Source organism: Enoplosus armatus, chromosome 20 (genome assembly GCF_043641665.1).
Source record: "Enoplosus armatus isolate fEnoArm2 chromosome 20, fEnoArm2.hap1, whole genome shotgun sequence".
Classification (NCBI taxonomy): domain Eukaryota; kingdom Metazoa; phylum Chordata; class Actinopteri; order Centrarchiformes; family Enoplosidae; genus Enoplosus; species Enoplosus armatus.
The window spans coordinates 19904831-20193188 of NC_092199.1; the positions used below are offsets into that span (position 1 = coordinate 19904831).

At 44.6% G+C, this 288358-nt stretch overlaps 8 protein-coding genes across 11 annotated transcripts; 3 read left to right on the plus strand and 5 right to left on the minus strand.

Moving 5' to 3' along the window:
• The first annotated feature begins 24174 nt into the window (after positions 1-24174).
• myocd (myocardin) lies at positions 24175-73209 on the plus strand. Its single transcript, XM_070927514.1, has 13 exons — positions 24175-24340; positions 57935-58000; positions 62862-63017; positions 66194-66378; positions 67906-68010; positions 68150-68499; positions 69238-69394; positions 69482-70015; positions 70133-70627; positions 70772-70909; positions 71313-71441; positions 72369-72426; positions 72593-73209. Exons 1-13 carry the CDS (start codon positions 24175-24177, stop codon positions 73207-73209), a joined length of 3156 nt encoding a protein of 1051 aa, XP_070783615.1.
• Positions 73210-79546: 6337 nt separating this feature from the next.
• map2k4b (mitogen-activated protein kinase kinase 4b) lies at positions 79547-87442 on the minus strand. Of its 3 annotated transcripts, XM_070926555.1 has the most exons (13): positions 87316-87442; positions 85844-85879; positions 84514-84546; positions 83222-83324; positions 82587-82761; positions 81965-82084; positions 81745-81864; positions 81595-81646; positions 81278-81405; positions 80677-80754; positions 80413-80561; positions 80264-80309; positions 79547-79660 (listed from the first exon to the last, which is right to left on the minus strand). In XM_070926555.1, the coding sequence occupies exons 1-13, from the start codon at positions 87425-87427 to the stop codon at positions 79547-79549; spliced, it is 1266 nt and encodes a 421-aa protein (XP_070782656.1). In that variant the 5' UTR covers positions 87428-87442. The 3 variants fall into 3 exon arrangements, with proteins under 3 accessions (XP_070782656.1, XP_070782657.1, XP_070782655.1); XM_070926556.1 differs by lacking the exon at positions 84514-84546; XM_070926554.1 differs by lacking the exon at positions 85844-85879 and having other exon boundaries at positions 87316-87427.
• Positions 87443-88161: 719 nt separating this feature from the next.
• adprm (ADP-ribose/CDP-alcohol diphosphatase, manganese-dependent) lies at positions 88162-91595 on the minus strand. Of its 2 annotated transcripts, none has more exons than XM_070927313.1 (3): positions 90867-91595; positions 89953-90075; positions 88162-88969 (listed from the first exon to the last, which is right to left on the minus strand). In XM_070927313.1, the coding sequence occupies exons 1-3, from the start codon at positions 91411-91413 to the stop codon at positions 88650-88652; spliced, it is 990 nt and encodes a 329-aa protein (XP_070783414.1). In that variant the 5' UTR covers positions 91414-91595; the 3' UTR covers positions 88162-88649. The 2 variants fall into 2 exon arrangements, with proteins under 2 accessions (XP_070783414.1, XP_070783413.1); XM_070927312.1 differs by having other exon boundaries at positions 90858-91595.
• Positions 91596-92292: 697 nt separating this feature from the next.
• rsph1 (radial spoke head component 1) lies at positions 92293-96175 on the minus strand. Its single transcript, XM_070927591.1, has 8 exons — positions 96125-96175; positions 95853-95966; positions 95230-95335; positions 94999-95089; positions 94549-94684; positions 94290-94361; positions 93053-93161; positions 92293-92339 (listed from the first exon to the last, which is right to left on the minus strand). The coding sequence occupies exons 1-8, from the start codon at positions 96173-96175 to the stop codon at positions 92293-92295; spliced, it is 726 nt and encodes a 241-aa protein (XP_070783692.1).
• Positions 96176-101466: 5291 nt separating this feature from the next.
• LOC139303682 (myosin heavy chain, fast skeletal muscle-like) lies at positions 101467-117416 on the plus strand. The gene is made up of 39 exons (XM_070927517.1): positions 101467-101670; positions 101758-101901; positions 103840-103996; positions 104081-104108; positions 104203-104317; positions 104454-104546; positions 104624-104687; positions 104769-104867; positions 104980-105083; positions 105169-105307; positions 105477-105595; positions 106362-106511; positions 106591-106761; positions 106854-107160; positions 107248-107342; positions 107457-107544; positions 107643-107760; positions 107839-107962; positions 108094-108230; positions 108353-108608; positions 108766-109008; positions 109094-109270; positions 109503-109648; positions 109737-109827; positions 109903-110292; positions 110378-110504; positions 110597-110715; positions 111087-111283; positions 111372-111555; positions 111877-112042; positions 112234-112358; positions 112455-112763; positions 112858-113061; positions 113604-113729; positions 113942-114112; positions 114213-114413; positions 114509-114640; positions 116239-116304; positions 117249-117416. Exons 1-39 carry the CDS (start codon positions 101467-101469, stop codon positions 117414-117416), a joined length of 6054 nt encoding a protein of 2017 aa, XP_070783618.1.
• A 5366-nt stretch (positions 117417-122782) lies between these two features.
• On the plus strand, positions 122783-169715 carry gas7b (growth arrest-specific 7b). The gene is given in 16 exon segments (XM_070927286.1): positions 122783-122962; positions 133046-133109; positions 133112-133164; positions 138843-138960; positions 145500-145577; positions 146813-146901; positions 149148-149201; positions 152377-152466; positions 154098-154213; positions 154438-154512; positions 160224-160302; positions 163728-163856; positions 164467-164590; positions 168610-168689; positions 168802-168900; positions 169602-169715. Coding segments are annotated over 16 exon segments (1542 nt in total).
• A 2217-nt stretch (positions 169716-171932) lies between these two features.
• LOC139302901 (myosin-16) lies at positions 171933-220444 on the minus strand. The gene is made up of 23 exons (XM_070926547.1): positions 220322-220444; positions 202149-202376; positions 199930-200034; positions 198262-198348; positions 197234-197379; positions 194805-194895; positions 184419-184475; positions 180804-180890; positions 179834-180079; positions 179596-179713; positions 178727-178854; positions 178342-178538; positions 178125-178257; positions 177816-178032; positions 177040-177176; positions 176802-176905; positions 175820-176012; positions 175530-175733; positions 175314-175439; positions 175053-175223; positions 174405-174605; positions 174165-174311; positions 171933-173318 (listed from the first exon to the last, which is right to left on the minus strand). The coding sequence occupies exons 1-23, from the start codon at positions 220403-220405 to the stop codon at positions 173166-173168; spliced, it is 3360 nt and encodes a 1119-aa protein (XP_070782648.1). The 5' UTR covers positions 220406-220444; the 3' UTR covers positions 171933-173165.
• A 6659-nt stretch (positions 220445-227103) lies between these two features.
• LOC139303684 (6-pyruvoyl tetrahydrobiopterin synthase-like) lies at positions 227104-231517 on the minus strand. The gene is made up of 4 exons (XM_070927520.1): positions 231426-231517; positions 229752-229821; positions 228223-228293; positions 227104-228137 (listed from the first exon to the last, which is right to left on the minus strand). The coding sequence occupies exons 1-4, from the start codon at positions 231515-231517 to the stop codon at positions 227969-227971; spliced, it is 402 nt and encodes a 133-aa protein (XP_070783621.1). The 3' UTR covers positions 227104-227968.
• Positions 231518-288358: the final 56841 nt, after the last annotated feature.

Here is a 288358-nt window from a genome sequence, read left to right on the forward strand (position 1 = left end):
ATGTGACTCGGGCCTGCCCCTCTTTGTTTTTCCCACACAGCCGTGACATGACCGGAGCTATATCCACACCATCGCATTCACAAGGGCCTCCGTCTGCAAACTTCCCCCTACTCATGATTCATAGCTCAGTGAAGGGCACCATGTTTGCTTATGCTTACTACCAGCTGCACATGGCATCAGCAGCAGCAGCATTTCTTTCTTTTTTCTTTTTTTTTTCCCCCTCTAAAAAGCTGCTCAAAATAATATCGGCCGCTCCCTCTCCTTTTACTCAAATTCACAGAGCATCGAGGAACTGATCGTGAACCCGATATTTGTGACTTTCTCAGGATGATGGAGACGTTTCATTTGTCACGAAGTGCTCGGCATTTTAGGGTCATGAGCGTCCGTCGTGTTCACGTCTGTTGCACTCCTGGTTATATTCTACAGATGCCCGTGGTTCTGCACACGAGGGACTGTGAGAATTAGCAGGTAACGCGGCCTCATGTTATGAAAATTTCAATGGCCGTTGCCATGGGAACAGGTGCAGTTGGCATGCGTGTTCAATTTGTATACAGCGCAGCCCCATGCTACACAGAAATAGTGGATGCGATTGGGCATTAAATCAGGCCTGTTTATTTTTATTGAATGCTTGCACTTCTTTTCACCAACACCCACATGTTTACATCTGGTCTTCAGTGTGTGTGAGGTGTGCACAAGTACAAGTGTAGGAAATGGCACATGCATCTTTTTCATGTTTCGGAGCCTGTGTGTTTAGCACAGCGACAGCCAACAGGAAACCAGTCACTTTTTTGTCATATTTCCAACAGGTCTGCTCATGTTACAGAGTAGGTTTGGTCTGTGTTCGCAATGAATCCTGTATTCAGATAATAAACACTCCGATCTTGCCTTTGCCTTCACACCTGGTATTTGAATGCGCTCTCCGTTGTCCTCGCTGAGATCGGACCTCTGCTGCGCGTGACTAATTTAAGGTGGGGGGGCCAACATGGCAGGTTGTAAGATCGCCAGAGATGCTGTTAGTGTCTTGGGTTTTGCTTGTACAGTGCTGTCACCGCATTCCATTTCCTGGTGGCTCCAGGGACGTTCCCCCCGGCTGCTTCAGCGTCAGGTGAGGAGGAGCCCTGTGTGCCCCCGAGTTGAGAGGGCAGGTGGGCTTTTTCACAGTAACTTTGATAATGAAATCCTGCGAAATGAGTCAAATACCCTGGACAGCTCCCGCAATCAGGGCCGTCGCAGGATCAGCACCTTGACAGTGGTTGTTTGTAATGTTAAAAAGCTCCAACAGTTTAACATGTACACAATACAATTAACTCCATAATCTGTGTCCAGTGTTCTAGAGTGGGCTGTTAAAATTCGTTGTGTGTTTGAAATAATACGAATAATTTACACCTACCTCAGACCTAAGAACACGATGCAAGCCAGACTACCTCCAGATGTGGTCAGGCAGATCCGATCACATTCTGATAGCGATGCATTTAACATGTTTTTTTCTCCTTATCTGGGTACTGTGTCCGGATACAGATCGCATTTTAATACCAGGTGTGAATGCAATGATAGGGACTATACTGCTGTAGCTGGCAGGCTGACTTGCTCTATTGTTACCCCTGCTGGTGTTTTGTTCACCACTGTACAACGTTATGTTCGATAAAAAGTTATTGGGGACGGAAAATAAAGCTCGCTATCAGTCAGTTAGCACAGTGTTAGCTCAATAATTGATCTTGGTCTCTAACGTAACAATAAGTTCACACAGTTTATACAGTCTATACCCTCGACTTCTGTCTAATAAATGTCTGCAAACCATTGCTCTTTTGTGCAGGAGTTAATACTCTCGCAATGGTGAGTGATGCTCCATTCTGCACACACAGATGATGTCCACAATTTGACATCCATAATTAAGTGTGCAGTGGCGCATTACGCTAGACTGGCCTGTTTAGATTAGAAATACAAGCAATGTTCATTTACTTTGTGTAATATTTCAAAAATGCTCTTGAAATATTCCATCATGTTCAATAGAAACCGAGTGTCACTTTGTGTTCGCTGTTGTTTATTTGCACTGTTGGCCAGTGCGTGCCACGGCGACCTTATCTAACTATGCGAGCTATGACTCTGATGTCAAACTTTTGCCTTTCATCGACCTCCGTTTGAGACAAAGTCAGTCTCCCTGGAGCAGAACTCGCATGGCGTGGGGTGCATGTCATTGCCGCAGTCATGCCAAGCCAACATGGCATTTTGGCAGAATCTCCTCCCTCTGGTCCCCCTCGCTCCCCCGGGGACCTCTCGAGAACATGGGCCCTGCTCGTTTCCCATCTTCTGGGCCACAAACGGAACCAAACAAAATATGTTGCACAGCGCTGCCAAAAGGGCCCATCACTTCTTCACGTCACTCCTACAGCAACCGCCACCACTACAGCTGTGTGTCCATCAGGCAGGCCTGCGCGGTCACTGTCCCAGAATTTACAGGGGCTTTCCCCGCAGCCTGGACGGCTATTTCCATCCGCTGTCCTCCACCCCCACACCAGCATCCCCTGGGAGCCCCTCATTTTGGCATCGGCCCAGAAGCATTTTGTTTAGCTGTTTTTTTGTGTTGTTTTTTAAATCATTACCAGCTGTCGCATAATCTTAAGCAAGATAATTGGATGAGCTCGAGACTTCTAGAGCCAAGTAAACAGACAGTGTGAAAGTTCGCGTGGAGCCGCTGGCCATCATGTTGGATTTCGAGGGCTGATACTCACGGAAGTGATTTGTGGGTCCCCAGCCTCTCGGCCCCCGTGACACAATCGCTGTCTGGTGAGGCAGAAAGCATGGGATTTCCCATACATTCATCTGCCCGTGTTAGCAGCAGATCTGATAAGGGAATAGTAATGTCCCTTTATCAATCGTACAGTGTCTCAATACTTTTCCTCCTTTTCAGATTTGTGTGAACTGGCTCAGCGAAGCCTGCAATCTATGATATATGTTGTGTCTCGTGCAATTATACTCGAAGAATAATAGAATGGGCTCTTGACTGGAACAAAGTGTCAAGAGCTTGTCTGTCTCTATTGTTGTTTTAGGCTCTTGGCTTCAGCTGAACGTTGCAGTCTAAAGGCACCAGAGCCTCAGATTGTGACATATATCAAACTTAAGGTCACTCTCTGGAACGTTATTGCCATTCAACAGTTTGTAGCACAAATCATAGTATTATGTCATTACGCTTTGCAAAATCAGTGAATCAGTGCCTGACCACAGGCCAGACCACAACTGCTGCTTCCAGTCGACCCCTCTGAGACTGATGCTTACACGCCCCCCCCCCCCCCAACACTCACACAGCAGACAGGAAAAGCAGTGGACGAAGTGTCACAGCAAGGGGGGAGGGAGCGAGGAAAACAGGCAGAAATACGAAGTGAAGAGAGCGAAAGTCCAAGGCAATGAACAAGAGCCAGAGGGTCAGATTTGGACAGAGAAGAAGAAGACATACAATCCAGCGACAGAGAGGTCCAGGAGTGGAGCCAGCAGGCTAAGTGGAGGTATTTTGAGTATAGGAACACAGTGTGATTCCCCCACTCTGTCTCTCGTCCTCCAGGGGGTCTGGGGATGGGGGAGGAATATGGGATACTGTGTTCCCAGCCCAGGATCCGGGGCAGGAAACCTCCCCTGCATTTCTTGGCGGTCCGAGCTGCTCAGTCCGTCTGGCGTTGGCCCACCTCAAGCCTTGCCCCCGCAGACCCCAAGGCTTAGAGACCACAGCATGTCTTGTCTTTGTTATATCGGCTGACGTCGAGTCATGTTTTTTACTCTAGAAATGAGACAGCGATTGAGGCTGAGAAAAAGGGAGGGCGAGTAGATGTGATTTAGATTTGGAATCTCAGGCATTTTGGTCTGCGCCCGTTGGTAACGCCCCTTGGAAATCGAAAATGATCTGAGAGGTTCCAGGCATAATTTGCATTTGCGTAGAAAATGACACAACCATCTAAAGTCTGACTGCCGACTGGAATGCAACTCAGTGGCTGACAGACTGTCAACTGGGGCCTTTCTCGCGAAAATCAGCTCAAAACATTCCCTTCGTCCCACTGTCCCTCTGACTGTTGGGGATGTTAGGAATGCGCAGTGACCAAAACATGTCAGAGGTTGGGGGTTAATGGGGCCTCAGGATGTAATATGTGGTTTGCCACCCCCACTTTCACTTGTAGTGACCTTGTTATCAGACCAAAATACAGATAGAGCAGCCCAGGGGGTGGGAGGCTGAGCGTAGAGGGAGAGGGGTGAGGGGGAGACTGGAGAGTCAAGGAATGGCCAGTACATAGTCCTGATGCAGTGTGCCATATAGTCTGCTGGACACCATATCAAAGTATCCGGGTTAATGTGGCATTTCTTGTTGTGTCATTTGGATAGAACATCATTTAAGACCTTTGAGACTTTGAGATTTCCTTTTCATGGTTGCTGATGGGAGAAAAATGTAAATTTCCAGTAAAAACCAGTGTAGGTTTAATGTTCATCAAGTGACATGTCATGTGACGAATTGTGCATTTTGTGACACTTCCAATGTAGCTTCAGGACTTCTAATCTGACCTAACTGTCTATAGCTACTTGTTGTCTCTCATTGCCTTTTAAAAAAGGCCCCCATTACTGTTTTCTGATTCCCTATTTGCAGGACAGGGCCTTCCACAGCAACCAATCACTGCTACAAAAGAGGTCTGTAGGACTGGTATCCTGATCCACCATGTTCAGATTTTAGGTTAGGTTTAGGCACATCCTGTTAGGGCTAGGGAAAGACTGTGGTTTGGGTTAAGAACAACAATTTGATTAATGTAAGGGAACGTCATGCCTGAAAGAATAGCTTCTTAGTTAAAGTTGGGGAACGATTGGGGAAGAAATGTTGACTGGTGGTAGGAAACAGGAAGTGGTCTCCCATGTCAAAGTCTAATGTTTTGTTGACACATCCATCCACCCTGAAGACCTCCTTCCAAAGTTTCAAGGGTATATAACAACGAACAACTGACAGATGACTCATAATTTACACGGCCCCTAGAAGTCCTTGCCAGAAAAACGTATGTCTAATTCATATTTAGACATTCATGCAAACGACTACTGTCATTTTTTTCTTGGGAGGACAGTCTCGTGTTTCTTTTACAGTGAGCGAAAAGAAAAAGGGTGATGTGGGTGAGAGGGATGTACTAGCAAAAGGTCAGGAAAGGTAGAATATGCAGCTGAGCATATGTGTGTGGGGGGGGGGGGGGGGGGGGGTGAGAAAGACCCGAAGGGCGGGGGCTTCTAGAGTTCGAAGCAGGCCACCACAAGGCCAAAGCATGGAGGAAAAATACACGATGTACAGGGCACGCAACAGCAAGTCCAGGAGGCAGGAGAGGAATCGGAGAAGAGGTCCAGCTGAAGGAGGTTGAGAATCCTTGAGGGCAAACGAGGGATTAAAGTGGACAGCTCTGGACGGGGCCGCGGAGCGTGTGCGCCATAATTGAATTTCACGCTCGCCGCCCTCTTCTGAAGTCGTGTAGCAAAGCGATCATTTGAAAAGAAAGCTATTAGTCAAGCCCTCTGCTAAGCTCCGAGCTGTGCCATAGGAAATCTGGGATTAACCAGGCAGCAGGCCTCGGTGTACTCCGTCAAAACACAAGTGTCACGACGAGCCGCAGGAGCGGAGGGACAGCAACCCCCCATTTTTTTCTGTTTACATATAGAATCAGAAAGCCAACTTGCTTTTCACTACAGTGAAAGCTGTTTCTAATCAACTACCTCCAAATGTGCAACTCGAGGCCCGAAAACAGGGTATATGTAGGTCTAGAAAAGTTAAAAAGCCTTAAATAGTTTCTTTTGCCAGCCATAGGCCGGATTGTGTCAGATTGTGGGCCTTTCAGACCGGTACACTGTCACTACTGCTAGCTACAGTAGCTAGGAAGCTCATTGTCCCATGATGAGCAAGTGTTCATTATAGCGTCACTTATCAGGGTCCAGGTCGTGTTAATTTGATAGTTATATCATTAAGACCTTTCGTTGAATACTGCTGGGAATACTAATGCTCTCTGTTCCCTGTTTTTATCCTGTTTGTTACCTGCGTTCTGATGTGAGGATGAGGATCCACGGAGAAGCTCACAATGACTTCATTTGTTTTTCAGTGACACCAGGCATAGTAATACTGCGGATCATTCACAGTTAATGTTACCGTGTTTTTCTATCTTTGTCAGTTAGTCTGCATTATTTTGTATCAGGGTTAAAGTGATTTGTTTTGTGGCGGACATTTGAAATTTGGACATTCAAATCGCACTGCGTCTCTTGTGCCTGACGTTCCCTGTCCCTTAACAAGTCACTGCATCGCCCCCACACTCGTATCGTTATTTGTAAAGCGGCTGGGCCATTTTGGGCAGCATGAAACGGCTTCATCAAAATTTCAGTAGATTTAAGAAAACTTGAGTTTTTTTGGAGCTGATTGTTGTCTGTGTAACACGAGCAACACCTGGGCGGCTACTATATCGCTATATAACTAAGAATTCCACGGAGGTAGATTTTATGACGTTTGAAACGTTTGAGCCGATAGTGGGAATTAATATTGACCTGTAATCTTGTGCGAAGAGCAGCGATAAAGCTCAATAATCATAATAATAATCATTAACTTATTGTTTGTATGAATGTGATCATGTTGTTTATCGGGGTTTGCTTTTGTAACTCTTTCCTTATTGTTTCCTAAAACAACAGGTTGATTGACGGGCATGGGAGCGCTAAAGAGAGACCAGGATGGAGCAATTATGTCAGCTATGTACAGATGTTGGCTTCTATCAGGAAACATCTTTTAGCTTTCTTTTCTCCCGATTTCCAAACACACAAAGAGGCTGCGGCGCGCTCTCACGAAACACTGACTGACAATCAAGGGGGGGGGGGGGGCTCTCATGAAGCAGAGCACTACTAGTTTATTTAGTCATGCAGAATCAGAGGAAATAAACATTGTAACGGCACATTCATCAAAGACACAACTGTTGCTTTTCACTTCCATTGTCCCAGAACCCCACAGCAGCAGCCGATTACACTGTGACATGGCAGCCGAGGACATCGTTATATGTTAATACATGTTGTTAGGATTTGTGACAGGAGACGTTTTGAACCTTGAATCTTTTTTTCACATGGATGGCAAAAATGGGGAAAGCTGAGAAAAATCTCCAAATTCCAAGGCAACGAAACCTCGTGAGGAAAATTAAAAGTGTTAACAAGTGTTAAAGTTTGCTTTTTTTGGAACTTACTCCAAGTTTCGATTTAGGCTTGGTGTCTAATGATGCTTTTTCTAATCTGTCTCTTCGAAATTAAGTTTATACACTGCCATTTGTTTTGCCAGTTATGTTTTTAAGGAACGGTAATTACTTCCAACGGCTTACCAAGGACTTTGATATTTAGGCGACATAAGCACTTTGGGTAAAGCTTCAGAAACGACGTTTCGGTTAAATGTCGATGGAGTAAGACACATAGTCTCGTGTGCTTTGATTCACCAAGCTATTAAACCAGGAGCTTCATCTTACCCTAACCGTAACCAAGTGTGGTGAAAATGTTAACCATGCTTTAGTGGATACAAGTTGACAACTTTTGCTGTGGTACTAACAGCCACATTCAGATTCTGGATCACCTGTCGCTTATACCAAGGGTAGCAGTTAACCCATATGGGCCGATAAGGCGACGCGCTTCTCGACAACTTTAATTTGTTAAGGGCTGAATCACAACTCAAGTTACGAGGCCGAACTCGCCATCATCAGTTCTGAACGTCACATTGAGCTCGCAGAAGGCCTGGCTTCAAGTTATCGATAAAAGACGGGTTGACTCGATATAACTGTAGAGAAGTCTGGCATAAAGTAAACACGGAGTAAATTCTAAAGTCTTTCCTGCATCCCAACTTAAGAACACACGTTAACAGAACTTTATGACTTCGTACTGAACGGCTAAAGATTGTAACGTAGCGAAGTCCCTACAAATAACGATCCTTATTTATGCCAAATGATATAGGCTGGCATTTTTACAACAACAAGCCTCCTCATCCACTTTGTAGTACAGCGTGAAGCTCAGAAACTGATATTTATTTGAATGTATTCCAAAAAAAAAATGCAGAAATCAAAGTGGTTTACACAGAAGTCAACAAACGGTTTGTCTGCGCTTTGGACGCTGATCTGAATGCGTTTCAGAAGTGCCTGCACACCCGGGATGCAGGCCGGGGGCCAGGCAGGGAACGCATTACCAGAGCCCGAGACGCAGACCGATCGGCACCGCAGAACTGTTTTTTGGGTTTTTTCCCCCCCTCTTGGAGAAAAGAGCTTTCTCCTGTGAAAAATAAGGTGACAAAAGGCCGTCTGTTTGTGTTGAGTGCTGCGAAAGATGGATGAGCGTGTCTCCGAGGTCGCTCTCGCACCTTACAGGCATTCTTTTTATTTTGAACGTGTTGCAGACTGATTTTGTTGTCTCTGTGTTTAACTTTCTGAATTCATGTGAAAATGCTTCTCTCTCTCTCTCTCTCTCTCTCTCTCTCTCTCTCTCTCTCTCGCTCTCTCGCTCTTCTCTCTTGCTGGCCAGAGGAATCTCAACACCAGAGCATTATACACAACATTCTTCCACGTAGCACTATGTGCACGTAGTTCTTTATAATTCTGGCTTCGCACTGGGGCAGCAGAGCCAGATACTGGAGCATTACTTGGAGTAATGAAGCCGTTGAAACGCTGCGGCCCGAGCTTTTCTTATTCACTTCGAAATGTCTTGCGGCCTTACATTTGTGTTCCTGTAAAAGTGTAGTAGCATTTGAAGTATCCACATATTCCCCTGCAATCAGCTAAATTTAGCTCATTCTTTAAGTGTATTTGGTGTGAGGGTTTCGAGTGTCAGCCCTCCTTGACAGGGCTCTTACAGCAGAGCGAGAACCAGTGGGTCAGACCCGTCGGCTAATTAGCAGCCAATTAGAAAGCCGAGGTTTCAGCGTGACACCCCGGTGTTTGTTTCCTGCCGGTGAGTGTGCAGCACCGATATGACCCCCCCCCCGCACCAGCACCCACGGTTATGCTGCGGATCGCTGCTCACTGGCCCTGTAAACACATGTGAAGGGCCTTCACATGACACACACACACACACACACACACACACACACAAGAGAAGTGCTTAGTGTGGTTTAATATGCCCAGTGGCTTCAAACGGGATAAATCCAGCAGGAAAGCTTAGATTTAACTTCTTCCAATAAGACCGGCGTTACATGATCTTTCCAGGCAATATTAATTTGCCTATTTACTCTCTGTGTTTTTGTAACACTGATTACGACATAATCAGATTATAATATAATCATCAAAAATATTATTTAACCCTTTTTATTTTCAAACTTTTGCACCATTATTAAAACAAATATTCCAAACTGATTCCCAGAGGAAGATGTGACAGCAGGAGCTCTGCTCACGCTGCGTCTGCATCAGCGACGGCCCGCACAGAATAAACAGCGCTCCGTCCAGTAAACCAGGGCAACCTTATGTAACCTTATTGGCCTCTAGTTGTAAAGGTGACGCGAGCAAAGCCAGTGGCAACAAGACCGAGAAGGCTGCGGCGGCTTCATAAATTGATTGATTAATAATTTCAAACCCTGCTTGGCCCTGACATGTGAGGCTGGGTTTAGTGAGTTTCACACACTGTGAATTCATCCACATATCATATAATAACAAATGTTTGGTGGCAGCTGCTTAACGGTGACTATGCTATGTTTTTCTCATATGATATCAGCAGCCTATGATAACATAGGGACCTGTGTGTTTACAGGTGTGTGGCTCCAGAGGGAGCTGTGAGAAGTCCGACTAATGTCTTCAGGCGAGGTCACTCGGCTGCTTGGTGGTCAAGTGGCATTGTGGGAAACGTAGGGTTTTGACATGGAAGACGAACGTGTGGAAGGAGATATAAAAAGTGGGGTTGTGTTTCAGGGAGGGTACCTTTCCCGTGGCAGGATTTATTGGACGGGACGTGGAGTACTTTGTTTGCAGTGTAATGTTATATGTGAGGAGTTATGGCTTGCCTTTTTGGTGCCTTATAAATCCATGTGGGCTGGACACAGCTGACCAACTAACTGAGACAAACAATACAAGAGGCACGCAAGGTTTTAGACTGTACTTTTTTTATGCACATCTCAACCCAAATAAGGATTGATTGATTGATTGATTCTTGAAACGACAATGCCATCTCCAAAACATTCCGCTATTCGTTCTAATCATAGAACCCTGGTTACCTTTTCAGTGCGTCCGTCCTTTCATATGAAGGAGTTTCTCTCGCCACGTCCCAGGGATCATCGCCACGTCTCATCACAACGCTCCCTTCATCTCACCATCTGATCGATCTTGTCTCGTCTTCATTGTCGTCAAACCATACGACTCTTTTTCGATGGCTCTTTGAGATCTTACCTTATCATTAGTTAGTAACCCCCCCCCCCCCCCCCCCCCCCCCCCAAAAAAGAAAAAGAAAGAAAGAAAGAACGGCGAGCCGCTCTTTTGATCGGTTCTCGGAAAGGAACAGAGCCATAAGATCGGGCTCCTTTCTACAGAACCGCGATTCCCATCACTGCTAGTCTTTTCCTCCCACCCTTTCTTCTCTTCCCCTCCCCCTCATTTTCTCCACCACCCCTCCCCATCCAAGGGCCAGTCTCCTACCACCTCGGGGCTCGCGGGGGCTTATTTGCTTCCCAAGAGCGTCCGTCCGAGCCGCGTCAGATTCCGCTGGCGCTGGCTTTGCTTCTCTTGGAAATGCAACAGAAGGGAAAGAGCAAAGGAGATAAGATGTAACACGCGTCAGAACCTCTCTTTTTATTTTCCAAATAGCATTAAACATGTGTGACAGCGCGTCGAGGCCCTCCTTTTTGTTTTTATGGGTTCCTCTCATGAATCGCGGCCTTTCTTCACAGCCCTGCAACCAGGATGGTATCACCACACCACAACGATCTGCAGCATTTGGGGCGAGATAGGAGGACTTGGGGGGGGGGGGGTGGGGGGGGAGCACATATTTTGCAGTTTGCGAAGCTTTGAGCCTTGCCAATTAGACAAAACACAATCACCATATTAGTCCTCCCGTATCTGCACTCATCACAAATAGATATTTGTCAAGCTCCCTGTCCAAAGTGCGGCTATTTATTATATTAGCAACATACAATCGAAACAGCAGGCTTCAATTTAGATGACATCATTCATTAGAAATTCCTACGGCACTTATCTGCATTAGATCTCTCTAAACACTCAGAGATGCAGAATTATTTCCTCTTGAATAAATATAACAAAGTGATTCAGTCTTTTGAGGGTTTGCATTTTGAACTATTTGGATATGTAAGGGCGCGCACTAAATGCTAAACAGCCAGACACATCAGCCATGCACACTTTGACCAAAGACGCGTTTCTCTTACAGCCTGTGCTTTTATAAAACAGTGAAAGTACACAGGCTACATTGATCTGGAGCCTGAGGAATCCCTCTTGGCTGTTTTGAAGTGACACCTATTAAAACAGGACCAGCTAGTCTCCTTTCAGCTTTCCATGTCAGATGAGGCCAGCACAGGCTCAGATCTCGGAGGCACGTCGCGCTCCGGGAACCAGACCCATCAGTTCTTTTTTCCTTTTCTTTTTTTTTCTTTTTTACCATTTGCAGATATACATCTATAGAGTCGCGTCGGAGTGAGGCACTCCTGCAGCGTGTCACGTTCGAATGTTTGGGCAGAGGAATGTGCCGGTGTGTATCCTCTCCACTCTGGGCGTCTGCCTGCCCCGCTGATGATAAAAAGTTGCAGTGGAAACGAGAAGCTTTGTCATAAAAATGCAGCGCCGTCGCAGCACAGGCTGCCGTGCTACTCTCCAGCTGCATGGGTCAGTTCATTGTCACCAGATTCATTTGGGTCTCTCGTGTTTTTGATGAGCCAAATGGCATCATGGCGGAGATGTTTGGCAGGCCGTCACAGGGCCTTGCTGTAGGCCGTAGTAGAAGCTAGCTATTAAGACGTCAGTATGCTTCATTCGGATTAGGGTTAGAAAGGTCTGAAAGGTCATTCCATACTTATGCTTCTAGACATGGTTGGGAGATGACTTTATGGCAACCAGTTTCCAGCATACTTTTACGTTATCACGTTATGTCAAGCTAGTCGAGCTAAAAAAGATTCTACAGTAAAAAAAACAAACAAAAAAAACAAAGTCAACGCTGGCACGCTGTTAGTAAATGCCAAAATTGAACATGCCATTGTCAAAGTGGACCCAAAAGCTGACCCATACTAGCATCTAGCTAGCTATTGTGACCGGGTATTTCGATTTGACTTCGATTTCGACTTCATTTTCATGGTTTGTCCGTCATTCCAGATGGTCGCTAAAAACTAACGTGAACGACGAAATTGAGTGTTTTCCGAACTGTCCGTCGTGAACATCCATCATAGTTTACAGACTGACCTTTTTTTTCCCTGACCTATCATGCTTGCCGTAGTTTTGCGCACACACAGTTTCTCCTGCGTGATGAGGAAACGTGTCCTCTTTCTATTTAGTGTCGTAAAGCAAACTCCTAAAACTCACTCCACTGGAACACTGTGCAAACTGCAGTGTGGAAGGTGATAGAGACTCTCAATCATATGCTAATGTGTCAAAAGCAGGCTGTACAGTTTGAGTTTTCTTAACAGATGCATGTAAGTATTAAGAAACAATGTGAAAGCGACCTTAGAATGAACCTTTTTGGGGGAAAATGAGAATGTCTTGGAGAGGACTTCTGAGAGCCATGTAAAAGCAGTGAGGTAATGGCTGGTGAGCTCCAGTGGAGTTGCCAGGTCTCATTTTGGAGCTCACATCGGAGTCGGGTCTTAACGCTGGGGGACCTAAGCGGGCGGCAAGTGTGTTCACTGCCACTCATAATTACTGTCACCCCGCCGCTGCCGTTTCCTGGACCACTTCAGTTTGTTTTCTCGGCTAAATACGCTCCAGAGGAGTGTTGCGTCAGCGCCCGGTGCCTCGAGGAATCTGCTGCGACGCGCGTTTCGTGTCGTAGAGGTGCTTGAATGAAAGCACCGAGGTCAGAGTGACATTTCATATTAGTGCACGGCTAAATTGTCACAAAAGAGGGAAACCTCCCTTCTCATAACACCAGCGGCTGCCATGGTTGTTACTCGGCGTCACTGAGAAATTCACATTTAAGTGTCTATGTTATAGACGGCGGTTGACAGAAAGCAGATGTTTACATTATGTCTGGGATTTCAAGGTTTTCCATACTAAAATGAGCTGCACTTGCAACACTTCGCCCCACTGTCAGTCAAACTGTAGCAAAAAGAGAAGAAAAAAAAGTGGAGTTCTGGGAGGAAAAATAGACTTTAATGTTGAGGTTCTGGTGTTAAAAGCGTTAACATGGTCTGTGTTTACATGTGCAAGATCTCTTAATCCAGGAGTGTATGAAATTCACTCACGAAATATGGCTGTTTTTGACTGGCAGCGCAAAACATGTACGCAGTCAGATGATACTTTTAATTTCCCTGCTTTAATCCAGGCTGTTTTCCTGCAGTGACAGAGCCACCTCGAGCATCACCCAGAATACTCTTTGACTCCCCAGCACCCAGTATAATGTAAATATTGCTTCTGAGGCATGTGGCTTCCTAGAACTGACATCATGGAGGCACGTTATTATTAGCCATATCTGCGATGAGTTTGGAACAACAGATCGATGATGTGCTATCTTCTCTCATACTTCTTGAGCATACTGCTGCTCCTGTTCATACCAGGTCACAGAGTGCATGTGGAGCATTTTTTTTGGGGGGGGGGGTCTATTTCGCTCCCAAACACAAACAAAACATTGATCACATTGACTTCAAATGAAGTAAGAGCACGAAAAAAAAGAAGAAAAAAAAAACTTTATTTGAATACCAAAATCTTGTTATTATCATTCCTGAAATAACACAAACGTTAAATGAAATATCCTGTCTGAGATGTTTTGGCTAGTTTCTTAAAATATTAGCTGAAAGATACAAAAACGTGGGCGCTGACACTGTGTTTCTGTATCACTCCTGACTCTTAACATATACAGAGCAATGTAATAAACAGCGACAAATACCTGTATGTTGTATGTGTGTTTTATATGTATGTTATAGTATTAAAATATACCATGGCCAAGTAAAAAGACTTCCCTCCCCAATCAATTCACAAACATAGATATTAGTTTTCTCACACAGAAGATTAAAAGCCAAGAAAGATTATAGATTCTTGTTTTTTTAGTATAGATTTTTGTGTTTTTCAACACAAAACAAATGGCTACCCTGAAGGTAGGAATGGGAGTAAAGGCCCACTATACAATAGAGGTGAATGGAATTCGTGCTCAGAGCTCAAATGATACTCGATGATTGATGCGATCTCAAAGGCCGACAAAACCTGGAAAAAATAAAACCAAAAGCGTCTACATGTCTGGATACCACTTTTGGTATATTTTGTTTGGTGACAAATCGATGGAAGCCACTGGTTGCCTCGAGGGAGGGGACAAAACAAGGCCGGGCCACAAGTTTTCCCCTCGAGTAGTCTGTTGATTACGCACTGTATTGATAGATTAATCGTCTATGAAATGTCTTCAGATTGCTTAGCTACACAGTTCCGGCCATAAATTCCATAACAAAAGTGCAATTTTTGCTCGACAAGTGTTTTAAACAGGCGATCGGGACGTAGCGTTTCAGAAATGGCCATCGAGAGGCTGAGAGCCGTTTCCTTTTGTGACGGCAGCTGGAAATTGTGTCTTCTTTTCCAACGTGGATTGGGCCGATTGTACACGGTGACACGCGACGGGACAAAAGTGAGGTAAACACACAGTAGCCTCGTAACTTGCAGCCTGACAAACAAAGCCAGTATTAATAGTCAACGGGTTTTTTTTGGGGGGGGGGTTTTGTGGTTTTTTGAGACAGGACACTAAAGGAAGCTAGGGAATGCATGGAAATGCTTGAATGGAAAGTGGCAGAGTGGATTCCAGGGAGGTCTGCGGCTGTTTTGCTGCTGATGGGTACGGTGCGTTAAAGCTTGTCACACAAAGCCCCGCAGAAGTACACTCTCTGTAAACTTTCCGGGGGCTTTTTAAACACAGCGAGTGCCAGCCTACCCAGCCAGAGACGGAGCGGGAGGCACAGCCAAAATGTCACAGTCGCACACACACACACACACACACACACACACACACCTCGGAGTCCGCAACCACGGTGTGTTAGATTACACGGTTCCTTTGTATTTATATTACCTTATGTATTTAGATTACATGGCTTCTTTGTGTTGAGCAAGTTAAACACACAGGCCATTATTCATGATGCCAGCAGGGAGCCTGTTCAGCAGCGGGGAGGCTGCTGGGCTGAGCAGCGCTGATGTCAGATCAGGTTATTGCAGGATAGGTAGGAGTGTTGGCAGTCCCACCTGTGAACGTCACTAACCCTAACCCTAACCCTGACTCACCAACAAGCACTGCGTTTAAGCGATTAGCGTTTGAGAAATGGATAAATGTGTCGATAAATAAATGATCGAAGCTGGTTTGGTTTCTCGCCGAGGCGACAACTCACTATTTGTCTATGAAAATGCGCCAAAATGATACTGACTAACCTCTGGCGCGAATGGCACCACCCAGTTCCCATGTTCAAACCAGGTGGTTTACCACACCCATAATGGTGTGATCCCAAACTTGATTGCATTGCTCATTTTTAGTCTGCTGTTGACGAACTGCAAAAGACTGACAGTGGCGGGGCTTACTCTCTGCGTGTCAGGCTGTGTTAATGCACAATTGATAATTAAACATGAAATAAACTATACTTTCTGCAAGTTCCTGTGAGTTGGATCAGTTTGTCAGCCCAGTTCAGACCAGGTCACGGTCACTTCTCCTCCCTGCACTTGTGTCTGTCCCCTGTATTCTTTCCATCTCGCTGCTTCTACCTTTCAGCCTTCTCTTCAGCTTGAGAAAGAATGCGATGAATTCTAAGCAGTGCTGTTTTGTCTCACATCAAATGTCGTCTTGCTGGGTTTTTTTGTTTTGTTTTGTTTTGTTTTGTTTTTTTCCACGGCGGTAACGCAATGTTTAAACTTGCAGATAGCTTGGTTGTAAATCCCCTCCCAGCATGTGTGGTGGATGACATACAGAACGAGGCCATGATGCGCGCAGGGCGAACACGGAGGCGCAAATCATGCGCGCTGCACTGCCGCTGTGACAAAACATTTCAAACACAGATGCGTTTAACTCTCTGCATGTCTGCGTCTTGGTGTGTGCCGCATGTGGGATGTCCAATATTGATATTTGACCTATCTAGACCCTTTGACCTCCTCAGGTTGCAGCTCAGCTGGGTGGCGTAACATCTTTTGGCATCAGGGTGCAAGTGACACGGAGGGGGAATCTGCTCAGGGCTCTTGATGCTGAAGTAATATTTCCTCATCAACCACGTGCCACTGCCTTTGAAGTATTTGGTGAGTTCTGAGGGTCCTGGGCAGGATTGGAAGATGATGGATTCATAGAAAGCGTGTTTTTCATAACACTCCGGACACATCTGGTGAACTGTAAAATATTAACGGATTCTCTTCTCTGGAATATCTTAATCTCTCTTGGCATGCGCAGCCAGACAAGACACGACGCAAGCCCCCGCTGCTGCGCACCATTCCAGTTCATTTCTGTTGAACGTTGTGCGTAAGTGGGTCTGGGACATCTTCCACTGTTTTCACTGTGAAAAGTGTTGATGAAACGCCCATGGCTCGATTCCTCGCGTGATTGATGTGGATAAAGGCCTTCGAGCTAAACAGTTTGAAGGAGGGGAATACTAGAAGCCCAGCTGCATTGACAAGAGTAGAAACATGTCAGGCTGACTGCAGCTCCTCACTTACCCTCTCATACTAATCACTGGATTCGCACACTTGCCGCAGCCATGTGACAGAAGTTTGGAAGGCGCCACGCTACGCAAGGCTCTTTTTGGGCGAAAATAAACACAAATTATCGGTCTGAAATCTCAAAGTAGCACTGCAACAAAGAAATATACATCCCCAAAGCGAGGCCGCCGCAGATATGCTGCGTTTTCCGCGTGCATCATTTGGACAATTCTCCACATGAAGAGACATAAAACTTTAGAGCTACAATGCATGAAACAGTACACAACAAGAGAGCTTGGTGTGCGTAGTTTCCTGATGTCACGGATAGAGCTTATCTGAAAATAATAAACATTCATTATTTCTGTATTATTACTGCATCAACCCCAGTGACATTAAATTTGGTGGAGATGCTTAATGACTTGTTAAGGACTTGAAACACAACGTTCAGGACCTGGTCTTGACTCAGGACTTAATAGCAAAGACTGAAGAGTCCCACCTCTGCTTTCAGATTGCAGATTTCAGGTGCAAAGAGATCATCATTGTTAAGTGGACACACAAGGAAACGGAGCGATATTTGAAGAATTTGCGCGTCTTGTGGAGCTTTTTGTTTTCACAGATTACAAATGAACCTTACTTATATACCTTTATATGTGTCACAGTTGTCTCATGTAAACAAACTGTGGTGTTGCAATAATGCACTGTAGCTCTTGCCTTTAAGACTTGTGGACAGCTTTTAACAGATTTTCACTCAGAAATACCAAGATCTTTAATTTACTATCACCTTGATCTACAGTTTTCTTCAACATTCAAAATAAACCCGGATACATTTAAAACACAAAAATAACCCCTAACCTAACAAAAAGCAACGATGCCTCATTATACTGCACTACATTTGCACTGTTGTTCTGCTGTAGGGAAACCGATTCATTAAAACGGCTGTAAGCAATGAAGAGAAGCCGTGACACCGAACCCTGCCTCTTTCGTGTTATCGGAGCCGTCCCTTGTTTGTTTGAAAACGCCGTGGCCTTTCAACTTTCTCCGACGCTCTATCTGCCATAAGTTACTGCAGCTCTGTGTACGCATCAGCTGTCACCCGCTGCTTTTAGGGGCCTTCTAGACTAAACCACGTTGGTCATAAAACAGGTAAAAGTAACAAAAAAATGTTGGGCTTGTTTAATGCAGTTTCAGATGAATAAGCTTAATAATCCCGCGGCCGATAATAAATCCAAGCTTGGGCTGAGGCTGAAAAGGTGCGGCGATGGCGCACTTCATTTTATCTTTGTACCTTATTGTTTTGTTTACATTCTTGAGGACTGCTGAGCAGCTGATTTTTATGTCTTACTCCCTCCTCACTGGTGTGCTCTTCTTGTGGCTGTTTTTTTGCAAATTCCTTCCATTTATTACCTACTTGAACTTTTTTAATTTGCACAGCACTACAACACTGTCATCGTTTATAAATCCAGGAAGGGGGGGGGGGGACATTGGGGCTTCAAAAAGCCCGGCTCTTGTGTTTACAGGTTGGGGAAGGGCTGGGCTCTGGGATGTGGAGCCTGCAGTCTTTTACAACGTTGTCTTGTCTGTCACTTGACAGTTGACGGCCGCGCAGCTATCCCCCCCCGCTTTAGCAAACAGCCCCTGTTATATTTTCCATTCGAAAAAATCCTCGGGGTCACCAGTGCGTCTGACTGTGTTGGCTGAAGCCAGATGGGGGTTTTCCTATAAACAAGTGTACAGGCAGTATTTATACAGACTGTGGCACCTGACGCCATAACACTCATGACACTCTGTTTAGTGGCCAAAGTTGCCATAAGTCACTTTAGAGAATTAAGTAAATATTTTCATTATGGCCATGCCATTGTTTATTATAGAATGGCAAAAGTTTTAAATCTTGCCAAATCCTCTGTTAAAAAATCATTTAATAACAACGTGTCTAAAGTGAAGCGCCATGTACATAGAGCTGATTCCTTTCCATTATTCGCGAGTCTTTTCCGTTTCAAACAAATCCAGAGACACCGCCTGCTCCAACAGCGGTGTGAGTGAAGGCTCGGGTTCGAGCGCCACACAAAGCATGGGCTGAAAAAAAAAAAGGTTTGGCTGCTCACTCTGACTTTTGCTACATGCAAAAGGAGGATTAAAAAGCATACCTCTGGCCCGTTGAGGGGCGCGTTGTCCCGTTCAAAATGCAGTTTGTCACCCCTCACGGATACAGGCTCACATTCCACTCTGCTAAGTATTATCACGCCGCTGGATTAAAGCAGCAGTGAGGGAACGTGGGGATGCACTGCACAGTATTGGATGCAGAAATTATGGGAGATGACCACTTGGCCTGGTAACGGTGTGAGGAAGAGTTCAGTCTTGGAGAAAAGCCTTTAAGATAAAAGCATTCCAGTAAAAGAGCGTTGGCCAGTTCAACTTTTGGTGGAAGTCATAAACAAGTGGAACCTGTATTGTAACAGCAGTGTAGCAGAGCTGGGAACAGCCAATTATGGTGCTAAAACAAACGTTATTAAGCAGAACTCAGGGAGGAATTATCATAATGAGCTCAGCTGGAGGATCCCCCCCATATCGATTGCGACACCAATTCACGATCATCAGTTGGAAATCCTGGACTAACCCCAACGTAAATACCACAGGCCATGAAAGCCTCCCCGTACATTTGGCTCGGGCCTCAGCTCGGCTGGTGGTCGCCTGCAAGCCCCCCGGAGAGTGGCGAGGGAAGCAGGAAAGACAAAAGCAAAGAAAGCATGCCAGATGTGACCACTTGAATGAAGAATTGATCAATGAACGATGGCCGGGAGCGATGGGGAGATTCGGTAAGGGCTCAATGCGTCAATCTTTCAATCTTTCAAACCCAGAAAGAGAAAGCGAATTATAGATTTACTGTGAAATACGGCGATGTGTGCTTTTAGGCCAAGTTAAATAAAACAAACGCTCAATTACAGTAAAGCTGCTCATGAATGCCACGAGAAAATTGTGTAATGACATTATTAGTGCATAAGCATACTATAATAGGAAGTAGACTACTAGTAACCAAACAGCCGGCCTTTGGTGTTCATATAATTCAAAAGTAGTTCCCGCATAGTTCTCCTAACTATGTCATTGTCAAATGAATGAGATGAGATAACCTCAGTGCTTCGTGGCGCCAGAAATACTTTTTGTCTTTTGTTTTCGTCTATAATTCAGCAGCACTTAAAGTCCAACTTAACTTCTGTGATGCACTGCTGACTGGAGGACATTATAGCCCTGTATAGCCTCTGAACATTGAGACAATGTGTTTTCTTTTTCTACAAGCCCACGTAGTGTTGGTATCGTCAGCAATTTAAGACGTTTCACTTTTAACATTCAACTTTTTAATACCAGTATTAACATTGTCAGTCAGTACCAAAAATTCACACTAATATGGGTGGTAGTTACAAGCACCAAAGGCCGATGCTGGTTTCTTAGTGAAAATGAACATAAACACGCATTTTCAACGCTAAATGATAAATATGTGGAAAAGTTTCAATGTCCCACCGCACAGATTTTCAATCCCACGCCACTGCATCGCCAGCAAAATCTACCACATGATCGTCTTTCAAGTGTGACATCACACAAGCAGGCCCTGCGACCAATAACTTAGACGCAGGTAATAAAGATTAACATCCGGCCCTGCAGAAGACAGAGGAGCAGCCGTAAACATCCCCGAGGCGAGTGGCTGCCTGCCCCTCCAGTCACTCCTTAATCTGCGAGTCATTAGAGAGAAGGGCAGATAACACGGCAAGCATTTTTTGGCCCGGGCCGAGGCGATCGATAAGAGGACGGCTGTTAAGTGGAAAAGTCCTATCAGCACATCTTGACGGAGCTCCAAGTGCCACGTGTCTCAGCTCTCATTGTGTTGACACAGAGATACAGGCCACCATTCACTCAGCGCTGCCCCAGATAGCATCAGGCTATAACCTGGTTCTTTTGAAGACGGTCTTGTTTTTTTTTTTTTGGTTTTGTTTTTTCATCCACACTTTTCCCTTTCGAGCCTTTTGGCAAATGCTCAGTTTTCCTCTAATCTTGTGTCTTGAAACTAGCAGGTCCACCGATAACGTCATCGATGACACTGATAACTCATAGCACAAACTAATATGGGGCGTTGTCGCTGTCCCCTCTTTGGCTTTGAGGCGGTGTTTTCCTCTGCCTATCTCCCCATTTCTTCCCAGTGGGGGTTGTCACTGTGGCATAAATTGTCAGAGTGGGCCCTATCTGTCTCTGGGTGGGCTTTTAAGCCAGGCCCATCAGTTAAGGCTTCCTTAAAGAGGGTCCTCCTGATGCTCCACGCTTTTAACTCAGACCATGATTCACTGTAACTGTTGTCTTGTTTCTGAGGCAAATGCACGGGTTTGTTATTGTTTGCCCCGACTGATGTTTATGTACAGTAAAGCGTGCAAACCCCTCTCTGTTCCTCCAGCCACGCCGCATGTAATCTGTGTGTCAAGATATGGCCTGAGTAGATGCAGTGTCTTCAATATTGTTTCCTAGAAGAGGCGAGTCCAATCCCAGACAACTGCCAGGGCACCTATCTCTGATTTTTATTTTTTTACAACAGAACATGCCACATAAATATGTTTGTTCAAATTCATATCCCGCGAGGGTTCAAAGATAACCGAAGGCTCTCAGATGACAGCACACCATTTGGCAGCCATTGTTGAAGGGCTGGTTGTTGAACCGACATACTGTTGTTCACTGCTTTGATCCCGCTGTAGAAAAACACACCATACAGAAGGAAGTTCTGAATCCTAGATTAGGGTTTTTAGGTTTACCACCATCTGGGCAGTTAATGGAGAAAGCCATTACGAATGTGAGCAGATACCCAGGTAGCCCGCTGAGTCTGGGCCGCCTTGGTTCACATGTGGCTGCCAGATTCGGCTAGGCGGATTGGAAATCACCTCGAGTGAGCAACGCTCAAGCTAGCTTTTGGCTGGTGGGATCAGCCCAGTTTGACAGATTCTAGTGTATCCTTCCTTCATCATGAGTCACCAGATTTAGCCTGCTGTTGGGCCGTAACATTTTGGCTAGCTGGGAAGCCGGAGTGGAGCCAGGGTGAAGAAGGGACGATGATATAATTTCCACGAATGACAGGAAATTATATTTAGTCATTTGTGAATGTGTGTGATGCGCAGGAAATAGTCTTTATAGTTTTTCAGGTATCTCTTTTCTAAAGGATATAAGGCAAAAGGGGTCACAGCATGATACCCATGCCAACCAGTGTTGGGCAAGTGACTTGAATCAACTTCTCATTACACATTCAAGTAATGCATTACAGTACTGGGGACTTCATTGGTTACTCATCCCAGCTTTGTCAAAGATGCCCAAAATAACTCCAAATCCTCCGTGCCCGCACATCACATCTTTTGTGTACTCAACATGTGTAGAAATAGCAAATGAGACGCTACAATTTAACAAGCAGGCAGCCCCACAATTTGGAGGGATATTGCTGACCGTCGACAGCTAGCTTAGCCTTGGTGACTGCGCACAGCTCCCCAGGAGTCCCGGGTCTCAGCTGTGGGATTCACACACCACCTCCAACTCTAAATACAAACATAGTCCTGAATGTACACTTACCCGTGGCTAACGTTAGCGAGCGCGGTGAGAGCATGTGAGTAAGACAGGTTTGGAATCTCCAGGACTTGCATTCATCTTCTCCGGCCCCTTCCAGGCTAACACGTCCTGGACTAGTCTGTCCCACGGAATGCAAAGGGACCAAGCTGATATTAACCCTCCATCAAACAAGCCATTAAAAGGTACCCTGTTGGAGGTTTTGACCTTTTTTTTTTAAATTTTATTTTATTTTAATGACTGGGTTTTGTACTGTGCTTGTGGGTGACGCAATGCAGAATCCTGCCAATGGTTTCATGTTAATCCACTGAAGGCAGGAGAGCAGACTGCAAAACACGCAGGTGTCAAAATGTTCAACAACAAAAAAATCGGCTTTGCAAATGTATTATGAGGAAGTTAGACCTCGAGGATTCACATAACGCATTGTAACATAACTTCTTTTTGTTTCAAAGACAACTCCACAGGGCACCTTTAAGGGTCACTGAACACTTGCAGAGGTCTACTCGTCACACACCAACGTTAGCATTGGTTGCTTTGCTACAAAAGCCTGCTGTCTCTCTGACAGGTGAACTGAGCTTCTCTCTCTCAAGACTTACATGCAGCTGGAGGAAACATAACGTTCAACACCAAATGTTCATCGTGAACACGTCTGCAAAACGTTGGTTTTCTGCATATAATCCACTCGTGGGAAGGCGTGATTCAAGTTTGATTGAGTTCAGGCAACTACAACCACTTGGTTAAGGTAAATTGTTATTCCAAATCATTAATATGAGTGAACATGGTTTTTTGCTCCTGTGTTTTAGTCTGGCCTGGCTCTCATACAGTCTGAAAAGCCTCTGTGAATGTGAACATAGGACTGTTTCCCCATTAGCTTTGCACCGGTAATAGCTTTGCTGGGATCTTGCCCTCAACACGTTTCTATATGTTACATATTTAAGTATAAATCTGTGCCGTTTGATCCCAAAAGCCTCGACAGCATCCTAACCTGCTGACAGGGCCTTTTTTTTTTGAAAACGTACTATTATTACAAGACATTACACACATTTATGAGAGTTTTATTGTCCTGTAAGCATATGAGTGCTTCTCCAAACAGAGCTTATTAAAAGAAAACACAAATGTATGTTTGTGGTGCCCTATGGCGCAGGCCTCAGGATGTGATGTAGTGTGTAGAGCGCAGACAGGCCGCTCACAAGAGCTTGGCTTGCTCTGGGGTCTGAGTAAGAGGCTCATTTTTCACATGGACACCTTGTGGGGGCTCTCTAAGCTACTGAATCCACAGAGTGGATGTGTTTAATATTTGTTCAGGAGGTAGGGCGGTCTGCTCTTTGTAAATTGCGCAAATTGATAAGTTGGCAGCGGCGGAGGATAGCGCCTGCCGACGGGAGGGATGCACCCGCAGGGGTTGAAAGCGGGCTTAAGGCTCTGTAAACAAACAGCCACGCGCTCTGCCGTCTGCCTCGAGCTGAGATGGACCTCTGAAAAGAAACAATGCAAAATCTGGAGCCCGTGTTGTGTTCTGCAAACACTAACATGGCTTTCCTCCAGCCCCCCGGCATCACGGAGGACTTTTCAGAACGCAAACATTCGAATGGCTGTTTGCTGTGCCTTTCATGCGAGCTCAAACTCAATTAATGTCGGCTCTCAAACTGTTACAGCTGACTGAGGTAGCAGTCAGAGTCAAGTGCTCTCCCCGCGATGTGCACACTGTGAGCATGCTCTCTCACTGTGTCTCCTTCTCTTGAAAGGGGAGCTGAGGTGACCCGAGAAGAGATGTCACCCACCGGGGAGTGAAGCGCGGGCCATGAATGCTGCGGAATGCTCCCAGGTCCCGGTCAACGGTCCAGAGGACAGACAGCGTCCCGGACACCTGCAGGGGGCTACACGGGGTCACGGAGACGCTGGACAGCTGATGGAGAGGAGATCCCATGTACCGAGGAAGCAGCTGCCATCAACGGAGGTGCACGATGGTAAGCTGGGGTGATATATATTTTCTTTTCATTTTGTTTTACATAAATTTAAAAAAAAAGTCATTTCAGAGAGACAAAAACCACCATTAGCTCTCACATGATTGGCTGAGTGCTGCCATGACAGTGTGGCTACAGAAAGCTACATTTGTACCACAGCTGCACAGGAGTTGTTTAGCTTGAGAGCTACTCTGTTTGTGCTCCTCTCACTGGCGTGTGGTGTGTTTAACCACGTTCGAAACAAAATCAGGTGTTCGTCGTGGCCAACTGTCAAATCTGATCAAACCACGGCTGCGCTGTCCTGACAGAGCAAAATCCCTTAGTTTTTGGAGTGTGCGATGTCTTTTCTGAGCTGTTTAGTGCGGAGCATTTCATTTTCCAGTAAAATATGGAGGATTTAAAAGAGGGTTAGGGTTACCATCTGTTCCCAGTACTCGGAAACAACAACCGGAAGCCTTTGTTTGAATGCATTGCTTTTGCTCGTATCAGAATCAGAATCAGAAACTGTTTATTGCCAAGTAACATACATTACAAGGAATTTGCTGTGGTCTGAAGGTGCTATTGTTTTGATAACAAATAAGTAGAATATAAAAGCTAAAATAAGAATAAGAATAAAAATAAAAATAAAAAATAAGATAAGATAAATAACAACAGTGCAGTGACCAGAATAAAGTAAAGTGTCCAGATAAAGTGTCCAGTAGGGGGTGGGTGCGTTAATGTAACGCAGTGGGGACAGGGGTGATGTACGTTAATATAACGTATAGCTTGTGTTCGTGTTCTGGGGGGGGGTCAGTGAGAGTTTGTCAGGTTGACTGCAGAGGGGAAGAAACTGTTTTTGTGGCGGGAGGTTTTGGTCCTGATGGACCGCAGCCTCCTGCCAGAGGGGAGGGGGTCGAACAGATGGTGTCTGGGGTGGGAGGGGTCGGCAGCGATCTTCCCTGCTCTCCTCAGGGTCCTGGAGGAGTACAGGTCCTGAAGAGATGGGAGGTTGCAGCCGATCACCCTCTCTGCAGAGCGGATGATACGCTGCAGTCTGCGTCTGTCCTTGGTGGAGGCAGCAGCGTACCAGACGGTGATGGAGGAGGTGAGCATGGACTCTATGATGGCGGTGTAGAAGTGAACCAGCATTGTTTGTGGCAGGTTAAACTTCCTCAGCTGCCTCAGGAAGTACATCCTCTGTTGGGCTTTCTTGATGAGGGAGCTGATGTCCAGCTCCCACCGGAGGTCCTGGCTGATGATGGAGCCCAGGAAACGGAAGGACTCCACAGTGTCCACTGGAGAGTCACACAGGGTGATGGGGGCGGGTGGGGCTGCGCTCTTCCTAAAGTCAACAACCATCTCCACCGTCTTTGAAGCGTTAAGCTCCAGGTTGTTGCTGTTGCACCAGGTCACCAGATGGTCAATCTCTCACCTGTAGGCAGACTCATCCTCACCAGAGATGAGTCCGATGAGGGTGGTGTCGTCCGCGAACTTCAGGAGCTTGACGGACTGGTGACTGGAGGTGCAGCTGTTGGTGTACAGGGAGAAGAGTAGAGGAGAAAGAACGCAGTAGAGGAGAAAGAACGCAGGGCCTCAGACAAAATCTTGGACAGACTCTTTTCAGAAAGGCAACTCGGAGAGAAGTATCCAGTGGTCTGAATGTACTCACACACAATAAGTGCAATAAGTACGTGTTCGGGAAGGCACGCGTACCTGCTGCACATATACAACAAGGAATGAAACAAGCAAACAGAAACGTGTAGCAATTACGTACAGACAAGTATGGTATGAAGAAATAGATGCATACAGTATATAAGCAACACATGACCACAACATACGATGTCTATATACAATTGCAAATAGTGCAAAAGTGGTAGGGAGTGCAAGTACCTTTATATATTTGTTTTAATTGTCGTAATTTCATCTTATTGTGTACCAGTGTGCCATCCAGTTTTGCTGATTTCTCAGTAATGTTATCATCCAAAGTCCTACTTTAAGTAACATTTTTCCATTGGTGCAGCCGAGGAAGGGACTAACTCGTATAAGAAAATGCGTTCATGTTTGCTGTTCACCTTCAAATGTCTTGGACTTCATCCAGCTAGCTGTGAACACGCCGCGCTTTAGGCTTAGCCATAAGGTTTCAAGGATAATAATGGTAGCCTATAAGTGACTGAGGAAGTTGTCTAAATCAACTAAAAAAGTCAAAACACAAACAAGCTCACCTCAGTTTTTATTTTATTTTTTATGAACGTTATTGTTTTGCTATCTCTAGAAACTTAAAGTGTTATTTCAGCCAAAGTCCATACAGCAGGTAAATAGGCAAGTCTGCAAGTCACACGTTTTCGCCAAGAGAGTCGCCCCGGGCCAGATAAAACAAGGCCGTTTGAACATTTTATTGAATCCATCTGATGATTAATCCATTCTGAAATATCTCTCGCTTTTCAGCTTCACGGCCCAAATCAACCCGGCTTAAACGCCGCTCGCATCACAGGGCTGAAGGTGAAAGCATCCGAGGAATCCTGTGATTTAAATCGGTATTTTTAGACAGACAGTATCCCCACGGACTCTCAGAATAGTGAGAGCAACACACAGCGTTTCCCTTCGCACTCCTAGACCCTACAAAGTTTTCCATGATGTCATGTGTGGCTGTGTGGGGGGTTGGGGGGGGGGTGGTAGTGAGAGTGATTGAAGAGGCAGATGAACATAAACTGGAATCTCCTCAAATTCAGCCATTCATTTAAATCGCCTTACTCTTTAAGTGTAGCCCATAGACGTCGGGGGGACAAGAGAAGCAGAACAACCCGAGGAGCCAGGTATGCGACATGTTCCTCATTTGCTGGTTACAAATACGGGAGGAACACAGTATCCTGTTCAAATCGTATAAAGAGCTCATTAAGTCAACAGAAAGCCGTCATTTTATCACTGTCGACTACAACCCCACTGATACCGGCTGTCTTTCAGGCCAACATCAATGTTATATGTTTGAAGTTTCAGTTTGAAATACAAATCCTGACATATTAGTGACATATATCATGCAGTATTTTTCAAATATAAAAACACAAGGGACTCTATCAAAGCTAGTGGGTTCCTTTGGACCCTCCCCTTTGACTTTTAGTCAAAGTCAAGGTCCAAGGATCCTCCGATTTATTTATTCTTGCCATGAAATATAATAATGTGGCAAATTAAAAAACTACAAAACCCCGCCCCTTTTGTGACACTTCCTTCCCCACTAATAGTTTTTTTTTTACACTCCCTAATATTAACATTGATTTTTGATAGGGTCACCCTGAGTTTAATCATTAAGAACATGAGCAGAACGTTTTACTGATGGAAAAAATAACCTTGTCTAAAACACAACATATTAAGAAATACAGAAACAGTATTTTTTTCTTTTTCTTTTACCGTATAACGTCCCTGGAAATGAAATTGATATTACTAAATGTGAACAACGACACGTATTGAACGAAACCATGATCAAGATCGGCGAGGAAGAAAACTCAAGTCTCAAAATATTCCAAAAAGATTCGGTCCAGAGAACATTAAAAAATAAATAAATAAATAGAGAAGAAGTAGTGTGCGGTTAGCGCCATAGCTCATTCCAGTATTTTCAAACTCAATGTATTTAAATATGACTAGTTCTAAGTGAACATGAATGCATAAATTGAAAATAAACCTCTCCACCTGACATGTGTTGCAGGCAGTGTGGAGAGGGCTCCATTTAGACTAGAGAAAGCATATAACATGGACTGGCTACTGCCCTGTGTTTGATGTGGGGGAAGCCGGTTTCATGAACATTTTTAATGGACTTTTGTTGCCTGTCATCAGTGGCTTACAGCGACTGATATTTGCTGTCGGGGCTTTGGCGATGATGCTGAGGGTGGAGGAGGCGGGGCTTATGAATATGGCGGCGGGCATCACAGCAAGTGTTGGACCTAGAACTCACGTACGCTTGCCGTAATGTAAAAGGTGCGATGGATGCACTGCATATTACAGTCACACCTGAGAGTGTAACGGCAGGGGGGGGCCAAGTCGACTATCTCAGCGGCTTCGACTCCAATCAAAAATGCCGTTTCAAAATGTATCTCTACTGTCTCGTTGCTTATTGGCCAACATCCGTTCTAACAGTGATGAACTAAAATATTCTGCCTTTACAGCAAGTATTACATAGAAACCCCAACAGAAGAACATTCAAAACCTTCACAAAATGTGTGTGTGTGTGTGTGTGTGTGTGTGTGTGTGTGTGTGTGTGCGCGCATGTAAGAGAGAGCGAGTTCACACTGAGCACAGACCAGTTTTCAGACTCGGCTCTCTGCCAGAAGTAAACGTTGAGAGCTGCTATCTCATCATCACGGTGATGTTTTCTGCCTGTGGTGCTTCAAAACGAAGGATCCCTATTTCAGCAGCCCCCCCCCCATGTGTTGTTACTTTAAAATAACCTGCCTCCCGTGAGAGCCAGATGACCGGCTCGCAAAAGGGCAAGTGATTCAGATTAATTCAGGTTAATATACTTTTGTTAATATACTCCTCGCAATAAGATAAGAGCCTTAGAAGAGTCCACATGATGGCATCAGTGACACAATCATGCCATTCGAGGCGCTACGAGTGTCCTGCTGCCCACTTACACTCACACAAGGCCTTTGGTTTCACATTTCCACGTTCACGTCTGGTCTTTGGACACAATGCGGAATTCATTCGAAAATAATTCCCAGTAAAAATCAGTAATTTATTTACCATCGTAGGATCAGGCCCGGAATGGAGAGGCAGAGAAGAAATGAAGTACGTCTGTGATCGTCTTCTGTGTTTTTCAGTGAACACGTTGCCTCTAACATGCAATCAGCCTTCACTGGCCTCACATCAGAGATGCTGATTGGGGAGCGGTCCGATGACTCAGCTGAAGGTGGCCCAGCAACACTGTAATTCCTCGCCGGGTTTAACACGAAAAAAAACAAAAAGAAACAAAACATGAGATCTGCCTGATACAAATCTGGGCAACGCTCATTTAATTTCGTCGAACGAGAGCGGAGGAGGGCTCTGAGTGGGTAGGAAGGTTGCTTGGCAGCCCAGGTCTCTCCAACACCTGCAGCAGAAACAAACTCTTATTGCTCCAGTCTGGCTTTTTTTTTTTTGTGCAGCACCTTTCCCCCTTGCAAGCCGAGCGGATTCCGCACTGATTTGATGGTGGCCTGGAGTTGGTGGGGGGGGGGGGATTACTCTCATCTGGAGGAGATTAGTCAGTGATGCTGATAGACATGATCAGCCCAACACTTCATCATTTCATGCAGTTTAACATCGGCTCTGCACAGCCCGCGTTGTTTGTGCAGCGCCGTGCCCCTGGACTGACTGATTCATTTTCATCAGGGGAAATTAACTTAGCCTTCTGATTATAGACAATCACGCATTGCGCAACAGCTCTTACTCCATGCCCGTGGTTAAAACTGAACTTTTAGTTCAGCGGGGGAAAAAAGATTTTAAATGGACTTAATGGACAGATATTACTCTAGACATGATAAGAACTGCCTGTTCTGGAAACACGGAGAGACATACCTTCCTATCCTCATTATCGAAAGCATTTTCTGCAGACCTGCCAGGTGTTCTATCACAGCCACGATCAGCATTACACCTTGACACCATAACAAAAACCTGCGTTTCGTCTTTTTTGTTGTTGTCGTTGCATTAAGCAACAGGTGGAATGTGTGCCGACGCATTTTTTTTTCTCTTCCCCCCGCTGTTGTTTTTAGCTCCTAATTCATCCGTGAAATTACTCACATGTTCATTCATCATCCCAGCGAAGCCGAGAGCAACAGGCCCCTGAGACGAGAGGCAGTTGATGGATAGAACATTTCTGGGGGCAAATATTACCTCAGTGCACATGGGCAGTAAACAGATTTATTATTTATCGAACCAGTCTGTGTGACGTGATGAAAAACCAAATGGGAGGGCATGAAATAAATATGAGTATTCAATGGGATGGTTAAAGAAAATATAAACCCAGGGGCTGTGTTTGTAGTGCCGACCCAAGCTTGTAATTGGTTTCATATTTAGTTATACTACAGTAAAACTTATTGAAAGGTATACCAGGGTCCTGTGAGCTCAGACACATAAATAAATCTTTGCTGCCTTTGTTGCAAAAATTCTGCGCACCTCCTCATGCCAAGTGCTCTGTTGACTGGACATTGATTGCTGATTTTTTTTTTTTTTTTTTTTTGTTGTTGTTGTAAGCTTTGAAATATTTGCCTGCCTGGGCCAAGTGCTGTTCACCTATCTGGAATGTACAGTTAAAATTGCTTTGCGGCTAACATAAATACAGGCCACGGCTGTTTGCAGTGCAGAGAGATGGCAGGCCCTTGTGCGGAGTGCAAGCAACCCTTAGTCACGGGCTCTTCCAGGGAAGTACAAAGGTGGTCGTGCTAGCTTTTATGTTGATGAATCCGTGAGTGACTGTGTGTTCTCCTCCTGCCCTCGATCACTGACAAGTAATTAAGAATATGAGGCCACCACTGAGGACACGTCGCTGTGTGTCTGTGATCCTCGATGGCAAACAGCTCTATTGCTCTATTTATACACTTTAAAAAGGGAATTATTATTATTTCATAATTCAAATTTTCACAACAGTGTTTTAATGGAGTTCATTATAAGTCTATTAAGAGCTGAAGTCTGTTTTCATTTCATAATGGCATTTTCCCCATGACTACTTGTATGTGAAAGGGGTTTCTTGTAGTAACGAACCCACAGAGAATTATGGGTCTCCCTGAGCTCCGTGGTGCCTTACAGCAGCTTTCAGCGAGTTGTTTTGGTTGACTCGCACCACGTTCATAGCGTTGTTGTCACTGCTCACTACCTGTCGCACCAAACAGCAGACAGACAAAGTTAGTGACTAGCCGTTGAAGATAGAGGAGCATTTAGCTAAAGCGCCACATATTTCCCTCAAGAGCTAAAAGAGAGGAAGCCAGAAACGCGACTCCTAACGAATGCTAACGTTGCCCCCTATCTGCTGGATGTAGACAACTGTTCGCTAACATGTTCGCCATTAATTTAAAAGGTGATAAAATGTCAGTGTTGTGTGTTTCTGCTGCCCCCAAGTGTATACGGAAAAAAAAAAGTATAAAAGTTATTTCAAGTTTAGGCTAGCCACCTCGACAACTGCTACCTAGTTTAGCCAGTAAGCCCCCGTTAGCTAGAGCAACAAGAATGTCACGTAATTCTGAATCAACCAAAAATAAGCTGCTGATGTAACTCACAAGCTGGCCTAGCTAGCAAGCAAATAGCAACTTTGTTAAGCTAAATAAAAAGGTAAATGTATCGTTGGCGTCTGTGTACTGTACAATGACATAAATGTTATGAAAATCAGAATGATGCGATAACAGTTCATGGTACTGAGTTTTAATACTTGACTAAATTATTTCACCAACGACTGGTTTACATTTGTATATTGCACTTGATTTATTTGATATTAAATGCATTGGGGCTCCATATTTAGGCAGCAGGAGAAATGACATCGTATAATCTCATCAACAGTTTTCAGGAGGGGGGAATAGATGTTATTATGATTTCATGGCTTTTATTAATATGAAAAGGATTTTCAGATTTGAAGCTACTGTCCACTGGAAACAAAAACTCAGCTGGGCGGCTATTAAACTTTCCGTGATTGTCGCTAATATGCGCTGTGGATATGAGCAAGGACAAATGTAATATAGAGGGAATTAAAGGGCTTACTTCAGAAGCTTCCATTCAAAGTTTTCATTATTCGTTAAGAGTCTTCACGAAGGCAGGCAATTAAAGGAGTGCCCTCTATCATCTGTCACCACAGATACCAGCCATATTTATTATAAAAGCTTTAAAAGCTTCCCCGGGATTAATGTGGCTACGGTAACACACTCACACACTGAGGGAGACAGGAAGAAGAAGGTCTATACAGTTTATCATATAGACTATATCCTCAGAGGTATCAGTAATCAGTGCAGTACCACATGATTTAAGTACTCTTAAGTTAAGAACAACACTGACGGTGATCTAATCTGTGGTCCTCTGTAATAATTCATTCATCAGCTGTTAGTCAGAGAGATAAAGGCCATCTAGGATTATCTATCTCTCCAAAACTCCGGAAAAGATTAGGTCATTGCATCCACCGGGCTATTTATAGAGCCCTTTAACTGTGGCATATTAAACAAAACGCTTAGAAATTCAATTAAGAAACCACTCGCCCACAATGACCTGAAAATAACCCAGAGTTATTCTAAAACAAAGGCTCTGCCGACCAGCCGCTGTGCCGCCTCACATGTGGTTTGGAAACAGGAGTGCTTAAAACCACAGATTCTTAGGGGCTGCGGAGATTAATGAAGAGTTTCTTTTTCCAGGTGTTGTATTGTGGATACAAGAGCTTTGAGCGGTGAATTTTTACCAAGGGGAGAAATCCTCACGGTAGAAATGAAAACAGTAACACAATATACAGCTCTGATCCGGCTCACGGCTCAGATGCGAGAGCAGGAGCGCATTCCAGGCCTGAGAGAAAAGGAAGCGAGGAAAGGCAGCCCCGGATCATTCTCAGATATCGATCACATGTATGGCATTTATGTGAATGGGGGCTCGGGAGAGTTAGTGCCATATATTCCCATGGGGGCTATTTGAGTTTGTGACAAAAGTTGTACTGGTTTTCACAACCCCTTTCCCCTTCAAACCTTTTAATAATACAGTCTGACACCCTGACATAAATATCAATAAAAAAGACATCTTCGTCCATCCTATCATTTTTATATATATATTGGTCTGTCATCATCAGCACTCCCCTAGGCTGTTAGTCATCCACTGTTGCTTACATTGGCCCTGCTTAAAGCTGCCACATGCCTTTTTGATTTTTATGCAACAGGCTAACAGTGAAAAGTGGCAATCTCAGTTTCGGTTATAGCTGATTAAATTGATTTAAGATTTTATAAAGTGTATTTGAAAGTAATTCATATCAATTTCTATAGGTTTACTAGACTAAGGGTACTATTGGGTCCTGATTTTATACTAGACTCAAGACTTAACTGTCTTGACCTGGGACTTGACTCCGTACTTAACTGTTTTGACTTGGGACTTGAATGAGGACTTAACTGTCTTGACCTGGGTCTTGACTTGGGACTAGACTCTGGACTTCACCTGTCTTGACTTGGGACTTCACTTTGGACTTGACTCTGTACTTAACTGTTTTGACTTGGGACTAGAATGAGGACATTACTTGTCTTGACATGGAACTTGACTTGGGACATAAATGTCTTGCCTTGGGACTTGACTTGGGACTTGACTCGGGACTTAAACTGTCTTGACTATGGCCAAGACTAAAGACTTACTTTTGACTTGCAAAATACTCATTACATTGTCCCATCTCTAGTATGTAGGGCTGATGAACAAGTTCATGCTGTGTGCAGTGCACTGATGCCAAAGTATTTTTAAAAATCAATATTTTTACTTTTACTATAGTACTTTCTATCACAAGTATTGCTCTTCGCTGCATTGCAGGTTGTGAGTGTTTAAGAGTAAAAACAAAAGTCCCCGTGTGAGAATGGAACAGGGGAAAGGAGCCAGCTGCAGCAGAGAAGAAGCTGCTGGTGCGTCTGTGGCCGCTGGAGGGCAGAGCTCCAGAGAGCTCCGTGTCCAGTGAATGTGTACGTTCGCTGGCCTAGTGTCGGGGGTGTATGTGGGCCGAGGAGACAAAGTTCTCCTGAGGGAGACAATAAAGGCTAATCTAATCTAATCAGATCTAAAGTCAAAAATGCACAAGATTAAGGACGACACCATCATGGGCTGCGGTCATGGTTAGCATTATTGATCCGCGACATAGTTAAAAAGGTTGCATCTACCTTAATTAATTACTGGTCACATTCACCACCCAATGAGCACGCTAAGTGACCCAAAGACCCAAAGGTGCATGCTGGGTCTGGCAAACATGCCCATGGTGGATCCTCCAGCAAGGACTGGAGGCGTTGAAAACGTTTGAGGAGCACAGTGGGAAAGAGAGGCTGATGGGACTGGTTATAGTGGGACAGTTATTTTGCGTGTGTGTGATATTCTAGTACTCTTTCCAACCCTGATGCCACATCTATCTTGACATTCTAACTTTTTCTTCAAATACAACCAATAACCTAAATAACGCACAAGTGAAAAAAAAAAATAGAGTTTGGATCAGCCAGTAGGTCCTGCTTCTAATAACTGTGATCCCAGTCATGTATCAAGGTGCACAATACAGCTGAGGAGGGTTGCATGCAAGGTGAAATCATTCTCAGCTCTGTTCCACCTTGCTCTCCCAGCCATCCTCATGTGTTGTGAATAATAAAAAAAAAAGAAAAGAAGAAGAATTCATTTTACGGTTTTACTAGTCAGCAACCCAGGTATGCATTTGTCAAAATAGGGGGAAAGTTAGAACCATATGTTAATTTGAATGGGAGGCACCTGGTTGTGATTAGGGCCAAGCGGCGGATGATAGAAACACACACTGGGCTGTACGCGGGGAGAGCACAACGGACAGGACAACACTGGCTCGGAATAAAAACATTTATAAGATCCAAAGGATTCATTGTAATGAACAGGCTGATGGACAGGCTTACTGAGGACGCATACGCTGTGTTTATGAGCAGATCAGTGTGGTGATGAACGGGACAGAATGTCCGAACAAAGAGCAAATTTTCTATAAATCATGATATAATTTATTTTACGACTTCCCTCTCAGTATGTGGGCTTGTTTGAGCACGGAGTACTTCTCTTCTCTTATAGGGCCTGGCCAGAGCTTACCACGTAGCGTTTTTGAGGTGTTATTCATTTCAGGTTTCAGGTTTTTGTCAGAGCCAAACCTTTAACAGGTGTTGGAAATAAAAGATGAAAACTCAGCTTTTTGTTTTGCAGATCTAGACAATGCAGAAATACAGAAGTACAGCTGCTAAAAAGCAAAGTGGGGAAAGAAAAGAGAACAAGCTACTTACTGTCAAAGAATTTGTCATATCACCACGGCATGTATTTAAGCACGATGTCACACATTTGGGATTTTGGCGCGATGATTAAGACAGCAAAACCATCCACATGCATCCCTAATCAAACAGAGGCTTCAGTGCATACATTGACGGTCAACTGTAATGGAGAAATGGGAGAGAGGTGATGGAAAACACGTAGAAACCAGTGCGACCGGTAAGAACTTCTCAGAAAAAGAAAAGAAAAGAAACTCCAAAGACACATTAATGTCCCATCAAGTGTAACGTTTCAGAAGTTGAAGAGCTGCCAAACCGACACTCAGTTGTGTGGAATGCTTGCCAGGTCAGATGTACCACCTGAACCACAGCAGACAATGGAAATGGCTACTTCCTCTACTGCACGCCACTCTGATCACCACCTCTCATGACGGTGAACCAGAATTTTACCAAGTAATAGTCAGAAAGACATGTGACAGAGCTGACTACTGAGCTAACATGTTGCTCTGTAGCTGTTCTAGCTGGGGGCATCCCGCACTGTTATGAAACCTGGTACTTTAAGTACCTCATAATTACATTTAGTGGTGGAACCTTTAGACTGCAGATGAACAGTGCACCGTGCTGGTAATGTGGACGTCACTGACTTCAACATTCCTCCACTCGTCTTGGTTGTATTGATTTTGGTCACTTGTGTGATGCCTTTGCTTGGGTTTAATGTTTTCAAACTGTTGCAGACAAAGCAAGTTGAGGCCTTGAATCTATACGTAATCTAGATATATGTAGTAACTCTATGCTACAACAGTATGCTAACATAACATATAGATTCACATAGTAACTCTACGTATGTTGCAATATGATTCATTGTTTAACACAATTTCTTGCCACCTTGTTGAGAATGCTACTTGATGAAATGCAGCTTTATCTTTAGGAGGTGATGCTACTTCTTTTTCTCTCAGTTGTAGGACACTTGACAGTATTTCCAAAAGATAAAAGGATGATTTTGCTGGTAATGGCCTCAGTATCTATCGTAAAAGGTACATTGACCAGTGGGCTCTTAAAGCTTCAGTATCTTTTTATTGTTTTCGTCACTTGGGGGCATGGAAACTTTACACGCTGACCTGACATATGATGTTAGCCAACTTGCTAGCAAATAGTTGCCTATTTACACATACAGCAGACTCATTGGCATTCATTTGGAGTCGTGTTTTCAGCTAGTTGCCAACTCTTGGCTCCGCTAGCTGCTACAGGTATTACTTTCTTCAACATTATCTGTGCACTGTTTGGTGCTGGGAAGGTAGCACGTGGTGGTTTTTATCAGTTTTTTAGCTGAAAACAACCGCCTGTTGCTGGAAACAACACTGACAAGAGCGGTGGGACTAAACCATACGGTAAAAATGTTAAAACTGAAACAATTAGCTAAAAAAAGGCTAAAAAGGAACTGTAGATTCTGGGTCATTGTGAGTGACACCTTTCACATTATGTGTGGTCATTTTATTCTTTGTGCTGCGCTTTAAGAATAAGCATACCAAACAAACTAACTGCTCTCACACTTACCAGTCCTGGGACAATCTCGGAACCCATGTTTTGTGGGTTCCGGTGTATCCGTATAACAGATAACCGGGCCAAGACTTCCTCTTCTGTGTTCCGGTCATTATTTGCAGTCTGATTAGCGATCTCAGAACCCATCGGCTATCGTGATGATGATGATTTGAATGCAGATACATTTTATAAACACCATAATAAAAAGCTAATCTCTAGGGTTCCAAGATTGATCAAAAGCAAAATCGTCGTCACACAATAGCCGATGGGTTCCGAGATTGCATTTCAGCCAATGCGTACCACCTCTTTCGCTCTCCACACGGGCTGTTTATCTGCAACCAAAGCCCTCTCCGACTTGATTGGTCAATACTACTTGGACTACAAAGGGACTACAAACAGAAACCAGAATGCTTATCCCTTGCCTACAGATTCTGCATTCATATGCAGATATATCTGCAGATTGGTCCTTGGATGACTATTGTGTGGTTTTGGCACTGTAGGCACAAGTTGCAGCCTTACTTCACCAACCACCAGAGTCTGTAATCAACCAATGATGTAACTGTAGTGATCGAAACCCATTGGACTGCAGCACCAAAAGATAATTCCAGCTCACCATGAGATAGTTTGCTTTATTCACAGGCAGACTGGGGCTGAGTGTTGTGATTGATAAGCCTTACTATCTGGTGCTCAGATTCTGGCCTTTGCCCTGTTCTAGATACGTTCTTCATTAAAGTGTGGAACAGAGAATCCATCAAATGTTACCTCCAAATGTCTCCTAAATGCCGTCTATCCCAAAGGCCAAGTATAACATGGCACAGAGGGTCATATTTTCAAAGGTTTCAGCTGACATACCAGAAGCTATGGGAATCAGCTTCAGCAAAAATAACAGAATACCAACTTTTATATTGCGATCACGCTCGAGCCAGTTGTATGGAGATCCTATCAGGGCCAAGTATGTGTTCATTACAGATGTTCTTCAATTAACGTTCAGGACAGCAATCTAGTCTGACCATTCTCTGTTTATGTACATTGTCCTTCATTTTCAATACACCTTGGAAATTTCATTAAAATGAAGAAGAGCTACAACAGGTATCTGGCTTTTGATCCACTGTTTGCTTTGGTTTGATGTAGACGGCTGTCGAATGATACTAAGCATTGTGCTAGTTGGCTCTACTGGGAAATTACGAACTGGAAAGACTGGGCTAAGAGAGACTTTGAATCTAATGAGGAGGAGAGAGTGGGGTGAAATGAGTCCATTTTATATTCTATGTTAATACAGAAAAATAAATATGTACTTATGTCAACCTACATATGCTTGGTCTATTTATGGAATCTGTTGGGGAAAATGTTAGAAACCTTTTCCTTCAGTAGGGCCCTCCCCCGAATGCTTCTCTTCTGTGAGGGCTCTACTTGTTAATCTAGAACGTTTCAACAGTTCCACTGTATGATAACTTCACATCGTCATGGCGACACATTGTCTTATTTACATCAATCTGTCTGTCTGTCCACGTCATAACGTGTTCATGATACTTTTCTATACCTTTTTGACAAAATGGTTGTGTGCAGTCAACCCTGTCGCCCGACAAGAACATTGATGTTGGATAATTCAAGGTTTTTCTCTAATGCTGAGTTATGCTGAGTTTTTTCTAATGCTGACTTATGCTGAATTTGTCTGCATTGCAGTCCAACCATGTCTGAACACAAAGCCTAAGACTAAAGTTTATACTAGTGATGCACTAGGATATCTGGTGATGACAGAGTACCAATCCAATACCAGACCTCGCTTGTTCCTGTTCCCTATTTTTCCTGACTAATATGGAATCCTTTTTATGTAACTGATAGCCTATCACATCTCCACCTGGCAAATCGCTGCATATTGTGCGCATAATTGTTGGATTGTTGGTTTTGGGAAGTTGCAAAAATTGTTGGACGGAGGTGTGTGTGTGTGTGTGTGTGGGGGGGGCGAATACTGAACTGGCACATATGATCAACCGCCGCAATACCTCAAGTTCATATGTAATCAGTCTCAAACGTGTGACAATGTAAATTGTACTTGTTTCCCGGCTCTCATGCTACTCTGCCCATAGGCTACCTTACTCGCGCCTCCCCTTTATTTGTGCCGGCCACGTTCACTGGATATTCACCGGGATATTCTTTCAACTGTCCACCACGTTTGAATCAGTCCTATAATTGCAGTTGTTTTCTGTAAACCTACAGTGGCCAGGTAGCTCCTCCACAACCTCTACCACTCTGTCTCATGTCTTCCTGGTATGTGGCCAGTGGTCGGTGTGATCTCTGACCTGCAGAGTCTGAGCCAACAGCAGACCTCTCCAGAGAATTTCAGGCAGCCGTCCCCACAAGCCATGAGTGTTCCCGTCTCTGACAGGCAGGAATGATAAGAGTTGCCGGGCAGCACGTTCCCTATCACCACGCAGCCAAATCCTGCAGTACGGTACAAGGTCACACTCCGAAGTGGCTCCCTCGCCAGATTCAGTCTGCTCATTTTTCCCAGTGGAACCGTTGACATCCCACATATGTCCCTGCAGGTTAAATTCATAGCTTTTACAGCACGACGAAGGTGATACATAAGGAAATTTTAAAAAGGGGACCAAAAAAAAAGGACACGCTGTATTTTCCCATGCAAGTGAAAAGGTGAAAACACCCAGAAGCCCAGAGTGAAAGAAAGTTATCTGGTCCACTAATGGCCTGATTAGCGAAAAGGACACGCTGACAGAGATAACACCGGTGGCCTGGCCTGTTGCATTCAGTTTCTCCAATTTGCTGTTTTCCGCCTCCTCGTCTGACAAGCCAGCTGCTGTCTGCCCAGCGAGAGCTGTTTATCTGACGAACTGCACCCTCGGACATGTCGAGGAGCCCGAACATTTCAGAGCTGTCAGTCAGGCTGATGTACAGTTGAGGGGAGCGGTGGACAGTTTGCAGGCTCGCGTGAAGTATGCGGAGTGAAAGTCCTCCTTGTGAGCGCAGAGCTGAGGTGTCCCCCATCGCACGCAAACCCAGAACACGGCTGACGATCTGGGATCTGCGTGTCTGTGTCTGTGTCTGTGTGTATACATATGTTGAGGCCCGTGTGCATCTGTGACTTTAATCCAGGCCTCCGTTTCGACCAAACAGAGGCTGTGCAGACAGCGGTCACCTACAGCGCTGCTATCAGAGGACTGGTTGTGACTGTTGCTGAGCTCCCTGTATTTGTGTTGATTCAGTATTTACGTAGGTATTGCGCCGTTCATATTTAACATGACACAACTGACAATGGGTCAGAACGTAACAATGAACTAAGATCAGAGCCATAGACCCAAAGATAGATTCAGATGGATTCCCAAAATCGCTGACAGAAAGTCCAGACATGCGTTTAGAAATGGTTCTGTTGAACATTGGTTACTTTTACTTTTACACTGGCCAATGCAAAAGTAAAAGTAACAGTGAGCAGCAAAGCATTTTCTTCTCCAAGCCTTCATCCACCAGTCGTGCTGGCTGTGTTTTTTTGCGTCTGTATCATTTCAAGGCCAGTTTTATGCTCGTCAGAGAGAAGATAATAAAAAAGAGAGTTTAACGGACCTGAGGTGGATTTGGGGGGTGGGGGTCACACCTAACTTTGTTGGTTCGCTTCCAGTGAACCCTGGTGTGTTTGCCTGTTTGGTGCGGTTTTATTTGCGGCGTGATTCCGTTATAGTAGATGCGGGAACTTTAGCGTGGCTTCAAAAGCCAAACCACCATTAAATCCATCTGTTGATCCTGGGAGCTGTTTCCTGTCAGTACAGACCAACTGGACTGAACTGTAGCTATGAAAGAGGCCTCAACCACCGGGATGATCCTGTTGTAAATTTAGTCAGTTTACAAAATGTCTTAAAACTTCTACATTACCACCGACCAATTTTCATAGTTATTTTCTAGCTTCTTTACTGTTATTTGAATAAATATTGCATAAGCAATTTAAACTAAATTCAATTTTATTCATATAGCACCAAAACATAACATAAGTTACCTCAGGAAACTTCCTCAGAATTACCAAAAATTCATTCAAGGTCCACTTACTAGCGTGTGTGTGTGTGTGTGTGTGTGTGTGTAATATGTAACTCATATAAAACATGTTATCACATCTGGTGGATCGGTGGATGATTTCACTTAGACACTGTTGAACAGGAATCACTGGAAGTCTCTCTGATTCCAGCATCCTGTCTCTGCAGTCTTCTACTCCCCCCCGGCCCCCCTCGTCCTCCCGGTTCGTGTGGAGCCTGTGAGTCGTTCAGCCTGTGATCATGGCGCTGGTCCACGACTCAGCAGACAGGCAGCCAATGACATCATACCTCACCGTGGATATGTGTGTCTGTGTTGGGGGGGGGCGAAAGTGACACCTCTGGTCACTGTGACACACTATCTGTCTCACCCACCAAGATCGTGCTCTGAGTCAGATCTAATTGTGGTTGTGAGTGTGTGTGTTGTGCTGGTGATCCAAAGATCGGTGCCCTTTATCTGCAAGCCCTTTCTGTTTCCTTCTTAGTTATTATCACACTTAAGCACCAGACTCACTCTGCTAAGGACAGAAAGAACTGTAATGGTATTGAACGCAGCACTGGGAAAGTTTTAAACTCTTTGATGACAATTTCTGTCATACGTTTTGTGAAACATAATCGACGCCCGATGCTTTGAAGGAAAAACACACACTAGAAACAGAATTCATACATATAAAACGAGAAAATCTTAAACTGATTTTGGAGCATTTCATTCCGTACCAGAGCATGTTCTGTATATACAAAAGCAAATAACAAACGAGCCAGTGCTCCCATCTCTAATCTGTGTGACATTTGAAATAATTTGCGATAGAACTGCTGTCATTTCAGCGGAATAAATCCGTAGACGGTGTCCTGTGCAAACACTGTGGACACTGTGACCGTACACGGGGTGATTATCACAGGATGTGGGAGCATTTCGTGTTTCTAAGATGTCTGCACTGCAATGAAATAAAGCTCAGTTGGGCGTAAGGGCTCAAAGAAACTTCTTCCTCGGATTGGGAGTGCCATTAATGAGCACAGATTCAGGTCTAGGCTTGTGTCGGTGCGTTTCCTGTGAAAGACCATCGTTCACGCCGTGAGTTCTGCTTTAATCTTGAGCGTAAAAAAAGTTGGTTCTTGACCTTGGAAGCACTGCTTTGACTAGTTTGAGGTCTTCCTCAGCGGGAGGGGTTCGGCCATGTTTGTGGATTGGGTATCGGCCAGAGGTGACCCCACCCTCATTACTTCATCGATGCTCAGCTACCAGTTACCTTGATTTGGTCATTGGCAGGAGTACATTTTTAGTGCCACAGCAATCCCTGTCGCATCTTCTTAAATATCAATCTGCCACTCAAACAGCATCGTCACGGCAGGAGCCCGGTTGTTTTTGTGACACTAACCTCCTGAATGTGCTTCACAATTAATGCACTTTGACGTGAAGCCAGTGATGGGGCCTTTTACCGTGAAACCAGAAGTGTTGACAATGTTTCCGGGTCTATCCCTAACCCTGCTGTTGCGTTGGGGTTAGTACTCGATATAATTATTTAAAAAGTAACTCGTTTGCACTTTTATTCGGGTAGTCATTTTGAAACATTGCATGGACAAAACAGATTTTCTTTCGAGTTTAATACAGCTCGATTAAGAGCAGCTCAGCGAACTGGAGTCTCAGTATCTCATAGTTGTTACCTTAAACAAGAATGATCCTGATGCGGTGGCCTAGTGGCCTTAAGGTTGAGGCGCCAACCTTTAGCTTTGTAGCATGTCGTTCCCTACCTCCCTCTCTCCCTTCATTTCCTGTCATCCCTCTACTGTCCGCTGACTTATAAAATGCCCCAAAAAATATTGATAAAAGAAAAGAATTGAGTGAGTGAGTTCCATACAGTGAGCTAGCGATATAAAACCAGTACCGGGAGAGAAAGCCAGATGGTTGCGGTGGTCCAGATAAGTGGTCCTTTATTGTGGTCATACTGTACATCCATTGAAACTGAGTAAACTCCATCCGCTGAGGAAGATCGCAAGATGTGGTTGAAAGTTCTGGGGGGGGGGGGGCTAGTAAGAGGCCTTTGAGATTTCCTGTCAAAGTTTTGTTTCAGTTTGGTTTTTCCATGTGGCTCCCGGCCCTCACTGCCCAGCCCACTCTGAACCCGCGCTGCCTCTGGGGCATGAAAATTGCCATAACCAATGAGGTAAAGGCAACAGTTTTCCACAGTTCACAATCCTGTTAGCTGAGTCAACAGCATCAGCTTCGCTTTATCCCATTACTCTCAATCACGACAGTTCTACAAGTTTCCAAACCCGCCGAGCCTGGAAAGGTGTGCTGGGGTTAACGCACACACACACACACAGGCCGCAAAGATAGGGAGGAAAAAAAAAGACAGCAAGGAACACACACGTATATATGCACGCGGCCCCTTTCCGAACCCTAGAACAACATTTGATCATGACCCACTGAGCGTCCCTGGGGTGTTAAAAGCAAGCAGGACCTCGTAGCTGTTAGTGCCCCTTTTGTTGTTTCAGCTTTCCGAACCGGGCGAGGAAGAAAGAGAGGTTTGTCCGACCGAATTACCTATCACAGGAAAAATAATAAAAAGAAGGCAACGTACCGAATCAATGGGTCGGCGTGGCGAGAGCGTAATTTCTTACTGACAAGCCGCATAAGTCAGGCCTCTCAACATCCCGCAGAGTGGAGATAGCACATGCAGCCGTGTGTTTGGTTTGAACACAGAATGGCAGAAAATGTCACCCCTGATGAATGCTCCGTGGTGCTGATAAGACGTACTCCCCTCTGGGCGAGGGTGCAAACACATAGGACACACGTGCACACATAGGCAGATAAACACACACACACACACACACACACAGACGTAGTCCTATAAATAAGTCTTTGGTCCTGTGGGGGTCAAGTGGAGTCCAGCCCAGCAGATACCAGTCCTGTACCCAGGGATCAGTCTGTGGTCCATGGCAACCCCAGTGTCTGCTCTCTGTCTGTCACTCCGCCTCAGACGCTGTACACAGATCAGATGACACGACGGTGGAACCTCCTTGGAACAGCTTTTCTTTTTCTTTTTTTTAACCCAAGAACACAAAACTGACCTGGTGTCAGCGTCTGGAGCCGCATGTTTGACTCTCTCAAATAGACGTCAGCGAGGGGGAAGTAGGGGTTTAGGGGTTATGGGGTTGTGGGGGAGGACGGGGTGGGGTCATACCAACAAAAACATGGCTCCGGTCGGTCCCTCATTGAGAGAAAGAATGTGCTGGCTGACAGGCCATTTCAGCCAGACCATTTGGAAGTGCTGGACCAGCTCGGGAGATCCAGATATCTAAATATTTGCACTACTGGGTCTTTTCTTTATGTCGGCTATCGGTTCTGTAATGACGCTGTGGTGGGCCTGCATCACCGCGGCTCCCTGTGAAAGTCATGTGATGGAGATGCAGATAATTGGTTGACCCCGAGGATGTTTTTGCTCCATTTCACTCATATGATATTTTCAGAATGAGTCAGGCTACTTAGAAATGCCATGGTTTTGGGATGTCAGCGGCACTATACATGTTGTAGTACAGCTTTATCAGAAAAAATACCTTGATACAAATTAAAATGTGTATACTGTTGATAGGACTTTCTGGAAAAATGTACAGACAGTGTAAAATAAATAGGCTCCCATTATGCTTCCATTATGTAACGTTAACATGGAGTTAGTGAATTAGTTGTGGGTTATGCCTGAATCCTGTTTTTTTTTTTCGTGTACATTTCTATTTGTACTAGCTATTCATAGTTTCCGTTGGCGCTGCGGTGGTGGAAAGTACTTCTGCTACTACTACTTACATGAGTATTTGAGTATAAATGTCCACTTCAAGCATTGTACTTTTTACTCCACAACATTAGCTTGACGGCCATAGTTCCTAGTTCCTTTGGTAGCATGCTTAATAAAATATATGGATAAAGCGGGCCTTATGAGTGCAAAAAATGATCTTTTTATATTCACTGGGTTCTACAAAGATAAAGACAGATGGACTCGTGACATGTCACAGTTTAATCCATACTGTTTGCCCTGGACTAATACTGAGTCGATCTATTTCAAATTCACTAATTTTTCACTTAATTGGTTTCTCTTTATAGCCCCGTCAAGCATGATGAAAGACATTTGCTTGGCATAGCCGGTTGTTCCTCCTGATGTGCCTTTCATCTGGCCCGTTAGTCACGGACACACACATTAACAACAACAAAGTAGACTTTTGAGTTATTAAATTTCTGATAGTGAAGTTTCGGGAATACCACATAAAGCCAGCCCATAGCCCTTGGTAATAGGCAGGAGTTAAGAGTTAAGCTGTGGCGATGCAGGCCCGTCTCTGCGCTGAAGCCTTACAGACATAATCCCCCTCCCCGCCTCCTGCCCACGCTGCTGTGGCCAACGGCCAGCGCCTGCAGACTCTGCAGCGGAGGCAAAGTCAATTGCCGAAATCTAAACAACGACAAAAACACAAAACAGTACATCCCTCTGCGTTTTGGGGTTTGTTTTTTTTACACGACGTGGAGACAGCCTATCTCCCTCGCGCTCTTGTTGTGTTTTGGGATTCCTTTCGGATCGGTCGCTGCGCCGCCGTCTCTCAAACACGCTGACACTTCCAACGGCAGACATGCACCCGCTCCGACCCACGGGCCCCCCCAGCGGAGGCCCCCAAGGAGAGAAAGCAGAGTGTAGGTGACCGAGCCACCAGACCAGATACAGATGGGGGGAGGCAGAGAGAGAGAGAGAGCAGAAAAAAGGAGGGATGTAAGAGGGAGGCTGTTGGCTCGGGCTCGTCTTTCTGTCACTTCTGGTTTGGATTCGGCTCGCCCACCCCCCCTCCCCTTGGAACTTCTTCATTAGAAACCGCAGCTCAGAGGCAGGAGGGGAAACGCTGAACCTGACTCCACGTCTGGCTCCATCCACGTCTCATTCTCTCTTTCCCACCCTCCTTCACCTCTTCTTCTCCTCTCACAGTATATTTCTGGCTCCTCCACCCTCCTCTTGTGCCCTCTTTCTCTCTCTCTCTCTCTCTCTCTCTCTCTCTCTCTCTGTCCTCTTATATTCTTTATATTTTCCTCACTTTGTTTGCGTTACGTGATCTCTGCTTCCCTCTCCCGTCTTTTTGTTTTTAGCCAGCCGGGCTTGTGTCGTGAGAAACCCCTCAGTTTTCTGATAAGACTGATTGGATACTGATAAAGGACTGAATCACTCTCGAGTCTCTCTGCTGACGAATCCAACTTCCATCATCTAACCTCGTATCACCCCGCTCACATCTTAATTTTTACAGTGGACGAAATGACACATGATAGCTTGCAAAAACAGAGCTTCAAGTTCGTTTTGATGCCGAAGCAAAACACATCAAGGAAACGGGGCTGCATGATGATGAAGTGAAATTTTCAGACAAATCAAAGTCAAATGGACATTGACCATTCACTAAGCCCTGCCCCGGTTAGTGTCTGCTACGCCTGTCAAGCTTTCCATCCTGGCGCTGCACATATGCAGTTTACGCCGATAACGGTGGACTTTTTATCATCAAAATGTTTTGTAATTTTAGAAACAGTTGGTCCATGATTTCGGACAGAAGTAGACAAAAAGCGGGTCTCGGATTTATATCCAGTGTTGATTTTGCCGCCTGAAATGACAACTGTCAGCAGCAGATGTTATTAGTTCTAGCTTGCTAGCCAATTAAGCTAACGTTGGCTCCATAAGTTTGTTGAAATTGCTGCCTCCAACACACGTAAAAAGGGGTCTTTAAATACGCTACATGGGTGATATCGTGGTAGAAGACTGAGTCTGAAACTGTCCTTGGCAAAAAAGTCTGCATCCTCACCAGACATGGAAATAAAGAAACAGCATAGTTCTTGTACCGCAGTGTACAGCTAGTTAGTCTTAACGTTATAAGTATGGCGAGCAGTAAATGTGACATCAGACAAAACTAACAAACACCCAGTTTGGCTGCTTAGCTTAGAAACTCAAGTCAATCATATTTTTTAACTGTTTTCACTTTTAACGTTTCAAGAGAAAAGGCTTTTAGGATGAGGACTAACCCATGTGTCACGCTGTCTTGGGTCTGGTGGCGTTGCAAAATAGTGTATGGGGGTGGGTCATTTGGTGGAACATTCACACGTGGGGAGGCGAGCCCTGGAATTGAAATGGCTAAATCCCCACGAAAGAAAACGGCACATAAAATAGTTGACGTTGACTGATTTTACAACTTTTACTGGTAAATAAGACGACCATAACTTGATCCTCGGTGTCCTAGAGGTGAAGCCTACCTGTACTTCAGTTCCGGAGGAGCACACCGGACCCGTTCAAAACACGGACTTTGAAACCAGTAAACGCACACTAAGCGGAGAATGGCGACCCAATTTTATTTAAAGTAAGAATAACGTAGTTAGCTAACGATGTGCTCCTTTGCCTGGAAAGTAACGCTCAGTTACTGCTACAGGTGGTAAGCTAGGTAGCTGAACATGCTAACAATTGCAGCTTATGCTTGAGCGGGTGAACACACCATTCAGTCCCTTCCTTGTGGTTTTGTTTTTGGAAACTCTTTGTATACTGAGTATCTGTCTTAATACAGCTTCAGTATGTGGGGAAAACCAAAGCTTGGCAGGCCTGCCGTGCCTATTTCTGGTTGCTAAGCTATGATTGGACAATCACTGTTGGGGGAGGGGTTTCACTGTCATTTCTGGTAGAGGATTGTAATGCGTCTTTCTCCATCATCCTGATTGGTTGTTTAAATGTCAGTGTTTACCTGAGAGCCGCCCAGCACGGGGACAGTGAGCAGAGGAGAGGCTGCTATCTGAGACAGAGCAGCAAGACAGCACTCAGACTGACACGACGCAGCTGCTGCTGCTACTACACACACACACACACAGGATCCCAAGACCACCCCACCCATATCCTGTGCACTCCCGACCTGACAACCTCATCTCTTGTCATCAAACAAACTCTTTACCCATCCCTCCATCTCCCACCCTGCTCCTCCAATGCCACCCCCGTGCCTCACCCCACACACACATAAATACACTCACACCTCCCTACCAGCTCTAATCTAATACCTTCTAATACCTTTACCTTTACATTCTCTCTTCAAATCCTCCCGCTATGGATGGCCGGATTAAACTGTTAGGTAGCCTCAGGCAAAAATTTGCTGTTGGACCTCTAGTTGACCCCCACCCCCCACCACAAACACTGAGCTGACTATGAACGGCAGAGTTGTTATATGCCCCAGAAACCAACACACAACACAACTTTACTTAGGAATATGCACCATGTGAGTCCCCAACAAATGCACTATTTTGATATTTTGCTACAATGCCCCGAGGAAACTACTGAGCTTTTTAAAAACCTTAGACTGTGCTATTTATTTATTTATTTTTTGTGCTTTCCGTCTTCACTAGGTAGGGAAGAAGAAAATAATGAGAGGCGAGCTAATGCTTTGTTGGTTGTCGGTCCCCTCGTGGACCTTGTTGACAATGAGGACGATATAGAATAACGTCAGATTTTAAAAAACGAGGTTTTTGACACGTCCTCATTCGTCCACACACCTGTTACCATTTCCCTCATCAGCCCTGCGGTCGCCTGCTCACCTGCACCTCATTCCCTAATCACCTGTCACTACTTACACCAGTTCACTTCCTTTGTTCTTGTCCAGTTCCTTGTGTGTTATGGTGCTGTGTGTTTTGTCTCCCCGCGTTACCAGTGGTTTTAGTTTGGACCCCTCTCCTGCCTCACTGTCCCACAAGCCTTTGTGTCTCTTTGTGTGAATAAAGTCACTGAACCGCATCAGTTTTTGGCCCCCTGGTTCTGCATTTGGGTCTGACCTGCACTCCCAACCGTGACAGTTCATCAAATCAAACCGACTGACGTTTCCAAATCCGCCTCGCCCCTGCTAGGCTCAGTCTGTCTCTGTCCTCCAATGGTGGAAGCAGGCAGGAAAGACGGGAAGACAAAGAGGCTTGACGATAGAGTCTGCCCTCATTTCCCCCGCAGCATGACAGCGTACATAGAATATATGCTCTCACACCACTTCCTCCAGGGACACTCTCTCGGGCAGATAGCCCGAGGGACAGCTGGATTCCACGGATGGCACATGAGCCGAGATATTTAAAGCATTTCAATTACATGACCGCTGATACATTACTTGTGGGAACTGAGGGCAATGGCGATGACCATCTTGTTTAAAAACATACCAGATGTTGTATGCAACAAGTGTTATCCCCTCACTGAATTTGAACCTCCCATTTCTATGATATTTTGTGCATTTCAACCAGTCACATCTGCTTTCTCCAAAACACACGAAATCACGCAAAACACTAACAGTGCTTTTTTTGATCTAGATGTCTGCGCAGTCGGCCAATAAACAGTTGCTGCGTTATGGAATGTGTGTGTGTGTGTGTGTGTCTGTGTGTGTGTGTGTGTTTTTGGTTTTTTTAGCGTGCGCTATTCAGCCGCATGACTTACTACATCAGAGGAGCGTTGTGTGGCAACATGCATCATACAGCAGAGCGAAAAGACTCGCTTATTGTATTTAAAGACTGTCCGAAATGTGCACTGGAATCTGTCCACTTGGTATACGAGTCTGATCTCCCCCTCTGTCTTTTTTTTTTTTTCACACACACACACGTACAGCTCCAGACAGTTCAGATGAGACTTGTCACATCCGTTGACATAGGGCCCAATTAAAGGGGAGGATTAAGCCAGGGCTGGGTGACCTCTTCAGGAATCCCTCTGAGACGCTGTGTGTACACTGTCAAACCCTCTGACAGACGTTCCCTTTAAGCACTTTCACCTGCTAATTAGGACGCAGGACTGTGTGTGTGTGTGTGTGTGTGTGTGTGTGTGTGTGTGTGTGTGTGTGTGTGTTCATTCACCGCACATACAAGACGAATGTGCCCGCAATGGATTTGCCGCCCAGAAGAAGCTTCTATGTAAATATTTGACTTGAGCATCGTATGGATTTTTGGAGCTCACCCCAGCACACGCCGCGCAGCGAACAGATAGGCTGCGCCATTTATTCCATTTTTAAATTATTATATGTTTTGGTGTGTGTGTGTGTGTGTGTGTGTGTGTATAGAGGTCCCTCGGCAACAAAAGCCAAGCAGTGTTTATGGTGGGAAGAGATTAAAATGGATAGCGGCGAGGCAGAAGCAGTGAGCTGTTGCTGGACAAAGCTCTCAATGACTGATTAGTGCTGAGTCGCTGCGGCTTTTACACAATGTGGAGAAAAGGAGTAATCGCACACTTCGTTTTGGTTATATGGCAGGGTAGGAACATTGGCGGACGTTTTTTAAGGGAACAATAACTTCGGGACAAAGTCTAGCCGGAGATGGTGCTCATGAGGATAAACAAGGTGGATAGGAAAAGCTAAAAAAAGAAGAAGATTGGCATTGGGATTAAATGGAGGGGAGAGTGACACGAGGACAGAGAGGGAGCGCCGCCAAAAAATTTCCATTCAAGCTAAATATGTTGTGTAATCTAGAGAAATGCTAGCATTAAACAAACAAAAGTCTCGTCTTTATGCTGAGCTAAGCTAGCTGTACCCCGGCTCTAGCAACACACTTAGTGTACAGACACAACAGTGGTATCAGTCTAAATATCGAACTCTTGGCGAGAAAGCTATTTAGTTTATTTCCCCAAATGCTGAACTATTCCTTTGAACAGATGATGGGATGCTAGTGTGACAACAATGCAATCCACTGAAATCAAGACCAACTACCTAAAATAGGGTTGAATATTGTCATACATGACTTCTCAGTCTTGTGACTTTCTTGAATTGCCCTTTTCTGCGGTGTGTGTAGGGACAGGAAGCCAGGCCGGTCCAGGGACACGTACTGTATTTCACCATTTCGCCTCCCCACATTCTACTGAGCTTTTTAAAAACCTTAGGTGAGATTTAGTGAGACGGTAGCCATCACAGGCTGTGACACCTGCTGTGTAACACAAACAAGGACACACATACGTGAAATTCCCACACAACTTTTTTTTTTCTAATGTTACGTTTCTAGCGGGCCTATTTTTGAGCATTGCGTCACGTTTTATGTTGCGTTCAAATCAGGCCGGGGAATAAACAGCTGCAGAGAGAGCCTTGGTGGTGTCCGGCTGACGTCCTGTGTTGACGGACCTTTTGGGGAGGCTCCGCGACGTATAGGCAAGAGCTTAGTTCAACTCTGACAAATGTCTGCCTGGTATGTGTGGGAGCTGGAGGAAGGGATGCCTTTTTTTTCTTTTGGTTGAGTTCAGGCTGGAGAATCCACTATCACACTGCTGACAAGATAAACCTCCTGCCTCTCAGCCGCTCAGCTGATCACTGATTGTGGTGCCCGTCGATGAATGAGTGCGTCAAAAGACCACATCCAGCTTACAGAGGTTTACCCAATCATTGTCATCAAACAAACATTATGACCATCTCAATGTTCAACAGTTTGATGCTAAAAAGGCCCATAAAGAGCCCTCCATATACTTTATTACAACTGAGTGTACTTTAAAGGCATTATCGGATTTGACTTCCAATCAGAGTTTTACAAACTCTTGCTTTGTGTTTTTTTCCCAATTTCTTGGCATGACATGTACTGTAAATACATCTGTGTTGCCAAAGAACATGGAGAAGGAAAACAGTAGATAAAGGAGGGGGGGGGGGGGGGGCAATGTTGATTAGATTACAAACTGGTTGTGTAATAAAAAGAATGAATATTGGAGGAAGTCGCAACATATCTTACACCCCATCTCACAGGGCTAGCTTACATATTGATGCAATGAACCAGTGGAGGTGATTTTCTAATAAAGTCGATGTCGCTAACTATGTTAGCAATCAGTTGCAACATTCGGAAGGCAACATTTTGCATTCATTTGGAGATGCGTTTGTGTCCGCCTGATGATGAATCTATGACCAGCATTCATTCTCATTTAGCTCTGTTTTGACTCTTTATCTGCTAAATGCGCCACTGTGTTCACCAGCTACTAGCTAACTTTGTCTGTTTGGGCTGGGCAGGTGGTGTACATCGGGTTTACCAGAGCTTTTTCCACTGAAACAGATGGCTGCTGCTGCTGCTGCTGCTGGAAGCACGGTAAATTAACCTTTTGAGACTGAACCAATGCGTTAAAGTTGCGGGCCGAAAGATGCTAAAAGTGCGCCGTAGAGCTGAGGGGGTGGGGGCCGCAAAGTCGGATAACAATTCTCTGTAGGCTTGTCATGGGATTTTAATGTATTCTTTACACAGAGATATTGAGTAGTGCAGCTTTAAATGAAGTGATTTGCCCAAATAAAATATAGTCTGAAGTTAGAAAGTCGTCCTGATTTTAAACCCGGAATGTTCAAAGCAAACAAGCCTGAGGATCTGAAGTACTGGACGCCAACTTTGTGATACTTTTAACAGTTGTTGCTACAATGTTATAATGCGATGATACCCAGCCTTTCTTCTGGTGTTCAGTGTGTTTCCAGTCTGACTGTACTGATACAAGAAGCTCCGTATTGCTTCACTTTTAATGGCCATAAGCCCAGAGTGGGTGGGATTTTTGTTTTGCATGGAAATAAAGCTCCGCGCACAGTGTCAGCAGCATATGTTAATTGCATACATTACACATATCGTCATATATGGAGCAGAAAGCAGTTAGGTTTAAGCTTGACTGGTTATGTTTCCATCAGCTGTCACAAGGCAAGAAGTGGAACTTGTTGCCATCCCTGCTTTTCCCACTTTCTCCCTCCTGGCTGTACTGCTGCTCCACTATCAGCGCCTGTGTCTCTATCTTGACCCCCCCCCCCCCCCCCTTTTCTCTGTAATGACAGTCGGCGGGGCTGATAGGCAGATATATTTACACTAGTGGCGAGGGAGGAGGAAGTCATCAGCCAAGCCCCGTCCAGCCCCTCGGGCTCCGGCAGGCGGGGCTTAGAGGAAACCCCTGGCCCGGTTTAGCGCCTCCCCCGAGCGGGGCATATCTCCCTGTGCTGCTCCCTGGCCCTGCTCAGAGCTCTCAGCTAGATGGGACCAAAGCTTCGCTGGACTCACACACACACACACACACACACACACACACACTCTCTCCCATATCAGAGAGAGAGAGAGCAGAAAAGAGAAAGCAGGAAGAGAGAGCAGCACACAGAGAGCAGGAGGCTGCTGCTGGTGTGCACACTGGCTGCGAGACACGCAACAAGAAAGCCAGTGTGTGTGTGTGTGTGTTCTTTTTTTTTTCCCCCTCACACTAAGTCTTCTCCTACAGCTGTTGATGAGGCGGGCCGGGCCGGCTCCATCTCATCTCAGCCTGGCACCCAGAGGTGGCCACGGGGGCCTACGCGCGTGCCGCTTCTCGAGTGTGCGTGACTTTATTTCGCAGCCTCTGAACACTGGAACTGTACTGTAAGCATTATGACTCTTCTGGGCTCCGAGCACTCCATACTGATACGAAGCAAGTTTAGATCAGGTGAGTCGAACGCCGGCCGGCACGTGACTTCTCCTCCCCGTCGAGTTTCTTTTTTTTTTCTTTTTTAAGAGTTTCTGTGTGCAGCTGTGTTTGTTCTCCAGAGCCTTGCAAACAGTTCTGTCAGTCAACACTTGGCATTTACATGCGATCCTGTGTACATTATGTCATTCATCTGTCTCTGGGGATGAGTTGTGTTGACACTCCACAATGTGCCCGTCAGTAACGCCCTCAAACTGACAGGTGTGCACAATACCAGGAATACCAGACGGGATGCCATGCCAGCATAAGAGCACCGGGCCCTGATGATGCTGAATGTCACAGTGTGATGGATTTACAGCTGGGCGTGTTCTTCTGCCTCCTCGTAAAGAAAGCATGACATGTGAGGGTGACGCCTCAGGCGGGTTAGTCCACTTGTTCCGTGCCAGCCGCCAACCTGCTGCTGCTGAGGGAAGCCAGCAAGGCGTTCCTCACTCTGTGGCTCTGTGCACGCCGATAAAGGGAGATTAGACACTGGAGAGGGGTCAGAGGTTATCTTAATGTGGCTGAATTGGAAGCTGATGGTGTGTGTGTGTGTGTGTGTGTACACTTGGGCATATCAAGAGGGAGGAAGGGTATATGGACTGATTTAAAGTCCCCTTAACACACAGCAGCTGCTGGGGTTTTGTATCCATCTATCTCCCTCACACACACACACACACACACACAGACACACACACACTCTTTAATCCCATCACTCTCGCTTTCTCATTCACACACACACACACACACACACGCTTTCTTAGTGGCTGTCTTTTGTTTTGAAGACATTTTTCTGTGAGGCTGAGCATGTGTGTTTTGCGCTGTACTATCACCAGTGTGTAGTCTGACCAACACTGCCACCTCCCTGAGGAAAATGTAACTGATGGTGGCAACGGCAGAGCTAAGACCCGTAAAGCTCTGTCGTGAGTGGACAAGCGGGCGGCTGGAAGCGCCTTCAGTTCTCACGTGCGGTTTTTCGCCTGCGAGCTGTAATTGCGTTCCCGAAGTGGCGAGGCAAATGATTTGTTTCCTCTGAGTTGTTTTAGGAGCAGATCGGCAGGGTGGGAAATGACCCCCCCCGGTGCTCCTCACGGGCTCAAGTGTTCAAAAGCAGCAGGAGGCTTTTCACCAAGGTGGCTCCTGTCCTGTGTTGCTCTAGCTGGTTAATATGGCGCAGATGTAGAGAGACTGTAGACGTTACAGTCGGAGGGATGAATGCCGGGTGATACGAGGCACAGCCGGCTTGACAGGCCCCCGGGGGAATTTATGAGTGCACGAGTGAAATATTGAGCGTAAGAGAAGTAAAACTGCCCGTGAATCTCTGTGTGATAACCACCGATGACGGGGGGGGGGGGGGGGGGTGTCAGAGACGATCTGCTTGTCCAGGATTTACAGTTTCTTTAAGCTGCGGCTCGAGTTACATTCCAGCAATTGTTGCTCCTTTTTTTTTTTTTTGCACCATGCTTGAAATGCATCATCAAAGCCATGGGAACTGCTGCTGCACAGTTGAAGCTAAAAGGAAAGATAAAGATCTCACTTTAAGTGCTCCCCGCGGACTGCCGAATGTTTTGCGGCGGTGTGTGTGTGTGTGTGTGTTACTGGCTGGTTCTCATGGGCGGCTGTGGCCTACTGCCATTACATAATGAGTACAGCGGAGGTGTCAAATCCAAGTTGAATCGAGACTGTCGAGGTGTCGTAGTAAATGCGCATCATATACAGGCGCTGTTGTCCCGAAACACCTGCTTCAGCTGCCACACCCAGTCCAGGAGTCATCGTATGTGGACGGATGTTGTCATCTGAAATATGTTTCACCATCAAAGTTTTGATTCATTCAAATCAATAAATGATTGATTCTACCCCCCCACCCCCCAGAATCTCTCTAAAACTAAGCTAGTGTTGTGCGCTAAGCTAACGACGATCACGGCACCAAACCATCTGAGAGGGGGGCGTGAGGGAGCGTTTTGGGTCCGGACACTGTAGAGAGAGAAAAGTCACGGATAAAACGAAGGCTACTGTTTCGCTTTAAGACGTAAACGTTAGCTCGTCACGTTAGCGCGTCCCTCACGACGTGCAGTTCCGGACTGGGCTGGTGAGTTGCGGCCGAAGTGAATCACGTCAGTTGGATTTGAAATGTGTTCAAACTTGAACTTCCAACTGTGAGGCCAGCCATTTTGTGCTTGCATATTAATTGAACCCTTTTTTTTTTAAATGAATAAATTGGCTCCAGTAGCCCTGGCAGACTTTACATCCTCGCTAACATTTCTGTCAAAAATGATAATAAAGCTAATAAAGTGAGAGACAAAACCTAGTCACCCTCCACTGCTGATGAATGGCACTCTGGCAACAGATAAAAAAGCACTCCCCCGTGGAATGGGTTGGCTTTTTTTTTTTCTTCTTCAACACAAATCCGCATCGCCCTACTATCCCACTGTTGACCATAAGTCACTGTCGGTGGAGCTGCTCCAGAAACTTCCATCTTAATGGTGGAGCGTTGGCTCGCCTGCATCTGGCTCTGGCTCTCGTTCACAAATCTGCCTTCTTACTGTCCAAGGCCGTGGGGATGAAATACGCAGGTTCTGTCTTTAAGGTGGATTTTCACTTTATGCAGAGGTATTAGACTAAAATAAACCTAATACTTCATTTAGGAATACGTGTTTATTAGAAGTTTATACAGCCGCGCTCATACATCTGTCGCAAACACATTCCTGCGCGCGCTGAGGGAAAGTTCAGGAGGATCCGAATGCAACCGGCCTCTCTAAGCAGGAGTTTAAGTGTAAAAGTGAGGCGTTTATTATTAGCCTGTTTTCTCTCTAGTGCGGTGGCTGTGAACGTGTGAGGCACAGGGGGACAATAAATCAGAGTATCGCTCCACTCTCTCGTGTAATTATCGCCACTTCACCGGTGCACACCAGGCCAAATGATCCATTTATTTACGCTATAAATCTGAAAACGTGTAAATGCTGTGCTGTTGGATTTGTGTGTCCTTTTTTTTTTCTTTTCTTTCTTTTTTTTGTTGTTGTCAAGGAATCCCAAGTTGAAACAAATGCCTTCGCTTTCAAAGTCAACAGCGGGAGAGGCGGGAGAGTATCGCACGGCTCAGTGATCTGTGATTACGCGGCCTGGCTCGGGTCCTCCTTTCTCTATAACATGTGCACGCTGCAATCAAGGCGGACAGCCTAGTCTGGTCTCGGCAAAGCTTTTTAGGGGAAAGAGAGCAGATTACATGGCAGCCGCTTCGCTTTTCCAGACAGAATTATTGATAACCCCTTTCGGTAAACATAACACAGAGCAGCGAGGAGCCGTCCCCCGGGTTAAAATCAAAGACGGGCTGCATAATTCACCGACACTAACAGTTACATTCCACCGTCACCTTGCTCTTTCCATGACATGAGAGAACCTGTATGTTCGGGTAAAAGTCAGACTGTTTGCTGATTTTCAGTCCTACATGTGACAAAGCAAAGTGGTGAAAAAGCTTTTTAAGAGTGGATTATGTGGCATATGCGAGAGAGAATTATTGCTAACCTCTACAGTGCAGCGAGGAGCTCTGTTCCATTTGTCACCCTGTGTTTTTTTTTTCCATGACAGAAGAGATAAAACCTGTATGGATGTGTGCCTGTATTCATGGCTGAGTGTTCCTTTTTATTGTGGGGGGGATGACAAAACTTCCCATGTCTGTCAGAGTATCAGTTACATGTTTTGGTCAGCTTTCAGTCAGCAGCTAATGCCTGCCTTTTGCTCTCTGTGATGTTGCGACCAGAAGGTCACGACCCCCCCCCCCCCCCCCCCCCCCTTACTGTAAACCAAAGCAGATGTCAGATGAAGGGGGGGAAAGAGGCCTGCCGTTACATAATGGGGGTGCTCTCCCGCGGGAGCACCACGATGCGGCACCCGGGCTCATCGGCGTTGAGTCAAAGTAGTTACATCAAAGGTGGAAGGTTTGAGGGGACTTGGCCAAATCTGCGCGAACATGAACCACCTGAGGGAGGTAATTAACAACAGGGGAGATAAGCAGAAAGGGGGGGGGGGGGGGGGGGGGGGGGGGAGAAAAGGAGGAACACTTCACTTTTTGTGTGTCGGATCCCGGATCTCGCCGAGAGACCTTCAGATAACAGCGGGGAGGAGAAACACGCGCAGACAAAGACAGAAAGAAAGCAAAAAGAACGCGAAAGAGCCACAGACATGGGGGAGGCTCTATGTTTATGACCCCGCACTCCCACCTAGACACACACACACACACACACAGAGGACGGAGAAACGTGCGCACACGCTGCGGACCACACACTGCCTCGCAGATCTGTTTAAAAGCCAGGAGCTGTGTTTATCATTCCCTACATCCTGCTCACAGAAATATTTGTGAACAAGCAGCGTTGTGTGTTTTTTTTGCTGTTTTCTGAATGCATATGTGTGTGTGCGTGTGTGTGTGTACATATAGATACATGTGTTTCTGTTCGATCACTAGACATTGACATCAGTAGCTTTTTTCCCATGTCAGCCTGTAGGAGCAATTATTCTAAATCAAGCTACAAGTTCGAATCATCAAAGCTACATTTTTAAGTGGGTCGAAGTCTCTTCCTGCTTTTTTTGGTCTGTCCCTTACCTGTCTTTCCACATGTCTTTCTCCTTCTTTGCCCCTTCTTTTTGCTCTTCCCCTCCTCCTCCTCCTCCTCCTCCTCCCTCCTCCCACTTCAGTCCTACAGTTAAGACTTCAGCAGAGGAGGACACGAGAGCAGCTGGCAGACCAAGGCATCATGCCTCGTGAGTAACGCCCTCCAAACACTGAGCTGCCGCACACACACACACACACACACACACACACACACACACACACACTTCCACTTACTTGCTTTTAGTCTGCAGTGTGAGTAAGACAGACGGGTAAGGGACGCAACAAACGAGCAAGGGAACACATCACCCTTTGGTAATAAGATATACAAAAAATAAATCAATAAATAAAAACATGTCTTCTCACTTACCTGTTGTGGTGTCCAGCCATGCAGATCCAGGTTTTGAGATTTCTGCCTCCACCCCAATGCAATGAAGGCTGTTTATGGTGCTCACAAACAAAAAAAAAATCATCTTTTCAGGACATGTTGCTATTAACAGTTTTTAAATGTCTTCTTTTTTTTCTTTTTTTTTTAACGCTGTGAGCATCACAAACAAAATCCCATTCACCTCCTTTCTGTGTTGTGGTGGAAATGTCAGACAGATATCTCAAAACTGTCTTCATGATCCGAGTCTTTAAACTAAAGTGTATCCCGCGACAACGAAAACGGCGTTATCGGGATCACTGGTACTGTTGTCTTTTGGTTAAAGGGGTAATAATATTGTTTTGGCCACTTGGGGGCAGCGGAAACAAGCTGTAAACACAACCCGGACATATTATCACCTTTTCATTAAAGTGGATATGGCTAACATGTTAGCAAAACAGACGCAGTGACATTAGCATTCATTTGGAGTTGTTTGTCGGGTGACATTCACTCTCGTTTTGGTCTCCAGCAGACAAATATCCGTCTCTTTAACTGCTAAAGGCTCCACTCATGTTCACTAGCTAGTCGCTAACTGCGTCTGTTTGGTGTTTGGTGGGCAGGCATTTTACATTTTTTTTTATTTTTGAGAAACAGTAATGTTGCGGTGACCAGTGCAGTTTTAAATACACAAATGACGCAATTAGCCACTGGGCTATTAAGTAAACAAATGAAGAACAGATTTTTCAGGTCATTTGTACGGTGAAGAATCTAATATTGTGTGTGTTGACAGTCTCTGAGAGAAACATGGATGTAAAGGTTCAAACAATCCAGTCCAGCGTGGGAAATATGAACAGCTACTGCCTTTTCCAAATTTGCCCTCTTCATCGTAGGCCCCCTTGGCTCAATCAGTACTCTAAAATCTTGGAATGCAGTCGTGAGAAGCGTCGTCTCCCCAGGTTTCACATGAATCCGATCATCGAGTCCGACGTATCGCATGTCCATGTTAAAAAAAAAAAAAAAAAACGACTTGTGATTGCAGTTTTGTCAAATGAAACAATAAAAATCAGACGCCAGCCGCTTTTATGAGAACAAAAAATTGGAAAGGACGGAGGCAGAGGAGGAGCTCAGGAACCGGCTGATGATTTCGCTGATGAACAAGAGGGAACCAATCAGTGAAATCGGCCGCTGTAGTGATTTGTTGGAAACCTGCAGATTCCTGCTGGTTGTCCACGCTACAGTATGTAACTTCCCGCACTGTAAAATGGTGGAGCTGAGGTCAACTTGGAAAACTCATCAGATTAGAGCGCCAAAGACAGACGGACAGACAGAGACAGGCAGGGAGAAATGACAACCAGAGACTCCGGAGACGGAGAGAAAATCCACAGGTGGTGACGGATACAAAGGTGGGAAGGTGGTGGAGGGAGCAGGGGGATCTATACCATGCACCCGGCAGGCAGAGAGACAGGCGGATGGAGCGTAGACAGTAGGTGTGAGCGACAGCCCCAGGAATGCTTTCGCCCTGGAAGAGGCTCTCGGGCCTCGGGAGGAGCAGTGGCTGCTCGGCCAGGTCTTCCGCACGTCGAGCAGAACACAGCAACGTGGCTTTTGGCTTTGTCCCCCCCTTTTTTTTTTGTCACAGAAGACATACAAGAGCAAGTAGACCCGAGTGTGAGCATACTCCTTAAAACGCACCACATGCCACTAAACGTCACTCACGCGTAAATATTTTTGTTTGTCGTTTACTTGGTGGAACTCAAACTTTCAAATATACGTAAGAAAGCAGAAGTTTGTTCAGCGCGAGACGTTACGCAGCAGACGGCCACTTACAAACTGAGATCCCATCAGTCCCTTCTGCTTTAAAGCAACAGTGTGTCGCCTTGGCAAACACGGGAGCAGTGAGCGATGCCAGTGCGTAGTCCCCCCCCCCTCCTGGTTACTTGCCGGCAGGAACAACAAGGGGACTCGGGGTGGGGGGGGCGGGCTTGGACTGCAGGCCAGGGATTTGTTGAATGATATCTCTGGCACCGTTTGCCATTTCACAGAGGCTCCAGCCTCCCAGATAAACTGCCGGGTAAGTGTGCGGGGGAACGGAATCCAGAGGCCCGGCCGAGGCCCTATCAGTTTCTAGGAGTCTGTCACAGATAAGGCAGCAAAAGGGGGGGGGGGGGGTGCGATTGGCCTTTTTTTTTTGTAAGAAATTTCAATTGGCTGTTTTTATCTCTTGATTGCAGGCGGCGGCGTACGCAGATTGAAGAGGGCTGCAAAGACTTGTATTTCTTACACCCACACGGTAGATTGTCGAACAGCTCTCTCTCTCAAGCATCAGCGTCATTTCTCCTCCCAGCTCCTTATGTCTTTTTTGCGGGGCGTCACAGCATCCTCCTCCTCCGCCTCCTGTTGCTGCCGCTGTAGATGTGATCCGTCAGAGGCTGTGTTATTCCTGCTGGGGAGATGGACACGGCACAGGGTCTGTGTATATATTACCCAGGGAACATCTGGTGTTTATTAGGCCATTCGAGAATCCGCCCCAGCCTCTCAGGCTTGACTGGCGTGTGGCCTGCATAGGAGCACACTGTCTGCCTGCTGGCCACAGGTCTGACTACACACACACACACACACACACACACACATACACAGACAATCTAATATTTCCTCATAAAGATAACAGCTGCAGGTTTACTGTGCTTTTTTTTTGTACATAAAAACAGCCCATTTTCCTTCCCCCAGCAGTGGTGCTTTAATCCTCCCGTGGAAGGAAACACAAACGGAGTGATCCCTGCCTAATGCACCATGCCTCTCAGTGCGCTGTTTACATTTGACAGATACAGTAAGCAGGTATGTGTATTGCAGCGGGTTCAAAGGGCGTCGTGTGTTTTTTAAGAGTGTTTAAAACTCACTGTAAGGCAGCCTCAGGCTCACCGGATCGTGTTACATCGTGCCAGAGTTTGGTTGCACAGTTGCAACTCACTCAAAGCGCGGCGCCCCCCCCCCCACAATATCAGATCAGGTCATATATCAGGCACGCCGGCGCTTCACCCGCTGCCCTCCACCTGTGTGGTTTTCGCTCCTTCACTGCCTTGTTACATCGCTTCACCTCCACCCAAGTCCTTCTTCCTTCCTGTCATACCCCTTTTTCCCTTTTTTATTTTTCCTTCTTCTACCATTGTTTCTATGTGAATTCATACCTACATCAAATTCATCCTCTTTACTCCCTCCATTCTGATATCAACCTCCATTTTTTAACCTGAATTCATTCTTTCTTCTTGTATTTGTTCCTCCGTTCTTATTTCAACTTTAAAGTTTTGTTTCTTATTCAACTAATTGCAACATTGCATTAACTGTCTACCTCCACACTTAAATAAAGAAACATCCTCCAGCTCATCTTTCCAGCCCGTTCTTTCTCCCGCCCAAATATTCCTCCTTCCTTCTGTATTTTCCTCCATCCATTCGTCCTCCTTCAATAGTCCTGTCAACCCCCCCCCCCCCCCCCCCCCCCCCTTCATTTTGATGTTTGAAAAGTTGTTACATTTCAGACCCATCTTTCATCAGACAGTAGCACTGTTTCCCCGAGTTGTAGGTATTTTATGTTGGCGCCCTCTCCTGCGTCGTCCCTCCGAAATGATATTTGACCAAATAAGTGCCGCGGCTCCATCTCGCCCTCAGTGACGTGGCTGGCTGTAGGTGAGCCAGGTTAGCTCCGGCGCAGGATTATTTATCCTGGATTTAGCAGAGAGAGAGAGAGATTGTGGAAGGTCGAACATCTCACCCGCCGCAGCCCTTTTAATTACAGCCACTCCATTTATTTTTCTAGCGCTCAAAGTTTCTGGCTGCTCTGGGAGCAGATATTTAGAACGGAACCAAAACAGAGGCATTGATCATTGAAGGCCAAGGGAGGCCAACGCGCAGGGTGTTTGTTGGGGGAAATGACAGCTGGATACGGATGAATAACATCGCGGTGATGATGAGATGAAAGAACTCTAGATATTGATAGACAGCCCTGTTGATTTTTAACAGGAAACTTTTGCAGAATAGGATGAAAACAAAATACATTTATAATAGAGCAAAAACACAATTACAGAATCTCATTTAAAATGAAAAAGTGTAAAAAATATATCACAGAAATATATATATATATATATATATATATATATATATATGCAGCGTTCATGTTTAGATGTTACTGCTTCATAATGAAGTGCAGCGTCCTTGTCTTTGGGGGGGAATGTTTGGATTATGCACAAAATAGAAGTGATTCTAGTGCGCGTTTATTTCATTCTCAGTGTGTTTTGAACAAACAGACTCAGCCTGGTGGAATGTACATCTCATGCTTTTGTGGGGGCAGTTCCACGGGTCGGAAAGGACGGTAATTTGATTGGATTCATGTGTAAGCAGCGTTTACATTGTTGTGTCTGGTTGAAGTGGAGCTGATTCTAACTACTTTACACACTGCAGCAGTCAGATAAAAGACGAAGACCGTTGTATCACATTGAAAAAGTCACATTTCAGTACAGCTCTTGAGCAAATGTACTCGGTTTGCGTTCCACTTCTGCAGTTCTTGTACCCGTGTTGTTGACGGTGTGGTCCTGCTGTGTGTGTGTGTGTGTGTGTGTGTGTGTGTGTGTGTGTGTGTGTGTGTGTGTGTTGTGTAGACCCGGCCTCAGGCGGCTCCTCTCTGGAGGCCCAGATGAGGCTAAAGCGAGCCCGGCTCGCCGAGGACCTGAACGAGAAGCTGGCTCTCAGGCCGGGGCCCCTGGAGCTGGTCCGAAAGAATATCATTCCCCTAGACTCTGCCGCCACGACGACAGGTATCGGCGGAGAGGCCGACACGCTTCGGACGCCTGCGTGACTCCACGTGTGTGTGTGTGTGTGTGTGTGGTAGTAGCATCAATTAGTTTTAATGAGAAGGAGAGCACGCTTCCCTCCTGACTGTGTGTGTGTGTGTATTAACAAACCCTTGTTCAAGTCCTTTACCAAGCAGCACGAAGCACTCTGCTGGAGATTGCAATCTACTCAAACGAGCATGCACTTTGATGACTTCAGCACAGTCGCATCGGCATGTCAAACAAGCACCGAGCTAAACGTCGAGCGTTTATTGCAGGCCTTTTGCGTTCCTCCTCCACCGCTAAAAGGTTTGTGACGACGGCACGAACCGAACATTCGGCCCGTAAGCGGCCAAAGATGCACTCGACGATGTCAGCACCCGACCGCGTCCCCAGATCCTTCAAATGGCCGACCTTCCTGTTGATGAAACTCACCACAGCTCACAAGATGGAAGGCCGTAACTGGGCACAATGATAAAACCAGGAAGTGCATCTTTTAACTTTTTAGAGTTTAGATCAGAGGCTTTCTTTTCTTTTTTTTTTGCTAAATCTGAAGCTACAAGCTAAAACTTCAACTTTTATCTGTTGGATTTATTAGTTATATTCCATTAAGAAGTACAACTTTTGTGTTGTCGCTTGGAGAGTGATTGGACCACTTGACCATCTGCTTGGAGCAAAATTCATTTATTAACAGCTTATTAACACTTACAGCTGCAGATTTGATGGATTATAAACCCTTTTACCAATAATTTATTAACCCCAGGATCATTTATTAACGATTACCAACATTTATAACTGCATTACAACCAAATGTGAAAGGATAAACCCATGTTTTTGTTTTGTTTTAATGCCTTATGACTGACCTATAAAGCATTAGTGACTGATTTATTATCCATTAATTAACAGGTGACTTATTAGAAAGTGGCACCAATACAAAAAAAAGACATTTTCTCTCTGAGGAGAAGTCCACTCAACTCTTTCAGTACCTGCTTCCTGTTGTTCCTCCTTGATGTTTTCCACATTTCTTAGTACTTATTTGTATTTCCTTGCGCAGAGAATGTTATTTACATTTCTGGGACGTCGTGCGCATTTCAGAAAAAATCTGAAAGCGTTGTTTTGAAAAGGCCGGTTGTCTTTAAGAAGAGGTGTATCCACGTATGTATATATCATGGACCGAAGTGAACAAGGGAGCCCTGTTGGAGACCTCCGCCTCCCCCAGTGTTCAGGCCTAACCCCCCCCCGCAGCGCCCCTACCTCTGCGCTGTTAGTCTTCTGGTGCTCAACATGTTACTCACTCTCTCTATATCATTCCCTGGCAGCGCATCTAGCGTTTTTCTGAGACTTGAGGCTTTTCTTTTTTTCTTTTTTTTTTCTGTTTGCCCCCTTGAGCTTCCAGTAAACATGTTGCGTAAAGAAGACGGCGGGCTGCAGCCAGCCGGTTTACACTACCTCTGCAGGAGGACGGGAGCGCCGTTTATTGAGATGAACAGCAGCTGTATTTGGGTCCGCCCTTTTTTTATTTTCTTCAGAAGCGGCGAAGTGTGTTTTGAGTTTGAGCTCATACTTGTGTGTGTGCGTGGGCGTACCTGTGTGTGTGTGTGTGTGTGTGTTTGTACCTAACTCCCCCTGCTTTAACGGGCCTGTACAGCTCCGGTCAGCCACCTACAAAAGCTCTGTGACAGGACCAGGCTGTTGCGTCCCCCTCGCCTGCAGCATTAACCCCTCACCTTTTTAAAGCTTTACGTCCCCTCACACAACACTCCCGGCAACTGTTTCAACCTCTGTCCCGTCATATTTGGAAACTATGCCCCCCCCCCCGTAACTTCCAAATCAGCCACTTAAAAAGCGGAAGTGTGCACAGCTTGCGGATTTCCTGTAATTCTGCCACCTCAATCTCCCGGTGACATCAGATTGACTTAAAGACTACATGGAAACACATAGAGACGTGCAAATCCACACACGAGCCACTCAGAGTGTGTGTGTGGATTGCAGAGAGGGAAGGGGTTAAACATGAGCAGGTGGGAGGAAATGGCATTTAGGACAGCACTGTGCACGAAGCTGTGTGTGCATGTGTGTGTGTGTGTGTGTGTGTGTGTGTGTGTGTGTATGTATGTGTTTGTGTGTGTGTGTGTGTGTGTTTGTGTGTATTGCCAGGTCATTGAGTTGCACAGAAAGGGCCTGGTGCTGTGATTGAAACCAGGGTCTGTTCCTGCCTGTCACATGTTTGGATACAAAAAGAGAATCTTATACCTCTGCACGCACACACACACACACACACACACACACACACACACACACACACACCAACCTTTACCACCTCCCTCCCCTGGCTCCGTTAGATAGCCACTCTTAGCCCCTCCAATCAAAGCTGCGTTCGCTATCAGCCCGGCCAAACGGGATGCAAAGTGGCGGTGTCGCACCCCACGCAGCAAGTGTCGCGCAAGGTGTCCGTGACAGACCGACAGGGCCGTGTGTGAACAGCGCTGGTCACATAGGGAACATACATTGTGTGCAACGTGCATTCAGGCTGTTCATAAACACAACACGGGTCCCCCCCCGCCCCCCCCGTGTTTCTCCCACTCTCTGTGCACTGTGCATGTATTAGTTGGTCATGTATGTATGTATGTATTAACATGATTAAGCACATTTATTTGGTCAAATGCACCATGTAAGCCCACCGAACCAGCAAGAAGACAAGATGTGTAGGACCTAGGACTTGGCTCTCACGTTCATGGTTTTGGGCCACCGAGAAAGTCTCAAATAATCACCAAAGTCATTGTGGAGATCTGGAAACACAGTGACAAGAAGACAAAAGAAGTCAGACTGGCTTTCAGGTTCAACTTTGACCCACTGTACTCAGTTTTCCACGTTAAATGAGGGATCATTGGTGACATTTTGGATAGTTTCAGCCAAATAAAGTGTCTTAGATAATCTGGATAAACCCCTTGGCTTGTTTACAACCTGCCTGATCATCGGACTTGTTTTTTTTGGTGACGTCACTGGGTTCCCAGATCTCAGCAGTGAATTTAGTAAGCACAACGCCGTCACAATCAGCAGGGATGACGGCCAAACGACTAAAAAGACAAGACCCAAATTGTTCAACAGACTGGATTTATCATTTAAAAGCTCTGTCCCCCGTCCCCTTTGTGCTCTTCTTGCAGTGAACCATGGTAAGTTTCCCAAGCAGGAGGACTCTTATGCGTTTGAGGAGGACAGCAGCAGTGAGAGTCTGTCTCCAGAGCAGCACCACAGCGATGAGTCGCAGGGCTCGGCCTGCCCTTCATCCGAGGCTGTGGGCAGTGCGCCCTCCTCCTCCTCCTCACCTGCCCTCACCAGCCCACGACAGGTAAAAGACTCTCTCTCTCTCTCTCTCGAGGTGAAAGAGACCTTTTTTCCTCTCCCCCTGAATTCCTCCCCTCTCCGCTCTGTTTCCTTTCCTTCTGACTGCTTTGCTTCTGCTGCCCTCCTGTGGCAACAGGGTGAACTGCGCCTCAGCCTCCCCTGCCTGTCACTGACCGTTGGGGCTGAGTTGAACTCGGCAGGTGTCACGTTCCTGCCGCCACAGCTGCCTGTACTTCCCGACCGACTCACTCCAACGGTGGGCCATTAGCAACGGTCGCTAGATTGAAGTCCAAGCCAGGACAGGATTGTTTATAATCTGTTGGACTGAAATGTTCCAACTGAATCATCAGCGCTCACTGTCTCGTGTCAGTTGGAAATTCCTGTTCAGAGCTTTTTGGAATACTTCTGCAGATGGAACATCAATACATGTGCACTGGGTATAATTATTCCATGTGGATTACAAACCGACTGTCTTCAACTGTGTAACCCTGAACATCTATTCAGACTAAAATCATAAAAAATGAGGCGACAATAACAAATGACAGGCCACATACTTTTATTATAAAGAGTAGCATGATCTAATTGTGTAGTAATGTTTGTCACAAGGCGTTTGTCAGTGGGAGGGGATCATAAAAGCAGCTTGATGGATAAACCTGTTTGAGTGAAACACTCAAACACAGCAGTGTACCGAATGAAGCACGAGTAATAAAACATGTATTCTTAATGTGCAAAACGTTTGATCAGGGCTGCAACTGCTGATTATTGTCGTTAGCGGGTAATCCACGAGTCATTCAAAATAAAGTGAAACTACAACACAAGTACTATCAGCAAAATGCATAAAAGTAGAAATGTACAGCTAGAATGCCCCCTGAAACTGGCGAGCACTTTAATGTTGCAGCTGGCTGCAGTGGAGCAAATTCTGCGCTTTTATATACTGTTGGGAGGTTTCATTTACTTTATTTAAAAAATGCATTGTATTTTATATACTTATTATAGGTTTTTACAATCTTGATCTGCAAAATAACTCGTGTCTAAAGCAGTTAGGTCGATGTAGTGGAGTGAAACGTGCAATAAATGTAGCGTAGAAAGTAAAAGGTAGTGTCAAATTTTAAAATACTCCAGTACAGTAGGACTACCTCGGAGTAGGTAAATGTAGTTAGTTACTTTCCACCACTGCCCCACATCTGGAGTGTCCAATATTTTTGGTTTATGACCAAATAATTCCAAAACGAAAGACATTCCCATCATCCTTGTTCAGTGTTTTGCTAATTAGTAAACGTTAGCATTCCAACACGCTACACCAAGATAGCGAAAATGGTAAACATTTACTCGTCGAAACATCCCAGTTACAGAGAGCATGTTAGCGTCGCTGTGGCCAAGCGAAGCCTCACAAAGCTGCTAGCATGGCCGAAGTCTGTCTTTTCAATTTAAATTAGATTTACTGTTTTATAGGTTGCAAAGAAAGAGAAAAAAAGACTGAATGGACATAGAGATGATTTTATACAGAGTGTTGTTTTTTATTTGTGAACAGGGAGGTGCAGCCCGAGAGCCACCGGATCAAAGCCAGGATGAAGGACTCTCTGGTGCCAACAACAGCCAGGCTACTCCCCCAATACCTGTTCCTGCTATTGTCAAGGTCAGCAACATTTAAAGACCGTACTTCCATCTTCCCTTTTTTTACTTTTTGAATTACTGTCCTTGACTTTACACCACATTTTGCAAATGCCTAGTTAAGACTGTCGGCACGCCCGCTCATACTGTCTTTCTCTGCGCAGTCCAAAACGTCAGACAAGAACCGACACAAGAAGCCCAAAGATGTGAAGCCAAAGGTGAAGAAGCTCAAGTACCACCAGTACATTCCTCCGGACCAGAAGGCGGAGAAGTCCCCTCCGCCCATGGACTCGGCCTACGCCCGGCTCCTCCAGCAGCAGCAGCTCTTCCTGCAGCTGCAGATCCTCAGCCAGCAGAAACACGCTCACGCACATCCGCAGTCGCAGCAGCAGCCGCAGTCGCAGCAGCAGCAGCAGCAGCACGCGCATGCCCCACAGACTCAGGCCCAGGCCCAGGCCCAGCAGCGGCAGCCGGCCTTCAGCTACCAGCCTCACCCATCGAGCCACGCCCCGAAGTGAGTCATGATCCACACTCTTATCAGAAAGTTAGAAACCTGCTGGTATTAGTAAGTTATTAATAAAGGAACAAACCAAAATTGACTGCAAAGGCTGGGCAGCTAGGTAGCTTGCTGAAAAAGGCTTGCTCTCTGTTCGCCCCGTTTGGGATATCGGTGTTCGTTACCCTGCGACTCGTCACATAGACTGACCTCGCAGGTGTTTACTGTCTTTCCCGGATGTGAAACCAATGTGTGGGGAAAAAGGTCTGCTGAGGTACTTAAAAACCCTCCACTGCTGCAATTTGCATCAACAATACTCGCCCCTCTCATAACTCTGGATCTGAAATCTGACCACCCCGGGGCGTGATGCACGCATTTTCGATTCGAGGTGACTTACACTTGCGAAGGATAACGTTATCTCCGTTTGTCAGGTGAACAAACTTCCATAACTCCACTTAGGAATCTTTAAAAAAGACACTCCTTTTGACTTCAGAGCTTGCCTGGGAACCACCCCGTTTCCTTCAGTATCACAGTGATCCAGCACTAGTTGTCTGTTCATCCATGGGTACACTGCAAACATTTGATGGTGCCAGTTCGCCAAAATGTAACTTGTTCTTATCAATTGCTTACAACTGATCTATAAAGCATTGGTAGAAGATTTAGTGACCATTAATAAAGCCATTATTTACGACATATAATCCATTTATAAAGGGTATCTTACTGTGTGACTAATCCACTTCAATTCTCCCATTCTAGAGGAGCCAGTGAGCAGCTCTCAGCCTGCAGCTCCAGTGGTCCATCCAGCCAAACCAACAGTAACTCCTCCTCCCCGGTCAAGACCACATATCACAACCAAAGCCACATCTCACCGGTCAAACCTGGGCCCCTGCCAGCTAATCTGGATGACCTAAAGGTAGGTTTTTTGAAAAAGCTACACTGTGCTGGAGATACTACCTTACATGACTTAGATGTTGAAATCTCTTTTGTTTTGTGTTGTAAGGTATCGGAGCTCAGGCAGCACCTGCGTATTCGCGGCATGCCCGTCTCCGGCACCAAGACGGCCCTCATCGAGCGACTCCGACCCTTCAAGGACTCCAACGCCGGCTCCTCGCCCTCGGGCTCCTCTGACATCACCACCGTGACCTTCCCCGTCACGCCCACGGGGTCCCTGTCCTCCTACCAGTCCCCATCCTCCTCCAGCGCCCTGTCCCAGGGAGGCTATTACCCTTACCCCAGCACCTCCTCCACCCCTCCCATATCTCCGGCCTCCTCGGAGCTGTCCCTCAGCGGCTCGCTCCCCGACAGCTTCAGTGACGTGCCCATGTCCTCGCCCACCCAGTTTGCCCTGCAGCCGTCTCCGGCCCGGCTCGGCATGGAGGATGGCCTGGGAGGAGGCGGCCTGGGCGGGGGAGCACCGAGAGCGGGGGAGGGCGGAGGCATGGATGGCGTGGAAGCTGAAAAAGACAAGATGCTGGTGGAGAAGCAGAAGGTGATTGAGGAGCTGACGTGGAAGCTGCACCAGGAGCAGAGACAGGTGGGTAACCATCAGTCCATCAGCGATATCCCCTTTTGTCAAAGATTCCAGTCATCATAAAACTAGAAAATGAAAAGTACTGATTGACATATTCACCTTTGCCACCATGCTGGTTAGGTTGAAGAGCTGAAGATGCAGCTGCATAAGAGGAAACGCTGCTATGGAGCAACACAGGACGCCGTCCCTCCATCTCACCACCTCATGCACCACCAGCAGACTCCAGCCATGATGGGCCAGCACTTCTTCGGGGTGACTATCAAGCAGGAGCCCATGTCTTTGTCCTCCAGCTGTCCTCTGTCCTCTCCCAAACAGCTGAAGAGCTCCCCCGGCAGCTGCATGGAGGACATGGGACACTGCAACACCCCCCTCCCCAATATGGGCGGCCCCAGTGGACCACAGTGCATGGACACAACCCCTTCCTCTGGGAGCCCCCCTACAATGCCTGCTTTCCTCAGTCCGCAGTGCTCACCGCACGACTCCCCCACTGGAAAGCCTTCCAGTAGCCCCCAGCCCTCGTCTCCTAATAACCCCTACTTGCTTTCACCGCCGATGGGAAGAGACGGCTGCAGTCACCCCCACTCCCAGGGGAACAACAGAGTACGCAACATGCAGGTACGACGTGTCTATGGGCTTACATGTTGTGTGGAGAAGTCAGCCACTTTATCTAAAATACTAATACCAAGTGCCTCCATGTATATGATCTCTTTTTTTTTTATGTGTGATGTTTTCTGACATTTGACTTTGGGCCAACCGCAGATGCAGCATAAGAATGGCGGCCAGGTGACCTGTCCTTATCCCCCTGACCAAAGAGGCCTTCAGGGAGCCTTCCCCAACTCGACCGACTGCGGCCACGGCGGCTCGGCCAAGGCCGATAGCCAGAGTATGCAGCCAAAGGTGAACACCGCGCCGCCATTTCAGAGCGCTTGCAGTGCTGTCATGTACTTCATCTGAATCGCCTCACGTTCACGTAACCGTTTTTTTTCTCCTTTCCATTCATTTGTGTTCTGTCTCTGACGCTGATGTAATTGTCTTTTGTCGTGAGGTTCAATGTCACTCTCGTTCATCTGTTTTCGCCACATATTCCTTCACATTGTTGGTGACTTTTCCTTTACAAGAACACAACGCCAACCCTTTTTTTTTTTTTTTTTTAAAGTGTTTCATGTCATGAGATCATTGGATCACAAGGGCCTGATTTTATAGTTCTTTTTGCTTTTTAAAAAAAAACAAATAAAAATCTGGTAAGCTCCCCTATTCTAATTGGTGGGCTAATGTCACTTTTTACCTATTTCTCATATAGATGTCAGTATTGCCCTCTCCTCGGCATGTTGGCCAAAAGTGCCAGGTCTCTCCCCCCGCCTTCAGTAGCTCAGATTCAGATGCATCTGACTTAAGACAGCCCCCATGCTATGAGGATGCAGTCAAGCAGGTAAACTCAAAGATTCATTAGATATTGGCTGGCCAGAGGTTTAATTTTATCTATTGGCGTTGCTCTAATGACACTTTTTCCTCCTGTCCATCGCCTGTACTGCACCTCTTTCACTCATCCGTTCGCTTTGTTCACTGCACGAACCTTCCACCCTTTACCACGTCTAAAGCAGACTGGTGTTTTTAGTTGTACTAACGTTTCGAAGGCAGATGTAACTCTTACTAGTTGAGCTAAACGATCAGATGAATAAAATATATATCAGAATCAGAAACTGTTTATTGCCAAGTAACATACATTACAAGGAATTTGCTGTGGTCTGAAGGTGCTATTGTTTTGATAACAAATAAGTAGAATATAAAAGCTAGAATAAGAATAAAAATAAAAATAAGATATATACATAAGATATACATATACAAATATATACATATATATGTGTATATATATATATATATATATGATAAATAATTTAAGGAATCCTTGTCAAAATTGTTATGAGTTTATTTAAAAACAATATTGACCAATATATTGTTATTGTTACAACTGTCAAATACCGTACAAATCCAGTGTCGGTCAGACTGTAATAGCTACCTGGGGACGACCTCCTTTCTGCCAAGGCACGTAAAACATGAACGGAAACTACTTTTTTGACCTTGACATTGACGATGTTGAGACGCAGCAAGCTAGCCAAGACGCTATAGCAGTAATAACCAAGGCTAAAAAAAAAAGAGAAAAAAAAGACAGTGCCAGTCCCATGAAAACTGTCCACAGCCAGGTGCTAAGACCGCTAGGATCCGTCTTTTTGTAGACTGCTTGAGAGCTTGCATAATGTCATGTAAAATCCCTTTAATATAACTGGATTGTATTTTGAATTGTTTTAAACATCGTTCAATTGATTTAAAACAATCCCTTTTTTCATTACTGTTACAGCAACTGACCAGAAGTCAGCAGATGGATGAACTTTTGGATGTGCTCATAGAGAGTGGAGGTAAGGTGAAACGCCATACGCAATATTAGCATAGCTGGCGCTGCGCGTGCATAATGTGAGGTGGTTTCAAATCTCATGGGTTTGAAATCACAGTCTCGCCCCACACAGTGGCATCAGATCCCAGTACCTGCTGTGACCCTCCCTCCCTCTCCTCTTTCTCTTCAAGAGATGCCAGCTAACGCCAGAGAAGAGAGGGAGAGGTCCTCTGTAACCAAAGTTGTGCCTCACATTACTGTGTCCCCAGGGCTTCCTGGCCTCCTCATCCCGAGGTTCCACAGACACTACGAACACCTATCCCCCGCCCAGCTCCCTTACGACCACTCGGCCGGCCACATCACCGAGAGCCACCTGGAGACTCTGCTGGGAAGTCCGATTGGCCGGGGAGGGGAGGTGGCCCTTCTTAAAATGGCCACCGAGGACGGCGGGCAGGAAGACGAAGGGAACAGAGACGGCGAAGGGTACGGCAGCCCCCACAACCACCATCGCCACCCTCACCATCCCCAACCGGACAAACTTCTGACCAACAGGGATCTGATGGACACCCCTCTGTCGCCCATCGGCACCAAGGTGTGCGCCGTCCCCGAGGTGCAAGGCATGGTCAGCATGACTTTCAGCGAGACGCCATGGGAGACGATGGAGTGGCTGGACCTGACGCCACCCAGCTCGGCCGCGGCCTTCAGCATCGCCCCGCCCAGCGGGCCCAACATCTTCAGCGCCGAGTTCCTGGATGTCACAGACATTAACTTGAACTCTGCCATGGACCTTCACCTGGAGCACTGGTGAAGGCTGCGGCACCACCAAAGTGCTGGCTAGCAACACGCTAGCCGCCATCAGCTGTCAAAACACAAGACACCAGCTCGCAAGTAGCTGTGCAGCTAGGACCATACCAAAGAACTATTGAATTCTACCTTAACAGCTTCAGTCCAAGTGCCAGAACTCGTTGTAATGCAGTGAATGAGACCGTTAGCCAACCGTTGTCTCTGTTGTTATACCCAGAATGCAAAGACTAGGTGCTTTTTGACATGATCTTTGTCCTTTTTCGGACAACGACGCGCACACCCGCCAAATAAGTACGACAGTGGACACGCGAAGGGTTTTCTAGATCGTGGAAACACATGATCACAGCGCTTCATACCAACACTTTATGCAATATCATCAGTGTTACGCCACCTAGACTTGAAGACACATTTTGACAATCATTGTATATTTTTTCGAGAGTCTATGTTTGTATTACTGGAAAAAAAAACAACCAAAAAAAGGAATTACGAGGTGAATTGGATTGCTCAGAACGGCCATTTTGTAAATATCTTAACTATCTGTACTGACAGAGACAAGTTGACGTCTGCATATGTAGTCAGTGGTGTGGGAGAAGACGCAAACCACAAGTGTATGATATAATCAGTTCCATCCATTGGTGTAAATATGACCCCAAATATCTCACTGCGCACCTCCTAGTTAAATGCACATTTGTCACAGTTTGCTTGAGCTTAGAATATGTGTGCAGCAACGGTTGTCATTCCTTTGAAGGACCTATTTTGTTTTTTGTTTGTTTGTTTTTTTACGCTATTTGGCATATGTATCCACAGAATGACATTACGGAGAGAAATGAATGTCTTTGAAAAACCTTTGGTCTTATCGGTTTTAATCGGCAAACAAACTGTGCCTTATTTCCAACAGCTTTTTTTATGACAGTTTTTTTTTTTTATACCGGGTTTCCCCTTTTTACAATTCATTACTCACTGCTATTCCCTGAACGCTGTTGGCAGACATCAATACAGAAAGCTCCAACATGAGCCAGTTTTCCTTTAGTTGCAAAATCAGACAAATGTTAATGAAAAACTACAACTTCATCTCTATTTTTTTTTTATACTAAGTATTTTTTTTGTCCATACAACTTTCACCCTTTTTTAAAAAAAATTTTTTTTTTTTATTCCCAGGCCAAATCACAGTTATTTATTTTGTGTTTTAATATTTATACTTTATCCTGTATTTATACTGACATTCCTTTCGAACAGATTGGGGCTCTTTTGATTTTACCAGAAAACTCCAGTGCTGCCAATTGACCGTGGACATTTCTTTGTAAAGCAATCCTCTTACAAATGTGATACAAACGCGAAGGAACCACTTTGAAAAGCCATGCTTTCTTAATCACTTTTTCTCTTTGAAGACTCATATGAAGTGGGAATGTCCATTATTAGCACTTGTGAATAGGAAAATGTAATATATTCAGATCTTTACTGTGAATACCGCACATTAACACAGCATAAACTTGTACCGGAGCCTGCCTACACACACACAGTGGTTACACTCAATGAACGAACTTCAGACTCAAAACTCCTCTGAAGGCTTTTAGTTTTGGTCAGTAATCGTCTGTTTCTCACCCGTGCAAAAACTTAAAGGAAGCAGCACGATTTTAAAACACTGATACCACTCTCATACCTATAGGCTAAATGTAAGGTTACAGCTAGCAGCATGTTAGCTTCACTTACGTAAAGATTGGAAACGGTGGGGAAACAGCTAGCCCGCCTTTGTCCGAAAGTAACAAAGTCCGACCTACCGGTACCTCTAACTTAGCAGCTTCTCTTTAATAGAACACAATAAGTGCCTTTCGCCATTAGTTAGATGAATCTTAGCTAGCTCGTCTGTCACCAGCGCCGCTAATTCTCAGTAATTAACCCGTTATATCTTGTTTGTTTGACCCAGCACATAACCCCCTTGTTAAATCACTTGTTTTTTTACACTTTGGTGTTTATAATATGTCAATCAGTGAGCTTTATTGGTGCTGGTAGGCGGATCGTATTACCCTGGGGCCGAGCCAGGCTACTTGTTCGCCTGTGCTAAGCTAAAGCTAACCGTGCTAACCGACAGGTACAAGAGTGGTATCGATCTTCTCATGTAACTCTCAGCAAGAAAGGCGAATAAGTCGACTCCCCAAAATGTCAAATATTGCTCGAGTGCATTGGCCAATGCATTTCCTGCATTTCCGGTTATGTCCTCTGTAAACATGGGTCTCACTTTGTGTTCTGTTTAGACCAAATATTGCTTCTTCTTTTTTTTCCCTGTTACTTATGAAGTGTTGCACTTGTTAAATGGGTTGTATGGTTACATGTAGGCTATTGATGTCCACCTTGAATATGTGACAAAGCTGATATTCTTAACCTGCGATCTGTTGTAAGAATATCTACTGGCATTTCATTTTGAAATCAGTTTTCCCTTTATCAAGAAAAAAAAAATCACATCTGACAGAAGCTTCCATGTTGCTTGGCCACTGACTTGCTTTACTATTGTAAAAAAAAACAAAAAAAAAAACAGTATTTGCCTGCATCCCTGTATACTACAGAAAGAAGAGCAATAAACTTATCACAGCAAATCATTTCTAGTTACTTTTTTTTTTATTCATGTCCGATTCACAAGAAGCACACAATACAGGTTTGTAATCTTTTCCATGGGAACTTTATTTGTAACCCTCAATAAAGATACAATATAATATTCATCGCCCTTAATATTATTTTATAATCTAATATGAACATTCTAGTAAATTGCAATTTGTACAACATGTACCCTGGAGATTCATATTCCCCCAGTGGTAAGTTAGCTTCCTGGAAATGTATCCCACCAGATCTGGAGACTGTTTGCAGTGAAACAGCTCTGTCTGTCGCGTCAAATGAGACTGTGGGGTGGGGGGGGTTTACGGAAGGGAGACACATGTCTGGTCTACGCTGCATCTCCCCCCAACTTGGTTGTAATGTTTTATTCCCCTTTCCAATAAGCCACAGGTGTTCAACAAGTCTGTATTTAATGAGTGACCCCCCCACCCCCCCCCCGCCACATCCCTATGATGGTGGCCATTTTCCAACATGGCTGACATCTGTAGAGGCCTACATCATAGAATTTAAAATAAAAAAATATGTCGAATTACTCATAAAGGAGTACTACTCGGCCAGTGGTATAATGTCCTCTGTGGCTCTGGGGGAGCTTTGTCAAGTCTTACGAAATAACCCTGATGATGTCATCAGGGTCAATGTTTTTGGATTTGGAGCTCCCCCCCGTAAGAAGGTCGACACGTCAGGAGATCTCGGCCTCTGCTGGATCAATTTTGACCATTCCTTTTTTTTTTTTTTTAAAGCTGTCTCTTCCAAGACTCCCAATGTTATGAAAGTGACCCTCTACAGTGCCGCAATTCCTTTAATGTAATGAAACTCAATGTAATAAAGCGTACAGTGTCGGGGGGGGGACAGCAATAAGAACCTGAACTGTGATAATGTCAATCAGTGTTGAAAACGGTCTAAAAATGTATTTTTTTCTCTCTCCACGTTGAGCTAAAAGAGTAACAATAATAGTAAAACTCCAACAGATAAACTGATCTTGTGCCATGTGACAAAGTCAACAGGTTGACTGAAGTTACTTTATACTCTCGGCTTATTATCATATAGGCTGTGTTACATTAAATAACTTTACATTATTAGTATTCGCTAGCTTAATGGATAAGGCTGGCAATGTTCAACGTTACATTAATGGGATTTCTGTTGATAAAAAGAGACAATCTGCACAATGCCATCCTTACCCTTTAAAGTCATTTATTACATTACAAGTCTCTACAGTGTCCCAGTCTTCAAGGACCACCATCCATACAGACAGTTTGGTTAAGTAGCTAACTCGTTCGTCCACCAACGAGCGCCTGGTACACGTGGCTCTCTTGAGAGGGAACAGCGGCGGGTGGATCTCAATAGTCTCAAGTTGCGGCCTCGCCTTCACCTGGCCCTGGTATGGTAAACTGTAGTACATCAGCACCGGGGGAAGGAAGGGAGGTGAGGGAAGGAGAGTTTTAGACTATGGAGATGCACCCTGAGTGTAATACATGGTTTGGCGTGGGAAACATTCTATCATCAGTGCAAGCCAGAGAGACATGCCGAGTCCCGGAGGAACATGCTGAGTCCGTGGTGACCTTAAGGGTCCAACAGCAGTAAACTACGCGAGGAGCGATCTTCCTCCTCTCCTGACTGAGTTGTGTGGTTCGTACAGAAGTGGACATTATGTCACTTAGCAGCATTCATGGGTGTCATTTTTTTTACTTCTTCTCGACAGAAAACCCTCGCCAGGACTTTTTTATTTTTTTTTGAAAATGTAGTTACTACTGTTTGCCTTTGCATGGCAGAATGGTGGACCTGTGATCAGTGTGGATGAGCAGTTTAAATGTACAGTGCTATGACAGGCTGCCGAGGAGCTTTTGGGGGCTCATTCTCAAACTGAAACATACAGACACGCTTTCATCCGGCACCCAGCACCCAAACCTCCTCACTGATTGGATTTGATCATCTCGGTGTTCAGGAATGAGCCTAAACCGTCAACCAGAACCTGTCGGGAACAGCAGATTAGAATGTACTATATACATACACATTTACATCAGTGGACTTGCTGTCCCAAAGTAACTTTACATCAGGCAATGTAGCATTGAATTAGCCCCAGGTTTGCGCCCCTTATGTGTTCTCATCGCGTTTGAGTCACAGAGCCAGGCCTCCATTTTCTCTTAAAAACCTCGAAGAAGAACAATTGGAACATTCTCAGACTCTTCTGTCCATCTGGATCAAAACTGTCTGTAAAGTTAAAAAAATAAAACATTTTTTTTAACCCACTTCCCAAGTTGCGACAAGTAGCGACCATGCTAATGATAGCCCGAAATGACACAATTACTTTCGAAACGTACACCAAAATTAAAACATTTTGCTATTTGTGTATATTAATGTAATTTCCCGTTATTTTTTTTTTTTTTCTTTACAAAAAACACATTTATATTTTTGTGCCAAGTTCACATGTCATTTCTGCGAGGCCGGGGTCCGATAGCTAGCATAATAATTAGCGAAACACCAACGCTAGCGAATCTTTTATCTTCTTTCTTTTTTTTTATTTGTAAAGAGCAACACAGAAAACATTTAGGCAGCGGGTTTCTCCCTTTCAGCCGCGCTCATCCTCGCTTTCGTTGGCGAGGACGACAAACATCGCCAGCGACAGAGGAAATCAGCCGCGGCTACCTGGCGCTAATCCCGTAGCGGCTAAAGTGACACATTTAGCTCATATCTGGTTAATGTGCTTTTCTGTAAATGTTCCGTGCTGAGCCAAAAATCTCGCTCTCTCAGCCAACAAGTGACCGTTGTTAGTTCAGTTATTCAGTTACGAGCAAATGTTGAAAGCAAAAACTCCTAATTTGATGAAACGCGATCAAACCCCAACCCTCCATTTGGATTCTTTGGATGGATTGATTTTATGTTTTATTTTTATATCATAGATGTATATATAGATTATATTAGAAAAAAACCAGACACTTAGCTCTGTGACCCATGTGTAATGATAACATATGAATAAGGTACAAACTGGAGCTAACATTGGATGTGAGAAATGTCCCAATCATGCGACAAGACAAACTCTCACAGATTGCATATTGACCAAAAAAAAAAAAAAAGTAAAGCCACGCTACCGAATCAATGAACGGAGCTTTCCAGAGAGAAACACTTTTGCATACTCAGTCATTTACCATGAGTGAAGGTGCCCACAACAAACTGCGTGAAAAGTGTGTGTGTGTGTTTAGACAGTAGGTCTGTCGGCATACATCTGTACATGTCAACAATTCAGAGGTGAACACACATATGCACACATACAGTCCACAATGTACAATCCAATAGGTGGCTATTTTTGTTCATACGTCATGAGTGTCACCGTTCAACATTTATTTGGTAGATTCTGTATTTGTGTACAACGAGTTCAAGTGTGTATACACACCTTTTTCCTCACATAGAAAGACGCCTTGCATTTTACTAAGACAATGTTACGTCCTCAAGTTTTTGTGTGGCTGAAGATGGACGATAATAGTTTCGAGTTCACTGACTTGAAAGATGAGGTGACGGGAGGTGGAAGGGTTCGCTTAACAGCGCTCATCTCGTTGCGCCGGGCAATCTGAACCTCCGGTTCCTTTTTTGTTCTTCGGGAACGTGTGAATAAACAGGTGATCCTATGTAACTCTTGAGGGCTAAGATGTCAAGCGTCGCATCACAAAGCTGAGTGTCCCACCCCACTGCATATTGGGTGACCCCCCCCTCCCACCCCCACACTCCCCAGCTTAACTCCATCAGTCCACGTACATGGGAGAGATGGGAGAGGCGGGGATCTGATCCAGGATGCGGCAAACGTAACTGGCGACGTCCACGAAGCGCTCTTCATACATCAGGATGAAGGGATGTTTCTGGAGGAAAGAAACAGTGAGCTTGAGTCCTACTTCCTGCCTTTGGTCACTGCCAACTCCTGAGGAAGGGATTGAGTTCGCTAGCTAGATTTAGGTTGAGGAGTTTTGCAAGCAGGAAAACAAAAACAATGAGCTAAAAGAGCCTAAAAGGCTCCATGGAGCTTGGGGGGGGGGGGGGGACTGTAGAGTTGGGTGATAATTCTCAGACGTTTCGTCAATACGGGCGACACCTTTCATTTGATCCATAGTTTGTATAGAAATAGTTAGTTAAAAGGTAGAAACGCCAAAGTCATTGTGAGTATCATGAGTTGAGGGATTTATCTCTTTGCCAAACGACATTTAGCTTTTGACACAAAGAAGAATTCTTTCTCAAAAAAGAATGACAGTGGACCCCCCCCCCCCCCCCATTTAGAGCATGTCCCTAGCCAGTTGTTACAGTGCATCAATGAGTCTAGAGCTGACCAGCAGAGGCTTTGTTCCTAATAACTTTAAGTATGATAAAAAAAATCATTTCATGGCTTTGTTCAGAACCATGGACAAGCACCGCCGTGACCGCCGACTTGTGGGAAGCGTGAAACACTAAAGAACAGCTGAAGAACTTACCAGAAGCTCCTTGTACTTTGGCCTTTTTGACTCATCCTTTGTAAGGCTGGACAGAAAAAAAGAACAAAAAACAAACAAACATGAGAACCAATCAGAAAGCCTGTTACACTTCGCTGACTGCACGTGTGGCCGAATGCAATGGTGCTCACCATAGGTTAACAAAGTTGATGAACTTGGGGGAGAACTGCCTCTCCTCTGAGTTGCTGAGCTGGGGGGGCTCGCCTTTCACCACTTGCGTCAGCTGATCAAAAACACTATTCCACTTGGGGTAAGGAAACCTTCCCGTGGCCAGCTCATACTGAAAGCACACACACACACACACACACAAACAAACAGGCGGCTTTTGACGGACCGGCACACTGGGTTTTCCCTTGTTGCAACAGCGCTTGTCGACTCACAATCTTGTGTCTTACCAGGGTGATTCCCAAGCTCCACACATCGGACCGGACGTCGTAGCCTTGTCTGGAAGCGCTGGGGTCTATCCTTTCAGGCTGGAACACACACAAGAAAAGACTCTTGAGATACTGAGATACTTCAGGTCGAAGGTCAGGGTCAAAAACTTAGCGGAGGCTTCTGTCCGATTTAAGATCCAACTTGTTGATATCGGTTTTGGCTTGTCGTGGAAGCATTAACTTTATGAACGTAAAACCGGGAGACGATGAAGGTCTTGTTGCTGGTACTTTCAAAGTTCCCACCGTGGCCCCGATGGACAGACGGGGTGAAACATTAACCGAGTCAAGTCCTCCACCACCAGCATCAAAACACCAAACGAGAGAACACTGGAAAGCAACGCTCTTTCACACTCGGAGACTCTGTTCTGACGGCTTGCCGCGCCCCTACACATTACTATCAGTGCTTCTGTATCTGTATTTGTTTTTGTTTATTATTTATTTACGTTATTATATGGAGATCCAGTCACAGTTTTGTTGGTGCTTGAGCTGGAGGATGCCGGTATCTGGGCATAGTGCCCGTGGGCCCGATGGATTTAGCCGCCATTCCCTTTTGACTGCTTACCGCCATGTAAGGCCTGCAGCCTGCGTCTCTGGTCTTGGCTATGGAGTCCACCAGCTGGCCGCTGATGCCGAAATCGCACAGCTTGATATTACCTCGTCGGTCCATTAGAATGTTGGAAGGTTTGATGTCTGAAATGATGGAAAAGACAATTTCAGAAAGGTTTCGATATGGGCAACAGCCAACGCTTTGTGCTAACACCTTTTAGAAGGTGGTATAAAAGAAATACTACCAAGGCTCAGTGTCAATTCAATAACATGACTTGTACTCAATATTGCAGAAATACTGGATTGCATTTTACAAACAACGTTACGTCTCACCTCTGTGAATTATTTTCAAGTTTTCTTTTAAGTGGTTCAGTGCTTTAACGGTCTGTGGAAGACAACACGAAAACACATCACTCCTGTTTCCGATGGCACGCGTGGCGTAAAAGTCAAAACGCAGGAAGACAAAGTGGCTCGTCTGCTCACCGCTAATGTTATTTTGCCTAGTATTTCCTCTGGAATGACGTCATCTAATGCACAATAAACATATTTGTAGAATTTGTCTAATGAGGTAGACATAAGTTCCATACAAATCCAACAGTCCCCCTGGAACAAAAGGGGACGAGGGGTTAGTGTCCTTCAAGACATAAGATAAGACATGAGAAAGCGACGTGGAGCATTTGAGGCCAGCGGGTTTTAGCCAGACCTCTCTGAAGAGGGCGCCGTAGAACTGGACAATGTAGGGACAGTCGCTGCTCCTCATCACCACGTCCAGATCCATCAGCAGCTGCTTCTGCTCCTTCTCGTCCACAGTGGAGCGAATCCTCTGAGGGACAGAGAACACGGCACAGTTTACAACTCGGACTTATCAGGGAACATCTGCCGGCCCACGATTAGAGTTTTCCTGTGATGGAATCGAGCCCTCGGCATCACCAAAGTCTTTCCACTACGTGCAGTATGGGCATGGAGAGCATATTTGTAAGAGATAGCGCTCGCCGCCTAACCCTATTTCTTTTGATGGCAGCAGAGCTCCACTGTAAAAACAATCATTTCCTGCCAAATTCCAGTTGGTGGGTTTGTAGACGTGTCCCGGATTGGGACCGCCCACAATCCCACCTTTTTTCTTTCTTTAGGATTACAGCCTTTTGTTCTAGTATAGAGTTTTTTTTAATTTTTTTATTCAAGATTCATTGGATTCGACAGACATTTACCTGCCTTACAGCTGCTTCTCATGAACAAAAATACTGCAGGAAACTCTATAATTTGGGTGAAGGAACAACAGCAGTTAGCTTAGCTTGGCCGCCTGGCCTTGAAGGTAACGTCTTCACCTTGACAGCCATGATCTGGCCCGTGGGCTTGTGGACCATCTTGTTGACGGAGCCGTACGCCCCGCGGCCGATCTCCCCCAGGTCTCTCAGGTCCTCCGCTGTGAAGTCACAATGCTGCTCCGGGGAGATCTTCAGCTTCCCCGACGACTCGATGCTGTGTGTCCGCAGGCGCTCTCTAGAGGAGGAGGAGGAGGAGGATGGGATGAGGTAACATATAAGGCAGGAGTGGCAGGAGGGGGCGTGAGCATGGAGCCATGAGAGGAACAGGCATTATAGATTCATGTGGACATGATGAATATTTGATAAGTAAACCCCTCAGGCCTCTGAGACGTTTATAGGTGCCCATGAAGGGGCTGCGTGGTCCGACTCTGGTGGGGGGGCACATTTGCTTGTCGCCGGTTGGCTTGGTAGGCCTGCAGGATCAAGGCTGGACGGCCTTTCATTTTCACATTACATTCATGCAGGACTAGCCTTTCTTTTTCTTTTTTAAATATACGTACATTTTTCTTTTCTTTTGACACAAACAAAAAGATGGAACAATCTTGTTCCTGGCAAGCAGTTCAGTTCTCACCTACAAATATCGAATTCATCCCTTATCATTATTATCACCATCATCATCAGCTGTCTCTACTCACATGTGAGGGTTCTGGAAAGAGGGAGGCGTCGGATTGAGCGGGAGCCTGGAGGCTGGTTTCACTGGAGGGTTGGCGAAATTCAGCTTCAGGGCTTTGCGTTTACCTGGTGGTGAACAAAGAGAGAATCCAGGTTCCCACCACATGCACACCACACTGTGGGCTCAACCAGCTGCCGCAAACAGGGGGGCACACGCGCGGTGTGATGGAATGCCCGTCTTACCTCGGCGACTTCTGTCTCTGCGCGCTTGAGATAAGCCTTTGCAAGCAAGATGCCGACTTTTGTGCCGCGAAGCATCCGATGTACTCGGGGCACAAGCAAATTGTTGCGCTCTGCGCCATTTTAAATCTGGCTGATAGGGTCAGTAGGACGTGATTTAAAGATCCAGCCTATTGAGAACTGTTCTCTTACGCAGGCTGGCTGACCCTTGGGTTATCTCAAGCTCTTCTCAAGATCAGAGGAAGCACAAAACACATTGTGAACACAAGCAAAGTGCCCAGATGAACAGGGGTTCCCGATACTCGGATACTGCCCCAGTTCTTTTCGTGGTATGGGATGCATTTTCATTTCATTCCAAATAATACATACATTTATTCAAGTTAATGGAATCGTTGTTGCTGCAATGGTGCCAGAAAACATCTTACTGCAGGATACTGATATTGGGAACCCCTGTCCAAAACATTTCCATTGACAACTTTAAAAAAAAAAAAGTGCAATTCAAACCTTAACAGTTCCCTTGAGATATCAAAGTGACCCAACACTTAAATCGCACTTGATTCCAATTTGGGACTGAAGCCCGACAGTGTCCAGCGAGCATTAGGACGCATCTCCAGAACACGACAGGGCAACCAGGCCCGGCCTCGAAGCTAAAGTGCCGAGTTCAAGTGTTGAGTCGCCTTTGCCATGCCCCGTTCGAACAGCTCTCGAGCGCAAACAGATCCCTTAACCTTCAAGCCCCGGTGCAAATGGGTCGCTCTAGGCCATGACTGAATCGGTGACAGCTAGTAGCAGTGAACAGTGGACAGACTCCCCAACTACCAGAGCACCACGCAGGCTGTTTCAATAGTAGACAGTGGCTTCCTTTCACCTGTGATGCAGCCAATTAAACGTGAGCATGACAAACACATCAGTGAGAACGCTGACCAATCACTGGGCAGCAGTACGCCCAGTGCCAGGACAGGAACGTGGGCTCGGGGGGTGAAAGTCAGCGAGGAAAGGAAGCCACTTTAGACTACTGAGGTGCACCCACAAAGAGTAGAGGTCGGTGTGCTTCGTGTGCAGGTCTATTGCTTACTTTGGGACACTCCAGACAGGCTTATCTGAAACCCTGAAGTAAAGAAAAACACATTTTACTGCATTGTCTTCGGGCTTGTTTAAGTGCGAGCGGGCCGTTCATTCGAAAGTGAGCCGGCGCTGAAAGCGACACCCACGGGTCAGATCCCTCCGAATGTGCCTCAGCCGGTGCAAGGGGCACCGTGGTTTTGGCGGGCCTGGGTCGGCCTTGCAACCGTTACGTGTGACTGGATGGGGTTCCGTTGTATTCCCAGTGGAATGAGGAATAGTTCAATTTCGGCAGGTTTGGTCTATACAAGCCCAATAGCAGAATGTATGAAAATGGCTATTTGATGAGCTCGTCTTTTATCCTCTGCAGCTTTCACAACTAGATATGAGAGAGAGAAACGTGGCTGAGGCTTTGCCACTCTGCTGCTGTTTTTCTGGCATGAAGCGCTTAACGATTCAATACTTGCTCATGCCACTGCTGACTATTGGCATCCTGGCTGCGGTGTGCCACGTGACGATGGCGTGGCCACTCCTGCCATAACGTTACATTGGAAGATAATCCCCATCATCCGCGCATAAAACTCATACACATATTTTTAGTCCGGTGGCTAGTCCATCTGTTTCACCTGTTTCACCTGATGACGAACCAACCTGCACTCAAAACGTTGTACTCTTGTTAAATGAATTGAATTGAGTCACAAGCCAGTCGAACAGCAAGTGGCCACTTTGACTACTGGCACTGAAACGAGAGCGGCACACCACAACCACAGGTCTGTGCCGGTTGAGGGCGGCAGCCAGCATCTTGTGGTAAACACAAACTGTTTATAAGAGACACGCTGCAGTCACATACCGTTAATCAGCAGTGGCACACACCAATGGGAACAGGTATTCGCCGGTGGAACATGACTGACGCTCTGTTTGTGTGTATATATATATATATATATATATATATGCCACAAGCCAGGAGAACAGCAGCGGTATACCAGACGTTAACAGTGGCATGTTGTCACTAAAACAGCCACATTTTGATATCTGTGCTGCAGACGGGGGTTTGCTTGATGCAGTGTCTCATCAAATGGGGTCTGTCTACTGTGTCTACGTAAGATCGTTCTACTATGGACACTTGATTTGAAAACATGCAGATAGGTGGATAAAATTAATAATAATAATGATAATAAAAAAAAAAGAAGAAATTAAACAGGAAATAATGATCGACAGAAAAAGGTGCAGAGGGGACATTTCAAGGAATTCCTTTGACAAGATATGGCCTAATCAATGTAACAATGTAAACAAACAACCCCCAACAGCAGACTAAAACCTAGTAAAATGAGTGTGAATAATACCTGTTTCATTTTGACATCTCCAGCAGGTGTTGGTTTCTGCAAGGTTTAGATAAAACATTTGACACTAGACATCTGCCACAGAGCAAGAACATGCAACTCAGATCTGTTGGCCGCTGGACACACGCGGAAATGCTGTCTGTCATCCAGCAGCTACCGTCAACACATCCATTATCGCCGTGGCGTGGCTGAGAGCATGCCGTTAGCCCGCTACAGGTTCTGGCCACGACCAGGGTTGGCTCCCCCGTCCGATAATGGATTTAGAGCGTGGACTCGAAGAGGGTGGCGTACACCCCGAAACATTATATCTAGCTAGCAATGTGCAGACTTATAACACGTTAACAAACGACAGACATATTGTTTCAGCGCAGTAGTGGTTTTAAAGACTGAGGTGTTTATTTTATGCTATTTAAACAGGCTGAAATCTCGACAGAACTAACAACATACTAAACGAGAAGGACCTACGTGACGTTGTCAGACGACTAAAGCAAATTCATCGGCCTTTTATGAATACATTAATTAATTAACTGATAACTATAGCTATTTTCAATTGTATTATTTGTATTATTTCTTTGCCAAATACAGCGGTGCATTCAAACAGTGGCCTGGCTTAGGAGAGGGAGACACTTCACTGTAGGCCTTGGTGGTAACGGTACTTGTACTGTTAGCAGCCTGGCGCTAATAATATCGGCGAACAGACGTCCAGTGAATGCGTCTTTACAGTGTCACGCATGTGGGATTTGGGTTTCGTTTCTAATGGGGACCATATCAGACCCAAGGAATGGGAACAGTTCACAGTGCCGCTACAGGTCTGTCGCTTCAGCTGCTAAACTGGGTGCTAGTGCATCACTGCTAGCCTGCTAGCCATGTAGTTTCAGGGAGCTACTTCAAGCTAAGCAGAGAAAGCGCGAGCGCTGGCGGAAACGGCGCTACCCAGCCTTCAAAATACAAGCGTACAGTTTGGCGAACACCTAACGTTACTACAGAGATCACACGATTGTAGTCAACCGTCAAGTTGATTAATACTAAACAAGAGTTCTTATTATGAATATTTGAATATTTTATATTTATTACGTGTATCATATCTGACATGTGTAACACTAGTGCCTGAATACAAAATTACTAGCCAGTCTTTGTCAATAACTTGCCATAGATTAACTGAAGAAAATTATCAGTGACCTTACATCCATAGGATTTGGTAGTGCCCATTCATCATCCTGGCTAGTTATCTACACTAATAGCCATACAAATTGAGCTAGTTCACGTCTATAAACATATACAACATGTTAGCTAATGTCTTATTGACAACAACGCGGGTTTTATTTTGAAAGTTCAGACTGTAAAGCATGACGTATTGTGTGTCCATTGACTATGGTTTTTCTGCTTCTGGGAAGCTACAAGCTATCTTTTTCTTACTACCTCCAGTATCTTCAGTTGAAATTAGAAAATAGGAAGCGGAGGCCGTTGTCGCCTACCTTGCATGCTGCTGCTCTGTGTCTGCTGGTGGAAATGGTGCGACGTGGATCCTACAGTGCTGCTGCTGTTGCTGGAGCTTGTGGAGTTGCTGTCAGGACTGGGAGTCGCCATTGTTGTGTTGGATTCCGGCAGCAGCGCTCAGGCTGCAATGCAGGGAGTGAAACTTCGCCCTCTCTGCCTCCAGACGGGACACTGCGCCACTTGAACGCAGCAGCGGCGCCTCGGCCACGTCCGTGCCGCCGCTGCTGCCTTCGGGGGGCTGTCGGAAATGCAGGAAATCACTATTACCACTTATGCAAATCAGCTCACTCTACATATTAAACCTCCCTCTTTATCTCGTTATATGTCCACATCCAAATTGTATTTACTGTATGACCCAATTTCCCGCTTTCATCTTCTGTGATTCAACAAAATAGTTAACACAAATAGTAGATACGCTCCTTTAATCTACATTGTGTCTGTGTTGCTGTAGCACTTTGACCCTCCTGCTGCATGCTCTTTGTGTTTGAATCTCTTAGGATATTGGTGTTTTATGTTTCATTTACACATCATAGTTGCATAGGGATAGCAGATGTGCCATCACTACAATCAAGTGTAGTATTTAGCTTGAAAGTTTCTTTCTTGACCTTTGACATAGTAATTTGGCGCAATAACCTTAACTCAAGGTCCACTTACTGGCTACATCAGTGCTTTCAACCACATCTCATGGTCTGTCTGTGGATGGAGTTTGCCATGTTGTCATGGAGACTTGGGCAACTCCATATGCCAACGATAACTGTGTGTGAGATGCGAGAAGATAGATGTTGAAAGCTCCAGTAAAAGCTAGAAAGAATGTGACATATAGCTGGGCCCCGAAAGCAAAGGTTTTTATTATTTGTCAAATCATACAGATCTTCTCAAATGAAAGCTGGGTGATATATATATTCGTTATAGTTACACTGCGCTGATCAAATCTCTCACTGCAGTGCGCAATACATTGCTCGACAAATAACAGCATGAGAAAATCAGTTATGTTCAATATGAAACAAAAAAGGAAAAAAAAAGGCAGCAATTACTCCTTGAAATATGTGTGAAAAAAAGTGCAACTTCTATCATTAAACCTCCAGATATCAGTTCTTTGTCAGGATTAGAAAATAAAAACTCCAAAGGCCTTTACATATAACTAAAAGAATGGAACAACTTCCATTACTGATGTGAACTTAGTTCCTTCATAATTTGTGAATGTTTTGTTCAGCTGACAAAATCATGGAACACCCTCTGCTATGGTTTTAAGTGACATCCTCCAAGTTTCCCAGTCTGGAATATACAATCCAAAGATATTCCAAACAGTAATCTACTCAGGATCCGCGTCACTTTTGCATCCTGAAAACAGAAGCACTCGGTCGGCCATCCTTCCGCTGCCTTTCAGCACCATCCTGTCCTCGTGCACAGAGACCGTGCAGAAGGCGTTGCTGTCCGGTGGAGTCTCAATCACCCCTTCTAACGTCAGGTGGTGAACCCCCGTGTCTTTATCCCGGTGGTATGCGCCTTCGTGGACGTGTCCTGCCATGAAACACACCACGCTGCTGTGGGACTGTATGACGGCCAGGAGCTCATCGTAGTTCCAGGCGAGGCAGATGGCGTCCGTGGCGTAGGGGTGTACGGGGAGGTGACCTGGGCGGAAAAGAATAACACAACACATCTAGAGTTCTGGTGTCTGCTCTCAATGTCGATACAGTACGGCATTATAAATACTCACATTTAACACCTCACTCAAACACCTCCAATCCCCAATTGTCTAATTCTCCAAGTTGCAGACATTTAACATCCTGAGTTGAGTTCAAAGTAGACGACCATGACACCAGATCACAGAATAGGTTAGCTTTAAAAGTTCTTACACCAACTCCGAACTGGGAAAGACTGGTTTGCGGTACTGAACTGCTAGAACAAACTGAAGTTATGAAGGGATATTTTCAATAATATTTGTGACTGTTTTAAGGAGTGCGTGTGTGTGTAATGACTGCTTTGCATGACTCAACTGTCTTGTTGTGATGTTGTAAAGTATATTTGTTCCGAGGGCCTAAACAATGAATACTGCCTGCGGGCCCCCACAAGTGCTCTACTTCAGCAGTGGTTGAAGTCACACTGTTGGTGAAGCCCTCTGCTTTTTTTTTTGCCAGCCTACCTCTTTAAATTCAAAATTCAGCAGAATGTAAAACACAATTCACAAAATAAACAGAGATACAGACGAAAAGAGAGAGGATGTTTGTTTTTGGCTTTTTTTGCTGGTCCATCGGCCTCCAGGTCAAACTCAGGAGACAGAGAACCCGAAAATAAGGGCTTGTTTTGTCCGCGATCTCGCTGAGCTCATGTGTTGCAGGAGGTGCAAAAGGGGCCAGTGAATGCCCTGCACTACACAATAGGTAGAAGCTAAAAAAAAGGCTGTATGACCAAAGCTGTGGGGGCAACTGGATAAAAAACAACTGTTGGGTAATGAACAAACATGGTTAGATAAACCTGAGCGACACCGGACCAGAACCTGCTCATTTTAACCGTGCGTTGACATCCCATATTTACTGACTCCACTGAGAAGAGGGCCAGGAGTCAGAAACAATCAGATTAATTCCCACTTTATAAATGCGACAGGTTTTACTTACTGGCGATCGTGACTCTTTCCTGCTTCTCATCAGCCGAGGCCAGAACCGAATCCAGCCAGTTCAGCTGGGCTTTACTGAACCCACCGTTGAACATTGTGAACCTCTGCTGCAGGCCCTGACACACTGAAAGAAGGACGCAAAATATGAGAGAAATACTAAGGCTGTCCATTTCCAAGTCTATATGGAGAAATCTAGGTACAGCCTTTTCTGAGTAATGGTGTCTCCTCTCCAGAACTACTGCCAATAGACTTCACATTAAAGTGCTCCAGTAGAGCCAGTTTCCACACCAAAACACTTTATCTTTTGTGGATAGTAATAGCTCTATAATATAATAGCTTACTTACCCCATGTAATTAGTTTCTTCGCGCATTCTTTTTCTTATTCCATTGCAAAATGGCTGCCATGAGCTAATTTAGTTTATAGTTTTGGAAATAAGTAAAGACTTAAATAAAAAATAAAAAGAATAAGACACAATTACAACAAAAAGTTAGTTTGTTAAAGTTAAAAGTAAATGTACGGCAGGCTTCACCTCCAATTCTTTTTTTAATCACTTTTATTTAAAAAAAGTTGAAGCTGTGTTTATACTTACACGTCACTTTATTATATCTTGATTTTTCTATTGCACTATCCTTTTTCCTCCTGCTGAAGCATTAATAAAGGATTATCTGATCTATATAAGGTTCAAATAACATGACAAGCTACTGGTCATACCAGACCAAGTGAAGCTGGAACAACAATGAATGAAAGAATAGAGCAATGGTGCCTTTAAATTACTGCTCATAAATTAGGAAGATTGTTTTAATATAAAAACACGTGTTAAAATATGTTCATTTGAATTATTAATTAAATTAGTATTGTATTATATATTCACAGTAGAAATGTGACCAGTTAGCAGGCCAGCATACTTGGGGGACAGTTGAGATCCTTGTTGTTGTTGTACTGTTTTATCAAACTCATAGCATCGCCGTACTGTTGGCTGGACTTCTCCCTGCCCAGCAGGCTCACGTCATACGCATCCAGGACGACAAACGTAAACCCGGGGAACGGGCTGAAGTGGTAAGCATAGATGTCGCTGCCAGCCCGGCTCCCCTCAAAGCGGAGAGCGCTGTTGAGCTCTGAACGCAGCAGCGCGCTCCTGCTAAAGTTATAGAACTCATGGTTGCCCCAAACATGGTGGACCTGCGCGGAGCCGGAGCCGAACTCCCGCAGCACGGTGTCCAGCGCTCGCTCAGAGGCGCCGTGGTCCTTGTTGAAGCCGTCGATAATGTCCCCCAGCTGGACGATGAAGTCTGGTTTGACAGCCGACCAGCTCTCCTGGGCGTTTCTCAGCAGCCGGAGACTGCTACGGTAATACCGCCGCCTCGTCCGGACGTAATTGAGGCCGTCGTCGATATCTGCGTACTGAATGTCAGCTATCACGCCGAATGTAAACAGCGGCGGTCGTTGGGGACAGTCGTCCATTCCCGTCGTTGTCTTCGGAATAACACGTGTCTGAGTGCGTTTGCTGTATCTGCCGACGGCGTTGACAGTACGGGACACTAACCAGGTACCGGTATACGCCTTCACATGATGGAGTCCAGCCAGGGTCCGGTTTGATGTAGCTCTGATAGTCCCCCTATCGTCCTACACGGTGACAGTTCAGCAGGCAACACACTTCTCCTAGTGACGAATGAAAACACAATAAAGGCAACGGCTTCCGGTTGTAATCCTTCAAAATAACGCTGTTAGAAAACCCGACGGTGACGACCATGGATTTGCGCAACAAGTGGAGTTGGAGTAGCAAAATGGCTCCTCCCACTTAGTGCAACCCCAGACATGCGCATTGGTGTCGAGAAAAAAAGGTATAACAGGAAGTACCTGGCCCGAGGTTTCCCTTTAGACGTCCATGGTTATTACATACATGCCGAGAAATTAATGTTACAAAAAAAAATTCTAATTAGCTTTTCAGGTTCGCGGGTTATTTCTCTTTGGCTGAGATCTGCCGATTAGTGCATCCTCCACATGTTCCATTTCTTTGTCTTCTATTGTCAATGGTCGATTTGATTCTTGTGTCATTCTTTTCTTAGATTTTTACATTATTAGGACACAATTTCCCTTGTCACTCAGTAACAATGATGTTGTTCGGGGGCGCTGCTCTGTATGAAACGCACACACTGTATACATCCGTGATAATTACAGTAGGCGGTGGAAGGTTGCAGTTGCCACGAGAAAAAAACAAAACAAAAAACATTGACAATGCAAGCTTAACAGATTCATTTACATATTTATTCATATATTTAGGCCATTTGGCCTTTAAAACAAAAGTTGAAAGATTGCAGGATTGTGGATCGATCACACAGGTCAGTTCTCTGCCCCCTCTTCCACTGAGGCGGTTTCCTTGTCCCTGGCTGGCAAAGGAAAACACACAGACACAAACACTTAATTCAGCAACAACTTTTCACCCCTCGTCCCTTTTTTCCTCGTCTCACCTTTTGGACTCATTCTCATTCTGCAACATCACCAACGGCAGCCAGGAAAACAGCCACGCAGTTGAGCTTCAGAGCCTCAGAAACATCAAACATGGAACCCCAGCAGACATTACTGCAGGTCTGTTGTATTGTAAGGTATTTCTGTTATTTTGTCCACCCCCCTGTTTAGCACGTTTTCTCCTCCAAATAGTTTTCATGATTTGACAGTCAACTTCGGACATTTTTAAAATAAATTTGGAAAAATAGTATAGAGTATCAGACACATGTTTCAGGGAATTTGTAACATGAAGAGTTTATCTTCTATAAATACAGACGTGTAACAGATGTTGGGATTTTTAAGGCTGATTTTGATGCAAAAATCAACATTTAGACCGTATGTAGGGATATACCAGTTTCAAAAGATATAATTTCAAAGTTTAATGAATAAACAAAATGTGAAGTCTCCTTGAATTCTTTAAATACTCACATTTTTCTTACACAGTTTGGCTGGTGGCTAGCAAAAAAATACCTCGGGTGGGTGGGATTCTACTGGGGGAATTTGGACACACATTGAACATTGACACACAGAAGTATTTCTAAAGTCCTGGCCGTGAGCCTGCACCTGACTGTCATTTTGGGTGGACGAAGCTCACCCGAAGTGTCTTTGCCCGGAGCCCATGGCGTCAGGCCTGTGACACACTTGGGAATCCACTTGAGGACGGCGGTGGAGGCCAACTCGCCCCACTCACCCTCGGCCCGGTCCTGAGAAGAAGTGCAAGCAAAAATGCACATATATCTCCACCGAGATGTTTTCACAAATTTCACTGAGTTCAGCATTTATTATAAGGAATGTATGGAGCAATAGTCACTCAAGATGACAGATAACATCATGCATATAAAGTCAAACATGCACTTAGAACAAACACATACTTTGCAGTATATTCAACAACTGTAATGCATTCTTGTGCATAAATAAGACTCCTCTCATGCTTGAAAATACCCCAAGACCATCATGCGAGACACTGATCTATGCAACTGGCAAAAGGGACAGCATCAGCAGTTGTGTGTAAAGGTGGAGGCGGCGGCGGCGGCACCTCCTCTGCTCCTCCTGAGGGCCCTAAGGTGCGATAGCCCTCCCTGGAGCCGGGGTAAGGTGACTTCTGCGCCTTCATATTTTTACCGTTCTCCTCAGCGGTCGCTGGCTGGAGTGTTAGCCAAGGGAAAGTTGTCGTGGTTATGAATGTGTGTCTGTGTCATAACATGAATGCTATTCATTCAGTGTGTCCTGACGAAAGATCCAGTTTTCCAGATTGCCACGAGGAAATTAAGCACATATATGGTTCAACGTGCAGTGCGGAACTAACCCCTTCTGGCGGTGAGAGTAACTACACAAACACTGTGTAACTGCTGTAGCCCACTCTGTCGCTACGGTTGTTTCCCCCCCCTCTAGCTCTGGCAAACCAGTCACTGCTGGTTGAAGTAAAATGCATCGCTACTGGTGCACCAGCACGGGAATGTCCCCACAGACACTGGGGTCCCACGTCTTTTCCTAAACACTTTTCCTTGACCTCAATGGGAAGCGACATGAGGTCAAGGAAAAGACAACCACGTTGCTAAGAGAATCCGACTGCAGCTGTCATTGACTTGGGTCTGCCGTGGTTGCTTTAAATGCTGTCGCAAGGAATTGTGGGACGGCATTACCGCCTTTCCTTTTGTAAAGGATGGTCCAGTGTACCCTTTGCTGAAGGAAGACTATTTGACTATTCGCAGTCCAGATTTAAAATCTCCATATACTGCGAAATACAGAGAGGTTTACCTGGCAGTTTCAGCATTGTGTGAAGTCGCTTGTCATCAGTTGAAACAATAAGACTGCGTCGATGATGAATTTACCTGCTCGGCTTGGTGGTATTCACCGTGCTGCTCATACCCAACGTCAAACACGTACTTCCCCGGGCCAGTTGGCTGCAAAGGAGGAATGGGATGGCATGGAGACATTATTTAAAGTAAAACTGTGGCTTATTACAACTCGGATTTCAATTTTGTAGCTCCAGCCATTGTTTCCATTGGTTATAATAATAACATTGCAGTCACTCGAGTAATTTGCGTTGGCCGAGCATTTTTATGAGTAAGTAATCAAAGCAGAACTTACATTACTGTTGACAAAGTTACCCCGGTATCTGTGGTTAGAGTGGATGTACTCTCCTGCCGACTCCATCTTGCCATTCACCCATGAGCCCTTGTACTTGGAGCCAGTTTCGTGGTAGTGGTAAATGCCCTGGCCATGCCTGGCAAACCAGACAACACCAAGGTAGTCAGTAGTTTTAAAATTCCCATTTTCGGCACCTCGTTAGAACGGATTTGTTGAAACTAGGCTCAACTGTTATTTCAGCAGTTTTTCATTTGAACTATATTCCGTATGTAAATAGGGCCTGCTATATACTGAATATGGTCATTTAATGCTGTTGAAACAACACATGCACCCTAGACATCTAAAGATTTTCACAACATAGATGTCATTTGTCCAGCAAAATCAACAAATCCACTCTTACTGGGTAGTAACTTGTGTCATGCACTTGTGGCTTTAAAACTGTCGATGTACCTCATATGATGCAGCCACTCTCCATCGTACTTGTCTCCATTGGGGTAAGTGTAGACACCATGACCCTGCCTCAGGTCCTCTGCCCACGACCCTGGCAGACAAAGAGAGACAGCAAATAAGAGTTTGGTTTCTGAAAACTCAGCGTTTCAGGGCTTCGGCTGGACCCATGACAGCTGACTGAACCGTCGCAAAACTCATAAACATACATCATATGCTTTAGCTTCATCGTACCTTCATAGTTGGAGCCGTCTGGGTAGTGGAACGTTCCCCGTCCATGTTTCATGTTCTGGTAATAGTCTCCCACATATCTTGCCCCATTCTTGAAGCGGTACGTCCCCTATTAGACACAGTAGAGGAGAAACAATGCATTAGTCAAAGAGAAGTGACATTTATGGAAACCTTTTTGACAATGCTAGAAATATTGTTTTCATCATAGACTGAATATTGATGGAAAAGGACACCACAAAAAAACATTAGTGGGAGAACATCGCAAAGTGTCACCTAATTAAGCTACTCCTTTTCATCACATCTGAAGGTTAAAAAGTCTCTCTCTTTTTTTTTTCATGTGGTAGACTTGGTCTCTTCAGTGTAACATTTTTGATCATACTTTTTCCTCACCGTGCATGAAGTAGTAGCTTAATTGGTGGGGATGTTGAAGGCATAGTAGGTTGCAGGAACCTACTGTTCATCTACTGTACAATACGCTGCATGATTATTATTTCCATGTGTACTTTTCTTGTACTTTGTGGGTTCACCCAGCCCCATCTGGGCCCGTGCTCTTGGCTTGAACTGGAGCAGAGCTAGTGGTGGATTTGATTTGGACTCAGCAGCGAAGGCACCTTTCAGAACGTTACCTCTCCGTGTCTCTTGCCGTTCACGTACTGTCCCTGATACATATCTCCGTTGGGCAGAACAGCTTTGCCGACCCCGTGCCTCTCTCCTGCCTCGTTTCGGTCGCCTTCATATTCCTGCGCCAGCCAAACAAACAGAAGAGTGCATCCAAGGACGGAGAAGATTACACAGGGCAACAGACAGCCACTTGTTCAACGTTAGCTTCAGCCGGCTAACAACAGCAAACCGAACAGAGCATCAACCGAACATTAACTAGCTAGTTACATTCTCTCACCCCGAGTTTACTGTGCTCCTCGTCAAACTCATCAGATCCCACATCCGACATGGCTCTAAGTCAATTTCCCAGCCTGGACAACTTTGAGTTAGAGGCGCAGTGGTGCAAACCAGAGAGCCAGCTAGTTTACGGTTGCCACGGCAACGGCCAGTCACACGTGACCAAGAGTTGCTCGTGAAAGCTAGTTAGTATCCCTCCTCATACGCGCCTGTCCGAAATATCAACTTCTCAGTGACTCGGAAACAGCCTTGTTTGCAGCCTGGCGACAGTACATCTGTCATCAGTGAGTTTTTGAAGGCTTTAAGAGGGGACAGTAGGTTTGTTTTAAACCAATGTAATATAATTACTGAAAACAGCTGAAAAGTCCCCGAATTTGGAGACGTATGCTAACTAGGCCACGTCATTTTCATTGGACAGTATATTCCCAATTAAATGGGAATATCTTCTTTTTTGCCAGTAGTAATACAGCCCGTAATACCCCAAAGTCACAGTTTATATAATTCAACACAATTATTCTATGACGTTTATAAAACTTCAAAGCACGAGCTTTTCTCCCCGATCAGGCTAATTGGCACTGAAAGCGCGCGCTCACTCACTGGCAGACAGGGAGAACTTGCTAGCAAAGATGCTCTATTATAAGCTAGCTGCTAAAACTGTAGCCCGTCTCTTCTTTGCCTTACTAAGCCAACGCTACACTACACGTTGTGTACGACTAGCTACAGTGATGCTTATGATACATAGCATAATTAAGGTTACCTTAATGGTTTTCAGAATTGTGTGTGCCTCTGTGTGGTGGACCATTGACCGTCCTATCTCTCTCTCCCTTTAAAGTTAAGCAGGTCCAGACCGGACTCTTTATAATGTTACTACAGAGACACAACAGTTCCCACCATGAGCAAGGACTATGGCGACAGTGGCAAGAAACAACTTCAGGCAGAAAGAGGCAGAAACCTCGAGCAGAACCAGGACTCCAGGTGGGCAGTCATATGCTTTGACCGGTTGGGTTGGAGAGAGACAGAGAGAGAGAGAGAGAGAGACGTAGAGACATAGACAGACAGGCAGACAGGCAGAGATGTATGGCAGCACCAGCAGTAGCCATGGCAGCTATAATTATAATAATAATGGAAATATGACTGGTAATAGTAGTTACAGCTGTAATAATAACAGAGATATGATTAATAATAGCAATAACATCTTTAATAGTAACAGAACTACAACTAAAGATGATAACTGTAGTGATGAGAGTCAAGCGGGCCCATGGCAGCAGTATCCAGGTGTACCAGGACCACGATCCACAGGGACCTGCGAGACGAGAAAGCTCAAAGAAACTCCGGGGAAGATATAAAGTTAGTAATATGCATTGGTGGGACATGAATGTGTAAAGATGGAGAGGGAGAGGAGGAAAGCTCAGTGCATCATGGGAAGTCCCCCAGCAGTCTCGGCCTGTAGCAGCATAACTAGGGGGCTGGTCCAGGCAGGCCTGAGCCAGCCCTAGCTATAAGCATTAGTAAGTCAGTAAGGAGCATTCTGTGAATAAGGTACAGGCTAGAAAAAAAATGTGTGTATAGAGAAACCTGTGAATAAAAGCTTTTTGTTGTAACAGATTGAGTGTTTGTTACAACAGACACAGGTTTTGATAGATGCAGTTCAATGAATTGCTGTGGATGAATGTACTATTCGGTGACTGAAAAATAAGGAAAATAAGGAAAAGTTACAACAACAAACAAATGTTTATTCACAGGTCTCTTAGTGTGTGCTCATGATGCACATCCTGCTGTCATCAAGTAAGGTAGGTAACTGCCTGTTGTTTCTCATCAGAGACACTGGAGGGCGCTGTGGTCTACCGTTCATTGGCAAGGAAAAAGACATTTCATGAGAATAGTCCTTTAGTATTATTGCACAGGGATGTAAAAAAAAAAAAGGCTGCAAATTTTTTATGTTTTTTGTATTATGTTTGTAATTTTCCTCTAAAAATGTATGTTCAGTTTTACTCTTTTAACTTGTCCAAATTAAACCACTACATACTGAAGACCATCTGGTATCCAACAGAAATGGACAATATGCATGATATAGACTAATCTATTAATTGGAAAAAAAGCAATGTCTAAAATGAATTTACGTTTACAAAATGTGTTCAGTATATCAGAATGTCTTGTTTGTTTGTGTTTTTGATTATTTTTAATGAGTTGTAGCTCAGGGAGGAGCAATTGTTAACAGCTGTCCATTAAATGATACCAACGTGCATCTCTGACAGATAATGGACTGTGTGACCTCTGCTTAGCAGCCCTTTATTTAGACAACTTGAACTTGACTTGACATTAACTCATAAGCCGTGAGATTTTGCCATCTGTTGCATTAAAGATTAGAATGAACTCTGGTTCCAATCCACTGCATTCACTTTGGCTCTCTGAGACTCATGAGGAGGTGATATTCAAAATGTCTGAAGCCGTTATTCAATCAATAGAAAGGCACATGCCGGTTAAAAAAAGGCAAATGAAAGGCAGTTTGTGGCTGCGGCGATAATCCATCCTTGCATCACTGTCCTCGCACTGAGTATCATTGTCCCTTTGAAGCCAGTCCCTAAGAATATCTCACTCCTGATTAATTCCCTAAAGTAGCCCATATTTAAGATGGAGGCAGCGTAATCCGCAGGTTCATTGGCTGCTTGTTCATGATTTAGCACCCTCCTTGTCAGTTTACAGCCATCTAATCTCCCTCTCATGACACGAGAATGACAAATTAGTGACAGTTTGAGGACCTCAGTTCACTCAAAGCTGGTAGAGCTGTTCACTCATTTTGATGTCCTGTTACCTTGGTGCATGTAATGCTGGACTGATGGCGTCTGTCTGCATGTAGACACATTTTTGCCGATACCACCAAGCACACTATCTAAAGGAAAAAATCATTACAGATCTAATTAGAGAGCTTATTTGCTTTCTTTCCAAGAGTGAGATCAGAGGAGCAATATCAATCCAGCCAGGAGTGGTTAGCTTAGCATAAAGACTGGAAGCCAGGGAAACGGCTAGCTTAGCTCTCGCCAAAGTTCAAAAATAGGCCTGCCAACTAAAGTTCACTAATTATCACTAACTCTAACCCTAACCCTAACACAAACAGAAAGGTAAAATGACTACTTGTGGCAGTGACTCTCTAGAGTGTTGTCGTCGCATTGAGGTTGCGAGGTGCCATCCAGAGTACCTGAACCGAAACCTATACCAAAACCTCAACAGAGAGGCTTGCTGCCCCCCCTCCACTCTTTATGCTAAGCTAGGCCGACCACACCCTGGCCCCCTGCTCTGTACGTAATGCACAGACGTGAGAGTGATATTGATCTTCTCATCTCTCTCTTGGACAGAAAATGTATATATTTCTGAAAGTGTTGATATTATAAGTATTATTTAAACTAATAACCCTGTTTTCATAATTCTCCTTATCCAACAAGTTTATAGTTTTCATCCTTAACTGTTTTAATATGATTTCGGGATATGTGTTTTCTTTTGTGTTATTCTTGACATTCGTCCTCACTTAACTGTCCTGTTTGAAAAGCTCTGGTAACCTCCTCCTCAGCCAATCTTTCCCAATAGGTCACGATTTGCCGCGCTGTCCTGCAGTGTGTCCCTCTTTGGGAGATGATGGCAGGAGAAAAGAGAGGACTCCAAATCTCTGACACGACCATTAGTCCACTGTAATCTCTAAAGCCGTCCCAGGAGGATCCTGGGGGAATGTCTATTGAGGGATTCATCAGCTATGCCTTTATTTATAAGCCTGTCATAGCAATCACAAGGGTCATGGACGCATTTTGGGTAATATTTCAAAACAGCTTATAAGCCTCTGAGACAGCGGCATCGCATGTTGTACTTCAACACTGAAATGCATGCGTCTGACCACAACAACTCTCCTGGTTAAAGTGACTTGTGTGTTGACATATTATATGATTTTACGAAGTCAAAACCCATGTGCCATGACACAAAGCAAATTCCAGCATAATTTTCCATGAAATCTGTATGAAAAATGACTTTTAATCACGGAAGACGAAATACACTAACATTGTTAGGCAACACATATATAGATGTCATATGATAACACATACTATACACCTGATATACAAATAAGTTTATTAGGAGTAGTCACTTCTGAGAATTAGATCAGGGGATTGATAACATTCTCATGTCTGTGCACGACGCACAGAGCTGGAGTCCGGGTACGCAACGTTAGCCTAGCATAAAGTCTGGGAACATGGGGAAACAGTGGAAAGAAAAAAAACAACGAAAGAAACACCCTTTTAAAGCTCACTTTCATTTGTATAATCTGTACTGAAAAAGACATGCAAGAATTATAATTTGAGGGTCGAGGGGATGTTTGTGTGTTGGAACAATTTCTCCATGAATTACAAGTCTTTAGGCTACAGTAAGCCAGGCTCGTCACACCCTGACCCCAGCTTAGTACTTCACACAGACATGAGATTGATGTCAATCTTCCCATCTTACTCTTGGAAAGACAGCAAATGTATTTCCCCAAAACATGCTTATTAAGATGACTTTAAACACACAGTCACGGACATTTTAAAGACCGAAAGTGCAGTTTTTTAATGTACAGTGTACTGTTCTTTATTGTCTTTAAATGTCTGTTATGCTTTTCTTCTTATACTGCACACTGTTCTGTGCCTGATAAGCTTGAGTGTTATAGACCACTGTAAACATTGAGTTTATGAGGAATGACTTTATATGATGGATACGTCTGTTTAAATTTCCATAATAGCCCCCTTAATAGTGCTGTTTGGTTCTAATCTTCCAAACACAGCAATGAAGATGTAAAACAAACACTGTTGGTCTCTGCGTGCTCGGAGCATTTCAGCATCTATGTGGATCTGGATCCCTGGCAGAGGTCACCCTCCTTTGGCATTCATTCTTTTCTTGCGCCGCAGTGGCCCCCCCCCCGCCTCGGATTTATAACAAAAGCTTGGTGACATCTACGTGATATCACATGCCAAACTAATCACTTCTCTCCACCCACATTCAGTAGAGGCTTTGACCTAAATATAGGTGTTTGCTGTGTCTCCTCATGCCACCAAGAGGGACCTTATAAAAGCAGCAAGGGTCAAAGCACTCCATATTTTCCAGCCGGGACTTCTGCTGGTGAGGTGCTTCTGTTTCATTGTCGTGCGGGTGTGATAGATACTTTCTGCGGTAGGATTTTATCTTGTTTCTGAGGCAGGTGTCTCTTGGTGGAGGATGCACAAGCAGACCAGAGTTGATATTGATTATGCTGACTGATTCTACTGTTCTACTACAATCTCTATTCTAACCTGTAACCCTGGACCTTTCAGTCCCCTCTGTGTTGCAGAGATGAGTACGGATGCTGAAATGTCTGTGTTTGGGGAGGCTGCCCCATACCTGCGGAGACCCGAACGAGAGCGAATCGAAGCCCAAAACAGGCCCTTTGATGCTAAAACTGCAGTGTTCGTGGCGGATCAGAGGGAGCTGTTTGTTAAAGGCACTCTGCAGAGCAAAGACGGCGGCAAAGCAACCGTTAAAACTGATGCAGGACAGGTACGTTAGCTGGGCACGGGGCAAGTCATCCACACGCTCTCTCCTCCATAGTGTTCGGCTGACGCAGAGCCACATCTCTCTTCACAGGTGGTAACAGTGAAGGATGACGAAGTCTTCCCCATGAACCCGCCCAAGTTCGACAAGATCGAGGACATGGCCATGATGACCCACCTCAATGAGGCCGCTGTGCTGTATAACCTCAAAGAGCGTTACGCAGCGTGGATGATCTATGTGAGTGACGCAGTGTTAACTGTAGTTGATGATGGTCATTCGCACACAGTGCAGACGCCACGTAGACCGACATTAGAGCTGCAGTAAGTTTGTGATGTATGGGGCTGAAAATGCCTCGTCATGTCTACCTTGACAAAGGCGGTGGGTAACAACTCCTTTTTATGCTCTTAATGTCAAAGGTCAAGACTAGGGAAGAAATGGTATCCCTATATTTAATTCTACATGTGTTAAGTCTTTAGTCTTGAACCAGATGCTCTCTGACAACTACACCTTAAAAGTAATACTACTACCGCAGTTTCAAAGTAATGAAATAAACTAATGTTATTTGATAACCAAATTATATCTAAACAAGCTGATGCTAAGCTAAGCTAAACACTGAATTTCTGGCTGCAGAGAGTAACAGTGCACATTTTTCCTGCACTGGTAATACATTGTCAGTAGAGATGAACTTTTCTAATTTTCACTACTCATGCAGCTACTGTCCTTCTGCATTGTTTGGGAAGTGTTGTACATCCCAGTCAGCGTGGATATGATGATACACAGGTCAAAAGATGTAGACGTCTAGATTAAAACCAGGCTCAATTTGGTTGGAACGTTGATTTTGGAAGTTTATTTTATATGTAACTACAGTGTTAGTTTGCAGTATTTAAACTGGTATATTTTAATGACAAGGACGTCCTAACGACAAGCTGAAATGTAGTCATTGAAATGCTTTTCAAACAACTTTTATAGGTATCCTACAGACAAATTAACTCTACATTCAGTGACAATGTTTTTGTACGTTGAATATCAGTGTTTTAAGCGTTTTCACGTTGTATAAAATCCGTGTGTACGGAGGCCTGTAGGTGTCATGGGCAAAACAAAACTAATCCACACCCTTGGATTAATAATTTGTGCTCTTGGTTTAATAATTTGTGCGCATTTTAATCTTGGCGTGATACAGCTGCTCTCTCGCTGTCCAAACAAAGCCACGAAGCCACTCACTAATGAAAGATATATAACATTACAGGTTAACTGCTGCCTGAACGTCAGGCTTTTCTTCACATTCCAGCGCTGAAACAAACACAGTTTCCTCAAAATTACAAAACACCTTGATGTAGGCTATGTTGAGTCTATCTTCTCTTTTATATATTCTCTAAATATCTGTAATCATCACACAGCAACAGGAACGACACAAGTCTCCAAATTAATTATTTTTATGCACGTGGCACAGCTGCAGTAACTTCATTAATTATTTATAAGGGACAGTACAGAATTGTGGGGTGGGGGCTGAATCTTATATTTCGTTTCATAAAAAAAAAAAAATCATTAAAACATTAAAAATATCCTCCAGATAGAAAATACCGAAACACAGGTTAAGTTGGTTTACACACAAGCTGATTTGGTTTTATGCTCCAAGTGATAAATGCTAACAGAGCTCAGTGTCTTGGTAGCAAGAACTGATACAGTGTGTGTGTGTGTGTGTGTGTGTGTGTGTGTTGGGATTGCCCAGGACAGAAATAAAAACGTGCGTGCAGAGCTGATCATATTATGAGTGTGGCCACAGTTAGCATGGTTCATTTCACCAATTAGTGGAACAAGTTAGTGGAATGAGTTTGGACTTTTATTTACAGTGAAATAAAAATGTCCTGGCGGATTAGATGGAGCTCAGGGCCCATCCTAACGGACGGCTGCTTTATTCCAAAAGATTTGACGGGATACACTTGGAATCTCTGTGTAACAGCTTGTCTGTGATCTAATGCAGATGCTTCCATACAGGTATAATCTATCTTGACATGGTTTAGGTCCCCTTGTCCTCTTAATATGAAGAATTTGGAGATGTCTTAAAAAAACTGTAATTTCTCAAAGGAAAAAGGTCTAATTCTTCGAAACATTTTTGACCTGCAAATCACCAAATCCATGTTTACTCAAACAAATGTTTTATTTGATGTTTTTTAGACCTACTCTGGGCTGTTCTGCGTCACTGTGAACCCTTACAAGGGGCTCCCAGTGTACAACCAAGAGGTAGTGGTGGCCTACAGGGGCAAAAAGCGCATGGAGGCTCCACCACACATCTTCTCCATCTCGGACAACGCCTATCAGTTCATGCTTACTGGTAAACTGACACTGGGAAAAAATGTATTGTTATATTCAGCTTTCTGATGCAATGCTAATATGACTATGGTGTTATTTGTTGTAGATAGAGAAAACCAGTCCATCCTTATCACGTAAGCTGCATGTTGATGCAAATGATACAGCCTACCTTTGCATACTTTTTATCAAAGAGGAAATAAAACATTCCTGCTGTGTGTTTTTCTGTAGTGGAGAATCTGGTGCAGGAAAGACCGTCAACACGAAGCGAGTCATCCAGTACTTTGCGACAATCGCAGGGTCTGGGGACAGGAAAAAAGATGCTTCTGCCTCTGGAAAATTACATGTAACTATTATAATGGATTTCTACTCACTAAATGGTGTTACAAGTAGTCTACCAATAACCTGTCAGTGCATATATTTGTAACCAAATCACTGCTTATCTGCGTTTGTGTTTTATTTTGTTCTTTCTGTTGCTGTAGGGGAATCTGGAGGACCAGATCATCTCTGCTAACCCACTGCTAGAGGCCTTTGGAAATGCCAAAACTGTCCGAAACGATAACTCCTCACGTTTTGTGAGTGAGAAGACTGAGATTTTGCTAGAACGCCCCCGCCCCCCCCACAGATTAATTATTATTTTTTTCTATTTTAGGGCAAATTCATAAGAATCCACTTTGGAACCACAGGAAAACTGTCTTCCGCTGATATTGAAACTTGTGAGTTAGAATACAATAGAGACATGTAATGTTTTGTTGTTGGAGGCCTTTCTTCAAGTTCATCTCGTTTTTCTTTCACAGACCTGCTGGAAAAATCCAGAGTAACTTTCCAGCTGGCTGCAGAGAGGAGTTACCATATTTTCTACCAGATCATGTCCAACAAGAAGCCTGAGCTGATAGGTAACATAAGGGTGATCAGTGCCACAGTGTAAATGTGTGCAACAGCCCTCTCTGTACGTTGAATGTCGTAAGCGAGGCCTGGATTTGACTGGCACATCATTCTTCCATCCAGAGACCCTCCTCATCACCACCAACCCCTACGACTACCCGTTTGTCAGCCAAGGGGAGATCAGCGTGGCCAGTATTGATGACAGCGAGGAGCTGATGGCCACAGATGTGAGTCAAATTTGCACTCGTTTTCTTTTCCACCGCAGCTGACATCCGCTGGTCTGACGTCAGCCTCATTCTGATGTGCTTTCAGAGCGCCATTGACACCCTGGGCTTCACTGGAGAGGAGAGGATTGGCATCTACAAGCTAACAGGGGCTGTGATGCATTATGGGAATATGAAGTTCAAGCAGAGGCAGAGAGAGGAGCAAGCAGAGCCAGATGGAACCGAGGGTAAATGTTATTTATTGATTTTACCTTCATCTTTTAATGTCTTACAGTTATTCTTTTAAGTTTGGTAAGGTTTATGTAAATATCTATTTTTATCTTTTTCTACTTCTTATCTTAACTTTTCCTCTCTGCTTTATAGTTCTCTTATTTGACCTTTATTTGTTCTGATCAGTGGCTGACAAAGCAGCTTACCTGATGGGCCTAAACTCTGCAGACCTGCTGAAAGCACTGTGTTACCCCAGAGTGAAGGTTGGGAATGAGTATGTGACCAAAGGGCAGACTGTTCAGCAGGTACATGTGTGTTAGTAAACCATTATGAATTGTATATTACTGCCTATCATAGTTTATGTTTACCTCAATCGACTTCTTAGCCTATTGTGGCTAATACTATGCAGCTGAGAGAAAATAATGCTACAATAACCTTGAAGCTGCACTAATCAATATAATTATCAAGTATATTAATTATCAAATTACCGTGTAACCTGAAAGGTGTTGCCAGTCGCAGCGAACCCACTGAGAATTAACATCCAAGTCTGCAGCTCTACTAAGCTTCCTTTAGCTCATTGTTTTGGTCATCCAGCCCGCAAATGTCACCCTATAAACCCAATTTTCAGCCACAGCAGGTGACGGTTTTCAGCAGCACAGCACTGATAATGCTGGTTATGCTGGTGCAGAAAGTTAGCTAGCTTCTAAAGAGCCAGATATCTGTCTTTGGTGTAGATCAAAACAGAGCAAAAGGAGAGTGAATACTGAACTGACATTCATCAGGTGGTCAGAAACACAACTCCAGTGTTGCTTCATGTCTGCTGGATTTGTAAGGAGGTAATTGTTCTACTTCGTCCGCTATAACATTATGCTGTGATTTCAGCTGGTCGTTCCTCTGCCCCCATTTGACCAAAAAATCTACTGATGCTGCTTTAAGCCGAGGTTTTGCATGACGAAAGAATTGCACATTAGATTAATGGTGTATAATAATAGGTCATATAATATTTTGTATTGATCAAAGGTCTTATTTCACTAACCTGCTGGGATCTCACTGGCACATGTCATTGTGCAGGTCTACAATTCTATTGGTGCTTTGGCCAAATCGGTCTATGAGAAGATGTTTGTGTGGATGGTCCTCCGCATTAATCAGATGCTGGACACCAAGCAGCCCAGGCAGTTCTTTATCGGAGTCCTGGACATTGCTGGGTTTGAAATCTTTGATGTAAGTTGGCATGAAGCTGTGAATTTACTGGACTTTATAATGAACAATGTGGTGATGCTCGAAATGGTTTGCTTTGCAGTATAACAGCCTGGAACAGCTGTGTATCAATTTCACCAACGAGAAACTGCAACAGTTTTTCAACCACCACATGTTTGTGCTAGAGCAAGAAGAGTATAAGAAAGAAGGCATCGAGTGGGAATTCATTGACTTTGGGATGGACCTAGCTGCCTGTATAGAGCTCATTGAAAAGGTTACAGATGTGATATAATACAGAGTCACACAAATATATGTCTACAAAGAGTGGCTTTTTGTGTTAAAACAAAATCTTTCTGTTCTCAACAGCCAATGGGCATCTTTTCCATCCTTGAAGAGGAGTGTATGTTTCCCAAGGCGTCAGACACCACCTTCAAAAACAAGCTGTATGACCAGCATCTTGGAAAATCCAACAACTTCCAGAAGCCCAAGCCTGTCAAAGGCAAGGCGGAGGCTCACTTCTCCCTGGTGCACTATGCTGGCACTGTGGACTACAGCATCACAGGCTGGTTGGACAAGAACAAGGACCCGCTGAATGACACTGTAGTCCAGCTCTTCCAGAAAGCCAGCCTCAAACTCCTGGCTTTCCTGTATTCGACCTATTCTTCATCTGACGGTAAGAATGTGAGACAAGGGGAAAGACTGAATGTTGTTATTTCAAGGTTCAGCCTTATAATGTAGATAAAAACATTTCTTCTTCCAGAGAATAGTGGTGCAGGACGTAGCGGAGCTGGAACTGCTAAGAAAGCAGCAAAGAAGAAGGGCTCATCCTTCCAGACTGTGTCGGCCCTCTTTCGGGTAACAGCGTACTAAAATAATACTAGACCTTAAATTTTGATACAAATAATAAAGTAGAGCAATGATAGTTCAGCTTTTCTGTAACAAAGTAATGATGTGGATTATCTCCAACAGGAGAACCTTGGAAAGCTAATGACAAATCTCAAGAGCACCCATCCTCATTTTGTTAGGTGTCTAATTCCAAATGAAAGCAAAACTCCAGGTATCTCAGTAATGTCATGATATAAACACTCCTCATCAGGCAATTTAAATACTACCCCAGGCAGCTTGATTATAATGAGGCTCTGGCTCACCTTTTAGGGATTATGGAACACCATCTGGTTATCCATCAGCTGCGATGTAACGGTGTGCTGGAAGGAATCAGGATCTGCAGGAAGGGCTTCCCCAGTAGAATCCTGTACGGGGATTTCAAGCAAAGGTAAGAAGCAGAGATGAGGTTTTTTGATAGTTTTTAAAAATCTTTTCTCTAACAAGACTTTTTTTTTCCTTCTTGTAGGTACAAAGTACTGAATGCTAGTGTGATACCTGAGGGACAATTCATCGACAACAAGAAAGCTGCGGAGAAGCTCTTGGGGTCTATTGACGTGGATCACACGCAGTATAAGTTTGGGCATACCAAGGTATCATCGTCGTCGTTGCCATACTAACCGTTAAACCGTTTAAAGTATGAAACTGATGTTAAGACTTTGTAGTTTACGGATCTAGTATTTGTAAGTATCTCAAGATATACCCAAATTCCGATTTCCCGAAGGTGTTCTTCAAAGCCGGACTCTTGGGTCTACTAGAAGAGATGAGGGATGAAAGACTGGCCTCTCTCATCACCATTACTCAAGCCTTGTGTCGTGGCTTCCTCAGGAGGAAGGAGTTTCAGAAAATGATGGAGAGGAGGTAATCAGAATTATGGTCGATTAAAATCACAGACCACATGTCATGTGTACGTAAAAATACCACCTGAAGGCCTGTATTGCATTGAAACCCAAAGGCTAAGAGCGAACTCCGTCACTTTCCAGAGAGTCCATTTATATTGTCCAATACAACATCCGTTCCTTCATGAATGTGAAACACTGGCCGTGGATGAAGCTCTACTTTAAGATCAAGCCACTCCTGAGGAGTGCTGAGACCGAGAAGGAGATGGCCGTCATGAAAGTGGAGTTCGCCAAGTGTAAGGAAGATTTAGCCAAAGCTGAGGCCAAGAGGAAGGAACTGGAAGCCAAAATGGTTTCCCTGCTTCAGGAGAAGAATGACCTGTGTCTGCAGATTCATTCTGTAAGTAGAGAAAACACACTTTTTTGCGAAGATATTGCTGTTAATGTGAGTCTTGCGTAAGGGCTCCAGCCTGCGCTTGCAGGGCCCGCCGCAAGAGGCACGACTTAAGGAGAACTGCATGCTACATAAATGCATAAATCCTGTTTTAACCAAACAGGAAAGTGAAAGTCTGGCAGATGCAGAGGAAAGATGTGAGGGGCTGATTAAGAACAAGATTTTGCTGGAGGCCAAAGCCAAAGAACTCAGCGAGAGACTGGAGGACGAGGAGGAGGTGAACGCCGAGCTGACCGCCAAGAGGAGGAAGCTGGAGGATGAGTGCTCCGAGCTGAAGAAAGACATTGATGACTTGGAGCTCACCTTGGCTAAAGTGGAGAAGGAAAAACATGCCACTGAAAACAAGGTGCGCGTCTGCTGGGTGGTCCTCTGAACACCAAGCCCGGAGATTTAAACACTAACTAACAAATTACCTTTTGCTTCACCTTCAGGTGAAGAATCTGACTGAGGAGATGTCCTCTCTTGATGATACCATCGCCAAGTTATCCAAGGAGAAGTTGGCCCTGCAGGAGGCCCACCAGCAGACACTGGATGACCTGCAAGCAGAGGAAGACAAGGTCAACTCTTTGACCAAAGCCAAGATCAAGCTGGAGCAACAAGTTGATGATGTGAGTCTTTGGCCATTACAGTTGGAAATCATAGCATGTGTGTGTTATAGTCAGTATTATTATTTTAAAGGGGAACCTGGGAGAAGAAAAGGAATATTGACTTAGTTGCTCCGTGTCAGCCACCTTCGACATATCAGCATTGTGTTTAAAGCTTATTGCGCTGTGTGGCCAAAAAAATAAAGTCAGTGAATGCAGGTTTGATAATTATACTGAAATTGTGTCCGTGTGTCAGCTCGAGGGCTCTCTGGAACAAGAAAAAAAGATACGGATGGATATTGAGAGAGCCAAAAGAAAGCTCGAAGGAGATCTGAAACTAACTCAAGAATCCATAATGGATTTGGAAAATGACAAGCAGCAACTGGAGGAACGCCTTAAAAAGTACGTATTGGGTGCAGCAGTGTAAGCATAATGATAAGTGCAGTACCTTACATGTTCTCTAATCACGTGGTTTGGTTTTGCTTATCAGGAAAGACTTTGAATTCAGCCAACTTGTAGGCAAAATTGAGGATGAGCAGAGTGTGGCGGTGCAATCTCAGAAGAGGATCAAGGAGCTTCAGGTACTTGAAAAAGCTTAAGGGTTAACTGGAAATTTGCTGCAAGTCAATGAATGTTTTTTTTCCGTTGCTTTACAGGCCCGTATTGAAGAATTGGAAGAGGAGATTGAAGTGGAGCGTGTTGCCAGGGCTAAGGTGGAAAAGCAAAGGTCTGATCTCTCCAGGGAGCTGGAGGAGATCAGCGAGAGGCTGGAGGAGGCCGGAGGAGCCACAGCCGCTCAGATAGAGATGAACAAGAAGCGAGAGGCCGAGTTTCAGAAACTGAGGCGAGACCTCGAGGAGTCGACCCTCCAGCACGAGGCCACCGCTGCAGCTTTAAGGAAGAAGCATGCCGACAGCGTGGGTGAGCTGGGAGAGCAGATTGACAACCTTCAGCGGGTCAAACAGAAGCTGGAGAAAGAGAAGAGCGAGTACAAGATGGAGATTGATGACCTGTCTGGCAACATAGAGGTCATGGTCAAGTCAAAGGTAAGTTAGACCAGTACAGAAAGTACATGCAATATATCATGGTAAATATAACAATTTTCATCAACTTATTTTATGAATATTACAGATTAACTATGAGAAGCTGTGTCACTCTCTGGAAGACCAACTGAGTGAATACAAGACAAAGCATGACGAGAACTCTCGTCTGATCACTGAAATAAATGGTCAAAGAGGAAGACTTCAGAATGAAAACGGTACGCAACAGAGTTCAATCTTGTTAAACGCACTTCTGGGGTCAAATACTTCTCTCTTTAACTTACACTGTTTTCCGAAACCTCTCGAGAAGGTGAGTTTTCTCGTCTTCTTGAGGAGAAAGAAGCGATACTCTCTCAGATGTCGAGGGCTAAGCTGGCCTTCACTCAGCAAGTTGAGGAGCTGAAGAGGCAGGTTGAAGAAGAAGGAAAGGTTTGTTGCATTATTGTGTGGCCAAACCATTCCTGTGACGTGAATGATCTCTGAAGGTCAGTAGGCTAACTGATTAAACAGGTAGCTAGAGGCTTATAGGTTGTTATAACTTGGAAGCTCAGCAAGGCTAACAGATTTACCTGAGTGAGTCAATATTTCTTAATTGCGTTTTCCCCCCTTTTTCATGTCATTCTAGTTAGAGAAAAACTCCCCTTCTACTGTGACCAGCAAGGAGGTTTAAAGGAATAGTTAGCATTTTGGGAAATGCGCTAATTCACCAGTAGACAATCAGCATAAGAGTGTCCAGATGAATTCTGATATTAACAAATTAACAAGTTTCTTCAACTAAAATCCAAATCTGCCTCTGTCAGGCAAAGAACGCCCTCGCCCACGCTCTCCAATCTGCCCGCCATGACTGTGATCTGCTGAGGGAGCAGTTTGAGGAGGAGCAGGAGGCCAAGGCTGAGCTCCAGAGAGCCATGTCCAAGGCCAACAGCGAGGTGGCCCAGTGGAGGACCAAATACGAGACCGACGCCATCCAGCGCAACGATGAATTGGAGGAGGCCAAGTGAGGGTCGCTCTCATACATATAGAAAATTGAGAAATGAGATATTTGCAATGACATTATTGCTCACGCTTAATTTTGTCACCCTCAGGAAAAAGCTTGCCCAGCGTTTGCAGGAGGCTGAGGAGGCCTCTGAGGTTGTGAACGCCAAGTGCTCATCTTTGGAAAAGACGAAGCAGAGGCTGCAAGGGGAGGTGGAGGACCTCATGACTGATGTGGAACGGGCAAACGCTCAAGCAGCTAGCCTGGATAAAAAGCAGAGAAGCTTTGATAAGGTAACACACACACTTATGCTAAACAATTACAACTACCCACTGATGCTAACAATCCAAATAACAATCTGCAGCATTGTCTGTTTTGCTAGTTGCTATTGTTGATTGATATAGGCTGACATACCAGTGACTCAACCCATACCCAGTTAATGACAGCTTTTACATTTGCTGCTCTAAACACCTGTTGTGTGCAACAGAGGTTTATTTGGAATGTAGAAGATCTGGGTAGTTAGCTTGAGCAACAGTAGCCGCCATGCATCACCTACAAATATACAGCAATGAGCAAAACCAGACAATATATTCAATCATTTGTGTCCTCCGTAGATTCTGGCCGAGTGGAAACAGAAGTATGAAGAGAGTCAGGCTGAGCTGGATGGAGCACAGAAGGAGTCTCGCCACCTCAGCACTGAGCTCTTCAAAATTAAGAACTCCTACGAGGAAGCTTTGGAGCACCTCGAGGTCTTCAAACGAGAGAATAAAAACCTGCAACGTACGTATATTTCTGTCAAAGGAAGGTTCAACTGGAACATGGTTGACAATGAATCAGAGGATTTTGAATAAACACTAATTATGCCAAAGATGATTTTATATGAATGTTATGCTCATATGTCAATTTGTATTGCCTTCTCATCTGCAATTAATTGAAGACATTTTTGATTTAATTGATTTTTACATTTTAAGAGGAAATCTCTGATTTGAGTGAACAACTTGGAGAGAATGGCAAAGCCATCCATGAGCTGGAGAAGACTAAGAAACAAACGGACGCTGAGAAGACAGAGATCCAGACCGCTTTGGAAGAAGCTGAGGTAACTCAATGTCGTATAAAGAAATTATTCACATCGTAAAATCAATTTTCAACAATCAACAACTCCTATGTATTCTTCTTTTCATCTGTACTCTAGGCTTCTCTGGAACATGAGGAATCCAAAATTCTGCGTATCCAGCTGGAGCTCACTCAAGTCAAAGGAGATGTCGACCGCAGGCTGGCTGAGAAGGACGAGGAGATCGACCAGATGAAGCGCAACCACCAGCGTGTCGTCGAAACAATGCAGTCCGCGCTGGATTCTGAGACCCGCTGCAAGAACGATGCCATGAGAATCAGGAAGAAGATGGAGACGGACCTCAACGAGATGGAGATCCAGCTGAGCCACGCCAATCGGCAGGCTGCTGAAGTCCAGAAGCAGCTGAGGAACATGCAAGCCCACCTCAAAGTGAAATATTGTTCACTGGCGGCTTCAACGCAAGAATTGGCTTTTAAAACCCATTTTCGGGTAAAGCTTTTACCATTCCTGTCTCTCTCCGCAGGAACAAACCCTTCACCTGGATGAGGCACTGCGGAGCCAGGAGGACCTGAAGGAGCAGGTGGCCATGGTGGAGCGCAGGAGCTGCCTGATACAGGCAGAGGTGGAGGAGCTCAGGGCTGCTCTGGAACAGTCCGAAAGAAGCCGCAAATTAGCTGAACAGGAACTGGCTGATGCCTGTGAGAGAGTAGGACTGCTGCACTCTCAGGTGAGCAGTGTTATTGCAATGCGCCAACAAGGGCCACTGAAATCTACAGCGACAGCGCCATTATGTGAGATACCTATTATCTACCTATAAAATAGATATGTGATGTATATCTGCTGTTGATCAGGTGCTGAGTTCTGAGCTTAAAGACCCATCTGGTCATGGAAGATGGCACAACAAACAACATTCAGCATTCAGCTTCAAAGGCTGTTACACTTTAAAGCTGCGTGAATCAATGCGTTTATATTAGCAATGGATCAAATGACTGCGTATAAAGTGAAAGGTGTCAGCACAAACAAACAAAGTTAGCAACTAGCTGGTGAACATAGTGGAGCATTTAAAGAGCCAGATATTTCTTTCAGGAGTTGGTGGAGACCAAACCAGAGCTAAAAGACGAGAGAATATCATAGAATTTGGATTGTGAATTTGTCAGGTCCTCAGAAACCACCGAACTCCAACTGAATGCTAGTGTTGCATAACTTAAATTGTGAAGCATAAACATACGTCACCTTTTTCATTTACACTTTATTAATTGTCCATTGCAGAACGCAAGTCTCCTCAACTCCAAGAGGAAGCTGGATGCAGATGTCAGCCAGCTGCAGGGCGAGGTGGAGGATGCAATCCAAGAGGCTCGCAATGCAGAGGAAAAAGCCAAGAAGGCAATCACTGATGTAAATGTGGTGTACTTTACCTCTATTTATATCTAGCACTGCCAGGTTCATGTAGCGGGATTAGTAACCGCAAGAAACAGTGATAATTATCAAGCAGTCTGGTTGCCTCTATGAATCCTGTTGTTGTCGGGTCCAGCTTGATTATGAGCATTGATTTTGTATTTATAATGGCAATAAATCAAACATCAGTTTAACTTGCTGTGTTCATGCAGGCGGCCATGATGGCAGAGGAGCTGAAGAAAGAGCAGGACACCAGCAGCCACCTGGAGAGGATGAAGAAAAACCTGGAGACGTCTGTGAAGGACCTGCAGCACCGTCTGGATGAGGCTGAGAACCTGGCGTTGAAGGGGGGCAAGAAACAGCTCCAGAAACTGGAAGCTCGGGTATCCCGCTTGTTCATACGAGACTGCGTTATTGAGAACAAAAAAAAAAAAAAAAGACAGCTGATGTTGGGCTTGTGGGATTTTGACTCTTCTCATGTAGGTGCGTGAACTGGAGGGTGAAGTGGAGAGCGAGCAGAAAAGAGCTGCCGATGCCGTCAAGGGAATCCGTAAATACGAGAGGAGGGTGAAGGAGCTCACTTACCAGACTGAGGAGGACAAGAAGACCGTTTTGAGACTGCAGGACCTGGTGGACAAGCTGCAGCTCAAAGTCAAGGCATACAAGCGGCAGAATGAAGAAGCTGTAAGATCTTTTGGGACTGCCAGAAAAACAAGCAAGCATCTATTGTTCTGATTATTCTGATCGTAGCTTACTATGTTTTTGTTCTTTTGCTACAGGAGGAGCAGGCCGGTGCTCATCTTGCTAAGCTAAGGAAGGTGCAGCATGAGCTGGAAGAGGCACAGGAGCGGGCGGACATTGCTGAGTCCCAGGTCAACAAGATGAGAACCAGGAGCAGAGAGTTTGGAAAGGTAACACTTGGTTTATTTGGATCCTTATTGCCTCCTGCCAGAAGTTTGCTTATCTTCCTGGGGGGGGGGGGCTAACCAGTGAAATAATTTAATACATGGTCAACATCTGAGACACTCATTAATCACTAATAAAACACACAGAAACCAAAAATGCATCAATTATTACAAACCAACCAAATGAACCGCAGCGCATCACCATTACAGACTCTTTCCTTTCTTGTATACAAAGTACCTTTGGCCTTTTTATTTACATTCTCTCTCTCCTTGTCACATCACTCACATAACTTATTTTTATTAAACCATCAGCTTTGTACAAAGCAATCCGCAGGTACATCCAGTGCGCCTGTAGATCTGTCCACAGCAACAAATGAACAAAAGTCAGCTCCCACATGGACGAGAATGCTTGTAGTACACATTAATGGTTGCAGACAGTGCACATATGGCTAGCAGAGACCATGCCAAGCCCCTAAGGATTAATTAGGACACGGAAATATGTATATATATCCAGGAAAACACCTAATTCAAAAAGAGTGTTTCGCTTAAAACACACATTCTTTTGTCTAAGACAGTAGCTTGTTTTTAATCTCAAAAAAAAAAAAGTACATATTTCCTTTCCTTTGCCTCACTTGCCTTTCTTTCTCACCTTACCTCTCCTTCCCCGTCCTTCCGCTTCCTGTCTCAGGCTGCTGAATCTGAGTAAACCTCGCAGTGATGACACAGAAGACCCTCCTGTACGCAAGTTCTTAGTACAAGTAGAGCCTCACCAGAGTTAACAAACCCTATTGTTCTGCCGTGCAATTGTAGCAGAATAAAGTGGTGTGAAGCATTAGCTTTGTCTGGTTTTTTTTTTTTCCTCCACATCTGATGACATTATTGTCTTTCGTTAGATGTACTGTTTCTGAACAGCCAGATGAATGGTTTCTGAGCGTTTATCATAGTTCTCGATGTGTGCAGTTTATATGAGTCCCCCTCAGTGTGTGCTGTTTGCGCCTAATTTGAGCGTCTGTTTGCAGAGATCAGGGCGGATCCCAGCAGAACCCCCGCTGGCATTTACATTCTGAGTCAAAATAGCCGCCCTCCCTCACTGTCACTCATCTACATATACAATTACCTAATGCTTGCACAAGAAAAGTGGATTAACCACGATGAGACCACCATAATCAAAGGACCAATCAGAAAGGCCGCAGATGATTCAGTTAAGATGCAGCGTGTATTGAGCCGTGTCACTCCGTGCTTGAACCTGTTTGTTTAGCACACCAGACAGAGGGCCTCTCTACTGTTTTCTTTTGTCTCTCTGTCGGCGTCCTCATCAATACAGGAATCCATTTGTCTAAGACCCAGATTAGAAGACCTGGAAGTATAATACTCATCAGCATGACAAATAATCCGTATAGAAAACCCTTTAAAACAAGGGGCTGAGCCTCACAACCATTTGATCAGGGCTGTAGCTCCTCACTCACAACTCACAAGTTTTTCAACAACCTGTGGAAGAGTGTCTGACTCTGATACCTTTTCAGTATATTTAAATTAGGCTGTTTAGTATTTGAATACTGTATCCGCGATGTCCATTACATAAAGTGACTCCTCTTGTGCCCAAGACTGTCTCAGTGAAGGATAACAATAAGTGCCATGAGGACACAGCTGTGAAGGCCAAGCCCGGTGAGGTTTCCGTATTGCACACCGTTATGCAGCGTGGATGATGTATGAGAGTAGCACCTACACTAGTTGACCCCCCCTCCCCCACTATGAAGAGTCTCAGGTGTGAAATAAAGTAAAATCATACGACGGCTGATTTATTGACACCTGTGTGTATTTCAGATCCACTTTGGGCTGTAAAGCTCACGCAAATGACCCGTCACGTTTTCCACCTCTTTAATAATCGGCCGATTCTCACGAGTAAGACTACAAAACCACTTTTCAAACCAAAATATTTCTCATATAAGATAAGACAATCCTTTATTAATCGCTCAGCGGGGAATTTGCTTTGTTGCGGCAGCATACAGGATAGTGCAATAGCAAGAGACATAAGTAAGAAAAATCAAGATATCATAAATAAAAACACCAACTATAATGAACAAATTTACAAGTTCACAGAACGGGTAAAGGAATTTTACTGTATTGCACATAGAGAGATGTTGATATTGCGGAGTGCAGTGCTGACTGTAGAGCCTGAGAGCAGCAGCTCCTTCACACGCCGCGGGTGAAGCAGCGTGTCACTGACGGAGCTGCCCAGTGCCACCAGAGTGTCCTGTGCACGGGGTGGAACATGTCCTCCCTCAGGGATGATGGTTTAGCCGCCATTCTCCTCTCTCCCACCACTTCCACTGAGTCAAGGGGGCATCCCAGAACAGAGCTGGCCTTCTTAATCAGTCTGTCCAGTGCTGTCCACTCCTGACTGCACTTTATCATGCTGTCAGGATTGCCCCCTGCACTCCAAAAGACCTGAGTCTCCTGAGCAGGAGGAGTCTGCTCTGGCCCTTCTTGTCCAGTCCAGTTTATTGTTCAGGTGAACACTCAGATTTCACCATCTCGATGTCCATTCCCTGGACGTTCACTGGTGTGGGAGGGGGTGTGTTTCTCTTTGCTTTTCCCTGCGTTGATGTGGTAGGCGGGTCCGCCGGCACCAGTCCACAAAGTCCTGGGCCAGTTCCCTGTATTCCCTGTCGTCCCCATCGGTGATGAGACCGACAATTGCATCCACAAAAGATCTCTGCATATTTCTGGTTATGCTTTGCTGCTGCCCAATATCCTGGTGTCATCTGCAACACTACGGTAGCAGCAGCTAGAGGGCTCCCTTGAACAAGACAAGAAGTATGAGGGGAGAAGGACCCGGAAGAGGATTAAGCTTCCTCAAAAAAATTAGACGTTTTTCTTGAAACATTTGTCACAGGGTGAAATTGATTTGTGTATCTTTATCTTTATAAAGGCAAAAAAGAGACAAGTAGCCTGAGCTGGATGCGTCAGATCAGGGCAAGTTTAAAGAGGACCTATTATGCTGTTCCTTACAATGTTGGATATTCATACTAAACGTTGCCAAAGTTGCCAGATAATGAGGTAAATGTATGTAAAAGGAATTCCTGTGAGCCAAAAGCTCAGACTTCAGACCGCTCTGACTCTGATTCACCCTCTTTTAGTCTCTGTTTTTGGTCTCTCCCTGTCTCTTGCCTGTCTTTAGTTGCTAAATGTTCCACTATGTTCACCAGCTAGTCGCTAACTGTGCCTGCCCACTCTTCAGTGCAGAGCAGGTGGTAGTAGTAGTAGTAGTCTAGACAAGGTTTGGCGAGAGCGGTGAGACCGCAACCGAGGCAAAGTGATACCGCACGTCGCAAATCCAAAACAAAGAGCCGAAAGACCCTGAAATGGGAACTCTCTGTGAGCTCATCGTGCGACACCTCTCACATTACACATTTGACCCATTGTCAACATGTAAAATATTGATGAGAGCAACTTTAAATCTGTACAATACTTATTATGATTTATTGAATAAGTATGACTGAGCATTCACTCCTCAGTGGACACGTGAATCATCTTTTTCCATATTCGACTGAAGAAGGCTCGCAGTCCTTGCTCTTTGTCCTTTTCATCTACAATAAGCAAAACTACAAAAGCATTAGCCAAAGTAATACACAGGTCTCAAACTATATATGGGTTTTTGCAAAAGTTTTATAAAAATGGAACATTACGAACAACTCACCGGTCCTTTCTGCAGCCGCCACACCGCACAAATCTGGAGTCTGAAAAACACAATTTATGAATCTCACGTAGTAGCGCGGATATGTTGTAACAGTAAGATGACTCTTTGAGTTGGACTTACCGCGGGGTCCCTCTCAGTAATAAGCCCGGCACTCAGCGCTCTGTCCTCCATGTCCTGGACGGCACAGGCGACGCACTCTCTAGCAGTGACGACGCTTTCGTCAAAGGCCATGAGGTGGAAGGTTCCGGAGCGGTCAACAAATCTTCTGTGGATGGCTCTGACCATGTCCTGGGCCGCTGACGCGCAGACGCACAGGAGACGCGCTTTAGTGAAAGAAGTATTCAGACAGAAGCAAGTAGCTGCTGCGTCCGCCAGCTGTTTGCCAATCCGAGCGCTGGCCGCTTCAGCCCTGTTTGTCCAAGCAGAGGCCAAACCGGAGTCCCTGATCACGCCGGCGCCCTGAGCCTGGGAAGTCCGGGTCTCAGCAGGCGGTTCTGGTTCGTCTAGGAGGAACTTCAGAGCCGTCTCCACCACCTGCGGTACTAAAGGCGCAGCGGCCCGCTGTAGCTTGGCGAGCAGGGCTAGCTCGGCGCGCTTGCTGGTGTGCGAGCCGGTGAAAGAGTCGAGCAGCTTGTTGGACAGGTGGCGGAGGAAGGTTTGTACGTCCTGCTCTGCTTTCGGGCGGATGACTGAGAGGAACATCTGAAGACCCTCCAGCGTGACCTTCGTGCGTGAGGAGGAGAAAGAGAGAAGAGTGAGAGACCGTCGGGTGTTAAAGATTCAACCGGATTGGATCTTTTATCTTTTATCACCTTTCTCCCGAGCTGCAGTGAAAGGCGTCTCTCTTTGTCAAGTTCCTCCTGGAGCTCTTGCTGCATCTGATTTAGGCAGAGGCGCCTCGCTGAGGTCCAGGCCTGTACACATCACTCATTACTCTTCTCAAACAGGAATAGGCGACACTGCTGTAATAACTAATAACTCAGAGATGGTCTCCTGTAAAGTGACTTGTAAAGTGCACCTCAATGGAGGTGTTGGACGAGCTGTTTGGACAGAGCGTGGCACTCTTGTTTTTCCAAGTGGTCTGACCCCTCAGATTTGTTGCTCTGGTATAGTAGTGCACTCCAGGGTGTGTCAGTACACCGTGACATCACTGTTGGGTGGGGCTACAGGTGCAAACGCAGCCATCGGTGATGCTGGCACACCCTTGAGTACACTACTACGTGGTCTGGTAGTACATTACTAATTCTTAATGCTGACTTTCTCACTCTTCTCCATTTGCGCCACCGTTTCACTACGAGAAGATTTACCATTAACATGATTGCCACTTAATGCCACAGTGGGCGCTGTTTAGCAACTTTTATACAGTATGCTGTTTCTCTCCGTCAGTATGTTGTATTTACCAATTCAGCCACGAGGAGCTGCCTTGCCTCTGCCCCCTTGGCTAGTTCGTGGAACCTTTAAGAATGAGAAAGATTTTCTTATCGATGTTGTCTAATGTCTAATGTGCATTTGCGGTGAGCTTTAATCGAACCGTGGACTCACTCGTCCAGGAAGCTTCTTGAGCCCAGCAGCCACTTCTCCATATCTTTAGCAGATAAATGCTCGGGGACTTGGCGCTGCAGCTTCATCAGCGCAAACTGCCTCATTAGCATCTTCTGCAAGACAGATTCAGTGCGCAGTTTGCATCAGCTGATCTCAGAGCTCCCCCGTGCTTCATTATGAACAGCGCATCTTGACATTTAACGGCGACAAGACTGACCTCTGCCCTGTAGCGCTGTCGCTCCCTCTCTGAGAAAGAGGACGGTCTCGTGTGTTGAACTTGCTGCAGAATGAAGCCAGTGTCCATGCTGAGCAGAGGTCAGGCTCCTCAAGAAGGACAGGAAACGCTCATTTAGATATTCATTTAGAAAAATATTCCGTTTATGTACCACTTATAGTAGATAATGGAATTGTGGGAAACAGGAATTGCCTAGGCTTGGGGTGGATGTTGCCGTGAGCGATGATTTGATGATATTGCATCATTTGAGCAAATTGTGAACTGCCCACTCAGCGTGAGGCAGGGCCAGTAATATTACTGAAGCAGACCTTATTGAATAATGGTATAAACAGCCTGTTTTATTAGATCTGGGTGTGGAGCACTAGACCTAATACATGTTGGTCAAACTGTATGCTAATTTTGCTTTAAGGAATGACAGTTTCTTTTTTAAAAAGTGCTAATAAAGACTTTACATACCTGGCACAAAGAGAAAGTTACCGCAGTTTGAGCAAAGGGAGGCGTGCTTTCAGGTGGCTTGAAAGCCGATTGTTCAGACAACAAAGATGGAGATTCTGAACCGGCCCCCTCAGGTCAACATTGTGTGTGTGTGTGTGTGTGTGTGTGTGGAATCTACAGCAGACGTCATTCTGATGCTTCTCGTCAACAAAACGTCTCCGTGGGGGCCCGAACTCAAAACAAAACATTTTTAAAGGGACCCACTGTTGGTTTTACACACACATATAGATCGGTGCACTCATTGTGGCATCAGGGAGGGTCAAACGAATGAGGCTGCCTGGGTGCGTGGTGGGAAGTGAAGGCTTTGTTTTTCATAGGGACTAAACGTCAGGATATCTGGACATCTGCTGCTTCAATTGTGAACATTCTTTCTAAAATAAGTCCCTCGACTTATAGAAGCCCTTCATTCATTGATGCCTCACTATATTGTTGACTTATTCGTGCTTTATGCATTTTATCCCTGTTTCCGACCACACAATTTTAGTGCATTAGTTTTCAGCTTACATGCCGAAAATAATAACAAAATGTACATTTTAATGGAACACGGTGGGACCTCGGAGACAGCTGATAGCTCCCCCTTGTGGTTGTGTGTGGTCTCATCCAGGACACCAGCCTCCAGTGATAGCTGTTAGGCCGTATTTCAGCAGGTTTTATTGCTTCCGAATGGAAAAAGAAAAGAAAGAATCAACAGTCGCAAGAGCTGTCATTACGGCTGATGTCTCGCTGTGGGCCAAAAATAACCCTTGATGTGCCATAATAACAAGCAACATGGAGCTTTTTGGGTGGTTTTTGGGCACATTTCACGTCACGGCTCTGAACAAAGCTGCTTCATTTAAAGTGAAAGGCTGAAGGTCAATAAGAGGCCATGGAGAAGTCTTCAGTTGTTAAATAAAATGACGACAAAGGATTTCAAGATAACTATGTGTTCATTTCACGTTCATTTATCCTGTGATTCTTTGATTTTAGTTCTGTTCGACTAACTAAATGCATATTCAGTGCTCTCTTGTGCTTCATATTAACACAGCCACTTCCACGTCTGACAGTGGCCTCATCATCATCATCATCATCATCATCATCATCATCATCAACTTACTGCATTAAATCATCGTCATCTAACATGAGTGTGTGAAAACAGTAAAGACGAGCTGGAGGGGAGTTGATTTCAATAATCGCTCTTCAAGTCCACCACAGTAACAGATAGTGTTTCCGGTAAAAAAAAATCTTTCAAACTAAAATCTCAAAAGGGCCGACGGGTAAAAAACCAAATGCCACGCAAATGTAAAAAAAAAAAAGGTTTCTCCCTAAAATCATTGTTATCATAATCATAATATAGTGGGCTATATATTTATAGAACACAATTCCATTCAGTTTCCAAGTGCTTTACATGCATTTCTAACTCTGACAGAGATGAAAAACAAACTAAACTACAAAGTTAGTAGTAGGCTAATAATTGTTGGTAGCAGTAGAAGTAGTAGGCCTATCCTTTTGGTAGGACTACTGCTAAAGGAGGACTAGCCTACTCCGTTTGCGGCTACCATTGCTACATGCTAATCATTACTGCCGCTATTATACAGGGGTCATTTTAATTGTGGCCTGGTACTATTACTAATAGTAATCGTGATGCTATTAGCAGTACCGATCTAGTAGTAGCACACTGAAAATAAGTTTTGATGTTGAGCGTAACGAGTTCATTCTTGACTTGGAAACAAAAGCAAAAACAAGAGAACACGCGCACCCTCCGTCTTCCTGAGCAGATGGCGTCTGCTCGGTTGTCATGGAGATACAACATAGCCCGTCATTTGTGAAGTAAGGAACGTTGAACCATCGCTGTGCTTTTATTCCGAAGTCAGACTTGTCTGGACTTCCGGTGTGCCCGCCACGCTCTGTCTGACTTGACGCCGCTCTCGCAGCCGTGCGGGGCGGGCGGGCAGGCTGGTGGACTGGAGGAGCAGAGCGGCGAGGGGGCGTCCTGACGACGGCGGCAGCAGCGGGAGGAGAACCTGTTCACCCAACTTCACGCGAGTTTCGCCCCGCGTCGCTGCTCCACGAGCAGGACAAAACAACACTCGATTCAACAAAACTTTTTGTTTTTCTTCCAAGGAGCGGGAGGTGTGTGTGCGTGTGTGTGCGCGGAGGGGGGAGATCATCACCACAGCCTGTCCGCGGAGCGCCGGCGATGTCTGGATCTTATTGCAAAAGTTTGTACCCGTTCAGCGGGGAGCAGCACCAACAGGGACTGAGCTTCGAGGCCGGGGACATTATTAAGGTGGTCCAGGCTCTGCCCGGAGGCTGGTGGGAAGGAGAGAGGGATGGAGCCAGAGGATGGTTCCCCTCAAGTTACGTCCAGGTCTTGGAGGTAAGGCTCTGGACGCATCTGGACTTCTTCTTATTACTTATTAGGACTTAATACAAGTTAATTGGTTTTGAATTGGATGTAAAATTGCTTAAACGACTGACTTTTTGACTTTGCTATGATTTAGTTCTTATGAAAAACATTTTTTTTAAAGTGTGTTATGTATTCTCTGTGTGTGTGTGTGTGTGTGTGTGTGTGTGTCTCTCTCTCTCTCTCACACACACACACACACACACAGTGAGTGACCAGGGTGGAGGGTTCAGGCCTCTTGGAGATAAAGACAGCATTGACGGACGCTCTAATGAATCGTTTTCCCGTGCTGAGCCGATCACATTAACTCTTAACTTCCCAGCAGTCACGGCACTTCCTCATTCCACACACATTCCAGCGGAATTCTCAGGTCTCCTCTCTGTGCGCGTGAATGCACAGGGGCATGCTGCTGCTGCCCCCCCCACTCCCTGTCTGGCTCTCAGAGTTTGCAACTTAGAAAAGATTTTTTAATTTATTTTTTATTTCTTTGTACACTCATTTGTTTGGCTCTGTGACTGAGTGTGTGGTTGAGTCGGTGACACAACCCTGCGTACTGTCAGTTTCAGCTCGTATCCAAGAGGGACAGGCATGACGCCAGCGCTCTCAGCCGTGGCACCACTGCTGCCATATTTATCACGTCCTCGCTCTGAGTGTGAGAAGATGCGAACAGTAACATGATTTGTGACCCAGTGACACCCGAGTCCAGCCTGTGCTGATCACCCAGCACATGAAGACATCAACCTGTAGCAGGGGAGAGTTCAGAGGAATGGCGTCGACGGGTGGGGCAGCGGGGTGGGGAAGTGTCGAAGTTACACGAGACGCCAATGCTTTCAGAACTCTGACCTGTAATAGAAACGTGAGCATTGATCATTGATGAAGTTATTCTGGTTCAGAGATTTGAATAACTACCAGGCCATGGTGAGGCATGACTTATGTAACTTGTAAGTCTTGCTGGAACAATGAGTCGATTGATTAATCGTCAAATGTCGATGACACTTTTGAGGGACTTTATAGAAACAGTGTCTCCATTACATATTGAGAGCGCACTGACACGTTTATTTTCACACTGTAAAATATCATATCACTGTCACCATCGTTAGTTGCCGCCCTGATGGACACACGAGAGGTGACGGAGAACCTGTGAATATGAGGGAGGAAGCATTGCCTGGTTTCTTAACACACACAAACAGAAGTCAGGCTGCTCCCCCGGCTGGGTGCCTTTTTTCTAAAACACAGATGCAAGGCTAGATACGGGGCTCAGCCCTTAAGCTAGACTAAATTAAGCAACAACAACATGCTTATCTGATGTCGGGTCTGACTTCATCACAGGCGTGAGCCCACACCGGGGGACCCCCGGGCCTCTGTGGTCTGCAGCTCGTGTCGGATGCTTTACGCGGCGTTGCGGGTTCAGATCTGCATTCTCACCACTAACCCACCTTTCCTGTCTCTCTGCACTGTCTCTCTGCACTCCTAAAAATAACCGGTAAAAGATGGGTGAAACGACACAGCAGTGAAAGTGGGGAAGGGGTTGTGATTTGCTTTGTTGGGCCCGTGCTGCGCCTTCACCTTGGCCTTACCTGTTCCACCAGGCAGGCGGCACGAGGTTGCATCTCTATTGAGATGTTAATGGAGCTAGGTTTCACTTCACGTTCATCTAAACTGGTCTGAGGATGTGGTGGTTTTGATCTTAGTACTAAATACTGATATTGATACTTGAGAAAATCTAATAACAAAGTTTTACAGTTGAACAATAAACTTTATTATCAAAGATGCCAATAACAATAGAGATGACAGAAAATGGCATTGAAATCTAAATGATTATATACTGGACTGTGGAAATAGTCATTTGAAAAAATAATCTTAACTCAAGGTCCTCTTTAGTAGCTATTTTTTGAGTTTTCCACAGCATCTCACAGTCTCAGTAAGCGAGTGGAAACTCTGGAAAAAGTTAGTAAGAGGACCTTGAGTTGGGATTATTTCGTCAAAGAACTTCATTAGACTTGTATTGAAAAATAAATCGGATTTAAATTGACAGAAAAATCAACAGCTTATTGGTGGGTAATATTGTAATATTTGCTCTATCAGTATCAGTATTACAGTAATAATACCCGGAATGAAGAGATGCATCTCCTACTTCATGTAGGTGGGATTACACATAATGAAACTGGACCCCCCCCCCCTTTAGTTCTCCTTGAATGTGTCATCTGTAGGTGGATCAGACGTGTTCGGATTGGCACATTGACATGACTGATGGTGAAAGAAAAAGCACTCCTCCGTTTCCTCATTCTGGTAATGCTTTCAAACCCAGAGGGGCTCTGCGAGGAAGTCACTTAAAACTCACTTTCATAATCATAAAAGACCACAAACTTGGGCTGATGTGCCTTAATCACCCAGGCAGGGATTTGTAGCTGGCACAGTGAACAGTGCAGCTCTGATCCGGCTCTGTTGTCATCTTCAGCATCGCGGCTTTGTTCCACAAACGGCTCCATTCTCTCAAACATAATGAATCATTCAGAACCTGCGCCCTCCTGGTGCATCGCACAGTTACACTTTAAAGTTAAGCTGTATAGCTTTGGAAGGAAGAAAGAAGGAAGACATATTCTCCTTCTTCAAAAAGGGAAAGTTGAATTCATTCTTAGTTCAGCAGACTCAAAGGTTTTACTGAATCTGGCGTGACTGGTAGCGCGTGATGGCTAATGTTAGCAAACTTTAGATAGATGTTGCTGTTTAGATATTACTGGGTCACTTTTCCAACTTTCCAACTCTTCTGCACTGGTGTTTCTGATGCACTTGGTTTTTAGCATTTACTATTATCCAATAAGTGTTGCTTGTAGCCGTACAAGTAACATGGGCCTTCAATTACAATGACAATTTCCTTCTTTTCCTTCCTTCCTTCCTGTCATCTTTCTTAGTGTCTCATACCAGGTGATGTTTTGAGAAAGAATGCTGTCTTCTCAGATATGTGTACGCTGTATGAAAGGTCCTCTCATCTACCCAAGGAGAACATTGCATTTCTTGAGTAATTATGACAAGATAGGGTGGGCGATATGGCCAAAATGATATGGCGGTATATGTCATTTTATATCACGGTGATGGCACATACAACGATACAGTAATTGTTCTGCAATTTCAATTAATAAATGGTTTCAAATAGCCGTTCTTCATGCTCTGAATATACAATTTCACTCTCCTCCTCCATGTTTTCTTGTCACTCTTTTTCTGTGGCGGTTGGCGGTTATCACCGCCAACGTGGTAAGCAGTCCTGCTGCACAAAAATACCGGTGGACACATTTCTACCATAACGTGGCATAATGAGTCACATCACTGTGTGGCTCATTAGCGCTCACTGTTCACCTGATGATGAGGGCATGAAAAGAAAGCAGAGTTAAAGCAGCAGCGGAAAACCGCCAGTGATGACTCGGTTGCCCATGACTTTCCGCCTGACGTCACCCAGTGCAGTTCAATGGCGAGTGTTGTCCACAGCAGACATGTTTGGAAGCTTTTATCAGCAAGTGAATTGGACTGATTCATTCGTTCGTTCATTCAATCAACCTGCTAGCTCGAAAATAATTTGTCAGCCGCCCCGTGGTGTGGTGTTTGGAGCCGGACGTTAGAATGCTGTGGAGCTCTTTGTGACCGAGTCCGGCTCGGTGTCTTACTACTGTGCTCCCTCTTTTTTGCTTTATGTGATTCAGCTGCTCTTCAGTTTGTACCTACGTCAAAGAGGGTCGTTTTTGTTGTTGTTTTTTTTCCTCATCATGCTAGCTTGTTTTTTCCAACAGCAGGATATCTCTCAGTGCTCGCAGGAGGATTTTCATGAAATTTGGGGGGGACAGGTTGGGCTTGGACCAAGGGACAATTGATTCCACTTTGGTATTTCCACTACTCTACACTTTATATTCTCAGCAATGACTATGAAAGAAATGGAACTTCTATTCCAAACCTTGAAGGATGGTTTGCCAGGTCAATAAATGAGAGTTTTTTGCACTGACTGCCACCTGGTTGCTACTTTTCTGTGGATCAACATTTGTCAAGGTTTCTCAAAGCCTCTCGGCATTATACAGTGATCATACATTACACTCCTACCTTTCCCGTCTCCTGCTCAATATGACTTTGTGAAGAAGCGTCTCTCCATGTGTTGTAGACATCAAGACCCACCTCTTTGCGCTTGTCCTTGCACGATTAAAATAGGGCCCAGTATCTCATAAAGTTGACTTGGTTCCTTCCTTCTTCTTTTTTTTCTTCAAATTTTTCAAATTTAAATTTACTTTACTGCCTTTTTTAAAAAAATTTAAATTTTAAAAAAGACGAAAGGGGCAGGGAGAAGGCTTCCATTAGAGCTGAACTGATTTGTCAGTCGACAGGAAATGAGTCAGCAACTGTTTCGATAATCGTCACGCAGAAGTGTCACAAATGTAAATATTTGCTGATTTTCATTTGGACAAAACAAGCACTTTAAACATGTAAGGTTGGAAAATTGTCATGGGCTTTTTTTCCCTCTATTTTCTGACACATACTCCAAATGATTCATCGGAAAAGAATGATTTAACCGATAATGAAAATAATCAATAGTTGCAGCCCTGGCTTCTGTATAAACAGACACTGTAGACACTGTTGTCAGTGGCTTGCTCAAGCCATGTTGGGGGGGGAGCCCAGTAAAGCCAGTTTAAATCCTTGAATTGGTGACACACACTGCTTTACAGCCTTTAACGATTGGTCAGAGGGCAGCTACACACTCCTGTGGCTCTGAGGCTACATTTGACATGCCCATAACAAATCAGGACTCCGCTACGCTAAGTGTTGAAATAGCAACACGGGCAGTTAACATGTAATAGAAGCCCTGCAGCTGCAGCCTGCCTGGGGCCATCTGGAGGGAGGCTCCCCGTGACTCATTCACATGGATGAAATATGTTATGAGCGCAGGTTGCCACGTACTAAACAGTCAAGTGTGACTTTTTTCTTCCACTTGAGGAGGCTAGTAATTTGAAGTCAGTTTGAAAATGATGTAATGTAGATTTCCCCTAATTTCAATATTGGGCTCACATTATTATTATTATTGTCATAGCAGCATCGTGTATTGTTTCTCTTCAGTGTGAATTACCATGTGCCATTATGTCTCTCTGTAGCCAGGGGAACTACTGTAAGCAATTTGCAATGAGCTGTAAATTATGGAGAACCACTTTGTCTCCCTAATGCTTCTCCTGGTGGAGTGTCAGCTGTGTTTATTATGAAACTGTAGACCCGAGTGTGTGTGTGTGTGGGAGGGTTTTGGGTAGTGATTTAGCCTGGCATAATCCCCATAGTGGAATACCGGGGGTCAGGCCGCTGCCGTAGAGCCTCCAGCACACAGCCAGGTGCCCCCCCCCCCCCCCCCCCCCATCACGCTGGAAAACCAACACCACCCCTCCTGTGGTGACGTCATGCCAAAATATAGTCACGTCTTGCCATGGAACATGCTCGTGTGGGGCTGTGAAATAGTAGCTGAATGACTGCGAAGCGCCCACTGTAGCACCTCCTGAAAGCACCTTGCTAACCACAATCTGTTGTTTGTTTTGACACTGAAGAAAAGGCTTGAGGTTTTCACACATCCACCAGCAGAGCTGTCATAGAGGGCCGTTGGAAATTGTGGCTGTGTAGAAATAATGCCTCAGTACATAGCAACAGACAAAGGATGCTTTAAAAAGACTGGTGTCATGTGGCAGCGAGTCAATTTAGGAACCTGTTTAAATGAAGTATGATTAATATGATACAGCAGATTCACCACAGAATTTTGGTTATGGTGGCAGAGGGAACTATTTTCGGCCTTAATCTCCTTGGTCCTAGTCCACTCCAGTGTAGCTATTATGAGTTATAGCTTGAAAAACATTAGCTCAGTTAAAGGGTAATTACAGTTATTTTCAACTTGGGCCCCGTTTTCCCACTCTTTTTCCTTCATACCAATGGAATCAGGCCAAAGTCCAGTGAAATACTCTACCGTAGTGCTTGGTAAATCTGGACTCGCTGAAATGTGGCTCCAAGGGGCAAAGGCAAACTCAAGGTTGATCGATCAGTTGGCTTCTTAGTGTGTGTATCACCCACGTATATCTGCTTGTTGGGTTGTTGGTTTTCGGAACATTACAAGGATCGCAATATTGGAAAGGTGTGTGTGTTGCCGGGAGGGGTGGTCAGCCAGTCTGACAAGAGCTTCTTTGAGGCATACTGATACCTTAAGGGTAGTAAGTGCAGACGCCCATTGACAGACCCCGAGATACTTTTAAGTCCTTCACTTGGGGCAACAGCTCCCAATCTGAAGGGAGCAACCCACCATTTTCTGGCCTCAGACTCGGCTTCACGCTCGGCTGCAAACGGTCCCAGTGCACCCTGGATTTCACGCGTTGATGAAACCCGCAGAACTGCATCATCTGGATACTCGCGTGTGAGCTCTTAACCTGTCATGAACCATAATTAGAATATAACGTAACATGAAAGCATGTGATTCATAACTTGCAACAAGTTTGGTGCTTTCGAGAAGAATGGGGGCTGCGTGGGGTGTTTGAAGGGGGAAATCCAGATCAGGTGGGAAAGCCCAGATCGATGACAATCACTCAAGACTTAGGCTGCCTCTGTTTAAAACCCTGCACATTAAGCTCAACACTGAACCGTCCCTCGTGGATATAACCAGGACGCCTTTACCGCGTTGTCCTGCAGTGGCTATTGACAATTCATAGCGAGAAACGCATTAGTTACCGCGGAGCGCTCAGTGAGTTTAGCGCTCGAGTGGAAGGCGGAGCAGCGGATCGTCATGCTGCCATATCTGATCCTGGGAACATAAGCAGGCCTCCTTCTTAAGCAGCGCACAGTGTGTGCCATCGCGGCCCGGCTTTAGTCACGTCATGCGTCGGGCAGAAGTAGACGCTTGGAGGAGAGACAGTGAAACGAACAAGGCTTGAGAAATTCACATAAACTGGATCGGGGGGGGGCGGGTATGTAACAAAACAGGCTTTGTTCGCTGTACTGACACAGACACACGTGCTCAGCGCTGAGGCATGGCGCAGACAATAATGACAGTTTGTGTGTGCGCGTACAGTATACATGTGTGACATGAGTGCACGCTGAAGCATGCGTGTGTGCACCCCCCCCCCCCCCCCTCCTCCTGCTCCTCCTCCTCCTCCCTGCGCCTCTGAAGTGTCTCTGCATCTGGGAATGTGGCTCCGCTTCAGGCTCCAACATCTGCCCAAACCAAAACAATGTCTCCCAAATAAAGATACGGTCCACAGCCCCCGTCGCTGTCTTTCAGTCTCCTCGTCTCACTGCAAGGGCCGTTCCATTCTTTCACTCCTCCTCCTCCTCCGCTCACTCCAGCTCAGTCCGGCCGTATCTTGACACATTCTTCTCTCTTAGGTCTAGCAGTGAGCGGCCAGGCGTACGTGTGAGAACTCTCTCCTCCGCGGCTGTGCTTTCTCACATGAGGCCTAAACGCCCGCTGAGTGATCCCAGAGGGTTGGGAACTTGCGGCTCAGCTTCCCGGGCAAGAGGTTAGCAGTGCAGTCTCTCCGCAGGGGCCCATTGATAACAGCGGTGATGACATGTTGTTGCGCTGCCCTCCAGCGTTTGTATGTTAGTCGGTGTCCTAGTTCTGCGTAGGTCACTGGAGGGAATTTGAGCACCAATAATGAGATTTTGACCTGAAGCTGCAGAGCTGCATATTTTGTGGTGAGAATGGTATTTTCATATTAGACATAATCCAACTTCCTCAGTCAACAAAATACAACCCTTAGGACACCATTGGCGCATTTTGTCATAATTCAGTCGACTCAGGACACAGACGCTGCAATCAGGGCTACTTCCTCCTCCTTGTGATCGTGGAGTCCCCGGTGTCCAGCTTATTGTCCATGAATGCGCTTGGGGGTCATATAGAAAAACACGCCCCCTTTATAACTTCTGATTGTTCCTCCCAACCATCACACGTGGGCTGTTTCTTCAGTATCAAAACCAATCCGGCTGAATCCAGTTACGATGCACTTTTAGTAGCTAATGCAGCATCACAGCAGCTAACGCATGACTCCATGGCAACATTAACACACTCACCCCACCATTAGTATAACTGTCCAATCAGCATGGTGCTTGCAACACTTGACACTCCTCTCCAGCTATTCATGTACTGATATTTTCTGTGTGTTGAAAGCATGACATGTGACATGTTCCGTGCGCTCGTCAAATTCCGTAAAATCAAGGGAAAAGCAGCCCAAGTTGATGATTATTTCCACCATCGGTTAGTCACGGCGATTTCTTCCCTGATTAATCAATCAGTCCTTTAGTCTAAAAAAAAATCCAGAGGTGACGCCATCGAACATCAAAGACAAAGAAAAGCAGCAGATTCTTACAATTAAGTAGCCCGACGTTGGCATTTTTTTGACTTAAACTGATTAATCGATTATTTAGATTTAGTTTCTGTCAACTGACTAATTGATTAATGGACTAAACTAAATGGAGATAAATGATAAAAGTCATGAATCAACTCAACTAAGTAACTTTTTGAGAACTGAAACTCAAACATTGACACCCAAAGAACTACTTCACCTGTTCGATTTATGTGTCAAATTCAAGCCTTTGCCGGATTACAGTAGATTACATAATACATGCTTTTTCTTTTTTTACTAATTTGCTAATAAAACAGGAGTGAAGACGAAAGGTTTAGTAAAAGATTGGTCGAGCTCAGGGTTCAAAGTAAGACTTTGTCATTTTTGCTGAATCTAGCGCGTCAGTAGCACGAGTGGTAAAGAGTCAAACTGTCAGTTACACAGCAGTATCGAAGTAAAGCAATTTGGCTCTGCCAAACCCTGGTCAGGGCCACCAATGGGGTTGCGTAAAATAAAGATGGGGTCTCTGGACATTTCAAAATCTCATCTCTTTGCTGGCCTCAGATCAGATCAGATTTCTTTTAAGCAGTGACAGCTGACAGCGTCTTGCGTTGTGTGTATCAGAAAGTGTTGATTTGGCAGCTATGTGTCTTTTTTTACGCACAGACTCCAGCATCAGCATTTGTGTGTGAACTTCCCGGTGACCCGGGGGAGGGCAGATACGACGGAGTTGCCGGAGAAAGAGAAGGTGGAGGTATTTGTGAGGGAATAATAGGAAACAGACACTTCCCCTGTCTGTCGCACCTCTGTTCCCCCGACACGACGAGGTGGGGGATGGAAAGACGTACACTTCCACTGTGCACCTCGCTACTATTTTAGTGGAAAACTGCAGACTCGAGGTGGCCCCCGCTCTTCTTCTGCACCCCATCATGAAAAAAACCAGGACTTTGTGTTTGCGGCCGTGTGCTTGCTCGTGGCTGTTTACAGCTCTGCCCCAGTATGTATACAGCTGGAGTTTGTTTGGTTGCTCTTAAAGACGTGCAGGATGAAATGTCTTCGCAGTGTAGCAAAGCAGACGAGCAGACGAGCATGCGGGGGGGGGGGGGCTTATTGTAATGAAATGAGGACACGAGAAGAAGATCTTGCAGTTGTCATCATCTAAAGCAGAATATGATCAAGTAGTTACTCAGGGAGCGCTCGTAAAGTTCATTGGACCACATGATCAGTTAAAACTGGTAAGAACTGGTATTCAAAACCAAACTCTTACTGAAAGATGCTTTCAGCCATTAAATGTTGAGATCATACACATGGCGGACTTCACTTTGGCCTCCGGCCTATCACGGCTTGCTGTCTTTCCTGACTTGCATGACGTACAAAGGTTATTTCCCCACGCCAGATCAGGGCCAAAAGTCTGAAACTGAAAAAATACGATCCGAAAGTGAACCCGAAAAAAGACCTCAAATATCAATATAGATAGGAAAGTTGAAAATAGAAACAAATTATTTATTCAAAAGAATTATGTTTAAACTTAAAACTACACTTTTACACAGAGGGTTAATTTGTTACCGAAGTTCAGTATTCGGCATTGTGGGTTGCGTTCAGATGAAGTAAAGCTAGTATAAAATTACACTGTATAAACACCATTTTTATACATGGACCCTGGTGCTGTAGGATCATTTTCACATAATTAACAGCTCACATGTCACCTCATGTTCAGGAACCTCTCTGCCTCGGGATCTTTCCAGCTGGAAGCTGGACAGCTGCTCTGACAGACCTTGACCCATGCGGGTCTCTCCTCATTCCCAAATCCAGATGTTTCCACGGGGGTCACCAGAGGTCAGGTTCAGCTTAACACACATAGGAACAAGTTGTAGTACTACATGGGGGGGGGGCTATTTCACACACACACATACACTCACAAGTCAGGAGGTGCTGAGTCACTCAGGCATGTGCGAGGACAGCTAAACCTTAGTCCCGTCCAGTAATCCAGTCTGTCGAAACCCTGGACCACTGAGGTGGCTCATCGGCCCTCCTCCGCACAGCGAGTGAGTGGGTGATTTCACAAACCGCGTGATCGCAGGCAGCGACAGTTGCATCTGATGACTAACCTTTTCGGGAGAATCAACGTCTGTGGAGCAACGCTGCTAACCTGCTGGAGGCCGACGGACGGGTTCGTCTCTCCGTCTCAAAGACTCGGTGTTCAGTTGTTGCTCAGTGGTGGAAACTGCTCCGAATCTTTACAGCTAAAATATAATTGCCTCTGTGACGTCAGTGGAAGAATGAGCTAAATAGGGTTATTCTGTATGTTACAATGAGCCAATTGCAATTCATTCAGTTGCCCTGTGGATTTTGTTAAATGACACGATAGAGTTATGTTTATGACTGAACTCATTTAACTCTTTAGAGAGTCATTTTAGGATCCAGTTATTCGTTTGTTTTTTCCCCTCCCTGACCTTTTCCAGTCTCTCAAAGTGAGCATCCCTGCCTCTCTACTCTCTTCTGGCCCCTGTTGTTAGGTAAATAACTTAAACAATACCACAAACTTCACTAGAAGTTAGATAACGCACCAGGTTTGAACTTCCTTTAATCGTCTGTAAAGGGGAAACGAGCAGAAACTTTCCTGCAGGTCTCAGCTGAGGCTGTTAAATCAGGTGAACGACAAAGTTTACTACGCTGTTACTCCCTGACTGACCCCGGAGCAACACTGGCTATTTATTTAAAAGCATTTTTTTTTCTCCAAGAGAATTTAACAAATTATTCTTGGTTTTCCAGGCGGGGAGCCAGCGCCACTGAAATAGAGAGACCATGAGGTATTTTGTTTTCCATAATAAGAGATGCTGCCTGTGAGTTTGGGGGGTGTGTGGGAAACGTCTCTAATCTGAAAGAAAGAAAGAGAATGCTGGGATCTGTTTATGATACCAGGAAGGCCAGTGAAGTATTTGGTTTCTTCTTTTTTAGCATCATAAACATTGCGACATATCACAGTTCCTCTTGAGCAGCAACATTTGGAAGCCAAGTGAACTTTTCTGGTCTTGCCAGTGTAAAAACCAGCAATTAGGACTCACAGTGAACCATGTTATACCATGTCATTATATATTTATTTAGTTTATTGAGCTAATTACAATGTTTTGTTTCATTTTATTTTAAAGTTATAATACGTAAACCTTTTTTTTTTTTTTTTTTTTTGCCACTTGGGGGGGGGCAACAAGCTGTTGGCATATTATCACCTTTATAAAGGCTACACCTTGTTAGCACGCAGTTGCTAGCAGAGAAGGCCCGGAGTAACATTGTCATCCGTTAGCATCATTCATTAGAGTCGTGTTTCTGGACACTCGATGAATGAAAGTCTAACACTCACTCTTCTTTTAGCTCTGTTTCGGCCTCTCGCTATGTGTTCTAGCTGGTTGCTAACTTTGCTAGTTGCTAATTAGCTGCTAACTTGGTCTGCTCGGCTGCTTGATGCCGGGCAGGAAGTGTACAGCGGGTTTGCTGGAGCTTGTTCACTGAAAATAGTTGCCTGAGACCAAAACTAAAATGTGAGAAAGTTTCGCGCTGTAAAACCAAAATAATAAGCTGAAGGACATCATTCTCTGCGGGGTTTGTCACTATGAGTGACATGTTTTGCACTTAATCCGTTTTTGCTCTTTTTTTTCCCCTTCAGTTTGGTGTTAATAGCGTGTGACCGTTGCTACTGTTTCTAACTTTTCACAGTTTTTATGGCTGCTGTCACGTTGACCGTGAACCAAATTTCCCTCTTGGGGACAATAAAGATCGAGTGATTGATTTGAGTCATTACTATCCAACAACATTTATACAGTGACAGTAAATGCTCCTCAAGATTCACATAAGAGATCCTAACCCTAAAACTGTACCCTATAATGTCCCCGGCTGGATTCCACCTTTGTTGCATGTCACTGTTCTCTCTATCCCCACGTTTCTTCTCTCTGACTTTATTATCAAATGTCCACTCATGGTGAAAAAAATGTATTTTGGGAAATGTAGGAAATCATTAACTGAAGCAGATGAGACAGGTTTGGGAAAACTGGACATAATTACAGAAAAAAAAGTACAGTGTTCGGAATGGGCCGATGGCTTCAAGACTTTGCTATAATGTTCAGGTCTCTGTCATCTTCATGTTTCTCAGATGACTTCCATGATGGCTAGTGCGCGTTCAATGAAAAGCTCATCTTTCAAGAGCGTCCGCAGAGCTCACGGGGCGGCAGCTAGCGATTGCTGTGGTCCCCTCAGTCATTGCGGCCCGGGACGAGTCCTTGTGTTCTCTGCCAGGGGCTTTTCGGGCACGCTGCGAATTGCGGAGCCAAAGGCGGCCCGGGGGCTTAAGAGGTTAACCATCTGGAGTGGTGCATTATTTAATGCTGCATATGCCGAGACAAGCCGGCTCTGAGATTCGTCACACTTACCATCACCAAGGTGGTCCCATTCTCTCACTCAAGTCTGTGTTTTTTTTTTGAGTATGACAGGACTGTCAGATCTGTCACAAACGTCTGTCAGGGAGGAGGATTTGAACTCTGTTTGAAGCTGATCTGTGGAGACTTACACAGGAGATTCAAAGGCACTTTGTGTAGCACAGGAAACGAACCATGTCCACAACCTCAAATGTCTCCATGTCCAAGATTTTTGCATATCATCCGTGTCCCTCCGACTGCAGGCGGCCCACTCCCATCTGTCCGTGCCTGCTTCTGAGAGCCATTTCTGCTTAGCTCGGAGAGAAACAACGCTGTTAGGGTTGGTGTCATTTCACTGATAACAGGAAAGTAACCAGGAAATGCAGAGAAACCCCCAGGTGTGTTTTGTTACTGCAGTACATGGTAGATCTGATCCTGGATCTGACGGAACCCAGACATCTCAGTCACTCAGTTGTTACGGGAGAATGTTGATGATCCAAAGTCACTCAGGGTTACGATATTATGATATGATAGATGACGATATTGGATTTACATGAGTGTGTGCTGCATAAATGCGATGAAGTACCTATAATTGTCAGGTATTATTTTGTTTGGTAGACATTCTTGTCTTATTATTTTAGCCTTAAGCAGCTTCAATAACTCAACTCGCCAGCTACTGCTACTGCCTTTTCCCCCAAAAGTCTCTGAGAAGATTGCCAACCCTCCGCAGAGTTTGTGTCTTCCGTGAACGCCAGAGCGACTTAACACCCGGGTTCCATCCAACTAGCCATGCAGGACCTTGACACACAGTCCTGGTCCTAGATCCTAGATTTGACTAGACATGCACTTTTCACCAAAGACTTGATGACCATCCGGGCACCTGGACCCGAAGCCCCCCCCCCCCGCGGTTCACTGTGTATCAATTACTTTGTGGCGATTTCCACGTGTATTCCATGTCCATGTCCAGCCGTGTCTTGCCTTGGTCCTTATCTAGTGTTTATACCTATACTCGACCTATATGGCACGTGCCATATTGGCCGAGTCGCGGCCACCTGGGTTCGATTCCAGCCCGGGTCCTTTGCTGCGTGTCATTCCCTCTCTCTCTCTCTCTCTCTCTCTCTCTCTCTCCCTCTCCCATATTTCATGTCACTCCTCAAGCTGTCGCAAATCCAAAAAGATGCCAAAAAATATATTCATGAATACCTCAAACGAACTGACAAACCACATATGGGGGACAATTAGTATCCAAGCTGACCAGATGGATGCTTAAATGCAACTGGGTATACAAACACAACACATTAGAGTGGGAGGAACAGGGGGGTCAACATGAAGTGAAGGCCACCTCGCCTCTGCACACGTCCCTGTACCGCAGCACTTAACTGCACTGTAACTGTATCTGTGCTTTGGCAGTCCTATTGACTTTTGTCTCCTTACATTTCTGTTTTTTCAGTATGTAAACATGTGATCCTGTGTCACTGACATGATTGGGGGGAGGGGCTCATATTTTCTTTTAATGGCATTTTGGAAGTTTATCCATTGTTACATCCGCGACTGCTTTTCCACTGCTGCAGGAGACGATTTAAGCAAATCCGTTTCTCAAAGGCACACGGAGGAGGGATATGAAAGTGACCACCAAGGCCATCAAAGGGGAAAGCATCACAGCAATGTTGTCAGAGAGTGTGTAATTACATGCAGTCATAAGTCACCCGGGGCTGACGGGGATTCAAACTCTCCAGTCTTGTGGGACCAGAGAGCTCGGGGGCAGTGGATAGGTTCATTCTCTGAGGTGATGCAGTTCATGCTTAAATCAATGCTTACTGCGGCTCGAGTAAATATCGATATAATACAGTATACAGGGTTAGGGTTAGGTTATAGTACAGTAATACAGTACATCTATGAAGAAATGTTTGCTCAGGGCTGCCCCTGGTGTGTGGCAGTGTCTGATGACAATGAATAGCATTGCTGCTGCCCATCACCCACCCTGATCCAAACACAGCTCCACAGTGGCCTCCACAGTTTCCTCTATCGCAACCTTTTCCTGTTCAGATTCTCCAGCGTGCAAACAGCTGAACGGACCCATAGCCTACTTGATTGGTGTTTGATCGTGTAGCTTGCTCCGGGTTGTACCTGTGTGTGATGTTCAAAAGCGTCACTGCTCGACTGTTCGGGTTAACCTTAGCTGCTGTTGCTTTAGCTGCCATGCTTTCCGCTCCGTTCCGACTTACCAAAGAAATTCTTTGTCATTTTTGAAACAATGTGCCCTTGATTTCAGACAGAGGTCTGGTTGGTTAGATAGGCCTGGGTTGCTGGAGTGCTTTTGTTTGCTCTTGTATTTTTGGTTTTGGTCTCTCACTAGTCCCATGCACGCCACTTCAACATGCTCAGCAGGCCTTCCACGCCAAGTTGTTGTGTTCAGAGGTGGGGTTTTTCCTCCTGTATTCTCTGAATTCATATCTAGCTTGGATTGGCGGGATAGAGTTCCCTTGCAGTTACTAAAACCAACCCTCTTCTAGACACTTGAGTGACTTGGCATGGACCCCGAAAACCAAACTGCAGCTGATAATGGAATTCCATCTGGCTCTCCCGCGTCTCCAAAGAGCATCTTGGTGTGTTACAATGGCCTCGGCCTGTCGTTTTCCTGCTAATCAGTATCAGATGTTTGCAGTTTGCCGACATGCTCTCTCTTCTTTGGCCTTATGTTGTGCGCACATACGCTGACTCTGGAGCCCAGGGTCCCAGTCCAACTGCAGAGCAGAGGCAGTTTGTTGTTCTTCGCGTGGCAGCGGCGGCAGCTCAGCCTGCTCCGCTATGATGTAATCGGTTGCTGGTTGTGAAATACTTGAGGAAATGAGAACCTCATTGAACCCGAGCTGAGCGCTGCACATTTCTACTGCATCTCTCTCGTGTAGCCTGATCTTCTGTGGTTTTGTTTGATCTTTTATCTGTTTATCTCCAGCAGTTGTTTCAATTTACGGCAGACCCCTGAGAAATAAAGTCTTTGTCTCGGATCTAACATGGTGTTTAAATTCACCTCCATTGTGCTGATGAGCCCGTTTATGGTTATTGACACTTACTGATGTTGTTATTGCTGTTTTCTGCTTTGAACAGAGGACAGCATCTCTGAGTCATCTCCCTGTTGAGGACCTCAGAGACTCCCTGCCTCCTCTCTGGAGATGCTACATGTCTCCACAAGGGCGGCGATACTACGTCAACACCACAAGCAACGGTAAGAATCAGTGAAATAGTCCAGGACATTGGCGCAGTACTTTTTCTATAACTGCTGTGACTATTGGTATCCATCTCAGTGGCTGAGTGTTAAGTGTGGAGCTGGAGCGAGGATGTGGTTAGCTTAGCTTAGCATAAAGACAAAAAAATCAAGGAAACTGCCAGGCTGACTGCCCAAAGTTTAGTAATACGTTACAATGTTTAGCTTAGCCCTTAAACAAACAACAATTTGTAAAATAGGGGGAGTTAAAGGTTGGAACTATTTTGTGACAGACAGCAGTTTATCCATCCGCCCAGTCTATATATTAGAAATAGTTCCAGAACATAACTCTCCCTTAAACCACAATTAGTAGTTCTTACATTTCTGTTTAGGTATTGGTTGAACAAAATGTGTGTTAATGTTGTATAATTTCCCCCCGGGGATCAATAAAGTATTTCTGATTCTGATTCTGACTCTGATTAATGTGTAACTGTTTCCCCTGCTTCTAGTCTATATGCTAAGCTAGGCTAATCGCCTCCTGACTTCCAGCTCCGTCTTTAACGCACAGACGTGAGATTGATATTGATCTTCAGTCAACCGCAACTTCCTATTTACGAGGCTGAAATTCACCATGGAGGTCAAGTGTGTGTGTGTGTGTGTGTGTGTGTGTGTGTGAATGCATGCAACCCAAACTGTTTGTTGTTATCCTTCGCTGCTTTAACTTACTCACCTACCGTTCTTCCTGCAGCTGTGCGCACACAGCGGGGGAATTGTCCCCGAAATTTTGTGTGTGCTTCCTTTTATGAAGCGTTTTATATAACTAGAAATGAACACTAATTTCCAAGTTTTAATCTGTCACTTTGCACACAAAGGTTTCCCGCCTCGCTTCCAGCTACACCTCGGATTGAAAATAGAGCAGTATTCATTGCAAAGGTTCCATCAGGGAGCTTGTAATTATCCTATAAATGATACCTGAGTGACTTCATCCGTCTGCAATCAGAGTTAAACTCTGCACTCTGTGTCTCCACTGCAGTGACGGTACCAGCGAGAGACAGAGGGCGTAGAAGAACTGATACTGCTGATAGTGCCTTGTTTCTGTCAACACAATCGCAGCTCAGTGTCCCCCCCAGAACACACACAAACACACTTGCAAGAAGACAGCTTAATACCCTCCTCTATTCCGCAGACACGGCAGACTGCTAGCCTGCTTTTACTATCCCTGGGTGACCTCACTGTAAAGCCTGACTAACGATACTAATATCTTGTCTTGGCGACTCTCATGTGCCTTAGAAAGTGTAGGTTTCTCCTGCTAGTCAGGCACATAGATTCTTTCTGTTTCCTCTGTATTGTGCTTTTTTTCACTGTTTTGTTCTCGGGTTTGCACATCATTTTATTCAATAAGCATTTTATTGAGTGTATCGAGTCCTGTCTCAATATTGTCTGCAAGCCTTGCCCCTTTTGTGGAGTAGTTTGTAGAACAGTTAGCTAATAAGCTACGATAGCTTCCTCCATCATAGCCTCCTCAGCTGTCTGTTGCTACATTCAAACGTTCACTACTCCCAGTATAATAGGCACTCAGGAGTTTACTCTAAAGTGAGTGGTACATTGAGCTTTTAGACATCACCTGCACAGTCACATAACTGTCATTTTCGCATTACATTGTGGGTTTCTTGCGCAGAAAGTAGCTAGCTAGCTAGAAAGTGCATACCGTGAAGTCTATCCAAGTCCACGGCACGCTGTGTATCGAATGCTGGCGCGGACTCAACAGCCGGACTGCGCCTGCTATCAACAGACCGCTCCCAACTGCAGTGTGGTGCAGTTGATCCGTGGAGACAGCGGCCTCTGTGAGGATGCATTAACTATATTAATGCAAGGTAATTTGGTAGCCATGGTAACGCACATGTGTGTCAACCCGTGAGTGCAGGGATTTCCCCCCAATATGTTGAAAACAAGTGCATCAGCAGTTCCTCATTAAAAAGTGAGTGCAACGTAGCAACCACACAGTAACTATCCTCCCATAACACCACAGGACAACATGCCTCTCTCTGTTTGTTCACTATTCATATACAATATGATATATGAGGTCCAGTTACAGTCTCGACTAATAAGGCTGATGATCAGTTATTTCTTTGTGACACCAGATGAAATAAACACATACAGTCAGCCAATCAAATGCTGCATGACTTGTCACCAGAGTGATGCAGGATGACATCACCAAAACCGCCCAATGAACGAGTTACCTGTCGGCCTTATATGACTTCAGGGATCAACTCCCGCACTACAGGTGTGAACGCGCCCCAAATCACATCATATGCGCCATTAAAGTTCAAATCGGTCTGAACGGGTGGTTCAGTGGGAGGCCCACGGACTCCTCTCACCCGTGTCCTTCATATAAGATTCATGTGGCGTAGCGGTCACTTAAGAGTGTAGCCAGCTTCGTGTCGGAGCTGTTCACTTCATGTGCGTCTCTGATCACGGTTGCAGTGGTCAAATGGTGGATGAGAGGGGACCTGGAATTAACCGAAGGCTCCACCCAGCCACGAGAGCTGGGGAGTCCTCCTTCCTCCCAATGCCAAAAAGCTGGCAACAAACAAGACTCTTTGGGCACTTGAGTGTGTCATTATTAGATGCTTTAACAGTTAAGTTAACTTTTCCAATTCCCGCTTAGTCTCCGTGTTATCCCTGTGGGAATCGGACAGATCTGTCGTGTCTTCGCGTGACAGTGTTTTGGAGGCTCATCGTTAGTAGGAAAACTGATCACATGCCAGAGGGAGTCCGAAATGACAGTGCTGTGCCGGAACAAAGCGCTCCACAATATTTCCTAAGAGAGAAATTAACTTTTCATAACTTTTTTTTTTTGCCTGTGAAAAACCACACCAGCAGCGTCTGTATGCCGGCTCATAAAGAAAGCAGCATTGTTGCTGTGATGTTGTGAAACTGGCCTCTGAGGGCACAGCAAACCTCCAGGACTTCTTTTTCTGTGTCCTTGCTGCACGATGACTAAATGAAAGCCTAGAGAGTGCTCACTCCTAACAGACGCCCGCTGTACTACAGGCCTGAGGTTCTTTCAAACTCACCACCGCGGGAGCCGCTTTCAAAACAAACACATCTGATAACATTTTCCCTGAGACGTTAAGTATTTATAGCATCTCTGCTATTTTTACCGGACCTCCCTTTTTTTGTTGCGCTAAAGTTCAGCGAGATTAGACGCTGTCCTGCGTGTGTGTGTTCATGTGTGCGTTTGTGTTTCAGCCGTCGCCATAGTAACAGAGCAGTGTGCGTGGGTGAGGGCTGCATGTCCTTGTGTCGGAGCTTGTGTGGTTTTTTTTCTTCTTCTAGGTTTTCCTTCCTGTGTTGCTGGGTGCAGCGGTGCAGGGCGCTGAGGGTGCTGTGGTTTGTACCAGCCCTCTCCACTCGTCCCAGCCTGACCAGTGGGGCTGCTTTATAAACACACCGAACCAAATACTCAACTGTCCCAACACACACACTGTAGATTTATAGCGGTCTCAGTTTTCAGGTATTTTTAGACAAAGTCTGATTCATGCTAAACTATAAAAACTTCTTATTTAGTTTATAAATGCAAGAAAGTCCCTCTGAAATTAAATTGCATGGTTTTATTTTCATGGAGCAATAAGAATTATTTGATTTTAACCTCTATTTGCGTGAAGCAATAATGTCACGTTCCTATCACAGCCAAAGAGCAGCCTCAACCACAACTCATAAAGAGCTACTGACTTTGAACCACAACCCACATTAGCTTTCTAGCTAATTTAGAAAGCTACTGGTGCGGTTCAAAGTCCATGGCTGGTTTTGGTCACGTGGCCATTAAAGGTGAAAAGGTTTTCATTAATGCTGCTATAAACATTATGTATATAACAACGTTACATCACATTTTTTTAATTTACCGTCCTTGTGAATTGCTTGACGAACTGTTGAGCAAGTTACGTTGCACGGCTGCATTTTTTTTAGTCATTTGCGGCACCAGTTTACGTTGACAAATGTGAATGTGGTTTTCTTCCTTCTGGAACAGGACCCAGACGTTCTGGTTTCGCTTCAGCTCTCTTTCCTGCAAATGTCAACATTGTGCAGTTTAGATACTAGATGGTGGCCCTTATTCTTAAATAGCCCTGATAACAAAATGCTGTCTGTCCTAAGCTAGTGTCCAGCAGAGGTTTGTTCACACTGCCATGCCACTGTCAGCTCACAGCTGGTCCTTTTTTCCACAATAGCTGCAGTGTCTTCAGCTTTTTCTGGTTCTGTTTGTTGTATTGCTACAAGAGGAGGGCGCTTAAGTAATACAGCTTGTGAATGGGCTGTGATTGATTGAGACGGGAGGTAGCTAAAGCGCAGAGGACCGGTGTCATATGGTTCTGCAGAAAATATAGCAGTGTCAAAGCTAACTAGGCCATTTCAGGGATCACTTGTCGGCGTGGTCGGCGGACAGTAAGCAGGCGCTTTTAGAACTGCTGCTGACAATTTTCATTCATACATTTACACATACACAACTGCTCCACTGCAGCTTCTGTCTTCCGTTGCTGCTACACTCTGGTGAGTCTGAACCAGTGATGTATGCAGCATGAAAATGTCGTGGTTACGACTGACTTTGGTGAGTCAGGAAGGCACCAATCGATGTTTTCATGTCTCATAAAAGACCCAATCCTCATGCGGCTCGAGTCATTACACATATCATTGAAATCATGAATTCACATCATTAAGAGCCATGACAGGCATTGAAAAGGGCGGATGAACCGTTCCACTAATGGTAAAGTGGGTAAACGGAGCTGACTTGGGTTTATATTCCACAATAAAGACTATCAAGGCAATTTAGAGTGATTGACAACCCCTTAGACTTCAGCTCGGCCGTCACAAGGCAGCTGATGAGAGTGACTTCTGCCGCCGCTGCATACCGTACGCATCGCTGTATCTGGAGGTGCCAAGTCTGATCTCTCACCTGTTTGATGGAAATGATCGGCAATCTGCACTTCAAGAGCCGGTCGCCTAGAAACTCAACTTGTCCTACTCGGATGTCAAACGTTAAGTTAAGTAAATAAGTGGGATTTCACGCCTTATACCTGCAGTCACTTGTAAAAAAAAAAAATATATATATATACATAAAAAAGCTGTTAAATTTAGAATAATATTGATAAGCTTGATTAATTTAGTCATTTCAATTGAACTTCCTGGCTTTGAATCTGGTATTGAATGTCATTTCAATCTTTTCTTTAAACGGCGTTTCGACTGCTATCCCTTTTGGCAAAGGCAGACAGTCACAATAACAATTTCCCTGAGCTAAGTAGATGATGCTATTTCTCACAGTATCGATTTGTTTATGACAAGCTAACGGAGAGAAATTGAGGCATTTAGGGCCAGCGAGTGAAGGTCCGCGCGCCGGTGTTGTACATCAAACGTGAATGCGCAGCCTCTCTCCGCGCGCCTGCTGCCAGTTATCCCCTCCATGCGTGTCATTCGAGCTGATGGGCTTGGCTCAGTTGTCTCCTCTGCTCGGCGGCGCCAAATAGAGCGGAGCCAGCCAAAAAAGAGCCGAATGAAATAAGAGCCCTTTGCATGTCCGTGCCTCCTCTTCCTATGCTGACAGTGAAGGGCTAATTGAGCTCAGTGCTGTGGTGAGAATGGGCGTAGGGGAGTAAAAATCAAAGAGAGCCCTTCTATATTAGGGTCTCCGTCAGTCGTGCTTTTTATGTGCCCTCATTCTCCAGCACCAGCAGAAGTCAAATGGGGACAGATGATGGGAAAAGTATCAGTGCCTCTGTGGAGCTCAGTTAAACTTTAGAAACCAATCAAAAGAAATGAGTGAAACATTTGTCCTTTTTAATTGGCTAACAGCTTGTACCTGCTGTGTTCAGTTGGCATTACTGTGAAAGACAGCAGATGATTTCGTCCACAGTAACTTAAAATGACAGGGGGCACTTGGCTGTTGTACAGTACATTCCTTATATATCCACCCATGACTAGTATTTCAGAATCTTAGGCTTATCGGCGCGGGAAAGTCATTTTATACAAAGTAGTTCTTGACAGACACTGGAGCCACAAAATCCATGAGCCACAGACTCTGACTGGCGAGAATGTGACTGACTGTCATTGGCTGTGACACCGCTCGATCAAGTTAACGTGCCCCCAAAAATATTTACCCTTAAAGACACATTGGAATGAAGTTCTAATCATGTGTCCCTGTGTTAATTATTGATTTATTTCTTGTTACATGCTAAATATATATCACTTGACCAAACCGATCACTTCAATCGTATTTAAAAAAAAACCCAAAAAAACCAAAATAGACCCCACTCCAAAACATGAGCACAATGAAGAGAAACAAAATGCCATTTCAGTCTAGTGGTCAGGCCAGTCATCACCACAACTGTACTGTAGGACACTGTAAGATCTGCGCTGTTTTTTGTTTTGCAGTCTGCTGACTGCAACAAGTGCCAAGTTTGCACCAGAGGATGGAATCACTTCTTCTTATTGTTGCCCACAAATAGGTTCCAGCACTAACTGTTAACAAAATGTCATTGTTTTTCTTCCTTTTCTCCCAAACACTCAAGAGACGACATGGGAGAGGCCGTCCAGTGCACCGGGGACCCCCAAGACCTCCCTCCGACACAAGAACTCCCTGCCAGCAGGTACTACCAATCTATCTCCGAAATCCATCTGAACCCTCCATCACTTCAGCGTCCTCTGGTTTTTAGAGCCCTGGGGCATGTGAATTCTCCTAAAATGCCACAGTGGCACAAAGCAACCGCTCATGCACACCGAACACATACACACAGACACTTCCTGTGACTAATTTTATCTGCAGCCTCAACCAGCAGAACTAAGGCTGCCACTGTCCTTCCCTTTGGCCCTGCTTCTTAAGGCAGATAAACAGAGAGCGCCAGTAAGGTTTGCGAGACGTTTCCCCACTCTTAAGACGTGCTCGAATGCTGGGAGCAGCCCTCATTCATTTGCACCACTTCTATCGTAGAGGACTTTGTATTTTCGCCTCAGACCACGCAGCATACAGCGATACTTTTCATCGGAAAGTCATGGTAAAAGAGCGGTTTTTGATACATTTATCGTTGCGCCAGCTGTTGACAAGTTCAAACCTTGCTTAGTTATAAAGTAAGAGTGTACTTAACGGAGATCTACTGAATGAAATGACAAAATTAAAATGTATTACACCAAAAAACTGCTTCGTTGTTACTAATATACCTAGGCTAGGAACCGCTGTGTAGCTAGCTTAAGTTGTAACTGTTGTGGAGCTGATTGAACCAACTAGCAAGACTTACTTTAGCTTGCTAGTATGTGACTTGTTTAGTTTGAAGAGCAAAGGCGGTAATATGTGACCTGACTCTCGCTGGTCAAAACTTTAATAATGATGTCGGTTGGGAAGATTTAAAAATTCATCTCATACAAATATCACAATGGGCCTCAAATTACATTAACGTTAAGCTAATAGCGTTAGCATTAGTTGATTAGGTTAGTGTAATGGGACGTTTCCCACTCATTCTAAACTTTGTGAATTCGTATTTCTGCATGGCAGTTAATGATGCTACAGTAGCTTCCTGTTTACATAGCATCGTCATTTACATATTACTAAGGTTAATCAATGGTGCAGCCCAAGTTTGTAAGTCACTAGTTTAGTCACTAGAAATTCGGAAGGACTTCAAACTTAGTGATGGATTTATAGCCAGCATAACACATCTCTGTTTTTGACCCGTTAAAGACATGCGGAAAACGAAAAGACAGTTCAGCACCGGCTTGGTGTGACTCGTAAAGAATTCTCCCGGGACCAGCACAAGTTTACAGCATACATCTGCAGGCACCAAAGAACTAATGGAATTTCTTTCTCTCTCTCTCTCTCTCTTTCTCTCTCCAGTGAATGGATTTCACTCAGGTGGTAGTCCCTTGCATCATGTGGAGCATTCACACAACAGTCTGGTTAGGAAGAGCAGTACAGAGCCACAGGTAAAGCTGTCTGACTATTGTTATCCCCCGTTCCTTGACAACACAATACACACAAGTCTAAAAAGTTTGTTGAGTGAGCATAAAAAAGTTTCCATCGAGCCATGTTAATGTCATTCTACTTCCTTTTTTACATCACATTCCTCACGCGCAGAACACACTATTTGCATTTTTGACAAACTTAGATACCGCCCCCCCCCCTCGCTTGAGGTGGTTTTTGCCTTTGTCGAAAACGAGTTGACGAGCCAAATGGGATATGGAAACGGCGTTTAACTCACGTGACTGATGAGCTATTTCCACTGAACCGTTCTGATCCACACTCCAATCCAGGAGGTTGGTCTCCGGGCAGCGCTAGCTTACATGAATGTACAATTCAAACTGGCCCAATAGAACAAATTCCTGAGGATCTCTCTTAACTTTTCTCTCGTATATGGGTTAGATGGCCAACATGACTCGTTTCGTTCCTGGTTTCGCAACCTCTACTTCTTCTACTCTGTTTACTGGCGGATGACAGCCATGCGTAAAGCGTAGCTTATGCCACAAAGGTCCCCCGGCCAGAATCCAAATCATTATGAAATGATTGGTTGCTATTCTGACCAGAAAACAATAATGAATTAATCATCCTTTCAATGCCTCTCCACCTTATTTAGTAGGTTGTTCAACCTGCCCTGCAATGGCAGTCAGCAGCACAGTCACATTTTTAGACTTTGAAATCAGAATGGATGAACGGCCAAGTGGCACTCTTGTCTTTCCAAAACTTTTTAAGAACTTGTTTTTTGAGTTTGGCAATCATATGTCAGTTCTTCCAATCCAATGTTCAGAGGATCGGATGAGCCTTGGAGCTGTAGAGTTTCTTCAAACCAGGGTTTTGTTACTTTATGTTTTTGGACACTGAACACATTTTGGTCTGTACCAAAAAGTTTCAAAGCTGCAATTAATCTTTCTCAACTTTTGATCAGCAAGCCGAAAATCACATGCGTTTGACACACTGTGGCCTTTTAAAATTGATATGGCTATGTTACAGACACAGAGGAATATTGTGTTTCTGGCCACCTGACAAATTTAGGTCCAATATTCACTCTCCTTTTAGCCCTGTTTTGGCCTCCACCGACTCCTGAGGAAAGAAATATCTGGCTCTAGCTGCTTAATGCGTCACCACGTTCACGAGCTAGCGTTCATCTGTCTGCCGTTTGGTGCTAGGCAGGCAGCGCACAGCACATCTATCTGACACAGCTGCCTGCTGCTGCTGGAAACAAAGTTGATGAGACCTGTGAGAATCAACCAAAACAGTAAAGTTTTGGCAGCTGGGCCGTGAAACAAAACACTGGGCTGAAATATAAAAAAAATAATAATAAAATTGGGGGATAGTTCTTTGTGGATTTGTCACGACAAGCACCCCCCGTCATATTACACGTGGACTTTTAATCCGTTGTAAATATAAAAATGTTGATTAGTGCAGCTTTAAGGTTCAATACCCAGCCCTACTCTGAAATGATCGGCATCCTAGCGTCGTAGAAATAAGTCACAGATAACACGCAGCCTGTGTTTGACGATAATGATGTATGTTGTCTTTCCACATTTCGGATGATCAAACCGCCTCTCTCTTTTGCCTCTTATTATTAATGGAGGGGCTGATGGCAGTTGGAGCAGATTAGTCCCTCCTACAGTATCTGCTCCCTTGATCATAATTAACCAGGCAGCCAGGGTGCAGTTGTACAGGATCCGCCCACCACTTATTCGCTCTCATTTCTCTCCTTTTCTGCATCTTGCACTGGTGCACAGACACCCAGTCATTCAGAAAAAATAGAAACACACTTTTCATTTCACTTTATATTTATACTTATATCCTAATTGCTGTCCCCTCCATGCACTCGCACTCACTCACACACACTGTTGGTTTATCTCAGGACACTGGAAATGACTCTATTCTAAACTAAACTGTTAGAATTCACACACACACACATCCACACTCGCACACAAAGAGAGAGAAAGCCAACCATGCTTTGCTTTGCTCTGCAGAACTATCCTCCCCACTCTGCACAGCAACACACACGCACTAACACACATACGTACACACCAGCAGCAGCAGCAGCAGCAGAAGCAGAGAGAACACCAGACAGACGCTAACAGCGCTCGCCAGGAAAACAACTGTGTTTGTGTGCGTGCGAGTGACGGTGTGTGTACGTTGAGCAGTCATGTCTGACACGGAGGACGGAGGTTTTGACGGCGGGTCCTTCTTCTCTCTGCAGAGCCCGGGATCAACGTCGCCCACCAGGAAACAGAACAAGGAGACCACGGTCACGGTAAGTGGGGGCAACTAACGGGAACTCTTAACTAACCGTGAACTCACCCCGGCTCTCTACAGTAGCCCCGAAGGACCAGATTTGATACCAGCAGGGGAGAGCTTAAGTATTTTTGTTTTCCCAAGTTTGGAAAAGGATAATAAAGGAAAATGCAATTTCCAGGAGCGCAGATTACCAAGGTGGGATTGTATTATTCCAGATACATGTTTGCTGCATCAGTTGTGGACATGAAATACATATATTGAACACATTGGGACAATATACAAACTAAATGTTGAGTATATGACAGCTGTAAATGTGTTTAAATTCCTCCTCAGTGTTGCTGTCTCTGTATTTCCTATCCATTCACTGCTCTGAGAAGTGTTTTGGTGCTTGTTTCCTGTTGCTAGTATACAGATACACAATGACATCATCCTACCCAGCATCCAGATGATTTCTCCTCTGTTGTCAGGTCGTCGCATCCCGTCGGGCCTTACGCTCGGTAAATAGCAGAGGTGCTCTGCTGTTATGGAGGATTTCTCTCTGACTTTTATTTCCTTAGGATTTTTTTGTTTGTTTGTTTGTTTTTTTTCCCCCTCACTGTACATTTAAAACCACAAGTCTCAGCTTCCATAGCAACCAGGGTGATGCTATTGATAAGCAGATGGTTAAAACAGGAAACATGAGAGAAAGAGAGGTGAGGCGAGCTACACTTGGTACCAGTTTAACTGCTACTGATACTGTACGGGTCTGGATCTAAAGAGGTAATTTGACCCTTGGCTAAGCCCTTTTTCCATTCCAGCACAGCACAACTTATAATGATAAGAGTGGCAGATTTACCGCTTGATATTTTTGATAATTTTTTTAAACAATGGGTCCTTTATTTCAGACAGATTTACACAAAAGTTTTGATTTTGCTAGCTAAAAAGACAACTGTCACTCGCAGATATTTTCAGCTTTAGCTAACTAGCATTAACTTTGTGAGTTGGTGGGAAATGTGTCTCTGTTTTAAAACGAGGGAAAAGGGTTTTAGAAATCATGGAGAAGCATTCTTATAATGCAGGTTAGCTAGTTAGCTGTATTAAAGCACAATGTTATGAGGGGGGAAAAAAAGGATGCTTACTGTAGAAAAACGCTTGTTTCCTTTTTACAATAGAAAAGGCTTTGAGCGTGAGGACTAATCAGTGAGTTTTGCTAACGTAACTCCATCTTGGATAACAAGTTTGGCAGAGTGTAAACTCCCCAAATCCGGTAAAGAGCAACAGAGCTGCTAACGTTAGCATATACCCTTATACAGTAGCATCCTGCACTAGCTCCCATGCAGTGGATGTTCCAGTCCTGAATGAGGCTTTTTCTAACGCAACTTGTAACCACGCAAGTGATGCAACCAGCTAATGATGTGCTAACTGCGTTGGAGGTAACATTAGGTTCGTATTGTGAGTAGTAAGCTAGTTACCCGGACACGCTAACGTTAGAGCAGATAAACACACTGTAATCCGTTCCTTTGCTAGTTCAGTCGTGTGTTTTGTTTTTTATTGTTGTTTGAAAGGCCGAAAAACCGTTAACATCACCCTCCCCCCCAAACTGTTATATATGATACTGCATGTCTTTTATTATGCACACTGCTGCAATATGTGGAGAAATCCAAAGCTTGGCAGGAATGCCGTGTCTAGTTATGAGTGTCAAGCTGAGACTGAATGGTCAATTGATCGAGGTCACCAAAGGTCAGGAAAGAAAGCGCTGGAAGCAGTGTGCGTGTGTGTGTGTGTGTGTGTGTGTGCGCGCGCACGTGCGTGTGAATGCAAACAAACTAAGCCCTTTACTGGAGACTTTTGGAAGTAGCCTTGCCCTCATCTTCACCAAAGGAAACGGGGGTCAGTTTAAAGCCCTGCTAGCTGTCAACCTCTGGACCTCGGCAGCGATTAAATAGGAAGCCACTCCCTCCGACAAATTATAAGCTTCATAAGCCAAGATAAGGTTGACTTAGAGGCCTTTTTCTCCTTCTTGCATTTCAATCTGAATATTGGTTCTGGAAAACCCATCAGCAGAACTGTATTTGTCGATTTGCTCTAAAAAAATTAGACAAGGCTGCTCTCTGGTGCCACTGAAGTTTTTAAAATAGAAACAGAGTATCCTCGCTGCAGGCTGTTCACCTCCTGAGGTTAATTGGAATGTATGTGAGAGGAGATAAAGCTCCTGTTGTTTGCCCCGGAGTCTTTGCTAAACCTGGTGTCTGTTTTTATCTCTTTATTATGAAGACATGGATTTTAAATGAGTTCAATTTCCTGTCTTCTTTCCATGTCATGAACAAGTTGAATTGGCAGCTGAAGAATCTGCAGAGCAAGTTCTGCATTTTCATTGCAAACCGGAGTTTTTGCTTGCTCCGCCAAACCTGACATCACAGCTGCTTTGGATGCGACCGCATTCGACAGGTCACCACTTTGGGAGAATTGCATTGTGACTGCATTCCATAAAGCAGAGACGTTAGAGGCGGTTGTCTTCTGCCTTCCCTTACCATGCTAGAGGTTTAAAGGGAAAACATAAAAGCGCTGCACTGAGCACCCGAGCACAGAAAGTTCTGGAGTGACATGCATTGCTATTGAGCGTAACCCCAGAGCAGAACCAAGCCGCTCGCAGCAGGCAACAGATTCAACGCCACTGCGTCTGGGAGAACGAGCGGACTATTAACTGCGCCGAGATAATTAAAGGCGATGTTTGGGAATCCATTTCGCTGATTGCTCCGGGCCAGAGCAGGAGTTCAGAGTGTCGCGGTAGAGAGCTGAAGGATGGGTCCCCAAGAAGGCTGAGAAACCGCAGGGGCTCTGTGTTGGCAGCAGTGTCCCCAAGGACGGGACGGATAGAGAAAAGTGGAGGAACAATACGGGGTCGATTGAAAATGTCTCCTTTACTTTGGTGTGTTGTCGGAGCTGCCGAGATGAGAGTGTTGCCAAAGCAACAAGAGTGCAGACTACCTTGAATACCACAGCAGAGGTCTGTGTGTGTGTGTGTGTGTGTGTATACTTCTATAAACTGTCTGTCAACACATGGAGCACTAATAGCGCTGCTGTACAGTACAGTGGCATCAAAGCTAAGTCGCCTGTCATGATACTACAAACTGCCCCATTAAACTGCCCTCCCTGTGGTGCTCTCTCTCTCTCTCTCTCTCTCTCGCTCTGTGTCTCTCTCTCTCTCTCAGATTAACTGCGTGACGTTCCCGTCGATGGCCTGCATGCCGGAGCAACAGCTGCTGAAACCAAGCGAATGGAGCTACTGCGACTACTTCTGGGTAAATTCACCCTCAACATTTAAGAGGCTATAAGTTAGCCCGTCTACTGCCCCATGGCACAAACTGGCTGTAATTCATCTGAGGGGGGGGGCAAGGTAGACCAAGACCAACACCGGAACACCATTGCAACTCCACTTCTCAGGCAGCTCGTCGTCACACATATACTGCTGGAATCAGCGCGACTTTCCAGTTACATCACTTTCTCTGATGACATTCATTTAGAAAACATGTAAAAACAGACACTGCCCCTAACTCGAGACCTTAATTTATCCTAACAATGTATGGCGTGCCTAAAAAACAATATACTACATGCCTAGTGACGATGCCAAAAGCCTGTAAATAAGGCAGTAAAAACAGTGCAAAAGCAGCACTGAGTTTAACCATTACAGTGCTTTACCACGCGCTGAGATGCTCTCACTTTTTAGTTTATGCTCTGTTTTGGAACAAGAACTCTCCAAACCAAGACAAAGGGGACCAAACAGAGGGAAGTGAAAGAAGGAAAAGCTCTAGATGAGGACACTTGAGGAGAGTAACTAGCAACCAAAGAAAGAAGAAAAACAATCCTTGCAAAAAGTGATTCTGCCTCTGTTGACATCGCCGCTCTCCCCCATTAAATCACTAAACAAACATCCCAGAGAGCCCATGTGAACAAAAACATCACCGGATTCCTTTTCATCTTTCAGCGTGACTCCATATTTATCTCATGCGTGGCTGTGCCGCGTGCTGAGAAGCGGCGTCGGCTTTAATAAGATCCGACCGACGGGACGCGCGGCAGGATAATACATTACATGTAAACTAGGCCGGAGCGCAGCGAGCCAGCTGGCCTCCGCGGCCCTGTTAGGACATCTTCCACGCCTGCATTGTAATCTCTACCAGGTGCGGTGTGTGGGGCTAATGCGCCGCAGTCATGCGCACAGAGGTGACAACGGGGGGGGGGCGAGCCAAGACAGTGGAGAGGTCATGGCAGGTTGTGATGGAAAAAGTCAGTTTCGGTGAACCATGTGACTCTCAAAGGACCTAGACTGAGTTTATGAGCTTTATAATCTTTTTTTTCTTTATTTTTTTTCTTACATGCACGTTTGCTGTTGCCTGAAATGCACTATTTGGATTAGAGAAGCCGCTGGACAAGGTTAATGAGAGGGCTGAACCAAAACAGTGAATCTGTGGGTCGTTGAAACCAAAACAATGGGCTGAAAGTAGCTACAACACTCCGTAGAGCTGACGAAAGCTGCAGACTGTGTCGCTGTGTCGCTACAGACGAGACCTTTCACATCTCAGACCAGAAATATTTGATTAGTGCAGCTTTAAAATTAAGTTCAAAATAAGGTTGCTACAATGCATGTAAACACTGACTGATGCTGACCCTTTAACCAGTCAATCCCTTGTTACAACTGAACCTATTCATTTTCACCCAGGCCAACATCATATCCATCATGTCCGAGGTGGAATTGTCTGCTAGTGCTTCAGTTAACGCAGCCTTTATCTGACACTGCTGTTGTTGGGGGTAGCACGCAGCAGGCGGTTTACTTCACCGAGCTAGTTGGTCAAGGTGTTACGTTTTCATGTTTGTTGCTAAGCGTTTGTTGTTTGCTCAGTGTGTTCCTCGTGTGCTTGCTGTGTTTATCGCGTAGACCGATAAGAAGGATCCCCAGGGCAACGGCTGCGTCACGGGATTTGAGGTTGTGCTGCAGAAACAGCTGAAGGGGAAACAGATGCAGAAAGAGATGGCCGAGTTCATACGAGAAAGGTATCGGCTCCTTTGTCTTTTTCTTTTCTTTTCTTTTTTTACACTTCATCCTCCGGTTACCATGAAAACCATACAGCTGTCATGAAGACAAACCCTTTCCCCTTTTTTTTTTTTTGTGCTCATTCATGTACATCAATGTGTTGCACAACACAGGAAACACACATGGAAGCGGGCAGATTGCGTAAAAGGCTGTGTGGTAATGAAAGTCTCTACTTCCCTCTCAGGATAAAGATAGAAGAGGAGTACGCCAAGAATCTCTCCAAGCTCTCCCAGATCCCTCTAGCGAGCCAGGAAGAAGGGTGAGTGACCTTCCTCCTTGAGGGAATGCAGGAGAAAGACAAACCCCTCTCATCACAGAGTGACCTGTGACACGCATGGCTGCTTAGAAGATGTTAATCAGTATTTAAAAAAACAAAAGTAAAGAAACATACACGTCCAACACTGGAAAAGAAGTCTTTCCACTATGCAGCCGCTTTGGAGACGAGGAGGCCGTAAATTACTGTGTTTTTGGACTTCCCCCACAGTACATTTCGTAATAATATTAATGTGATCCTTTTATTGCACCACATAGAGCATATTTCTTCCCGGGGGGTCAGAGGTCAGGGGCAGCGGCCATGAAGCTGGTAGGCATTCGGTGTCAGACGACTGACAATCTGGGAAGATATGTAAATGTTGAAAAAAAGGTACGTTGCTTTGGAATATTGCGAGTGATGGAGTAGATGAGAGAGTGCAAATAAGTGCTGAGGTTAGTCGAATGGCAAAAAAACCCCAAAAGAAAATGTTCATGTAATTTAAACTGTCAAGTAAAAATGTCAAGCATTCACTGCTGCCAACTTCCCACCAGATTTGCAGATTTTTCCGTGTCTAACATTTTAAATGAAATATCTATAATATGTGATATATTTAGACATTTTACGGCCTTAGAGCAGCAGTTTCAGCAGATATGGCTGCTTCTTTCCATGTAAAGTGACCCCGACAATGGCCTCTGTGCAAGTGACAATTACAGGATGACTAAATGATTCAATACAATTCTAAAAGGCAGCGTAACAGTAGCTCAACTAGAGAAAAGTCGGCAAACGCATGTCGACTCTTGGAGTCCAACGTTAGATATTTTGCTAACGTTAGCACCGGAGTGTATTTAACTAAGCAGGAGTGCGTTTTGTTGCTCATGAATTCAGCTTTTCATTTCTAAAAGGAAGAATGTGTCATTTTGTCTTTCACAAGTCACATGATGTAAGTCCGTTCTGTGTGATTTTGGTAGGTGCAAATGAGCGCTAATGTGGAATTTAGTCGCCCAATTAGCCAGTCAGGCAGACAGGCTCCTCGGTGAGCTAGCCGGTCATTTAGCCAAACAGGCGAGGCGTCCCGGTGTGAGTCAGGGTCTGGAGGGTCTGGAGGGTCTGGGGGGGGGGGGCCCTGTCAGCGATGCTGTGAAACAGTATGGCCTTCCTGTAAATCACTACATGCTTTGTTCTCTGTCCTGCAGCATACTTCAGCTATTAAGAGAGAGCGGAGGGAGGAAGGAGAGGAGGTGCAGAAGTAACGGGGAGGGAGGGTGGGGGTGAGAGTGAAGATGAGGGTAATGAGATTTGAGGAGGCAGACATTTATTTGTGAGTGTGTGTGTGTGTGTGTGTTGGGGGTTGTAGGGGAAAGGGAAGACAGGGAAGCCCTGCAGGGGGAAGAGTTTGCAGCCACTCCTTTTCTTCAGTTTGGCTGCGGAGGGGATATCACGCTGAGGGCAAGTCTTTGTCTGACTCTCCGAAGGGACACAGGAACACAGGAGAGTAAACTAACAGGAAGCGGAGAGGAGAGGGGCACGGCCGGCTAAAGACACCCACAAAGAGAAGAAGCTGTGATTTGTGCGGACGCGCCGCCTACGGCAGCGTTATTAAACTCGTCTTCGTTAAGAGATTCCGTAAGGACGCTGCGAGAGCGCGCGGCAACGTGACCAACTTGCTGCTGCTGCTTCACCAGCTCTAACATAACATGATAAGAAAGAACAGTTATATTAAACTGACCCGCGAGTCATTCGTAAATTAACTTTACTTTTATGTGTTTATATACGCACACATAGAGCAATGTGATTTTCAGAATAGATAGAATTCATGCAGTTTAGAGCGATTGTGAAATTTCGAATTGCGCTACCTTATCAAACAGACCTTATTGCGCCATTTAGTCGCGTATTATTGTGTGAAATTGAATTCCATGCTACCTAACTTGAATCTTGCCAGGTTGATGGATATTCTACACGTCTTGAATCAAAGTTCAAATGCGCAATGATGTTGGTTTATCAAACATTGCTGTCGCTCATAATTCGTAATATTCATAATCTGGTGAGCTAGCAAGCTCGTCAATCAGCTTGCTCGGCCAGCTGCGCAGCAGTTACACCTAGCGGCAAGAAAATGAGAATATTTTGCAATACCTAATCTCTACGTAAGAACTAGTTTGTGTGTAACCTGTTATAATTTAGTGGTTCGTAAATTTTGAGGCTAACAGATGCTAACAGTTGGTGCATCAGTTTTCTGAGAAGCACGACCATGTAACTTTTGAAAAGCAAATAAATGAATAAAACCTAATTCATGACCAACAAAACATACCCTTGCTCAGCTGAATACGTGAAGGTGTTTTGCTGCCGCCATCTAACTTGGCCTGGTGTGACCAGTTGCTTATGGTGGCTAATGTTAGCTAGTGTTAGCTAACCTTATAACTCTCCTCTACTGTGGCGCTCCATTCTGAATTTAGTAAAAGTTACATGGACTCACTGTAATTACATATTCTAAACATTTATATCAGGCAGAGAAAAGAGGGAATGGAAACAAGGTTTAGCAAGGCTTACCCTCCCCTGCACTGTTTATATGCGTACAAGATAACCCCTCTTCATGTTAGCATGGTGATAGAGGGCTAGAGTGGGATGGAATTGTCCCATATAGAATCCAGATTATGCCAGCCGGCTCAGTCGGCCCACACCCGGGAAAGTGCAACACAATACTTTCATTATTCTCTCCCTCAGCCAGCTCTGTTGTCAGACAGGACAATCGCTGTTTTGTTGGTCGGTTCCTACCGTCCGACCGGCCGCAACCCAGAACCAACCGTCCATTTGTTCCTGAATTTACCATTTGTTTTATTCGAGATGTGGCTGCGAGGCGTGTGACCACCTTTCACTGCTACCAGTCATGCCCTGTATCAGTTCTGTTGAATGGAGAGAGGGCCCATGGCAGGAGATGAGTTTTTCCCTGAGATACAGTATTTTGTTGGTATATTGTCTGTCACTGGGGACTGTAAGACTGCAGGGACATGGCAGATGTATATTACTTAGTGGCGCAACCTTTGCAGCTAAACCAAAGGCCTTCTTTCCTCTAGCTCGCATGTTTTTAAGGTGGAGAACATGCTGTACCTGTTGGAGCTTTTGGTCTGGCCTGGCTCGAGTTAACCATATTGAAAACACCATGAAATAGCTTCTTCACTTGCTTGAAATGTTGAACTCCTGCAGAAACAACATGTTTGGGAGGGGCATAGTACATTGGGGGAAAGTGTTAACCAATGGAAATATCTGTTTGAGTTGATGGGAGGGGCAGCAGGGTGAGATTTATGATGGCTTTAGGTTAACCCTTTGAATAGAAATGGTCTTATTGATTGTGATTTCCTTGGAGTGTCTTCAAATGCTTCATATCCCTAAAATCTGCACTACCTAAGCTCAAAGATAATGTAAGTCAACATACCATAATAATTGATAAAAGTATATAAATAAAGAAAATACTAAAATCGCACGTTTTTTCATCAAACTTTGACATGACGCAACATATTGATCCAAAAGATTTCTAAATGTAGAAACATGAACAGAATATGAACACTCCACTACTAAATTTTTAGTTTCTCAATATCCCTCTGACTTTCCCATCAACCTTCTTCTTCTCTGCTACTGGCTCCTCTGGCGCCACCGTACATCACGCCACGTTTCGTGCCGCGCGTAACGTAAAATGGCGTCCTCGCGAGCGCACAACCTGTTAACGCTCAAGATGGAAGCCTTAGCTTTCTGTTGCAAAAAGAATGCGTGCTCTAGTTGTTATGGCTTTAGTTTTTGATCGATTTGAACAGGATCAGGCAAACAGCTATCCACCGCGTTTTTCACCTTACGTAACGTAAAGTAAAATGACGTCATCACGAGCGTACAGCGTGATAGTAGACAGACGACTTAGCTTTCTGCTGCAAAAATAAATGAATAGCTATTATAGTGTTTATAGTTATCTATTTGAACAAGGGTTAGATCTTCTGTTCATACCTACTAGTGCAGGATGAGGTCGCTGTTACAGATTCTCTGGTTTCCAGGAAATTAGATTTTTCCAGCAAAATTAAGATTAAGATATATTAACATGTGTTTATAGTTCATAGACTAAATGAATAATGGATTAATTCATTTATTTGAAATTATTCCAGATTTCTTTTTATTATTATTTTATTTTCTCTTTCCTTGAATTGTTTGTTAATTAAAGGTACCCTGTGAAGTTTTTGTCCACTAGTAGCGCTGCAGAGCAGTGTTTCTATGAGGGGGTCCTTGTTTTTTTGGGGTTTTTTTTAACTTATTTTTGTTGTTGTTGTTGTTCTCATGCACAAGGACACACATGCAAGCAGAGGTGCTAATGCGGTTGACGCGACACACAGCCCTGCCAATGGTGTCACACTAACCCTAACAAAGGCAGGGGAGAAGAAGACCGCTAGCAAGTAAACACAGATGTAAACCACACAGGTTTTCGAACTTTCCAAATGTTGTTGGACCTCAAGGATACACACAGTGTGTTTTGGCGGAAAAAACAGAAACTTTATATGTTACAAGAACCCTCCACAGGGCACCTTTTTTTAATGAACTTTCTGTAGGTGGCTGTTTCTACTCATGTTTACAACTCTCTTCATTGCAGCCAAACCACCGTGGCTCCCGCCTAAAACAGAAAGACAACATCAGCTGTCATTCGCATGTGAGCGCGCACACAGAAGCCGCTCGTCTGGCTGTCCTCGGTGCGCTGCGTGAGCAACGTATGGAATCTGAAATAATTTGCGCTCACGATGCGACGCTCAGAAATAATTCCATCGCTTGTGCTTGTGTGTCACTGAGCCGTCCTCCGAGGCCGTGGGGAAGAAATTGGACCTGAATGTGTGAAACCATAAAGTGTTAAAAAAAAAAAAATTATTTATTTCAAAAAATAAATAATCGGGCCGTGCTCTGAACACTCGAGTGTGTGTGTGTGTGTGTGTGTGTGTGTGTGTGTACGCGCGAGACTCTGAAGTCGACCCGCTCTTGGTGCCGTGGAGCTGCAGGTGTCTAGACTCCACTCTGACGGTGTCAGGAATGTTAACGGGTGTCAGTCTGAGGGAATTCCACACATGTCTTCCATTTAGAGCGATGCTTTGAAGTAACCCGCTTACCCATAAAGACTGTCAGTCCCAGACCCAAAGCCTCGTGGCTGTGACCGCCTGCCTGCTGGCTGATTGTTTAACAGTCCGCAGCTTGGAGAGATATGAAGAGGCTCTCCTGTCGGGGCTAATTATGAATCATTCGCTGTCTTTAAGTCAAAACGAATGTGTGGCCTGTTAAAAAGACAACTTTGTGTGTAATTTTTATGCTAACTTCATTTGAATGCCTATCCACAAAACAATACAAGCCTTCTCAGTGTTATGCCCCCCCCCCCCTGCGCGCAGCTGAGCCGTATCTCATGTCCCATATGTCCCAATCATCTGTGGACCTCAGCTCAGCCCTCTAGATTTATTGGTTACTTGTGTATCCGTGAACTTTTGCACCGGTTCTGCTGCTGATCCCGTCTGTGTGTTTGCGTGCGTAAGTGTGTGTGTGATAGGATTCACCCTGCACCCCCCTACACTATTTCCCCAACACTGTCTGCCCTCTCAGCATGTCTTTTATGTAAAAAGTGTGTGTGTGTGTGTGTGTGTGTGGTCCTTTCTTGTGTGAGATATTAAACACACACACTCTCCCTCATCCTCCTCCTTATCTGTTCTCAGGACTCTGGGGGAGGCTTGGGCCCAGTTGAAGAGGAGCCTGGCAGACGAAGCTGAGGTTCACCTAAAGTTCTCCTCAAAGGTAATTCATCACACTCTCCTCCACGTCTAATAAGCTGCTACCTGCTTGACGTCCGTGCTTAAACCTACATTCATGCGTATTTGTAACGCCCCCTCCCCCCCCTCCAAACAGCTAATGTGCTAACGTTGAACTTGTGCTTTTGGTGTGTTTGTGTGGGGCAGACCTAACCTCGTGTTCGGATGCACCGAAGTGTAAATGCGAGCTGCGATGGTCATGTAATGTTTAACATCTCAATGATTTCGATGTGTAACACAATTTGTAAAACAGAAGAAAAAAAAACGTCTTGGTTTTTTTGGGGGGGGTTTTGAGCCTGACCGATATAAAACTGTGGGAAAAAATGATTGAAAAATTGAAAAAAATGTGGAAATCGCCTCATCCCTCTTTCCACTTTGCACATAGAAAATGGATCTTGACATAATTATCTTAACGAAATAGGAATGCACCGATGCAACTTGTTCTCCCCCAGCACAGTTTCTGATTCTCAAGTACAAATCCGGTATTCTCGTAATGTCATTTTTTTCCCCCAAAACTTAAAATCTGTATACCTCACTGTGAGGAGCTCATGAGGCCAGCCCTTAATGACACTGGCAAACTAAAGTTAATTTGGATTGTATATCTTTCATATACTGTATGATGTATTTATGGGTTTTAACTGAATAGGTCGCTTTGTTGGGGTTCCAAAACAAAACTGTTCAAGAATTGTAAACAAATTGCAGAAAAATCTCAATCTTAAGCGTATACAAAGTGAATAACAACATGTCTTATTTTAGACAGTCTTATAATACAAAACTGATTGGCATTGCGTAGAGTTATGAGCCTCTTGTACAGAATGTGGCTCCATATTGACTGTGGGCTCTGCAGCCTACAGCACGTGTGACTCATGAGGCAGAGTGCCTTCTAATGCGATTATATACAGCAAAGGGCTTCCTGATGGCTCTGAATCACACACATATGACTCTGAGGCTTCGTATTGACATTTGTTACCCGCCACCTTTTCCGTGCCGGCCGTGACGTCCTCAGAGACCTCACGTTTTCACTTCCACCACTGGCTCCGAGGTGAGGGGGGCTCTCCTAATTTTAGGGTCGTGAAGCGCAAGCGCCAGTTGGGTTTGTCTCGGGAGCTAAGAGGGGGAAGAGGAAGGATAGAGGCCAGGATTACAGCTGGGCCGAGGGAGGAAATGGAGTCGGTGATGTTATCCTCCAGAGATGCACAGATGTGCGGCGCAGTTCCAGGTCCTCGGAGGAGAAGGAAGGATTTGAGTGGAAATGAACTTTGAGTGATGGTGAGCTGTAGATCTCGTTCATCACTGACGGCTGGGGCAGAACGCCACATCGCTTATTAGGCTCAAATAACCAGTTACGGGGCTTACTACTCACAAATTACTCATTTCAGAAATGATATTATCTTGTCACATTCTTGGAGCGGCACATTTTCATATCGTTTAACTTTCCTTTACCTATTCAGACATCGGGGGAAGGAAGTGAGGCAATGTTGATATCTAATGTTGTGGTTGTTGTTTGGCTCCCAAAATCAAACCATTTCCCATCTAAACTAGCTCAGTGTGCGAGGATGATGACATAATGTTGAAAACGACTACAGGGAGTGGAGCTAATTATGGTTTTTGGATGATTAAATAGAGATAGATATGGGGGGGGGGTATTGAAGTGATTTCCCTTTTTGATTGTTAACTTAATCATCACTGAAATTTAAATAGTATAATTCTTTTCATGACTTGCTGCTGGGAAAGTAAGTCATTTTAATTCACCACCACTTTGTATGCATGAAGAGTCACTGGATTTTCGACACTTAAATAAAGGTTCCTGACAGATTTATTCTTCTCAGCTATCAGGAATCCGAAAGTAATCAATGGTCGTGCATGCTTTTGGACAGTGAACGCGTCACGTCATCACTGAGTGACACCAAATTGAGCATGAATTTTTTTTCTATGCCACCACAGCCTCGTGTGGGGAACAATAGAACTGAGTGGGAATGACTTTTCCGAGGCATTCTATTCTGTATTTGTCCCGTTGCAAACTGGCTGTCCTCACGCGACACTGCTCGACTGAATGTGAGAAGCTGAGGAGCCGAATACAGCTCTGGCCTACTTTATTTCAGCACCAGCATGAGGCTGTCAGATGGAAAAGCTCACACTGACAATGTTTTTGCCTCAGAACGCGAAACTAGGAGCGCAGGGTCTCCAGTCTCCAGAGTGAAGCATGGCTGTATTAAGAGAAGTGGATATTGTGTTCCAAGATGGCGCCCCTTTCACTCCAATGAAAGTTTCTCACTGTGGGCGAACGTGGAAAAGGTGTTCTTCGATTTTTATTCGGACCTATGGCTCAAATTGTGGTCACGCAAAGTCCATTTCTTTTGTAATGACAGCAGAAAGAAAGTCTTTTGAGCCAGTGTGCGTCACATGACACGCAATTCCAGCTGTGGCCGCTAGACCAAAATTGCCTCCTCATCCCAGCGGTCACTTCCTTTCCTCCCGTGGCACTATAGGTTTACTTTCGCTGCATTTTAAACTCCTTATAGCTCTGGATAACAAGGTACCAGCACCATAACATTGATGGGGGGGAAAATTGCTATGCTAAGCTAACATACAAAAAAACCTACCTGTAACAAAGCCATGCAGAAAGTGAAATGTTCAAGTACAACTGGGTAAATCTAACTTCATCTCCAGTCTTTATAAAAAAAAATCTTTGTAGTCAATGTTAGTGTTTTAACGTGAGCAAGGTGCAAAAACGAATTTAGCGATGTCCAACGTAGCGCTAAACTCATCATAGCTAACGCAACTTTGGCAGTGCGCCTTTGAAGATTAGCTTGTTGCGTGAGGTGTTAGCTTAATGTTCCCTTCTCATTCTTGGCAGGGACACTTTTTAAAAGGCCACAGAAGTGAACCTTTTTAATTTATTTTGTTTTTATTTCAGTGTGTGTTTAGGCACACAGGGAGAAAAATTCACCAAAATCAAACACTGACAACAAAAGAGAGGTTTGCGGTTTGAATCTGTGACACATGGTTTTATAGCCCTGGACTAATTAATGTTACCTGGTTCAATGGGCACTTTACCTAACCCATTGTATAGCCTCTTATTTTGTTTTTTATTTGACTAATTTAGGGGATTTTGTATTTCCGTCACACTTCTAATCTAACTAACTAGAAACTATTTTTAGCGAGCTTCTGAGATCGCTTGGCTTTAAGCGGACGGAGAAGTGTTAATGCTACTTTAAGTCCTGTACATAACAACTCTGAAAATGGCTGCTGAAGCAAGTAACACATCTCACTCTTGGAGTCCTTCTGCTTTTTACATTAGCTTGCAGAACCGAGGTCCCGAGGAGGGAGGTCTCCAGGGCTGACACTTAGGAAAACCAGCCTTTCTCGGCCGGTCGGTGTTGAATTGTTGGTTGTTTGTGGTTTGAGCAGCTCCAGAGTGAAGTGGAGAAGCCCTTTCTGACCTTCAGGGAGAACTTCAAGAAGGACATGAAGAGGTTCGACCATCACATCGCCGACCTACGGAAGCAGCTTGTCGGCCGCTACGCAGCGGTGGAGAAGGTACACACAAACACATGCAACCGCAACGTAACAGTTCTGCCCTTCTGCTCGGCGGCAGCAGGATTTCAGGAATCATCTCGCTGGTGATTAAAATTCCACATCCCTCCCATAAGCAGAAGGCTGTGTCCCGTCCTTGGAATGTTCCCTGCTTTTTGTATACGTACAATGAAAAGCAGTGGGCTGGAGCCTGAAGGCAACTGCAAATCTGTCTCGCATCATCTGTCATCCGAGCAGCTCGGAGACGGGAACCAAGCAGTTTCTCTCTGATAAACTCATCTGATGGACAATTGAGCATTTAAAGCAGGACAGGAAATAAGATACTGGCTATGTTGGCTGTCATGAGACTGCTTCAACACTGCATGATGGATGAATGCTGAGAATGTTTGTAGCAGACTGCATTATCACTGTGATGAATGGGAGCAGACTGTAACATCATAATAGCTGCAAACCTGTCACTTTAATTAGAATGACGCTGCCTGAAACTTAAAAGCAGACCGTTTACTTACAGCAGGATAACAGGAGGGTGTCATGCTTCGGGATGAAGAGTTTTCTATACGTGCTGCTGTGAGAGCTGAGCCCGTCTCTGACTTCACTTCCTTATCTCCGGCAGGCCCGTAAAGCACTGTCTGACAGGCAGAAAGAGCTGGAGTTGAAGACGCAGCAGCTGGAGATCAAACTCAGCAACAAGATTGAAGAAGACATCAAGAAGGCCCGCAGGAAATCCACGCAAGCAGGTCAGAGCCCGGGGTGGGGGTGGGGAGAGGGGGTCAAAGGTCAAACTGCAGAGTCATTGGAGGGTCACAGTTTCACTCAGGTGTCGTTTTAGGTAGGAGGGAGCGCAGCAAGCTCTATGGGAGTAAAACATGGGGTGTGACCAAAAGTGGCTTTAGCGATACTGATCAATTTTTAACTGAGCTTGTTTAGTTTTTTTTGCCTGTAATTTCTATTTTCAAAATGCTTTCAAGTGTGTCCCCAGATTTTTCTACGGAAGGAAAAGCCTCTGAAAAACGCTCAAACTGCACAGAGTGTCATCGAATCCTTGTCAAGTTAGCAGCAAAAGTAGATGATGATGATGATGGTTCCTGAGGGTGGCGCTAGAGGTTATGGGGTCACTAAAACCAAAACGGTTCATCCTCTGTGGAACATGAATCTGCTTAGTTAATTTCATGGCACTCTGTGTATTGGATTAATAGATACTCTGTGTACTGAGTTTTTGGGAGTTTCACCAGAAACATTGGGAGTTCTCTGGGGATGAAATCCTTGGCAGTCTGGTCAGACGTCAGGATATGTTGCTCTTGACCAAAGAGTCAGACAGACCCTTTGTTTGGGCTCGCCTCTAAATCACTTTGCTAAATAGAATGTGAGAAAGAAAATACAGTCAGGAACGCGATAGTACTCTGCACAGCAGATGCTGGACTTCATCATTCAACCTATGAAGCGTCCTTCCCTGCCAGATGTAGGATTCCATTTTATCAGAGATCATCTGAGGAGGATCAGCAGCGGTTTGTGTCAGCACTGCCCTCAGTACAGCCACAACTCAGAACTCACACTGTTCACTAAATGGTTAACTCACTGGACTTCATTCCATATTCCTCCTCCGGTGTTTCTTTAGCCCCTCGTTGGAGCGGCCGCTGTGAAGCGAGATGCTGTGTTTGTCTTTTTACGTGAGTCATGAGCTTTATCAGCACTTCGAGCCAGACTGAGAGTTTCTTTTCTTTTTTTTCAATAGAGGGATGGGAGAGGAGGAAAGAGGGAGGGGGGCTCATAAACATTCTCCACTCGACTCGTCTGTGTTCACACCAGACTGACAGAGAAGAGGCGTGGGCGTGGACTAACTCCATAGTCCTGTGGGGGGGGGGGGGGACGACATACATGCACATTAATAATAACCTGACTGCAGAAAAATATTCATCCTACGAAGCCATTTCATCTATTGGAGAGATTACAGAGTGACTTCTGCTGTGTTTGAAGCAACTACTGGAGTGAAAATCCACTGGAAACAAGCACTTTCCCCCAAAATCTTTTAAGACTGAAAATGAGACTAAAATGCTTTTCTTTTTTTTTTTTAAGTGAGACCATGTAACTTTAGAAAAGAGGGAATAACACCCATCTTCCTCTTACAAATATACAGTTGAATTCATAAGCAATAAAACACATCTGCGCTCAATTAAACACACTCAGGGGTTTGTTTTTCTGCTACACTCTTTGCGGGGGGGTTCAGGCCGAAAACAGCCCTGCATTAAAACAGCACGCTGTGTTGTTTAGGTACCAGTGAGACATGAAATGCGATCCAGGAAGTTTGAGTTGATAGATGCATGAGTTTTTCATGAGCTTATCAAATGCCAGCACACTGCAGAGTGGTTTATAATACTCTGAAACAGGGCTTTACGACTCACGACGGCAACTTTTTTTTATCTTTCGTCAAGACAATGGCGAGGGTAAGCTATAGAAATTCGGAGCTCCCGTTACCAAGTAACCTACCAGGAATGATTGGCCACTGCAGCTCCAGATTTAGTGACTTACTGCCATGTTTATATCGATATCGACTGTGACGTTATCGCTCTGCCCTACATGAGCTTGTTGCATAGTGCTTTAAGTTGGATGTTTTTTCGAAGCTGATTCCAGACCTCGGAAACCACTGCCCACATTTGACTGACATGATGTACTTTAAGTGTCTCCTAGCAACCACTACAGCAGCTTCCGTGTCGACCGACAGTGGGACAGATTCGTCAGCCCCGCCACTGATTGGTTTAGCACCCCCCCCCCCATCGCAGAAAAGCGGCTAACGTGGACAAGGAATTAGCCGTCGTCAAGCTGCAGTCACTCACTTATCATTGGGTCTGCTGTGGAAAAAAAAAATACAGTGTGCATGTTAGGGGGGTGCGAGGGGTGGGGGGGCAAAGTAGCGTTAGCGGCAGCCGGGTTGGTTAGTAAAAGTTTTTAATAGGTGTGCGACCTGAGGAGAGTGACTGGCTAAGAGTAAACAGATGTAGACTCTGTGATGTCATGACTCAGCCAGGCACGACACACAAGTACGAGTCCTCCATCCAAGCTGACTCTCTTCACACACACATGCACACGCACACACAGAGCCATCCCTCCTCCGTGCTGCTTATGCAACCGGGGAGAAAAACAGCAGCAGTTGTTGACGGGAGCTCGTGGCGTCTGGCTGGTGGCCGGTGACGATGACTACGGCGAGAGGGACGCGGAGACGAGACTGATGCCAAAACAACTAAAGCACGAGCATCTGCCGGCTCATAACAAAGAGCTGTTATCGCCGCGCTCTCTCTCACTGCGTTCCCTCGTCTATGTCTACCTACGCCAGGGATTTCCTAACGTTTTTAATATCAACCACCCGAGGCCATGATCTGCCTTTCGTGGAGCTCCCTACTTTTGGTTTTTATTGTAAAAGGAAGGAACACATTGGGTATTTTACAGGGTTGGAGGGCGGATGCGATGGGCTTATCTGCAGCATGAACAGAACAGACATTGCATTGTATTCCTATTTTTCCCCCCACTTTCTATTTATAGAGGCTTGGAGCTTAGTGTCTGTTTGCTGTAAACTGCGCTGCAACAGGAAGCACCACAACTTTTTGAAGATCAAGTCCATGTTAACAATCAATCTCGGTAGATCCGCTCCTTTCACACACAGACGTAGAGCTAAAAACAAGGACAATAAAGCTGAATAAAGGTAAACCATTATGTGCATGCGATGTCTACATACAAGCCAGAGTGTGAACAAATACAAATGGTGCAAAGGAATAAATATGAACCGGGTAAAGTACCACTTTGTATAGTTGAAGTAACCTCTTCAATCCCACAGACCCCGACAGTAGGTCTGTCATTATGAACTCGTGCTGAACGGCCAAACATTGTTCAAAACCCGCAAAAACTGTTTTCAATTCTAGTAGGGAACTCAGAAGTTTCCAAATATACCGCACACGTCAGGCTGGATTTTGGGGAAATGTGTACAACATGATTTAAGGGTCATTGCTTCTGTAAGTTGGACGAGGGAGGCTGCTCTAAAATTCAGCTTGACCTATTTCATGCCCTGCTGACCCATCAGCAAACTAAGCCAGTAATGTCAGCGAGCTTTTCCTGAGCGGACAATCACGACACCGAATCATCCGAGAAGCAGCGCGTGGAAGCATTTTGTGTTCTTCGCCATGGATGGCAGTCATTTTTCTGTTGGAACCCCCCTGAAGGCCCCCCCGATTGGGTCCCCAGACTCCACTTTGAGAGACACAACGTCCTACACTGGCTTTGAGCTATTTAGCCTTCACGTACTTAAAAGGACGCAATATCAACGTGAATATAAAGCAGCAGGTGTCTCGGCAGACACAGCAGAGAGTCGTCTGCTGGAGAACCGAATGATCAGCACCGCTGATTTTAATCGCACAGGTGATTGGTGTGTTGTTGTTGTTGTTGTTGTTGTCAGCAGCAGGATGCAGGCATTAATGAAAGGACAGATTAGGCCTTTCCCTTTTATCCTTGCTCATGGTATCATAATGAAATCTACTATCAGTCCAGATTGTCTTCACTATTTGGGATAATCGCATCAGTCGAGTGCGGTGGAACAAGTACCGTGTGTGTGTGTGTGTGTGTGCGTGCGCGTCATAGTATCACATCAGCTGTGAGGGAATATTAGAGTAGTAGCACCACCTAGTGAAGAAATGGTGCGCAGCACACCCAGAGACAGTCTCTCCCTCTTTAAAAAAGTCTTTCTCAGTATTCTCTTTGTTCCCCGCGACAGGAGACGATCTGATGCGCTGCGTCGACCTTTATAACCAGTCCCAGTCCAAGTGGTTTGAGGAGATGGTCACCACGAGTCTGGTAAGGAACAACGTGTTCACGAAATGTGTAGTTTACAGAACTGGCGGACGGACACGCGGAAGTGTAGGCATTCACGACCTGGGCGTAATACACAAACTGCTCTTCTCCTCAGGAGCTGGAGCGGCTGGAGGTGGAGCGGGTGGAGATGATCAGACAGCACCTGTGTCAGTACACCACCCTCCGGCACGAGACGGACATGTTCAACCAAAGTGTAAGTGCAGGCTGGCAACCACTCCGCGCTAAGTCTTTGATGAGTAGCAGAGGGTGTGTTGCCTCATCCACATGTAGAACTGACATTCACTTACCTCGCTGTAAGGTGTGTGTACACCATTTTATCACCTGTGGTGTAAGAGCCAACACGCTTCCACACATTGAAATGGTGATATGCGGGCAGGTCCGGGGGGGGGGGTCAAAAGAAATTTTGATCAATAAACTTTGATTTTTTACAAAGTAGATGTAAACGTCAAGGAAAATGTGTGTTTGTACTAAATGCAGGAAGCTAAAATGTTTGGGAGGCAAAACTTTGTCGATAACTCACACGTTAACAGCGGAACATAAACAGGCCAAGAGGCAAGAAAACAAATTTGAAATGAGAGACACACTACATGCAAAATCTGATGTCAAATGTCTCAGCCAAGACTCAGTTATTGCTACATCTGCTACACTTGTATTTGCAGTAATACAGTGTCTTATGCCTGGCTGCAGAATACCTTTGTATTTTGCACACTTCATAACAGTACATAAATACGTATCATACATTAAAAGCAACCAAATATCAGCCCCACCATTACTCCACCTGCAGCCCTCTGAGCGATGTAAACATTCGGCGTCACCTGAAGCCGAGGTAAGCCAAAGACATTGTGGGTGTGCATTTGCGGCGCTTCAACCGACTGCTGTTCTTTCTTTGCCCAGACGATGGAGCCGGTGGACCAGCTCCTGCAGTGTGTGGACCCGGCCAAAGACAGAGAGCTGTGGGTGCGGGAGAATAAGACTGGAGAGGTCAGGCCAGTGGACATAGAGATCTGACCTCGGTGCTGTGTGACGGCTCTGCACACTTTGACACCCCCCCCACCCCCCTCTCCCCCCAAGCTCACACTCAGACACACTGAGGCTACATGCCCGAGGTCTGACTGGGAGATGACATCTGTGCCGGGATCGTCACCCCCGCACCCCCACCCCCACTATTCCACATGTGGCTCCTAACAGACTGACGGGATGATCAGTCAGCGCTCACTGGCGCGTCACATCCCAACAGCAACCTGCAGAGGATGATGTCAGTGTTGGGGGTGGGGGGGGGGGGGTAGGCTAATGTTGAATAGCTTTATGTCACGCTGCAGTTTGTATGTGCTTTTGCTCCGTGAGGTAATTCTCTGATTCTCTGACTTCAGATCGGCAAGTTGTTGGCAAAAATGATGTAACAGATGCTACTAAGCAAAACGCATTCTGACCCAAGAGTGTTACATTACTGTGTACCAGAATAATATCATATTTTTATTCTAATATCCACCACGTGCAGGTATTGACTGTTTGCTAAGGGCCGCCCCCTCTATGTTACTGTTGTTACTGTACGCCTGTCATGCTTCTAAATTTTGGATTTAGTTGGCTGCAATGACAACCGTCGCTAGCAGACTTTATTGGCTGTACTTAGCTAGCGTAAGCTAATGCTAACGCTAAAACCATGGATGCATTATAAGGACTGGATACTGGACCAAAGATGGCACCTGTTCAGTCCAGTAAGAATTGCTGCTGTGGCATATATACACCAAAAAGGTGTGACGCGTCACAGGTTTTTAAATCATTTTCCTCGGCTCGAGGGACGTTTTACAAATGTGAAACCTCCAGGGGTCAAAAATTCATAGTCGAAAGAGTCACGGTTGACCTTGTTTGCAGTTGGAGGCATCCTGTCGACAAGTTTTACAGACGGTTTCCTCTGGTGGTCTACGGGGAAAATGCTTTAATACCAATGCAATACCGCAAGTGTCCAATGGGTAAAACTGGAAGCCAGGCTGAGCGGCGCTGTATCCAGGTCTCATTATACATCCATGGAATAACTCCATACACAATGCTAAAGGTCAGAGGCTAAAGCTAACAGACGAAACGTTAGCATCCTTGCTAGCTGATGTTCCACGTCGAAGACATGGAAATCTTTTGGAGTAAACTTTCCCAGCACATAAAGTCTGATATAGTAGCACCACTGACTCCCATGAAGTGACTGTTGCAGTCCTGAAGAGGCATTTCTTTAATGTACCTTGCAAAATTACATAATAGTATTATTAGCTAATGACATGCCCCTTGTCTTTGGAAATGACGCTAGGTTACTACTGATGGTAGTGAAGCAAACGTTAGGCAGTAACATGCTAACGCTGGCAGCTCAGCAGATAAACACACTGTTCAGATAGGGAGTATCGCTGTTATTAAAGAGAAATCCAAAGCTTGACAGGCCTGCCGTGCCTCGCTACGGTTGCTAATCTATGATTGTCAGTTGCTGACATTCATTGTTCGGGGTCGGGGGTTTCAGTTAACGGTCAATTGCTGGGGACGAAAATCAAAACTCATTTCATTTTGACCCGTTTTACTACATTCCTAATAAGAATTAAAAATCAGCCAGTTGCACTTTATACCCAAATTATTTTTTTAAATGGATATACTGTAAGTTGCCGTTCATTTGAAAATGTTCTAAATTCTATAGAGAACTTACTTGTTAGGCATTTTATTACTGAAGCTGGGAGTGTTGCGGTTCTGTTCACGGGCAGCCTGGTGTAAATATATGGGATGTGTGATTTGCAATGAAAGGGAGGCAGTAGAGTGGAGGATGTAAAATACAGTAAATAGTAGAATCTCACAAAAAGACGTATGATATTCAGAAATTTGGTGCTGATAATATATGAAAGTGTTTTATATGCAATAGAAATAACAGCCCTCTTAAACATCCTACACTTTTGGAAATACAAGTCAGTTGCTGCAGTTGGATTCAGTGTCAGTGCTGCCGAGGCTTAATGTTCAAGTTGTACAAAATGCTCTTTTACCACCATGTCTTGTCCAGTATTACTGCTTAGTATTACTTGACCGTTGAGAGGAGAGGATTGAGATGCTTTTGTACATTAACCGCTGATGGTTGGCATTTTTCATGAATAAAATGAAAACATGTATCTTATGTCATAACGGGCGCTCCTTTTTGTGGTTTGTTTTAGCTTTAGCTGTGTGACGTCCAAAAATCGAAAAAGGGCACGGGAAGACGTGTAATAAATGGAGAGAAAAAAAAGTTTTATTTCCTAAAAAAAAACAAAAAGAAAACACATTTTCACATTCACAACAATAAAATAGCTCGGCCAAGCCTTGTTACAGGTTTAGGCGGTGATAATAAAGATGTGGTTAAAACGTTCAGAGATACACTTGGACTTTATCAGAGAGTTTAGGTGAAAACACATTAACGCCGTATTTCTCATTATTGACCTAAAATAGCCCATGTATTGACAGCACCTTGTTGCATATCTCACTCGGCAACACTTCATAATAATGGGTGGTCATAAGTCATTTATGAGCCATCCGTTAACAATGAGCTAATCATTCATGTATATGTAAATGACTGTCTGTAATTTATATATAATTTGTTGATACTACACCACACAGTAGATCCTCTCAAATGTACTTGACGCACACGGTGAGCTACGCTAGTTTGAACCGGTATGCACCGAAAGCCAATTTTTCATGTATAGAAATATTGGCTACATATTTAGCATGCAGAAGTGTGAGTTGTAGCTTCAAGTATATAAAGTTGTGTTCGGAATGTTTCGCGTTCTTCGGAATATCACCGTCAGGAACGCTAGCTCGCTAACCCAGACTTCTGGGCTAACCTTGCTTAGCCTAGCCTTGTTGCCTCAAAGCCTACACGTTTGCCAGCCCCATTGTTCTGCCGCACTAGCTAATGGGAAATGTTACTAAAGCTACAAGTTATTTAAAGTTGTAGAATATGGTGCTTGCTTCGTACATTACCTCCACCCTCCAGTCCGTAGCGGTTTGCTAAACGTTTCATTCACCCTAGTGCACAGGTGAGGGCTTGTCTGATTTGGCTAGCATTAACTGCAGTTTTAGATTCTCTATGTTGATTTAATGGTGAGGAATTGTCGAATAAATGGTTTCTTATTTCATTATTTTAATATTTCAAAATGTGAGTAGAGACGACATTGTTTGGATAGCGTGCGTTCATAAATTGCATTATCAGCTTCAAATCTTTCTGTAATGACTAACAATAGATGAGTGACAAAATGATTTTGTGTCGTTCATAATTACTGTAACTGACAGCTTACAGGCTAAATGACCTCTAACTGCTCGTAATAAAGTGTCACCTTTAAGCAGGATTTTGGAACACATACAGTTTTCCATATTCAATCTGTTTTTACATACAAATATTACATTATGAAGTGGGTATAAAAGTGTGTTGGATTAAAGCAGGAGTGTGTTATTAAAGATGTGTTTCTAGTCGATCATGAGCTTCTTCAGGGAGTCGAGATACGCCGGGATGAGGGAGCTGACGGACTCGTTGTCGTCGTTGAGGATCTTCTCCCCTCTGCCCTCCGAGCCCACGGAGCTGGGTGACCTGACCAGGCCTGGGTATGGAGTGCTGTAACCCTGGTGGAGTGCAGACATGGTTGCTCGTCAAAATCAGAGGTACTGGGGGGGGGGTTCATGATTATGATTATTATCTTACCCAAGTCTGTCCTAAAACAACAGCCAGGTGCCCAAGTGTTGTGAGACAGACATGAAAAATCATGCTTTGTGATTGCGTTTAATTTAAATAGACCCATTTAATTTGACTAAAATCCAATCCAATATGAAGTAGAATATACTACAGCATAAAGAATACTATAAACAATGTGATAACTACCTACAGCTATAAGACTAACAGTCTGAAGTCACGCTAGCAGCTCTGTGAGGCTGTATTTAGAAACAGTGGTGCTGTGAGCTAAATGCTAACATCAGCCTGCTAACAAGCTCACAATGTTGACTGCACTGCATGTATAATGTTTACCGTGTTCGCCATCTTAGTTCAGCTTGTTGGCGTGCTAATATTTGAGTACAGCTGTGGCTGATGGGACTATCAGTAGTCTGGCAGGCATTCGCTCATAAACCAGAGTACTGGACAAATAATGCGCTTCGACCTGAAGATGGCGCCAGAGGAAAAGTTAAGGCGTCACCATTGCAGTTCGTCCTGACCATCCAGGAAGTACATTTTCAGCTCTACGTCAGTACAGTTCAGCACCATGTCTTGTGATTCTAAAACTATAATATCATTTCATTTAAAATGTATCAATGTACTTCTGAGGTATTCTTGACTTTCCTATAAACTAAAACTATAAACTTTAATATATTACAGTATAGTGCTGAACCTTTTCCACCTGTAGGAAGTAAATAGAAAAATAAATGTTTTGGTTTTTTTTTATTTGATGAGGAGGGGGGGGTTCAGTGGCTACTCACAGAGGAGTATCCCTTGCCGAAGCTGCCTCTGTTCTTGGTCCTGATCTTGGTGAGTGCCGACTCTGCGATGTCGGCCCGCTCCTCAGCGTCGTCCAGCTCGTGGACGGTCTTCCTGTACTTTGCCAAGTTCATGTTCGCTTGCTCCTCCTGCGGCGACAACAGGGCATGATCAAAACAAGACAAAAATATCACAGAGGGACGCATCCTGTATGTCAGTAACGGGGGGGGGGGGTGACGTACAGCCTCCTCCACTTGTCGCTTGTAGGCCTTCATCTTGTTCTGCAGCCGCTCCACCAGCTCCTGCATCCGCTGCTGGTTCTTCTGGTCCTCCTCCGACTGAAACAGCAGCTCTTTCAGCCGCCGCTCGTTCTTGCGCAGCGTCTTCACCGTCTCAGCGTGCCGCTTCTGCTCCGAGTCCAGCTCCAGCTCCAGCTCCTTCACCTGCACGCACGACAGGCCGCTCAGCAGATGTTACTTCGTTTGTGTACGGGGGGGTTTACATTCATGAGGGTTATCTCTACAAAATTTGGAACAAAAAGTCTGCGTCTAACCAGCGTCATCATAACCGATGACCAGAATTATAAAATATGAAACCCAAGATGTAATAAACCAAAGTTTAAAATCACCTCCACATGATCAAGACTTACTGTGAGGTCTCCCTTTTAGTACTCTTACTACTACTACTACTACTACTACTACTAGAGTACACAGCTACAATTCAGTGAAGGAGGAACACGTGTGTTTTCCTTTTTCTAGATTTTGATATGTTTGATATGAGTGGAGATTTTGGCCTAGCAGTGGCGCTAAAGGAAAGGCTCAGAGGGGACAACGTGCTCTGGACCGAAGTATTGCCAAACCGGACCGACCGACACCTCTGTGCCTCCGTACCTTTCCCTCCAGCTTCTGGATGATCTTCTTGCCTCCTTTCAGGGCCATCTGCTCGGCCTCGTCCAGCCGGCCGCTCATGTCTTTGATCTGCGCCTCCAGGCCTTTCTTCACTCTCTCCAGGTGGAGCGTGTGCTCCTGCTCCAGGCGCAGCTCCTCCCCGACTCGCGCCAACTGAAAGACATCATGCCGTCCACTTAGAGAGCGCTATTTCAAATGACATGAGCTTCTGTAACATCTCCGTGAAATGCGGTTGCCCTTTACCTCGCAGCCGGCCTTCTTGGTCTTGTCCGTGAGTCCTCGCAGCTCTCCTTGCAGCTCCTCGTGCTCTTGCTGCAGCGTCTGGAGATCCACCTCCAGCTTCCTCCTCCCGCTCAGGGCCGACTGGAACTGAACCCACGCAAAGAAAAACATTGAGGGAGTCTGATCTTTGTTCGATTTTTAGCAAATGCCTCAAAGCAAAGAGCCCCTGTGTATCACCTGGTTGTTGAGGTCGCTGTATTTCTCGTTGGCCTCCAGCAGCTCGGTCTCCAGGGCCTTGCGGGCCCTCTCTGCGCTCTCCAGGGCAGCGCGAGTCTCCTCCCCCTCGCCGACCAACAGGGCGCAGCGTCGCTCCGCGGCCGCCTGCTCCTCCCTGCGCTCCTCGTGGCTCCGGACCTCCTCCTCCAGCTGGGCCTGCAGCTCCTGGGACAGGGACAGTACATTCAGTAGGTACACCTCCTGAGGAGGGAAGACCATTTCGGACCCCTGCTGTCAAGACATCACCAGACCTTGATCTGCTGCTGCATCTTCTTGCTGTTCTTGCCGAGCTCCGCGTTGTTCTTAGTGAGCAGGTCCACCTGCAGCTCCAGCTCGTTGATGTCCGCCTCCTGTTTCTTCTTCAGCTTCAGTCCCTCCGCTTTGCCTTTCACCTCCACATCCAGACTGGCTTGCAGGGACTCCAGCGCCCTCTGGTGGCTTTTTCTGGCAGAGGGGGAAGAGGGATGGATTGAAAAAAAAGAGTGTACTGTATCGCTGCAGGGACGGCAAAGCAGGGTCAGTTTAACGAGAAAGGCGCTACCTCTAAAGACAACATACTGTGACTTTGTTGAAGGAATAAAGGGAGATAGAGGACAGGATGAAAAACAATTAGAGTTAGAGAATTACAGAGCATTAGTGCTACAGGTAAAAATAATAATAATAATAATAATAGTTTATGCTTTCAAAGCAAGACACACAAAATGCTTCCCAGAGAAAATAAGACAAAGACGGTAGACGGCAGTAAAACAGGCACATGCGGTAAAAAGCAGTAAACAATAATAGATTAGTTAGTAGAAAAAAAATCAAATAAGTAAACACACATTTAAAAAACAAACAGAAATAAATAAATACAGAAAAAGTGATGATAATACACATAGTATTTGCTTTCTTGCTGAGAGTTAGAAGAGAAGATCAATGCCTGTCTAGGGTTAACCCTAACCCTAACCCTGTCTGTCTGTTAAGTATAAGGTCACAGCCAGCAGCCGGTTAGCTTAGCTTAGCATAGAAACTGGAAACAGGCTAACAAAAACAAAGCCACAAAAACTCAAAGTATTCCTTTGAGACGAGATTTCAAACATGGCAGATTTAGCTAAGAGCACGAGTTACAGGACATCCGGCCTTTTACGACATCTCAGCAGCCGTGCAGCGGGGCAGGCTTGTATACATTCTATGTGGCACCGGTAAAGAGAGTCTCAGGGGTGAAAATGTAGGACTGAGAGGAAGCTGAGGTACCTTGCAGCTTCTATCTCTTCCTCCTTCTCCTGAAGTCGGCGCTCCAGGTCTCCCTTGGCCTGAGACAACTCCAGCTGCAGCCTGAGCACCTTGGTCTCCTCAACCTGGAAGGAAGGAAGGAAGGAAGGAAGGAAGAGGAGAGATAGAAATCCGAGGGAGATTTGTGTGTGCAGTTATCCTAACTATATTCATTTATAACTAAATAACTATATAAAATATAAAATACAACAGTACGTACCTCCAAAGCTGCCTCAGACTCTTCCAGTGAGGCCTGTAACTCTTCCTTCTCCATCTCAATCTTCTTCTTTGCTTTCTGGAGCTCGTGGACACTTTTACCTCCGTCCGAGAGCTGGTCTGTAAGGTCCGCTACCTCCTCTGTCAGACAAAGAAAACAAGGCTAATCAAACCGTGGTTGCTATTCAAGCTACTACGACCGAGAGTCTCTTAAAGGAGGAATGGTTTGACATCTAATAGCCTGGAGGCCATTAGCCTAGCTTAGCGTAAAAGGCTGGAAGCAGGGGGAAAACAGGTAGCCTGGCTCTGTTCGAAGATCTGAAACACACCTGCCAACACCTCTAAAACTCTATTAATTTATCTGTAAACTGTTTTGCTCAGCTGCATGCTACAGCTATTTCTCTATTTCTCTCGAGTTCTCTATTCGCCCGCCACCTGGTCCACACATCTTCCACATCTGTGTTTGTTTACCGCTTAAACCAATGAGTTACGACATCATAATTAGTGAGCTTTAGATGTGTTGGTAGTCGTTTTAATCTTTGGACAGAGTCAGGCTAGCTGCTACCCCTTGCTTCCAGTCTTTATGCTAAGCTAAGCTAAGCTAATAGCCTCCTGGCTCCACTTCTGTACTTAAACAGATATGAAAGTAGTAATTTTCTTGTCTTGACTCTCAGCAAGAAAACGAATACGTATTTTTATATTTTTCCCAAAATGTCAAACTATTCCACAAAACCTGCTCGAAGCTCCAGCCCCCGATCCCTCACATGTGTAGTCTCATACCCTGGTAGGCCTTGTTCTCCCTGCGTAGGGCCTCCAGCTGCTCCAGCGCCTCTTCATGGGCCGTCTTGAGCTTGAAGAGCTCGCTGGCGTGTTGCCGGCTCTCCTTCTGGCAGCCCTCCACCTCGGCCACCAGCTCCTCGCACTTCTGCTTCCAGTCCCCGAGCTGCTTCTCCAGGACCCGCTGCTTCTTATCCAGAGTCTGGCCGCAGCCGCTGGCCTGGGACAGGGGAACACCGTGCTCAACTCGGAAAAAAAATAAAATACCGTACTCGGAAAAAAATAAAATAAACACGCCTGCTCCTGCTCTACCTTCTCCAGGTCCATGCACAGCTCCTCCACCTCTCCCTGCAACCTCTGTTTGGTTTTCTCCAGCGAGGAACATTTAGCTTGGGTGGCTTCCACGGCCTCCTCAGCCTCCTGAAGCCTGGCTGCTAGCTTCTTCCTGTGACACACACACACACACATGAGTTGGACCACTGAGATACCATTCAGAGTTGTCGAACGGGCCAGTATCAACACAACGCACTTGGTGTCCTCCAGCTCGTCGGCGTGCTGGATGGTGTCCGACTCGTGCTTGGTCCTCCAGTGCGTCACCTCGCTGTTGAGTTTGGAGACGAGGCGCTGCAGCTCCTGCTTGCTCTCCTGCTCCTCCTCCAGCTGCTCCTTCAGCACCTCGCACTCCTGCCGCACTGAGCTCAGACTGCCGCCGACCGCCTGCTTGCACTGGCAGCCGAACCGGAGAGAGGCGTGTGAACGTAGGAGCGGGTGAGCAAGCACAAGCGTTCATTTGCATACTGGATTTCTTGTTTTGAAGTTCTCAAGTTCTTTATTACTTGTCGTAATCGCCAACAATGTCAATGAAGCAGTCTTTGTTCTCAGGCGTCCACACACACACACACACACACACTGACCTTGACCTCCTCGTCCAGTTGTTTCTTCAGTTCCTCCAGCTGGGCTTGGAGCAGACTCTTGGAGCGGCTCAGCTGGCTGACTCTGCTCTCGGCCTCCTCCATCTGCCGGCCCACGTCCGCATTATCAGCTGTCGGGGACGCACAAGAACGCGGGTTTAATATCGACACACTGTAGCAGACGGGAGGTGTTAAAGCACCAGGTTCTGTAGCGATATACACACACAACTAAGCGCACAATGTGATTTATTTTGTAATCGTGGTTGTCTCCGTTTGGTTGCAACAGCAGACGACACAAGGCATTTTTTTATTTTGAAATATTTTAAATCGCGCATTGTTTACGTCCATATTTGCTAGCCTGCCGTCTTCTTCTTCTTCTTCTTCTTTAATTTATCGCGAATGCTTTTGAAGATTTGAAATGTAGTTTTATGGGGCCATAAAAAGGCAAAAGACGGCAAAAAAAAGCCCAGCTTGGGTCAGACGCTGAAGAAACTGTACGTGAGATGACTTGAACAAATAGGATCTGAGCTGTAATTGCCTCTCTGCTCCCCTCCCTCATCGCCACATTCCCACTCCCCCAGGCCCCTTTGTTGCCATTCTCTACCTGTCCACCAGATGCCCTCACACTTTCCCACCAGTTCCAGTCACCTGACTCTCTCATTCACCTGCTCACCTGTTTGCACTTTCCCTCATCGGCCCCCGTCAGCACGTGTACCAGCCCCTTCTCCCCCAGTGTTGTTTTGTTGCGTCATGCCATTGCTTTTGAGCCTCTGATACCCGGTTAGTGCACCTGCCTGCCTGATTCACGGACTGACTCTCTGCCTGGCCCCTTTGGATAAGCAGGCAGGCACAGGAACCGGGTTCCACTGTACCTGTGAGTCTGTGCTTGGCCACGCTGAGCTCAGTCAGGGCCCTCTGCAGGTCGTCTCCCCTCCTGTTGGCCTCTGACAGCTGCTCCTCCAGCTTCTTCGTCTGGCTTTCTGAGGACGTCTGCAGCACAACAACAAAAAAACACGGCGACGCCACACGTGATGTTACACTCACAAGTCACATAAGCCTTGGCGTTGCTGGCTTGTTTAAAAATGGCACACCGTGAGCTAACTTCCTGACCTTGGCCTTCTGCAGACTGTCCAGGGAGGCGGCCAGCTCGTCCACCTCCATCCTCAGGTTCTGCTTCTCCTTCTCCAGCTTGGCCCTGGCCCGCTGCAGAGCCTCGCAGTGCTCGCTCAGCTCCGCCACAGCATCGCCGTGCCGCTTCCTCAGAGACGCGGCCAGCGCCTCCGACTGGACCGAGGACTCCTCCAGGTCTCGCCTCAGGCGCTGCAGCTCAGCCTCTCGCTTCTTGTTCACCTCCATCTGTTCAATCACATATGTAAAGTTCTGGATTTAAGGCTGCAACTTGCATGCTCCCCAAGTTGCAAGGCAAGGCACCCAGAGGATCATTTTTGTATAATGTACTGCGTATGTCCTAATGTGCCAAAATGTCCTAAATGACTCATTCTAAATGACGGCTCTAAATTCAGCAGAAAAGAACATTGCCAGCTGATGTCACAACTGTTGAAAGCCAAGATGATGGTAATGCGCTGCCACATTTGTCTCGATTACATGGGGCCAGTCCGAAAACTCTTGGGGAAAACTCTTCAGCAGCTTCACATATTGAGGAATGAATCCGAGGCAAATATTTGTTTTCTTGCCGAGAGTTATCTGATAACTGCCTGTTTATATGAGCCAGGAGACGGTTAGCTTAGCTTAGCATCAAGACTGGAGAGAGGGGGAGAAACAGCTAGCCTGGCTCTGGCCAACCAGCGCCTCCAAAACTCACTAATCAACACGCTTACGGGGGGGGGGGGGGGGGGCCCGTTATCTGCCAGACTACTACTAAATAGTTCCGGCACGTAACACCCTGCAAATATAAAACAAAAAACAATGTTAATGTTTTCCCCCTTTTCCAGTGTGGTAGCCTATAAATCTTCACGTCTAATTTTCTGCGAGAAAGCATTAAAGCATATAATCTAAATCTAGTGCAACCTCAAACCAAAGTTAAAGTGTGTGAATGTCTGGTAGAATGTATATAGTTTACCTGGGAGGCGGTGACCCCTCCTGCTTCCTCCAGTCGGTCAGTGAGATCATCCAGTTCTCTGGTCAGATCTGCTCTCTGCTTCTCAACCTGCCAAAAACAGAGCAGTTCAAGAACAGTAAGAAACATCAAGCGTTCGACTTGATACTAAACTCAGATTTATTTCATTATGATTCAATATTACGCCGGGGCAAAACCATTCCGTTTTTCTGTCGTGGCACAGTGTACATGATCACAATGGACTGATCCCCTGTCAAATTAAATGTGTTGCTGAACACACTTCAGGCAGAGGACCTCCATCTATTCTGGCCCTAAAGCGATCCCACCTACGAGGACAGGATGTTTAACCACCGGGAGATCCGTATGATTGACAGCCCACGAGGGGAAGTGATCTCTCCTGAGGTCAGAAGTCAGGAGAGTAGCTGGTACCCAATCGGAGCGATACAGGGGTTAGCCGCCGTCACACAGTCAAAATATTCCGTTTGTGGACTCCTGTTTCCTGTCTGAGTGAGTTCTCCAAAGCTCCGTTCACCGCCCCACGTCCAACAAAGTTAAGCCATGCTGCTTTTAGTCTTGCTCGTGTTGATGCTAGATTTTGATCTATTTTACAAGCTGTTAATAGCCCTTCTTTTTCGCCTACTTGGGGACAGCTTAACGGGCTGTAAACACCCCACTGGCATATTATCACCTTATAAAGTCGGTATGGCTAAGATGTTGGCAAAAAAAACAGTTTCCTATTAATACATGCAGGTGGTGTGGCGCGAGACTGCATTCATTTGAGGGCGCGTTTCTGGCCACCAGATGAATGCGAGATCAAACTTGCTAACGTGGCTAAAGTGTTAGCAAACTATTTTGTCTGTTGACACGGCCAGCATGGACATGGAGCAGCAGTGACGTTCACTTACAGTTCAAACTTCACTCTCCCTTTAGCTCTGTTTTGGTCTCCATGTAACATCCCAAGACTTCTTGGAGCCATACGCGAAACCCCAACAGGAAGTCAGCCATTTTGAATTTGCTGTGCAATTTCACGGCTTTTTTTTTTTTTTTTTTACCATCTCATCAGTTCAACTTCAAATTTGGGCAGTGCGATCTAAAGACCTTTGCGATTCTAAATTGTGAAGCTTTTTAGTTTTTGTCAAATGGCGGTGGTATTGCCATCAAACAGGAAGTTGCATTGCTATTTCAGATTAAATAAACCTTGACAAAAAGTACCTTCAATATATTAGCTAATATATATATATACTGGCTCAAACTCAAACTGAATTTTATACCAGTATAATACGCAGTATAATAAAACTTGATACCTTACATCAAAATAAATACAAAATACACTTGTTGCTTGGAGAAGCTAAACAAAACAGATAAAAATGCTAACGTGTGAAGGATACACATGGCACACATGGAGGGAGTTTATAATGCCGGGCCATTACACGCACTAACAGCCAGCACACTGTAGTTAAAGGCCCTTGTTGTTTTTTTGGTTTTTTTACGCCGACCTTTTACAGCTGCTTTAAAAGGCAGCCGTAGATGTTGAGACTGGTCTGTAAAAGCTGGAGTCGCAGGCCTCCCTGATAGCAGCAGTCCACACACCTCAGGCAGAACAAGGGAAAACAGATGATACTCACTGGGGGCCTCCTCTTCCAGCCCCCCCCCCCCCCCCATCTCTGTCTCCTACCTGGCTCTGCATAGAAGGTTAACACCGAGCACTCGCCCTCACTCATCGCTCTCCTCCGCACCGCTGACTTGAGTCAACAGCTCCTCTGGATCCGCACCGCCCAACACCACCCACTCCCATTCGCACGCTGAGACGGGAGGCTCATCTTCGTTTTGCGCAAGAGCGTGAAGGAGTAGGAGTGTGTCTCTTTTCAGTCACTGCTTCCAGTGGGGCTTCTTACCCCGACCACAGCGACACCAAAACCAAATGTTGTCTATGCTATCACCCGGGTATATTTACCATTAATAGGGTGCAGTGACGCACCCTGAAATGAATGTGAGGGTGTGAATTGCCCATTGGACATTGAGGTTCAGCAAAGACAGCAACTAAAGAGCAAAACAGATCAAACAGAAACAAAAGCAGATCCAGGAGAGTGAATGTTGGTCTTCCATTTATCAGGTCACCAGAAACATGACTCAACAAAGGAATGCTAATGTTGCTCCGGTTCTGCTGGAAATGTAAAAACTGGCAACTGTTTGCTAACACATTAGCCACATCAGCTACAACACAAGCTGTAACACGTCCAGCGTGGTGCCATTTAGCCTGTTGTGGACATTCAGCCCACAGGTGACGGGGGGGGGGGGGCGCTTGGTGGTACATGAAGCCATTTGACCCCCCCCCCCTCGTTCATGTGAACATATGAATTAGTGCAGCTTTAAAGTTCACCTCTCTTTAGTATGGGTTTCAATAGAGGCTAATTGATGTCGTTTGTCTTAAAGATTACATACTGGTTGAATGTGTGTGTTTCCACTGTACACAGATGTGTGTGTGTGTGTGTCTGTGAGGGTGGCTGGCATTCCAGTTGGGAGAAGATCCTGTGGAAAATGGTGCTGTCCGTCAGCCTCTATCTCCTGATGATATCTTCCCCCCAACCGTGCGGCCCCGAGGAGCAGAGCCTAACAATGGCGAGCCTGTCTGCAGCAGAGGTATGTCGTGTTTGAGCTCCTCTGAAGACGCAGGCTGTGGAACAGATAAAGACCTGCATGTCTCTGCCTGCTTCTTTCACCGCTCTGTGGCTGGTGGGGGGGGGGGGGGCAGCAAGCAAGCACCATTAGGAATTACCACCCAGAGTGGGGAGAAGTGCGCAAAACATGCCCTCGGGCCCGCTTGTCGCTCTGTTCAACACTCGAGGTGAAATATGGACCTTTTTGCGTTTCTCGTCTTCGCCTACTGTAACATGGATGTCGGGTCTTAAGAGGGGTGACCGGGCTCTGCAGCTTAAATACACACACAGGCTTTCAGAGCGTCTTGTTTGAGACAACAAGCACTTAAAAAGAGCCCACCTTCATAGATTATCTTTATTTGACGCTGCTTTTGAAAGCCCCCTTCTTTTCTTTTTTTTTTACATTACAAAGAAGATGACTTGGAAAGTTGTGCAAAGGAAGGCGGGAGGAAAAAAAACGAAAAAAAATGTCCCGTCCTTCCGATTTCGCTTCGAGGAGCAAAGGCACGGGGATTACTAGAAACAGAAGGTGCACTGGTGTGTGTGTGTGTGTGTGTGTGAGGGATAGAGAAAGTTTGGGAAAAAATAAGAAATAAGAAAGAGGAAAAAGGATGTTGGGGTCCCTCTACGCCTCTGGGGTTACCCTGTATGTTAATCAGAAACACAAGGCCCCCCCCCCCCCCCCCCCCCCCTCCGAGTTTATTATCACAGGTGCACATAGTTTGGGGGTGACCAGAGGCGCAGCACCAACACACGTATCCCAGTGGCTGCCAACAAGAGCAGCCATCCCCCCCCCCCGAACACCACAGGGCCCTGAAGTTTACAGCAGAGCCCGAGCCGCTCCCAGAGCCGCCTGGCATCTGCTTACCTGCGCCGCGGCCTGACAGACAAGATTTAGGGCTCCGCCGCCCTTTGTTTGGTTGTACGCAGCGGGGGAGATGCGGTGTTGTGTGTACCATACCTTGGCTCTCATGGCCCGCTCCGCTTCCAGCTCCTCCTCCAGCTCCTCGATGCGAGCCTGAAGAGAGAGAGAATGGATTTCAGTGAGAGGGGGCTACAAGAATAACAGCCTGCTTTCACTAAGGCATAAAATACGACTGGGGCATCTGAAGTTGAGCTGTTATCCTCTGGTTTTTCAGAGTGCCTATATCATTCTGACAGAGGACAAATGGGGCGTCACCTCCGCAGATTGTTTGCTATTTCAGGGGCAGCACTTGGTGTGCGGCGAGCCGGGCTCCATGCACGCCGCTTTCTCTGGGGGATTTGGCGCGCCTTGGGCATTTTCTTTTTTTTTCCCTCAGGTAGCAATTTAGTGCAAGAATGTCTGTAGTCACCATCATTATCTGTATTCTGACCCAGGGCTGGGTCTGCTGTGTCCGGTCAGCGAGGCGAAAAAGAAGCACCGGTGCCATTTTCATGACATTCTAGGAATTCTTGTGCATTGTTTTTTTTTGCTTTCTCTTGGTTTCACAGTTCTGGCTGGAAGGCAGCAACGCTTCTCCCAGGCAGCTTCACTGAATACACAGTGTAGCTGTTAAAATGAGTTTTATATATATATATATATATATATATATGTATATATATATATATATAACTTTATGTTGCTGCTATCTTGACCACTCCTGTAAAATACATTTTAAATCTCTGTGAGGCCATATCCTGGTTAAATAAGGTATATATATACATATATATATATATATATGTATATATATATTACAAATATTTAAAAAAACAAACAAACAATATTTTAGTAACAAATCATTCACGTGTATAAAACTGTTTATAAATGTGTTTCAACCTACTAAAGACATCAGACATGTTACCAACTATGTTTTACCAACTGCTATAATAAGTTACTAAGGTGTAATGAATGTGTTATTAACTGTTTACACACACATACTTACAGATGTGTCACAGTTAGAGCAACAGTTGATAAAGTCCTTTCGTCCTCTTACGCTCACTTTGTGGCCCGTTATAGAAATGAAATTCATCCTTCTCAGGCTCACAAATCTACAAAATGTTGCAATTGATTTTGTAGTAGTTACAATACTTAAAACTACTAGTTACAGTCGGCGGTGGAAGGTGAATAAGTACATTTACAGGTACAGTAACTAGTTACTTTGCAAATTAAGATTTTTACACACAAAATATATATGATGAGTTTATAAAATACGATGTATTTTTCAAGATGAAGCTACCCAACAGGAGATGACCAACTAGCTACAACAGTGTGACTGCTACTTACACATGAATGCATTAATAATGTAATATAATATAATATACAACAGTATGACACTCACAAGGGTACATTTTTTTTTACATATGATCGGAGCAGGGCTTTTACTTGTCTTGGAGGATTTTCACACTGCTACTTCTAAGTGAAGGATGGGAATACTTCCTCCTTCTCCTCCTCCGCTGGTTCTAATATTAATAATTCTAATAACCATTTGTGGGCACATAATGCTCCTGGTGCTGCAGCGGTCAAAACAATCCGGAAGGATCCAACGTAAGCAAATCGCCCACAGTGCATTTCCGGCCCACTCATCTCGTGCCAAAGCCGCGCTTCGCACCACCAATAAAATGTATTTTCCAAGCCATGTCATGTTCTGCACTATCTCCAGCCACTATCTGTGTCTCAGTGTCAGGAAGTGTGTCTGACATGGCATGTAAGCCCGGGGGCCATTCAGCAGCAGCAGCAGCAGCAGCACCTACAGCACGCTCACTGATGTGGTGGAAGCCGCTCACCGGCTACACGGCGCCCAAAAAGGCTCCCAAACATGACCCAAAAAAAAAAGAAGATACTTTCGAGCTTAAAATGAACACACGTGTGGACGGGGAGTGAGCTTGCAGTTGTAGCATCTTTGTTTCATTATTAACGCAAGGGGGGAGTTTGTCTCTTGGAAATGTCCCAAAAAATTGGAGGTCAAACACAGTCATAGCCTAATACCCCCTCCAAAAAAACAAAAAAACAACACATAAAGACACTAACTTACTACCCCCCCCCCCCCCCCCCCAACAGTATATATTTTTTTTTAAGCTAAGCACGAAGCAGAAAGACAGAAAATTAAAAACAAAAAACAACAACTCACATGCCAGCGCAGGACATCTGCAGAGAGAACAGCCATGGTGAGGCAGCAGCAGCCCAACTGACTGACTGACTGACTGACTGTCCCACACACACACACACACAGCTCCACTGTTGATCCCCTCCGGCATTTTACTGTCCACACCCCCTTGTGCATGCACAGCCTCTCACAGTTCCCCACTCGCATGTCTGTTTCTTGTTAAATTCCTTGCTTTCCTCGGCCCCAGACCAGCCTCAAAATAAATATTGCGGCTCGAATACAATTGCAGAAAACATGGCGCGCTAGCAGCGCGGAGATGCCTGAACCAGACTGTGGCAGAAAGAGTTTATACACATGGTTTTGTGCACTTTTCTGAGTGGAGGGAGTGTAGGAGCACTCTTGGAGTCGTGTGGTGGTGGTGGTGGTGGATAACAAAATTTGCTGAGAATGGTTGCAGGGTTTGATCTCCGTAATTGTATGTGCTTAAAGTTTTAGCTTTCTTTTTTTTTTCTTCTCCCCGCTGCACTCTGAAACCATAATAATTGTCCATAAATTGCAATCAGATGTGGCCTCATGGCTGATGTCTCCTCGCTGGTGTCTGAGGGGATATTCAGCGGCGTGGGCAGTTACATCCTGCCAGACCCCTCAGTTGGAGGGGGAAAACAAGAGCCAAACAACTGGACGGACCCCGCCCCGACACCACCACCACCACCACTGATGTCAGTCCACCATACTGTCCACACATGCTCACATAATTCAGGTCCTCGGCTTTGTTCTTCTAATTGCCTTCAGACGGCAGCAGCGCGGCCTCCGGCAGTAAACGTCATGGCCCGTTTGATTGGCCGGGCCGATGACAGGTGCCGCTGACCTGGTCGGAGCTTCGTGCGGCGGATGGCGACGGGGGTCAAATCAGCGACGCGAATGACATGACGCCTGCCCAGCACAGGTGCACGCCAAGAAAGAGAGACGAAGACAGGTAATTTGATTGTGTTCCAGTTTTAAATTGAGTTTACAAAAAGTCAGGCAATTTCAGGCCATCGGCAGGAAATACGTGATTTATAATACACTCCCTGATTTGTTACAGATCCCGATATGGCCCCCAAACCCCCACAGGTTTCCTCCCAGGTCACTGTTGAGCGCTGTACACAGATGCGTTTTAAAAACAGCACCAGAGAGCAAAGAGGACGGTGTACCTTCAGTTGGGCTTTTGTCATGATGGGCTCCGCTCACGAAGGAATGACTCTGCACCAGTTTTGTATTCGTCCCAACACACTGAATGGTTCTCCTCTGCTGGTTAAGCATAAGGGGAGCTGCTGTTGGTCGGGGGTCCAGCAGCACATGGACACAAACTTAACTGACAGTAGTTTAATATTTTTTTGGGGGGAGAATTTGCTTATTCTCTTTCTTTTTTAAAGTTACACATGTGTCCACGCAGCAGGCGTAGCACGTTAGCAGAGCCGCACCCGCGTGTTGGCAGCGCTCTGAGGCCAACACGCGATCACTGTACATGGGCAAAATGGAAGAAAATGGACTTACAGTGTAAAATGTGCTCATTTATAATGTATTACCTGTTCCGTCAAGCGAGCCTCCTGATGCCACTCAAATGTCTGTTTCCCTTAAGTATGGCGCTGCAGTCAGGAGGCAATTAGCCTAGCTTAGCATGGAGTCCGCTAGCTAGTTTTCTCCCACCGCTACCGCCATTTGTTTAATCGTGCAGCAACAGAAATGTAGAAATTGCAATTTGTGGTTTTAGAGGGAGGATAAATCGCAGATTTATCAATGAATGATGAATTAGTCGTAAAACAAGAAGTTGTTGCTGTCACATTTCTGTTCTGTTGCATGGAAGTGTTGATTATTGAGCTTACAGATACTGGATACAGAGCCAGGCTAGCTAGCCCCCCCCTCCCCTTCTTTATGCTAAGCTAGGCTAACTGCTAACAGGCATGAGATTGACGTAGATCCTCTCATCTCACATTAGCGTGTTTTCCCCAAAATGTCGAACTCTATCCTTTTTGAATTTAATCAATCCAGTCCAAATACAAGTACGCAAACTCCTACACAGTTGGGAGACTTTAGGGTGGTGCTTGAGTGCAGGTAAAACAAACGCATAATATGTTGAATAAAACTTGTACTCGTGTACAAACAAAGAACACTTTTGTAGAGATTTTGTGTGCCGCAATGCATGCCGATGTCAGTGTTGTGTTTGCAGCTTGTTGTGCCAATCTCAAATGGCAAAAACATAATCAATTCATGCAGCTTTCAAAGAGCCAATTACTCCAAATTACAAAAACATATTGAAACAACTTCCTATTAAATAAATAGTTGACGCTGTGGATCATGACTGGAACTGTTTCTGGAAATAAATGCTGTTGCTGTTGCATTTATTGCCGTGATTACGACAAACAAAGTCACCTCTGTTTGTTTTGGGTGAAAGCAGAAGCCTCGGCGAAATCTATCTCAGAGCCTCGACAAATAAAAACCCCAAACCATCTGCATCGTCCCCACTGTGGCACAATCTGACACCTCCAGTGAAACACCTGGTGTGAACAAAACAGACTGCAGGGCAAGACTGAGCCTTATCTTCTCCGATTATGATGACCCTTTACAGCGCTGTGGCTTAGTATAGATGCTTTTACGGCCATGTAATAAAACCACTGAGAGCCCGGGGCCCTGCAACCCCCGTTACGCACCCCTCAGGCCTACTGCTTGAAATTACAGCACACTAGAAAGGGAGAGGCGGCTCCATCATTAAAAGATGGACAAAGCTGTCTCTTTGATTCCGCTCACGTTCGAGGACCCATTCCATGACCTTTACGTCAAAAACCCAGACATGAGTGGGCCGCGCAGTCAGCTGGGGTGCCCATCCACCTGCGTCTCTATCGGTGGGAGGAGCAGGAAAGTCCCCACACATGCAGGCGCACATATAATGGCCTCATTGTGAGATGGGGGCGAGTGCCAAAGCTACAGTAAATGTGAAAACATGCCCACCCGCGAAAAGACCCACGGATCGCCTTTCACTCCTCCAAACGGAGACAAAGGCGCTCCTTTTTATTTTTCCTCTTGCTAAACCTCTGGATGAAACGCCAGGCTCCCAGAGGCCTCGGCAATCGCCGTCTCCCAGCGCTTCTCGCTCCGCTCTCAGCGGCATCTCGTTCGCTCTGCCGACGGGACAGACGCAGACAAAACACGCTATCTGCAACGCGCTCCAGTGACTCCGATAAAAGCTCCCAGACCCGCCTGATTCTATCTGGATGACACAGTGAGATTCACAGGGAAACAAAACTAAACAAAAAGAACCTCAGCATAAACTTTGCTGTCTTTTCAGGGTTCTGTCCAGAGGCAGACTAAATAGTGCACGAAAACCAACACAATCCAAACAAATAATGCTGCCCTCATCTTCATAATGATACGATGATTATGTGCTGCGTGGCTATTCAAAACTGTAATGGCCTTTTAAATGACAACATCTTTGGTGGTCACTACTGTGGTCATTTTTTTTCCAGTGCACCCACCAAAAAAATGACTTGTTTCTAATGTGTGGCCACTACTGCGATGACTTTTTCCCAGGTCCCATATTGTAGAAAGTGAGAGTTCCATGTCTTATTTGATGATAAAGCAGGTCTCGGTGCTGTATAAATACTGTGAAAGTATCAAGACGCTCAGTCCACGTTGAAATGCACACGGCCCGTATTCAGAAACTGTTCCTTTTAAAAGGAGCCGTCAGGAGTTCCGTAAGGTTGTGATGTCACAACTATACAGTCTCCGCCCATCAAGTACAGGGACACGCTCGTCAACCCGCTCAGTAAGTTACTGGAGCGCTCTGCTCAGGACCACTCTTCAGTTTGTCTACAACAGCTTGTTTCGGACAGAGGGTGCAGAGGGGACGCATAAAGGGCCAGCAGACGATAAATAAGGACTTTTTTGAACTGTGAATCATGCAAAGCTGCTCGAGTGGAGTCCCTGAATAAAAATATAGAGCTGAAATGAGCATGATATGGGACCTTTAAGGGTAAAGTTAGCAGCTCTGTTCTGCTCTGTGCTGGTTTTGGTGAAGTTTGCTTGAGACACACATTGGTACATCCTCATAGCCTTTACTTGTGTCAAAGTGAAACATATCGTTTAAAAAAAAGTACTTACAACATAAATCTTTAGTTGCCTTTGTGTTGCTTGTCCAAGTCAGTTAAAGCAAACATCAGAACATTACTGTACTACTAGAGCTAACTGGTTCTACCCTGTCATACATAAATGTGGCTGCCCTCTGTCTCTTTGTCTCGTTATAATATTATAAAGATCCTTTTGCAAGGTTCTCACTTTCATGCGAGTCAGCTGAAAACAACAACAAAAAAACTGCTGGACCGACACACGATTCCATTTACGCTTAAAAAAAAATCATAAAAGTGTTCATCAGTGAAGATTTTATCTTGCTGAACAAAAAGTATCTTAATCTTTTGTTTGCCACAGAGCTTATTTTCTGCAATAATCCAGAATCCCGTGGGGAAAAAATCCCATTGGCTTTTAGTCGAGGGAACCAGGGCGATGCTAATTTCTGGGTTTTCCTACAAAAATGCGCCATCCCTGCAACACTCTATTCGCTCGCTAGCATAGTACAGCTTCCGTCACGCTTGGATGGTTGACAGCTGTCTCCACACCAAAAAACATTCAATTTTGACTGAAAAGTTGTCACGGCATAATTGCCACCGTCACAGAACTCGACTGATTGAATGCTTTGTTGCCATAATTTTACGTCTTTAAACAAGGTTGGCAGAAGAACTAAAATAATATCTTAACTTGTAAGATCCGTCTACACATTACTGTATGTCCGTCAAGGAACTAGACGCCTTTCTTGTGGCAGATGTTTACTTGCCTGAAACACAATCGTGGCTAGCACCATATCAGTAACAGCTACAATCTGACAGGGCCCAGGTAGGCTCGATCCCTGGCATGATTTACTGAAACATCTCAATGGAACGGAGCCATTGATAATGTCATTAGCCGCAGCTGTGTTTTTCCTGCTGTGACGGGTCAACTGTGTGTGTGGGTGTGTGATAACTCAGCTCGATTTACTGCCTCTCTACGACTGTCAGCGTCAGATAAATGAGATGCAACGCTATCTTCTGCAGAGAAAACACCATTTTGAGTGTTGAGCAACCAAGATAATAAATCAAGTTTAGGGCTCCAGGAGTGCATGAAATCATGACACCTCAAGTCAACAGTTCTTGCACAGCAAAACTCTCCTGTCACATAAAAGTGTCTGCTCCTCAACTCCGTCAACGATTGATCACATTACACTTCAGTCCTCCGAAAACTCGCTCAGTTTCCCCATTCACTTCAATTGAAGTTCGTATGACGGATGCTTTCAGGCATGTGTTTCCTTTTCAGAGTTCACCCTGAAAGTGGCACACAGTCGGCCAACAGAAACCCTGATGGACTGTGTTGCATCGGTGTGCAGAGGACTTCAAAACGCAACGTTGTTCTCATACTCAGTTTACAGTTTACCTTTTTCAGGGCCGAGTGTGGAGAAATGTATTGTATGTACGACGGATAAAAGTTGAGGTCCAATGTTTGTTTTGTTTACAAATGGCAGTGGTTGTCAGGCTAGCATGCTCACAATAACACGCTGTGTTGACCGTTGTTAACCATGTTCGCCATCTCCGTTTAGTGTGTTAGCCTGCTAATAATTGCTAATTGGCACCAAACACAAAGTACATCGGAGGCTGATGGGGATGCCATTAGTTTTGCAGGTGTTTGGCGATAAACCATGCACAATTTCATGGCAATCCATCCGACAGTTGTCAGTCTGGACAGAAGTGGTGGACCCTCTGACCAAACGACATTGCAATTGCTAAAGCCACGTAGCTAGCATGGCTAAAACTTGACAAAGCTTGAAATGAAAGCTGTTATGATTAGTCGCCTTTAATCGATTGACAGGAAAAATAAATGGCAACCATTTTGACAATCATTGCAGTCATTTCTGAAGACATCACCCTGGGCTTTAGGACATTGTGATGCGCATTTTTCACCATTTTCTCAGACATTTTAAAGACCAAACGATTAATTCAAGGAACTAATCTGCAAACGAATTAATAATGAAAATAATTGTTGAAATCTAGGTAAAATGTGTACACCGTATTCACTGTAGGGCTCCATTTAATTAGTTGTTTCTCCCAACCATAAGTGACTTTGCCACATTTGTCCGGGGGGGGGGGGGGGGGCTGAACTTTTTGTATCGCACAACTGTGTAAATCAATATTTAAAAAGGGCCGTGTCACTAGTTGTTTGTCCCTTTTTGTTGGCTGGTTTAGTGTGCCCCCCCCCCCAGGCTCTCTCCCAATCGCTACATTCAACTTAGCTGTTCCCATCTGTGCACCTGCCAGCCATCAGCTCATCAACTCAACAGCTTATCTACTCCGGGTTTTCCAGTTTTCCCTTATAGTGGTAGCGTCACAGTCTCAGCCGCTCAGTTTACATTCTGACTTCTGGGTGCAACCCTCACTGATCGTAACGCATCCAGGGCAAACAGTTGTATAATGTATCTGGACGAGCTCTCCCAAGTTTGGAAAAATAACTCTGATGATGCCAGAGAGGGTATAATTAAGGACACTATCGAGTTGGAAATGAAAATTGACTCGTGCTAGGGTGTAGAAGTAAGGGTATCTCTGCCTCTGCTGCTTCACTTTTGACCACCGTTTTTGTGAAATCTGTCTCTTGTGAGTTCCCCAACTTCATGAAGCTGCAGCACTGAATTGCTGGAGTAGTCCATTAACAGGCAGCCGCCTTCTCAATCACTAAACTTTGCAGTGATATTAATGCTGAAACACACTAAACATACTCTCTGTTAGAAAAAAGACAGAACCGCACATCTGACGAGGATGTTAGGAGCCCTAACAACTGCTGCGGACTGCAGCTACCCCCAACTGCTCCTAGTGGCACCGTCAGAAGGAAGCAGGAGATGTTTATCAGGTCAGGCGTGGGCGGTGCGCTTTTAACCATCTCCTGACAAGCATGGAGCTGTGAAGTGACTGCTCCAATCACAGAGCGGAGCCCAGCAGCTCTGTTGAAAGGCAGGAATGTATCGCACCACTCGTCTGTAAGCCACAGCTGAGCTCCCTGCGTGTCTCCTGCCGTATGCCAATCGCCACCCCACGTTGTCATTCCAACCAAATATTATCCAGTTATAATCACCGAGTTACTCCTTTTGTGTCCAGGTTCTTTCGAAGAAGAAACTCCACCCTCCAAAAACTCTTGCAATGTCACTTTTGTGGCTTTTCCTGGTCATCTTCCACGGAGCTGTTGTGTCGAATATATCCTCAAAATGTTACTGGAAGTGCTCCTGACGTTGATCTAATCTTGAAAGCCAGCTGCAGGTTGAGGAAGATTTTCATCAAGGTACCCGTATTGATGGTGTGAGCAACTGCACAGCTCTTTGAAAACGTCCATCACGTCTCTCAAATTAAGAGGCTGCAGATGGAAAGCCAATACCAATCCTGGTGCCTGGTCGATGGCTTATCAACTGAAAAGGGAAAGACTTCTTTGCATTCTACAAACAGTTTCAAAAAATATTAAAAATACCTTCACTTTTCACTCTGTCACGTGCTCCTTCATTACCATGAACACACAGTTTTATTTTGACTCAATCCTACACCCACCGTCCTGCTGCTGGAAACCCTCGCTAGAGTACCAAATGTGTATTAATCCACAGCTGAAAGTAGTCCCCAACAAAGGCACTATTTCCTCCTGTTTGAGTAACGTTTGTTAAAAACTGAAACTGTGCATCTCGAGTAGGAATCAGTTGGCGTTGGGTTCCACACAAAGGGGGAGGGAAGGGAAGTCAAGTATTGGCTTTGGTCTTCTTTGCTTCTTACTTGCATTAAATGAATGAAATTTTAAAACAGACACCTTACACCGGTGGTAAATTGAATCAAAAACCACACTCGTGACTGAATGATAGTACCACTTTGCTGTTTCAAAGTCTGGACCAAGCACCATGACGGGACAGCCCCACAAAACTGGCTTTTGTCAGTTAGGAGGACGCTGCATTCATTATTCTCTATTCTTTATGTGGCCCCCCGATTAAGCTGGATTTATGGTCGCTGTAGTATCTAAGGCGTGAGGGTCCATGAGGCCAAAAGGAAGTGATCGCGTCATGCCGAAGGCTCCTGGACTCCCCAACCACAAACCCCAAATTGGAGGTGAGCCCCCCTAACATGTTTGTGCGAAAACACTCGACGCATGCTGCTCTTACTGCACTATCCTGTATGTGTGCACAGGCGAAAGGGTCTGACCTGCAGCTCCCTGCTCTTCCTCTGTAGTCCAATGTTGAGGGCCTCTTCTGCTTCTAGCTTGGAGCTGGCACTGCTTATCTCCAGGTCCTTCCTTCGGAGAGAAACAGATATTAAACACAGTTACGATACAATCTAGACGGACGTATTATACGTAATCAGGCCATACTGATTTATTTAGGGTGTTTTATTTGCTGTGATAGAGAGCGGCAGATTGCAGGGATCCGACGGAGCCTTTCGTCAGCTCGCTTGATGTCTCAACCGACGTCACAAGCAAAACAAAAAAATCACAAGCTGGCCCATCACAGCTCCTGCGGTCACCAGTTGGTCTCACTGTAGCTACACCGTAAGCCCCTTTTTTTTAAACGCAGAACTATCAACTACCAGCTTCAGTGATCACCAGCGGCTACTGAAGAAATACAGAAGAATAAAAGTCCAAAAGTCCATATTAAACCTCTCAAACCTCTAAAACATGTGGCAGAACTGGCAGGAGAATAAAAAGTCATGTCAAGTCTTGTTTATCTGTTAATATGGCTTTACGTAAATGTTCTGTAACGGCTACTAACACACAGCAGGACTAATGCTGGTGTAACACTTAGCGAATGGTGCGTGAGAGGTGGCGTTCTCGCCACTGGACAGCGGCAAGGCGTGTTCCTTCCTACCTCGCATGCTGCATCAGTGATGGAACACAAGATGCGTCCACGTGCGCCATTTGTTCTCTCCCTCCCTTTTTTAATTCCACATGATGCACATTCCCTTTGCATTCCGTATTAAAGTCGCCCGTAACCAGCTGCTTCATCCCGTGTGGCGCGCGCCTCAATTCATCACACGTTCAACGCATGCTTTGGCAACATGTTCTTTGATCAGAACATCATGCCAATAAAGATTTATTGAGTTTCGAGCTGAGCCAAGCTGAGTGACAGATTTCATATTCTCTCCCAATATGGCGTGTTTGGGAAAACACAGCACCTTAGCAACGAGGTGAGTGACTCACTTTATTAATGTTTGCAGTGAAAGAGGGTCACGCAATTATCGATGTCAGAGAGAACAAGTTTTAACTCCATGAAGAAGATGTTATTGCTCAGTATGTGTGTGTTTTTCCTGACAGTTGGTTCTTGTCTTCACTTAATTGTTGCTGCGAGGTAAAGTACAGTGACTGATTCCATTCACTCTCATATTACTGAGGGCAGATAGCAACATGTTGGGATGTTAGTGACTGCCTTGGGGGTGTGGGGGTGTGTGTGTGTGTGTGTGTGGCTCTTCTGCCCCAGGACAGCATGATCATCATCATATCAGAATGTCAAGAACTTTTTGAAGTCCATCAGTGTGTCTCTTTTCCTGGGGTCAGCAGATATGATCACAGCAGCTCTCATATCTCTCATTTCATTGTTGATGTGACCTGTTGTCACATGCAGGACCTCTAGTACTACAGGCAGGAGTAAAGTGTCGACTCAGTCTCTCGAAAACCATTTTGCTGTGCTTTCTTCCCTTTTATTGTGTTTTTTGTAGGCTGATATAAATGTTTATGAGGTAGCTTTAAAGCCTTTATCATAGTTGGCGTCAATGTATACTTTCTGAAAATGTCCATGTTTACATTGGTGTTTTTCCCCTTATGATCACTGACTGGAGGGCATGGTTAACTTTTTTTTTTTTTTTACCACTTCATGACTGATTACAAGTTATAGAGAATTCCACAGAATAATGATGACCTGAACTTCAAAAAGAAAAAGAAATCACGTAATGTGGCTCAGTAAACTGCATACGGCATAGATCTGTTATCATTTAATAGGAAAGAATATCAAAGAGAAAGGGGAGGGAAGCCATGCTAGCAGCTCACGCACAAATGCTAACATGCTTACAGTAAAATGACATTGCTAAGATGCTGATGTTTGGCAGGCGCAATGTTTACCATTTTCACCATCTTAGTTTAGTGTGTTGGCATGCTAACGTTTGCTAATTAGCGCTAAACACAAAGTGCAGCTGAGGCTGAAGTCTACAGCCATGCTAGCAGCTCAAGCACAAATGTGCTTTGAGCTGAATGCTAACATCAGCATGCTAACATGCTTACATTAAAATGACATTGCTAAGATGTTCGGCAGGTACAATGCTTACCATTTTCACTATCTTAGTTTAGTGTGTTGGCATGCTAACGTTTGCTAATTAGCGCTTAACACAAAGTGCAGCTGAGGCCGAAGTCTACATGCTAGCAGCTCAATCAGCAAGAATAGCAGAATGACGATGGGTTGAGCCAGACCTTTCTCCGAAGTGTGGAGATCGGGTCTGCCTATGCGAGACTAGGACAGACCGATATTGTCAACCCTAGAGCCATAATGTGACTGGATGTGACGCCTCCATTTTCTTACGCAAGCTGATAACACTTTGATTTTGTCACATGCTGTAAAATCTATGATATCAGTGTGCATGTCTTTGACCTTTTGATGAGGTCTTCCAGTCCACTCCTATTCTTCTCCATCTCTCCCAGACTCCCCTGTGTGGATCTGCTGTCGCCCTCCAGCTTCCTCCTGCTCTTCTCCAGCTCGACGCGCTGCCGGCGCTCCTGCTCCAGCCGGTACTCCAGCTGAACACGACCGACGAAACAGGACGAACATAAAACACAACGATCACAATGTAAAAGGTACAGTTGAAAGTAGGGTTCAACTGTGTTTTTTGAGGGCTGAAACTGGTAATATTTTACCAACTATATAATTGCCAACGGCTAAATATTTTATGCCAGTAATCAATATCTTTTATACTGACCATTTATTACATTTGACCATTTTTATCCACAAAATTACATGTGTTCAGTGTTTCCCACGATTTGCCAAGGCCTATTGGCTAACAGGGTTACAATTAAGTCGAATAACCTTAAGTTTCCATTCCTCATATTACTGTCGAACAGTTGGTTCATGACCTTAATATTACTACAGCATGTGTGCTTCTGTTGGATGCAAAGGTTGGACCAATATGTTAGTCTTATACTGACCTTTTACATTAAACATCAAATATGGGCCAGTCAGTACAGTCTACTTCTGATATATGAGGAAGTTTAATCAAATGCCTTTTTTATTGTAGCATTTATACAGTTAACACGTTGTTGTTGCTGGTTTTTCCCCCCTTGTCCCTTTCCCTGCTTTTTCAATCCACTGTGTTTCAAAGCTGCACTAACTCAGCTCTACGGAGCGTTTTAGCGTCTGATGAATCAACTGTATGCTACCTGTCCAGCACCACATGGCGATTAACGACTAGCTGGTGAACAGCTAGCAGCTCTTTAGCATTTAGCAGCTAAAGAGCCAGATTTTTTTCTTTTTCCTCCGGAGTTGGTGGAAAGCAAAACAGAGCTAAAAGAAGAGCGAACACGAATCTACGTTCCTACTGTAGCCACCAGTGAATGCTAGTGTTGCTCCGTGTCGGGTGTGTAAACATGCAGGAAAGGTGAGACGATGTCAGGATATGAACTTACATCTTCGGCTTGCATCTGTAGCTTGGTTTTCTCTTTGGTCAGCAGGTTCACCTTCTCCTCTTCGCTCTGCAGGTCCTCGATGGCCTGCTGTTGGGGTGAAACAAGATGTCTGAGCCTGGGCCGCACATGTGTCCCTTAATCACTGATCCTCCGCTAGCGTTGCCTCACGCCCCATCTGTCTGCCACATTGGCGCTTGGAAGGATAGGGGTTGTTCAGTTGCTAAGAAAATGTCAGGAGTCATCTCGGAGCAGAGATCGTCTCTCGTTCTTTCCAGAGACTGGGAACAATAGTGTCGGAATATCAAACCCACCGACTCCGGGCCTCAACTCAGCCAAACAGCACTTGTAACGCCAAGCTGACTCATCTTGTGTTTTTTTTCCTCCCACAAGTATCTCCTTGTGTTCCAGACTAAATCCATAATCTAACACATGTTCGACCAACAGCGGGAAGATAATGAGGCCTGATGCTAAATTGCCCCCACGGATTACCCAACGATGCCGACTGCTACCGTTGGTCAAAAGCATCTGGGAGGAATTAGAGAACAGGGCCTCGTACAGCTGCCCTAGAGTGACGAGGTTGTTGAGGGTTAAGATTTCCTTTTTTCTTTTTTAGATTTCAAAGCTCCTCTTTTCAAAGTAGAGAGCGCCGTGTGTCTGATGGGGAGCACATTTATCACGAGTGCCACTTTTGGCAGGTCCGCGGGCCATATGGTTCCATTTTCCCAAAGTTATGTTTCCTTCTCAGTCGAGCAGCGAGGGAGGTATCTCCCTCCGCTCTGACAAATGCGACAAGGCTATCGATTACGCTAATGAACAATCAGCCACACAGCGCGACATGCTGGCTAAGTGTTGGCGAGGTTTTACATAGCTTACAGTGAGCGTGACATAGATCCCAATCCAAGAGAACTGTGTGGTGTACGTTTTACAGCAGTAGATCTTTCTTGACTTTGGAAACATTAACAAATTTAAAAAAGTAAACTCAGGGTGCACTTAACTAGCTGCTTCCAGAACTTTCAACCGCATCTCACGGTCTTCATCAGCGGATAGAGTTTGCTGTGTTGTCACGGGTATATCTGCATTAAGTATGGAACTCAGTAGTTCCATACTTAAGTCACGCGATGACAGCTGATCAGTTTCCATGAAAGCGGAGCGAAATGTTTTACGAGGACAGACATACATTCAACAGATTTTTTTTAGTGTTGAGAAAGGGTGACCATGAACACCTCTAATTCCATATATATCGCCTGGCCCTGACTCCCTCCATGAAAACAGTTGTACGATGTCTTCTGCGGCTCTGGAGGAGCTTCGTCAAGTCTGAGAAAATAGCCCTCATAACGCGGTAGCCTAAGGGGTGAACCCCATGTTTGTTGCATTTCGCTCCCCATCTCCCTGAATTCATAAATAACCCTTGCGATGTCATCAGGGTTATCTCAATTTGTAGACTGCAAATTTCTGGTCTATGTTACGAAATGGAGGCGTAGAGTTTGAAAGGGGTCGGCATTTGTCAAGCAAAAAAGATGCTGTTGCTTGCATTATGGGAAATGTAGGATCCAGTGTTTTTATATCTAGAGACTGAGGGTCAGGATATCTCTGCTGCTTCTTTTTAATACTGCGTGCCGTAGAGCAGTATCCTACCCGTAACCTCAACAACGCTCACTGTGCTCTCACCTGGCTGAGCTCCACCAGATGTTCTTTCTCCGTCTGGAGCTTCTGCAACGCCTCCTCCCTCTGAAAAAGCTGCTCCGACAGCCTCCTTACCTCACTGTCTGATGACTGGAAGGAGAGAGAGAGAGAGAAAGGTCATGAACAAAACCCCGCTTGAAAGAGTTTATCATTTCTGCGGCTTCGTATCATGTTAGATGGATAGAATACAGATTCTGAGTCACCAAACCGATTGCTGAGGAAGTATCATGCTCAAGTAACATTTCGTCGCACATGCAAGATTTCGTTCGTATCTCCCTCTGCTAAAACCCTCCCCTTTGGTGGTTATTAATGTTTTCCTCTTGGGCAAGTAGCCCATGATGGCTTGTGAGTACGACGGTTCCAATACGCAGGCTCTGACTTTGCAGCCGCACCGTAAAACAATTATCTCCTCTCATGACAGAAACAGATGTCATTATTTTTGCCCTTTCTCTCTCTTATGGACATCAAAGCCTTATTTGCACGCGGAATCCTGGCCTCTATTGAAGACATGAGGGCCTAATGAGACAAGTGTGGTGGTTTTTAAACTCTGTTTTTTAAAAGCATCGGGCTGCAAATGCGAGCGAGCAGACTGGGGGAGAGATATATGGCGGTGTCAAGTCCAACGCCCATTCTTCAAAAAGAGCAACAAATAATCTGTTTTTCTTTTTTACGATAAATTTCAGAACGGACGAGATGAGCAAATTCCGCTTTCGGCTTTTGCCTCTTTCTGGATCAAACGCATCGCGTCCAGACATAATGACTGTTATGACAGCATACCACAAATATTAGACATGGTCACATCATTTTTTCTTTTTTTTTTTCCCAAAGCCCTGTGTCAACCCTGCTATCAAACAGGCCTGGTCTTGTTGCATCCATTGTGACGGAGTCCTCTCACAGTTCTCTCTTAACAGTATCTTTGCCACCTGGGAGACCAATTAGCCGAGAAAACCTTCACGTAGCCGGAGGATCGACTTCTTAACGTCGTGGCCCAGATCAAATTAATCAGTGTCAACTTGCAGGGGGGGCTAAGATCAACGCCACCCCCGCACTCTTTACATGCAGATTGTTGTGAGTACAGTACATTCTTGCGGCATTCCTGAACCACAGATAGCATCGTAATCCTTTAATACACCTCAGTGAAACAGATAAAGGGCTTCGGCGAGGGGCTGTAATGGAGATTGTCAGGGCAGCCTCTGCTTGTTAGTGTCTACACAGAAGACAAAGTGCTTCATCATGGCGCGGAATTTCTTTTTTCAAGAGTTCAAGCTGTAATCATCCAGCAAGGAGGCATTTTACTGTGACCTGAAATGTACGACACAGAAATAGGTCAATACCCTTTTAGCTTCCTCTCCGGACAGGCCTACCTGATACTTTCTGATAGACAATGTTGTATTTGTATCTTCAATACAAAGAGCTCTGCCTTATTATTTTTTTTACTGGCATTCAATTCTAGCAACAAAAAAATGATGTCAGCGGTTCCCTTTTTTTCACCCCTGAGTATTGTCTGCAGGTGTTCCTGTCAGGCTGCATACAGACCCAACAACCTTCCCCAACAATATCACGTCCTCGGTGACAGGATGCCATGTTGATGCTGTGAATTGAACCTTTTTTTTAAAAAAAGGCGTTGCAGCTCACCCTCATGTATGTATACTAAATATGAAGCTTCCGCCAGCTAACTTAGCTTAGCACAAAGACTGGAAACGGGGGGAAACAGCTAGCTTGGCGCTGTCCAAGGGTAACAAAATGTCACACTTTCCCTACGATTGAACCACCAGAACTTGAATAAGATTATACAAATTCTAAATAAAGTGTTGACCTACTTTGATTTATAAGAGCAGAGTTAAAAGGACGGAGGCATACATGTATTTGCTATGTCAAGCTTTCGAGTTTCACTTTGAAACCATCATCTGGGGCAGGTAGAGGCAGAGAAACAACAGCTAATGTATACCAGGTGTGCCAGCTGATTTCTTAGTTGCAGATGCAGCAAATGCTTTTGTCCTTTTTTGGACTAACTCTACTTTTAAGACAGTTAAAATATCAAGGTCAAGATCTCCTTGCAACTTCTCTATTATTTACTTTATGACATAACACTCCTCCCTCCTCCACTCCATCACAGTGCCAACTATCGGTCACTCCCCCTCTGTATGAAGGGCATCAGCAGTTTCAGGAGACTATCCTGTGGTGAAGCTCACATAATGTTCTACCTGTTTATCCAGCTCTGCCAGACTCAGGGTGCTCTCCAGTTCCTCCAGGTCTCTCCTGAGGCTGCCGCAGTTGGCCTCCAGCCTGTCCCTGTGGAGGGCCAGCTGAGCCGCACAGGCCTCCTCCGCCTCCAGACGGTCCGACAGGCCTGACAGCTGCCGCTCCAGCTCACACCGGGCCTTCTCCAGGTGGACACAGTTTTGCTCGGACGCCTGGGCGCTCTCCTGCTCCTGGAGGTTGCACAAACACGGAGAGGGTTGGACGTGGATCTACGTCTGTTAAGGCCAGCGTTGTGTTACATTACAGTTATTACATATAGGATTTCTCAATTGCAACCATATATTTCAGATTTGGGAAATTAGGCTGGAATTCATTCTGGACATGTTACATTTTCTTCATCCAGTTTTATGGCTGTATTTTACACAACTTTGTGCTGCACTGAATCTAGTTTTTGTTAGATTTCCTAACGTTAGAAAATGAATGAATTCCATCTTTAAACCCTTTTTTTTGCAATTTCTGTCAATGGGAAATTACTCAGATTTGTAATCTTTTGCTTGAATGGTTGCATTGAATTCCGGTATTACTCTTATTTGCTTTGTTCATTAACATAATAATATCTCTGCTGTTTCATTTTGTCTTAACATGACTATAGTCAAACTGTAAATATACATTTTGGCGGGGAGGATTAACTAGTTCACAGAGTAAAAGGAAAGAGAAGCAGTGAGGTCAAATGAGGTGGGGGGGAAAAAAACGAGAGAATTAGTAAAAAGCTATGGGATAAAACACCAATATGAAGGGATTAGCTGAATAAAAGCGGCTGAAGCACAGATAGAGACAATTAGTACATACAAAGAGGATCTTACCGCAGGTTGTGCCACAAGATGAAACTTATCCTCCTTCAAGTCGGAAGAAACCTTCCCTTTGTCAATTTGCAGTCGCCTTTTAATATAGCACGGCTGAAAAGCCAGCACAGTGACGCACCGTGCTGACTTGATAAGCAAGTTCTACCAAACGCCACATCGCTTAGTCAACAGCCCTCCATAAGGGGAGTGAAAGAGACCTGATTGTGAGAGCCTGCTCTGGTTACTGTTACTTTCTTACGGACCAGTCATCATGGGCAAGGCATTTGGAACGAGCTAATAGCATACCCAAATATCTGGGCATTTGTGAAATGATCAGACGACCACATTTCCATCTGCATTTAATTTCCATAAAAGTACTTGGTCTGAGTTCTTTCCCTGCCTTTTTATGAAACCTCCTTGAATCATTTTCGCCCCCCTTGTGTTAAGTCATTTGCACCTTTTTTTTTTTAACACTTTCATGACTTTCAGGTGTTAGCAGGTATGACAAGGCAGAAAAAAATATTTTGAGATGTCACTGCAGGAAAATGTGCCATCAATAACCTAATGATGGCTGAATTCCATTTAGGTGTTTTCAAAGCCCTGGTACACACGCCTCCTCACTGGCATCGCTTATTGCAACACCCTGTATGGTCTGGAGCCATCAATAATGTTAGTGAATACACCTGGGCCTTTTCCTGTTGCTATAAAAAAAGAAGGGTCCATTCACATTAGCGTTACCTGAAGGTTGGTGACACTAAGTATACGGCATTTTGCGCAGTATGCAAAGTAGTACTGTACAACAAGCATTGCCTGGTTATGATGGTCTGTTTCCGTTGTTTCGCGGGACTTCCTTCCCTCTGTGTATGCTAGTGTTAGCAAGTGATTTAACACTTCATGGCAGTACACTATACAATTATGGTGTAATAACCAATTTTGTGGAGCACAATATCAAAAATAAATGAATTAACAGAGCGCAGGCTAGCTAGACTAGGTCGAAGCTCGCTAGGATGAGGCCGGCAAGCTAGCGTATCAATGCAAATTGTTCCTTTAGTTTATACAGATAGAAAAATGGGACAAATTTAGCTTGGCTAATTTTTCAGATTTACATCCTCGCTGTTCATATTTTGACTGGGAATTCCAGATTTTCAACCTAGCGAAACATTCATGCTCAAACGTTTGTCATTTTGGTGCAGGTGTAAATAGTACAATGAATGGTGGCTGAATTCCAATTAGCTACTTAGGCTTCAGGGTCCTGGCACACCATGGTTTACTTGACTAGGACAGAGCTAATCGTTAATTAGCAACACCCCTGCTTTTCCCAAATGATCCGTTGCAAAAATGGCCAATTGTGGTTTAGTTTCACCAGAATGAATACAATTGGTTTGGTTTCCAGAACCTTCTTGCCAAAATAAACAGTATGTAGACTCCACAGTTACACACACTGCATATATAAACCAACAAGAGTTACCCACAGCTGCTAATCTGTGCTCCAGTGTGGTGCTATAGCTATCCCAATCCAGCTCTTCGGGTTCGGGTTCTGGTCCAGGATCTGCATGGTCTCCGTTGGCCTCCTCGGAGTCATCAGAGAGGGAGTGGCAAGGCCGACGGCGCCTCGCAGACATCATCTTGATACGTCCTCCAGTCTACACGCTGACTTCACCTGTTTGGCAGTGTAGCAACTCGCCCGCCCTGGTCTGCTCTGTGTTCTCTTATTCTCTGTCTCTTTTCTTTTCTTGGCGCACAACTGCTCTGGTTGTTCCAGATGGGGTTCAGCAGGAGGAACAGTGCTAATTTCCTCACTGATGGTGCTCCGATCTGTGCTCTCCCAGCAGATCCTCTCTCTCGCAACACATTGGCAGCTCTGCTCACCTTTTCTTTGCCTTTCTCACGCAACTCAATCTGTCAGCCTTCCCTTTTCTCAATCCTCTCTGCGAGCCTTTGCTTCTGTTTTTCTCCCTCCTCTCTCTTGTTCTTTCTCTCCTCTCAATCAACCATTCATCTCCGTACGTACTTCCAGCCTGCCCACAGCCTGCTGCTGCCACTCGTAACCCTATGCAGGTAGCCACTGCTCGGTCCACTCTTAGACTGTATTTTACCACAACGACCTTCTCTCCTGCCTTCTTTCCTCACTGTAGTCCACCCCCCCCCCCCCCCCCCCGGAAACAGGTGGCTCTCCCCACTTTCAGGGGGGATCCAAAGGTGTCCCACAGGGATAGCGGGTTGGTGTAGGGTGTCAGGTCAGGAGAAAAGCCTCTAACGTCGTGCCGTTCTGCCACAGAAGCGCAGCCCTCAGCTGTGCCATCAAAGCCACACCACAGAAAGACAAGAAAACAAGGGTAGTATTCCAGAGTCAAAGATGCCTTTTCTACTCTGTCTACGTTATAATTGACATACATGTCTTGTGCGCCCACGCCCACATCGCCCCCCCCCACCACAATGCCATGGCATTCATCTTTGCAAGAACAACGAGGCATATTGTGCTTTAGACTCAAGCATGGATGTTTTTTCTTGAATGAAGTCACCGAGACCCACAAAGACCAGACAAAGCATTTCCATATCTAGAGTGAACATTAAGCAGGGTCGCGAAATGGGATGACGATTAAGGTCAGATGGAACTCAATAATCCTGTAGGAAATTTGGCCATTGCAGAAAAAAGTAGTAAAACAAATAGACTTTAAATACATCCCACTTGATAAATAAATAGAGATATTTAGACATTCATAATTAACTTGCACTTTCAATACTAGAACATTTTGAGATGGCCAATTTAAATAATTTAAATCGGAACCTTGGAAGTAATAGTTGGTAGTCATAAATCTGGTTCATTCTTGACCTTGGAAACTTAAAAAAATGCAGAAAAAACAATCTCAACTCAAGGATTTCCAAGGGCTTTTGACCATATCACATGGTCTTCTTCAGGCAGATAGATAGATGATAACATTTAAAGTGTCATGAGGTGACTTTTGTTCTGATTTGGCGCTATACAAATAAAATGGTACCATGGTATGGAATCTTCAACCACACCCCTCAAAACCTTTATCAGCAGATGGACTTGTCATACTTGGGTCAGGTCCATCACAATGTAGGCCATGACATGGCAGTTGAAACCTACAGGAAAATCTAGGAAGTGGACCTTTCTTAGTTAAATTCTTTTGTCCAGTGCACTTTATTTTTGTTATGTCAGCATGTACAGAATGTGCAGATTTGAGAGCACGTATTCGCCGTCCATTTTATCAGAAACTGCGTGCAACATTTGTGCCAAAATGGCAACCAACATGCAAGTGCAACGATATGAATATCCATAAACTACGACCAAGTTTTGTATACAAATGACCCAAACCAACAGGTCATTCATTGTACAGCGTATGATAGCAATAGTGATTCTCACTCTAAACCGAAGGCATGACCTTTATAGATTATATAAAGCTAGAACAACACTTAATCCGAAACTGCCCAAAAGTGGACACAGCTATGTGAGCTAGGATAAGTACTCTGCCAATGCCACTGAGCCATGGAAGGCATCCAGTCACCAAAAAAAAAAAAAAAAAAAGAAATATGAAAACACAGGATTTCTGAGAATTCAGATTGTTTTATTTTGACAATGTGGTCTGGGTGCTTGTGCGGAGAGGCAGCACAGAGAGATCTGTTCATGTAACTCCCACTCGAGCTGGAGAAGCAAGAGACACTGAGCTCGCCCAGGCTGGCTCTCCAGACACCACCACTCATGTCCGACACCAACACTTTCATATCTGACATGAAGGCTGCCAGTGAATCAGACGTGAGGGACTGACTCAAACACGTATCAGCTTTTCATCGTTCCAACTCTGAGGCGTGGCACCAAGAAACATTGTAAAGGAAGGCCAATTTCCTGTTTACACAAAGTCTTATTCATTCATTTCATCAGAAAGGTCTGAATTGCAGTTGATAGTGATTACAGAGTTATAAGGTAAAGGAAGGACATGGTTACTGTAGATGAAAGCAATGCAGGAAAGCCCTCCGGTTACACAGATGATGTTTGACTATGTTTGTCTGCTCCACGCTAAACGCAACCCATATTGTGAGAGTCAGAGCACCTCTATGAGGTAGAAAGCCTGGCATGTAATTGCCAGCTGCCTTTTTAACATCCTAAAGGCAAGATGAGTGATAAGACCAGAGGGGAGGAAAGGAGGTTGTGGGTTCAGCGGCCGGATGCTTTAAGACATCTACCTTGGAGTCTTGTTAAATACCAACCAGGCTGTGCTTAGGCACAAGCGGTGCTTTGAGCTAAATGCTAATGTCTGCATGGCGGCATGACTGTAAGCACCCGATCCAGTGGTTGTTGAGATATTTTCAGTCCGCACTAAAGCGTTGGACCGACTGAACAACCAGCATCGCCCTCCTTGCAGTCATGCTGCTACTAGGGCTGCACGATCACGGCCAAAGTGATAATCACGATTGTTTTGATCCTTATTGAGATCGCGATTATTAATCACAATTATTCATTGATTGTTTTGCTCCTGCTAATGCATGAAAGACTGGTCCTTATTCACAGTGCATAACATTGTACCAAAAGTGGACACGGACGAGGATTCAGAGCGGTTAGCGACGTTATCCTCTTAGCCTTCACGCATTCATCGCACTGCAGTTTCAGGTGTTTTGCACTCTTTGCATATGATTTGTTCTTGCTTAACATCACTTGCCCTAAATCCGAAATACTTCCAAACAACTGATGATGATCCACTTCGAGGGAGTAGCTCGTCGCCTTCTGCTCCAGACATTTGACTTTCGTTTCGCCTGTCCGCTCTCTGTTGTATTTTACTCGTCTACTCTGGACGGCAGCTGCAACATACAGGACAATTTTCCACAGATTGCCACTGCAGGTTTGCACGCACAGCGGCATGACGGCTCCCCAAAAAGCAAAGCCTGTAGCTGCTTTTGTACAGCGCTAAAACAAAGTCTGGAGATAGGTCTGGCTACGCGAGACTATCCCAAAAGTGAAGCCAAAACATCTCAATCGCCCCTGGTGGCTGGCTGCTAGTTTAGGAAGTGCTTGTTTTGATATTGCGGCGGCGTTTTCTATGAGGGGAGCACGCATTTTAAACGTCAGTGTCGCAGTCGATCGTGTTCATTTGCTTGAATTTAAACCTCAGATATAGCAGTCAGTAGCTTCCTTTCTTCCCATGCGGCCAATCCGACAGTCTCTACATAACTTTGCCTGACTCTCACCCAAAACTCACCTCAGAGTGTATCTCTCCCGACCAACTTGTTCATACGTTCAATTGCTTCCTTCCCCTTGCCCTTGAACATCAAGTCGGTCTTCCATTCCCTAGCCTCTCTTCACCCTCCTCCCTCCTCCCCTCTCCACCCTCATCCATCTCTCCCTGCCAGTCTTTTGTCCCACAATTTGCCTTGGGCCCCAGAAACTTCAGAGCCAGTCCAGACTGAAAGTTTTTCCACATGCACAACTGGGGCATCTGGATAGCTCTGCGGGAACACTCCACATTTATTTCCCATTTGCAATAATTGAGGGGTAAATAGTGGACTTTTCTCTGTTTATAACCATTTGTACCAAAGACGGTTGGAACAACAGCAGAAGCAGATCTTTTTCTTTTACCCGTTGCAGTGGTCATCCTCAAATTCCTCATTGAGTTTTATTGTCTGTGTTTTTTTATTGGCGTTTTTGCTCTGCACTTCTGAATATGAGGCGTTCCCCTCAAAGAGTGGGTGGTACTGTCACGTCTCTTTCAGCTGGAGGTTTTCCCCTTGGTGGCACTTTTTAGCCATGCTAGTGGCATGTCTAGGGATGGCAATGTTGGCTGGTGAATCCACCACTGTTGTCCAGTGAAATATCTGAAATATATTGCCGTGAAATTTTGTACAGATTTGCATGGTCCCCAAAACAACAAATCCTACTGACTCTGGTGATGCCCTTACTTACCCTGTAGCACCACCATGAGGCTGACATTTGTGGTTTTTAGTGAAATGTCTTGACAACTACAAAGTGGATTGCCATGATATTCATGGTGCCCAGAGGATGAACCCCACCAGGTCAAACCTTTCTCTTGAAGTATCTCAGCATCTCCAGTATTGATTGGCGCAAAATTCGGTACACGTGTTCATGGTTCCCAGACGATGTATTCTGATGACTTTGATTCCTCTAGTGCCACCATGAAGTCGACTATTTTGGTTTTTTTAGCGTAATGTCTCGACAACTCCTGGATAGATTGCCATGAAATTCAGTACAGACATTTTTGTCCTAATCAGGATGATATGTAACTTTGGTGTACCCCAGACTTTTCATCTAGCGCCATCATCAGGTCAAATTTTTTAATTTGTCCAATCTTTGGTTTATAGCCAAATACCTGGAAAAACAAATGACATTCCCATCTACCTCAGCTGTAGTTTGTGTTCAACGCTAATGAGCAAGTGTTAGCATGCTAACACACTAAAGATGGTGAGCATGGTGAACATTATAGCTGCTGATCATCAGCGTGTTAGCATCGTCACTGAAGCATTTAGCTCAAAGCACTGCTGTGCCTATGTACATCTTCACAGAGTCTCTAGCGCTGATATATACTCTTCGTCATGTTACGCTAACTACCCACCTCATCTTCGGGAATTGTAAAATTGGAACCATAAGATGCCTCCAGTGAACCAGAGAGCAACATACCTACATAACACCAGGTGTTTCGTATAAAAATGTAATGTTTTCACAGCCTGGATTGTATCACTTTATTGATATAGTAGTTTTTTTTCTCTTATTTTTGGAGTAGGTAGTTTGATAGGAATGTGATAGGAATTACTTTTCACACGTTTAAAAACAGTAAATCAAACAAATGTCATGAGTGTGCGTCATGACAGTGTTGACCTAACGGAGCACCGGTGCATCAAGGCTGATTAACAAGCAGGAATTCATCGTATCCCTGATGAAAGACGGGTGAAGTCTCCCTCCAGCCTCGGCAAACGATGGGATAATAAGGAACGGGGACAAACTTCCCCTGGAAAACTGGAAGGCTTCCTACAGGCAGCAGCAGCAGCAGCAGCAGCAGCAGCACTAAATAGCTCTGACAAGGGGTCACATTTCCTCACTGCAGTCAAATCAGAAGGGGCTCCAAGGTATGAATTGTGCTGGCTGATCTGTCTCCGCCACAGATTAACTTCATTATTTATGGTTGGCTAATCCAAGCAGTGAAGAAAAGACACAGTCGCAGCCAGAGCACACCTGGTGATTTCGATTTTTTTGTCTGTAAAAGGGTAATAAAAAAGGGGAATTATAGTGTTAACACTTTTACCTCTACTGAAATAAAAGACTTTATAAAATACGTATTTGGAAGAATTGGGGCTGTAGAGGAAAAACAAGAGTTGCAGTGATTTTAAACCCACCTTAACTCACTTTATAGGCTGATTTGTTATGATATCAGTAAGGAAAAAGTTCAAGTTAAGGGGTTTCTAACAGTAGTTATTTGGTTTATGATCATCAGCTCTAAGTTACCGTACAGAAATCCACTCAAACAAACTGGCAGTGCAGGCGACACCTGCTAAAGGTCCGCAGTGACACATGAGTTTGTCATGTCCAGACGGCAGTAAAATTCTGAGTGACGAGAGTCGCCGTCCGAGTCCTGGAGGCGTTTTTTACGATGTGTTCCACTGCAGCTGTCTGAGGAGTCTGCTAAGGCATTCTGCACCAGTAATGACCAAAATCCCGTGGGCAACCCCGGAGCGCTTTCCATAAACACTGGCAACAACAGGGCCCGCTCCACACTCTCACACTAAACCCTAAATTCACTCTGAAATGGCACATCCACTCCCTGGAAAATGAGACAACTGGTCTAACAGAACTATTACTTATCATCGGCACAGAAGTTATCTTGAGGTTGAATGAGTCTCTGAATAAAACTGCAATATGGAGAGCAGTTTTATGTGCTTTTAAATGTTTAAGTCTTCACTTTCAAGTGGGTAAAAGGTGTGAGTACCACACAACAGAATTTCCCTTTTTTTTTCTTTTGGCAACAAGATTTAAGTTGTTTCATTTAGCAAAGATTTGGGCGCTGGTCTCTGCTATGAGAACAGACAAAGCAGGTTATAAGATGGATATGCTTTTATGCAATAATTCAACTGCAGCATGGAGTCCTTTCCTCAAAAAAAGGTACTGTTAGAAGGTCATATCAATAGATTGTTTGATTGATGAATTGACTGACAGTTCCTTCTTGACCTTTTGGGAACACATAACAAAATAACCTGAGCTCCAAAGATCCATTTACTAGCTGGCAGAGCTATCTAATGGAAATTTTGGCCGTGAAGTTCCACACTGAGGCCATGTGACGAGAACTGAGCCATCTCTCTTAACCATATGAAGGCCTTGAGATGCAGGTAAAAGGTTCGAAAGTTAGTAAGAGGACCTTTTTTTAGCTTAGCTTATTTTACAAAAGTCTCTCTGTACTTTTTGACTTTCCTTATATGCCTGTGGCCCTCATCCCTCTGCCCTTTTGTTCCAGTGAAGACGTAAATCTTCAAAAACTGGTCACAAAGTCCAACATTCACCCCTCCATTCATTCCTTTTAGCTCTGTTTTGGTCTCCACCAACACCTATGGGGTAATATTTGGCTCCTAAGCTACTACATGCTACACTGTTACACCCGCTAGTTGCTAACTTTGTCTGTCAGGTCAGTTAGTGTATAATGGGAGAAACAAAAGCTGCCTGCTTTTGGCTGGAAGCAGGTTGATGAGAGTGGAAAAGACTGAACCGAAACAGTAACGTTGCAGACCGGAAAAAACCCCCAAAAACAATAAGCTGAAAGAAGCTAAAAGCTAAAGGAGTTTGGTGATAATTCTCTGTTTGGTCACCCCCTTTTTACATTACATGTTGTTATTTGGTCTGTTGTTCATATGAAATTATTGGTTCGTGCAGCTTTAAGTTCTCATTACAATGCATAAACAGCATTGTTTTGCAGTTGTTCTCAAAAACCAGTGGCCAGACTAAAAACCTGGATCTTTTCCGCAATCAAATTTAAATGTGCTGTGCATTTTTGGACTGAATACTTTGGGTTTTGTAGTACTCACAATAAAACTTGGTGGTAACACCTCCTCCCAACTGAAGGGGATGTGCCACTCAAGCAGTCCTCCTTGCTGTAAACCGATCAGTCATACAAGCGCGCCTCAGGCCAGGAAACAGCATGGTGCCTCACAGCAGTATGACAGCAGTCTCAGTAAAATAAAAAATAAATAAAAAAACACACTCTGTACTCTCTCAATAAAACGATCAGCTGGAAAATGGTCAGCAACACAGCAGTAAAAAAGAAAAAAACCCACAGAGAGAAACACAGCATTAAAACAAGCTCGAACACAGCGACTGCCATGGTGGCTGCACCCCCCCCCCCCCTCCCGCCTCCAGCTAGGGTATCATTATCCACTTAATTTCATCCAACCCGTGGGTTGGTATAATGACCGTGTTCGGAATCCCTTATCGAGCAGAAATTTCAGGCGGAATCGCAAATCATCATCATGCGAGTTCTTAAGTGTCAAGTTAGTGAAACAAAAGAGGGAAAAACTGAGAAAAGAGACGGAGAGGCAAAGATGCAGCAGAGCGGCAGACTTACAGCTCGGTATTTAGTGGCCACCTCATTCTTTTCCTTGTCGAGCCGGGTGTTCTGCTCCTCTAGCTGGTGGACCCTGGAGAGGAGTCGGTCACTCTGCTCTATGGCTCTCCTCAGCTCCTCTCTCTCCCTCATCCTTGCCTGCTGCTGCTGCTGCTGCTGCTGCTGCTCCTGTGTGTGTGTGTGTGTGTGTGTGTGTGTGTGTGTGAAAGTGCTGCTGCAGCGACAAGAGACACGACCTGGAACACTTCACACACACGCACGCACGTAAAAAAAAAAGAAAGCCTGATACTTCGGCTCGGCTCGGCTGGCTCTCTGACTGAGTCTCTCTCACTTTTTGTTCACTTTTGTCTGGAGTCTGCACTGTACTCTCCCCTCTCTCCTCCATCCACTTCTGACACAAACACACACACTCTGTCAAAGAACTTTGCCCTCCTAAAAGACATCCACATGCATGCATGAACACACGCACATGTGCCCACATTTCCTCCCCTCTCTCCGGACTGGCCTCCTTTCACTAAAACAATATCAAACTTTCTTCCCGTGCAGCTGCATTCCTGCTGAAGGGTCTGGAGCCAGAGAGGAAAAACTAGGTTTGCCACCTCCGGCCAGGCAGGCATAAGAAAGATAAGAAATATAAATATATCAATGACAAATTCATTATGACACCATGGTTGAGATTACTGGTAACCCTATATCTCATACCGGATGGGTTTTAGCAGTAGTAGTAAATTAAGACACATTTGTAATAAATTCATCAACTACATCAACCAACAAGCCGTCGTACCTGAAGCTTACTTCAGTTGCCTATTTACGCAGACACAGAACAATAGCATTCGTTAGGAGTCACGTTTATGGCAACAAGTCCAATATTGGTGTAGTTATATATTAGTGAACAGTGGGTTCATAAGGTATATTTTTGCTGGAGACAGTTGTGCCCGCTGCGGCCCGAGAACGAGGTTGCCAAGGGCGACGAGACTGAACCTTAGCGGTAAAGTTGCGCTCGCCGTAAGAAGCAAAACAATGAGCTGAAAGACGCCAAAGCCCTCCACGGAGCCGAAGGGAACAACCGCACCGGGAGGTCATGTTCTGTGGTTTCCCGTCTTGAGTTCACACATACCCATTTGATCCATTGTTAATAAGATCTTGTTGATTAGCGCAGCTTTGAAGCCATAAATTTCAATTTGAATTTTGGCATTGCCCAGCAGTATTATCAAAAAAGACACTGCAGTAGACAGCAATCCAAGTTCCGCTTGTTCCTCCACCAATATAGTCTGATTGCAGATTACAGCATGCTGGAATTTATTGTGCCATGACCTTTAAAATTATTACACCATCTGCCATCTACCTTTTTAAAAGAACAGGACCGACACTAGCTTTTTTTTCATTATGTATTTTGCTGCAAATGGCTGCTAAATAGACCCTTAATCGTCCCTGATCTTTTCCACGGCTCTGCAGCAACGTAGGGGGAGTTACCGTAATGCCAGACCTTGGTTGAATACTTTTCCTAAGGCGTTTATGGTTAGTTTTAGCCTGAACCTTTTGCAGTTGGTACCAGATGGCCGTGATCTGCCAAAACAGGACAAGATAATAAATAATGCAGGGACATTGAAACAATCGCGCGAGGCAGTCTGAAAGCAGTTTTCTTTTTTTTTTAGCATTCCTTGTGCAGTGAACTCCACCACTCTGGCACCTCAAGCCAGTTAAAACAAACACTCTGAACTGTAAGTGCTCTCCCACCCGGACCTGGTCACTACGTGGTACAGAGGCCAAAGATGAAAGGCAGGAGTGTTTAGGTGATCAGAGGCAGACGGTAATGTAAAGATGCGGCTGGTATACCGGCTGCACTTTATTGCTGGGGTAGAACTAGTCTTGAGACCTTCGCCCTTATCAGCTCACCAGTCGACCAGACTCACAGTTTAAACCCCTGACAGACTGACGTAAACACAACAATGCTCGGTACACACTGGGACATAAACTGATCCGGAGTTTTACGGTGGTAAGTGGCGAAGAGTGGTTTATATAAAATAAGGATCTATGAAAAATTAACTGATGCATTCAGTGAGTTTCTGATATAACTAATATAAGGTTCTGTGGCATAGTGAAAGGATCGAGCTTGAGGGCAGTTTACAGTTCATTTCATTTGGAAGGTACCTGAAACTAGTTCTGCTGCCAAGATTGGTGCACACATATGGGAATTGCTAAGGTTAGGTGATTAGACTGTTAAGAGTGTACTGTTGTTCAAACGAGAGAAGAGCTGTGAGGTAGCTTGGAAGCTAGTGGAGCTTTAGGTGGATATCATGACACAGTTATTCCTTAGGGTTTAACTGCTGACGTGATGATGGGGCAGCGTGACAGTACAAAGCGTCTCTGTGGTCAAGTGCAAACATAAAAGTCTTTTTGTAATGCCATATTCTTATATCAACAGTGGATCACGTGATTACGAGTAATGTGAAAGGGGTCAGTTGTAGTGATGAACCCAGTGAGCGTTATCGTCCTATTCCTATACTATTCCTAATAGCTTTTTTTTTTAGCAACTTTCAGCATTGTTTTGGTTTTAAAACCCGCAACTTCACTGTTTTGATTTACTCTTGCTGCTCTCATCAGTGTTAATTCCAGCAGATAAACTAATAAACCTATTACACACTACCTGACCAGCACCAAACAGCTGACAATGGTAGCAACTAGCTAGCAAACACAGTGGAGCATTTAGCAGCTGAAGCGAATAATTCCCTCAGAAGTTGGTGTAGACCAAAAACGAGTTCATACATGAATGCTAATGTTGCTCCCTGTCTTCTGGATGTGTCAATAAGCCACTGTTTGCTAACACCTTTGCTATATCAACTATATAAGGTGATAATTTGTGTGAAATGTTGTGTTTAGAAAGTCTTTCTGCTGTCCCCAAGGGGCCAAAACAATCAGTTAATGCAGCCTTGTTCAATCTTTAATAATTTGGAGGTTAAACCTTGTACATGAAGCCAAAATCCGAAGTATTTGCACAACTCAATTGTAGTGAAATGGGCGCCATATAAAGTTTTAATGACAGGATAGTCAGAGACGAAGGAAGATGCCGTGAATACAATGGATTTGGTCATTTAAAACAAGTATATGATTAAGAAGGGATATCAGGAAAGCATCAGAGGCAGACTGAACGTGAGTAACAGCGTGGGCTGGGCCATATGATATTGTGTCATAGGCATGGAAATGGACCCGGGTCCGTGTGTTGTCTGCACAGAATTCTTTACATTTCAAGGCCTTGTGATGGCCATAAACACCCAAATGTAATGCATTTTCCAGAGCAACCAACCAACCTTGACCTAAACGCACCATCCAAAGCAAGTAATGTGTCCTGCAAAGCAGCAATTGCCCGCATGTATGCCTCATGCCACATTCAATCAGTATTTCTTTTATTCTTCTCCACACCTAACAAGATACCACTGGTGATTTCTGGCTTTACTTCCAAACCAAAACAAGAAAATGTGGTTTCCTTCCCTGGAAAAACAGATGTGAGCTAATTTTCCGCAGTGAGATCTGAGGAAGAGGAGGTTTAAAAGGGAAAGCTGTGTTACAGAAAGACAGGCAGAACACACACACGCACACAGAAAAACCTGTTGCTGCTTGAGCGCCGGTATCTGTGCAGTTGGAAAAGAGCCGTCATTAGCTCAGCTCTCTGAACCCTGACAGCGAGTTTACCCCTCAAATCTGACAAACTGTACAGTTTGTCAGCAGGGGAAATTAGACAGGGAAATGTGGTATCATCTTTCTTAAGTGTGCGGCGGTAATTGCCATGTTGTCCAAATAAGATTTAGGACATGTGTGTTTTAACCGCCATGAGGATCTGCCTGCTGACACACCTGAACTTCCTTTTGCCTATAGTCAGCTTAAAAACACAACATATTTACCTGTCAGTGCAGGATTTACCGTCGCACTCAACATCAATCTGCAGGCTGATGCCAAAAAAAAAAAAAGCAGAGGAAGATAAATGTGACACATCAATGGTTCACCTTTAGCAGGATCACAGGGATCAGCCGCTTAAGCCAGCGCCTATTGTTGAGACGGCGCAAAATGAAATGCTCCCTTTTGTTGCAGCGCAATCCCTCTTCGCGTGATGGATGCGAGCTACAGTTGAACAAAGTTTTCGTGTTTTGACTTGAAGCTCAGAGATGTTTGTCCGATCAAACCTGCAGAGCAAAAACAGACACGCTGCTCCTTTCCTCCCAGTAAAACAAACTTTCCAACTGTCTGATTCACGGCTCTGTAAAAACTGTTTCTAGTGACTTTCAAATATGACGTGTTTATTTCACATTTTTTCATTTCCCAAGAACCCCCCCCCCCCATCTTCTATTCCTGGCATTCCTAGTTTGAGTGGAGGTAACTGGGATATTAATCCTATGATCTCCATTCCTTTCTTTTATTTGAACAGCTGTTCACCATTTCAACTCCTCTTCACACCTGCTACTGGCTACAGACCCGTGTACATTATCCCACTCGGTGTCCACATTACACAAAGTCTGGATCCTGGCTCAACGCTTTGCATAATGTCCAATTGTGAGTTTGTTGGTTTTGAGGCTGTAACTGTCTTGACACTGAAAAACCTCATAAACCAGCATGTTATTTTTTTTTTAGCAAGCTGCAGATTCTCTACAAGGAGGAGCTGTTCAGTTATTATTAGGGCAGTTGCGACCTGCCAAACTGCGCCACCTATAGAAGTGCGGCATTAGCGGTTAGCATAGCCCTGGTTCCCCCTACAAAAAGCCAAGGCAATCACCAGAAGTAAAAGCTAATGTTAGGCTATAAACAAACTACACCATGGTCGCATTACATCACCGCCACTAAACTTCCAACTTGTAAGAGAATATAGATAGATATAGATATATAGGTAGATAAATGTGGAGTATAAACACATGATATTACCACCTACACGCAAAGAAAGTAATGGCTGCTGCAAGATCGACATGTGACGCGGGCAAGGAGTGTTATAGCTGCATCTGCCGTTAGCCTTGTTTGTGTTTAAGGTTCTACATTTAATGGCCTGGTCACAGAAAAAGACTATTCACAAGGCTAGTTGGTAACAAAACTGCCGTAGCTGACGAGCTAACTGCCCAGGAACATGGCCCTCCATTCGCTCAAAAGGCACCACTGTCAAGATGGTTGGTCGAAGGCACAAATTTGCTTGTCAAAGTTCGTCCCTGCTAACTGTTCTGAAATGCTGTTGCGATCGGCTCCAAACACCAAATGTTAGCTAAACCAAGTAAGAGAAATAAAACATACTTTTTTTCTTTTCTTCCACTGTGAGCCCTTCCCAGTATGCAGCAAAAACATCTCCCGCAGAATCGAGGGTTTGAAATTGGCTGGACCTGGTTTTGGTGCATCACATCAATCACATAGAGCATTCCTGTTTCTGCTCGGTTGCTGTTCTGCATTTCTGCAGAGGAGTGTTTTTGTGCTGTACAGCGTAACTCCAAACTCCAGTGTGCGCAAACTGCTCCCAGGTGAATGGACTGGTTGGGTGAAGCCCGGCCTCTGGCTGAACTCTGGATCCAGGTCATGGAGGAAGGCCCGGCCAGCCTTTGATCACTGGAGCACCTCACAGTTCACTTGCACTTACGTGGCTGACTGGCTGCAGGTCAGGTACAATAACACCAGCGCACAAATCATATCAATGACATGATTGTTGTAAGGTAATTATACTGTAACTGTTGGCATTATAAGCGCAGGGGAGGGTTCTGGTCTCGTCAGTGCCAGTTACTGTCCTGATAGAGTGCCGATTGAAATACCTGACATATTTGGACTGCAGCACAAGTAGATTAGAGACAACACTGACTGTGGTTATGTTGAATATAACAGACCTAAACATGGTATTATCTGTGAATCACTGGGATTCCTTTCAATTTAGCACCTTTCAAATGAATCACGAGATAAGACGCGCACAAAGTATTTTCTTTGACCCCCTAATGATGGCCCACATGCAGCATCATCAAAGGAGAAAAAAACCCACACAGCTTTTCATCATGCCCATGTTGGCTGACCCAGCTGAAGACACAGAGGGAGACAAGAGCAAGAGATCCATCTGAAAGAGCCATCACGGTCTGCTCAGTCACACAGTCATATATCATAGACAGACAGATAACATGCAAGACACAGCGCAGGGGCTCGTCATCGGAAATTGGACTGAAATATTGGAGGACAGTCGGTGTAATAGAGGTTGTTCAGGTTGTAACACTTGTAACCCCCCTGACACGGAAATACTTCTTAGCTGCAAAAAGAGACTTTCCCTTCTCACATTGTCTCATTGGAATCATTTTTAAAGGTCTAAAGAGGTGAAACTAACCAGTGTGTTACAAAAAATGTGCAAAATTTGGGGAGAAGAATTAGGTTTGTTTTTTTGAATTAACAAATGAATGAATTCTTAAGGAGGTCCAATGGTTGCTTTAGTTCCCATGATGGTCCAAATCTTGAAACACTGAATTATTGTAATGTTTGGCATGAAAGTTGTAACATGAATTATAATATTATACAAAATATAGATGTATTTAGCGCTACAATGTCCTGAAAACCTTCCAGCCAGAACTGATATGAATGCAAGGTGTCTCCCTAAACATCTTCTCCTTGTCGCTTACTAATTATTTTTCGGTCGCATTGGAAACATGGAACTTCCTTAAGGAGGCTGATGGAAATGTAAAATGAATAGCTTAGCTTAGCTTAGCTTAACATAAAGAGTGGAAGCAGCTAGCCCTTTCGACGAACCAAAAAATCCGACTGCCAACGTCTCTTAAACAAAGGAGATGTAACTTGATAATTGGTGAGGCTAATCCGGGTGCCGGGCACTGTGACTTCCAGGAACGGAGGTGTGAGGTCGAGCGGAGGTTCCAAGAAGTCACCGGGGCTGGCTGCCGCTGCCCGCCAAGAAACACTTTCAGCACTCCTCCGTTGTGTTTAGATTAAACAAACATACATGCAAAACGTTCATTAGTCGGTTTTAGAGGTGTGGGTAGGCGTCATTTGACCTTTTGTGCAAAGCCAGGCTAGCTGTTTCCATCTATTTCCAGTCTTTACGCTAAGCTAAGCTAAGCGCACGCTGGCCGCAGCCTTATTTACCAGACAGACATGAGAGTGGCATTGATTTTCTCATCCAACTCTTGGCTAGAAAAGAGAATTATTTCCCATCATTTTGAACTATTCCTTTAAGCCCTCTTTTTAACCTCCACGAATGCAGCTTTCCTGTCAGCTGTACTTCAGAAACGTTTCACTGTTGTAGTGCTTTCTGATCCTTATCTGTGTTTGAATTCCTCTGTAGTGTGTGTGTGTGTGTGTGTGTGTGGTCAGAGGCCAGTGTATGACAACAACCCTGTAAAACTGATCCACTGACAGCTGGAACTATAGGATTTTATACTTCTGCAGAAACCAGAAAATCCGAAAAGTAATTCACATAACACAGATGCTGCGCGTCGGCGGCACATTACAGCAGCCACCTACGGTGCAAATGCATGATCCCGCACACTCTGACGCCCCCTGTTGAAAAAGCAAAGCTCCTCTTTCTGAGAGGCGAGGGCCCTGCAGTGAGGAGCTGGAGAGCACAGTGACGGAGACTGACGGAGAGGGAACCAACCGGGAAGAACGTACGCGGAGATAAAGACTAAAGATGGAACTAGGGAAAGGGAAGGAGTGAAAACACAGAGAGAGAGAGAGAGAAACCAAGGAGGGGGAAAAAAAGAAAAAGTGGGGGGTGGGGTGTCAGAGGAGGAGAGGCAGGTCTCTTACATGTGCCAGGGGTCTGCCGTGCAGAGCGATGGTGGGTCTGTACTGGTGGAAGTCAGTCTGGATCACACACACTCTCTTCTCCATCCTCACAGCTCACAGCCGCCCATGCTGTCTTCACCCGAGCGGGCTCTGGGGAGGAAGTGAAGCATGTGCTGTGTGTGCGCGCTCTCTTGAGAGACGGAGGGGGTGTGTGTGTGTGTGTGTGTGAGAAAGTGTGTTACGCCTGCTACCTGACCCCGAGAGAGGGAGGGAGGTGACGAGCAAAAAGAAAACACGAACCAGCTTGAACAGCCCCCCCCCCCACACACACACACACACACACACCACACCACACACACGTGCATACACACACCTCTCCTCCCTCCTGCCTGAAGCCACACACCACTTTCTGACAGCACTACAACACGGGGAGACAGACTGCCAGCCTCCAGCAGAACAATATGCAACCCCCACCAACACACACACACACACACACACACACACACACACACACACACACACACACACACACACCTCATCTTAAAAAAAGGACATTCCAGAGAAATAACACTCCAAAGCGGGCTAATTTGCAACCAAAATATGTCAAACACAATTCACAGAGGACTGAATTTGACGACTTCCTTCTTTTGGTAGCTGAAAAAAGGGAAAATAAAAGCTTTTTGCACTAAAATAAGACTAGGAAGTATAAAATGTTAAATCAGGTAAAACATATACCATCATTACCTAATTCAGTGTTACTTTTCTTCAGTAAAAGTACTTTATACTGTAAGTGCACAGTAGAAAAAAAACTGCTTTCAAAATGTCAGTTATTATCAACTAAATTAACTGTACTGCACCCCCCCCCCCCCCCTTCAGGTTTCTGGCTCTCACAATCTCTCAGGACCTAAAGTGGGTGTCCAACATGGACTCCATCATCAAGGAGGCCCAGCAGAGGATGTGCTTCCTGTGCCAGCTCAGGTCCAGGTCCAGTTCTAGTCTTCGATCATCTGGTCTGTCCTCTGCACATCCATCACAGTGTGGTCAGCGACGGTCAGGACGTCCACCTGCCCTCCATTCAGGACTCAGCACATCTCCGGAGTCAGGGAAACAGGCAGGAAACACCCCTTGCGGGATCCATCACAGACTGGACACAACTGGTTCCAACTTCTCCCCTCTGGTAGGTGCTGCAGGGCTCTGTGCGCCAAGACAGATATGCTGTATATATATATATATGTGTGTATCCATGCATATACTGCACATAACCACCCACCTCATGTATATCCATGCAATATTTGTTCCTTTGCACTCTTTGTATTGTCTATATTATATTATATTGTTGCAGTTAACAACAGAAAGCTGACTTTTAATGTTGTAGCTGGTTGCAGTGGAGCCACTTTATGCTACCTTATACATTATTATGTAGTTTAACCTACAGCAATGTGAGTGCAATGAGTGCATCAAGTCCAAGTACCTCAAAGTAATTGCTAGCATTAATAACTGATAATACAAAATAACCTGTAAAACACAATCCGATCCAAATGTAAACTGTCTGCAGCCATGCTAGCAGCTCTGCCAGGCTGTGTTTAGGCACAGTGGTGCTTTGAGCTAAATGCTAACGACACTAGTCCCATATAGCAAGCTTCCCCTATAATTTGTTTGGGTTTGTTGCTGTCAATAAGTTATGAGGTTTGTGTTTGTGTGCATTTTAATGACTGTAGTGGGCCTGGGAAGTCAACGAGCTCTACGGCATCACGAAGTCCCTCCAACAACCACAAGGGGCAGGTTGTACAAAAAGACAAAATGTGCCGAGGCAGTATTTTGTTAAAGCCTGTGAAATCAAATTATTCATGTGGAATTAGCAGGCCTCAGAAAGGGATTCATCAAATAATGAGCCGCTCTTAATTCTTAACCCTTCCCTTTTCATTTCCCTGGTTGTCTGCCTGCATGTGCCAATGTGTCAGTTAGCCATCTCCCCACTAAAGATCTGTGGCATCCACTGGCTGCAGGCGGGAGGAAGTCATGCGCAAAATGATATGTTTACCTTACAACAGAGGGAAAATGACAGCAGAGGGTAATTTATCTTGTTTCATCTCGGAGGGAGGAGGGGGCATGAAGGGAACGGGTCATTTCAGTTTTTAATCAGGCCGGCGGTGGAAACTTGGGATTTTTTTTACCAGGCTTATTGTCTGACAGGGGATCAGATGACGGTTGGCTTTGAGTGGAGCGGATGTCAGCATGTGTGAGGTGCTCAAGAATTTGACCTCAAAGAAAGAAAAAAAAACCTGCACTGTATGTCAAAGTCAATTTATTCTTTACCTGTACATACGGTATGAAGTTTCCCCCAGCAGTGTCGCACCTCTGCAGGTCATAGCTAGGTTTCCATTTAGGTCCACGGCTACATCCACAGAGAAAAGGCCAATATTTGAGCACTTCCTGTGATTTTAAGATGTTTCTACGGTGATGTCAAAGTATTTACACCCACACATCATTGTGTTGTAGATTCAATTTTACATTTATGTATATATATCCATATTTACCACCAACTCCTGAGAAAAATACATGTAGTGTACCTTTGCATGGGCTAAAAAGAGGGGACTTTTGAGTAGCGCAGCTTTTAATAGAATTCTATTTCTTCCATTTAGAATTTAAAGCTACATGCTATATTGGCAAAGGATCAAATGTAAAGTGTGATGTAAAAAGGGATCACTTGGAGTTGGTGGAAACCAAAACAAGAGCTTAAAGGAGAATGAACGTCGGCCTTGCAGGTGGCCAGAAACAGCGACTGCTTGATTGATTGTTTTGCCGGCACGTTCGCGGGACCAACTAGCGTCTAACGTGATAATATGTCAATCAAAGGGCTTCTTTTTAGCTCCCCAAGTGGCAGAAAAAGGGGGGTAGCTAGTAGTAATAACCCAACTTTAGGAGTTCCCCTCAGCTGTATGGAGCGTTCAAGTGTGACTGTTTTTGTTTTACCGGCGGCTAACTTTTGTGTTTTCAGTAAAAAAGCCGACAATGTTAGCGACTAGCTCGAGAACCGAGTGGAGCATTTAGCAGCTACAGAGTTATATATTTCACTCAGCGTTGAGAAAAGCTTAAAAAAAAGAAGAAGAGTGGACTCACATTCATCAGGTGACGAGAAACACGACTCTAGCTGAATGCTAATCTTGCGTCGTCTGCCGAGCAAGTGTGCGGCCGTCTGCTAGCAGGTTAGCCACGTCAACTTTATGAGGCGACAACCCGTCATCGTTGCGTTTCAGAGCTCGTTGCGCTGCCTCCAAGTGGCCGAACCGATTAATGCCGCTTCAAAATGTCCATCCGTCCTGTTGCTTGTTGCGCTTCAAATGAAATCTCACCGATATCAGAGCATTTCCTTTGTCTATCTCTGACAACTAAACAGTCTCACCTCTTATTTAAACATTATGAGCGTCAGTACTTGGTGGGGGGGGAAGCAAGTGTACTTAAAAGTGACAGTTTCCCAGGCTGCCTTTTCCAAACCAACTCCTACCTTCTCGAACAACTAATGACCCAACGAAAGAGCTATTACCAATCAGGCCCTTACTTTGAGCCCTTTCACGGAGCACTTGTTCCTGTGAGAGGAGCTTTTCTGATTCAAGAGGAATTGCTCCATTGCACCCTTAGCGTTCTTGTAGAGCTTATCTTTGGCAGGGATTTACTCTGGCGGGACGCCACATCTCAGAGAAAGCCACCTACTGTAGGGAGGGTGGTCGCCCGTGGACAACCACAGACACAACCACCGCGAATGCATCACCACATAACCCCCGAGAAATGCTGCAAACCACTGACTCTCGGCTAAAGCAAACATACCGTAAGAGTGCACCCTTTGTGTTTTTTACATCTGTGGTGACAATTAGGGGATTTCATCTGACCCATCCGCCTTGCTGTGGGCTAAATGCACAACACGGTAAAGTACAGAGCTGCTCCTGTCAGAACATAAAAGTAAACTTATTTCAGGATCGTAAGGTGCAGTGAAAAACACTTTTCCATGAAGCAGCAGGATAACCACTGGCTTTTACCTGTTAATTGCAGTAATCCAGCTGCCTTCTATCAGAGTGTAATTATAGACTTTTTTTTGTTGTGTATGTACCCACTGACTACTGTATACGCAGCTGTCTCCTGGGTGCAGATCCAGGATCAGCTATCCTTTTGCCACTGTAAGAAGAGGCAAAGAAGAGAGAGAGGGGCCGATTTTGATCTGGAATCAGAGTTATGAGAGGGCACCTCGGCTCCCTTTGTCCTGCTCCAGCTTGTTCGCGGCTGTGCATGACACATGTTTATGGAATTTGATTAATTAAAGGTTCGAGTTGGCAGCCGAATCTTGACATAAAGATTACAACTTTGGCACCTAAAAAAAGAGAGGGGGGGTGGGCCCTTGTTATCAGCCATGTTATGTGCATCGGATGACACTTCACACATATTGTGGTCTAAATTCACAAAGGCATTAAAGGGATCGCGCTACACGCTATCAAGCGAGGAGGCAGGTCTCTAATAGTGGAGTTAAAGGAATAGGCTAACATTTTGGGAAATATTGAGAAGATCAATACCACTCTGTATGTTAAATATGAAGCTACGGCCAGCAGCCATTCAGCTTAGCTTAGCATTAAGACTGGAACGGGGAAGCAGGTAGCCTGGAAACGCAACTGACCTACCAGCACCCCTGAAGTACACTAATGAACAACTCTGGATCTGTACCTTGGTTTATGACCAAATCATTCCCGCCAGCCTCAGCTTTACTTTGTGCCCAGTGCTAATTAGCGAATGGCGCCGTGCTAACACTTTAAACTAGGATGGTGAACATTGTGAACATTATACCTGCTAAACATCAGCACGTTAGCGTTGTCATTGTGAGCATGTTAGCATGCTGACGTTAGCGTTTAACCCAAAGCACCGCTGCGCATAAGTACAGCCACACATGAGCTGCTAGCATGGCTATAGACCCTGAGTCGTGCTACACTTCAGTTTTTGCACAAGTTAAACGAACGAGATGTCAGGTGTTAATTGAGCGTTGGGAGTTGCTGATAGGTGATTTGTTGCTTTTGCACAGATCCATGCTAGTTTGTTTCCAGTCTTTATGCTAAGCTAAGCTATCAACTGCTTGCTTTAGCTTCATATTTACTTGACAGACATAGGAGTGGTATCCATCCTCTCACCGAAGTCTTGGCAAGAAGACAAAAATGTTGAACGATTGCTTTATGGAGCTGAAATAAAGACATGACTAAGTGGAATGTGGCAGAATATGTATGGACTGAAACGCTGAAGTGAATTTCATATTATCATAAGGCTGACTAATGGCCTATGCCAGCGTATCAGTAATAACACAGCTTGTAATGCATCATACTCTCCACGATAAGTTCTATTTACATTGCGCGTCGTCACTGGACTTTTTTCAAACCCCACAGAGACAGCAGTAGAGTTACATGTCCGCCATGCTGAACCCTGGGTAATGAATCAGACTGCATGTGTTATCCTATGTCTGGAAGACAGAGTGCCCGCCTGCTGCGACTGACCGCTCTGCAACAGCTTTACATAGCCGTGACAATTATCTCCATCAATCACGTGGGCCCGTTTCTGCAGAATGGAATATGTAGTGCGTGGAAACTGGCTGGGAAATATGGAAAATGACAAACACGTCTCTGGAGGGGCACATTTCTGTTGATAAAGATGTCACGGTATCTGCTCCATCAGTGCTGCTACATGAGGTCATCTGTAGATACAAGTTTTAGTTTTTGTCAACGGTGCCTGGATCCCAAAGGCGAGGTTCTCCTAGAAGTAGATGTGTCGCCCTCTAGTGGCTAATCAACCCCAATACTTTTGACAAAACAATATCACCTCAAGGCCCATTTAGTAGCTGGTCTGGAGCTTTTGTTCCTATCACCTATCACATGATCTCAATCAGCAGTTGATCAAATTTCCATTTTTCCTGAGCACTTTAAGGGGCCATGCCAATGTGGTTGCAGGTTTTAGCTGTTTAACTACAAATCATTTTGCTGACCGTTGTTTTTCCTACCTTCTCAGCTCGTCATTGGTTTCCATTCATTTTTGTTCAACATGAAAATGCAGACTTTGGAAACTTGTGTAATCAGTTATTACACAATTATTTTTGCGAGTGTTACATTGCGGTTGTGTGCGCGCGGTAATGCAATATAAGAGCAGACTTTACTGTGATGGGCTCCACAATTCAAGCAAGATGCGAGAGCCTCCTAATAGATTTTATGAAATTAATGGAAACCACAATTAAATACAATTAAACGTCTAAAACACCAGAGCACGGTTTGCAGAATGGATCTGCCATTACGTGAAGAATATGTGATGTGATGTGAAACCACGGGTCCTTGTTGGCTTAAAGGCTGAACATTAAAGCAGTTGTTTCCAAAACTTTGGATCATATCAAGTGATTTTCACCAGCAGAGCCCAGTTTTCATGGAAATGTAGATGTGCACATTTCCATGTTCGGAGAGCACTTTTTGTTAACTGTTTCCAAGTATTACTAACACTTGATACCGCGTTTCACTTGCAACACCATGTCAGGGGTGAATACATTCGTAACATTGGGCAGACGAATCTGGCAAAAGCCAACACTGAGAACCTGTCGTTCAAGATACTGGGGGAGATTCACTTTTTTGAATATGTCGCTTGTGAGTCTCCCAACTTTATGGAAGTGACTGTTTGAAGGAGCACTCCTTTTCAGTGTGTCTGAATGAGGGATGGGTCGTGCAAATGATCCGATGCAAAAACAGAACCAAACGCGTTTGTAGAACAAATAATGAATTCACTCCTTTCACATCTTTTCGCTTTTATTTAAAACATTTCATCACAGCACCAGCGAGACTTGAGACACAATCAGGTTTTAAATGCAACGAGCGGAGAGATGTGCGGTTTTGCACCACTAGATGTCACCGTTTGGCTTGTTCGCGGTGTGGTCCGAGAGGAAACGTCTATTCAGCCACACCGCTCCGATGGACTTCATTCTGGGATGAGATGCCATTTGTTGATCAGGGTAGAATCATTCTTCCTCTTCTCCTCTACGGCTACAAACACTCTGAAACACTCGGTCGGTAAATCAACGTTGAAAGAGTGCAACTGTCCATAGTAGGGATAAAGCATTACGCTTATATTCACTGTATGTACATGTAATATTTGATCCCACATATATATGAATGGTTTATTAGTTGTTTGGGTTTCAGAGTGTTTAAGCATCTTGTGAAGGTCTAAATAAAAGGTTTCCCAAACTGGGGATTGGGACCCCTGAAGAGGACGCTAAATAAATCTGAGGGGGTCACGAGATGAGGCAGAAACAACGTATGTGCAACAAATAACCTTAATCAAAAAAACAAACAAAAAAATTTCTTCAGGCCTTTGAAAATGATTCAAATAAAATAAAACAAAACAGGAAAACCGCTTGTGGTCGACCTGGTCACAACCTGTAGACAAATGCGCACCGTAATTAGGGTTAATTGAAGGGTTTTGAAGGGGTCATACAAAGGTTGGGAATCACTGATCTAAATACTGTTTTCAAGCTTCTACAAGAATTCCGAGCATCCGGGTTCGCTACAAAATCTTTGGTCTACAAAGTGCACGTATAACAATATCAAGTCTTTATAAACCTGTATCCGTCTAAGTAGGCAAACAGTGAAGTTAAATAAACAGCAATTAATGGCACTTGCACATGTCCAGGGCTACCAAAGTCGACCTTCTACTCTCCTCGGTAAACACAACGATGTTCTTATCCGACTCGTGAATCTTGATCTCGTAGAGCAGGTTGGGTGGGAGTGCCTTCACCATGTTGTCCCAGATGTAGACGGCCACGTTCTCAGTCGTGCTAATGGGCCGAGAAAAAAGGGGAGAATCACTCGGCGTGGGCGTGGGCGAGTGCGATCTGTAGACGCTGATTTGGGGACACTCACCTGACGACGTTGGCAAAGTACGGGACGTCCTTATCCAGGTTTTTATGGTCCAGCGTAGTCATGATGACGTCCTGCAGGAGGGAACCAATCAATCAATGTCGTCGGTCAACAAAAAGCTGCAAGAATAACTCTCAGCATTTAAGTCCAGCAGGCGTGCAAGGAATCGGACTTGATTACTTGGTGCTGACGTGATACAGGAGAAGGAAAATAAGTGACATAACTGATGAAATGTGTTGTATCAAAAGAGCTTGCACAGAGTAGGAGGCCCTTTTCAGACCAAAACACAAAGCTTCCAAACGGGCATTGTTAGCGCTGATCTCTCCCGGAGGTCGTCCGTGTACAGCTTACACCTAGGCCACACGTTTGAATTTCGGTGAAAAACTAAACAGGGTTAGGTTTGGAAACCACTATGCTTAAATCTATCTCCCTTTAAAGCTGCACTCGTCGATATTTTTAAACGAATAACGGGACAGTTATCCCCGGAGTCTGCAGCTCCCCTATGTTCCATGAAGCATTTTAGCTTCTTTTAGCTCATTGTTTTTGTTCTGAAGGCCCACACTGCTCATCCGCCTCGTTTCAGACCGCAGCTGGCGGCCGTTTCCACCCAAAAAAGCCCTACCCACCCAGCACCAAATACCAGACAGACACGGTTAGCAACAAGCCGGTGAACACAGTGGAGTATTTATCCGCTTTAAGAGCCAGAGCCATTCCTCTCAGGAGTTGGTGGAGACCAAAAACAGAGCTGAAAGAATTGGGAATATTGGACTTATATATTTGTTGGGTCGCCCGAAAAAAAAAGAAAAAAAAAAGAAAGTCAAATGAATGTCAATGCTGCTCTGCGTCTGGATGTGTAAACAGGCAACTAACGTGTTCGCCATATCAACGTTACAGGGTGCTACGTTTTAGTTTTACAGACGCATTGTGAGGATGTACTTGTAGCTGTACTTCAGCTCATATCAGAAGTCTTATCATCATTAATCGTGAACACCTGCAGTGCTCCTACTGGTAATTATTCTACTTGAAATATAATCATTTGTATGAAAAGACTTAAGTAAAAAGTAGCAACACCGCAGCGCAAAAAATACTCTATATTCACATCAAAATGTATGTTAGTACTACGTTTTGCAGAATGGTCCATTTCAGAATAATGCACATTATATTACTGGATTATAAATGGTGATGTGTTATGTGAGTCAACGTCACTTTAATGTTGCAGCTGGCAAAAGTGGGGCTGACTCCAACTCATTACTCATTACAGTAATATGTAGTAATGCATCATCGTTTATCAGACGGTTATGATTTGTTATGAATCATCTGAAGTTATCAGATAAATGCGGGGCAGTCAAAGGTGCAATATTTGCCTCTGACATGTAGCGGAGTGGTGTAAAGCAGCATAAAATGGAAATACTGTGATGGGTTACATATACTTTGTTACATCTTCAGTCTTTATAGAGTGGCTGTGTTTTTTGTTTGTTTTTTTGTGTGTGCGTGTGTGTGTGTGCGATCCTTGCTTGTTGAGACCATCTTACCTCGATGCACTTCTTCAAGTCCGTCAAGTTCATGACCATGCCAGTGAGACGATCAATCTGCGGACGCACACGCACAGGTGAAGGTCAAGCATGCTGTTGTTGATGTGTGTCCCACACACACACACACACACACTAGTGTGTTTTATGTGTGTGCGTGATCGCGTTGTGCGCAAGCATCACGTCAAAAGATGAGCCATGACTCATTTTCTATTCAGTCTGACCTTGTTTCATGTGAAGTCGTGATTCAAGTCCTCTGTTATATTTTTGTCAAATCAAATTTAAATGCAAAGCCCAAATAAATGAATTGCAGACATTCTGCCAGAAATAAAATGAAGGTGGGGAAATACTGAATGCTACTGCTAAATTCTTTATTCTTTTTTTTTTTTTTTTTAATATGAGCTACTGAGCCTGTCTTTTTGTTTTCAGTCATGTTTGTGAGCCATGATTTTAACAAGTCAAACAAGAGGGGGGGTTATTGACACGTGCTGCCTTCAGGTACGCCTCATATGCTCAGAAGCCAAAAGTCTGGAAGTTGTAAATTGCAACAATGGCATAGAAAAAGGGGTAAGAGATGAGACACTTTGCGATCAATCTACAACGTTTATAAACAGGAAATTCATCTGTAATTATTTTGATAATCAGCTGATCGGATCCGATCATTGTCAACTGAATATCTTATGGGTTTTTTTGGACTGTCAGACAATACATTTGTTTGCGTAACTTTGGACGGGTGTATTTGTCACAATTTGCTTATAGATCAGACAACTAATCGACAGAAAATAATGGCAGATTAATCACTAATGAAAATACCTGCTAATTCGTGGCTTCTGTTTTAGCAGAATAATAATAAAAAAAAGAGATTTAATATAATTGGCATATTAGCCATATGGCCTAATTATTGGTTCATTTTTCCTATGTAACTTTTGTTTGCCATGTTGCTACTTTTTCTGTACACTTTTTAGAAGCTTTATTAATACAACAATATGTAAATATAGTAAACCTAAAAACAAAACTTAATACGCTAAAAGGTATTTATTGATGGATGCTATAATATCTTAAAGATCAGGCAGCGCAGTACGAATTTGTGTTTCTAAAGACTAATGGTCAAAAAAAAATCAGCAATTAGCAATATAGCCGAATTATTCCCTCATATCTTCTTGTGTAACTCTTCATTTGCTCTTCCATTTTACCTCTGTCTGTATGGTCAGCCACCTTTGTACGGGCCGCGATTGGATACCACGCCATTCTTTACGGCAGCACCTGAAGGCAGCACCAGCGCCGGGCAATGACTCGCACCTGCGGATTCGAATGGACTACAAATCCCACGGAGACCGGTGCTAACGCCTCAGGTTGAGTTCATTTAATATGTACAGTAGTAAACATAGATGGCTGCCGGTGACATTAACGCCGCTTTGTACGCACTGTAGCTGGGATGCATTGTCTTCTCCATGCCGAGGACCTCCGCTCGCCGCTCGGCAGCGCGAGTGTCCGTCGAATATTCTATCTTTTTGTCTTTGCAGCGCATATTAAAGATACATATTAATATAATATTTAAAAAAACCTACAAACTTGTCAGTGCTCTTAGTTTACATCGGCGTACACCTGTATCTGTAATGCAGCCAGGTTTAGGAAGTAGAGGCTGTATAAGCCAACCTCCCGACGGTCTGTAACTACCTGTGGAGTCGGTGGCTGGCGCTGAAGCTCTCCACCCGGGTGATGTATCCGATACGCTCCTCCGCGCTGCCGCTCGCCGAGGATCCTGCCATGGTCAGTAACGTCGGCCCTTTTACCCGAGAGATGGGGACGAGGACTATAATAATCCGCCGATGAGAGCCCGGAAAGAGAAGGGATGAAATAGGCTGTCCGCCGGAGCTCCAGCCTCCCCCAGTCCCCGTGACTCACGCTGCCCGCCCATTGGCTCAAACCAGGGCGTAAATACAGCTCACATGTCTCAGAAGCCCTCAGGCTGAGTGGCTTTAAACTTTAAACTTTAAAGTAAGTAACAGCAAACCAGATACACCAATCTTCTTCATTAAAAGTGAGTATAGGCCAGAAAGGTCTTTTATTTTAGTGTTAATTACTACAATGCATTTCCTGCTCATGAAGTATTTGCAAGTGCAAAGCGTTCAGTTATCTTTGTATCACAAGTGATTCCAAAAAGACAAGAAGCACCAGATTTGTCCACCACATTATTTGCAGGATCAGCGGTGATATTGGCCACATGCTGATGTGTGGACGTGCAGTATGAACAGCATTTTAATGTTAGGAGCTGGCACAGCATTCAGATCCCTCCTTTCAGTAAAAGCTGAACTACTACTGTGTTAACCCCCCCCCCCCCACACACACACACATACATACACAATAAGTCCCCAGTTGAAAGTGCTCCTTGAGTAAAAGTACATAAGCGTGAGTGACAGAACGTGCCTGAAGTATCAAAAGTGAAAGTCGATGCAGAGAAATGGCCCTTGTGAGTGTTATACATATTTGTTTAGATCAGCATACATGACGATTTATACCTCTCCTCAGGTAGTTTAGCTATGGAATAATGCGTTTTACAAGATCATTTTCTGTTTCTCTTGTAAAACCATAATAAAGTACAGTACGGAAGCATGGAAGCTGGTATGGATGACCATTTGAGGATGGGTGTGCCCACACCTTGAGGCCTCAAGTCATGAGGCAGTCATTTGAGAGTCACCAGCAGTGCCGTCCTTCCTCCATCCGATGAGGAAACATGCGGCCGTGGTCGTTCACTTGTCATGTGCTAAACCAGAAAATATGTAAAGACACTGGGGGTAATTTACCAAGGATGGTGATGATGATGATGATGATGATTTACAATTATTTGTCGCTAATGAGTCAGATGTGAGGTGTGTTCATATTTATTGAAACTGGCTCGTCAGTGGGCATTGACCCCGATGGCAGATTATTGTTATTGTGTCTGTTTAAGAGAGAGCGATAAAGAGAAACAACGTTGGGGTCAGGTCCATATGATGTGAAAAATATCACTCCTTTGTAATTTTTTATTAATTATTGCAATAAACAGTAGTCAATTGCAGATTGGATTCCAGGACACTAGTGTTAAAACATTGCTGAGAAGATATAAATTCTTCAGGCTTTAGCAGCACGAAATAATAAATTCTCAATTGCAGATTGTATTTCTGGAATTTTGAAAAGTGGAAAAGATCACTGCTTTGGAATGTTGCATGAATCGTTGTCATTAAAAATTAAGTCGTCTTCAGATTGTAATCCTGAAATTTGGAATAGTGTAAAAGATTACACACTTGGAATTTTTCACGAATCATTGTAACTCACCCTAACCCTATTGCAGATTGTATTCCTGGAATTTGGGATCATGTAAAAGATCACTCCTTTGGAATTTTTCATTAATTGTTGTTAACAATTGACATTCAATTGCAGATTGTATTCCTGGGTTTTAGGGTAGTGTAAAAGATCACTCCTTTGGAATGTTTCTTGAATTGTTGTCATTAAAAATTAAGCCATTTTCAGATTGTAATCCTGGAATTTGGAATAGTGTAAAAGATTTGCACACTTGGAATTTTTCATTAATCATTGTAACTAACCCTAACCCAATTGCAAATTGTATTCCTGGAATTTGGGACAGTGTAAAAGATCACTCCTTTGGAATGTGTCATGAATTGTTTTTAACAATTAATATTCATTGGCAGATTGTTTTCTTGGAATTTCAAAAAGTGGAAAAGATCGCTCATTTGGAATTTTTCATGAATTATTGCAATTAACAATACTCAATTGCAGATTGCATTTTTTGTTTGGAATTTGGGATAGTGTAAAAGATCATTCGTTTGGAATGTGGCATATTTCTTACATGACAGTTATGACACATTTTTAGTCAAGTGCCTGTTGTCTTAGATTTTGTTTAGCCCATAATATCACTAAATTGGAATGAGCTAGTTATGGCTGAATACAACATGTAAATAAAAAATGATATAAACTATCAGTTGTGGACTGAGTTGATTGCCACCCTGACCTTTTAATACTGATGGCATTAAATATATATTTATTGAAAGCCATTACCAACCATTATAACAGTATTGACATGGCAGAAAATCTTATTCACACCACCATTTCTTATTTTAACTGACAATATAGGAATTCTGAAATACACACAAAGAATGCTTGAACAATAACTTTAATGAACTTATATACTCATACTCATATATAACAATAGAGGCTTTCGTTTATTCATTTCAGCAACTTTTCATCAACTCGTACAACACATAGACGACAACGGCATACATCAGGATGGACAATACTGTAAAAGCAACGCTGAGAAGAAGGTCCAAATTCTTCCGAAATCTTCCGCAGCACTAAAAAACAAATCAGTTATTATGGCCACTCATAATGACAGACTATATTGTTGAACAGTATAACAACAGCTGCTTCTGGTTGCTGCGCCCTTCCTTCTTCAACTGCTTGAGGAGGTGGGGCCATATCATCAAGGGGCTTGAGAAGGAAAGAAATTAGTTTTAGTTTTCAAGTTACACAATGAGTCTAATAAATACAGCACACTTAAACAAAAAAATTATCAAATTAAAATTGGTCTTACATGAGGAACAGCCAGGAGATGTTGTCTGGCTGTGCGGATCTCGGCATTGGTGGCTTTTTACAGTTTAGTTAGTGTCTGCATAAAGGCAAAGAGAAAAAGAAAACAAGAGCTTTCCAAATCTGGTGTGTCAGTGTTTCCAACTTCTAAATGTTTTGTGTTTCAACATCCAATGTTATATATCTGACAATTGATGAAATAGATGCAAAATATGCATCCTCTGCCAGCCGTTTATGTGGCATTAGACCCAGAAAAAAGGTGGGATATAATATTCTCTTCCTAGTCCCACTACATGTGCCAAAGTGTCTTACCCACAACATTTATTCCCTAGGTGACAGCGATTAGAGAGCTGGATAGACTTGTGTGGAATATAAGATTCAACGTCTGGATCATTAAGAACAATTACATTTTGGGAACAATTTTCTCAGATTTGGCCTTGTTACACTCGGCTTGTTTCACTTCTGTCTCTGAAGAAACCTCGACATACATTTGTGCTATTGTATACATGTGCAACTATACACAAATTGAAACATGCTAGACTAAGACTGTAAGACTAAGCAAGCATCAACAACACACTAAGCAAGCACTTCATATTGCACACACTTGACCATAAAATTCATTTCACAGTGAGAAACCACAAAAATATTTCTACTTACACTCTCCTCAGTTGTTGATACAACCTTCTTTGTGGATTGTGATGCTCCTGGGAAATCCATGTAATCCATCCAAAAGACACCACCTTGAAATATGGAAAAGGCCACACACAGGCAATAGATACGTTTCTTGGAATCTATATCAGTTTGTATTCAATATGTGGAATATTAAGTTCTTTGGATGCTAAACTTGGAAGCATTAGTGATTTATATTTAATATTTGTAACTACAATGCAAAGACTGGAAGGATTAATCACTCACAGTGCAAAGCATCGTCATTGGAATTCAAACTTATATGTGCTCTCCACCAGCTTGCCATTAATACTGAGGAAACCTCAGGGCAGCTTTATATATAGCCCAGCCAAGGTCTTCGGTCATTGGCTGATTGGCAACCAATCATAAGTGAGCTTGTCATATTGTGTTTAAGGAAATATGAGAGTATTAAAGATACCTTTTTTGGAATACAAAGTACATCTGTAAAATGAAGTCTTACATTACTTACAATAATAAAGGAGAAAAATATTATATAACATATATGACTCAACACAAATTCAATTCTGCACTCTTTTTCATACACATACATATATACATACTGTATACATATTGTATTCTGGAAAAAAAAAAATACAGTTTATACAAATAAAATCCCAAGTAAAACACTTTAATAAAAATGTTTGGTTTTACATACATTATAGAGATATACATTTGTACAAATTTTTATGACTTCTTTTTTACAGCCACAAGGCCAGTTTCTTGTTATGTAATTTCTTTTCAAAAAAAGTGTGCCCCCCCCCTCCTTTAGATACTATTGGCAAAATTAAAGTTTTTTCAAAAATGTAAAGCAAATGAATATAACTGACAGAAACCTTCCAAATAAAATTAACAATTTCACTTCAAATTTGTGGCATACATTCTAAAAGGAAAAAAATGAACTCATGGGAACAGTCCCTCCACCCTGCAACCCGTGTTTCCTGTTAAGCCTTTCCCTCTCCATCTCAAGTGCTGCCAAAGCCTTTCGCCTGCACCGCCCGCTTTCTGACTCTCAGCTTTCTAGGGCTAAATAATTTCCGAGCCATCCTGGGCTTAGTACTGCTCTTTTCACTGCACTGCTTTCTAGCCAAGGGACTCTTTGATGGAACCAGATTTTATTCTGCGTCGTCACTGGGGTGCAGACCAAAAAGGGATTTGGCTGTATCTGCGGGGCAGCATCCGGGGCCAGTGGGCACGGGGCTGCTGACATGCTGTCCATCTCATCTGTGTCATCATTGTTGTATGGCTTGTTTCTTGTCACCGTTATGTTTTTGTCACCTTCCTTGTGTTTTGTTACAGTTTTTGTCTTTCTGACCTTGGCACTTGTTCTTTCTGCTTTTGCGCTGTGTTCCTGTGGTGATTTGGGGGTTCTTTTTCTAGGTATTTCCTCTTCGCTTTCTGAACTTGAGCCCTCTTGCTGCCTCCTCCTCTTTATTTCCTTCTTTTTGCCCTTGCTCCTTCTACGTTTACTGCCCTGACCGTTTACTGTCCTCTCTCCTCTGCTCTTGTCCTTCTGTTGTCGTTGTTCATCATCTGCTTCTCCTGTTACTGTCCTTCTGCACTGCTGCTCTCTTTCCTCTGCTCGCATCCATCTGTTGTCGCTGTTTGTCAGTGTCTGCCTGTTGTGTCTGTATCCATGCCTCCTCCTCTGAGGACTCCTCCAGGCATCTTGCTTTTGCTTTGTCTTCCTGCAGTGACTTTGTGGTTCTTCTCCTGGACGGTGCGGTTATGGCACATGGCACAGTATGGAGACAGTTGTCTTCTGGGGCGTGTGGGGAAAGAGTACAGCAACAAGTTGTAATGTTAGCGATGTCATTGTTGATGAAATTTGTCACATCAACCCTCAACAGAATTGCAATGCCACATCTCTGGACATTTTTAAGACAAGTGAAAACATTCACCAAGGCCTGTGGTCTAATGTCTAACTAAAATCCACAGCAACATTCCTCGTCTCATTTTCTGCTTTGTATTTTTTTTTTATGTGTCTCCATTTTTGTAAAGCATTATTGGGTCCCTTGAAAGGCACAATACAAATTTGCATTATTATTATTATTATTATTATTGCAGGTGATGCCTTAGCCTTTCTGTGATTCTGAAAAGGAGAAAAATGCCGTCACATTAAACAGAGGTATTGTCAAAGCAGAGTGTGTGTGAGTATGTGTACGCGCATTACGTCATGTGAAGTCACTGGTGAGTGTGTATCTGTGGTGTCCATCCAACCTAAAATACAAAAAAGAACTGCTGCGTTAACATATGAGGGAGAGATCATTTGTTTGGGACTAATTTGGAAACTATCAACGCTATCTGGAATAATATAGGAACTTGCGTCATCACTTTGGAATACAGAGAAGTATAACCCACATTTGGTATCGTAGCTGTAAAGCGGTTTGTGAGCGACATTCTGTATGGAGCAGAAAGAGCAAAGTTTAATTGAATTATGTTCGTACTCAAACAAGTCCAGAACAATCAAGCGGCGTTACTGTGGTTCACTAATGGAGCTCCTTAGCATATTCCACGGTGGAAGTTGCATAACGCCAACAAAGCAGTTCAACGCCGCTAGTCGGGTCATGAGAAATACATTCTGAAGACGGGTCGCAGGTGGGTGAAACAGGAGAATATATTCATTTCATTAAACTCTTTTACCTGTAGCGATGTTGAGAAGAGCCGGAGCACGCTGCAGGTCCGTGGCGGACGTAGAGTGACTGTCAGCGTTGCCCACAACATCACCTGACTTCACCCCCCCTCCTCCTGCTCTGTTGTGATTCGGGTATTTAAATGTCCAGACACGCCGACAGGTTCGGTCGGGATCGAATTTGAATGAATCCTCAGTGTTGTTGTAAAGCGGTTTAAAACGCCTTTCTCCAAAGTAGAAGTCTAACTAGTATCATTCCGTTAATGTTTCAGTTATAGATATGACCGAAGTTATGAATATTGTGTCTTTATTCGTATGGATATTTACATTTAGTTTCTAACTTTTTTTACTTGTGAAAGTTAAATAACGAGTTTTCTCCACTGTGTGCGCAGTTTCTGTAAGATGTCACCATGTCACTAAAGGTGAAATACCAGGTACCAAGTAGTACCAAGAAGTACATTAAATTATAGCCAAGTTTCACCGATTTGGAGTTCATCAATGAAGGTGAGTAGCCATTTGTATAGTAAAATGTACAGCTGCCTTAACAAATGGAAGCACAGTATTTTATTTGGCATAGTCCTTAAAAATTGCCTTTTCCCGTGCTGTGAATAGTTTATTTGAATGTTAGGAATGTCATGTATTGCATTATTTTACTCGTGGCGCTTTCCATATGACCGTTCATGTTGGCAATACCAGCTTTTAGTCACTAGAGGGCTCTTGCATGCAGCATGCTTAACCCTTGCCTCTGTATTTTTACACATGTAAATGCAAAAAGCAGATGCAATACACACCACTTCAAAATGTGGTTTAATTTATCATGTGTTTGCCCTTTATTGATACATCATTAAAATAGTAGGTTGTTTGCTTTTATTTGTAGTTTAGTTAAAAACATGCATCAAGTTTTAATTATAAGGAATAAATGACAGTGTGAGTGACGACAATCAAGCTGACTGGTCTGTGTGACCGATGTCATTACATAGAGCATAAACACAACACAGAAAGGATTTTGAAAATGAAGCTCAAGGATCAATTTATTCCAGCTGTCCGTGACACAAGTTCATCTGTACAGTCTGTGGCTGAAAGTGTGGCCAATGATGATGTTGTTTAACTGTTCATTTTACAGATTAGCCTGTTTAACTTAGCATGTTTGTTTGTACGCCAAGATCTTGGTCCTCAGTGTCTCAGAGTTAAAAAGCATAGTTTGGACGTCAGTACATGTTGTGCTTTTACAGAGCTTTATTCACAACAAGCTGAAGGTCCACATGTGAACAAAATGAGTGTGTGTGTGTGCAGTGTGTTGTTGTACAATGACTTCTTACAAGTCTAAATTTAATAAACTTGTCTGTACAGGAAACAAGGACTGACAGACCAATGACCAATTTGGTGATGCTGAATGATCACGCTTTGACTGGGTGGTTTGATGAGAAACTGTTTGAGCTGACTGATCCTCAGAGATGTCCACTAGAGATGGACCCCATCGCCCACTGTCCCCGACTGTGGCGGCTGGACAAGACAGGCTTGGTGGAAGTGATTTGAAGCAAGGAGCCTCCTTGCTTAAAAGGAGGCTCACCAAAAGCAGAGCTGGACAGGCACCCACAGTTGGATGAAGTGGATGCAGATCTCACACTGATAAAAGGTGAAGCTGGTTGCCTTACTCGGAAGATATAAAATGTAAAGTAATGTCTGGGTTTGAGATGAAAACTGCCCTAGAAATAATGACCTCTAATATCAACATAGGGGGAGCTGGAGGAGGCTGATGGGAGGTTCTGGCACTGAGTGTGTTATCCATGTCTTTGATTTCTGGTACAGAGGATTCCTGGATCACCTCACTCAGTACCACTGTGGTCTGCTCTGCAGTGAGGGTCAGGGAGGACAACAGCATCAGACCAAGGACACCTTACCTTACCTGAAAATTTGACAACACATAATACATTGAAAGAGCAGAGTATTGACAATACTGGAATTCCTGAAATAAACACAGACTTAACTTTAATGAACTTTCAGTCGAACAACTTGTACAACAGGTAGATAACAATGGCAACCACCAGGAAGGATACTACTGTAAAGGCAACACTGAGAAGAAACTGAATTCTTCAGTCCTCTGTAGCACTAAAAAACAAAACATTAGTTATTGAGAACTCCTGCATGAGATCAATTTCTTTATCTGAACATTTCAGCTGGTTTCCACACATCATCCACATGCAGCCCAATATGTATACCAGTGTTTGAACAAAACCTTGTCAGAATCAGAATCAGATCAGAATCAGAATCAGAAACTGTTTATTGCCAAGTGACATACATTACAAGGAATTTGCTGTGGTCTGAAGGTGCTATTGATTCGATAACAAATAAGTAGAATATAAAAAGTAAAATAGAATAAAAATAAAAAATAAAAACAAGATAAATAACAAACAGTGCAGATAACAAACAGTGCAGTTTTAACCAGAATAAAGTAAAGTGACCAGATAAAGTGTCCAGTAGGGGGTGGGTGCGTTAATATAACGTATAACTTGTGTTTGTGTTCTGGGGGGGGGGGGGGGGGGGGGGGGGGTGTCAGTGTGAGTTTGTCAGGTTGACTGCAGAGGGGAAGAAACTGTTTTTGTGGCGGGAGGTTTTGGTTTTGGTCCTGATGTGCACATTCAATTCAATTCAATTCAATTCAATTTTATTTATGTAGCGCCAAATCACAACAAAGTTATCTCATGACACTTTACAAAATTGAGCAGGTCTAGACCGACTCTTCATAATGTTATTACAGAGACCCAACAGTTCCCACCATGAGCAAGCACTTTGGCGACAGTGGCAAGGAAAAACTTCCTTTTAAGAGGCAGAAACCTCGAGCAGAACCAGACTCTAGGTGGGCGGTCATCTGCTTTGACCGGTTGGGTTTTAGGGAGAGAGAGAGAGAGATATTTTTTTTTTTGATTTTTACAAAAACACTTTATTTACATACTTCACATATTTACAGACAACTCAATAAAGTGCTAATTAAAAATAAGTTATCCAGTAAAAACCTGTGCAAAATGCAATTCATCATTATTAACAGAACAGATGATGTCTCCGTAGCACCAGCGCTGTCTAAAAGCGTCCAAATCACCAATTTGTTTAAAAAACCTGTATTCGAGCCACAGTCTGGCCCTGATGTTGCAGAGCCAGACTGACCTGGCCTCCTGTCCCTCCCGGTTCTCCACCCGGTTCTTCCTGCTTATATATATGGCCATCTTTGCTTCTCCTGAGAGGAAGTTTAGGAGCTGCCACTTCTCTCTGTTTGTCTTGTTGTAGCCAGCTCCCATAATAAAAACACTCTGAGAAAACTTCACACCAAAGAGACTAAAAACCAACGTTAGAAGAGTGAAGAACTCTGTGAGTCTCTGACACTCAGTAAAAACATGGAAGACAGTCTCGCGGAGATCACAGAATGGACACTTGTTAAAAACAGCAGGATTAAGAACAGAAATAAAAGCATTGGAGGCGACGGCACCATGTAAAATCCTCCACTGGAGGTCGGCAGTCCGTTTCTTTAGGGGAGGTTTGTACAAAATCCTCCACTGTGGGCTGGGTCCGGTTTCCCCGGCCAGTCTTTTAGTCCACACAGTGGGGGGCCTGTTGCTCAGTCCTTTTCTGTTAGTGCTTTTTACACAGTTGGAATAAAAAGTATTTTTGTCCACTCTGTGCAAAGTCAGTTTGTTTGGGTGAATGACAGTCAGCAGGGGGCTGGTCAGGTCTCCTAACCCTGGGCTCAGGTAGATCTCCGGAAACGGGTCTGCGGGGTCCGGTTTGGTCGTTCCCTGGCTGTAGTCCATTAGGAGGCTCTTCTCCTCTCCAGAGAGCCTCTGCCTCCAGAGCTCCAGGACCCCCTGAGCCATCCGGACCGAGCGCAGACCCAACAAAGAGCCCAGGGCCACAGCATCGCTCAGCGCCGGCCCCGCCGCATCCACCAGCTGCTGTAGGCACAGGGTCCTGGACCTGCACAGCGCCCCCATCAGGCCGGGTGTGGCGCTGCTGCTGATGTCCAGCCTGGCCCCGTGTATCAGTGGCTCTTTCAACAACCAGTGCAGAGAGTCAGACTTCTGGCACCTTTTTTTATTAAAAAGGGTCCAGGACTTAAAAACACCCTGATAAAACGGAGGCAGCCCACTTAACTTTAAAAGTTTTAAATCAGTTAAGAACAGAGCAGCATCCAGCCCCAGGTTGTTAGCACGTCTGAGAATGCAGCTGGCCACGTCTCTCCAGACTAAATCTGCTGGACCTGTTAGATATTTTTGTATAAATTGGAGCCTAAAAGTGGCTGTTCGGCTGGCCAGGTGGACGAGGCCCTGTCCCCCCTCCTCTCTGGCTAAAAACAGCACCCCTTGTGGCACCCAATGCAGACCGTCCCAAAAAAAATCCACCATTTTCCTCTGTATTTCTGCTAATAGGCCTGAGGGGGGGTCGATACATGTTAAACGGTGCCACAGTTGGGATGCCACAAGGTTGTTTAAAACCAGAACCCTACCTTTAAAAGACATTTGAGGGAGCAGCCATTTCCATTTGGAAAGTTTTCCTTCAATCTTTTCTGTGACGTTCTCCCAGTTCTTCTGGACCATGTTTTCTTTTCCTAGAAACACTCCCAGGTACTTTAGGCCGTCTCTCTTCCAGGCCAGGCTCTGGGGAAGAACTGGGAGACCGTCACGCCATTCACCGACAGCGAGGGCTTCACTCTTTTTCCAATTCACCCTCGCTGCCGATGTAATGCAAAATTTTTCCACCATAGTGGCTAAAAGGTCTGCATCCCTCTGGCTTCTGATAAAAACAATGACGTCATCGGCGTATGCCGATAAAACAATGTTTCTACTAAAACCAGGTAAAACCAGTCCTTGTATGCTGGAGCGTATCTTGTTCAGTAGGGGTTCTAGGGAGAGTGCATAGAGCATCCCCGACAGAGCACAGCCCTGCCGGACCCCTCTACCCACTCTAAAAGGAGCACACAGACCGCCGTTAAACTTCAGCACACTCTCCACGTCACTGTACAACACCTTGATCTTAGCTATGAAACCTGCGCTGAACCCAAACTTCTCCATGACCTTCCAGAGGAAGTTGTGCTCAACGCGGTCAAAAGCCTTTTCCTGGTCTAGAGAAATCAGACCAGTGTTTATACCCAATGAGCTAGAGACCTCCAAAACATCCCTAATTAGGTAGACACTGTCTACCATGGACCTGCCGGGCACACAGTAGGTCTGGTCCCGATGGATGACCTGCTCCATAGCTCCCCTCAGCCTGTTGGCCAAGGCCTTGGACAGAAGCTTGTAATCCACACACAGCAAAGACACGGGGCGCCAGTTTTTGATGTCCTGAAGGTTTCCTTTTTTTGGCAAGAGCGTAAGAACAGCTCTGCGGCAGGACATCGGCATGGAACCAGAGGCCAGACTTTCATTAAAAACATCTAAAATATCTACTGCTAAAATGTCCCAGAAGGCTTTATAAAACTCTATTGTCAGGCCGTCAATGCCGGGAGCCCTCCGACCCTGCATACTTTGCAGAGCGGCCTGAAGCTCCCGCATCTGCAGCGGCTCCTCGAGCTGGGAGTTAGTATCTCCAGAGACCTGAGGCAGTTCACTGCAGAACTCCTCCAGCAGTGTGTCCTCCTCCTCGTACTCAGTAGAATACAGAGTGGAGTAAAACTCCACCGCCCGCCTTCTGATCTGGCCTGGTTCCATGAGCTCCTGCCCCGTGTCTGACAGCAAGGAGTGGATTACCTTCTTCTGTCCGTTCTTCTTCTCCAGGCCGAAGAAGAAGCTAGAGGGAGCATCCATCTCAGCGATGTTCTGAAATCGGGACCTGACCAGTGCACCCTGTACTTTACTGTCTAGCAGGTCGGCTAAAGCCAGTTTTTTTACTTTGAGGACTTCAATATATCCTCGATCTCCTGTGGACTCACTCATTTTCTCTAGTTCCACTATGTCACTCTCCAGGTCCTTCATAGATCTGGTGACGTCTCGTGTAACATTGAGGGTGTGCTGTTGACATAGAAGTTTAATTTCAGTCTTCCCATGGTCCCACCACTGCCTGAGACTGCTAAAATCACCCTTCCTCTGTCTAAAAACACCCCAGAAATACACGAGAACCTCCCTGAACTTTTTGTCACATGTTAAAACAGAATTAAAATGCCAATATGCACTTTTCGGCAAAATATTTCTAATAAAAACATGACATAAAAGCAGGGAATGATCCGTAAAACCAGCAGGTATAATTCTGCACATTTTAAATATATTAAAATGATGCTTAAAACAATAAATACGGTCAAGTCTGGCTGAGGAGATCCTACTCTCTCTGAGGTGGGACCATGTGTACTGTCTGCTGTCTGCGTGCATCCTCCTCCACACGTCCACCAGGCCATGAGAGTGGACCAGCTGCCCCAGAGCATGCTGGGATGCTGGATGAGGCTCTGCGTGGTTGCGATCTAAAGACGCATTTTCAGTACAATTAAAATCCCCACCCAAGAATAAAAAATCCTCCGAGGCACAGCTGTTTAAAACATCGTTAACTTTTTGTAAAAACAGCTTCCTCTCTGCACCGTTTGCTGGAGCATACACATTGATAAAAACAGCAGTGAAGTTCTCAAAACGAGCTTTAGTTAAAAGTAACCTCCCCTCAATAAAATGCTCGACCTCCAGCGAGACTGGAGAGAAGTTCCTGGAGAAGAGGAAGCCCACTCCTCCACTTAGAGTGGTGTTGTGGCTTAAAATGGCTTCCCCTTCCCACTCTCTCCTCCAGTCTGCCTCATTTTCAGAATTACTGTGCGTTTCTTGTAAAAACATGACATCAATGTGCTTCATTCTGGCAATTTCATAAATACGTTCTCTCTTTCTTGCATCTCGGGCTCCATTGACATTTAAACTTCCCACTTTAAAGACATCCATGTTAAGTGAGATATTAAGAACAACAATTAAAACCAATAAGTTAATTAAAACACACATTGGAGTTTTTGACATCATCACTGTTCATTTGTTTCTTTACTTTAAGCACAAGTTTTTTCAACCTAAAACCCTCCTGGTCAGTGAGGCCAGACTCCTCTCTTTGGCTCATGTGGAGTCTGGCCGATGAATAAAACACTGATAAATCAGGGAAATGATCTTCTACTTTAACACCATGTTGGTTCTTTGTCTGTAGGAGAAACGACCTGATCTTTTCTGCAGTGTACAGCTTTCTCTGCTGGCTGCTGGTCAGTTTAAAACACGGCACATCACTGCTGTCCGACACACACTCCTCCTCACTCCCGCTTTCATCCGTCTGCACCTGTTTCCTCACGGTGTCCTCCCCAACTTTACTTGTTTTTGCCTCACTGGCTGCATTTTTTGTTTGTCTCCTGCGTTTGTTAGCAGGTTTTGGTTTTTCTGTTGCTGTTGCTGCTGCTGCTGCCTCCTCCTCCATCTCCGCTTCCTCCACCTGCTCACTCCACACAACACTTTCCTCACCTGACTTATTTTCCTGTGTTCCACTTTCCTCACCTGCCTGTATCTCTCCTGACTTACCTGTCTCACTGACCTCACCTGTTCTGTTTATCTGTTCCACCCCCCCACTGTCACCTGTTTCTGACCCCTTTTCTCCCCCAACCTCACTGTCCCCTACTTCACCTACACCCTCACCACCTTTTCCTTCATCGCACCCACTTCCACCATGTACATTATCCCGTGACACCCCGTGCACCGGGTCAGACACGGCAGCCAAACGACGCGTCAAGGCTCGCGGAGCCGCAATCGGCCGCGCGGAAGCGGGGCCCGGCCCCGCGACAGCGGCCACCCCGGGCGGAGAGACCACCGCCGGGGAGCCGGACCCGCCAGCGGCGGCCGCCCCCAGCCCCGAGACAACGGGCGGCCCCGCCGCAGCGCCGGTCGCCCCCCCCCCGGGCCAGGCCGAGCCGGATCACCGCGCCTCGGACAGGCCTTCACGGTGTGTCCCTCCTCACCGCAACCAAAGCACTTCATTACCGATGAGGTTGCAAATATCACGTAGTCATAATCATCTACTTTAAGGTGGAAGCGGAGGTTGAGCTCCTCGTCCCGGTTGTTCAGTATCATATATAACTGTCTCCGGTGAGACACTACGTGCTTCAGTAACTGAGATCTGCATCCAGACAGGATCTTTTTGATGGGGGAAACCACTTTCCCATGTCTGGAGAGTTCTCTACTGAGAAACTCATCGGTAATAAAAGGAGGGACATTAGACAGGACAACTTTGGTTGCGGGCTGCGTCAGCGGCAACACCGACACAAACATCTCATTCACCGAAATACCTGTCTCGATGACGCAGTTCACCTTGTCCACCTGGTCCAGGAAGATAACGACGGCGCCGTTCATCCGTGCGGCCGATCTGACACTACCGTGTCCAACCCTGTCCCCCACCGCCAGCCCGATATCCTCCACACTGCACGGGAAACCGGCGGAGATCTTAATACCGTGTTTCCGCGTGAGCCTGGAGAAGTCTCCATTTACCATGGTGTCAGAGACACCGGCCAGCAGAGACACCGGCAGGAGACAAACAAAACCCCAAACAAACCCCAAAAACCACAAAAGTGCTCCAACTATCAATTAAAGTAAACCACCACCAAGAAACTACTTTAAATTAAACATATTACTGAAAAAAAGAAACGAAAAAAAGTACGAAATCCACTCAATCAGCGTCTCACTCACACACCACAATCTCCCAGCATGCACTCTGAGAGAGAGAGAGAGAGAGACAGAGACAGAGACAGAGAGATAGACATAGAGACACAGATAGACAGACAGACAGACAGACAGACAGATAGGTAGGCAAAGATGTATGGCAGCACTAACAGTAGAAATAGCTGTAATATTAGCTGAGATTAATAATAGGAGCTTTAATAGTGACAGAACTACGACTAAACATAATAACTGTAGTGATGAGAGTCAGGCAGGCCCATGGCGGCAGCAGCAGCCAGGCGTACCAGGACCACGATCCACAGCGACCTACGAGTCGACAAAGCACAAAGAAACTCCGGGGAAGAAATAAAGTTAGTAACATGCATTGGACTGTGATGAATGTGCAAAGATGAAGAGGGAGAGGAGGAAAGCTCAGTGCATCATGGGAAGTCCCCCAGCAGTGTAGGCCTATAGCAGCATAACTAGGGGGCTGGTCCAGGCAGGCCTGAGCCAGCCCTTAACTATAAGCGTTATCAAAAAGCAAAGTTTTAAGCCTACTCTTAAAAGTAGAGAGTGTGTCTGCCTCCCGGACCCAAACTGGGAGCCGATTCCACAGGAGAGGAGCTTGATAGCTGAAGGCTCTGGCTCCTGTTCTGTTTTTGGAGACTCTTGGAACCACAAGCAGCCCTGCATTCTGGGAGCGGAGTGCTCTAGTGGGGTAATAGGGTACTATGAGCTCTTTAAGATATGATGGTGCCTGACCAGTAAGAGCTTTGTAGGTGAGGAGAAACTCTATTCTAGATTTTACAGGGAGCCAGTGCAGAGAAGCTAATACAGGAGAAATATGATCTCTTTTCCTGGTTCCTGTCAGTACACGTGCTGCAGCATTCTGGATCAGCTGGAGAGTCCTCAGGGACTTATTGGGACAGCCTGATAATAAGGAATTGCAATAATCCAGCCTAGATGTGACAAATGCATGGACTAATTGTTCTGCATCTGTTTGAGACAGGATCTTCCTGATTTTTGCAATATTACGGAGGTGAAAGAAGGCAGTCCGTGAAGTTTGTTTTACGTGGGAGTTAAAGGACATGTCCTGATCAAAGACAACTCCGAGATTCCTCACGGTGGCGCTGGAGGCCAGGGCAATGCCGTCTAGGGTAACAATATCCTTAGATACTGTATTTCTGAGGTGTTCAGGGCCAAGAATAATAACTTCTGTCTTGTCTGAGTTCAACATCAGATAATTACAGGTCATCCAGGTCTTTATGTCCTTAAGGCATGCTTGGAGGTTGGCTAACTGATGAGGTTCTTCTGGCTTGATCGATAAATATAGCTGGGTATCATCCGCATAGCAATGAAAATGTATGGAGTGTTTTCTAATAATATCCCCTAAAGGAAGCATATATAAGGTGAATAGTATTGGTCCAAGCACAGAACCTTGTGGAACTCCATGACTGACTTACATGGAGGATTCATCGTTAACATGTACAAACTGAGATCGATCTGATAAATACGACTTAAACCAGCTTAGTGCGGTTCCTTTGATGCCAATTAAATGTTCCAGTCTCTGTAATAGGATATGATGGTCAATGGTGTCGAATGCAGCACTAAGATCTAACAAAACAAGTATAGAGACAAGTCCTTTGTCTGATGCAGTCAGAAGGTCATTTGTAACTTTCACCAGTGCTGTCTCTGTGCTATTTCATTCATTGTGACTTATTCAGCCAAAGTCTGGGTCACAAACAACTGAGGACGAAAGCAGTTCTTCCAGTTTTGAGGCACTGTTGCTAACACTGGCACTATTCTTACTCTGATCATTGCCATTATTTATATAACACCAAATTACAACTTCTCATGGCACTAATCACTGAAGATAAATGAATACTTATTGTATTGGTGGATTGCCCCAGTGCTCAAGCACTCGCTCCGCTTGCTGCAGGCAGCCAAGAGCTCCATTTGACAGCACAAAACAAAAGCAGAAGGCTGAGAAAACTGTTGATGAACCTTAAAAACTTCTATTAAAGGGACAGTTAGAACTGAGATACTGTGGGACAACCTTACCCAGCACACATTATTTCACATAGGATCTAGACTACTACGTCTTCGACTGTTGAGTGTGGTATTAACTTCATATTTGATTAATGGTTGTCATTTTTTTTATTGTGACACACTGTCAGTCATGCACAAAAAATGAGACCAATTTCATCAACAGATTCCTGATAATTTACATCACAGCCTGTTGATAACAAGGAGATGGTTTACATTACAGCCCGTTTCTGTACTCTTTCCCAGTGCCCCACATGTCCCGGACAACCGTCTACCCACTTTGCCACGTAGCATACACTGCACTGCGTCAGCACCTCATCAAGTGCCACAAGATCATAAATAAAGCCGAATTACGGCTGGTCCTGAGCTATGCCTCTGGAATGTAAGTACTCTTCATTTATATAAGCTAAAACATGATAATTGTGCCTTAGCTTAGCTGTTCAATAGCTGTTTGTGTTTCTAATATTTAAGGGTTTTCTTATCCTCAGCCACAATGGCAGGCTGGACTGCCCACTTTGTAAAACTAGGGCCCTTGTCCGGCTGGATAAGCACCATGCGAACATCCATGGTGAAATTGAGGTTAGTAATTTTCATAGCCAATAACTGACCAAGGAAGTTGATGGCTACTGTATGCATTTAGTGATGTGTTTGACAATTATTTTCGTGACCTGTTGGTGCTACTGCAGAGAGACCGGTACCAGGTGATTTTGAGGAAGGCTAAGCAGATGGCAAAATTAAAGGCCCTCAAGGAACTCAGACAAACCAATCCCAATCCGGCCATGGTCAGCCAAATGGACCTGGACCCAACCAGCAGCAGCAATGATGATGACCAAGAGGAGAGCCAGGACAGAGAGGAGAGACAAAGGGAGAGGGGTGAAGGAAGAGAAGAGAGGCCAGGCCCTTCTAGTCCCTCTGTGTCTGCATCCTGTCAGCCAGCTGATACCAGTGACACTCAGTGTTAAATGCATCATCCTCAAGCACAGGATACGCCGGCTCAAGGCCAAGCAGCGCGTCTCCAAGAGTGGGTTCACAACACCATCAGCAAGTGCTCCACTGCCAACTAGTACGCCCACTCCGACAAGGAAAAAGTTCCAGAGGGGGCCGCGATTTGACATGACTCGACTCCCTCGTTATGGTATGTGTGGTGTGACAAAATTGTATGTTATATATCAGATATGTTCATCTGTTAATCACATTTACTTGATTAGCAGATGATTAGATCAATATCAGGTTTTTGTTTACAGTTACTGCTCTTACTGGGTATTGAATCCATAACTTTATTGTTACATCCTTTCTGCAAACATTTTGGATGAGCCTGTATCTCCAGTATCTTTCACTAACTGTCACTACTTTGCTTCATCTGTTACAGAGCAGGTTCTCCAGACCTGGTATCGCCACATTGTAGGCCCTGGAAAGAAACAGCAGGAGAATGCTAAGCAACGTGTCACCCACGTCCGCCAATGGATGCTTTTCATGACAGAAAACGCAATTCCCGAGATGACCCTGTCTTTCTGCAAGGACAGAGAGAGACTCCTGGAGTAAATACTTTGTTTCACTAAGTGCATATTTATGATAGAATCGCAACCGTAACATCCAAATGACTAATCCTTACAGTCTCTGCATTTTAAAGACTTGTCTAAGTTTGGGATGCCAATCTTTTTGAAATAGGATATTGATGAGTGGTCATTGTGTCTTCCTGTCAGATGGGTGGAAAGCCTGAAGAAGCACGCTGTCATCCCAAAGCTGATCATCATTGGGAGCGTGCGCTGCTTTGTCAAGTTCCTGATGATCGCCCAACTGCCGTTGATCAGAGCTCCCCAGGAACACCTCAGAGAAGCTTTGTTTTCCCTGGAGTCAGTGACAAAGATTGCTAGGAAGGACCTCCAGTCTCACCGTCAAGCTGTGCAACTCAAAAAATCCAGTAGGTTCCACAGATCTTTGTCAGCAGCTTTTTTGTCTATAATAATATAAAGTAATGTCTTTGTGTTTTTCCACCCAGTGTCTTCTGTCTCCTTCTGTGTTTTGGGGATATCCCTGGCTCTGGTTCTTCGTGATATCGCTGAAAATGCAAATGCTTAACTCAGGAATGTGAAAAATCTCTATGGCTGTCTTTCAGGGCAGCTGGTCGACTTGGTCCACATTGCTAAATTCCTGAGGAAGGCGAAAAAGGAGATGCTACCAGCTCTTTGTAAGTGTGTAGGGAGTAAATTTTATGAAATCCACTTGTGGAAGCAGAGCAGTGGGTCACACTTTGTGTCACACCCTTGTAACAATATCCATTTTGGACTTCACAGTAACACTTGAGAAAGACCCGAGCAGGGAGAACCTGGAGCGGTTTTATGGGCTACTGGGGGCTTCATCATCTGCACCACTGGCCACCGGAAGGGTGTGCTGAGTAATCTGAAGGTTGAAGAAGTAATGATGGCACAGACAGACTCTTCACAGCGACGGATCATTGGGGTAAGAACATGGCAATATAGTGGCATACATGTGAATTAAAAAAATAAATAATAATATCATGCATTCAAATAGAGCATGCAGTGTTATCAGTTGAATCTAGCTAGCAGATTGTTCTCTTTTTATGTAATGAAGAGGGTCGACTGCTATTTCATGTTACAGCCCTGGAAATAATTCCAGTTGCTGCATTATAATCAGTAATGTTTCTTTACCATAACTTGTAAGACATTTCTTTTGGTGTATTTTTCAGATGCTAATCAAAAATGTCCATAATTGTTGTTTGGCACCACAAATAAAACTTTTGTATTTCTGCAGATTGGACGGTCTTTGGAGCACACCAAGTGGGACAAGGTCAGGCAACTGATGTGCCACTCCAACGCCAACTTCGATTTTGGCAAGGCCTTCCAATTAAGGCAGGACACGGCCTTTGCCATTTCTCAGTCCTGCAAGACTTATGATATGGACAGTCAACAGACAGGTAGTTATGACAGGCAGAGACAAGAGCAGAGCAGAAGAAAGAGGACAGCAATGCAGAAGGACAGTAAAGGGAGAAGCAGCAAGGGCAAAAAGAAGGCAGTAAAGTGGAGGCAGCAAGAGAGTGTAGGTTCAGACAGTGAAGAGGAAATGACCAAGAAAAGAACCACAAAATCACTGCAGGAAGACAGAGCAAAAGCAAGATGCCTGGAGGAGTCCTCAGAGGAGGAGGCATGGATACAGACACAACAGGCAGACACTGACAAACAGCGACAACAGATGGATGCAAGCAGAGGAAAGAGAGCAGCAGTGCAGAAGGACAGTAAAAGGAGAAGCAGCAAGGGCAAAAAGAAGGCAGTAAAGAAGAGGAGGCAGCAAGAGAGCACAAGTTCAGACAGCGAAAAGGAAATGTCCAGGAGAAGAACCACAAAGTCATTGCAGGAAGACGGAGTAAAAACCAGATGCCTGGAGGAGTTCTCAGATGAGAGAACATGGATACAGAGAGACACAGATGATGAACAACGACAACAGAAGGACAAGAGCAGAGGAGAGAGGACAGTAAACGGTCAGGGCAGTAAACGTAGAAGGAGCAAGGGCAAAAAGAAGGAAATAAAGAGGAGGAGGCAGCAAGAGGGCTCAAGTTCAGAAAGCGAAGAGGAAATACCTAGAAAAAGAACCCCCAAATCACCACAGGAACACAGCGCAAAAGCAGGAAGAAAAAGTGCCAAGGTCAGAAAGACAAAAACTGTAACAAAACACAAGGAAGGCGACAAGAAACAAGCCATACAACAATGATGACACAGATGAGATGGACAGCATGTCAGCAGCCCTGTGCCCACTGGCCCCGGATGCTGCCCCGCAGATACAGCCAAATCCCTTTTTGGTCTGCACCCCAGTGACGACGCAGAATAAAATCTGGTTCCATCAAAGAGTCCCTTGGCTAGAAAGCAGTGCAGTGAAAAGAGCAGTACTAAGCCCAGGATGGCTCGGAAATTATTTAGCCCTAGAAAGCTGAGAGTCAGAAAGCGGGCGGTGCAGGCGAAAGGCTTTGGCAGCACTTGAGATGGAGAGGGAAAGGCTTAACAGGAAACACGGGTTGCAGGATGTGGGACTGTTCCAATGAGTTAATTTTTTTTTCTTTTAGAATGTATGCCACAAATTTTAAGTTAAATTGTTAATTTTATTTGGAAGGTTTCTTTCAGCTATATCCATTTGCTTTACATTTTTGAAAAAACTTTAATTTTGCCAATAGTATCTAAAGGGGGGGGGGGGGCACACTTTTTTTGAAAAAAAAATTACATAAGAAACTGGCCTTGTGGCTGTAAAAAAGAAATCATAAAAATTCGTACAAATGTATATCTCTATAATGTATGTAAAACCAAATATTTTTATCAAAGTGTTTTACTTGGGATTTTATTTGTATAAACTGTATTTTTTTTTTTCCAGAATACAATATGTATACAGTATGTATATATGTATGTGTACGAAAAAGAGTGCAGAATTGAATTTGTGTTAAGTCATATATGTTATATAATATTTTTCTCCTTTATTATTGTAAGTAATGTAAGACTTCATTTTACAGATGTACTTTGTATTCCAAAAAAGGTATCTTTAATACTCTCATATTTCCTTAAACACAATATGACAAGCTCACTTATGATTGGTTGCCAATCAGCCAATGACCGAAGACCTTGGCTGGGCTATATATAAAGCTGCCCTGAGGTTTCCTCAGTATTAATGGCAAGCTGGTGGAGAGCACACGTAAGTTTGAATTCCAATGACGATGCTTTGCACTGTGAGTGATTAATCCTTCCAGTCTTTGCATTGTAGTTACAAATATTAAATATAAATCACTAATGCTTCCAAGTTTAGCATCCAAAGAACTTAATATTCCACATATTGAATACAAATTGATATAGATTCCAAGAAACGTATCTATTGCCTGTGTGTGGCCTTTTCCATATTTCAAGGTGGTGTCTTTTGGATGGATTACATGGATTTCCCAGGAGCATCACAATCCACAAAGAAGGTTGTATCAACAACTGAGGAGAGTGTAAGTAGAAATATTTTTGTGGTTTCTCACTGTGAAATGAATTTTATGGTCAAGTGTGTGCAATATGAAGTGCTTGCTTAGTGTGTTGTTGATGCTTGCTTAGTCTTACAGTCTTAGTCTAGCATGTTTCAATTTGTGTATAGTTGCACATGTATACAATAGCACAAATGTATGTCGAGGTTTCTTCAGAGACAGAAGTGAAACAAGCCGAGTGTAACAAGGCCAAATCTGAGAAAATTAAAGAGCCTGACTCACCAGTGAGTACACATGATAAAATGCATCCACCCACACACTGAAATGTCTTTTTTGTTGTTGAAAGTGTTTTGTAAAAATTCTGAATAAAGCATGAATACAAAATAAAAAGACAAATGCTTTCAAGAAATGCATCAATTGCGTGTTTAATGATATGGCCTAATTTCTATTGAGGGCTTGATGGTGCAGTGCATGGTAAGGATCAGCCGACTGCCAAAAAAAGGTATGTAACGTTCCCAAAATGTAATTGTTCTTAATGATCCAGACGTTGAATCTTATATTCCACACAAGTCTATCCAGCTCTCTAATCGCTGTCACCTAGGGAATAAATGTTGTGGGTAAGACACTTTGGAACATGTAGTGGGACTTGGAAGAGAATATTATATCCCACCTTCTTTCTGGGTCTAATGCCACATAAACAGCTGGCAGAGGATGCATATTTTGCATCTTTTTCATCAATTGTCAGATATATAACGTTGGATGTTGAAACACAAAACATTTAGAAGTTGGAAACACTGACACACCAGATTTGGAAAGCTCTTGTTTTCTTTTTCTCTTTGCCTTTATGCAGACACTAACTAAACTGTAAAAAGCCACCAATGCCGAGATCCGCACAGCCAGACAACATCTCCTGGCTGTTCCTCATGTAAGACCAATTTTAATTTGATAATTTTTTTGTTTAAGTGTGCTGTATTTATTAGACTCATTGTGTAATTTGAAAACTAAAACTAATTTCTTTCCTTCTCAAGCCCCTTGATGATATGGCCCCACCTCCTCAAGCAGTTGAAGAAGGAAGAGCAACCAGAAGCAGCTGTTGTTATACTGTTCAACAATATAGTCTGTCATTATGAGTGGCCATAATAACTGATTTGTTTTTTAGTGCTGTGGAAGATTTCGGAAGAATTTGGACCTTCTTCTCAGCGTTGCTTTTACAGTATTGTCCATCCTGATGTATGCCGTTGTCGTCTATGTGTTGTACGAGTTGATGAAAAGTTGCTGAAATGAATAAACGAAAGCCTCTATTGTTATATATGAGTATGAGTATATAAGTTCATTAAAGTTATTGTTCAAGCATTCTTTGTGTGTATTTCAGAATTCCTATATTGTCAGTTAAAATAAGAAATGGTGGTGTGAATAAGATTTTCTGCCATGTCAATACTGTTATAATGGTTGGTAATGGCTTTCAATAAATATATATTTAATGCCATCAGTATTAAAAGGTCAGGATGGCAATCAACTCAGTCAACAACTGATAGTTTATATCATTTTTTATTTACATGTTGTATTCAGCCATAACTAGCTCATTCCAATTTAGTGATATTATGGGCTAAACAAAATCTAAGACAACAGGCACTTGACTAAAAATGTGTCATAACTGTCATGTAAGAAATATGCCACATTCCAAACGAATGATCTTTTACACTATCCCAAATTCCAAACAAAAAATGCAATCTGCAATTGAGTATTGTTAATTGCAATAATTCATGAAAAATTCCAAATGAGTGATCTTTTCCACTTTTTGAAATTCCGAGAATACAATCTGCAATTGAGAATTTATTATTTTGTGCTGCTAAAGACTGAAGAATTCAGATCTTCTCAGCAATGCTTTTACACTATCCATCCATCTTCAACCGCTTATCTTACGTAGGGTCGCGGGGGGCTGGAGCCTATCCCAGCTGTCATAGGGCGAGAGGCGGAGTACACCCTGGACAAGCCGCCAGTTCATTGCAGGGCTGGATGGATGGACCCCCTTTTGCCATCAGAACTGCCTTAATTCTTCATGGCATAGATTCAACAAGGTGCTGGAAACATTCCTCAGAGATTTTGGTCCATATTGACATGATAGCATCGCGCAATTGCTGCAGATTTGTCGGCTGCACATCCATGAATCTCCCGTTCCACCACATCCCAAAGGTGCTCTATTGGATTGAGATCTGGTGACTGTGGAGGCCATTTAAGTCCAGTGAACTCATTGTCATGTTCAAGAAACCAGTTTGAGATAATTTGAGCTTTGTGACATGGCGCGTTACCATGCTGGAAGTCGCAGTCAGCCAAATCACAACAAAAGTCATCTCATGACACTTTACAAATAGAGTAGGTCTATACCGACTCTTTGTAATGTTATTACAGAGACCTCGAGCAGAACCAGACTCTAGGTGGGCGAGAGAGAGAGAGAGAGAGACATCGAGAGGGAGGGAGAAAGAGGGAGGGGGAGAGACAGGTAGACAGACAGAAAGAGACAGAGAGAGAGAGATAGACGTAGAGACACAGACAGACAGACAGACAGACAAGCAGACAAGCAGACAGGCAGAGATGTATGGCAGCACTAGCAGTAGCCATAGCAGCTATGATGATAATAATACTGGAAATATGACTGATGATAGTAGTTACGTCTGTAATAACAGCTGAGATTAATAATATCAACAACAGCTTTAATAGTAACAGAACTATGACTAAGCATAATAACTGTAGTGATGAGAGTCAGGCGTGCCCATGGCAGCAGCAGCCAGGCGTACCAGGACCATGATTCACAGGAACCTGCGAGACGACAAAGCACAAAGAAACTCCGGGGAAGATATAAAGTTAGTAACATGCATTGGAAGGACATGAATGTGTAAAGATGGAGAGGGAGAGGAGGAAAGCTCAGTGCATCATGGGAAGTCCCCCAGCAGTCTCGGCCTGTAGCATAACTAGGGGCTGGTCCAGGCAGGCCGAGCCAGCCCTAACTATAACTGTTTATTGCCAAGTAACATACATTAAAAGGAATTTGCTGTGGTCTGATGGTGCTGACAACAAATATGTAAGAATGTAAAAATATAAAGGTTAAAGAATAAGATAAGATAAATAACAAACAGTGCAGTGACCAAATAAAGTGTCCAGTAGGGGGAGGGTGTGTTAATGTAACGCAGGGGGGCAAGGGCAGTGTACGTTAATATAACGTACAACTTTTGTTTGTGTTGGGGGGGGGAGGGGCAGTGGTCCTGATGGACTGCAGCCTCCTGCGGGGAGGGGGTCAAACAGATAGTGTCCGGGGTGGGAGGGGTCGGCAGCGATCTTCCCTGCTCTCCTCAGGGTCCTGGAGGAGTACAGGTCCTGAAGAGACGGGAGGTTGCAGCCAATCACCCTCTCTGCTGAGCGGATGATACGCTGCAGTCTGCATCTGTCCTTGGATGTTTTAAGCCTGCTCTTAATAGTAGAGACTGTGTCTGCCTCCTGGACCCAAACTGGGAGCTGATTCGACAGGAGAGGAGCTTGAGAGCTGAAGGCTCTGGCTCCTGTTCTGCTTTTGGAGACTCTAGGAACCACAAGCAACCCTGCATTCTAGGAGCGCAGTGCTCTAGTGGGGTAATAGGGTACTATGAGCTCTTTAAGATATGATGGTGCCTGACCAGTAAGAGCTTTGTAAGTCAGGAGAAGGATTTTAAACTCTATTCTAGATTTTACAGGGAGCCAGTGCAGCAAAGCTAACACAGGAGAAATATGATCTCTTTTCCTGGTTCCTGTCAGTACACGTGCCGCAGCATTCTGGATCACCTGGAGAGTCTTCAGGGACTTATTGGGACAGCCTGATAATAAGGAATTGCAATAATCCAGCCTAGACGTGACAAATGCATATTTCTGCATCTCTTTGAGACAGGATCTTCCTATCAGCTCGAACCAGTCTGGCCATTCTCCTCTGACCTTTGGCATCAACAAGGCATTTTCGCCCAGAGAACTGCCGCTCACTGGATATTTTCTCTTTTTTGGACCATTCTCTGTAAACCCTAGAGATGGTTGATTTAGATCCATACGGTGAATCCATATCTCTAACTCTCTAACAGCAACCTTCTGTTTGGCGCCACCTGGTGGACATTTCTATTCCAAAAAGATGATTCCACATTAAGGAATCTCGGCCATAGAAAAATTTGGAAGTAAAGTCAAAACAGGGAATCTTGCCACATCAGGTAATCCGGCCCATTCACAAATTACAAGAAAATGATCTGACTGCCTTAACCCACTTCAGACTGCAACTTGAAAGGTGGAATTGCGACTTCCAACTGCAAGTTGGAAGGTGGAAGTTGGAAATTGGCCCTAATGGTCACTCCAGAAGCTGCTTAGGAGCATGTTTCATGCCCTTATAAGTCCACATTCCAAATTCCAATATCTATAATGCATTAACAATAATACACTTTATTTGTAAAGCATTTTACATTGTTGCTGTCTATGTGCCTCTCCATTCTCTCTCTCCCACTCTCTCTGAATGTGTGTTTTCTTTTAGATGGAGATCAAGACAGACCAGTAATGTCTTTGACGACACCATCAGCCAAAACACTTTAAACATCTCCTGTATATCCATTTGGAGACGGTGATGGGGGGAGCAGCTTTTGGGGTGATTTGCAAATCCAAGTGGAATGGCAAAGATGTTGCGATCAAGACCATCGAGTGTTATGGAGATCTAAACTACTGGACTCAAACTCAGACTCGAACAGCCAGAAGAGTGGGCAACAATGATTTACTGAAAATCTGCGACAGCGGCAGACGTAGAGTGGAAAGGGCGATGGAGAGGGAGCGGATGAGGCGGAGGAGAATGAAGACGAGGATTCAGCTGAGTATTGATTGATCAACCTCAGCAGTACAAATACCTCACCTCTGCAGTCGAGTCTCCGCCAGATCGTTCAGTCTACATATGTGGTACTATGCTACGGTCAACTTGAGCTTTATTTTTTGGACTTACTTTGGATTAACCTTAACCTTTTCTTCTCTGTGCCTCAGATTGACTTCTCACCAGTTACCTGCCTGCCTGCCACTCCAGCCCGTCTCTGTCTTGGAAGTAATTCCTGGCTCTATAACTCGTGATCACATGTACCTAGAGTCATCCAGCAACATGTGTTTTATGCAGCAATCTTAAAGATTCCATGTGTACTCAGAATCTGTCCAATTTTTCCCTCTGTTTCTGAAATGTAAGCCTTTGAAATACTTCTAGATACTCATGAATGGGCATCCTCGTAGATAAGAAAGTAATAGTAATTCCCAGCATATATAAACTATAATTATATTTACCTAGAGTGATTCAGCAGTCTGTGTTTGATGCAGCACTCTCTAAACTAAACTCAAAGCAGGGAGCATACACAAACATCTAAGTATCTGCTAGAAACATTTATTTCACGATTTCAGCATGATACATGGCATTGAATGCTGGAAATCACATTTCGAAAAAATAAAGGCCCTCCTCTGCTATGGTTTCTGCACTGTCTGACTCAGAGGGGGTCACTTCTTCACAAAACAATAATACTGATCTCATATTAAAGCTTTGCGTGCACATTTAAACATTTAAGATTCCTCCTGAAACAATAACACAACACTTGAATATCAGGACCCATCAAACAGAATTTAACAAAGAACTTGTAACTGTCATATATAGACATACATAGAACTGTCATATATAGACATACAGAGAACCCTAAGTAGGGAAGTGACTAACTGGTAGCAGTCACTGGATTTGGCTGTCAGGAATACAGACTTGACTCAGCCCCGCTGGGGTTGCAGGCGTGCTCTCATCAGGTCCACATGCATTTCTTTCATTTCCATATACACTTCGTCGTTGTCCGAGTTCTTTCGCAACTTAATCTTGACTTCCTGATTTTCAGAAACAGAAAACATGATTGTCACTGAACTGTTTTTTAGAGTTGCACCATTTGTACAAGTACATCTACTGACTTCCGCATTCACATCTACTGACTTCCGCATTCACATCTACTGACTTCCACATTCACATTACACACCTGTCTTGCATACGGGACAACCCTTGAAGACACAACCTGGGGACTCTTTTTGGCCGACCATTTGTGGGGAGGCAGTTCGTCGTGTAAGATCTCATTTCCTGAATCCTCTTTCTTTCTTCTTTTATGGCAGAACACAATGATGGCTGTGACGACAATTACGACCATGAGCACCGTGACTGCTGTGGCTGCTGCTGAAGTTGGAGCACCTGCTGACTCCAACTTGAGTGTTACCAGACATGTCTTCATACCCACAAAGTTTTGAGCTGTACAGACCAAGGTCTCTGGAGCAACTTCTTCAGTGATTGTTAAAAACAGGTCACCTTGTATGGAATCAACAGTGGCATCATAGGGGAGCCTCTTGCCTGTGTCATTCATGGACCATGTGTACCAGACGGGGGGGCTTCCTTGTGTGCCTCTACATCTGAACGCCACCTTGCGATCCAACTCAACCACACCCTCCGCGTAACACTCAGGCTTAGTTGGCCTCTCCATTACATTCAGGTGAATGATTCTGCTATCGATTCCAGGAACTTTTCTCACCTTGCATTGGTAGGTTCTTGTGTCTGTTGTTTTCAAGTCACTGATGCTTATTGAAGCATTGCCACTTGCAGGATGAGGAGACACAAACTGAACTCTACCCCTAAATCATGGGTCTCAATCTCGCGGCCCGCGGGCCAATTGCGGCTCGCAGGACAATATTTTGTGGCCCCCACCTTGATATAAAAGTTTAATGTTAGTGCGGCCCGCGATTTTTGTTCGTCCAATGTGCGCTGAGAATGTGCGCACCTCACGGTAGATTGTGTTGTTATTTTTGCTACACAGCTTTCTGTAAAATTCAAAGATGCATTATTAAACCTTAATAAAGCATCATTCTTTTAATTTGAGCATCATCTCCCCGTTAATGATCACTTAGTTTAATTATTGTGAAGCACTTTGTAAAGTCCGTTTCAACACGAGCTCTGTCAATACATCATTTATCGTTCTTCTGATGTTTAATAATGATGACTGACACTTTACAGTGGTGACGGTTTGCAGAAACATGTGATGAATTCTGGGTAAAGTCGCCCCAAATATCCACAGCAGCTGTGCGTACTGATCAGCTGTTGGAGAACCTGTGCGTAATTCTCACTGAGGTCTAATGAGTAGAGCAGACGTACAAACGGACGTTAAAAGACCTTTACATCCATGTTTGGCGCACTGTGTGACAGCAAATGAGGCTCGTGCATGTGATTCCACAGCGTGTGACATTAATGAAACAGAACCAGGCGTACCTGCTGCTGTGCCACACCACATATTTGATTCAGACAACGCCGCTATGCTCCTGCTGCATCCATGGAGTTATTATAGAAAATAAAAGCCAGTAAATAACGCTTCCATGGGATAATGGTGTCCCACTGTCCCGGCTTCATGCTTTCACTTGTTTCTATGACGACGTTTACAACAACAACAGCACGGCGGATAATGAACAGCCCGGTAGAATTCGCCTTTTTTTGCGCTCACTAACCCGGTACTTTCTACCATCTACAAATGTCATGATGTTCATATCATCATGAAAGACAAAAAGAAAGGCGACTGCTACCGGGCTGTTCTGTTCGGCTCAGCTATGTGAGAGGAAGCGCTGCCAGGTTTCTGGCAGCAAGGAGTAGGCAAGAGACGCCATGTTAAGAAGGAACGTTCATGTTCAGAAGAACCCATTGAAGTTAAATAACTGTTAGTAATGTAGTTTGAGAAGTTTGGATTTTTTTTAGCAAAGCTTTTTTTGTGGAATACCTGATGCGGCCCAGCCTCACCCAGACTCTGCCTCCAGCGGCCCCCAGGTAATTTGAGTTTGAGACCCCTGCCCTAAATGGATCATAGTTGTGATAGATGTGATCTCCACTGTACCAGATGACGAGTGTCTCCTCTTGATTAATATCTGCAGGCTTGATGCTCCATACAATATCAAGACCTCCCAAGTCCTCAGGAGCAAGGTTGAAGTGACAGCTGAGTGTCACACTTTCTCCCACTGCCACAAATGTTGGTGACACTGAGCTTAAGTATATCTGCAGTCCACAAGAGGGTTGTGGAGTGAAAAGTAAAAGTGAGGCCATCATGCAGTAGCGCCATAGCCTGAACCTGGAGATGCGGGATCTTCGAGGATGCTTTTTGAAGAAAGATCTTCTGGGGATGGGTGCCTGCAAGTAAGACATGGGTCAAAAGTCAAAATTTGAAACGAAAAACAGTGTTAAATTTTGGAATTGTAACTGTTTAACTGTTTGGCAGCAGGCTGAGGGTGGCGGACACCAACAGACTCAATAAACTGATCCGCAAGGCCAGTGACGTTGTGGGAGTGGATCTGGACTCTCTGACGGTGGTGTCAGAGAGGAGGATGCTGTCCAAGCTACGGGTCAACTTGGACAATGTCTCACATCCTCTCCATGACATACTGGTCAGGCAAAAGAGCACCTTCAGTGGGAGACTCATTCCTCCCAAATGTATAACTGAGCGCCACAGGAAATCATTCCTGCCTGTGGCCATCAAACTGTTCAAGTGTCAGACACTCAGAAGAAACAGACTGATTCCTGCTTTGACACATACTACCTCATGATTATTTATTCTTTAAACATTTCAGTGCAATACATATATAGTCATACACAGCAGTACAATGTATATATACATATATATATATATATATATATATATATATATATATATATATATATATATATATATACACATCTATAGATGCTGATGCAGCTTTCATGGAGATTAAATCAATATGGCTGACACTGACCTATGACCTCTGTGTCATGCTAAAGGATCATGGGAACTGCCTCCATTTAATAGATTAAAATCTGGAAATATTCCAAATTCTAATCTATGGCCTTTACAATAGATGAGAATTTGGAATGTATTTGTGGCTGCATAACTCCTCAAATCCTCAAGGAGGGGAGACAGTGTGGGCACCATTGGGTTCAACACATTGAGGACTGTCAGAGGTTATCATTTGCCCCGCCTGGTGTCATCAAACGAACTGCCCTGCCCTGCAGGACTTTGCCTGTGAAAAACCGCCATGGCACATTGCATATGTGATGCCTCCTATAGCACAACCCTCTAGCTCCTTAACAGAAGCAGCGAGGGATACAGGACAAACATCACCGGAGAGCTCTAATGCATATGTCAGACCTGTCCATTTCCGGCCATTTTTGGGATCAAAGGTGGTCGCAGTGCAATGCAATTCACGGCACTTGCAGCGTTCATTTTGCTCAACATGGCTAAGTTAAACACAGCTCTCTGAGATGCACAGTTGCAGAGAAATATACCCTTGAACTTTCAAGCATTACAATAGCAAAGTTGTCCAGAGTGACCTTTTGACCTCTAGACTTTGGAAGGCCGTAACTCGGGAATGCCAAAGGCTAGGGATGTGGGGGGAGCAGTGCCCGAATCCTCTCGGCGAGCTCTATAATATTTGTCAAGCCAATCAGTCAATTGTTCGGCACCCGATGGATTTTTGACTGCAGCCAGGGCTGTGGGACTCAAGGCCTTTCAGGCCTTCCTGCTTAAGTATATGAAAAAGGCCAACTTGGCCATACTAGGTCGTAGAGCCACAAGCCAGGCATCGACGGAAAGGTCTCAATGAACAGAGTCGCACGGTCTTTGAACCAAAGCCATGTCACCTTCCTCTCCGGAGTTAGGGGGCAATAAAATTTGAGATTTTTCACCTCATTAAGTGCTATATCTCTAAGATGAAACCTATTGTACTATTTATCACAGAGTACTTCACTGAAATGTTTACCAAAGTCACTTTTTTGAAACCAGTGAAATTTTCTTAACTGTGGCACAAAATAACAACTTCTGTGTTCACGGTCAAAACTGACATCCAGGAAAAAATTCCATTTTTGGACCGAAAGGAGACCACGACTTCAGCTGGATCTTCTTACTCATCAGTGTCAGAGTCTTCCTCCTCTGGGTTGTACTCTGTGTCATCCTCAACCTCTGACTTCCTCCTCTAAAGCCTCCTCACTGTCAACCTGGCTTCTCTCCTCCGGATCACTGTCATGGTCAAATATGAAGTCCAGAGCTTCACGTGCAGTATATCTATTCAATTCAATTTTATTTATATAGCTCCAAATCACAACAAAGTCATCTCATGAGACTTTACAAAATAGAGCAGGTCTAGACCGACTCTTTATAATGTTATTACAGAGACCCAACAGTTCCCACCATGAGCAAGCACTTTGGCGACAGTGGCAAGGAAAAACTTCCTTTTAAGAGGCAGAAACCTCGAGCAGAACCAGACTCTAGGTGGGCGGTCATCTGCTTTGACCGGTTGGGTTTGAGAGAGAGAGAGAGAGAGAGAGAGGGAGAGAGAGAGACAGAGACAGAGAGATAGACGTAGAGACACAGATAGACAGACAGACAGACAGATAGGTAGGCAAAGATGTATGGCAGCACTAGCAGTAGAAATAGCTGTAATATTAGCTGAGATTAATAATAGCAGCTTTAATAGTGACAGAACTACGACTAAACATAATAACTGTAGTGATGAGAGTCAGGCAGGCCCATGGCGGCAGCAGCACCCAGGCGTACCAGGACCACGATCCACAGCGACCTACGAGTCGACAAAGCACAAAGAAACTCCGGGGGAAGAAATAAAGTTAGTAACATGCATTGGACTGTGATGAATGTGCAAAGATGAAGAGGGAGAGGAGGAAAGCTCAGTGCATCATGGGAAGTCCCCCGGCAGTGTAGGCCTATAGCAGCATAACTAGGGGGCTGGTTCAGGCAGGCCTGAGCCAGCCCTTAACTATAAGCGTTATCAAAAAGCAAAGTTTTAAGCCTACTCTTAAAAGTAGAGAGTGTGTCTGCCTCCCGGACCCAAACTGGGAGCTGATTCCACAGGAGAGGAGCTTGATAGCTGAAGGCTCTGGCTCTTGTTCTGTTTTTGGAGACTCTAGGAACCACAAGCAGCCCTGCATTCTGGGAGCGGAGTGCTCTAGTGGGGTAATAGGGTACTATGAGCTCTTTAAGATATGATGGTGCCTGACCAGTAAGAGCTTTGTAGGTGAGGAGAAGGATTTTAAACTCTATTCTAGATTTTACAGGGAGCCAGTGCAGCGACGCTAAAACAGGAGAAATATGATCTCTTTTCCTGGTTCCTGTCAGTACACGTGCTGCAGCATTCTGGATCAGCTGGAGAGTCCTCAGGGACTTATTGGGACAGCCTGATAATAAGGAATTGCAATAATCCAGCCTAGACGTGACAAATGCATGGACTAATTGTTCTGCATCTGTTTGAGACAGGATCTTCCTTATTTTTTCAATGTTACGGAGGTGAAAGAAGGGCAGTCCTTGAAGTTTGTTTTACATGGGAGTTAAAGGACATGTCCTGATCAAAGACAACTCCGAGATTCCTCCCGGTGGCGCTGGAGGCCAGGGCAATGCCATCTAGGGTAACAATATCCTTAGATACTGTGTTTCTGAGGTGTTCAGGGCCAAGAACAATAACTTCTGTCTTGTCTGAGTTCAACATCAGATAATTACAGGTCATCCAGGTCTTTATGTCCTTAAGGCATGCTTGGAGCTTGGCTAACTGATGAAGTTCTTCTGGCTTGATCGATAAATATAGCTGGGTATCATCCACATAGCAATGAAAATGTATGGAGTGTTTTCTAATGATATCCCCTAAAGGAAGCATATATAAGGTGAATAGTATTGGTCCAAGAACAGAACCTTGTGGAACTCCATGACTGACTTTGGCGTACATGGAGTATTCATCGTTAACATGTACAAACTGAGATCGATCTGATAAATACGACTTAAACCAGCTTAGTGCGGTTCCTTTGATGCCAATTAAATGTTCCAGTCTCTGTAATAGGATATGATGGTCAATGGTGTCGAATGCAGCACTAAGATCTAACAAAACAAGTATAGAGACAAGTCCTTTGTCTGATGCAGTCAGAAGGTCATTTGTAACTTTCACCAGTGCCGTCTCTGTGCTATGATGAGCTCTGAAACCTGACTAAAAGTCCTCAAGCAACCTATTGTCATGTAGAAAGTCACACAGCTGGTTGGCGACTGCTTTCTCAAGAGTCTTGGAGAGAAAGGGAAGGTTAGATATAGGTCTATAGTTGGCTAAAACCTCTGGATCAAGAGTGGGCTTTTTAAGAAGAGGTTTAATTACAGCTACTTTAAAGGACTGTGGTACGTAGCCTGTTAATAAAGACAGATTGATCATGTCTAGTAAAGAAGTGCTGACTAAAGGTAAAACCTCTTTGAGCAGCCAGGTTGGGATGGGGTCTAAGAGACAAGTTGATGGCTTAGATGAAGAGATAGTTTTAGTAATTTGGTGAAGGTCAATGGGAGAAAAGCAATCTAAATATACATCAGGTTTTACAGCTATTTCTGAGATTCCTGTGTTTGAAGGTAAGGTACCACCTGAAGACAGGAGGTGATCAATTCTGTCTCTGATAGTTAGAATTTTATCATTAAAGAAGCTCATGAAATCATTACTGCTGAGGGTTATAGGAATACATGGCTCAATAGAGCTGTGACTCTCTGTCAGCCTGGCTACAGTGCTGAAGAGAAACCTGGGGTTGTTCTTGTTCTCTTCTATTAATGTTGAGTAATAGGCTGCTCTGGCTTTACAGAGGGCCTTCCTATAAGTTCTAAGACTATCTTGCCAAATTAAACGTGATTCCTCTATTTTGGTGGAACGCCATTTCCTTTCAAGTTTCTGCACTGTTTGCTTTAATTTGCGGGTTTGGGTGTTATACCATGGAGCTGATTTTCTTTGTTTTATTATCTTCTTTTTAAGAGGGGCAATAGAGTCAAGTGTCAATCGCATTGAGCCTGCAGCACTGTCAACAAGATTGTCCATTTGGGAGGGACTAAGGTTAGCAAAGGAGTCCTCAGTTGTATTGAGACATGGCATTGAATTTAATGCCGATGGAATCACTTCCTTAAATTTAGCTACAGCACTATCAGATAGATATCTGGTGTAGACTTTTTTGCCTAATGGCGTGTAGTCCAGTAATAGGAATTCAAAAGTTATTAAATAATGGTCCGATAACAAAGGATTCTGTGGAAAGACAGTTAGATGTTCAATTTCAAGTCCATATGTCAGAACCAGGTCGAGGGTGTGATTAAAACAGTGAGTGGGTTTCTGTACCCTCTGACAGAAGCCGATCGAATCCAATAAAGAGGTAAATGCAGTACCAAGGCTATCCTTATCAACGTCCACATGAATATTAAAATCCCCTACGATAATGACTTTGTCTGTTTTAAGGACTACACCTGATAAAAACTCTGAGAATTCAGATAAGAATTCAGAGTATGGACCTGGAGCACGACAGACTATAACGAATAAGACTGGCTTCAGTGTTTTCCAGGTTGGGAGTGAGAGACTCAGAACGAGGCTTTCCAATGAGTTATAATCCAGTTTAGGTCTAGAGTTCATCAACAGGCTTGAGTCAAAGATGGCTGCAGCTCCACCTCCTCGGCCGGTGCCTCGAGGGATGTGAGTATTAGTATGACTGGGCGGAGTGGATTCATTCAGGCTGACATACTCTTCATGACACAGCCAGGTTTCTGTCAGACACAGTAGATCAATATGATTCTCTGATATTAGCTCGTTTACTAATACAGCTTTAGATGACAGAGATCTGATGTTTAACAGTCCACACTTAATTTTCCTATTGTTTTGGCCTATAGCAGTAGTGGTCTTAATTTTTATTAAGTTTTTATTAACGACTCCTCTCCTGTTTAACTTTGATTGAATTAATTTAAGAGGTCGGGGGGCAGACACAGTCATTATGGGGTTTTGGGTGGGTAACTGCTCTAATGGAAGCGCAGAGAAGAGTGTAGGACTGCGACTCTGCCTCCTGGTCTGGACTCTGGGTTGTCACGGTTTTGGTTCACTAATAAAGTCGGTCAGATTTCTAGATATGAGAGCCGCTCCATCCAAAGTGGGATGAATGCCGTCTCTCCTCATCAGACCAGGTCTCCTCCAGAAAGTCCGCCAATTATCTACGAAGCCCACATCGTTTGCTGGACACCACCTCGACAGCCAGCGGTTGAATGATGACATGCGGCTAAACATATCATCACTGGTCAAATTGGGAAGGGGCCCAGAGAAAACTACGGAGTCCGACACAGTTTTTGCAAACGTACACACCGATTCCACGTTAATTTTAGTGACCTCCGATTGGCGTAACCGGGAGTCATTACCGCCGACGTGAATAACAATCTTACTGTATTTACGCTTATCCTTAGCCAGCAGTTTTAAATTTGATTCAATGTCGCCCGCTCTGGCCCCAGGAATGCATTTCACTATGGTCACTGGTGTCGCTAACCTCACGTTTCTGACTATGGAGCTGCCAATTACCAGAATCTCTTTGCCATCATGCTGCCACAGACTGAACTGTGAGCGAGGCCTTAAAAAAGCTTTATATACTTATTACACCTGTTTTGAGTCAAACCGTGACTTTGGATTTGATTTGAATGAAAACTTCACGTTCAGGCCTCTTTCACTGAAAACTTGTCCTTTCCTCCTGTTTTGAAGGAAAGGTTTAGGTAGGGTAAGGCAGTCAGATCATTTTCTTGTAATTTTTGAATGGGTCGGATTACCCAACGTGGCAAGATTCCCTGTTTTGACTTCACTGCCAAATTTTTCTATGGCCAAGATTCCTTAATGTGGAATCATCGTTTTGGAATAGAAATGTCCACCAGGTGGCGCCAACAGAAGGTTGCTGTTAGAGTTAGAGATTTGGATTCACCGTATGGAAATAAATCACCATTTCTCAGGTTTACAGAGAATGGTCCAAAAAAGAGAAAATATCCAGTGAGCGGCAGTTCTCTGGGCGAAAATGCCTTGTTGATGCCAAAGGTCAGAGGAGAATGGCCTCCAGGACCCTGAGGAGAGCAGGGAAGATCGCTGCCGACCCCTCCCACCCTATCTGTTTGACCCCCTCCCCGCAGGAGGCTGCAGTCCATCAGGACCACTGCCCCCCACAAGTTATACGTTATATTAACGTACACTGCCCTTGCCCCCCTGCGTTACATTAACGCACCCTCTCCCTACTGGACACTTTATTTGGTCACTGCACTGTTTGTTATTTATCTTATCTTATTCTTTTACCTTTATATTTTTACATTCTTACATATTTGTTGTCAGTGTAACGCCCCTAAAAGGGGAAACATAGATGCAAGAAACAGACACGATGTTGCTGCCTTCAAGTCATCTGTATTATGACCAACCAATATATAGACATTGCATATTCAAATAACTTCTCTGCACGTCACAAAACATTCGTTCTGTTCAACACAAAATAACATACAAAATATTTAAATCAGAAATACATAGGCCTATATGTCATTTTCAACTGTACAGCATAATACACACAGCATAATATACAAATATTGCTGTTACTTTCACTTCTCAAACACATTGCTGTAGCCTTGACTTCTCAACTGTAACATATTTAACTACTCAACATGTAAATACAATATGAACAAAGAACCAGCTTTCTAGCTAAATCTACTAGCATGTCTCTATCGCTCAGCACTACATAGCAAGCATGCTAGCCGGCACCTTCCTTTGTTGTTGACATTAACAGAATTACCAGGAAAAAAACACAACAGTCTAACACACATTCCACCATCCATGGGTCCCTTACACCACATAAAATATTGCATGAGTGTTTGATAACCGTTATGCTTACCTAGAAAGGGGAAACATAGACGCAAGAAACAGACACGATGTTGCTGCCTTCAAGTCATCTGTATTACGACCAACCGGCAAGCAACACGCGCCCTCTAGTGGACGACCCGGAAGCAGGTGTAAACAGAGACCAGATTAATCAAATCCTGACTCCACTCTAGAGCAATGGATTACCAGTAAACTGAATTTAATTTAAGTATATATGGAGAAATACAAAACAAAAGGTATGTACTAAATAAACCTATTCAAGATATTAAAATAACTCCAGTGTCCTTTTTATTATTATTATCTATTTCAATGCTCACATTACATAGTGTATATTCTTATATCCGTTACATCAGCACCATCAGACCACAGCAAATTCCTTTTAATGTATGTTACTTGGCAATAAATAGTTTTCTGATTTTGAGTCTGATTCTGAAAACTTTGCTTTTTGACAACACACACTATGACCTCAAGAACACTCTGTTCATCCTCAACGATGTGGCAGTCGGACTTCCTCGACCTGCTTGGTGACACAGTCTTTGCTCTTTGAAAATAAAACTCCACATATTTAAAATGTCTCAAGTTTATGCAGGCACTTCACACAGAACTGTAAAGAAAAACATTGTTTTTTCCATCAAATACAGTATGACCATTTAAGGCAGTTACCTGTTTGAGTCACCAGGTGGCACTGTTGCGCTGTCTAAGCCACAGCATTTTCGGCAATTTACGCTGTTTGTCCCTTGCGGCATACTGTAGCTTTGAAATTTACTCTGTGTAGGACCCTGTTACCCCACTAGAGAACTGCGCTCCCAGAATGCAGCGTTGCTTGTGGTTCCTAGAGTCTCCAAAAGCCGAACAGGAGCCAGAGCCTTTAGCTATCAAGCTCCTCTCCTGTGGAATCAGCTCCGGGAGGCAGACACACTCTCTACTTTTAAGAGTAGGCTTAAAACTTTGCTTTTTGATAATGCTTATAGTTAGGGCTGGCTCAGGCCTGCCTGGACCAGCCCCTAGTTATGCTATAGGCCTAGACTGCTGGGGGACTTCCCATGATGCACTGAGCTTTCCTCCTCTCCCTCTCCATCTTCTCATGGTCCTGGTACGCCTGGCTGCTGCTGCCATGGGCCTGCTTGACTCTCATCACTACAGTTATTATGCTTAGTCATAGTTCTGTTACTATTAAAGCTGTTGTTGATATTATTAATCTCAGATGTTATTACAGCCGTAACTACTATTATCAGTCATATTTCCAGTATTATTATAATCACAGCTGCTATGGCTACTGCTAGTGCTGCCATACATCTCTGCCTGTCTGCTTGTCCTCTTGTCTGTCTGTCTGTCTGTGTCTCTACGTCTATCCCTCTCTCTGTGTCTCTTTCTGTCTGTCTACCTGTCTCTGCCCCTCCCTCTTTCTCCCTCCCTCTGGATGTCTCTCTCTCTCTCGCCCTGGTTCTGCTCGAGGTTTCTGCCTCTTAAAAGGAAGTTTTTCCTTGCCACTGTCGCCAAAGTGCTTGCTCATGGTGGGAACTGTTGGGTCTCTGTAATAACATTATAAAGAGTCGGTCTAGACCTGCTCTATTTGTTAAGTGTCATGAGATGACTTTTGTTGTGATTTGGCTCATTTGGCTCATAATAGACGCAAGAAACAGACACGATGTTGCAGCCTTCAAGTCATCTGTATTACCACCGACCGGCAAGCAACACGCGCCCTCTAGTGGACGACCCGGAAGCAGGTGTAAACAGAGACCAGATTAATCAAATCCTGACTCCACTCTAGAGCAATGGATTACCAGTAAACTGAACTTAATTTAACTATATATGGAGAAATTGTATTACTATTTGTAAAGTGTCATGAGATGACTTTTGTTGTGATTTGGCTCATTGCGACTCCCAGCAGGATAATGCGCCATGTCACAAAGCTCAAATTATCTCAAACTGGTTTCTTGAACATGACAATGAGTTCACTGGACTTAAATGGCCTCCACAGTCACCAGATCTCAATCCAATAGAGCACCTTTGGGATGTGGTGGAACGGGAGATTCATGGATGTGCAGCCGACGAATCTGCAGCAATTGCGTGATGCTATCAGGTCAATATGGACCAAAATCTCTGAGGAATGTTTCCAGCACCTTGTTGAATCTATGCCACAAAGAATTAAGGCAGTTCTGATGGCAAAAGGGGGTCCAACCCGGTACTACCAAGGTGTACCTAATAAAGTGGCCGATGAGTATAAGTCATACACAGTGGCTGGTGTAATGATGTGGCAGTGATTCAGCAGCACTGTTCTCCTGATCTGGAATCTTCATAAAATGCAAACCTTTTTATTCCCCCGGTGAGTTGCCATCATTCATTTTGGTCAGTGATTACATCCCACTGCAGGCCTGCATACAGGAGGCCGCTCGCTGGCCAACCAGTTACTGAATGTGAAGCTGAAAAACCTGGAGTCTTTAGTTGTTGTCTCCGGTGACTCAAACAAAGGAAACCTCAGCTATGGACTCCCTAAATACAGACACTTAATGCCTGACCAGAGAAGAAAACATTTTGGACCACTGCTACACTACAGTAAGCAGAGCATATCACACTGACCACATCATGGTCAACCTGATCCCTGCATATAGTCAGAAACTAAAACTCTGTAAACCTGTTGTGAGGACATCAAAGCAGTGGACCGGTGAACCTGTTTTCAGGACTGCTACCAAGAGTCTGGATGAGTGCTTCAGCTTCTGTGAGGACTGTGTACCATCATGCACCAGGGTGAGCAATAACAACGGCAAACCCTGGTTCACAGCTAAACTCAGACAGCTATGGTTGGAAAAGGAAGAATTATTTAGGAGTGGGCACAAAGAAATGCTAAGAGATGCAAAGGAGGTAAGAAAAGCTAAATGATGTACTCAGAGAGACTACAACACCAGCTCTCAGGTAACTGTGGCTCTGTCTGGAAGCGACTGAGACAGATCACCAACTGAAAGGAGGCAGCATGTGAAACTGGGGAAACTTGTCTCTGATTCTCGGGCTATCAGCACCAGATCCCTCAAACCGTCAACCACTTCACTCTAGGAGTCAAATCTACTTATATTCACCTCAATCTAACTGTACTCTAATTCCCAAGATTAACTCCTTTATTCCAAGTTTACAATCCTAACTCTAATTTATTCCAATTAATCAATACCAAATTCCAAGAATATGATCTTAACCCTAACCTTCTACCACCTTGCACTTTGTCAAAATCTACTTATACTGACCCCAATCTAATTATTCTCTAATACCAAATACTGTATCTCAAATTCCAAGTATAAGTAAGTAAGCAAATGTATTTATGTAGCACCTTTCAAGAACAAGAGTCACAAAATACATGTAAAATAATACATGTAAGATGGACATAAAAACAGACACAATAAAATACAGTAGAAGAAGTGCTATCAGAAAGCAAGTCTGAAAAGATGGGTCTTTAGCTGTATCCAGCGAGTCCGAAGGTCTTATAGATAAAGGGAGAGAGTTCCAGAGTTTTGGAGCCAAAGCCTCAAAAGCTACCACCCTTAGTTTTGAGCCTGAAGCATGGGATAACTAACACACCCTGATTAGAGGACCTGAGAGTCCTGCTGGAGATGAAAGGTTGTAGAAGTTCAGTGAGAAAGACCATGGAGAGCTCAGTAGGTGACAGTGAAGACCTTGAATTGGACTCAATTCAATGACATCAGAATAGGAGTCATATGGGACCACTTAGAAGATTGTCTTAGAGTCTGGTCACACTGCTCTCTATGTAAAGTGTCATGAGATAACTTTTGTTATGATTTGGCGCTATATAAATAAAATTGACTTGACTTATAAGTTTTGCAACTGCATTTTGGACAACCTGCAGGATATTCAGTGAGGCTTTGCTGAAGTATGTAAAGTGCAGTAGTCCAGACGAGAAGAAACAAATGCATGAATAATCATTTCCAACTCATTGTGTGAAACTATAGGTCTAATTCTTGAAATGTTCCTAAGATGACAAAAGTGGGAACTGATCAAACATTTAATATGGCTGTCAAGAGTCAGAGTCTGATCAAAAGCTACCACCAAGTTTCAAAACAAGCAAAAAACAGACGATTTAACAAAAGTAGAAAGATTCTAACCCTAATTTATTCCGAATACTGAATCCCAAATTCCATGAATACAATCCTAACCCTAATTTATTCAAATGACTGAATCCCAAATTCCAAGAATATGATCCTAATCTTAACCTGCTACCACAGACCTGGCTGGGGTAAAGATAAGGACTTCAGTGTTGTCCTTATTAAGTTGAAGAAAATTGAGTGACTAAATGATGAGATGTGAGAGAGATGTGATTCTGCTGCCGAGCTACCAGCCCAACTCTCAGCCCCTGCTGCCCAGCACTCCCGAGCCTCTGCTCTGTACACAGAACATTAGTTGGCAGGTCATTCTGACCCACACAACAGTTTTGACAGGTTACAGGTTACTAAGATAGAATGTAACCCTAACTTATTCCACATACTAAATCCCAAATTCCAAGAATACGACCTAACCTTAATCTTCTACCACCTCACACTTTGTCAAAATCTGCTCATACTAACCACAATCTAATTATCGTCTAATACCAAATTCTGGATCTCAAATTTCAAGTAAACAATACTAATCCTAATTTATTCCAAATTAAGAATCCCAAATTGCAAGAATATGCAATTTTCCAAACCCTAACATATTCCACATACTGAATCCAAAATTCCAAGAATATGATCCTAACCCTAATATTCTACCACTTCACACTTTGTAAAGATCTGCTTATACTGACCAAAATCTAATTATCGTCTAATACCAAATACTGAATCCCAAATTTGAGGAATATAATCCTAACCCTAATTAGGGCCTGCACCCAAAAGTTAGGGTTTTGTCCATGTTTCTTATTTTATGATGTTAAAAGTATGTAATCCGTCATTCGTATATGTAAAAGGCACCACTATATGGAGCGTGTCTGCATATTATGACAGGGTATTCAGACTCTAGCAAAGACAGCAACAATCCGCTTGCATGGCTATTCTTGCCAAAATGGCAAGTTTTCAGCAACTTCATCGTCAGGTCAACAACCCCGCTACGGCAAGCGCTGGGCTGCCCTTTCCTGCCCCGAGGAGATACAACCTTAACATAAACACGCTTACAGGACCGTTAAAACATTAGTGTAGGCGTGTCACAAATTAAATTGGAAATTAAATGTGACCACGTATTTTATGTGGGTCACATGCTCTCTGACAAATAAAAATGGCTCCCGCCATTCACAAACAAAAAACCTTTCTTGACCTTAGGCCCCTTCTCCTTTTCTTTTGAATACTTCTACTCACTTCTTCAAACTCACAGGTAAGTACAATATGTATGACAGTGGGCATGTGTGTTTGTGTGTCTCAATATGAGTTTGTATATGCCATCATCACAGAGTAAGGCAGTGTCTGGTAAGTGGTGTAATAGTGCATGGAGAGAGGCTGCACTCCCCAGAAGGGCATGGCTTGCACAGTATGAAGTCCATCTGGGTCCATCGGCCCATGTGATCGATGAGATGGCTGACCAAGGGAATCATATCAGAATCAGAATCAGAAATACTTTATCGATCCCCGGGGGGAAATTGTACAGTACCAGTGCTCCCATTCAAGAGTAGAAAGTAGCATAATTTAGAGCTAAAAGTATGTACAAAATATAAAAATAAGAAATAGAAAATAAAAAATATACACATTTACAGTATTCAAGTGAAAAATAGTACAAAATATCTACAATAACAATGTATATGTATGTGTATATATATATACATATATATATATATATATGTATATATATATGTATGTATTGTACTGAAACATTTAAAAGAATAAATAGTGAGGTAGTATATGAACAGGTGAAGTAGTTCCAGATTTCCAGTCTCTTCCTGAGTGTCTGACACTCAGAGGGCGGAGTTGAACAGTCTGATGGCCACAGGCAGGAATGATTTCCTGTGGCGCTCTGTTGTACATTTGAGAGGAATGAGTCTCCCACTGAAGGTGCTCTTGTGTCCGACCAGTACGTCATGGAGAGGATGTGAAACATTGTCCAAGATGCCCCGCAGCTTAGACAGCATCCTCCTCTCTGACACCACCGTCAGAGAGTCCAGCTGCACCCCCACAACGTCACTGGCCTTGCGGATCAGTTTGTTTAGTCTGTTGGAGTCCGCCACCCTCAGCTTGCTGCCCCAGCATGCAACAGCATAGAGGATAGCACTGGCCACCACAGACTCATAAAACATCCTCAGCATAGTCTGGCAGATGTTGAAGGACCTCAGCTGCCTCACAAAATAGAGACGGCTCTGGCCCTTCCTGTAGAGGGCATTAGTGTTCTTTACCCAGTCCAGTTTATTATCTATGTGAATTCCCAGGTACTTGTAACCCTCTACAATGTCCACACTGACCGTCTGTCTGACATACTGTCTTTGTCACGTTGAGCTGCAGATGGTTCTGCTCGCACCATGTGACAAAGTTGTCCACAGCAGCCCTGTACTCCTCCTCATCACCCTCACTGATACATCCAACTATTGCTGAGTCATCAGAAAACTTCTGAAGATGGCAGGTCTCTGTGCAGTAGCTGAAGTCCGTGGTGTAGATGGTGAAGAGGAAGGGAGAGAGGACAGTCCCCTGCGGGGCCCCGGTGTTGCTGACCACTCTGTCTGACACACAGTGTTGTAAGCGCACATTCTGTGGTCTGCCAGTCAGGTAGTTGACAATCGGTCTGACCTACCCAGAGGGGGGGGGGGGGGACTGGAGCTGTATGCATCCTTCACATTAGCATACAGCAAGTACGTACCTCACCAGACGATGAGTCGGAAGGTGGCATTTTGAAGTTGGAAGTGTGAAGTTGGAGGTCGGAAGGTGGCAGTTTAAAGTTGGAGGTTGGAAGGTGGCATATTGAAATTGGAAGTGTGGAGTTGGAGGTCGGAAGGGGGCATTTTGAAGTTGGAAGTGTGAAGTTGGAGATCGGAAGGGGGCATTTTGAAGTTGGAGGTCGGAAGGTGGCATTTTGAAGGTGGAAGTTTGAAGTTGGAGGTCGGAAGGTGGCATATTGAAGTTGGAGGTGTGAAGTTGGATGTTGGAAGTTGGCATATTGAAGTTGGAAGTGTGAAGTTGGACGTTGGAAGGTGGCATATTGAAGTTGGAGGTGTGAAGTTGGATGTTGGAAGTTGGCATATTGAAGTTGGAAGTGTGAAGTTGGACGTTGGAAAGTGGCATTTTTCTGACAATTTTAAGCTGTCATGCAAAAAATTGTCTCAGCCACAGTTTCAGCTGCTGCACTTTTAGAAGTAGCACTGCAATTTCGTTGTGTAGGTGACTGTACAATGACAAGAAAGACTAATCTTATGTAATCTAATGTAGACAGTGACGTTCTATGACAGAGGTGTTTCAAGTTGTGTGTCTGCGCATGTCCAGGCACAGACCTCAAAACTCAGGAGGAGAATAGGGCCAAGACGCAGAACGCCACCAAACAAACAAAAAAACGAAAGAGCACCCCTGCTCCTGACACCACGTCAGTGAAGAGGTCCAAATCTGCCTCCAGTGCACAGGAGGAGAATAAGGCTGTGTCTGTGCTGCACACACATGGACGCGAGCGGTACGATATGTTAAAGAAAATCAAGAAACGTCTGCCACCTGCAAGTCTCTACCTAATCTAATGTAGATAGTGAGGTTCTATGACAGAGATGCTTCAAGTTGTGTGTCTGCGCATGTCCAGGCACAGACCTCAAAACTGAGGAGGAGAATAGCGCCAAGACGCAGAACGCCACCAAACAAACTAAAAAACGAAAGGGCACCCCTGCTCCTGACACCACTTCAGTGAAGAGGTCCAAATCTGCCTCCAGTGCAGAGGAGGAGGATAATGATGTGTATGTGCTGCACACACGTGGATGCGAGCGATACGATATGTTAAAGAAAATCATGGATGTCTGGAGCTGCTTTGCCAAAAAAAAACAAGAGTAGCGCAAGGAGTGGCCCTAACCTACCCCAATCCTTCATCAGTCTGGACCCTGTCATAAAGCTGGACCAGGCCTACAAGATGTATCTTTCCAGCTGCAGGGAGCACAAAATTCCAGCAAGTACCCATTCCGCCTTCCAGGTGAAGACAAGAAAGACACTTGTGAAGACAAAGATGTAGACAATATTTGTTTTCCTAACCTAACCCAATCCTTCATCAGCGTTTTGATTATTCCCCAGCTAGAAGCAGGATGGCTTTTCTTTTTCCAGCATATAATTTATACTTCAGATTGATGTATGCCAGCCAGAAGCTGGAAGCTACATTCTTTGAATTATATTCTTACTGACTGTTTGTTCATAACTGTGTGTGTTATTAGTATAGTAGTATAATAGTATTAGAGTTACAGTGTTACTGACTGTTTGTTCATGAGTGTGTGTGTTCATAGTATAGTAGTATAGTACTTTGACAAAAAAAACAAAAACTCTGCCTTGACGTGGTGTGGGGGCTTGTGTGCCTCAGAATCTCTGAGGCCAGACCAAAGAGTCCACAACTTACCTATGCAATACTTATACTTACCTCTACCCTGTGAAATACTTATACTTACCTCTACCCTGTAAACCTATAAACTGCTCATACTTACCTGAAACCTATAAACTGCTCATACTTACCTGAAACCTGTGAACTGCTCATACTTACCTGAAACCTGTGAACTGCTCATACTTACCTGGACCCTGTAAAATAATTATACTTACCTCTACACTTGACCTGTACTGTATCCTTGCCCTGACCATCACAGGAGTAGGCAAGGTCAGTGGTGTGGCCAGGCAGGTGCTAGTCACCTACCAATCCACCAAAATTCTCAAAAGTCAAGTGACATCAAATCCACTCCAAATTGCCTGAAACGTGCTCATAACAACTTTCTGGGAACACGATTTTGTTAGGCATTTTTGACCTCCCTCCACACTCATTCACTATGGGGAATTTGTGAAACTTGTATCTCCGCAACGGAAACTCGTACAAGCTCGTGGGTGGTACCGTTGGAAAGCTCGTAGCCCAATTATAGCAGACTGATTGTGGTTCCAAGTCTCTGTCACTTACTTGTCAAAAGTTATTCAAGAAAAAGTGTCGCCCATTCATATCGCATATGTAAAACATATTTCGCCGATATCTCCCGAACCGAACCTCGAACAGTCTCCAAACCAGCATCCGTCTGACATAATTCGACTACGCTGAACACACAGGACGTGTCCCCGAGTCTCTACGGCCTTGCGTTCCCGAGATGCAGACAATTTCCGGTTAAAAAGTGACGTAGCTCCGGACCGGAAGCTCGTACAGAGTCGGGTACCGTTGGAATGGCCGTAGTCGATATAGGGGGGCATATCTTGGTTTCAAGTGTCTACGACCTTCCTATCGACATTTATTCTAGAATATGTCATCGTGGTTAAAACCCCTATTCCCCTGTTCAGCCAAATATGGGTGTATCGACTTGCAGTGACTTTGGCCGTAAAGGTGAGGTCTACCTGAACACTAGGACCCATGACATGTCTGTATAACAAAACAGGAAGTGACCTAAATATGTTCAAGCTGAAACACCCAACATGTAACCTCAAGAGCCTTTAATGTAGAAGACTCTGAGTTGAGCTCTAAATCGGGTCAAACTTAAACAGGAGCCTCACAAAAACACTACCATCCAGAATACTGACGCCCAACCGTCGAACACCTTTGCAGGGCTACTTCCCTTCAGGGGCCACACGGATGTCCCAAACCAGTTTGGCTCAATTCAACGTCCCGCACAGATTACCGGATACCAGGGTTAGATAGATAGATATTGGCTTTGATACTGAGATAATGGGTGTGACCCAACATTTCAGTACATTCAGGTCCTGTGACCCTTCATCTTGGTATAGACCCTACTTATGAGTAAAATGGGCGTGTAAGTAGATGTTGGATCACACCCAGCGTCTCAGTTTGTACTTGGAATGACCCAACATCTCAATACCCAATGCTTCTGTAGAAAACCATATTTCCTAGACTACTGGTTCTCTGCTCTTAACAAACACTGACATGATCCAAAAGAAAAGTTTCAAAGCCTTACATGGTCATACTGTATTTGATGGAAAAAACAATGTTGTGTGAAAGATCCAAATCTGTCTTAAAAATGTATGACCATTTACTATTTGAAAACGCAAGTCCATGTTTTAAATGTCCCGATTTTATTTCAACATTTAGAAATACAACTGCAAAAAAATATGTGCTTCCTCAAATACAGTAAAACCTCAGGAACACTCTGCTCGCCCTCAACAATGTGGCTGTTGGATGTCCTTATCCTGCTTTGTGACACAGTCTTTACTCTTTGAGGAAGAAAACAATGTTTTTGTTTACAGTTTTGTGATAAATGCGCACACCCACTATCTCAAGTTTTTCAGACATTTTAAACATGTGGACTTATATTTTCAAATATTGTATGACCTCAAGAACACTCTGTTCATCCTCAACGATGTGGCAGTCGGACTTCCTCGACCTGCTTGGTGACACAGTCTTTGCTCTTTGATCTTCTTTTCTTCTCTATTTTGAGGCACAAGGTTCCACTCGATCTCCATATGTTGCAAGTTCTCAGAAACATGAGCAAACTCGCAATTAAGGGTCTTAAGGGTTTCTTAAGGGTTTCTCCATTCAATACAGTATGACCACAACAACACTCTGTTCATCCTCAACGAGGTGGCTTTACACTTCTGTGTGAAATGCCCGCATAATCTTGAGACATTTGAAATATGTGGAATTTTATTTTCAAAGACTAATGACTGAGTCACAAAGGAGGACAATGACATCCAACTGCCACCTCGGTGAGGACACAGAGTTTTCTTGTGGTTGTAACCCACTGCCTCTGCACACGCGCTGCCAGACTCTCTACACCTCCCCTGGACTCTGCATTGTGATTTTTAGTGTTTGTGGTGGAGTGTCGTGCGGAGAGAAGGAGGCACCAGATGCAGGATTCGGGATTGTGGCTGAGACCTTGACTGCACTTTAATTTGCACTAACACTCCTAGTCGCTGCTGCTGGCTATCGCAGTGGCTGCTGGCTTCATACCACCTTGCATTGGTGAACATTGTTCTTGTGGTCAGACTGTATTTGATGGAGAAAAGAATGTTTTTGTTTACAGTTCTGTGTCAAATGCCCACATCAAATTAAGACATTTTAAATGTGTGGCCTTTTATTTTAGAGGAACAAAGACTGTGTCACAAAGCAGGAAAGGGACATCCAACTGCTACATCGTTGAGGATGCACATAGCCCAAACTTTGTGGTGAAATATCTCCAGGTGAAGGGGGTTGGCAGGTGATGGCAGTGTGGTTGCACAAAGAATGACAGTCTTTGTTTTTGTTTACAGTTTTGTGATAAATGCTCACACCCACTATCTCAAGTTTTTGACACATTTTAAACACATTTTCAAATATTGTATGACCTCAAGAACACTCTGTGTCACAAAGCAGGAAAGGGACATCAAACTGCTACATCGTTGAGGATGAACAGTCTTTTTTCCTTGAAAATAAAAGGCCGCATATTTAAAATGTCTTAATTTGATGTGAACATTTAACACAGAACTGTAAACAAAAACATTGTTTTCTTCCTCAAATATTGTACAACTTCAAGAACACTCTGTTCGTCATCAGCGATGTGGCAGTTGGACTTCCTCGAACTGCTTTGTGGCAAAGTCTTTACTCTTTGAAAATGAAACTCCACATATTTAAAATGTCTCAAGTTTATGCCTGCATTTCACACAGAACTGTAAACAAAAACATCATGACCACAAGAACACTCTGTCACAAAGCAAGTCGAGGAAGTTCAACGGCCACATCGTTGAGGACGAACAAAGTCTTTACTTTCTTTACAGCTTCCAGGTTTTGGGGATCAGGAGATGTGAAGTGGACCCTACCCTTTAAGGATGATATCAATTATTATATATCATGCCTTCACTCAACCAGATAATGATCTTATCTTCTTCTCTATTTTGAGGCACAAGATTCAACTCGATCTCCATATGTTGCAAGTTCTCAGAAACAAGAGCAAACTCTCAATTAAGGGTCACACCTGATTCTCCTGCGGTATAATAGTGCTTCATGTGTGAGACGGCATGGTGGCGCAGTGGTTAGCACTGTCGCACGGGAGGTAAAGCTGGTTAGAGCGGGTTCGATCCCCGGCTGCCCCCGTCATGTCGAAGTGTCCTTGAGCAAGACACTGAACCCTAAGTTGCTCCTGATGGAGACCAGCACCTTGCATGGCAGCTCGGTCGCCATCGGTGTGTGAATGTGTGAGTGAATGGGTGAATGAGACTTAGCTGTAAAGCGCTTTGGGAACCGTGAAGGTTGAAAGGCGCTATATAAGTGAGATCATTTACCATTTACCATTTACTATATCTAGAGCACAAGCTGGTCCTGTGGTGAAGGGGCTAAATATTCCCACGATGAGAAAAAGCCATAGCCCAAACTTTGTGGTGAAATATCTCGAGGTGAAGGGGCCATATTATTTGCCCAGGGAATTCTCACATGCCATTGTTGTGACTGTTTACACCCCCCCCCCCTCTGCCAACCCGAAGTCGGCATGTGACGTCATTCACTCCGCCATAGCCCTTTTACAGACACAACACCCGAATGCACTCATTGCTATTTCGGGTGACTTCAACCATGTCACCATGGCTAAGACACTTCCCACCTTCACACAGTATGTGAGCTGTCCCACTAGAGAGGAGAGAACCCTGGACTTGCTGTATGCTAATGTTAAGGATGCATACAGCTCCTCTCCCCTCCCCCCTCTGGGTAGGTCAGACCACAACCTAGTGCACCTCAACCCCTGTTATGTGCCTCTAGTCAAGAGCCAGCCTGCAACCACGAGGACAGTGAGGAGATGGTCAGAGGAGGCTTATGAGACACTTCAGGGATGTTTTGAGGTGACTGACTGGCAGGCACTCTGTGAGCCGCATGGAGAGGACATTGATGGGCTCACAGAGTGCATCACAGACTACATCAACTTCTGTGTGGACTCCACTGTACCAGCAAGGACTGTCCATTGTTATTCTAACAACAAGCCATGGGTGACAAAGGACATCAAGGCCATCCTAAACAAAAAGAAGAGGGCCTTCAGAGCTGGCAACAGAGACGAGGTGAGAATGATCCAGGGGGAACTGAAGGTAAAGATCAGGGAGGCCAAGGAGAAGTACAGGAGGAAGCTGGAGTGGAAACTCCAGCAGCACAACACCAGATAGGTCTAGAGTGGAATGAGGACCATCACGGGTTACAGGCTGACCAACAACAGAGGAGCTGAAGGCAGTGTGGACTGGGCCAACGAACTGAATCTGTTTTTCAACAGATTTGACTCTGTGGGCCCAACATCTGACTATGCTGAGGATGTTTTATGAATCTGTGGTGGCCAGTGCTATCCTCTGTGCTGTTGCATGCTGGGGCAGCAGGCTGAGGGTGGCGGACTCCAACAGACTAAACAAACTGATCCACAAGGCCAGTGACGTTGTGGGGGCAGTGGTGTCAGAGAGGAGGATGCTGTCTAAGCTGTGGGGCATCTTGGTTTCACATCCTCTCCATGACGTACTGGTCGGATACAAGAGCATCTTCAGTGGGAGACTCATTCCTCCCAAATGTACAACAGAGCGCCACAGGAAATCATTCCTGCCTGTGGCCATCAGACTGTTCAACTCCTCCCTCTGAGTGTCACTGACACTCAGAAGAAAGAGACTGGAAATCTGGACCTACTTCACCTGCCATATACTACCTCACTATTTATTCTTTAAAATGTTTCAGTGCAATACATATATAGCCATACACAACAGTGCAATATATATACATATATATACACACACATACGTATACATTGTTATTTTAGATATTTTTTACTTATTTTTCACTTAAATACTATAAATGTTTATTTTCTATTTCTTATTTTTATATTTTGTACATACTTTTGACTCTAAATTATGCTACTTTCTACTCTGAATGGGAGCACCGGTACTGTACAATTTTCCCTGGGGATCAATAAAGTATTTCTGATTCTGATTCTGATTTTGATAAATATGTGGAGTTTCATTTTCAAAGAGTAGAGACTTTGTCACAAAGCAGGTCGAGGAAGTCCAACTGCCACAACGTTGATGACGAACAGAGTGTTCTTGAAGTTGTACAATATTTGAGGAATAAAACAATGTTTTTGTTTACAGTTCTGTGTTAAATCTAAACTATCTCAAGTTTTTGAGACAGTGGGTGTGAGCATTCATCACAAACATTGTTTTCTTCCTCAAAGACTAAAGACTGAGTCACAAAGCAGGACAATGACATCCAACTGCCACCTCGGTGAGGACACAGTTTTCTTGTGGTTGTAACCCACTGCCTCTGCACACCCACTGCCAGACTCTTTGCACCTCCCCTGGACTCTGCATTGTGATTTTTAGTGTTTGTGGTGGAGTGTCGTGCGGAGAGAAGGAGGCACCAGATGCAGGATTCGGGATTGTGGCTGAGACCTTGACTGCACTTTAATTTGCACTAACACTCCTAGTCGCTGCTGCTGGCTATCGCAGTGGCTGCTGGCTTCATACCACCTTGCAGGGCAATTGAAAGTAAACTTTTTTAAAGAAATAAATCTCTTACTCGAACAATAATTAACATTAAGAAAATAACATATATGAAAATGAATATTACTATCAAGTTAGATTAAATACAGCACCTCTGAAAGGAATAAATTACCAACATAAAACATACATTCTCAAATAGTTAGCAGTTAACAGAAAAGCGAATGCTCTGTCCCGCCCGGTACATACACTGTCTACTCGTTTGCAGCATGCTAGCCACACTCATAACCACACCTCACAAGATCGTCCAATGGTAACAAAACACATCAAAAGTCATCTCATGACACTTTACAAATAGAGCAGGTCTTGACCGACTCTTTGTAATGTTATTACAGAGACCCAACAGTTCCCACCATGAGCAAGCACTTTGGCGACAGTGGCAAGGAAAAACTTCCTTTTAAGAGGCAGAAACCTCCAGCAGAACCAGACTCTAGGTGGGCAAGAGAGAGAGAGAGAGAGAGACATCGAGAGGGAGGGAGAAAGAGGGAGGGGCAGAGACAGTTAGACAGACAGAAAGAGACAGAGAGAGATAGATGTAGAGACAGACAGACAGACAGACAGGTGGACAAGCACACAGGCAGAGATGTATGGCAGCACTAGCAGTAGCCATAGCAGCTATAATTATAATAATAATGGAAATATCACTGATAATAGTAGTTACAGCTGTATATAATAGCCGAGATTAATAATAGCAATTAAACAGCTTTAATAGTAACAGAACTACGACTAAACATAATAACTGTAGTGATGAGAGTCAGGCGGGCCCATGGCAGCAGCACCCAGGCGTACCAGGACCACGATCCACGGGAACCTGTGAGACGACAAAGTACAAAGAAACTCTGGGGAAGATATAAAGTTAGTAACATGCGTTGGAGGGACATGAATGTGTAAAGATGGAGAGGGAGAGGAGGAAAGCTCAGTGCATCATGGGAAGTCCCCCAGCAGTCTGGGCCTATAGCAGCATAACTAGGGGCTGGTCCAGGCAGGCCTGAGCCAGCCCTAACTATAAGCATTATCAAAAAGCAAAGTTTTAAGCCTACTCTTAAAAGTAGAGTGTGTGTCTGCCTCCTGGACCCAAACTGGGAGCTGATTCCACAGGAGAGGAGCTTGATAGCTAAAGGCTCTGGCTCCTGTTTGGCTTTTGGAGACTCTAGGAACCACAAGCAACCCTGCATTCTGGGAGCGCAGTTCTCTAGTGGGGTAACAGGGTCCTACACAGAGTAAATTTCAAAGCTACAGTATCCCGCAAGGGACAAACAGCGTGAATTGCCGAAAATGCTGTGGCTTAGACAGCGCAACAGTGCCACCTTGTGACTCAAATAGGTAACTGCCTTACATGGTCATACTGTATTTGATGGAAAAAACAATGTTTTTCTTTACAGTTCTGTGTGAAATGCCTGCATAAACTTGAGACATTTTAAATATGTGGAGTTTTATTTTCAAAGAGCAAAGACTGTGTCGCCAAGCAGGTCGAGGAAGTCTGACTGCCACATCGTTGAGGATGAACAGAGTGTTCTTGAGGTCATACAATATTTGAAAATATAAGTCCACATGTTTAAAATGTCTGAAAAACTTGAGATAGTGGGTGTGAGCATTTATCACAAAACTGTAAACAAAAACATTGTTTTCTTCCTCAAAGAGTAAAGACTGTGTCACAAAGCAGGATAAGGACATCCAACAGCCACATTGTTGAGGGCGAGCAGAGTGTTCTTGAGGTTTTACTGTATTTGAGGAAGCACGCATTTTTTTGTTGTCTTCTAAATGTTAAAATAAAATCAGGACATTTAAAACGTGGACTTGCGTTTTCAAATAGTAAATGGTAAAACATTTTTAAGACAGATTTTGCAAGACTTTGAAACTTTTCTTGTAGATCATGTCAGTGATTGTCAAGAGCAGAGAACCAGTAGTCTAGGAAATATGGTTTTCGAAAGAAGCATTGGGTATTGAGGTGTTGGGTCATTCCAAGTACAAACTGAGATGATGGGGTGTGATCCAACATCTACTTACACGCCCATTTTACTCGTAAGTAGGGTCGATACCGAGATGAGGGGTCACAGGACCTGAATGTACTGAAATGTTGGGTCACACCCACTATCTCAGTATCAAAGCCAACATCTATCTATCTAACCCTGGTATCCGGTGATCTGTGCGGGACGTTGAATTGAGCCAAACTGGTTTGCGACCTCCGTGTGGCCCCTGAAGGGAAGTAGCCCTGGAAAGGTGTGAGACGGTTGGGCGTCAGTATTCTGGATGGTAGTGTCTTTGTGAGGCTCCTGTTTAAGTTTGACCCCATGTAGAGCTCAACTCAGAGTCTTAGTGTTCTAGGTAGACCTCACCTGTACGGCCAAAGTCACTGCAAGTCGATACACCCATATTTCTCTGAACAGGTTTCAGTTGCACACTTGCAAAGTCTGACCTTCACATATCAGAATCAGAATCAGAATCAGAAATACTTTATTGATCTCCGGGGGGGAAATTTTGCAGTACCGGTGCTCCCATTCAAGAGTAGAAAGTAGCATAATTTAGAGCTAAAAGTATGTACAAAACGTAAAAATAAGAAATAGAAAATAAAAGATGTACACATTTACAGTCTTTAAGTGAAAAATAAGTTAAAAAAAATATATACAATAACAATGTATATGTATGTGTGTGTATATATATATATATATATATATATATATATATATATATATATATATATATATGTATGTATTGCACTGTTGTGTATGGCTATATATGTATTGCACTGAAACATTTTAAAGAATAAATAGTGAGGTAGTATATGGCAGGTGAAGTAGATCCAGATTTCCAGTCTCTTCCTGAGTGTCTGACACTCAGAGGGAGGAGTTGAACAGTTTGATGGCCACAGGCAGGAATGATTTCCTGTGGCACTCTGTTGTACATTTGGGAGGAATGAGTCTCCCACTGAAGATGCTCTTGTGTCCGACCAGTACGTCATGGAGAGGATGTGAAACATTGTCTAAGATGCCCCGCAGCTTAGACAGCATCCTTCTCTCTGACACCACCGTCAGAGAGTCCAGCTCCACCCCCACAACGTCACTGGCCTTGCGGATCAGTTTGTTTAGTCTGTTGGAGTTTGGGGCAGATTGGACATTTTACAGTGAAGTTATGGCTCCATTTTGTTTAATGGCGAAGAATCGAAAAAAAACATCAAAATTCGCCACACCGCCACAGCCAAACTGTAAGACTTTTGCAGAAGCTTTTAACAACTTTTAATCACCAACTTCTCCTCTACAGACTGACCTAGTTTGAGATGGATCGGATGAATCCCCTAGAACGAGTTCGTTAAAATATGACGCCTGGAAATGAGCGAAAATACTGAAATTTTTGACAATAGATTAAAAATGGCTGACTTCCTGTTGACTTTAGGTCATGGATCCAAGAGACATTTTTGTTCATCTTTGCATGTTACATGTACCTCATGTCATTCATACATATAGCTTAAACATGCTGCTGGGGCTGCTTCATTGAAATTAATGGTGCTATAGAGCCATTTTGGGACGTCGATGCTGATGACTGCACCAGATATCAGGGTGGACCAATCTTGATGTGTGTGCCAAGTTTCGTGAATTTTCGAGCATCCCTTGCCTGTGTAAAACTACTTCATGTTTTGTGGTGAATACAGTGTCACCACGGTAACAGTGAAAATGCCCAATCTTAATAATACAGCTTTACCAAGATCTTAAGGTTCTCCTGAATGAATTTGAGGTGGATCTGACCAACCTGTTAGGAGCTATAAAGCTAAATATAGAAACATGTCATTTCTTGTTGCCACAAGGGGGCGCTGTCACTAGAATTGAATATTTGCATATAGATGTGTTCAGGGCGGGACTCTTATTAAACATGTCAAGTTTGGGGCAGATCAGATCATGTACAGTGAAGTTATGACAATTTTTTGTCTCATGGCGAAGGGTCGGAAAAATATCTAAATTCACTGCGCCGCCATGGCCAGGCCGTGTGTCAAAGACTCAGGATTTTAACAACTTCTTGTTGTCCATGTCTTTAGATTGCACAGTTCATATTTGAAGTTGATGGCTTTAAATCTCTAGGAGGAGTTTGTTAATGTACACTGTCCAAAAATGTCCAAAAATGACACTTTTTGTAGGGGGCACCATTAAGCCCCCATACCACACCCACACACGACCACATCACATGACACATTTAGGACCTAATCTCACGAAACTCGGCACACGTTTACCCTAAACTACTTCCTGTTCAGATTTATGGTTAAGATTCACTGCGCCGCATTGGCCACGCCCTTTAAAAAAACATCAAGCTTTTAACCACGTTTCATCATCAAGGTGTTCACATGACACAGACCAAATTTGAAGTTGTTTTGGTGAAATCTGTGGAAGGAGTCTGCTACAACATGTGCAAATCGCCCAAAATTTCACAAAATTCAAAATGGCCTGGGTTCCTGTTGGTTTTTGGGGATGGTCCCAAGGGGCTTTTTTGTTCGTCTGGATGTGATAGACATGTGTACCGAATTTTGTACATATGGGACATACGTGGAGCCTTGACTGATTCGGGGACCCGGGGCCCAGCCATTCCCAGGCCCCCATGAGCGAGACCGTTAAATACCTGAATTATCCTAAGGCTGAAATTTGTGCAAATTTTCATGACTTTTCGGGCACATTCAGGTCGTCATAATTGCGATTGTGAAAAATAAGAACTTGAGCAAATCCAATAGGGTCAGTGCTCGGGCTGCGGCCCCCCGG

What these genes read in the sequence shown, in the direction of transcription:
- myocd (XM_070927514.1), top strand. Translation starts at nt 24,175, where the DNA reads ATGAATGCTGCGGAATGCTCCCAGGTCCCGGTCAACGGTCCAGAGGAC. An exon ending in ACAGAGTACGCAACATGCAG is followed by an intron (nt 70,628 to 70,771) that starts GTACGACGTGTC and finishes GGCCAACCGCAG; the next exon opens with ATGCAGCATAAGAATGGCGG. An exon ending in ATGAGGATGCAGTCAAGCAG is followed by an intron (nt 71,442 to 72,368) that starts GTAAACTCAAAG and finishes TTACTGTTACAG; the next exon opens with CAACTGACCAGAAGTCAGCA.
- map2k4b (XM_070926555.1), bottom strand. Translation starts at nt 87,427, where the DNA reads ATGGCGACTCCCAGTCCTGACAGCAACTCCACAAGCTCCAGCAACAGC. An exon ending in ACAGAGCAGCAGCATGCAAG is followed by an intron (nt 85,880 to 87,315) that starts GTAGGCGACAAC and finishes TAAACCTTGCAG; the next exon opens with AAACCAACACCTGCTGGAGA. An exon ending in CAAAGTACAAGGAGCTTCTG is followed by an intron (nt 79,661 to 80,263) that starts GTAAGTTCTTCA and finishes TCTTTCCTCCAG; the next exon opens with AAACATCCCTTCATCCTGAT.
- adprm (XM_070927312.1), bottom strand. Translation starts at nt 91,413, where the DNA reads ATGGACGACTGTCCCCAACGACCGCCGCTGTTTACATTCGGCGTGATA. An exon ending in GGATCTCAACTGTCCCCCAA is followed by an intron (nt 90,076 to 90,857) that starts GTATGCTGGCCT and finishes TCCTTCTTTCAG; the next exon opens with TGTGTCAGGGCCTGCAGCAG. An exon ending in GGAAAGAGTCACGATCGCCA is followed by an intron (nt 88,970 to 89,952) that starts GTAAGTAAAACC and finishes TTTTCCGCCCAG; the next exon opens with GTCACCTCCCCGTACACCCC.
- rsph1 (XM_070927591.1), bottom strand. Translation starts at nt 96,175, where the DNA reads ATGTCGGATGTGGGATCTGATGAGTTTGACGAGGAGCACAGTAAACTC. An exon ending in GTAACTTTGTCAACAGTAAT is followed by an intron (nt 94,362 to 94,548) that starts GTAAGTTCTGCT and finishes CCTCCTTTGCAG; the next exon opens with CCAACTGGCCCGGGGAAGTA. An exon ending in TCCGGGCAAAGACACTTCGG is followed by an intron (nt 92,340 to 93,052) that starts GTGAGCTTCGTC and finishes TTCCTTTGCCAG; the next exon opens with CCAGGGACAAGGAAACCGCC.
- LOC139303682 (XM_070927517.1), top strand. Translation starts at nt 101,467, where the DNA reads ATGAGTACGGATGCTGAAATGTCTGTGTTTGGGGAGGCTGCCCCATAC. An exon ending in GATGAATTGGAGGAGGCCAA is followed by an intron (nt 111,284 to 111,371) that starts GTGAGGGTCGCT and finishes TGTCACCCTCAG; the next exon opens with GAAAAAGCTTGCCCAGCGTT. An exon ending in CCAAGAAGGCAATCACTGAT is followed by an intron (nt 113,730 to 113,941) that starts GTAAATGTGGTG and finishes GTGTTCATGCAG; the next exon opens with GCGGCCATGATGGCAGAGGA.
- LOC139302901 (XM_070926547.1), bottom strand. Translation starts at nt 220,405, where the DNA reads ATGGAGAAGAGAGTGTGTGTGATCCAGACTGACTTCCACCAGTACAGA. An exon ending in GAGGGGTCACCGCCTCCCAG is followed by an intron (nt 180,080 to 180,803) that starts GTAAACTATATA and finishes GTGATTGAACAG; the next exon opens with ATGGAGGTGAACAAGAAGCG. An exon ending in TGTGCATGGACCTGGAGAAG is followed by an intron (nt 178,033 to 178,124) that starts GTAGAGCAGGAG and finishes CCCCTGTCCCAG; the next exon opens with GCCAGCGGCTGCGGCCAGAC.
- LOC139303684 (XM_070927520.1), bottom strand. Translation starts at nt 231,517, where the DNA reads ATGGCAGGATCCTCGGCGAGCGGCAGCGCGGAGGAGCGTATCGGATAC. An exon ending in ACTTGAAGAAGTGCATCGAG is followed by an intron (nt 228,294 to 229,751) that starts GTAAGATGGTCT and finishes TCCCTCCTGCAG; the next exon opens with GACGTCATCATGACTACGCT. An exon ending in TACTTTGCCAACGTCGTCAG is followed by an intron (nt 228,138 to 228,222) that starts GTGAGTGTCCCC and finishes TCGGCCCATTAG; the next exon opens with CACGACTGAGAACGTGGCCG.